Genomic DNA, 275,879 nt, shown 5'->3' with positions numbered 1-275,879 from the left:
TAGACATCTTAATGGTATTTAACATTCAGTGAATTTGGGGTGTTTATGTACATAGGGTTTTTCAGCCTTCCCTTTACAGTGGAAGGTCTCCTTCTGAGCACTCATTGACTTTGAAAGTGGTTTCATGTTCTCCATTGTGAGAACTTTCTTCCTGGATGAGGAGAACTCAGTGCATGAAGAACTGGTGTCCTCAGACAGCTCATGTACCATTTGTCTCAGGTAACTGTTGAAATTGGCAGAAATGCAGGCTTGTGTAGGATGCTAGGCCTGCTCCCAGCTGAGCATTCTTCAGGAAGCTGAGCATTCCTAAAGAAATCAGTGTTAGAATATGCCTTGCCCTTACTCTGTTTTCCTGGTTCTACCTGTGCTCCTGTTCAGAGGAGAAGAGACGGAAAGAACGGGAGGACCAAATGTACCGTGAGCGGCTGCGTACCTTGTTCATCATCGCAGTGGTCATGAGCCTGCTTAACTCACTCAGCACCAGTGGAGGCAGCATTTCCTGGAGTGACTTTGTCAATGAGATGCTGGCCAAAGGCGAGGTGCAGCGTGTGCAGGTGGTGCCTGAAAGTGATGTGGTGGAAGTCTACCTGTACCCTGGAGCTGTCGTCTTTGGGCGGCCTGTGAGTAAGGGGGGCATTGGAGAGACCATAAACTTGGGTTCCTTATTTTATTTTATTGTTTTGCCAGTCCTGGGGCCTGGGCACTGTCCCTGAACTTCATTTTGCTCAAAGCTAGCACTCTACCACCTGAGCCACAGCGCCACTTTCGGCTTTTTCTGTTTATACGGTGCTGAGGAATCAAACCCAGGGCTTCATGCCTGCTAGGCAAGCATTCCACCACTAAGCCACATTCCCACCCCCTGAGCTTCAAGGTTACCATTCTACCATTTGAGCCACACCACTACTTCTGGCCTTTTCTGTTTATATGGTACTGAGGAATCAAACTCAGGGCTTCACACATGCTAGGAAAGCACTTTACCACCAAGCCACATCCTCAGCCTGCTTGCCTGGTTGTCTTTAAAGAAGATGTATGTCTAGGGGCTGGGATTATGGCCTAGTGGTAGAGTGCTTGCCTCACATATATGAAGTCCTGGGTTCGATTGCTCAGCACCACATAAACAGAAAAGGCCAGAAGTGGTGCTGTGGCTCAAGTGGTAAAATGCTATCTTTGAGCAAAAGAAGCTCAGGGCTTAGTGCCCAGGCCCTGAGTTCAAGCCCCAGGACTGGCAAAAAAACAAAAATGGCAAAAGAAAAAAGAAGGTCATGAAAGAAACAGCTTGACAGGGGAGAGAGTGCTGGTATCCAAGTCCTAGGTAGGTGCTAGAGAGTTCCACAGCTACCTTTTGGTGTTTTCAGAGAGGAAGATTTGGGAGTAAGTAACATATTGGCCCAGACTGTCACTTGGTTCCATTAAGGGCTGAGACCACCAGCCACTCTTGAGTTCTTGGGTATGGATGGGGATTGCTGGCTGGGAATTAGAAGAGAAGGGCTTTGGCACAGGTCACATGGGTGTAGGAAGTTTAGGTGGCAAGGAGGTTCCATAAGCAGATGGAGATGCAGTCTTGGATGGTTTACTGGAGAATAAACATATAAGGTGTTGTTATCAATTGGAGGTGCCAGCTGACCAAACAGGCAAGTTCACTCTGTGTGGGGTGGGAAGAGATGTGAGTTTGTGGAGGATTGGACCTCACAGAGAAGGATGAAGAATATGCTTATCTCCACTTTCTGTGCTTAACTCTGAGGAGACCAGGGGGAACCACTGCAGGAGGAGAGTCATGCCAAGTAGGAGAACAAGATTCGATTCATGTAGAGGACTCAGCACCGAGCGTGAGATGATAATCCCTAGGGTGATGGCAGCCAGTCTGTGCATGACAGCTGGGGCTGTGGAGAGGCAGCTTCTTCACTTGAGAATACCTGTTGTCTGCAGGCTCTGTGTGTGTGTGTGTGTGTGTACATATATACACATGCATATATACACATATATGTGTGTAGATATACACACATAGATATACACACACATATGCATCATATATACATATATATGGTGCAGTCACCCTCGATAAATAGTGGACATAAATTGATCTGTTGAATTCAAACCCATTTGTACAACTACTTAAAGATAATAGAAATAATTAAGATAAAAATTTTAAAAGATGCCGTTATCCTCCTAATTTTCTTAAAAATTTTTCTCTTAGTGAAAATGGAATTGTGGCTCACTTGGTAGAGTGCCAGCCTTCAGCAAAAAACAAATACAAAACAAAACAAAAACAAGTGAGAGTGCAAGCCTGAATCAAGCCCAAGTTCTGGCACTAAATAAAAATAAATAATAAATTTTAGCTGGGTACCAGTGGGTCACATCTGTGATTCTAGCCGCTCAGGAAGCTAGATTTGAAAATTACAGCCTGGGCTGGAAAGCCCATGAGACACTTATCTCCAACTAACCAGCAAAAAGTCAGCAGTGGAGCTATGGCTCAAATGCTGGAGCACTAGCCTTGAGTGAAAAAAGCTCAGGGATAGCACCCAGGCCCCAAGTTCAAGCTCCAGTATCCATACCAAATTAAAAAAAAAAAAAAGGGGGGGGGGTGTTTCCTCTTAATAAATGTCACAATTAAACTCGAACTTTTTAGCCACAGAAATTTTTTTTTGCATGAAAAAACTGCTTGGCATACTCTTTGGCACCTTGATGTCTATATAGTATACATCCAGCCCTGAACCCTGCCCTTACCACTCATTTCTGCTCTATCCCCAGCGGCTGGCTTTGATGTACCGAATGCAAGTTGCAAACATTGACAAATTTGAAGAGAAGCTTCGAGCAGCTGAAGATGAGCTGAAGATTGAGAGCAAGGACAGGATACCTGTTTCCTATAAGCGCACGGGGTTCTTTGGAAAGTATGTCAGTCATCTTGTGGCTTTAAACTAAGCCTAGCTGAGCTTTAATGTGGAAAACAAGTTAGAGACAAGAATTCCTAACAAGGCCAGGTGTGGTGCTACACACTTGTAATAATCTCTCAGCACTCTGGAGGCAGAAATAGGAAGATCTGGGCTGGGGATATGACCTAGTGGCAAGAGCGCTTGCTTTGTATACTTGAAGCCCTGGGTTCGATTCCCCAGCACCACGTATACAGAAAATGGCCAGAAGTGGCGCTGTGACTCAAGTGGCAGAGTGTTAGCCTTGAGCAAAAAGAAGCCAGGGACAGTGCTCAGGCCTTGAGTCCAAGGCCCTGGACTGGCAAAAAAAAAAGAAATAGGAAGATCTCAAGTTTAAAGCCAGCCTAGGGATTGGTGGAAGTGGCTCACACCTATAAGTTTAGCTGCTCAGGAGGCTGAGATCTAAGAATCTCCGTTCAAAGCCAGCTCAAGCAAGCAAGAAAGTGTAAGACTCTTAACCAGTGTAAAGCCAAAAGTGGAGCTGTGGCTCAAGTGGTAGTGTCTTTGAGCCATAAGTTATGAGACAGTGTCTAGGCCTTGAGTTTAAGCTCCACTATTGGCAATCATACACACACAAAAAAAACAAAACCAGCCTAGGATACATAGAGAGATCCTGTCTTTTAAAAAAATTTATTATAAAGGTGATGTACAGAGGAGTTACAGTTACATAAAACTGGTAAAGAGTACATTTCTTTTTGGACAATGTCACCCCTTCCCGCTCTTCTAGTTTTTCCCTCCCACCCCATTTACAAGTTATATAGATCATTTTCAACATAGTTTCTAGTGAGTACCATGAGATCCTATCTTTGGGCTGGGAATGTGGCTTAGTGGTAGAGCATTTGCTTAGCATGCATGAAGCCCTAAGTTTGATTCCTCAGTACCACATAAACAGCCACAAGTGGCACAGTGGCTCAAGTGGTAGAATGCTAGCCTTGAGCAAAAAGCTCAGGAGCAGTGGCTAGACCCGGAATTCAAGCCCCAGGACTGGCCGAATGAATGAATGAATGGGGGAAAAAAAAAAAAAAAAGGCGAGGTGCTGGTGACTCATACCGGTAATCCTAACTACTTAGGCTGAGATCTGAGGGTCACAGTTAGAAGCCAACTCAGTAGGAAAGTTTGTGAAATTCTTATCTCCACTTAAACACCAAAAAGCCAGAAGTAGAGCTATGACTCACAGTGGTTGAGCACAAAGGCTCAGGGACAGTGCCAAGCCCTGAATTCAAAACTCAGGACAGGCATCAAAAGAAAAAAAAAAGTTAGACACATTGGCTTATGCCTATACTTGGGAGGCTGAGTCCAGGAGGATCATAATTTGATTCCAGCCTGAGATCAAGACCCAAGACCAACACACAAAAAAAGAAAATGGGACAGATTCATGCTTGTAATCCCAGCACTCAAGAAGCTGAGGCAGGAAGATCCTAAATTCAAGGCTAACCTTTCTCAAAAAAGAAAGAAAGAAACCAGTATCAAAAGGGAAGAAATGGGAATGCTAAATCGAAATTATTTCAGGGTTGAGTGAAGCAGAGACACATGTAGGCACTGTGGGACAAATAAGACCATGAACCTGACAGGTTCCATAATGATGACACACTATTTAGCAGAGTTCTGGGCCTATCGGTGACTGAAGCCAATTTGTAAAGAGAGTTTTATTGGGGATTTAAGACCTCAGATGCAGAGTATGGATGACTAGCATATACTGCTTTGAAAATGACTCACCTCTGAGTTGTGCTGGAAGCCCCCTTCTGTTTTTTGTTGAGCTAACAGGCAGATGGCAATGAGGTACCGGCAGGCCAAAGCAGCCTTCTTTCTCTTCATACCTAAGGCTGGATCCTAATACATATAAGTACACAGAAAGTACTTAGTACACTATAGTTTGTTTTGTCTTAGTAGTTAGAACCAACACATTTCATACATTGCTTAACAACTCCTTTTGTTGGACACTGTTATAGATGTGTTAGCCAAGTGTCTCCAGCTTTTGCACACTTGGTCTTAACATTTGGGAGACCTGCACAAAGGAGGGAACCTGGTAAAGGTGAAGCAGAAAAAACCAACAACAACATGCTTTTACAGCTGTTTGTTTTTCACATCTGTGTCAGACTTTGGGGCTGAGTTTGAGAGACATGTGACAGTCCTGGCTTTGTAAGGGTTTCTGTGAGTTACTGTGTTGATGTTGTCAGCCCTTAACTGTCTCTTTCTCACCCAGCGCCCTCTATGCCTTGGGGATGACAGCAGTGGGCTTGGCCATCCTGTGGTATATATTCCGTCTGGCTGGGATGACAGGAAGGGAAGGCGGATTCAGTGCTTTCGTAAGTTGTACAAATCAGAGCCTACTGGATGTACATCTCTGGGTATTTCAGGCTCCTATAGGATGAGTACACAGGAATAATTAACTGTTGCAAAAGTAAGCAGGGAGCCCCAAACATGTGGATGGTGTGGAGTGCCCATATGAACCCAGTGCCCCTCTTGCAGTGAACCAGCTAATGGGAAAATTTATTCTGTAGCATCCTGTCAACTAGAAATGGTTCTTCTTCTTTCTCTGCCCCCTCGTTCAGCTTCTTTTTTTAAGTTTGTTTTGTTTTTGTTGCCAGTCCTGGGGAGTGGACTCAGGGCCTGAGCACTGTCCCTGGCTTCCTTTTGCTCAAGGCTAGCACTCTACCACTTGAGCCACAGCTCCACTTCCGGCTTTTTTCTATATATGTGGTGCTGAGGAATCGAACCCAGGGCTTCATGTATACTAGGTGAGCACTTTACCACTAGGCCATATTCCCAACCCATCCTTCAGCTTCTTCTACTAGGTAGGAAACTGAGAAATGTTAAAGGTATCTTTAAAGAACACCCAAAACACACTAGAGCTCTTTTCCTATGTTGACACATTTCTTTTTTCTTTTTCTTTTTCTTTTTTGGCCAGTCCTGGGCCTTGGACTCAGGGCCTGAGCACTCTCCCTGGCTTCTTTTTGCTCAAGGCTAGCATTCTGCCTCTTGAGCCACAGCCCCACTTCCAGCCTTTTCTGTTTATGTGGTGCCGAGGAATCAAATCCAGGGCTTAGTGCATGCTAGGTAAACACTCTACTACTAGGCCAGATTCCCAGCCCATGGTGTATTTCTTAAAATGTGCACCTCCCAAGACTTCTCATTCCTCTTGGTTGGGTTATGAAGTGGGTGCCTCCCAGAGCAGCTCCTGCTCCACCTGGGAATGTCTCTTTATTGTTTCCACCGAGTGCAAGTATAGTTCTGTGTCCATAGCTAGTGTGTGGTGCACGCATGTGTTCAGTACCTTTTACAGTGTGGGGATGGAATATAGGACCTCACACATGCGAGGACTATGCTCTGTATCTGAACTGCAGTCTCAACCTAGTCTTCACTTGTTTTTGGTACTAGGGATCAAATCCTGGGCCCAGTACATGTCTATTACTGCACTATTCTCCAATCTGCACTTTTTGTCTCCCCTCCCCCCTTTTTTTTGCCAGTACTGGGGCTTGAACTCCACACCTTGGTGTTGTCCCTTGTCTTTTTCACTTAAGCCTCACGCTCTACACTTGAGCTGTGCCTTCACTGCCACTTGTAGCTTTTTAACTGGTTCATTTTTTATAAGAACCACTGGTTTGTCTCCCTCCTCCCCTCCCACCTTCAAACTACCATCCTCAGAATTCAACATCCTAAGTAGCTAGGATTACAGGTGTGAATCCATCTCCCTACTGTCAATTGTAGCTTATTCAAATAGTTCTTAAGCTTTTGTGTATGTTGGATGCCTGCCTTATTTGTTTTCAGGGCTTCCTCAAAGGAGAAACTATCAGAAGGACATGTACCTTATTAAGAGCTTTTTCTATCCTGTCCCATCCCTCTCAGAAATTTATAGCTAACATTTCTATCGAGAGTTTGCAATACTCTTACTATATTGATTTTATAATCAGAGAAATACACAGTATGTAGAAAATGATAGTTAATGAAAAGGTCCTAAATTACCTAATTGTATGGGAGACTTTGGTATTTTTTGTTTTATTTTGTGTTGCTAAAGATAGAACAGAGTGCCTCATGAATGCTAGGAAAATGCTTTGCCACTGATTAGCAGTAGAAGCAAGGATTTTCTCATCCTGTATCTGAAAAGTGACTTGTGAACCCATCTTTCTTGGGGGTGGGTTGGTCGGTGAGGAGGGATGGCCTGAGTGTGGAGGCCTGAAGGACATGACGTCAGCTCAGACTGCAGCAGCCTTCCCTGCTAAGGAGAAATACAACACATAAGTGTACAGAAGGATACCTATCCCCTAACTCTTCCTGCACAGAATCAGCTTAAAATGGCTCGTTTCACAATTGTGGATGGGAAGACAGGGAAAGGAGTCAGCTTCAAAGATGTGGCAGGAATGCATGAAGCCAAACTGGAAGTTCGAGAGTTTGTGGATTATCTGAAGGTAAGAACCAGACAGAATTAAATGATCAGAATGAACCCTGGGGTAAACAAATGGCTTGAGTCCTTTGCCCAGTTTGTTATGTTGTAAGGGTACTTCCTCCCCCCATTAGTGACGTGCTAGACTTGTGCCCGTACCTGGTAAAGTAGTAACACAAGGCCAGCACAGAAGGGTCATAAGAGTGTACCCTAGACTGCCGTCAGGCACTGTGGTCTCTTGACCTCTGGAGACCCCCTGGAAATGTAGCTGCCTCGTATGAGGCACATGGTGCCCTCTGTGAGACTGTGTGGTGAGTGGGCTGTGTCTCTTGCTGTGTAGAGTCCAGAGCGCTTCCTTCAGCTTGGTGCCAAGGTTCCAAAGGGGGCCCTGTTGCTTGGGCCCCCTGGCTGTGGGAAGACATTGCTAGCCAAGGCGGTGGCTACGGAGGCCCAGGTGCCCTTCTTGGCAATGGCTGGTCCTGAGTTTGTGGAGGTCATTGGAGGTAGGTGTGGATGTGGGGCTGTGGGCACACTGGCCCGTGGGTCAGGGACGGTACTTCCACATACGCTTCTTTCATTAGGGGTAGAACTGAAGGACAGTGCAGCACACATTAAAGCATGCTGTAGGTGGGAATATGCTTTTCACCAGGGGCCTGCTGGGACAGCAAGTCCCTGTCCACTTCTGCAGGGTGTGGCCTGTTTTAGATTTAGTTAATCTTTTTTTTTAACTAAATACTAACATTTTATTTCTTTACATTTTACATAATTCAACATAATCTCCATTCTCATATATTGACTCATCAATAATGCCATTATCGCTGTAGGTTTAAGCAAAAATCCACAAACTATTGATTACTCACTAGAAATGCTGAACACATGAAGAAAAGTCAAATTCTGTACATTTTCTTAAATTTGATGAAGATTTTCTTCAAAAAGTTAAAACTGCCTTTCACAGAATTCTGTGTATATGGCACACAGACATCCAAAACAGTGTGAATTCCATCAAAAAGGCACTGTTTACAATACTCAGAATAGTCTGACAAGTCTACTTCAATGATGTCTAAGAATAAGAATATATTTGAAATAGGTAAATAGACAAACCCTTAAAAAAGTACAGCACTGCTATTTAAATATACTTCTATGTAAAAGGAAATAAAGTGACACAAATAAGTGACCCTTTTATGACAAATAAGCCTATAAATACTTTGAACATATTACAATTCTGTAACAAAAATGACAAAAATATTTTCTTAAAGGCACAAAAGCATGACTATTAAGTGAGAGTTGTAATTTATAAGGCCAACTTTTCAATGGAATGCAATTATCAACTGAGCTATAACAAAGGATTTAGTTATTCCTGGTGGATGGCTTTGCCCGGCTCTGGCCAGAGTATGGTTTTAAGCTCTTTATCTATTGGCCTTCTGATGCTCTCTGTGTCCCCTCAGGCCTGGGTGCTGCCCGTGTACGCAGCCTCTTCAAAGAAGCCCGGGCACGAGCTCCATGCATTGTGTACATCGATGAGATTGATGCAGTGGGCAAGAAGCGTTCCACTTCCATTTCTGGTTTCTCCAACACCGAGGAGGAGCAGACCCTCAACCAGCTCCTGGTAGAGATGGATGGTCAGTGCCTGGCACGTTCTCCCCTACTACACGCCTTTCAGAGCGGCGGATTGCTGCGTGTATGGTGATGGGCATGCTTTCTGTTCCAGGGCAACACTCTTGAGTGGTTTACTTTTCACAGTCACTGGTGTGTATTGCCATCCTCCCCAACCTGCCCCATGGACAAGTTAGTCAGCTTAAGGGCCATCCAGCACCTTGCTACCTTTAAAAACCACAGCTCTTGCCAGGCACTGGTGTCTCATGCCTCAGGAGGCTGAGAATTTAGGATTACAGTTTGAAGCCAGCCCAGGCAGAAAAGCCCGTGAGACTCTTCTCTCCAATTAATCACAGAAAAAGCTGGAAGTGTTGCTGTGGCTGAAGTGGTAGAGCAGTAGTTCTCTTGTTCAGAGAGGGTGCTGAGGTCTTCTCTTCACCTTTTGTAAAGGATTGGTTCTCTTGTTCAGAGAGATCATTGGGATCTTCTCCCTATCTCTTTTTTTTTTCTTTTTTGCCAGTCCTGGGCCTTGGACTCAGGGCCTGAGCACTGTCCCTGGCTTCTTTTTGCTCAAGGCTAGCACTCTGCTGTCGCGCTACACTGGTTGTGGGGACAGCCCTACACACTTCTCCTGCCACACTGGCTGCGGGAGGCCAGAGCATGTCCCGGTTGGGGCTAAGCTGAGATGGGGTAGAGCCGTCGAAACCACCCATCCCAAGCCCCCCCTTACATTTAAGAGCAGACACTGGACACGGAGATTTCGGGGGAGCCGTCTGATGGACTACTGACTTCCAAAAGTTTTATTCAGGGGAGGGGTTTATATAATAGTAATGACGAGGGAGGGGGAGGGACTGACCAGGTGCTAACGGTAGGCTGGTGAGCATGTCCATCACAGTGATGTCACGGAACTTCCCGCAGAGGGGGAGATTATAGTCCCCCCAGGACCGGTCCCCAGCGCCATTACGAGACATGTGCTTACAGATGGAGGGCAGGGGAGGCTCCAGACCTGGGGAGAAGGGAGGAGTGGATAACAGCCAGCAGTCCCAGGTCTTAAAGGTATAGCCATTCCCGACACTGCCACTTGAGCCACAGTGCCACTTCTGGCAGTTTTCTATATATGTGGTACTGAGGAATTGAGCCTAGGGCTTCATGTATATGAGGCAAGCACTCTTGCCACTAGGCCATATTCCCAGCTCTCCCCATTGCTTGTAAAGGAGTGGCTCTCCTTGTTCAGAGAGGGCACTGGGGTCTTCTCCCCACCTCTTGGTCTCTGTGTATTGGCATGTTACCTCAGATGGCATGTGTCAGTGGCTTTTGTTGTTGCCAGTCCTGGGGCTTGAACTCAGGGCTTGGGCACTGTCCCTGAGCTTCTTTTGCTCAAGGCTAGCACTCTACTACTTGGTCCACAATGCCACTTCCAGCTTTTTCTGTTTATATGATACTGAGGAATCAAATCCAGGGCATCATGCATGCTAGATAAGCACTCTACCACAAAGCCACATTGCTAGCCCTGTAGTGGCTTTAACTGGCCTTTCGTGTGTGTGTGTGTGTGTGTGTGTGTGTGTGTGTGTGTGTGTGTGTGTGTGTGTGTGATGGTACTGGGGCTTGAACTCAAGAGCTTTGTGACTTTACTTGGCCTTTTTGGTTAAGGATGGCACTCTGCCACTTGAGCCATACCTCCACTCCTGGGTTTTTGGTGGTTTATTGGAGAAAAGAGTCTCATAGACTTCTCTGGCCAGGCTTGCTTTGAACCTTGATCTTCAGTTCTCAGCCTCCTGAATAGATTGCAGGTGTGAGCCATAGTGCCTGGCCTGACTGGCTTTTGCCATTGAACAAGTGAGTAGTTTGGGGCTCATGGAGCATCTTAGAAGGTAACTTGAGTTCTACCACAACAGATTGAGGGAGGTGGCATTTGTAATGGATCAGGCCATGGAATACAGGTGCTCCAGAGTCTTCAAGTTAGCCTGGGACCTGGCATAGTGCCAGACTAAGAGCATGGACAACTCTGTGGTACTGACTGAACACAGGGAGAATGGTCCTCATGTGACCAGTTGGCCATCCAGACTCCGGCTTGCTTTGAGAGTCACTGGTGATGAAGCTGGAGTGGTTTTCACACATGGCCTCCCACCATGTGCTAGTCTTGGACAGTGCCACACAAAAGGGCCGTGTGGACTTGTAACGTACTGTGTGGCAGCACAAAGGACCTTCCTGGTGCAGTTATGGCTCTGGATTGTTAGTTGCCTTGTGTTGTTTTTTGTCTTCTTAGCTTTTTTAAAATTTTTATTTTTTTTCCCAGAGCTGAGCACCGAACTCAGGGCTTTGCACTTGCCATAAATCCCCAACCTCCTCTCTGGGTTGTGAAGTGAGATTGAACCACATACTTCATCTGGTGGTTCTGTGACCTTCTGTAAGTTTACTAGGGTCTCTCTAGGTGATTGTCAAAGAAACTTAAGCGAGAGGCTGGGAATGTGGCTTAGTGGTAGTGTGCTTGCCTAGCATGCATGAAGCCCTGGATTTGAGTCCTCAGCACCACATACACAGATGAAGCCAGAAGTGGGTGCTGTGGCTCAAGTGGCAGAGTGCTAGCCTTGAGCAAAAAAAAGCTCAGGGACAGTGCCCAGGCCCTGAGTTCAAACCCCAGGACTGGCGCACACATGCATACTTACACACAAAAGAAAGAAAACTCAAGTGAAACCTTCCCAGGTAGCTTTTTTCCTTTTCTTCCCAAAAGCAAGTTTTATTTAAAGGATTAAATGCATTTCTAGCAATAAAGCTAGAAGGGAACTGTAAAGCAAGTAAACATACTTCACATGGCATTGGGTTTGTTGGGACCCAGTGGACTCTCTATATCACCCTGCCTACCTTGTCTTCCACAGTGGTAGATAAAGACTTTTTTTTCCACTAGAAGACTTACTAGATGACGTTTTCCTCTGAGCCAAACCTCTCTATACTAACATGAAAATAGCTGCCTCTGCTCCAGCATTGGCTCTTTCCTGGGAACCGGCCACTGAAGGCCTCGTGTAGAGCTGGGTCAGCACCAAGAAGTCCCTTTGTGCCCCACAGCTGTGCATACTTGGCCTTCAGACTCTGAGGAGAGTCTTTGTTTTCTTTCCGGAAGGAGCAGTTTGGGCTCATTGAAGTGCAGAAGAACAAACTCGGCAGATGCTGGGCTGCAGATGCTGGGCTGTCGTGGGAAACTCATCAAGAGAAACAGAAATCCCAATCATGAGGGCCTCATCCCAGATGCTGTGGGTGTCTACAGGACTGTCAAGCCGTGCAGGGGATCCCAGGCAGCGCTTTGGCTCCCCTTCTGTTCACTGCACCGGCACTTGACTGAAGGTTCATAGGCATAGAGGACTTCAGCATGTGTCCAAGTCCTTGTTTGGGGGAATATAGTAGGGGATGTGAACTGATTCCACATGGGAATCATTAGAAAACCCCAACAGGGCTGGTATCATAGGGCAGTGTAGTCTCGGTGGTTGAGCACTGCATGGCATGCACTGTGCTCTGAGTTGAATCTATCATACCAATATTCAAAATCTGGCTGAGGATATGGCCTAGTGGCAAGAGTGCTCGCCTCATATACATGAAGCCCTGGGTTCGATTCCTCAGCACCACATATACAGAAAACAGCCAGAAGTGGCGCTGTGGCTCAAGTGGTAGAGTGCTAGCCTTGAGCAAAAAGAAGCCAGGGACAGTGCTCAGGCCCTGAGTCCAAGCCCCAGCACTGGCCAAAAAAACAAATATTCAAAATCACAGTTTATAGGCTTTTCTGTAATGGTCGTCCTTAAAATAGAAGAGCCCTAGCAGATGAACCCTGATAGGCAGACTGAGAACCAAATATAAAATATGCTACTTGGAGCTGGGCACCAGTGGCTCATGCCTATAATCCTAGCTACTCAGGAGGCTGAGATCTGAGGATCATGGTTGGAAACCTTCCTGGGAAGAAATGACAATGAGATTTGTCTCTCCAGTTAACTATCAAAGAGCCGAAATGGAGCTATGACTCAAGTGGTAGAGCACTAGCCTTGAGCAAAAATGTTCAGAAACAGTGCCTAAGCCCTGAGTTCAAGCCCCAGGACCAGGAAAAAATAAAAAGGAGGTAATATATAGCCTATACTTCACATTTGCCGTGTGCTTTTTGCATGATCAGGCAGCCTGAATGGTAGTGCCAAGTGGGGCCTGGGTAGCCTGTGCCACCTGTCCTCAAGCCTAGTGCTCTTACCACTTGAGCCATACCTTCACTTTCAGATTTTTGCTGATCAGCTGGTGATAAGAGTCTTCAATGTGTCTTCCCAGGCAGGCTTCAGACTGCAGTTCTCAGATCTCAGCTGCCTGAGTAGGTAGGTTATAGGCTTGAGGCTCTTTCCTTTTTACAGTGCTGGATATCAAACCCAGGGCCTGTGGATTCTTTTTGTTTGTTTTGGGTAGGATTACATTTGCTAGGCTCTACCACCTCAACCATGCCTTCAGCCCATTGTGGTTCTTAAAAAATTAAGCCAAGCGCCAATGGCTCACAGCTATATTCCTGGCTACTCAGGAGGTTGAGCTCTGGAAGGCCATGGTTTTAGGCCAGGGCAGGCATAAAGCTTACTAGACTACTAAATAACCAGCAAATAGAAGGAATGGAGGTGTGGCTCAAAGGATGGTAGTGCCAGCCTAGCGAGCTCAAAGCTCTGAGATCAGCTGGAATTGGTTGAGAACATCTGCTAGGAAGTAGGAATTAACATGCAACTAGTTTCATGTTCATATTTTGCTCAGAGATTGTACAATAGTCACTTCACTGTTGATTTGTTAGATTTCTTAGGTCACAGCACTGGCTCATTAAGCTTTATGTTGCAGGACTTTCAAGCATCTTCTCATGTGCAGAGATGAGCAAGAGCCCTGAGTGTTTCCCTGGTCCCTCTGTATTTGTCTGTATGCTCTATTGCCTTCCCACTCCCCAGTGGGCATTTTAGTTTATTTTTAAATCTAATTAATTTTTTTTTGCCAGTCTTGGGGCTTGAACTCAGGGTCTGGGTACTGCTTCTGAACTTCTTTTGCACAAGGCTAATATTCTACCACTTGAGCCACAGCGCCACTTCCAGCTCACTCGATCCTTCCTTCCTTCCTTCCTTCCTTCCTTCCTTCCTTCCTTCCTTCCTGTCCTGGGGCTTGAACTCAGGGCCTGAGCACTGTCCTTGGCTTCTTTTTGCTCAGGGCTAGCACTCTACCACTTGAGCTACATCACCACTACCAGCCTTTTCTGTTTATGTGGTACTGAGGAACCAAATCCAGGGCTTCATGCATGCTAGACAAGCACTCTACCACTAAGCCACATTCCCAACCACCAGGGGATATTTTTAAAGCAAACCCAGAATTCTGTGTGTGTGTGTGTGTGTGTGTGTGCGCGCGCGCGCGCGCGTGCGTGCGTGTGTGTGCGTGTGCACGCATGTGTATGCGCGCGCACACGCACACATGCCTGCTCATGCATACATACATGCATTCATGTGCCTGTGCACATGAAACAGTACTGGGGCTCGAACTCAGGGCCTTCAGTCTTTGCTGAAGGCTGGCACTTTACCACTTGAGCTACAGCTCCACTTCCAGCTTTTTTTCTGGTTAAGTGGAGATGAGTCTCTTGGATTTGTCTGCCAGGGCTGTCTTCTAACCTCAATCCTCAGATCTCACCTTCCTGAATAACTAGGCTTATATAAGTGTGAGCCACCAAAATTCTGGCATCTGTTTGTTTGGGGTTTTTTTTGACAGTCCTGGGGCTTGAACTCAGGGCCTGAGCACTGTCCCTGGCTTCTTTTTGTTCAAGGCTAGCACTCTGCCACTTGAGCCACAGTGCCACTTCTGACTTTTTCCATATACGTGGTGCTGAGGAATCGAACCCAGGGCTTCATGTATACGAGATGAGCACTTTACCTCTAGGCCATATTCCCAGCCTACATTCTAGCTTCTGAATGTGTTTCTTTTATTTTTTTCTTTTGCCAGTCCTGGGCCTTGGACTCAGCCTGAGCACTGTCCCTGGCTTCTTTTTGCTCAAGGCTAGCACTCTACCTCTTGAGCCACAGCGCCACTTCTGGCCATTTTCTATATATGTGGTGCTGGGGAATCGAACCCAGGGTTTCATGTGCACGAGGCAAGCCCTCTTGCCACTAGGCCATATTCCCAGTCCCTGAATGAATCAGGAAAATGCCACTGCATCCATGTTACACTCTAAGGTCTTCCTGGGACCCATCACCTCCCAAATTCTAGTGCACACCATTATACAGTGGGTTTTTACATTAGAACCAGTCAGATTCACATACAACAAGAGTCAGGGACATTTTTTTGAGCCAGCCTTGCAGCTTGAACCTGGGCACTGTCCCTGAACTTCTGTGCTTAAAGCTAGTGCTCTACCACTTGAGCCACAGCTCTGCTTCTAGCTTTTTGGTGATTAGTTAGAGACCATCTTCTCCTGCCCCGGCCAGCTTTGAGCCAGGATCCTTAGATCTTAGCCTTCTTAGTGGCTAGGATTATAGGTGTGAGTGACTGGCACCTGGCTTGAAGCTTTTAACTGCTTGTGTGGGTCTGAACCTGAGGAGACTAGCTGTTAAAGACAATGTTTAGGTCTGAATGCCGTAGCTCACTCCTATAATCCTAGCAATTCAGGAGGCTGAGACTAAGAGGATCATGGTTCATGGTTCAAGGCCAGCCTGTGCAAAAAGTTTGCAAGAACCCATGTCACCACCAAAAAGTTTGGCATGGTGTTGTGCACCTGTCATCCCTACTACATAGGAAACAAAAACAGGATTGTGGTCCAGACTGGCTTGGGCATAAATGGAAGACCAAATGACCAAAGCAAAAAAGGGTGGGAGCATGGCTCAAGTATGGCTCAACCTGATTAGCACAAATAAGACTCTGAGTTCCAATCCCAGTACTGAGTTGGAGGATGGAAAAAGACAATGTTCAGATGGCACAACAAAGAGCCCTGAAGTGAGGTAGGGAGTGGGACCTCCCCCCTACTTTGCCCAGGTGACAGGATACCTGGGCTCTGTCATGGATATCACCTGCCGCTCCAGAGACAGCTCTGCCTCAGTGGACAGCCAGGGCAAGAAGAGGCTGTATGTGGAGAACAGATGAGTTCTCATTCTCCATGTGTCTTTGGTTGGAAGTCATCACTACTCTTCTGTATGGAAGGAACCCATGGTCCCTCTTCATCCCCTCCTGTGTCCTAAGAGGGGAGGCCCTCCTGCTGAGGCCACTCTGTTCTGTCTCCTCAGGAATGGGTACCACAGACCACGTCATCGTCCTAGCCTCTACAAATCGAGCTGATGTTTTGGATAGTGCTCTGATGAGGCCTGGCCGGCTTGACCGACATGTTTTCATCGATCTCCCCACATTGCAGGTCAGAATCTCAAAAATTGTGTCAAATGTCACTCCCTCTAGACCTGGATTTAGTGTGAACCAAGCACTAACCTCAGCTAGAACAGGGCATGACCCCTCTGGGTACCATCTAACTAGTGTTTGGTTTTGTTTGCTTGTGTTTTTTGTTGTTTGTTTTTGTGCTGGGTCCTGGGGCTTGAACTCAGGGCCTGGGTACTGTCCCTGAGTTGTTCTTTTTTCTTTTTTTCCCTAATGACTGGAGTCCTGCTGCTACAGCTACAGCTTCACTTTTGGTAATTAATTGGAAATAGCAGACTCATGGACCTTCCTGCTCAGGCTGGCTTCAAACCGCAATCCCAGCTCAGATCTCAGCTTCCTGAGTAGCTAGATTTATAGGCGTGAGCACTGGCACGTGTGTGTGTGTGTGTGTTGCTACAGTTTGAACTCAGGGCAGCATTGCACTTGCTTGGCAGGTGCTCGATCAATTGAACCAGTCCTTTAGTTATTTTTCAGATAGTGGTCTTCAGCTTTGCCCAGGCCCAGCCTTTGCCTAGCCTCAGAATGTGATCCTCTATCTTTTCCTCCCACATTGCTGGGATTATAGACATACTTGGTTTGACTGAGATTGAGTCTCACTAACTTCGTGCTTTGACTGGTCTTGAACTGTAAGACTCTTGGCCTTTAACTGTCCAGTAGCTGGGATTATATGTGTGAGCTGCTGTGGGATTATTTGGGGTGGGGGTGAAGGGAGGGGTTTGGCAACAGTCTCACTATATAACTAGGCTGATTTGGGGGCTGGGGATATGGCCTAGTGGCAAGAGTGCTTGTCTCGTATACGTGAAGCCCTGGGTTCAATTCCCCACATATACAGAAAATGGCCAGAAGTGGCGCTGTGGCTCAAGTGGCAGAGTGCTAGCCTTGAGCAAAAGAAGCCAGGGACAGTGCTCAGGCCCTGAGTCCAAGGCCCAGGACTGGCCAAAAATAAATAAATAAATAACTAGGCTGATTTTGTCCTCATAATCCTCTGGCTTCAGCCACCCAAGTGAAGAAATCACAGGTGTGCACTACCATACACAGCTTTCCTTTCTTAGCTTTGTAGTTAACTATTTTAGGTTTTGCTTATGATTACCTGATGTTTTTATCCTTGAATGTTGGAAGATGATCTGAGCTGGTCTGCGTTTGGATTTATCAAAAGTTCTTTGAAACCAGGGTGGACGAATAAAGAAAGGCCCATTCTTGGGGAATCTCTCCCTTCCAGGGAAAGGCTTTGGACAAAGCCTTAAATTTTTACCCTTCCTCTTTCAGATACTTGGCTGTGCCCTAGACAGGGGTGGGGTAGAAGTCCCAGCAGATGGAACTTCCCGCCCTGGCAGTCTCTTTCTTATGAGCTCTGGCTGGCCGTCCTGACACCTGGCAGAGGGCCCAGGGGAACAGTGGAGGATCTGACTGGGGAGAGGCTGTGGAGAATGAGGGCTAATCAGCTGGGTAATGCTAGTCAGCAGCATAGGCCAGGCCCCCACAGCCAACAAGTGTGTGGCACTCCCAGAGCCTGGCTACATAACATTTTGTCCAGATCTGGGCTATAAGGCTGGCTGCTTAACATTATGTCAGGATCTAGGTATCTTAACAGATGAGAATCAGGAGTTTCTGGAATGCTTGCCTGGGTAGTATAAACCACAGAAAGACTTAACATGACTTCTATGCAGGGATAACATGCAATTAAAAAAATTAAATTAATTATAGCTTTGTTGTTGGTCATGGGGATTGAACTCAGGGCCTGGACACTGTCCCTGAGCTCTTTTACCCAAGGCTAGCACTTCACCACTTTGAGCCACAGCACCACTTCTGGTTTTCTGGTAGTTAATTGGAGATAAGAGTCACAGAGTGGCGCTGGTGGCTAACACCTGTAATCGTAATTACTCAGGAGACTGAGATCTGAGGATCACATTTCAAAGCCAGCCCCAGCAGGAGAAGAATCCCATTAAGCCAAATGACACTTTCAACCTCATAGGGTTTGAAGATCTGAGCCATAGGAACCTAACAGAATTTCACGGGTTTCAAGTATTCCTTGGAAGAATTCGGTTTCTTTCACCCACTATGTGGATGCAAGCTACCACGCGATATCTGCTTCTAAACTCTAAACAGTTGAGGTTAACCATTAAACTAAGAGTCCCAGTGAGACTCTTATCTCCAATTAACCACTCAAAAAACTAGAAGTGGCATTGTGGCTCAAAGTGGTACAGCATGAACCTAAGGCAAAAGAGTGCAAGGACAATGCCTAGGCCCTGAGTCCAATCCCTACAATGGACAAAAAAAAAATTTTTTTTTCACACTTTCCTGCTTTGAACTATGATCCTCCGATCTCAGCCTCCTGAGTACCTAGAATTATAGGCGTGAGCCACCCATGCCCAGCTAGGGATTAACTTTTTCTGTTTAAGGCTAGTACTCTACCACTTGAGCCACAGCTCTACTTCTATCTAACTTTTTGCTGATTAATTAGAGATAAGAGTCTCACATACTTTTCTGCCCAGACTGGCACATCTCAGTCTCCTGAGTAGTTAGGATTATAGACATGAGCCACCAGCATCTGACTTTCTTTTTTATTTCTAAAACACTGCTTATTTAATTCTAGCTTCTCAGGAGGCTGAGACCTGAGGATCAGGGTTTGAAGTCAGCCTGGGCATGAAGATCTGTGATACTCTTTATCTTCAGTTAACTACCAAAAAGCCAGAAGTGGAGCTGTGGCTCAAGTGGTAGAGCACTAGCCTTGAGCACAAAAGCTGTGGGATTGCCGGGTGCCAGTGACTTATGCCTATAATCCTAGCTACTCAGAAGGCTGAGATCTGAGGATCACGGTTCAAAAAGAACTCAAGCAATACAATCCCTAAGACTCTTTATCTCTACTTAAACACCAAAAAGCTGCAATTGGAGCTGTTGCTCAAGTAGTAAGCACTAACCTTGAGCACAGAAGTTCAGGGGCAGCACCCAGGCTCTTAAGTTCAAGCCCTAGGTCTCTCTCTCTCTCACCCCCCCTCTTTTCTCTTCTCTCTCTCTCTCTCTCTCTCTCTCTCTCTCTCTCTCCTCTCTCTCTCTCTCTCTCTCTCTCTCTCTCTCTCTCTCACACACACACACACACACACACACAGAAAAACAAAACAAAAACACTGCCCACAATGTTGGGTTCCTACGGCTCATGCCTATAATCCTAGCTGTGTAGGAGGCTGAGCTCTGAGGATCCAGTTTGAAGGCAGCCTGTATAGGAAAGGCCATCAATTCTTACCTTCAGTTAATTTTTGGTGAAAAAAATCTGGAAGTGGAGCTGTGGCTGAAGTGGTAGGGCACCTGCCTTGAGTGAAAAAGCTAAAGGACAGCATCCAAGCCCTGAGATCAAACCCCAGTACTAGAACAAAAAAAAAAGCAGTAACTAAAGCCAGTGGTTTGTGTGACCCATCAGTAGATCTCAGATGTAGGTTTGATATGGACTGTGGAGGGCACTGGGCCGTTATCTGGAAATGAATCCAACCCAACTTTTTCTTGTCTTTCTCTTGTTTGTGGCAGGAAAGGCGAGAGATTTTCGAGCAGCACCTGAAAGGCCTGAAGCTGACCCAGACCAGCACCTTTTATTCCCAGCGGTTGGCAGAACTGACACCAGGATTCAGCGGTATGTCTTTAACCAGCAGACAGCATGCTCACAAGGGTGCCCATCGCAGATGCACCTTTGGGTCTTGGCTTCCCTCCAGGAGCACTGCTCCTTCTCATGAGTATTAGGATGAGATATGCATGCAGAGAACAGGGGCAGCAGAGGCCATTCCTTGAATGACAGTTCTGTGGCCGGTGTTGACTCCAGGGAGTAGTCTCAATAGTGGACTCCAGAGTGTTGAGCTCTGTATATCCAGTGTGCCCTTCACAGCAAGAACAGTGTCTCTGTGTGCAGAGCTTTGTGGGACAGTCTGTGCCCTTGCTGTGTGGAAGCCTTCTGGCTTACACTGGGAATCGTTTGCCCTATATGAGAGGTCCTGCACATGTTTGCTCAGCTAGTGTTGTCACTTGAGCCATGCATCTAGCAGGCTGGTTATTTTGAAGATAGTATCTCTTGGACCTTCCTGCCTAGGCTGTCTTTGAACTACCATTCTCTAGATCTAAGCCTCCTAAGTGTCTAGAATTGTAAATGTGAGCCACTGGAGTCCAGATACATGATTTTCACTTTAAATGTTTATGTAGTTTTTGTTTTGTTGTCGGTTGGTTGTGGGGCTTGAACTCTGAGCATGGGCAGTGTCCCTGAGCGCTTCAGCTCAAGGCTAGCATTCTACCACTTGAACCACTTACGGTTTTCTGGTGGTTAATTGGAGATAAGAATCTCACGGATGGTGCTGGTGATATGTATGGTTTAGTGGCAAGAGAGCTTGCCTCCTATACATAAAGCCCTGGGTTCAATTCCCCAGCACCACATATACAGAAAACGGCCAGGAGTAGCGCTATGGTTCAAGTGGCAGAGTGCTAGCTTGAGCAAAAAGAAGCCAGAGACAGTGCTCAGGCCCTGAGTTTAAGGCCCAGGACTGGCAAAAAAAGAAAAGTCTCATGGACTTTCCTGCCCAGGCTGGCTTTGAACCTCGATCCTCAAATCTCAGCTTCCTGAGTAGCTGGGATTACAGGTGTGAGCTACTGGCGCCTAGCTATGTAGGTTGTGTTTTTTTTTTTTTTGTTTGTTTGTTTGTTAATTCCTTCTTCCATGTTGTCCTTTAGTTTTCAACTAGACTCTTGTACATAAGAGAGGCCTTTATATCTTGGCATGCCCACATGAAGTGCCAGCTCAGGATACAAGTGATGGTTGCAGTGCACTTAAAGTGACTTCCATGAAGTGGTTTCAGTCCTGCAGCACTGAATGCCTGTCTGCCTGGTGTCTGCTTTCTGAGAACTTCCTATCCTCCTGCATTTTTTTTTTTCTTGCCAGTCCTGGGGCTTGAACTCAGGGTCTGAGCACTGTCCCTGGCTTCTTTTTGCTCAAGGGTAGCACTCTGCCACTTGAGCCACAATGCCACTTCTGGCCATTCTGTGTATATGTGGTGCTGGGGAATTGAACCCAGGGCTTCATCATGTATGGGAGGCAAGCACTCTTGCCACTAGGCCATATTCCCAGCCCCAACACATTGGTTTTAAGTTAAGCTTATGATCAATATTTCTTGACTCATTTCTTATGATCAATATTTCTTGGTAAAAGTGTGTGTGTGTGTGTGTGTGTGTGTAGCCAGAGAACAGTGTCATAATGTCAAATTATTTCTTTGCTCTTTTTTTGAGAGTTGGTGACATAAAGCACCTTTAAATTATTTAGATAAATGAAGTGAGCAAAGAATACAGGGTCATTGCCCAGTTTAAATGTACAACTGGAAGCCAGACCTGCTTTGGCTACTTTTACTACCCTCTTACCCACCAACACTTAATGTCAGTAAATATTTCAGGATTGTGATATTGATTTTTTAAATTTTTATTTTTGGCTGGTTGGTCCTCAGGGCCTGGGCACTGTCCTTTGAGCTTGTTTGGCTCAGGCTAGTGTTCTACCGCTTGAGCCACAGCACCACTTCTGACTTTTTCTGAGTAGTTTATCAGAGTCTCATGGACTCTGCCTAGGCTGGCTTCAAACTGTGAACCTCAAATCTCAGTCTCCTGAGTAGCTAGGATTATAGGCCTGGGCCACCAGCACCCAGCTGTGATAATATTTATTGGACTTGTATTTGTCCTTAGAAATGTTAATGATGTATTTTTATGTTGATAATATAAATGTATGCACAGTGTATACGTGTGTGTTTGTGTGTTTCAGGGTGTTAGAGGATTGTACTTTGTATGTGGTATTTTCTGTCTTTATAATAAGCCTGTTCCTTGTAAGAAAAAAATAAATAAAATGAGCCTCCTTTCTTTCCTTTCCTCGTCCTGGCGCCCCAGCGAGGAAGAGCCGATGCCCACCTTCTGCTGTCTGTGTTTGCAGGTGCGGACATTGCCAACATCTGCAATGAGGCTGCACTGCACGCTGCACGAGAAGGACACACCTCTGTGCACACGTTCAACTTCGAGTATGCTGTGGAGCGTGTCATTGCCGGTACGAAGGTCAGGCCCCATGCTATGGCCTAGTCTCTTGGCAGAACTTGAACCTAGGAATACACAGAGGAAGGCCAGGCACACAAAACAAAGTGAGTGGTAGGGTAGATGGGATCAGATCTAGACTTGGATTCCCTATTATGTAAGTAAGTAGCAAGGAACCTGAAAAAAAAACTATAAAAACACCTGCAGATGCAGGTGTGTGGGGGCCCATCCCAGCCCTCATGTGGTAGCTGAGACCTGACCACAGACCAGATGAAGCCCAGCTAACTGTGTTTGGGGTAGGTAAGGCTCCCGGGCCAGGGCCGGGGAATGCTACATGTCTGTGGTGCTCTCAGGGCTGGGAGAGGAGTAAGTCTGCTACCGACCTCAATCTTGACCAAGACTCATAGCTGTGGTCATTCACCAATGAAATGGAAGCCCAGTTTTGGTAGTAGGAGGATGGGGCTGCCTTGAAGCATGCTTAACTATGGCTTTTCAAAGTGGGGTCTGAGGAGAGCAGGTGAGTTCTGGAAACTTCTGTAGACCCAGCAGCAGTGTCCACACTAGATAGGAACACCAGTGTACCTTCTCATTGCTTGTGCTCAGACCAGCTGAGGCAAGCACCTGACACAAAGGAGCCCTCCTTTCCTATCCTCAGATCTCAGGCCTTCCACTTATGCTTATCCTGGCAATCTGAGTTAACTCTTGCACCCCAGCCACCCCAAGGTCCTGGAGGAGGGGCAGGAAGGGCTGTATCTTACCTAGAACAGAGCTTGATTTCTCCCAGCAGACAGAGGGCCAAGCTTCTTTGTGTCCTACTGAGAGTTTTTGTAAGGCACTTGGACTTAAGTAGGACTTGCTAAGTACCAGCAGCAATGTGGGAGAGACTGGGAATGACAGGCCCCTTCAAGGGAGCATCTGTGGGCAGCACTGCTCTCTGCAGTGGCACCCAGCTAGGAAGCACTGAGAGCGCCAGTTTGTGTTCTGGCTAGTCCTGTGGCTTCACATTCACACACTCCTGCATCAGTGACTCAGCTGCAGCTGCTGGGACCTCTGTCTTGGATAAGTTCATGAGCTCACAGGGTAGGATAGGACATCACAGTCGGTGTTCTAAGTACCTTGAGCCCAGGGCTTAGTCAGGGTGTGTAAAATAGGAATTTGGAGGTGTGGAAAGCTTGGGGTAATGAATGTTCCTGTAGAAGAGGTTGCAGCAGGGAGAAGGGAGGAGACGCTCAGCTGCTGGAGGAATAGGTAGGACTATAGAACGGAAGCTGCAGCTGCAGCAATATTGGGAAGGGAATTTAGATCAGAAACCTGGAACTCGAGGGTACCCTTGCTAAATCACCAGTTTGACAAAGTAAAAACCCAACCTGTATCCAATGCCTCATGTATGAAATTGTAACCTCTCTGTAATTCAGTTTGATAATAAAAACTTAAAATAAAATAAATAAAATAATAAAATATAATACAAAAAAGAAAAAAAAAACCCAACCTGCAGGGCTGGGAATCAATAACACATAAGCAGAAAAAGCCAAAAGTGGCGCTGTGGCTCAAGTGGTAGAGTGCTGGCCTTGAGCAAAAGAAAGTCAGGGACAGTGCTCAGGCCCTGAGTTCAAGCCTAGGACTGACAGGCCCTGCAGGCCCACCCTGAAGGGTATGATTATTTGTAAAGTTGTGACGGTTCCAGAGTATGCCAGTATTTATTTGTACTCCTCTTTTATATTTTTGCCATTCCTGGAGCTTGAACTCAGGGCTTGAGCACTGTCCCTGAGCTTCTTTTGCTCAAGGCTAGCACTCTGCCACTTGAGCCACAGCTCTACTTCTGGCCATTTTCTACATATGTGGTGCTGAGGAATCGAACCCAGGGCTTCATGTGTGCGAGGCAAGCACTCTACCACTAGGCCATCTTCCCAGCCCTGTTTGTACTCCTTTTGTCCTTCAGAGGTCCCTTGATGGGGCATCAGGAGTGACAGCTGTGGGTGAAAGTTATGCAGGGCTGCAAACCCTGTGGGCAAGGGCCAAGCCTGGACAAGTGTGCAGTGTATGCTGTGCCTGAACTCTGCTCTTGGCCTTTTTCAGGGACTGCCAAAAAGAGCAAGATCCTCTCCAAGGAGGAGCAGAGGGTGGTGGCCTTCCATGAGTCTGGCCATGCCCTGGTTGGCTGGCTGCTGGAGCACACAGAGGCTGTGATGAAGGTGGGTCATGAACTGGCTTGAGCTCTGCAGGCCTGGTGTGAGCTGGCTTGGGAAATTTGGGCTTTCTTGCTTGTGTTGGCTTCAACTTCAATCCTTCTATCTCAGTCTCCTAAGTGGCTATGATTGCAGGCGTGAGCCACTGCTGCCTGGTAAGAAATGTACTCTTTACCTGACTTATGTAGCTGTAACCACCCTTTGTAATAATAATTAAGAAAACAAAAAAAAAAAAAAACTTCTTGCTGATGCTGCCACCTTGACCTTTTGCAGGTCTCCATAGCACCTCGGACAAATTCTGCCCTGGGCTTTGCTCAGATGCTCCCTCGGGACCAGCACCTCTTCACCAAGGAGCAGTTGTTTGAGCGCATGTGCATGGCCCTGGGTGGTCGAGCAGCCGAGGCCATCTCCTTCAGCAAGGTCACCTCTGGTGAGGAGCTGGCTCCAGAGGCCTGGAGTTGTCAAAGTGCTTTACATCCATTCCCTTTGCTCTGATCATGTGATGGAGTGAGCCTGATAGAAGACCTTTGCAGTACAGATGCAGTTTCAGCTGTGTGTGTGCGTGTGCGTGCATGTGCATGGGTGTGGGTGTGGGTGTGGGTGTGTGCCGGGCTAGATTCACCTCCCCTGGTGTGGGGATGCTAAGCTTACTCCCTTATCAGTGCTCCCCTTTTCACCCTCTCCCCTGGGCGCCCGACCCACTGGCAGCCATGGTGGAGCGAAGGGACACGGGCAAGCCTAAAGTGCACGCAGCCGTACGAGATCCCCTTTTCCTCCCTCCTTACCCACCAAGGAAGCCAGGTGCACACGGATCTCGGAGACGCTTCGGAGAGCAATCCGGTTTAATTGGGAGGGGCTTACAGTAATATAATGAGGAGGAGGAGGAGGAGGATTGAGCAGGAGCTGGCGATAGGCTGGCGAGCTTGTCCATCCCAAAAGCAGCTCCCAAGGACCTCCCTCATGGGCTAACGTCACTTCCCATAGTACCTCTCTCTGGGCAAAGCCCGCCAAAAGGGGAGCACACGTGCTTGCTGGCGCAAGGTGGGGGATGGTCTCAAAGCTATCCCTTCTAGTTCCGGACCCAGAAGGAGATAGGTGTGGCTCACTCCCACACTGCCCCAGGGCTGGGGGAAGGGCAGCTTCTCGGAGCGCTCTTATCACCCTTCCCCCCCTAAGGCCAAGATGAATCCCCAACAGGTATGGGTGTGGTACTAGGGATTGAACTCTACCACTCAGCTCCATTCCTCATCCTCTGTTTATATGGTGTTTTTGAGACAAGATCTCCATAACTTTGCCTAGGCTAGTTAGACTCAGACTCATGATCTTCCTTCTACATCCCAAGAAGCTGATAGTGTAAGCATGAACTACCATACCTGGCACTAAAATAGTACTTAAATAAGTGTGTGTGTGTGTGTATGTGTGTGTGTGTGTATTTTTTGAGGGGGTACTGGGGTTTGGACTTGACCTTACACTTGCTGGGCAGGCATAAAATAATTTAAGTGTGTAAAATTTATATATATGCAGATTGTAATTTCATTTAACTGGTTAATTACCAGTCATTGCTACACAGAACTATATAAAATTGAAACAGCTTCCCTATTGTGAAGCTGTTACTCCACTGCGAAGTCCAAAGGATTTACACCTAGAGATATCAGGCCTCAGGTTTGCTTATGCAGACCTGGCCTTAGGATGGATGACTGCCCTGCAGCGAGCGGGTCAGGCAGCCCTGAATGAGCCAGCCGACCATTGTGCAGTTAAAATTCTCCTTGAAGGAGTAGTGACAAAGTACGAGGCATAAAATGTTTGCTGACGTGCTAGTCCCACAAGCTCTGATGGGGCCTCTGGGCCCGGAGTTCCTGTATGTATGAGCTTCTGGGGATGCTCCCTCTCGTGTGCTCCAGGGGCCCAGGACGACCTGAGGAAGGTCACGCGCATTGCCTACTCCATGGTGAAGCAGTTTGGTATGGCACCCACCATCGGGCCTGTCTCCTTTCCTGAGGCACAGGAGGGTCTCACAGGCATTGGACGGCGCCCCTTCAGCCAGGGCCTGCAGCAGATGATGGACCACGTGAGTCATGCCCCCTGCCTGAGGGGGAGGGCCTGTCACATGAGGACCTCAGCGCCTTTGAAAAAGCCTGAAGCCAAGCCCTGGTGGCTCACACCTAGAATCCTAGCTACTCAGGAGGCTGAGATCTGAGGATCACAGTTCAAAGCCAGCCCAGGCCGGAAAACTCTAAAACTCTTCTTTCCAATAAACTACTAGAAAATTGGAAGTGGGGCCGTGGCTCAAAATGCACTAGCCTTGAACAAAAAGAGCTTAGGGACAGTACCCAGGCCCTGAGTTCAAGCCCCATGACCAACCCAAAAAAAAAAAAAAGCCTGAGCGGCAGCCTGATAAACATTTTCTCTTCTGAGCTCTGTTGTAGCTCTGTGGCATATGTTGCTTGTGCTCATGGGGCAGCCTAGGTACAGCAGAGGACAGAAAGGGTCCTCCAGTTGTTACTGTGAGTGCCTGATGGGGACACATTCACACACACACACACACACAGTACGCACAGGAGACTGTCCACTGGGCATCAGGAGATGGAAGGCATATTCCTAATCTGAGCTTTCTTCTTGTACTTCCATGCTAGAGCTGGCTGTGATGAATCTGAACATTGTCTTCATCCTTTCCCATGACATACCTGAACTTTTTCTCTACAGGAAGCCAAGATGCTGGTGGCCACAGCCTACAGACACACGGAGAGGGTACTGCAGGACAACCTGGACAAGCTGCAGGCGGTAAGGGCAGCTCAGGGCACAGTGTCCCCCACGGGGCACTTCTGCTAGATTGGGTGTCAGAGAGCACAGGCAGGCCTAACTCCACCAGCACATTGAGGTCTTATATTTCCATCTTGTATTTTGAGCATGCCACACCAGTTCCTTCAATGATCAATATTTTCTCCCTGGAAATTGTTTGTTTTTTGGTCATGGGGCTTGAAGTCAGGGCCTAGGCACTGTTGCTGAGATACTGTGCTCAAAGCCTAGCACTCTACCACTTTCAGCTACTGCCACTTCTGGTTTTCTGGTGGTTAACTGGAGATAAGAGTCTCATAGACTTTCCTGCCTGGGCTGGCTTTGAACTGTGATCTTCAGATCTCAGTCTCCTAAGTAGCTAGGATTACAGGTGTGAGCCACCAGCACCTAGGCTCACTCGAAATTTTTTAGAAATCTTTTTAAACTTTAGAATAGTTGTAGATTTACAGAAAAGTTCTCTTACAACCTGCGTTCTCCCTGTAACTAACACAGTACAGAACACGGTCACCCACCAGTGATCCCATATTGCTATTGTTAGGTTTTTAAAGTAGGTAACCGGTAAAGGAGAACGCCACGCGGTATTCAGGCAGGAGAGAACGTTTATTACCGAACTGCTGGCCTGTGGCCAAGATGATCCATGGCCGGAGAGAAGGGAGAGAGAGAGCGACCCCCACCCAGCCCTGCTTTATTTAGGGCAGGGGCAAGGGGTGTGGCCAGGTGGATTAGGAGGTGACCTCAGGGAAAGGGGAGGTAACTGCCTCCAGGTCTGCAGGTTACCCAGGTAACTGGGTGGAGACTTAATGAGGTGGGGGCATCTGCAGGTAGCCCTCAGGGAGAGGACCTAACAGCTATCTCATTGTTAGCTGAGGTCCACACTGGACTCACATGGCCTCACGCTTTCCCCAGTATACTTTCTCTGCCAAAATCCCCACAGGACCTGCGGCCATCACATGTCCTTGGACTCCTTGCCTTATGGCTGGCTGGCTGTCATGAGTACTGCCTGAGGGTGGCATGGTATTGGTGGGATGCTGAGATTACTCGGCATTTTCTCTCCGTGGATGTAGTTGTTGGATTTGGAGAGGACAGTCCCAGAAGTGGAGGCATTTTGTGTTCCTGGGTTGTGATGATTCACATTCAGAGCACAGTAGAAGCAGTGGCTCTTCCTGCCACATGCAGACAAACCAGAGAAACAACGTGTGTTTCTTAGGACCTGCTTGTTTCCTTAACATGAGGCAGCTGAGCCAAGCGTAGTTGTGCACATCTACAACTCTAGCACTCAGAGGCTGAGGCTAGAGGTCTCAGCTTTGAATCTAGCCTAGTCTACACAGCAAAACAGCCGCTCTTAGTCATCAGTGGCTCAAGCCTGGAATCCTAGCTTCTCAGGAAGCCAACCCGGGCAGGAAAGTCCCTGAGATTTTGTTCTTTTGCCAGTCTTGGGGCTTGTGCTCAGGGCCTGAGTACTGTCCCTGGTTTCTTTTTGCTCAAGGCCAGCACTCTACTTGAACACAGGGCTTCGTGCATGCTAGGCAAGCACTCTGCTGCTAAGCTACATCCCAAGCCCCTCCATGAGACTTTTATCTCCAATTAACCACCAAAAAAACACAAGTGGAGCTGTAGCTCAAGTGGTAGAGCTCTAGCCTTGAACACAAAAGTTCAAGGACAGGGCTGGGAATATGGCCTAGTGGCAAGAGTGCTTGCCTCGCATACATGAAGCCCTGGGTTCGATTCCTCAGTACCACATATATAGAAAATGGCCAGTAGTGGGGCTCTGGCTCAAATGGCAGAGGGCTAGCCTTGAGCAAAAAGAAGCCAGGGAGAGTGCTCAGGCCCTGAGTCCAAGCTCCAGGACTGGCAAAAAACAAACAAAAAAAAACAAACCCAACAACAAATAAGTTCAAGGACAGTGCTCTGACCCTGTGTGTTCTAGCCCCAAGACCAACACACACACACACACACACACGTCTGTTAGTCAGGAATCGTGTTTTCAGTCCACAGTGTCAGCTCCAAACCATAGTGCTTGTCATCACATACTGTATGCAGGCGAAGCCAGGCTCAGTGTATGAACAAGGTCCACATTGCAGACTAGCTCTGAGCTTAAGAACTTAGTGCGAGGGACCAAGATGGGGAGAGTGGGTTGTCGTCAGGGGCATGCTGAGTGTCAGGACTGACCTACCCACACATAGGTGATAGGTTCTGATCCTTAGCGGCATACCAGAGCAGCTGAGCGGGGAGCGAAGCCCCAGAGGCTAAGCCCAGTCCCAGAGGTTACTGTTCTGTTCAGCCAGTGTGGGGTACAGGGCTGGACTGCAGCTCGGGGCGAGGGTGTGGAAATAGCATTCTCAAGGCCCTGGGTTCCATACTTAGCACCCAGCAAGGAAAAAACTGCAAGTTTTTGCTCTAACCAGCAAGCTGTGAGTGGGACACAGGTTTGTGGGGTATGTTTCAAATATTTCTGCCCTATCTGTGGCTGTGAGTCCTGGATCCCATGCTTCCCTCTTACTGTCCTCCATTTGGGGGCACCCACATTTTACCCCTGCACCCTCTATCATGCCTCCATGTTTTACCCCCTCTACAGACAGGCCCCCACGTTCTACCCCTTCTCCATAGACACGCCCCCACGTTTTAACCCTCACCACAGACACACACAGACCTTGTTTGCTAAAGAAAACTTAATTTGCCAAGAATAGGTGGCATTTTTTAAAGGAAGTAGAGAAATTGAGTGAACTGGCAGCTGGCAGATCACTTCCAGAGTTGAGACAGGGAGTGATTCTTCACTGCCCGAGCCACCTTCATGCCTCTGCTTCCTGGGAAAGCAGCTTGTCTGAAATGTCCTCAGAGTCAAGCCCTCATGGCTGCTTGGACACAGAGACGCCTCTGTGGACTGCATCTCCATCTCAGATGCTTTGCTCTCAAAGGCTCTTGTCTTTGTTTTGGAGACTCACACTGCTGTGTTTGTTCTTTCTAGCTGGCGAATGCCCTTCTGGAAAAGGAAGTGATAAACTATGAGGATATTGAAGCCCTCATTGGACCACCGCCACATGGGCCTAAGAAAATGATTGCCCCACAGAGGTGGATTGATGCCCAGGCAGAGAAGCAGACCTCTGGAGAGGAAGAGGCAGCTCCACAGATAGCTGGGACTCCCTGACGTCACCTGCAGTGAATCAGGAACGGCTCTCTTAGTCTTGTCCTAGTTCCTTTCAGCCTTGGATGATTTCTGTGGAGGGCCTTTGAGATCTGTTTACTGATTTACTTGTGTATCATTAGTAAATGTTCTTATAGACTTGACTGATTGAACTTTTTATTTATGTCACTTTCCCCTGTGGGGAAGATTGTCAGTACTGTTAATGTTGTACATAGGTTACAGTTGGATTGTATGTATAGGTGATCAGGGTTTATACAGGGTTTCCGTCAACACCAAACTGAACATCTGTAGGTTCCTGCCTGAAACTCGGGTCTGTGTTTCCCTTAGAATGCTAACAGAGTTGGGATGAAAGGGCCTCTGAGCTGACTGCTTTCCTCCTTATGGCGTTGGCTCTTCTGAGGATCACAGAAGAGGGACCAGGCACTGAGCCCTAGGGGATTCAAATACTGCCACCTACTGTTCTGTCCTCACTGGTCCATCCTACTGCCTTAGGGACACCTTTGGGTTTTTGGTTTTGTGTTTTTTGTTTTGCTTTGTTTTTTTTTGCCGGTCCTGGGGCTTGGACTCAAGGTCTGAGCACTGTCCCTGGCTTCTTTTTGCTCAGCACTCTGCCACTTGAGTCGCAGTGCCACTTCTGGCCATTTTCGGTATATGTAGTGCTAGGGAATCAAACCCAGGGCTTCATGCACAGGAGGCAAGCACTCTTGCCACTAGGCCATATTCCCAGCCCGACACCTTCGTTTTGATGGCCCTTAAAATTGGTATTTCACTGACCTACTCTGTGATAGAGAATCTACATTTATACTGCACAAACCCTGCCAGGTTTGTCCGGTGTCACAGCAGTACTAATAGAACCCCTTCTGTAGGAGTCTGGCCACAAAAGGACCAAGTCCTCTGGTGAGCCCCAGACACTCACCCACAGCACCTCCATCCTCCCTGCGTTTGGAGGATGGATTCCATCACTTACTGAACAAGGAAGGGTCTTACTCTCTTGGAGCCAGCACTTAGTGCTTAAGGAAGCTGCTGGACAGTAGGAGGGCAGGTACCTGAGCACCAAAGTGTCGAAGAACACTTTGGCCTTCGCCTTGGTTCTCCATATTTATTACCAAAGATTAGCACATGGTTTAGGTGGTATCTTCATGGGGGGGGGGAATGACATCATCTGTAAAGTGGACATGGCACATGCTACCCATTGGGATGACCTGTGTCTGTTTTTTAGGAAGTCATTTGCTGAGTAGCTGATGTTTGGCCAGCACATGGGCTGTGACACACTTGAAAATACAACACTTCAGTAAAATGAAGGTGAAGCCTGGCCTCCTAGGACTTGATTGCACCAGTAGACTAATTTACAGAAATGAGTCATGTAGACTTTTAGCTTTATGACCATTCTTGGTGATATGCCATGTGCCTCATTCGTGTTTGAAAAGGTATTGGGCAGAAAGACATCACAGTGCATGTTTATAAGCCCACTGACTTGGGGATTGGGGGTTCAAGGCCATGCTGGGCTGTATAACAAGATTTTACCTAAATAAAAATGTTGTGGTTCTTGCCAAAAGTCACTCTTGTGCCTCAGCTATGACACACCCCATATTGCTAAGGTTCTGGAGGTGAGGGACTCAAGGCAGTAACTAGGCAGTCCTGGATGGTCAATGCTGAGGTCAGAGAAACCAGGCTCAGTACTGACTCTGTCCTGTGGGCAGCTGAGTGGACATAGTGAGGCACGACTGTACCTTTTGTGACCCGTCTTCTAGCTGACATCCCTTTAGAGACAAACACATGGTCTTTTTTGTGACAGTGCCAGTACTGGGGTTCAAACTCAGGGCCTCAAAGGCTGGAGCTCGATCATTTGAGCCATATCTCCACTGTCAGATTTGTATTGACTAAAGATAAGACTCAAACTTCTCTGCCTGGGCTGGCTTTGAATCACAACTTCAGCTCTCAGCCTCCTGAATAGCTAGGATTATAAGTGTGAGTCATCAGTGCCAAACCACGCACATGGTCTTTACATTTACACACACACATATGGGGCTTGAACTCAGGGCCTGAGCACTGTCCCTGGCTTCTTTTTGCTCAAGGCTAGCACTCTACCAACTTGAGCCACAGCGCCACTTCTGGCTTTTTCTATATATATGGTGCTGAGGCTTCATGTATATGAGGCAAACACTCTACCACTAGGCCATATTCCCAGTCCCTGGTCTTAACATATTTTAACACGATCCTGGAAAGCCCCAAAAGGCAAAGGGTATGAAAAGAAAAATATGAACTAGAATTCCAAAGTCATATAACTGTACATTTCTAGGATACTCATAAGCAAACTTTATAGCTTCAAGTAATGATGTACTTTGTTTTTCTAACATTAGAATTTCTCATATTGCAGTCATTTTAATCTTAAACCTGTTTATGTCATGACTTTGGAAAGTTAACAAACTGGCTAGTTTTATAACACATTGTTTCCTTGAGTCAGGTTATACATTTTCCTAATTCAACCACCAGCCCATATTTGAATGACAGCCTTTAAAAGCATGCTAATTTTTTGGCGTGTGAGAGACTGTCCCCAAGCTCTTGTTTGGCTTTCTTGCACAAGTCCATCCAATCCAGCCAAACTTAGCAAACACTGATAGCAAAAATTAAAATGCCTGGCTGGGTACCTATGGCTCACAGGGTAATTCTAGCCACTCAGGAGGCTGAGACTTGGAGGAACCTGGTGGGAAGCCAGCTGTCATTATAAAGTCCGTGAGATTCTACTTCCAATTAACCAATAAGTTACTAGACTTCCACTCCCCAGGCCTTTTTTTTTTTTTTTTTTTTCCTTGCGGGTACTGGTCCTGGGGCTTGAACTCAGGGCCTGGGTGCTATCCCTTCGCTTTTCGCTCTGTCACTTGGGCCACGTCCCCATTTCCCACTTTTTTGGTTGTTGGTTGGAGTTAGAGTCTCACAGTCGGTAGTCAGTGGCTCGCGCCTGTCATCCTAGCTACTCAGGAGGCTGAGATCTGAGGATCGCGGTTCAAAGGCGGCCTGGGCAGGAAAGGCCGCGAGACTCATCTCCAATGAACCATTCGAAAACCAGCAGTGGCTCAAAGTGGTAGCGCGCTAACCGTGAGCACAAAGAGGCTCCGGGACAGCGCCCAGGCCCCGAGTTCAAGCCCCACAACCGACCAAAAGGGGAAAAAAAGCCTCACACTTTCCTGCTCAGGCGGGCTTTGAATCGCCATCCTCAGTCTCCTGAGCAGCTAGGACTGCAGGCGTGGGGCACCAGGGCCCGGCCTTCGGCCTCCATTTAACCGTGGACCCCCCACCTTGGCCCGGTCCGCCTCAGCCGCAGACGCCCGCTCGCCCCTTCCCGTGGAGCCTGGCTACGGCGCGGCCAGCGACCGGGACGTCCGGGGAATAGGCGGCCGTGACCGCGCCGACGTCGGCGCGGCTCAGGCATCACTTCCTCCCTTCTCTGCTCTGATTGGTCAAAAATCTCTGGCGCTTCTGATTGGCCGGGCTCTCTACTACCCCATGGTGCTTTGCGGCGCAGCTCCTTTCCGCTCGGCCGTTCTCCGGTACAGGAGGTGAGTCCGTCTGCGTGCCGCCTCTGGGCCTCATCCAGCTCCATCCGCCGCCATCCACCGCCATCGGCCCGGCGATGCCGCCTGCGCGCCCACGCGGGGACCTCCTCGCCGCCACCGATGGCGTCGGGCCGGGTTTCGGGCGGGGGGCTTGCTCCGGCGACGCGGGGCGCTGGTCTTCACTCTCCTTTCCCGACTGTAGGCAGCCATGGCGCCCAGCCGGAATGGCATGATCCTGAAGCCCCACTTCCACAAGGACTGGCAGCGGCGCGTGGCCACCTGGTTTAACCAGCCGGCCCGGAAGATCCGCAGGTGCTCGGCGGGCGGCGGGGCCGCGCGGGGGCGGCTCGCGGGGCCTCAGGTCTTGGACCGGGAGGTGGAACCGACGCGCTGTGCTTTCTTTCCCCAGACGCAAGGCCCGGCAGGCCAAAGCGCGCCGCATCGCCCCGCGCCCCGCGTCCGGCCCCATCCGGCCTATAGTCAGATGCCCCACGGTGAGGTACCACACCAAGGTCCGAGCCGGCCGGGGCTTCAGCCTGGAGGAGCTGCGGGTGAGTCTGGGCAGGGTGGGTGGTTTGCTCGAATGGGTCTGGGGTTGCCTCTCGGGCTCGGTGAAATGATGACATTCTCCGGAATCGCTGCACCTCGTTGATGAAAGTGCTTTTGAACCCTTTTCCATCTGACACTGGGCCTCCTCACTGGGGACCGCAGAGCAGAGTCTCCGCGGGGTTTCATCCATTTTTTTCTGGGCAGGTGGCCGGCATTCACAAAAAGGTGGCCCGGACCATTGGCATCTCTGTAGACCCAAGGAGGCGGAATAAATCCACTGAGTCCCTGCAGGCGAACGTGCAGCGGCTGAAGGAGTACCGCTCCAAACTCCTCCTCTTCCCCAGGAAGCCCTCGGCCCCCAAAAAGGGAGACAGCTCTGTGAGTGCATTTGTCCCAAGCCTGATGGTGTGGGAGCGGCCCAAGAATCTTGATTTAGAGGCAACTAGCATCTTGTGGGTGGACCTGGGGACCAGGATAAAACATACCTGCAGCCTTTCCTCCATTCATTACCTTCGTGTACATAGGGCAGGGGGTTGGTGATTTAGTGGCAAGACAGATCCTAATAATTAATCAGCCATATGCTGCCAATAGGCCAGCCCTGTGGTGCTTCTGTCTTGTAATGGCTGGAGCTCTCTGGCTTGGAACCAGTATTTTGTCGTTAATGCCATTTGCCTTTGAGGTGCTATATGTCCAGACATACCCCACTAACAAAGTGGTCAGTGTCTGCAGCAGGGAGCAAATGGAGGATGGGATCTATAGTACTTCAGGACAGACCAAGCATTCCTCTGTATTTTGTGTACAGGGCAGAGTGATTTTACTGGGCTCTCTGCTAGGTACTCCAGATGTGAGCAAGCGCAGCCAGCAGTTTCTCTTAGGAGCACAGGATAAGGGGTGCTGTGGCTATGGGTGGGTAGTGGGCATGAGGGCCTACCTTAACAAGCAAAAATTGAACTCACTTGACTTAATTAACACAAACAGGCTGAAGAGCTCAAATTGGCCACCCAGCTGACAGGACCAGTGATGCCTATCCGTAACGTAAGTGGACAGTTGGTTTGTTCAGACCCTGGTCCTGGTATTGATGCTCTAGATAAGATTGGCAGGTGGATGAGTGGTTGGAGTGAGTGTGTGTGTGTGTGTGTGTGTGTGTGTGTGTTGGGCAGGCACCAGATAGGTGGCTGTTGAGATTTCTAGGTTGTAAACAAGATGGTCCCTTTAGTCCTGAGGGGTTAACTCTTAGCAGGGATAGCTAAAGCTAATTAATTCTAAGGTGCTTACCCTCCCCTTTAGATGTTTGAGTAATTCTCAAGCTTTATTCCCATTCTGTTTGGGTCCTTGTTAATTGGTGTTTGGAGGCTCAGGCCACTTTGGTGATCTGGTGTACCTAATCCTTTAGGAAGTGATCTAATAGTTCCCAAGTCCTTAAGTCACTTGTGCTTTCAATTCCTTTCGAAGACATTAAGTTATCACAACAAATAAGCCAAGTTTGGTATGGGGGTGTTTTTAAATCCACAAAGCATGGTTCCTTGGGTTTTTTTTTTTTTTTTGTTTGCCAGCCTTGGGACTTGGACCTGAGCACTGTCCCTGGATCCTTTTAGCTCAGGGCTAGCTCTTTACCTCTTGAGCCACAGCGCCACTTACTGCCTTTTCTATTTATGTGGTGCTGAGGAATCGAGCCCAGGGCTTCATGCATGCTAGGCAAATACTCTACTGCTGAGCCCCATTCCCAGCCCAAGCGTGGTTCTTTGTGTCTCACCATTTTGAGGCCTTTGCTGGGCCTCAGCTCCTCGCTGTGAAGGTATGACCTGGCCCCTGTCCTTCCTCCCAGGTCTACAAGAAGGAGAAGGCCAGAGCTATCACAGAGGAGGAGAAGAACTTCAAGGCTTTCGCCAGTCTTCGCATGGCCCGTGCCAATGCCCGACTGTTTGGTATCCGAGCTAAAAGGGCCAAGGAGGCTGCTGAACAAGATGTTGAGAAGAAAAAATAAAGCTGTGTTGGAGTATTGTAATAAACCCTCAGGAAATGATGGTTGGGTCTCTTGTGTGAAGAATGACCTGAGCATGGCAGTTCAAGCTGGCTTGTTAAGGTGGAGGGTGTTTACCTAACACGCCCCAGAGCCTGAGTTGCATCCTGCTTGTATTTTGGCACTATAATTCCTGATTAGCAGTTTCCTAGTGGAGAGGTTTTATGACACGTGCCTTTTTTGGGAGTTGAGAAGGTTTGAAGGCTCTTAACTCTGAAGTACAGTTGCTTCCCCCCCAGGTCAAAACCAGTGTGGTATATTTGCCAAGCATTATCTAATGCTGAGTTATGCCCCAGACTGGTAATGGGTAAATTGGTGATTTATTTATTTTTGATTGCAGAGCTTGAGCTTAGGGCCTAGGTACTATCCCTGAGCTCTTTGGCTCAAGGCTAGCACTCTACCACTTTGAATCACAACTCCATTTCCGGTTTTCTGATGGTTAATTGGAGATAAGGGACTTGGGGGACTTTTCCTGCTCCAGCTGGCTTTGAACTGAGATCCTAAGATCTCAGCCTCCTGAATAAATAGGGTTATAAGCAGGAACCACTTGTGCCTTTTTTTTTTCTTTTTTTTTTGGCCAGTGCTGGGGCTTGGACTCAGGGCCTGAGCACTGTCCCTGGCTTCTTCCCGCTCAAGGCTAGCACTCTGCCACTTGAGCCACAGCACCTCTTGTCCCGACCTGCAGGACATCAACAGGGGAGACCACCTACGAGAGAGAATGCAGGGAAAGGGAGACGCAAAGAGGACAGCAAGACAAATGGGAGTCTGTTCAAGCTGCCAATTTATTTTGATTTTTCACACACTTATATACTCTTAAAGCAGGAGGGGGCAATCTTGGAGCAGGAGGGGGCAGTTCTTCAGCACCTGTAGGAAGTTGGCTTGGGGTAGCAGGACCTTGGCAGGGTGAAAAGGTTACTGGTCATGCTATAGGGGAGAGTTGCTAAGTGACCTGATCACAAAATGTTCCTATACTCTGGGTCCTACCTGGGTTGCTAAGAGACTTGACTGTAGGACGTTCTGGTAGGTTTATTCTCAAGAATTATCTATTATTATTGCTCTATGAACTGGGCCATCCAGTGCAACCAAGGTGGTGCTGACTCAATGGTTGGCCTCTTAGCATGCTTTCTATGGTGGCTTCCAGCCAGAGGCTCAATAGCACGTTTTCTATGGTGGCTTCCAGCCAGAGGCTCAAGTCAGGGTCTCGGTCCCTGACATCTCCTCCCTTTACTTTTATTAGGACCAAGCAAGAGCTGAGGAGACTTAGAGGGGCGACAGGGGCTCCATCCCACAAGGACATTTTCCTGGAGGCGGCATCAGGAACCGTGGGCGTCCCCTCGGCCCCTGAGCTTACTGGAAAGGCGCAGTTTTTGAGTGGGGGCGGAAAGGGGTTCCTGCGCAACCGCCATGCAATGGAGTATGCCGCCGGGGTACTCAGGCTTATCGGAGGACTCCACCGAGTCCTTACCTCGCACAGTCCTGGCTGTGCCCTCTTCGCTCCTCAACACTTGGGCCCATGTCCCAAGCACATTAGCATCCCCGCCTGAGATTTGGGGAATGTGCAGGGGGGCTAGGGGCGATGCCCCTGTCCTCTAGGTCTAGCCGATAATGGACCTGAATGCGCTTCTCCGAGCTTTCTCTGAGCTGTGTTTGAACAAACCGCTTTAGTCGCGAGAAGGCCCATGGTCCAAAGGTTAAGATGATAATTAGGCCGACCAGTGGTCCAAGGAGGGAGGGAAGCAAGGTGGTGAGCCACGGAGAGGTGGAAAACCATGTTTGAAACCAACCAAGCTCCTTTTCTCTTTCTCGCCTACGCTTTTCTAATCCTTCTCTTACTTTGGCCATGCTATCTCTAGCGACCCCAGTGTGATCAGTATAAAAACAACATTCTTCCTTGAGGGCCGCACACAGGCCTCCTTGTTGGAGGAACAGCAAATCTAACCCTCGGCAGTTTTGTAGGACAACCTCAGAAAGGGACGTGAGAGATGTTTCCAGGGCGGAAATGCCTTTCTCTAGTTGTTCTATATCCTCATCTATGGAGGCCCTAAGTTCAGAATAATGTTTATTGGTTAAAACCATGGACGCTATGCCTGTCCCTGCCCCTGCGGTTCCTAATCCTAACAGAACAGCTAAGGTGATGGTTGAGATAGGCTCTCGCTTTTGTCTAGGGAGGGACATCTCTTGGGCTGGTACACCTTCCCACAGGGCAGAAAACTGTTTCTGGGAGTAATATGTTAGGCGAGGAATAACCTGAACTAGAATACAGAACAGCGGGGAAGCAGCCGTGTTAAGCTCTAGGGAAATGCAAGGAGTTAGGCCATCGGTGCAGGCCCACCAGGTGTCGTTGGTGGGAAGGATGTATCCGGAGGTGTCTGTGCTGTGGAGAAAATCAGTGGTGTTACAGAAAGGCTGTAGGGAGGATGAGGGTTTTGGCTCCAGCAGTGATCAGGCATCTGCCCTGTCCCGTAACCTGGGAGAGTGTTAATCGGGACTCAGGTGCTTGTTGCCACCTGTGGACGAGACCAAAAGTCGAATTTCTCCAGAATAGTCACTGTCGAGTATTCCTGGGTGGATGTGAATACCTTTTAAAGTTGAAGAGGCGCGGCCAAGAATGAGGGCATGAGTGCCGGGAGGGGGAGGCCCCCAAACTCCGGTAGGAATTATTTGAGTGCCTTTGAGGGGGTCTAGTACTGTGTTGGTGGTGGAACAGAGGTCCAGGCCTGCGCTGCCTGGGGTGGCGCGCTGGAGGGATTGAATACTTGGCTTGGTTGGGGAGCAGCCTGCAAGGCCCCCTGGGGCGCTCCCGGAGGTGTGGGGGCCAGGGGCTGGCCCCGAGGGAAGTTTCCCGACTTCCGAGGGAGAAGCTGACGCCCCTGACTATCAGTCTTGGAACGGCACTCATTTGCCCAATGAAATCTTCGTCCGCATCGGGGGCAGAGAGAATTGGGCAAAGGGCGTGGAGTAACACCTGGGGAGGGCATGGTTGGAAGGGCTGCAGTTCCCCGGGGAGACTGCTTTTGAGGACACTCTCTGGAAAAATGACCAGGCTGTTTACAGGTAAAGCAAAGGCGATTTTGTGAAATGCCACCAGAGGGGCGAAAATTGGCTGCCTTAAGGGCTGCCCCAATGGCCAATCCAATAGCATGGGCGGAACCGACCCCCGCGCAGAGGCGGACATAATCAGAAAGGGTGGCTCTCTCCCGATGGGGGCGAAGGGCCTCTTGGCAAGCCGGGTTGGCATTTTCGAAAGCAAGGTGTTTAACGAAGGTACTTTCGTTTTCCCCAGAGCCGAGCAGCCTCTCTGCCGCATCATTAAGGCGGGAGATAAAATCACTATAAGGCTCGTCTGGTCCTTGCCGGACTTTTGCCAAGGAAGTGGTGGCGGAGCCCTTTTGAGGGAGCCGCTTCCAGGCCTTAAGGCCTGCCATTTGAATTTGTGTTAAGAGTCCCGGTGGAAAGGCCGCCTGAGTTTCATTTTTATCATTAGGCGCCGTGCCTAGAAATTTGCCAACTGTCCAGTTTTGGGAAGTAGGGCTCTCGCTGTTACGGCGGGCTAGTTCCCGAGCCTGTTCAGAATAATCAGTCTTCCACAGAACGAAATCTCCCCCAGAGAGGGTGGCACGGGCAATAAAATGCCAATCATTAGGAGTGAACCATGTCTCACTCTGGTTTTCAATCAAGGCCAATGTAAACGGAGCCGTGGGTCCGTATTGACTGCAGGCGGCTTTGAGACGTTCAAGAAACCGAAGGTCTAGCCTTTTGTAGCGCTGGCCGTGGCCAGTAGTGGGCTCTTCACCCGTTCCTGTATCAGGATCGTCCTCCCCGCCCTCAGCTGGGTTTTCCTCCTCCCTTTCTAGGGGCGGCGGGGAATCTTCTTCCTCAGAATGAGAGGGACATTGAGTCTGACTGCGGGTGACCGGGAATGCCAGGCGGGTCTGAGCTTTTGTCTTAAGTGGAATGGTTTTAGGTTGTTTATTTTGCAGTACCAGGTCAGAGAGTTCCTGGTCTAGGGACTGAAGTTCCTTTAAGAGACTCCGGTACTCGCGGCGCGCCTCCAGAGTGGCCCGCAACTGGCGGATGCTGTCAGGGAGGTTTGAAGGGACCGGAATGGCGATAGGAAGAGAGCCATGGTGTCCATCAAGGAGCGGGCCGCAGAATGGGTGTTTTTGGGGGAATTTGTATGGCGGCGGCTGGGAAAATTGGGGTATTGGGTCCTCTCCGAGGCTATCAGGGTTATGATAATGAGCAGCCTCCTCCTCTAAAATGGCGGCGTCGCCAGGGTCAAGGGGTTTTGGGCCCTCAAAGTCTGCTAAGGAGGGATAAATTTGTTTAGGCGCGGAAGGCACTGTCCCCTGTTCCATATCTGACAATTCTACCACTGAGGGCGGGCCCTGAGAGGAAGCTCTGGAGGGGGGTCTACTCTGTTTCATAACCTCCTCTCCTTGGGAAATAACTGACTGAATATCGGGGGCAGGGGTGTGGGAGTGGACTTTTAAAATGTCATTAATTAAGTTCCAATAAGAAAATGTAACTACAGGCACCTTTTCCGGGCCGAAGGATCGATAATAGTCTTTGAGACAATCCCCCACACGAGCCCATCTTTTTACATCTATTGTTCCTTCCTGTGGAAACCATGGACAACAATCATCTAAGCGATTAAAGAAAACTTGTAAATCTTTTTTACGAACCCTCACTCCTCGCGTCTTGAGTGCCTCCTTGATACCCCTGACAAACTGGTCATGGGCTGAAATGCCCTGTCCCATGGTTCGGCGATCTGCCTAAGCCGAACTGCGTCCCTGTCACCGTTTCTCACCTTAATAGGCTTCTCTTGTGGTTGGGCCGGGTGTTCCCAAAGAGAATGATGACCACCAAGCGCTTGGCTCTTCCGACAGGGACGTTCTCGTCTCGTGAGGGAAGGTCGTGCCCCACGTTGGGCGCCAGTTGTCCCGACCTGCAGGACATCAACAGGGGAGACCACCTACGAGAGAGAATGCAGGGAAAGGGAGACGCAAAGAGGACAGCAAGACAAATGGGAGTCTGTTCAAGCTGCCAATTTATTTTGATTTTTCACACACTTATATACTCTTAAAGCAGGAGGGGGCAATCTTGGAGCAGGAGGGGGCAGTTCTTCAGCACCTGTAGGAAGTTGGCTTGGGGTAGCAGGACCTTGGCAGGGTGAAAAGGTTACTGGTCATGCTATAGGGGAGAGTTGCTAAGTGACCTGACCACAAAATGTTCCTATACTCTGGGTCCTACCTGGGTTGCTAAGAGACTTGACTGTAGGACGTTCTGGTAGGTTTATTCTCAAGAATTATCTATTATTATTGCTCTATGAACTGGGCCATCCAGTGCAACCAAGGTGGTGCTGACTCAATGGTTGGCCTCTTAGCATGCTTTCTATGGTGGCTTCCAGCCAGAGGCTCAATAGCACGTTTTCTATGGTGGCTTCCAGCCAGAGGCTCAAGTCAGGGTCTCGGTCCCTGACAACCGCTTCTGGCCGTTTTCTATATATGTGGTGCTGGGGAATCGAACCTAGGGCCTCGTGTATCCGAGGCAGGCACTCTTGCCACTAGGCTATATCCCCAGCCCTCACTTGTGCCTTTAGCCAGAGCGTTTTTCCAATTAAGTGCCTCAGACCTCATTTGCACTAAGGTCCTTACTTGGAATGCACATGCATCTTGGCAGGAAAGGTGACCTCTCTCTAGTAGAAGACTGAGGGTTTTTTGTCTGGAAGCTCATGTTTCCAGGTATAGATCTTTATGAAGCAGTGGAATATTTCCAACACAATAGGTGCCCTTATGTCTCCCTGTCACACCATGTGTGTCATGTCCATGGAGACCGTGTGCTGCCCCTGCAGACACTTGGCATGCCTGGATGCCTGGCATTGACGCTCACGTGCCCAGGTTAAGATGACCTGCAGGCTCTCATCAGGGAGCACATGTGAGGTGCTGGGCAGTGGTGAGAAGAAGCTGCTTTGCCCTAAGTGAGCTCTGGTTCCTGTGTTGTGCCCAGGACAGGCCTTCATATAAGTGTTCTCATGTGGGGAGCCTCCCAGTTCTCAAGGCTAAGGGCCTGCCATACCCAGTGTTAACATATAGCTGCCATTATGCCTGGCAGAGGAGCCCAAGTCCGAGGGCAGGAAATCCTGAGTTGTTGATGTGCTCTGCCAGAGTCTACTTAAGACAAGACCTTGGCCATTAACGATACCCCAGGGTTGCCTCTGTGTCTGACTTGCAGAGACAGCTTGAGCAGATATGCATGCCCGCAGTGGGACTAGTAGGAGGTTCCTGTGGCATGCCAGGCATGCTCCCAGGCTGTACAAACAGTAAACAAAATGAAAACTTGGTTCCTGCCCTCATGGAGTTCCTGGATTAGAAGCAGCTCTGGCCCTGGCCCTCAGTGCAGGCTGGTGGAAAAACTCAGCAGCTCTTTTCTCACATCCTCACGTGACCACCCAGGCAGTGTGGCAGGCCCCAATGCTCTGGGCCTGGGGACAGCCCAGAGGAAGCCACCAGCAGTGCATAGCCTCCTGACTCCTTTGCTAGACTGGCCCAGTGACATGTACTACTGTGCATGCTATGGGTGAGAGGCATGTTCCAGTTCCCACATCTGCACATGAAGCCCCAGAGACGTGGGAAAGTGGAATGTAACCAGGCCTGCCCAGTCCCCCCTTACAGAGAATTCCCTGAAGGGGTGCTTGTAGGAAATAAAGTACTGAAAGAGTGGACAGTGTGGCAGGAGCACATCCAAGCCTCCTCTCTTGCCAAAAATACCAAGTGGCATAGTGGTAGAGTGCTTGCCTAGCAGGCATGAAGCCCTGGGTTCAATTCCTCAATACCACAGCCAGAAGTGCTGTGGCTCAAGTGATAGAGTGCTATCCTTGAGCAAAAGAAGCTCAGGGACTTCCCAGGTCCTGAGTTCAAGCCCCAGAGGAGTCAAGCAAATGATAAGCCAAATGGGCCCTCCCTGGTGAGCAGCCCGGACACCACCTGCCTGACACCTTGCCATCAATGCTACAGGACCAGAGTCTCATGACTGGCAGCCAGCCTGCCTGTGTCCAGCCCCGTGGACCAGTTTCCAGACTGGCCAGGCAATGGTCGCTGCCATCTTGGGCTTTCTTTCCCCACTTCTTTCTCCCTCTTCATCCCTTTGTCCTTTTTCTTCTCCCTCTCACATTTTCCCCATCTCTATCCCTTTTCCTTCCTCCTTCCTATCTCCCTCTTCCCTCCCAGCCTTGCTCTACCTTTCTGCCTCTGCCCTCCACCCGCACCCCCCCCCCTTCTTTCCTTCCTCTCCCTTCCTCTCCTTTTCTTACCTGGGCTTACCTGGGAAAGTAGCCCCAAGAGGAGGCCCCTCCCAGGAGCCGACAATTGCAGCTCACTATGAGCAGCTCCTGGAAGGTCCTCTCCCACTGCCTACGAGCTCCAGACAAGGACCCCATGGTGAGACCATAGTCACTGTTGCTATAGCGTCTTATGTGTCCACTGCTGTTTTGGCCAATTTGTTGCGCACAGAAGCTAATCCCCCCACAGCTGGGTCCCCATGAGAGACTGAGTGAGATCTTCCCCTGTCCCCCGCAGCCCCCCACCCCCAACTTGGCCTTGGCCTCTGCTTCTGCAAGGTTTTCTGAAGGCCACAGCTTGGGGAGCAGCCCCGTTTCTGACACCCTTGGTCTGAGCCTTCTTGTATCCCTCGCTGGCTGCTATGCAGTCCCCGCCCTTCCTAGTACTTGCTCTGCCCCCTTTCCCTGTCCTGCAGGTGGGGTGAGGTTTCTGCCCATCTATGGGATGAGGGGACACTAGTGGCCCCACGTTGGACAGACCACTGTGCTGGGACAATGTCAGAGGAGCCCAGTGCACAGACTTAGGAGGCAGTGGCTCACAGCCTCCTCCAGAGGGCGCAGGTGGAACAGGCTTAGGTGTAGTCTTAAGTCCCTGTCAGCCTGAAACCCTGTGGACCTGACCCCCTCCTTGCCCAGTTACACCCTGCTAGCCAGGCATGCCTAGCCCTCTCGGGCCCTCGACCTTCTGAGGCCCAGTCCAGCCTAGACGCCAGCCATCAAGAATGCAAGAACCTCACAGCCAGCCAGCCTCTGTGTCTGGAGGGCATCTGGAGAGCATGGCCCTCAGCTCAGAGGAAGTGCCTGACCACCCGGACTCAGGTTTACCTGGCTGCAATTTCCAAGGTCAAGGTCCAAGGCCATACAGCCCCATTCATTTTGGTCATAGGATACATGACAGAGTCCATTGCCTACCACATTCCTATATCCACACCACAGCCACAGTGGACACCGCATTCCCATGTCTACACCACAGGCATAGTGGGCACCGTGTTCCCACAGCCACAGTGGACATGTCCAGGGAAGCAGGCAGTGGGGGCCAGAGGAGTAGCCAGGTGAATAGAGGCCCAGGCACACTGGCAAGTGGGTCTCAAGTGGCAGTAGAGGCCTAAGAAGCAGCCATGGGCCTGGGGACACTGCTGGTCAGAAAGGGCTGACAGGAAGAAGAGGGGAACAGTGGTCAGGAGTCTGTCTGCACCTCAGGTCCTTGAGACAGACAGTGTCTGCACACAGAGGGTCTGGCTCAAAGGCATCCCTGTCTGGTGGAAGCTGTCCTGGCCCAGGAACACTTCTGTCTACATCCACAGAGGCTGGGAGGACCAGCACAGCCATGTGCTTTGTGGTTGGCTGTGAATAGCCTAAATGGGGGGAAGTAAGGCCATCAAAAACATCTGGGGGCGGCCAGGTTCCCATGCATGCTGTGTGACCTCAAGCCCCTTAGACCCTCGCTGTGCCATATCTTCTCCTCCACAGGACAGATGGTGCTGCCAGGGCTACAGGAGCACATGGAGTAGCCACTCGAGGCCCCGGAGAGGAGAGAAGGCCAGGAGCAGAGCAGGTGTGAGGGGCGTCAGCTCCACTTGTGGGAGGAGGAGGAGAGCGGGTGGGAGGCGTCACTAGAGCGATGAGAGGTGGCCTTGGGTGTGTGGAGACGCCTGGGAGCAGGTGTCTGTGTGTTTGGGTCTCTGTACTCATTGGGCACCACATGAGCATCTGCCCGTGTTGGATCAGTGCCTGTGCATGTGCTGTACACTGCTCCAGCCCACGATGAGCGTGCTGGAGGACGGTCCATCCTCAGTCCCTGGTGCCGAGAGCTGGCAGCTGAGGGATTCCAGACCCACCCAGGACTCCACAGCCAGCATGGCCTCCTCAGAGGTGAGCATCAGATCCCCAGGAAAACCACCCTCGAGTCAGTCAGATGTTGTGAGACCACAAAGGGAGAGGGCGGGTTTCCGCACAGACTGTGAAAGGAAGCACCTACCCTGATGTGCACAGACCTGATCCCCTTTTCAGAAAACCTGCTAACGCCCCGCCACCACAGATGCTACAGGTTCAAGGTGCTTAGGAGACAACCTCTTGCGGGCAGGGTGGTGCTGTGCCACAAGGCAGATGAGGAGACAGGATGAGGCACCCCGTGGCTGTCAGCTTCAGCGGCCTTCCAGCCCCCTCAAGGGGGACGGGCCTTGTGCAGCTCTGGAACTGCAGCTTAGACTGGATGTAGACGGATGGATTACCCTGGCTACAGTAATGAGCCAAGCAAGCCCTGTGCACCTGCAGTGCAAGACCCAGACGCTGCCACATGGGCGGAGGGCCAGGTAGGAACAGGGGGAGCAGGGGTCCCGGGTACAGCTGCCCAACCTCGCCTTTAGAGTGAGTACTGACTGAGCCCTGTGTACCTCAACTGGCCATGTGTGATCTGGAGGACAGCCAGGGAGGCCTCTGGTCACAGGCAGGGCAGGAGGAAGGGCTTGGCGCCTGGAATGTGGATGGGGACCACAGGTTCCAGGACATCCCCAAGGCATGGACCCAACTGCCTGAGACCCTCCATGAGCCTGTGGAGCCCAGGGAAGGGCCCCTTGTCCCCAGTTGACCTAATGGCCTGTATGAGGGAGTGGGAGATGGAGATGTGATGATGGCACACAGGCAGACTGGAGTCCAGGAGCAGCCTCATCAATCTTCCCCAGTGCGTGCCTTCATACATTTGCCTGATATTTGCTGGCTCCGTCTCTGAGCTGGAAGCCATCTTGGAGCTATCTGAGGCCCTGATGAGCTTCTAGTCTCACTGTGAACGAGGCCCCAGGCAGTACAATTCCCTATAAGTGGGACTGGTGATGTGGAGCTGTGGGCCCAGAGCCCAGCCAAACAGAAGCAGTGGAGCCCAGTGAGCTCAGCCAGTGGGTAGAGCCTGAGTGTTTGCCTAGCGTGTGGAAGGCCTGTGTCTGAGCTCCAGTACCACAAGCAAAACACATTCATTGCGTGTACAAACTGTGTTCCAGGCACAGTGGTAGGCCAGGAACATGGCCCGGAGAGGGGACCAGTCCTTTGAGATGTAGACTGCCCCCAGCTGACTCTCCAGACTTTGTGCCACTGTAACCAAATAGTGGGCATAAACAAGGGAGCAGAGATTTGCTCTGGCTCATCGTTTCAGAGATTTCAGTCCATACTCTAGTTCCACCGGTTCTGTGTCTAGCTATGAAACACAACATCATGGCAGCAGGAGCAGGCCTGGCAAGGGGGGGGGGGTGCTCTTGCCTCCTGGTGGACAGAGGAAGTGAGAAAGGAACCAGCAACCAAGTATAGCCTTCAAAGGCATGCCCCCGGTGACCTACTTCCCCTAGCCAGCCCCAGCCATGACAGTTTCCAGGCCCTTCCAAAATAGAGCTCCCAGCTGGAGTCCAAGCCTTCAACACGTGAGCCTGTGGGGGACATTTCATTTTTAAGCCATAAAACTACAGTGAGTCACTGCAGGTGTGAGGAGAGTCAGAGACATCTGTTATAAAAAAGCAAATAAAACCAGGAAGCTGGGTGTTGGTGGCTCACACCTGCAATCGTAGCTACTCAGGAGGCTGAGATCTGAGAAGGTTCAAAGCCAGCCTAGGCGTGAAAGTCTGTGATACTATTATCTCCAGTTAACCACCAAAAGAGTTAGAAGCAAAGCTGTAGCTCAAGTGGTAGAGTGTAGCCTTGAACAAAAAAGCTCAGAGACAGTGTCTAGGCCCTGCGTTCAAGCCTCAGGACCAGCACAAAACTAAACTAAACTAGTGACAGGGCATGGTGGCTTACATCTATAATCCCAGCTACACAGGAGGATTCAGGCTTAAGGCTCGCTGGGGGCAAAAACATGAATGAGACTATCTGAAAAACAACATAGCAAAAAACCAGCCGTAGCGGTGTTTCAGGAGCAGCATACACCCAACAAGCACCAGGCCCTGAGCTCAAACCCTGGCATTGCTAGAAAAAGAAAAAGAGAAGAATGAAAACACTTGTATAGAATGTAAGTTGGAAAATAAACATCTTCGTGTCAGTAGTGTTTAGGTCTGGGTATTGAGATTTTTATTTTTACTTGTTTATCAGAATTTTCTAATCTTTCAACCTAATGTTATTTCCTACACGACAATCAAAAAAAAATATAAAGGGAGAAATCTCATTTCCTACCTGTGGGCCCAGGAGTGGGAACAACAGTAACAACAACAAAAAAGGGCTCATGGCTGTCATGGCTGCCTGGAGTTCAGGACTAGAGGGCCTTGTCCCCCCCCCTACCGCTTTGGCACTGGGGGAGGGGGCGGAGCAGGAGGAACCAGGAAGATAGCACTAGCCTAGGAGTCACAGGCCTTGTCTCCTGTGCTTTCCTTTCATTAGTGCAGGCTATGGTCAGGGCTGAGTGGAGGGAGGTGTCCAAAGCCTCTGGGCTCAGAGATTCAAACCCATAACTCCTTCAAGTATCCTCCCTTTCCTCTCTTCCTCTCTCTAGGAAAGCCATGTGTCCCTTGCCACAGGGCTGTGACAGGCGGCTGTTCAAGGTGGAACTGGAGCCCCTCAGCTGAATGGCAAGGCAGTGAGCCAGCCGCTGAACTCTTTGATGCCTGTAAGCTTTCTGACCTGTAAAATGGGCCTGCTGTGTAGCTCAGCAGCTTACCCCGCCCAGCAGTGGACTCCGCAGGGCAGAGCTGAGCATTTCCACACGGGGCAGGAGGCAGAGCTGCCTTCACCGCCCCTGGAAGGAGGAGGGCGCGTCGGGTGATGTCAGGCAGGAAGGCTGGCTGGTCCAGTGACAGGTGCCTAAGCCTGGTGTCCTGGAGCCCTGCTGGGCTTCCACTTTACCCCTACCGTGGTCCCTTGCCCAGATTCTTCATCCTCATCCCTCACCTCCCGTGGAGGGGCTCAGAGGGCAGTCAGTATGTTGCAGAAGAGCCTAGGGCCCCCCAAGAGAGGAAAGCCCCTACCAGGACCCGTACTCCACAGGGGGTTGGGGGCTGGGACTGCAGGGCTTGGGAGGCCCAGAGCCCAGGAGCAGTTTTGCCCCTCCACCAGGGAAGGGAGGGAGGCCTGGCCTGGGACAGCCTGGGAGATGTGCCGTCTGTCCCGCAGGGCACCCCAGGGCCGTGGAGCCTCCCGGCCACCTGACCGGGGCAAGGAGGGAAGGTCCCAGGGCCCTCAGCAGGGGGCATTGGGAGCATGGGGGGCACCACCCGGCTTGGCAAGCGAGAGGGGCAACTAGGGCCTGTTCCTGGCTTCCTGCCCTGGGCCCCCTGAGCCCCCGGCGTCCCCTGGGCCAACCTCCTGCCCAGGGCTTCTCCTTCTGGGGTTGGGGCTTCTAGGAGCCCAGGATCTTCGGAGTGTGAGGACCCGAAGCCGGGCCCTGGGTCCCCCCAGACCCCGCATTTGGCCAGGTCTTTTCCCTGCCATGGGAATGGGCCAGAGGTGATCTTTCTCCGCCTGTTTGCCGTGGTGAGAGGACAGAGAACAAGCCAGGGAAGGACAAGGAGGGGCGGGAGGGCAGGGCCCCTCCCTCGGAACCCCTTCCTGCCGGGGGGATGGCACTAGCGCGCCCCAGAACCCGACTCTGGCCCTCAGGGCGGCCGCGGGGCGGCCCCTTGCCCTCTGCCCGCCGGTGCCCCGGGCCGCGGGCGCCCGTAGCGTGCGTCGTCCGGGTGGCCGCGTCTGGAGCTCCCGGGAGGGGCGGGGATCGCCCGACCCTCGGTGCCTGGGAGCGAGCCCGGTGTCCCGGGACGGGGACCCCCGTCTGCAGGCGCGTCCCAGCCCCGGCCGGCCAGAGGGTGTGGGTTCCTCCACGGAGCCGTCCCGCCGCCCCCTCCCGGCCCCCTCCCGGCCCCCTCCCGCTCTCCCTCCCGCCCCCTCCCGCCCGCAGTCCCCACCCCGCAGTCCCCGCGCGCGCGGCGGCGGCCGCCCGAGCCACGTGCGCCCGGTGCGGGCGGGCGGGCGTGCGGGAAGCGCGGCCACGCCCGGCCCGTCCACCATTTCTCGGGCGGCGGAGGCGCGGGCCGGGGCCGCGGCACGGCGCCCACGGGGCCGGCTCGGGCGGCGGCATGAGCGCGGGCTGCGAGCGCCCGGCGGGCCCCGGGCCGGTGCCCGCGCCCTGCGCCTCCAAGGTGGAGCTGCGGCTCAGCTGCCGGCACCTGCTGGACCGCGACCCCCTGACCAAGTCGGACCCCAGCGTGGTGCTGCTGCAGCAGGCGCACGGCGAGTGGGTGCAGGTGGGCGGCGCGGAGCGGGCCGGGCGCGGGCCCGGGGCCGGCGCCCCTCCGCAGCTCGGCCTCGGCGCGGGCCCGCGCCCCGGCGGGGTCCGGAGGGGGCGCTCGGGCTCCGGGAGGGCGCAGGGACGGGCCGCGGGCTCCGGAGCGGTGGAGCGAGGCGCTGGGGCGCACCCGAGACCCGAGGGCCAGAAGCGCACGGGGCTCGGGGGGACCCGCTCTGCCACCCGCCCCGGGACCCCGGGCTCCCCCAGGGTGGTGCGCTTCTTCCCAGTCTTCACCCACCAGGCGGCGGCGCCCGGGCGGGAGCCCGGCGTGCCGACAGCCGGGGCCAGGAGAGCCCCGGGGCCGCGGCGGCTCCGGGTGGCCGGCCGCCTGTTGCCGGCTCCGCAGAAGTCCCGGAGTTTCCTGCATGTGTGTGGCTGGCTCCGAGGACGGCCCGGGCCCCGCGAGGCAGCCGCACCGAGCTCCCCCGGCTCGGGGGCGGCCCGAGCCCCGGAGCACGGGGCCTCCCTGCCCTGGCACCCTCAGACCCTGCCTCTGAGGGGCTGCCCCAGGGACGCCTGGGCGCTGCTTAGGGCACACTTCCGCAGGGCCATCCAAGCGACACGCTGGCTTCCTGGAGAAAGAGTGAGAAGACCAGCAGGCTGGGCAGGGGAGGCGGGAGCCCCCGGGGCTGGAGCAGCGCAGAGTGCCCAGGCAGGAGTGCTCTCCGGGGGCGCTGGGGTCCTAGCACTCCAAGGCCATGTGCTGGTGGGGAGGAGGCGGGGGCGAGGGATCCGTGGAAGGGCTGTGGCAGCAGAAGGACTGTGCGGGGGTGGGGGAGGGAGGCCATACCAGGGGCTTCTGCAGGTGGGTGGCACATGACCTTGAAGGTGAAGGTCTGAGGTACTGGGGTTTCTGCCACTGTGGGCTACCCCAGAACTGACCCGCACACCAGTTGCTTGGTCTGAATTTCACAGGGATTGCAGGGAAACCCTTGGTTTGGGATGCAGGAGTCTGTGGGATCCTGAGGAGGCCCTGGACAGACCCCTGGTCTGGGGTGCAGGGTCTGGGGGACCCTGGGGATGCAGCAGACCCTTGGTTTGAGATACAGAGTCTGGGTGCCCTGCGGCCCTGCTAGGTGGAAGGAGCTGGTTAGATCAGAGGAGCTGGTGCACCCCATGTTCTCCTGTCGGGCGGGGGGAGGGGGGCGGTCTCTGCCTCCATTTCTTCTGGGAAAAGGTCTCCATCTAGGGGTTGCCTAGCCCAAGGTTAGAGTCTAACTCCATCCGAGTATTCTTGGGCAGGACTCGGCCCCTCTCCGAGCCTCAGTTTCCCCATCTGCAATGTGGAGATCGAGCGGATGTGCTGTGAGATGAGCGCACATAGCAGCTGTAGCTTGTGTGTAGACACAAGCTGTAGACACAGTATTAGACATGTGTGTCTACTCCAGGGAAGGGGGCGCCAGGGTCTGCAGCAGGGGCCCCCAAGGTGGCCACCAGTCCTGCAGTGTTACGTGGCAGTCAGTCCCAGTGGTTGGAGAACAAGCTGGGAAAGCGAGGACAGGGTGGGAGGGGAGGCGGGGTCGAGGCTGGGGGTCTGAGGGGAGGGCTTCCGCAGCACCAGCTCGGGGGTTGTGGTTTGCAGGTGGACAGAACTGAAGTGGTGAAGAGCTGCCTGCATCCGGTGTTCTCCAAGGTCTTCACTGTCGACTACTACTTCGAGGAAGTGCAGAAGCTGCGCTTCGAGGTGTATGACACCCACGGGCCCACTGGGCTCAGTTACCAGGATGACGACTTCTTGGGGGGCATGGAGTGCACCTTGGGGCAGGTGGGCATCCAGACCCTTGGGACAGGGAGGCCAGAGGGTGGCGACAGGGTAGGTCTGAGCCTGGGGATGCTGCAAGGGAGAGCTTCTAGACTCTGCCCAGCTCCAGCCTTCCTCCCCTCACAAAAGTGCTATGGTTTGCTTAAGGCTAGCTTTGAACTCGAGATTCTCCTGCTTGAGCTTCCCAAGCTCTGGGGTTTCTCCCGTGCTCAGCGTTCCTTATTCATTGTTTTAAATGCATAATTTTAAATTAAGTGACACGCGGCTCTGTTTCCAGCATCCCACTGTGTTGCGTTCTGGGCAGAATCATCCATGAGAGGATCTTCACTTGAGCAAATGAACATACAACTTTGCTCTTAAGAAACAAAAGAAAGCAAGACTCCAACTACAACATACATTGTCCTGCCGCCCAGTCGTTCCTCTGACGTAGGGGGCCTCCCACACTGGCGCAGAAAAGCCTCTGAGCTTGAGGTGTTGCTCAGCTCATGGTAGAAGCCCTGGGCTCTATCCCTGGCACCAAAGGAGAGGCTCCATTTCTCACTGAGGCAGGGACTGGGGTGTGGATGCTGTTCCATGGGAGGGCAGTGCCCCCTCTGGCACTGTCTTCCCTTCGCTCCTCTGCTCCCTGCATGACAAGCACATTTAATGCCCCATCTTGCCTGGCTTATATGCCACACTTTCTAGCTTGCCCTGGATGTTTTTTCTCATTGAGGATAATTACACAGGAGAAAATGAATAGAAAGTGGGCGCGGAGGCTGACAGGTTTGCACGACCATACACACCGACCGCCCCCATCACACATTTGCACCGCTCCGAGCCCCCCCACCCGGCCCCACCAATGAAGCTTTTTCAATTCTTGAGGTCCTCGTATTGAATCACTTGGCACATTCTTGGTGGGTCCGATTTTTCCTCCACCTGGGTTGTGACTCAGCCCCAATCCTGCTAGGTCGAAGCTGGTTTCCTTAGCTCCTCCTCTATCCCCATTTCATTCGCCAAGGTCTGGGATGCACCTGCTGCCCATGGGCCCATGAACACACATGTGGACTCATTAGACATCGGAGCACACATGAATACACGCACCATGAGCTAGGCAGGCTACATGTGTGTGAACACAGAGACACAGCGGCACACACGGACACATGAGGGCATGGGCTAGTAGACTCACAGCGTTCTGCTCTGCACCCATCCTGGCTGACATGCCACGGGCAGCGGCTGTCAGCCCTATGCCTCGGCACAGCCCGTGAGGGGCTCTCAGCTCCTGGGTCTAAAGGGTGATGGAGCCCAGGGCTGTGAGCCCTTGTCCTCACAAAGCCACTGACTCCTCCTAGGAGATATGAGGACAGTTCTTCCGGGAGGGCGCAGGAAAGGTCGAACAACTCCATCCTTGGGCATCGCTCTGCACCAGCTGTATGCAGCCCATGCCTGTGTCAACGTTCACACGCATTAGGGGTGCACAGCTGCTGGGAGTGCGGCCAGCGGGCGTTGAGGAGGAGGCTGGGCTGGGAGATGAGTTCCTGGGGCTCTGAGCACTGGGATTAGAATCACTTGCTGAGGGGCTGGGAATATGGCCTAGTGGTAGAGTGCTTGCCTCATATACATGAAGCCCTGGGTTCAATTCCTCAGCACCACATATATAGAAAACGGCCAGAAGGGGCGCTGTGGCTCAAGTGGCAGAGTGCTAGCCTTGAGCAAGAAGAAGCCAGGGACAGTGCTCAGGCCCCAGGACTGGCAAAAAAAAAAAAAAAAAAAAAGAGAGAGAGAGAATCACTTGCTGAATAGGGACAGGGACCTGTGCCCGTAGGCCAGGGTGGTGGCCCCTCTGTCACCTTAGAGCAGCCTGGGCTTGCCAGGGATAGTGGGGACGGAGAGGGGCCGGCACCTGCTCGCACCTGCCACCCTTTGCGTGGGTCCTCACCTGGGGGCCACGGTGTGACGGCAGGGTCAGCGCTGAAGTGAGGGCTCCTCCGCCGCCCTCCGCGTGGGGGGAACACTGCCTCTGCTAGCTGGGGAGGAGGGTGACCCCAGGAGGCGGTGGGAGAGAGACAGCTCCCACAAATGCCAGACAACTGTGGTCTGATGACAGGAGGCCCGGGTGGGGAGCAGAGGATGGGTGAGGGGCCCCACGGGCAGGGGTCTGAGCATCCCCTGCCTCCTGAGTCTCTGCTTGACTTTCCTGGCTCACAGATTGTGGCTCAGAAGAAAATGACACGGGCATTGCTGCTGAAGTTTGGCAGAAATGCTGGCAAGTCCACAATCACGGTGAGGCCTGCCCTTCCTTGTGGTAGCTGGGGGGGGGGGGGCTGTGTGCAAGAGGAGCAGGTGGCCTGTAGAGCTGCAGAGCCCAGGGCCACCTTGGGGGCCGCCACAGCCAGGGCCAGAGGTTCTGGCCTGGAGCCCATGGGTCCCACTGTGACCCCTGTCGACCCAGGTGATCGCTGAGGACATCTCCGGGAACAATGGCTACGTGGAGCTCTCCTTCCAGGCCCAGAAGCTGGATGACAAGGTGAGGGCTGAGTTCACAGTCCGTTTGTCTGTGGGCTGCCGTGGGTCAGGCTGTGCGGAGAACGGCACCCTGCCCAGCGCTGGCCCTGGCGTGGGCCTCGGGTTGTGGTGGGCACTGAGGGGCCCTGGGATTAGAATCACTTGCTGAGGGGCTGGTGATATGGCCTAGTGGTGGAGTGCTTGCCTCATATGCATGAAGCCCTGGGTTCGATTCCCTAGCCTCACATATCCGGTCACATTGTCATTGTCACAGATGCCATCACCACTGTCACACCCATGTCACTGCCACCATCCCTGCCACTGTCGTCCCCAGCACCTCAGCTGTGGGGCACAGTGGACAGCATGGCCCTTTGTTGTAGTGTGTGTGGCTTGCACTGCAAGGCAGTCGCTCGTGGGGAGAAATTGGGTCTGCACCCGCTCACTGGTGTAGGGGACCCATGTAGCGTCCCTAGGGGGCTCCTTGGGAGGCCTCTGTGTGAGATGAAGCAAGAGAGGGTGAGTGGAGACATCAGTCAGACACAGGCAGCAGGAGAGAGGGACAACAGGATCAGAGACGAGGGGAAGGCCAGGGAATTACTATGACTGCCCAGGGGTCCATGGGAGGCCACAGACCACAAGACCTAGGGCACCTGGAGGACTGTTGGGGTACACTCACACCCTATTTCATACCTGAGGAAATTGAGGCTGGAGGTAGAAGGGACCTGGCCAGATGTGCTGGGCGCCAGCCTTTACCGGAGCACTCTGCCACCCTAGGACCTCTTCAGCAAGTCGGACCCCTTCCTGGAGCTGTATCGGGTCAACGATGATGGAAGCGAGCAGCTGGTGTACAGGACAGAAGTGAGCAGGCAGGCGCCAGTGCAGCAGGCCCTAGGCGCTGTGGCGGGGGGGGGGGTTTGAGGACAGCACGCAGACCCCCCCCCCGTCCGTGGGCCAGGGCCCTGGCTGTGGGCTCTTCTTCCAGTGAGTGAGGCAGCTGGGTGGGCTTGGCTGGCTGCAGCTGAAGTCAGCATGATGGCTTTGTTGTCGCCATCATTATTTTAGGACTACTTTCTACTTCCTGAAGGGAAAGTGGAAAGAGCATTTGGCTTTGAAGCAAATTAATTTGAGTAAAAAGAATCTATTTAAGGAATCACAGAGCTCAGGTAGCCCAGGAGGGCAGCCCACAGGAATGAGATTTGGAAGTGGCTCTGGACTCCTTCCTGGTTCTGCCTCCAGCCTTGTCTACCTGAGCCCCACCTCAGCACTGTCTGGGATGATGAGGGGGGGTCCCCTGGGTGATGAGGGAGGGGTCCCGTGGGTGATGAGGGAGGGGTCCCCTGGGTGATGAGGGAGGGGCTCACTGGGTGATGAGGGAGGGGTCCCCTGGGTGACGAGGGAGGGGCTCAATGGGTGATGAGGGAGGGGTCCCCTGGGTGATGAGGGAGGGGCTCACTGGGTGATGAGGGAGGGGTCCCCTGGGTGATGAGGGAAGGGTCCCCTGGGTGATGAGGGAAGGGCTCACTTTGCCCATCTCCTATTGGGACCCTGCACCATTGCTAAAGGACCTGTGGTACAGGACCCCTGGTCTCCTTGGCTCTGGCCCCTGAGTCTCCTGCCAGAACTCGCCCTTCCTTGGCCGACAGGTGGTGAAGAACAACCTTAGCCCAGTGTGGGAGCCCTTCAGGGTGTCACTCAACTCCCTGTGTAGCTGCGAGGAGACCCGCTCTCTGAAGGTGGGGGCTGGGCAGGGGCCGAGCAGGGGCTGGGCAGGGGCTGGGCAGGGCTGGGCAGGGCTGGGCAGGAGCCAGCAGGGCAGCCATCCCTCCAGACCACCTTCTGGCCTCTTGGGGCCAGGGTTTGTGGGCAGGGGAGGGAGTGAGTAGGGAGGTGACAAGGAGCTGGTGAGCCAGGGCAGAAGGGGCCGAGGCTGAGGTGGCTGCTGAAGGCCCTGGTTTCCCAGTGCCTGGTCTGGGATTACGACTCTCGAGGGAAGCACGACTTCATCGGGGACTTTGTCACCACCTTCGCGGAGATGCAGAAGGTTTTCCAGGACGGCCAGGTGAGACTTGGCCTTGGCTGACCCCGCTCAGTCAGGTCCTGACCTGTCCTAGCCATAGGCCCACAGCCTGTTCTTAGATCCCAGGGAAGATCAGTGATGGTGAGGGAGACCCCCAGATGGCCAGCGGGGTGTGAGGGTCAGAAGCCAGCCAGAGGTTTAAGACTCCCTCTCGAGTGGGGCACAGGAGTATGCAAGCCAATGTTCACCCCTGTGAGTCTGGTGGACTTTGAAGGGCACACTTGTTCCTGCAAAGTTGGGGACAGGCGCTTCTTGCTCCTGGTCCAGCCATTTGCAGCTGGGAGGTTTCCCTGGACTCCTTCCTGCCCCCTGAGTCCTGGGGGGGGGTCCCCCAATGAGTTGCAGGCTCCAGAGGAGTCTTAGGGAGACATAACATGTGCACAGTCTAGCCCATGTTCTGACTACTGCACTCCCATCCATGTGCTGTACCCCGGCCTCCCCCCTGAGGAGTGGACAGGTCCCTGCACAGCTCGCACAGACACCCTGGGCTCTGCAGTCACTGTGGGGAGTTGTCTGCCGGCAGGGGTGAGGCGACACCCAGGTCTGAGACTTCCAGGCATCTCCTGGTCTCCTTGGGGAGGGTCCCAGGCTGCCACACCGGTCTCTGCGTGTCCCTGTCCCCAGGCCCAGTGGGAGTGTGTAAACACCAAGTACAAGCAGAAGAAGCGCAATTACAAGAATTCTGGGGTGGTGATCCTGGCAGACCTGAAGGTGAGGCGTGGCCCTGCCCTGACCCCCGACCCTCACGGGGAGAGGGTGGGAGGTGGGGAGAGCAGGTGGAAGGAGGGATGGAGGCGGTCTGGAGAGACCCCCAGGAAGTGGCAGGGCTCCTGATGAGGCCTGGGTCCTGGGTGGGCCCTGCCGACACCACTGCCTGGAAGCTCCACAGGGTCCACTCCTTCCTGGACTACATCATGGGTGGCTGCCAGATTCACTGCACAGTGAGTGGACCGTGGTTCCCGCGCTGTCCCTGCGCTGTCCCCACCCTGTCCCCACCCTCTTGCCCTTGCTGTTCCCACCCTGTCCCCACCCTGTCCCCATGCTGTCCCTGCACTGTCCCTGCACTGATCTCCATGCTGTCCCCGCCCTGTCCCCACCCTGTCCCCACTCTGTCCCCACCCTGTCCCCATGCTGTCCCTGCACTGATCCCCACACTGTCCCCATCCTGTCCCCACCCTCTTGCCCTTGTTGTCCCCACCCTGTCCCCACCCTGTCCCCGTGCTGTCCCTGCACTGATCCCCACGCTGTCCCCATCCTGTCCCCACCCTCTTGCCCTTGTTGTCCCCACCCTGTCCCCACCCTGTCCCCACCCTGTCCCCACCCTGTCCCCATGCTGTCCCTGCACTGATCCCCACGCTGTCCCCATCCTGTCCCCACCCTCTTGCCCTTGTTGTCCCCACCCTGTCCCCACCCTGTCCCCTCCCTGTCCCCGTGCTGTCCCTGCACTGATCCCCACCCTGTCCCCTCGCTGTCCTTGTGCTGTCCCTACACTATCCCTGCACTGTCCCTATACTGTCCCCATGCTGTCTCCACATCATCCCCTTGCTGTCCTCATATGCTGTCCCTGCACTGTCCCCACGAGGCCACCAGCCTGGCCACACTCGGAGGGACTCTGGCCAGCCCCCAGGGCCACCCCAGTGAATGCAGAGCAGACAAGGTGTTCCCCCAGGCATCCAGGCCTTCCCAGGTGCCCTGGAGTCTCCCCCTCTATGCAAGCCTAGAACAGGATGTAGGGGTCCATGACTCTTCCTGGCTACCCTCGCAGGTGGCCGCGAGGGCTGATCTACAAAATCATAGCGACAGGCAAGGCCTGGGAGGAAAGCAGGAGCAAGCATTTGGCTTCCAGGAACATGCGTGCCACAGCCACGTAACCAGCTTGGGCAGCCTTGGGCAGCATCAGGCCAGAGAAAGCAGCGGAGGCGTCTGCAGGCTCTGCTGCCCGGTGTCCATGGGCAGACCCCCTGAGTAGTGGGGGGCAGAGCCACAGCCTGGTTGGCCCTGAGGGCAGTGAGCAGAGGGGGGGCCCAGGGCCCAGGCCAGGCCGGCAGAGCCAGCAGAGGATGGGGGCGTCTAGGAAGCGATGAATGGCGTCCCCCACGGGCCATGTCTCATTGCCAGGGGCTTGGGCTGACAACCGCCCAAGGCAGCAGGGTGGAGCACCCAACAGGGTCCTGGGGAGACTCCTCATGCTCAGGGAGGGGGCGGCCAGGCCTGCTGGGAGTGGGGACTGGGCCTCTGTGAGCCGAAGTCCAAGGCTTCTCTCCTGCCAAGTGGGGAGGGGTGCAGGTGCCCGGTGCCCTGGACCTTGCAGGTGGCCATCGATTTCACGGCTTCCAATGGCGACCCACGGAACAGCTGCTCCCTGCACCACATCAACCCCTACCAGCCCAACGAGTACCTGCGGGCCCTGGTGGCCGTGGGCGAGGTCTGCCAGGACTATGACAGGTGTGGATCTTCCCTAGCCCTGAGCCCCGGGCCTGGCCGGAGGCCTCGAGGGGGGCTCCGGGGAGGTGAGGCCCCCGGGGTGGGCTCACAGCTGTCCATTGGTCAGAAGCACCTGATCCAGCTCAGGCCAGGAGCAGAGGAACACAAGGCATCGACCAGACTCCCTACTTTAGCTGACCTTTAGTGGCCAGTCTGGCCCTGGTGGGCTGGGTTAGAACGAATGTATGCAAGTGTGGCCAGTGCAGGCCGTATGCTCACTCCTTGGCTGCTAGTGTAGACCAGGGGGCCCAGGGAGGGGAGGGCGTGTCCAGCGCACCCACCCAGCCCACTTTAGAGACCAGCAAACAGACCACAGAGACCAGAGTGCCCGGCGAGGGCGGGCTGAGCACAAGTCCGTGCAGGCCGGGGGTTATAGATCTCCCTGCCCCCTCCCTTCATCCAGGCGAGAGGGCAGTGGAGACCTGGGGATCCAGCCCTTCCCCGTGTCTGGAAATGCCAGGGGATTCGGGGGCCTGGAAAGCAGGACCTCGCCCTGCCAGCTGCAGCCCCACTCCCGCCTGTGCACCAGGCACACGCCCTCAGCTTCCCCGGTGTGCCACGGCTATGATCGCTGGTCCTGGCTCGGCAGGGCCAGGGCCACCCCCCCCAGGGGAGTGGGTGAGCAGGGCTGCCTGCCTCTCTTCCAGTGACAAGAGGTTTTCTGCTCTGGGATTTGGAGCCCGAATTCCTCCCAAGTATGAGGTAGGAGCACCTGGGCCTGAGGCCCTGCCCACCCTTCCCCAGTCTGCTCCTTGGTCTCCCCGTTGGACAAAGGGTATCCTGGGTCTGGAGCCCGTGGTGGCTGTCATTCGCAGTTGAGGTGGAGTGGATCAGGGTAAGGGGATCCAGGCCTTCTTTGACAAGCCTTGTGTCGTGCTGGAAAGATACCAGCGAGGGGTCAACCGAGGCCTGGCTCTCGGTGAAGAGACAATGCCCCGATTAGTTGGTTGGTGGGTCTCTCCTCCTCCCACCTCCAGCTTCCCCTTCACAAGGTTCTTCCCATATGGGGCCCGGAAGCTACCAATGGGTCTCTCCTAGCAGGTAGGGTCATGGGGATGAGAGGGAGCCAGCTGACTGGTCCCTGTTGTCCCTACCTAGGTGTCCCATGACTTCGCCATCAACTTCAACCCCGACGATGATGAGTGTGAAGGTTGGAGGTGGAGGTGGTCTTGGGCTGGGGAATGTGGGGGACCCAGCTCATCCATCCCCTGCTCCCCACAGGAATCCAGGGGGTGGTGGAGGCCTACCAGAACTGCCTGCCCAAGGTCCAGCTCTACGGCCCCACCAACGTGGCACCCATCATCACCAAGGTGGCGCACATGGCAGCGGCCGAGGAGCACACTGGGGAAGCCTCCGTAGGTGCCCGGGAGAGTGGGCTGGCCTGGGGAGGGGGGGCTGTGTGTGCAATGGAGGCCGTGCACCTAGGAGGACACCAAGAGGGTGCATCTAGCACAAAGGCCCTGGGGCAGGATGAGCACAGGACGGGGAGTACTGCAGAGAGGAGGAAGCTCAGCAGTCAGTGGTGATCCAAGCAAAGCGATGTTGCTCCCTTTGCCGCCAGCCCCTGGCTCTGGCTGGATAAGGCTCCACCTCAGTCCTGTTTCCTGTTTCTGCTCCTGCCCACAGGGCTCACAGCCTACAGATGTCGCAGGGGTTGACCAGTTCCTTAGACATAGTTCTGCTGTGTGTCTGAGCCTTGCATCTGTACAGATGCTGTCCACAGGGTTGTGTTCCGTGTGTGCAGCTCTGTGAGCTGCAGTGACACCGCTGGCCAGTAGCTTTCTTTTTAACTTCATTTTGAAATGAAAAACCAGCTTTACAAGAATGAGCAGAATGGTCCAGGTCTTCTGGACCGCCCTTCTCTTGACCCCCTGCTCCCTGTGTGCCCTGTCTTTTTATCTGAGCCTCCTATTGCTTCTCCCTTCAAATTCTCCTGTGTCTCTAGTAGCAGGCGGGTAGTGGCTGGTACCCAGCATGCCTTTGGGGCCAGGCTCAGGGACCCATGATTTCCCATCCCCAAACCTGCCAGGACATCCCCTTCTGATGTGGGCTGTTCCTAGGCTCCCTTGTTCCCAACCGGACTCTGTTCACACTCAGCCAGGTGAGGTCCTACTGCCCGGTTGCTCAGCAGCCTGGGTTGGGGGTACAGGGAACCCCCAGAGCCCAGCCTCAGAGCAGGAACTATGCAGAGGACGGCAGCTGAAGGTCCCTTCCCTTCCCAGGGCTGGGCTGTCCTGCTTCCTCCACACTTCAGACGGGAGGAGCCCACAGGCGCCTGTCCTTGGCCTTGCCTGGAGCCCGGCAAGATGGCTTTGTGAACCAAGTCAACTTGTGCTGTGCACAGGGCACCCTTTTTTCCTTTTCCTTTTTCTTCCTTTTGTGCAAGCTTGGGACTGGAACTCAGGGCCTGAGTGCCGAGCATGACCAGCATTCTATCACTTAAGCCACAGCGCCACTCTCAGCGTTTTGGTAGTTAACCAGAGATGAGAGTCCCTCAGACTTAACTGCCTAGGCTGGCTTTGAACCACAATCCCCATATCTCAGCCTCCTGGGTAACTAGGATTACAGGTATGAACCACCAGCACTCTGCTTGTTTTTTCTTTTTCTTTCATTCCTGGGAATGGAACCAAAGATGTGTGTCCTAAACGAATGTTCTACCATTGAGCTATGCTCCCAACCCAGGAAACTTAATACATACAACACTTGTGTCAATACAAGAATATACTCCCATTTCATCATCGCTACAGTTATAACTTTCACAGCAGGATTGTTTCTGGCACGGGACCATCTGAAATCCAGGCTGTGTTCCGTTGCCATGTTCCTGAATTATTTTGAAGCAGTCTTAGTCACATGATTTCCACTGTGAATATCATCTGGACCTCTAAAAAAGATGAAGACCCTAACTTACCTAGCATGTTACCATACCCAACATCCAGCAGCAATTCCTAGCATTAAGCCTCCAGTGTGAGGGTTGCTCTTCTGTGGTGGTGTCTCCCCATTAGCATGGGGTGAGGACGGGACTGGGCAGTGACCTGTTACCCCAAGTCTCCTTCGGGGAGTATGAAGCTTATACTCTGCAAGGCCGGCAAGGGCAATAGACCGGGTGTCTAGGACCGGCAAGCACTGGGCTGTGACACTAGCTGGACCTAGTTTGGGGGAGGATACACGGGGGTTTGGGTCCTGCCTTAGCTGCCTCCTGTGTGCAAGGTGGGCTCTTAGAGTCATGGCACGGGAACAGGAAGACAGGTAGAGTTTTTTTTTTTTTTTTAAACCATACTTTTTTTTTTTTTTTTTTGCCAGTCCTGGGCCTTGGACTCAGGGCCTGAGCACTGTCCCTGGCTTCTTCCCGCTCAAGGCTAGCACTCTGCCACTTGAGCCACAGCGCCGCTTCTGGCCGTTTTCTGTATATGTGGTGTTGGGGAATCGAACCTAGGGCCTCGTGTATCCGAGGCAGGCACTCTTGCCACTAGGCTATATCCCCAGCCCGACAGGTAGAGTTTTGAACCAGGCACACCAGGCGGAATAGTTCAGTGACTGTTAACTAGCAAAGTCTGGACACTGTTGAGCCACCCATTGTGGGCCCGCCACGGGTTGTGGCTGGTGGTGAGGTGCCGGTGGCTGCCAAAGCCTCCCCTCTGCCCCTGTACCCCAGCAATACTACATCCTGCTGATCCTGACGGACGGCGTGGTGACCGACATGGCGGACACCCGGGAGGCCATTGTGCGCGCCTCCCACCTGCCCATGTCCATCATCATCGTGGGGGTGGGCAACGCGGACTTCACCGACATGCAGATCCTGGACGGGGACGACGGTGTCCTGCGCTCGCCCCGGGGCGAGCCCGCGCTCCGGGACATCGTGCAATTCGTGCCTTTCCGAGAGCTGAAGCACGTGAGTGCTGGGAGGGTCCCGGCGGGCCTGCACGCAGCTCCCCGCCTGTGACACGCAAGCCCACGCCATGGTCCCCGCCTGTGACACGCAAGCCCACGCCACGGTCCCCGCCTGTGACACGCAAGCCCACGCCATGGTCCCCGCCTGTGACACGCAAGCCCACGCCATGGTCCCCGCCTGTGACACGCAAGCACGCAAGCCCACGCCACGGTCCCCGCCTGTGACACGCAAGCCCACGCCACGGTCCCCGCCTGTGACACGCAAGCCCACGCCACGGTCCCCGCCTGTGACACGCAAGCACACGCCACGAGGACTCGTCCACGTGAGGCCTAGCACAAACACACTGCATGTGCCCCTAGGGGAGGGGGGCTGGGCGCCGGGGGGCCCCCGCTTCCCCTGCTGAGCATGGAGAGCACCGCACACGGCCCGGGGCAGGCGGGCTTCTGGGAGCCGCCCTCATGCCGACCTGAGGCCTAAGGCTCCGCCCGCCCGTGTCACGCCTCTGCCCCAGGCGTCCCCTGCAGCTCTGGCCAAGTGCGTCCTGGCAGAGGTGCCCAAGCAGGTGGTGGAGTACTACAGCCACAAGGCGCTGCCTCCTCGTAGCCTCGGCGCCCGAGCAGGCCAGGCCAGCCCCGGCCCGGCCTCCTGAGGAAGCCACAGAGGACGCCGGAGCTGTCCCTTGGAAGCTCTGAAGCCCCAGTGACCTCCGAAACCTCTTGTTCCCCAGCCCAGGTCCCACCCCTCCTCCCCCAAGGGCCCTGCACCAGGCCCAAAGCTTCAGACCTACCCAGGTACAGAAAGAGCCACTGAGAATGGGAGGGGCCAGCAGCTGGTCCCCCAAAGGAAAGGGGAGGCGGGGGAGGGTGGAGAGGAGCTTTCAGCATCTGGTCCTCGTGCACACCCCACACCATGTGGCTCCACTTTGCTCCAGCGGGCGCCACCCCACCTCACCACCCACCCTGCCCTCCATGTCTGTGACCTGGAAACCTATGGAGACTGTAGCTAACACCTGGGCCAATAAAGCATCCTGCACCCTACTGCAGCCTGTGCTTTGTCTGGGCGTCTCTAGACCTCCCTGGCTGGGCCACCCGCAGGGGACCGACACCCACATTGTCTGCTCAGGTGGTGTGGGGCACCCGGTGGCTTCAGTCTGTGCTCGGATGTTTAATAAGGACCCCTGTGCACAGCCCGGGGTGGGGGGTTCTAATTGAGATTTCCTCTCAATTATGTTGTCTGAGAAAAACAATTTGTCCTGACCCTGAATCGGGCCCACCCACCTATCAATCCATCCACTGGGGCTATTTTTAGCTCCTGATTCATCTCCTGTTAAGCCTGGATAATAGACATTGCCATGGTAACTGGGCTACAATCAGAAGGGCCGGTGGATAGTGGTCTCTTTGGGGACAGAAAGGACACCAGAGATGCATATGCTGGAGCATTTGCTCCAGCGCTGACCCAGAGTTTTGACAGTTGCAGGGCTCAAAGGCCCAGGGAGTCCGAGGTTCCTATTGGGTGAGGCCAAGGGGCTCAGGGCCCAGCGGTCAGCAGGTGCTGACTGGGAGAGGGGAGCACAGAAGCCCCGGGGCAGCCTTTGACCAGAGGGGCCAAGGCAGGGGGGCCACCTGGGGTCCTCGGGGGAGGGAGAGACCTTTTAAGAGTTGTGGCTTTCAGGGGTGCAGCCACGCCAAGCCCCTTTAAGGAGGTGGGTTTCTGTTGCCTGCCCCCTGAAGGATGACAAAGACTCCCATCTCACAGACAAGAAAAACCAGGCTTTGCAAAGATGTGGTAGTACACACTTACCATTCCAGCTGCTCTGGACATGGAAGCAGACTTTGAGGCCAGCCCAGGCAAATTTAATGAGACCCTATCTCAAAAACACAAAACAGGGCTTGATTACAGACTCATGTCTATCATCCTGGGTACTCAGGCGGAGCTCTGAGGATCAAGTTTCAAAGCCAGCCTGGGCAGGAAAGTCTGTGAGACTCTTAAAAATCGTTATTCCTGCCGAGCGCCAGTGATGCATACTTGTCATCCTAGCTACTCAGGAGGCAGAGATCTGAGGATTGTGGTTCAAAGCCAGCCCCAGCAGAAAAGCCCATGACACTCTCAGCTCCAACCACCAGAAAACCTGAAGTGGTGCCATGGCTCAAAGTGGCAGAGTGCTAGCGTTGAGTGAAAAAGCTCAGGGATAGTGTTAGGAAAATGGAGGAGAACGGAAGGAAACAGGCCGGACACTATCTTCCACAGGTGAGGACTGTTTATTGAGACAGAGCGGGGAGGGACACAGTCTTCCATGGGTTGGGAGACTGTGTGAAGGAGGTCTGAACAGGAGGCAGAGGTTCATGAAAAGCCATTAGGTCGAGGGAGATGGGGGTATCTTTGGTCAGGCCACAACGGGACGTTTGCAGGCAGGCTTAGGTGAGGCAGTCTGCGCATGTCTTTGGTGGCTTGCCTGAAGTCCGTATGCACCTGGGAAACAGAGTGGGGGGTCAATTCTTCAGACAGAGCCTGTGCCTTGAGTTCAAGCCCCACGACTGACAAAAAAGCTATTCTTGAAAACATTATCATGAAATTGATGTACAGAAGGGTTACAGTTACATATGTCAGGGAATGAGTACATTCCGGTTTTGGACAATGTCCCCCCCTTTCCTTTCTTCTCCCAGTTCTTCCCTCCCATCCCTGCCTACAAGTTGTGTAGTTCATTTTCAACATAGTGTCTAGTGAGTACCACTGCCCCATATGTTCTGTCCCTGTGAGACTCTTATCTCCAATTGACCACCAAAGAAAAGCCAGAAGTGGAGCTGTGGCTCAAGTGGTTGAGTATCAGCCTTGAGCAAAAAAGCGCAGGGAGTCCTGCGCTTGAGTTAAAGCCCAGGACTGGCATGTGGTGCGCGCGCGCACACACACACACACACACACACACACACACACACACACACACACACACACCCCAATGAAGGCTCAGATGAGAGAGGCGACTTGCCTGCCTCATGGCTGGGGGAAGCAGGACCAGGACCACTTTGCAGTTCCTGTTCCATGGCTTTTATTGAGTCAGAGGTGTGTCATCTGTGTGTGGGGCTCAGAAGGTCCCAGGAAGGGCAATCCAGATGGCACAGCCAGAATTTCTGTCCCAGCATGGAAAGCTGGAGACAAGACAGCCCCATTTCCGAATCTTGAGCACTGTCCCACTAAGCTCGGGCTCAGAACGGTGTTAGTGCTAGGCACACCTTGGAGGAGAACTTTCCAGATAAGCAGAACTAGGAATCATAGAGCTGCCCACAACCCCAAAGCTGGAGCAACCCTGGCCTCTCTCCAAATGCTGCCACCAGCTCACTGTCGGAGCAACCCCTCCTCCTAGGCACCTGTGTAAGGAAAGGCCTGGAAATGCCTGCTGGCCGGGCTGGACACCTGGCTCCGTCACTGAGCACGGGTCTGGCAAATCCTTTCACTCTGAGTCTGAGCCTGGCTCCTCGTCTGTCATGGGGGACTATGGAAGCTTCAACATGTGGTCAGGAGAGCTGTTTTGTTTTTTAATTTCACCTCTAGTCAGCCTTGAGGTGTGATGTGACTTCACAGAGTCATAAAATGCCCAGCATTAACTGGGTGTGGTGGCCTATGTCTGTAATCCCAGATGCTTAGGGAGGAGAAATAGGGGCTCAAGAGTTTGAGGCCAGTCTGGGGGCAAGTCACTGAATCTCTGAGACCCTATCTCAGAAACAAAATAGAGACAAGAGAGCTGGGGTGTGTGGCTCGAGGGGAAGAGCTTGCCTAGCATGCACAAGGCCCTGGGCTCAATTCCCAGTAACCACTCTGCCCCTCAAAGGCTAACCACTGAGGCTCTGCTCACACTGGCCCCGGGGTGGGGAGGCCACTGCCAAGTTAGGAGCCTGAGCAGCACTGGGAGAAGGAACCCCAGCTCTGCTGAGCCCAGGCAGCTTGGAGTGAGGGGGAGCCCTACAGACCCTACAGAGTGTCTCGGGCAGCCCCACTGAGCCTGTGGTTAAGACTGAGCCCTGGCCAACATCTGTTCAACATCTGGCCAAACTCAGGCGAGATCCTGAGCTGGACCTGCACAGCCAGCCCAGCTCCTATGCCATGGGGATGGCTGAGCACCACGTCTGTGCTTCCTGGGCTTGGACCACAGTACTCTGGCACGACCCATCCTAGACCACCACAGCTGTGTCCTGCGTGGCTGCTCAGGCCCGGCACAGCACATCTGTTGGGTAAATAAACTGTCTACAAGGAGTTCATGGTTTCCTTTCCACCATGTCTAGGAGCAGACAGCTGAAGCTTTACTCTTTTGTATTTGAATGTGCCCCACCGTGGGCCGGTGGCACCCCTAGGGCCGCACCAGCCTAGAAGCCCAGCCCTGGGGCCGCGAGTGCCACTCTGCTGCCCTGGTCCCCACCACCCCTCAGTCAGGCGGACAGGAGCGAGTGGGAGGAGGGCAGCCCCACGGAGGCTGTTCTTCCTCCTGCTGCCGAGAGGAAGCGCAGGCAGGAGGCTGTGACTAAGTGCTTGTAATTGGTGCGGGGGCTGCCGGCTGTCAGACAGCACCGTCACCCCACAGCTGGCGCAAGGCGGTGGGTAAGCCACGTCCCTCACCACCGCCCCTTGTTTGTTCGGATGTTCCTAATGGCCCATTGGTGGGTGCCCAGAACTGTGGACCAGTGGGAATTCTCCCCTTGCGCCTCTCCTCCTCGCTCCTCTCCCCATCTCTCTCCTACCTTCTCCCCTCCCCCCACCAGCACCTCAACAGGGCCTGCCCCCCATGGAGTGTTTCCCTCCCTCCCAGCCCTTGGAGGCTTGATTTCAACATCACAGTGTTGAACTCCCACAGCAGCCCTGCCTGGTAGCCTGCTACGAGTACATTTCACAAAATGGGGACTGAGTCAGAAATCGAGCCATTTGGTTCAGGATGCCCAGCAAGGTCCTGAGCTGGACCTTGCAGCCTGGCACTCAGGCTGTGGCCCTGGGTGCATGGGCACGCATGCACACATGTGTGCGCTGTTTAGGCACGTGTATGTGTGCGGGTGTGCGCACACAGGTACGCTATGTACCTGAGACTGCGTGCCTGCATGCATGCATGTGTGTCTCTCTAGGTAGGTGTATGTGTGTAAGCATGTGTGTGCACAAACCAGGGATGTGTATGCATGCATGTACACATGTGTGCTGTCTAGGCATGTGTATGAGCATGTACATGTGTGTACTGTGAAGTGTACACGTATGTGCGTGCACTCTATGTATGTGCAACTGTGTAAGCACGCACACGTGTGCATGTGTGTACTGGGGAGTGTGTGCATGTATGTATTCAAGTGTGTACACGAGGGGTGGATATGTGTTCCTTGTCCTCACCTGCTCAGGGAAACCTTTCTGCAGCTCAACCACACCTGGGTTTGGGCCCCACTGTGGTGTTTGGGCAGTGAGTGGAGTGGAGTGCGGCTTCCTGGGCTTGGCGTGAGCCCTGTATTCCACTCAGATGGCGTGGAGGGAGGGAGACCCTGTGTGGTTGGGTCATGGACAGTGTTTGTCCTTGGGTAGCCTCAGCCCCCAGGTTTCATGTCAAAGTTCCAGGTGGAGCCTTAGCCAGAGGGCCCTGAAGGGCAACTGCGGAAGGCGCTGGGGCCCCTGCTGAAATGGGAGATCCTTCTTCCTGAGGTCCAGTGCTAGAAGAGCCTCCAGGCTCTCAGCCCCATAGAAGGAAAGCTGGCGCCGGGTCTAGCAGGTGTATTGGGACTCTTCCCATTTGTTCCCTGTCCCAGATGTGTCACCAAAGGAATCTGCTGGCAGGATCAGGCCCCTCCTGGAAGTCCCTGCCATCTGCATCCAGGAAGACCAGGCAGGGCTCAATCGTGGTCCCACCTGGCCCTGCTGTGGCCCGGGGCAGGTTTCTGTGCTTCTCTGTGCTCATAGAGCAGCTGTCTCCTCACAGGGTGCACTGGCCACTTTGCTGGGCTTTGGGCCTTCTACAGAAGGAGTCATGGCCGTGTGTCCTTTCTCGCAGGCCTGTGGGAGCCAGGAGAGCCTGCACATCACTTGCCCTCTCGGTGGGAAGGGTCCACCTCCTTTATCTAGACCCTGCACGCTTTTTTCCAGTAAGCAGAGCTGCTTTTGATGTTTTCTCATTCAGTCTCGTGCCTCAGAGCCGCCTTGCCACAGCCCCAGGACGTGGGTGCCCTGCTAGCCAGGGGATGTGGATGGTGTCACTTCTCAGAACTGGCCACATGGGTCTCCCGGTTGCTGTTCCCATCAGGACACTCGCTGTCCTTTGTCCTTTCATCTCAGCGCTCTGGGCCTGTGACAAGTTCCCGCATTCCCCTCCGGGCTCTTCAGGTCCAGTGCATGTCTGGGGCCCTTGTGGGTAACCCCGGCTGTGTCGTCATGACCGGAGGGGTTCCTGGACCACTTCATGCGCAGCCCACTGCCGAGTCCACTCTGCTCATGTGGGACCTTTGTATGAGGTCCCCAGGAAGCCTGGCCACCGCTCTTTGAGACACAACATTCTGGTATTTGTGTTTATGTGTGCTGGTCCTGTGGCTTGAATCCAGGGCTTGGCTTTTTCTACTCACAGATGTGTGCTCTATAACTTGAGCCATGCCTTCACTTTTGGATTTTTGCTTGTTAATTGAAGATAGGAGTCTGGTAGAGAGCTGAGCACCAGTGGCTCATGCCTATAATCATAGCTAGTCAGAAGGCTGAGATCTGAGGATTGTGGTTCAAAGCCATCCCAGGCAGGAAGTCTGTGAGATTCTTATCTCCAATTAGCCACCAACACCCCCCACCCCGAAGTGGAGGTGTGGCTCAAGTGGTAGAGGGCCAACCATGAGTGAAAAAGCTAGGCAAGAGTTCAAGACCCAAGTCCCAGTAATGGTGCAAAATAAAATGGGAAGAGAAGGGGGGAGGCAGGGAGAGGGGGAGGAAGAGGGAGAGGGAGAGAGAGAGAGAGAGAGAGAGAGAGAGAGAGAGAGAGAGAGAGAGAGAGAGAGAGAGAGAGAGAGAGAGAGTGTGCATGCCGGTTGCTCATGCTGGTAATCCTAACTAGTCAGGAGGCCAGATCTGAGGATGGCAGTTTGAAACCAACCAGGGCAGGAAAGTCCATGAGACTCATCTCCAATAAACTGCTCAGAAAAAGCTGGAAGTGGTGCTGTGGCTCCAGTGGTCAAGTGCTAGCCTTGAGTACAAAGAGGCTCTGGGACAGAGCCCAGGGCCAGAGTTCAAGCCCCCGACCTGGCAAAAAAAAAAAAAGAAAAAAAAAAAAGACTTCCAAGCCCCTGAGCGAGGCTGCCTGCACCTGACCGGCCCTCCAGGCCCCTCTCACCCCTGGACTTGGGCATGTGGTCACGCTGGCCTCTCGGCTGGACTGGCCAAGCCTGGTCGGGGAATGCATCTAAATTTTGCCCACTTGGCATTTATTTTCCGGGATGACCGCCTGTCTAGCATTCCCTGTGGCCCCTGGCGGCCTGGGGCCAGCAAACCGGCCTGGCTTTGAGCACGTTGGCTGGGAAGGGAGCACTCCAGCCTCAGGCCCAGGATGGCCCAGTGGGAACTCCGCACCCATCCGCCCTGGCAGCAGTGGGCGGTGCCCAGGAGGCCATGCTAGGCTGGGCACACTACAGCAGCCAGGGCTGAGATTCTCTGTCCCGGGGGACACAGCTGTCCACTCGGGGTGACGCAGCACACAACTGCTGGCTCAGCACTCAGAGGGAGCTGGGTGGGCACTGGCCTCCTCCTTCCCTAGGACAGCCCACAACTTGGGCTTCAGCTTCTTCCTGTGGGATGAGCTCCTGACTACCGGCTGTCTCCTGCGGTCTTGGCTCCTCCGGGCTGAGCTGTGCCTGCAGTGGGGTCGCCCTGCTCCACTCAGGACAAAAGGGCCCCTCCCTGGCAGCTCAGCCAGGGCAGGGAGCCGGCCTATGGCTCTGCTCCCGGGAGGGCTGAACTGGATTGATGCTGAGTGAAAACAGGGTCCGGTGGCCCTCAAACCCCGAGTGGGCACGGATGGGAGCTGCTCGGGAACCAGAACGTGGTACCACCGCGCTCCCTCTCGACACGAGCCAATGTGGGCTGGCATTCTGCCAGTGCCGGCAGAAGTGTCCCCTGGAACACAGCAGATGGGCATGGAAGGAGGGCTGGAGGGATCCAGAGATGCCCGCCATGGCCCCCCTTCCTCCCTGTGTGGGAGAGATTGCCTTGGTAGATGGATGGCTGGGATAGGAGTGAGTTTGGGGAGTCAGCTGCCCACATGAGCTGGTAGCCCAGCCAGAAGCAGGAATCCTCCCGATTAGTTAGACTGATTGCTACTCCCTTCCACCCTTCACCTTAGCTTCTCTGCGGGGGCTTCCCTCCTACACAAGTGGGGACCTAGCCAGGGACCTTTCAGGCTTTCCCTCCAACAGCTTGGTTGGTTGTTTTTGGTGCCAGCCCTGGGGCTTGAACTGGGGCTGGACCCTGTGCCCCAGCTATTTTTCAAGGCTAGAAGTGCTCTATCACTTGAGCCATAGCTCCACTCTGGCTCTTTTCAAATTAGGATTTTTTTTTTGCCAATCCTTGGGCTTGAACTCAGGGCCTGAGCACTACCTCTGACTTCCTTTTGCTCAAGGCCAGCACTCTGCCACTTGAGCCACAGCGCCACTTCCGACTTGTTCTGTTTATGTGGTGCTGAGGAATCTAAGCCAGGGCTTCATGCATGCTAGGCAAGCACTCTACCACTAAGCCACATTTCCAGCCCCAACTCTGGCTTTCTTGGTAGCTAGATGGAGATAAGAGTCACACAGACTTTCTTGCCCAGACTGGCTGTGAACCATGACCTGCAATCCGTTTTCACTGGCCCTGGGAGAGGAGAAATGAAATGACCCTTGGGCCCTGAAGTGGGATATAAGGCGCCACTTCCCGAGAGCTCTGAAGGACTGTAGGCCAGTGGGTAGTGGGACACTGGAGGGCAAAGGGCATCTTGGGCTCTCAACGCTCCTCATGTCCAAGGGGAAGGGTTCTAGTGCAGCAGCCCAGGCTGGAGCTGGAGCAGGATCTATGAGCAGCAAACGATTTTTATTGTCAGACCAGGGACATAGCCCGGTACGGGTCACAGGCTGGGCCAGTGAGAGCAGGGTGAGTGGGTCAGATATGTCAGCCTATGGTCCAGGGGAACTGAAGGCCGGAGTCTTTCATCTTGGCCTGGTAGACAGCGTTGAACTTCTCATCCTGCTCCGGAGTGAAGTGCTCCCTCCAGTCCCCCACCACACCTGCAGGGAGGGAGAGGAAGGACTCAGGCCTTGGGAGAGAAGCTCTGACTGCTCCAGTCCCCACCTGGGGTCCCTGTGAAGGAGACTGGCCGTGGTCAGCCGTCTCCAGGGTGCAGACCATCTCCTGAAGAAGCCTGTGTGCTTACCCTACCCCCGGCACCTGGGAAAATAGGATCTTTGCAGCACCTGTTAAGATGGGGTCTCTAGGGCCCTAACCTTCTGACAGACGTCTTAATGGGGCTTGGCCTAAAGGGTGCAGCTACAGGCCCAACACTGGAGCCACTGGAAGTGGAGGACGCAGGGAAGGGCCACCCCCAAGCCTCCAGGGGGACGGTGGTCCTGGCTGCCCCTCCAACTCGGTGAGCGTTTGTTTCCCCCCGTCCTTGGAATGTGGTGTGGCAGCCACGGGATGTAATCACACTGGCCGCTGTCCTACCACCTTCAACTCCAGAAGAGCTGAGGACACCGAGGGACCCACGCCGGGTTCCTGAGCCCAGACCTGTCCTGAGAATTGACATGTTTAGCTGGATTGGGAACACCTGCATTCCAGCCCAGGCGAAGCGGAGGCTTGAGGCCAGCCTGGACCACATGGCAAGACCTCGCCTCAAAACAAACAAAAAGCCTGACACGCTGAAGGCCTTGAGGGCACCTGTGCTGGGAGTTTTCAGTTCCTGCATGGTGGAAGACAGGGCCAGGGCCGCAGTGGCACCCACGAGGGGGTCTGTTCACCCGTGGGTTTCATCGGGGACAGCAGCATCCTTAGGGCACGATTCCAGTTGTCATGCCAATGGAGCCAGAGACTGAACTAAGATGGCCCCCAGGCAGTGTCTACACATCTTGCAGGTGCTCAGGGAGTCAAAACTACACAGCTGCATCCACCTGGGGCCCCCAGCACCTGAGGCCCACTCCTACCTGGAGCCCACTCCCGTCTGGGGCCCACCTCACTGAGGACACTCTAGAATTCAGTGGGAGTTCCCAAGAACGCAGCCGCCATGGAGACAGAGGCAAGGCTGTGCTTCATTCTGTTCTGAACTTAGGCAAGAGCCAGTCCACATCTTAGACCCTGTATTCTCTGGCTCTGTGGCCGCACCAGTGGGGAAGGCTGCTGGGAGCCATGGGCTGTAGTTGCTATAGCAATGGTTGAGTACTTTGTGCATACACTGTGTGTGTGTGTGTGTGTGTGTGTGTGTGTGTGTGTGTGTGTGTGTGTGTGTGTGTGTTTGAGCTCAGGGCTTGGGCACTGTCCCTGAGCTCTTTTGCTCTGCGTAGTTAGGATTACTGGTGTGAGCCACTGGCACCCAGCATATGTTGTCTTTTTTGTTGTTATTCTCCTTACCCTCCTCCTCTACAGCACAGTTAGGCTGCTGATTCCTAAGACGTGTGTGGCGGGGAGACATGTGTGGACAGTGAGAAGACTCTGGACAGAACTCACACGGGGGCCTGGATGCTGGCAGCTGCTCCCTGTGAGCCATTTTTCTGGGAGCAGCAAATGCATTCGGGGTTCCCTCCTAGAGAGAATCATAAAGTTGGGCCTGGAGGCCCTGAGAGCAGATGAGAGGTCTGAGGCAGCGTTGGTCCAAGGAAGACGGGGCCCCTCAGCAGGGCAGCTGCCCAGGAGAGTGCCACAGGTGCCGGCACGGACCTCTGATGTGCCTTGTTGGGGGTCATAACTGTCAAGCCCTTGCTAGGGCAGGCTCACACTTGGCAGTCTGGGGAGAAGGCGGTGAGGGAGGTGAGGCGACAGCACATGGCATTTGCTGAGCTGTGGTCAACACGAGCTGGAGAGAACCAAGGCCAGCTGGTACCAGGATGGAGCCCGGGAGGGCTGAGGTGGAGAGGACTAGTACCTTTCCGCAGGAACTTGCCCCGGCTCTGGTCCATGATATGCGTGGACACCAGGCTGTAGTTGACCACGCTGCTCTGGCTCATGAAGGAGAAACTGCAGTGCTCCAGGATGAGGTCCTCCTCGGCCGGCCCCAGCGGGTGCTGCAGGAAGTTGCTGAGCTTCCGGATGGTGCCACGAAGGTCCTGGAGCCACAAGGAAAGATACAGGGAGGACACACATTTGCAATAGATGTTTAGGCCCTGAAAAATAGTAAACTAAGTCATTACAACTGTGAGCAATATGCTCACTTCAGCACGATTTATTATAGCAAGAACTCAGAAACGACATCAGTATTCAATAATCAAGGGGATTTATTTAAACTCCAGCCATTCCAGAGAATAGCGTGTCATTCTTAAAATGCATATACTGAAGTGCTAGGTGAAAAATGAAGAATGCAAAATGTGACCCATGCAATGTGAGCTCCACTTTGCAAAAAGTAGAGGAAACAAAAGTAATTAAAGGGATGGGATGATGGGTGGATGGCGGACAGACAGAGAGATAGGTGGATGAGAGTAGATGGTGGGACAGGTCGGTAAATAAATGGAAGGGTAAATAGTAAGATGGCTCGTTATCTCAGGAGCCAAGGAGGCACAAGACCCAGATAGCTGATGGGGTGGCAGAGGTCACAGCATAGCTGAGAATGGAGCCCATGGAGTCCCAAGAGCTGCAAGAGGGGCTGGGAATATATCTGGCCTAGTGGCAAGAGTGCTTGACTCATATACATGAAGTCCTGGATTTGATTTCCCAGCACCACATATATAGAAAATGACCAGAAATGCTCAAGTAGCAGAGTGCTAGCCTTGAGCAAAGAGAAGCCAGGGACGGTGCTCAGGCCCTGAGTCCAAGGCCCAGGACTGGCAAAAAAAAAAAAAAGAGCTACAAGAATGACTTTGCTTGACTCTCAGAGCAGAGCGTTGACCTGTTCTTGATGGCAATGCCATTCTTAGATTCCTCCTGACTTCCCAGGCAGACCCTGGCACTATCTCTAGACAGAAAGCAAAGCCACCTGGCTCAGCCCCTCTGGTTTTCCTTCAATCACACATATCTTCTGAGGATCCCTGTATACCAGGCACCTCTTAGGAGCAGGGGACACACCCATGACAAAACATGGCTTCCCTGGTGAAGTTGGGTTCCAGGGGACCTGAAAAACAAACCCTGCAAGGTAGGAGACTACAGTGTCTCACACATTAGGACCTGGGTCCTGTTCAACCCGGGGTCAGCACCATCCTTAATCCTAAAAGAACTGAAAATGAAGTCTGGAGGCATGGCTCAAGCAGTAGAAAATGCAAGTACCACTGTGGATTTCAACTTGTTCTTCTGAGTTGAAGTCTTGCTGTGTACACACGATACTAGAACAGCTCAGAGAACTCAAGGTTCTTGAGCAATGTGTGTACAATTTGGTGGCTGTGTCAGAGTGGGCTGAGTAATTGGAAGGCCTGTCTGTCCTTTAGACAAGTGTGGAAAGTGACAGGAGGACCAAATAGATTGAATTTATTGAGGCAATAAAAATGTTTATAGGAGCTTATTTAAGTTTGTAAATGGAACCAAACGTGAATCAAAGTGTGTGTGTGTGTGTGTGTGTGTGTGTGTGTGTGTGTACGTGCATATGTCCATACTCTGGTTTTGTAGCTTAAACTCAGGGCTTTGTGCTCTTGCTTAGCTTTTTTGATCATGGTTGGTATTCTACCACTTAAGCTGTACCTCTAATCCAGTTTTCTTGCTGATTAATTGGAGATAGAATCTCTTGGGCTATTCTGCCCAAGCAGGCTTTGAACCTCTAACCTCAGATCTCAGCCCTGAGTAGCTAGAACTACAGGCATGAGCCATTGGTACAAAGACTTCTTTGGTGAATAAACAATAATAAAATTTGTAGAATTGAATGTATAACTTTAGATGAATTAGTATTTTAAAGTTTAGAATATGAACATATTGAGCCAGGCACTAGTTGTCGGGCTTGGGTCGCCTCCCCTGGCTCGGAGATCAAGGCTCAGCTATGCTTCTAACAGCTCCCTTTCTCACTCTCTCCCCTGGTCACCCGACCCGCAGGTAAGGCCAGGGTGGAGTGGGGGAGTCAGCACAGACCTCACGTGCACGTGGTCGAACAAGATCGCTTACCTCCCTCCTTACCCGTGAAGAAAGCCAGGTGTACGCGGCTCTCGGAGATGCTTCAAGAGCAATCTGATTTATTAAGGCAGGGGCAAGGACTAATATGGTAGGAGGGGACGAGAGAAGGCGATCGGCCAGGACGCTGATAGGCTGGGAGCTTACCCTATGACCCCCTCATGAGCTAACGTCACTCGGAAAGCGCCAGGCCGGGGGGGAGACTGGGGGCGCATGGGCTGGCGAGAAAGTTTGGGGGCTGTTCGCAAAGCCGGTTCTTCTGGTTCCGGACCCAGAGAATTGTGGCCTGCTTCCGCATCCCCCAGGGCTGGGGAAAAGGTGGCATCTGGGGAGCACTCCCAATGCCCATCCCCCGTCAAGTCCAAAGGCTGGACCCCAACACTAGTGGCTCATGCCTCTAATCCCAGCTACTCAGGAGGCTGAGATCTGAGGATCACAGTTCAAAGCCAGCCTGTCAGGAAAGCCAGTGAGACTGTTATCTCAAATTAACTACCAAAACAGCCCAAAATACAGCTGTGTCTCAAAGTGGTAGAGCACTAGCCTTGAGCACAAAAGCTTAAGGACAGTGCCTAGGCCCTGAATTTAAGCCCCAAGACTGGCACCAATACACACACACACACACACACACACACTTTAAAGTGCACACATTAAAAACAAAAGGTAAAATGTACACAAAAGCCATTTTCAAAACTGTGGAAAAATCTTACAATGGATTAGTTTTGGAAAGTTGCAGACAAGAGATTGTGTCTGAATCAGAAGAAGCCATGGTTCCAAAAACCTCGTGGGCAGCCCTGACCTGGGACTGGAACTTCCCAGGATATCTAGGAGAGCTGGGAATCCCAGGTTTTGCTTGGAGGGAGCAACAGACGGTTCTTCAGGCTTGCTGGAAGAGGTGCTCACCTGGTGCAGCTCCTCGTAGGTGATGAGAAGCATATTCAGGTCCTGCTGGAGACCCAGCCAGCCTTTTACATGGTCAAACCAGGATCCAAAGAAGCCTGGAGAGGAGAAGTTAGGGAAGGTGTTGGCCAGGTTCCAGCCCCATGTGGCAGGGCCCATGAGCATCAAGGAGCCTCAGAGGTGACACCTGCCAGGTGACAAGGAGGTTGGGGCCCCAGACACTCCCTCAGTCCCTGAGCCTCACCTGTGCCCTTGAGAAACTCATCTAGGAAGTCCTCGAAGGAGCTGGGGTCTGGCAGGAAGTTGGCGACTCGGTGGAAGTGGTAGAAGGAAACGAGCACATCTTTGGGATTCCGAGCTACGTACACCACCTGGCGGACAGGACAGCAGCCTGACTCCTGATGCTGGGGAGTGCGGGGCTTTCTTGCCTTGAGCCTCAGCCGCTCTGTGGGAAGGCTCATGGGTGAGTGACAGTGCCAGGAACACTAGCGGCGAGGTGAGTGCCAGGCTTGGGAAACCTGGTTCCCACGGCAGCAGCCTGCAAACCCCCGTAAGGCTGGGGAACAGGCAGGCCAGGCCCTGGGCTGCACTGGGCACATTCCACCAGAGGCAAGAAGGCAGCCTTTGCTCTAAGCTGCCCAGTTCTTGCAGGAAGTGACCTTGTAATTAGTGCGCTCGTTCCCTCAGGTTCTGAGCCGCTGAGGGCTATCACCATCCACAGGTGGGTGGGCTGTGCAAATCCACCGGGCTCCAGGTGATCTAAACACTGCTGGTGGGAGGCACAGGCCTCTGCAAAGGCCACTTGGGTTTCCACCCCTCCCCTCCCAAGGTTCTCTTCTACTGAGCCATCAGCAAGGCCACAGGGATGAGTCCAGCCTTTGGCTCTCCTGGGCCATGGCTAACCCCCTGATTCACCTGACAAACTCATTTCTGCTTCGCCTCATGGCCTACACGGTGCTGCACCCTGACTTGGCATAAAAGCAAAGGGAGTCAGGTACTGGTAGCTCATGCCTGTAGTCCCAGATACTCAGAAGGCTGAGACCTAAGGATTGAGGTTCAAACCCAGCCTGGGCAGTTAAGTCCTTGAAACTCATCTCCCATGAACAACCAAAAAGCTGGAAGTGGAGCTGTGGCTCAAGTGGTAGAGTGCTAGCTTTGAGCAAAAGAGCTCAGGGGCAGGACCCAGGCCCTGAGTTCAAGCCCCAGAACCTGCACACAGAAGAAAAAGGTTCCTGCCACATGGACTCAGCAGCTTGGGCTGCTGCTGGCTGGGATATCTGCCCACCTGTGTGCTAGGCCCTTCCCCTGGGCACAGTAGGCTGAAGTGACACCCAACTCCTCCGACCCATTTGCCCCAGAGAGCCTACCCCAGCCTTGCTTTAACTATGGGTGCTAGGGGAGGGCTGTCCCTTACCCGGGTCTTGGACTTCCTCAGAGCTGGGGCCAGGGCTGTGGCACGAAGGTGGGTGGTGAGCAGACGAGGCCGGGTGGGGTCCAGCTGGCTGAGGAGGTGGCTGAAGGAGACTTGCTCCATCCAGGGTACGCGGCTCCAGTTGGGGAGGTGCAGGACGGGCCACAGGTGGCCCTCGCAGAAGATCAGGCTCAGCACCTGCTGCACCCATGTAGTGCCTGCAGGGAAAGAGCCATGCGGGCTGGTGGAGAGGCAGGCAGTGAGAGGCGGGCCCCCGGGAACTCGGGAGTGTCTCCTGCCAAGGGCACTCACAATCCTGCTTTCCATGAACAGCACAGCCCAGGTCAGCCTCGCACTCAGCCACACTGCGACCCATGGAGCTCCAGAGACACTTTCCGCTTTCCTGTCTGAGACCATATCAGGATGGCCTTCTTGCCAGACATTGGCAGCTCACGCCTGTCATCCTAGCTACTCGGGAGGCTGAGATCGGAGGATCACAGTTCAAAGCCAGCCCGGCAGAAAAGACTGTGAGACTCTTTTTTTGGGGGGGCGGGGGGGGCAGTCCTGGTGCTTGGACTCAGGGCCTGAGCACTGTCCCTGGCTTCTCTTTGCTCAAGGCTAGCACTCTGCCACTTGAGCCACAGCACCACTTCTGGCCATTTTCTGTATATGTGGTGCTGGGGAATTGAACCCAGGGCTTCATGTATACGAGGCAAGCACTCTTGCCACTAGACCATATTCCCAGCCCGACTGTGAGGCTCATCTCCAATTAACCACAAGAAAACCAGAAGTAGGGCTGTGCCTCAAAGTGGTAGAGTGCTTGCCTTGAATGAAAGAGCTCTGGGGCAGTACCCAGGCCCAGAGTTGCCCACAAGTGACAAAAAAAAAAAAAAAAAAACCCAACTCACAACATAAAACCCCAAACAGAATAGCCTTCTTTACCATCTGTGCCCTGCCAACATCTGTCTGTGCACACCTGGCATTTTCTAAGGAGATTGGGGCTTTCTTTACAATGGTCCTCTTCTTATGTTTTCTGTTTTTGCACAGAAGGCTTTGGAACCCAGGGCCTTGCACATGCTAGGCAAGTGCTCTACAGTCATGTCCTGGTTCCTCCTCTTTTCTTTGCCAGGACCACCTGCTCACACCAACTCAGGCTGTTGCTTACATTCCCCTCAGGACTCCTTACTGCCCCCCTTCTCGCTCTAAGGCTGTGTCCACACTTCTAGACATTTGCTGTAGCAGCAGCTCCCATTCTCAGTACCAATGTCTGTTTATAATCCCAGAATATTATCTATTTTAAAGTGTTTGGGGATGGGGATGTCGTTTGGTGGTAGGGCACTTGCCTACCATTGTGAGGCCTTAGGTTCATCTCTAGCACAGAAGAAAGAAAAGGAGAAGGAGGAAGAAGAGGAGGAGGGAGGGAGCGGGGAGGGAGGGAGGAGACAGTATGTTTAGAAAGAAAAGCCATAGTTCCTACATGCACAGTGACAGGTATAACAGTAAGAAAACCCCGCTCTCAAGGCTGACAGAGAAGAGACCCGTGGGAGGAGCATGTGAAACCCACACGGGAACAGAGCCCACGCCTCGGCAAGGACATGGGCGGGCTGGGCAGATGGAGAGAATCCTTTGTCCTCAGACAGGATGATTTGAAAAAAGAATAAGCAAATTGGTTCTCCCACATTAATTTGTAAATCAAATGCAATCCCAATAAAAATACCAAGTCTCTTTCTGGAATTAGACAACTTGATACTGAAGTTACACAAAAGCACGGAGCAGCCAGGCCTCCTGGGCCAGAGACCACGGCATGGAGCTGGCATAGGGCAGCGCGTGGCCATGCGCAGGAGGTCGCCACAGACAGGGTGCGCGTGGTGACGGCGTGGCTCCTCGCTTCCTGGGCAACAGGGTAGCCATTTGGCAACAGGTGACTTGACCTCACACTGCACAGAGAATGAAGTCCAGACCAGCCAGGAACTCTAAGTGTGACCACTGCAACCAGGCAAGAAGAAAAATGGGTCAAACTCCTTTATAACTTGTTCTAAGTACAAGTCAAAATATTCCTCACCCTACTCAGACTTGGAGCAGTGCAGATGTTAGAGATGGGTCCTTAGAGTGGCAGTGCTGAAAGGTGGCGGGGCTTTGGGGGTGGGTCTAAGCGGGGGGCACAACCCATGCAGGAGAGCACCCGAGGCCCTGGGTTCAATGTCAAGTATGGACGGGGCGAGGAAAAAGGCAGGGCCTAGACTGAGGACTTGGGGTCAGTGAGGAAATGTCCGCCAAGGGACCAGAGGAGACCGGGTGTCTTCCTCTCCTCTTTTTATTTATATTTGCTTATTGTCTTTTAATAGTTGTACAAAGGCATTTCAACAAGGTCTCTTTCTCTTATTTTGTTCTTGTGGTGCTGGAGAGGGAACTCGGGGCTTTGTACATGTTAGATGAGTGCTTGACCCCTAAGCTATGCCCCAGCCCCTTCCAGTTAAAGTGTATCCTAGAAACCTCACAATGCCCTGAGGGGAGCCATTTTGCTTTGCCAAGCTCTCCCAGTCATATGTGCTACCACAGCCCAAAGTGAAGGAACTGATGGATTATGGACTTGAACTTACGAAATCAACCCTTTCCTCCTTAAAAGCTGATTGTTCAGGTATCTTCCCGAGAGACAGAAAGCTGGCATGCTCACTGGTCAGAAGCTGGTCGGTGTGAATATATGGCATTAGAAGGCCAGGACTGGCCCCTGTGTCTTTTCCGGAGCCTGGAGAGGCTGGGGGAGCCCTGGTAACTTCCTGGACCCTCAGGTGTGGCTACTGTAACAAATGACCTTAGGCCTAGTGGCTTGGCCAGTGAGCTCCTTACACTGCAGCTCTGGAATGGGAGCACTGACAGAGCTGGTCTCCCAGAGGAGCCGAGTCATTGCACCTGCAGCTTCTGGGGTCAGATTCCTTTGTGGATCACCTCGATCCCTCCCCCTCTGGCCTCTGAGCCTCCTGCCTCCTCCTCCCAAAGTCACGGGGCTGCCTGATAATCCAGGCTGATCTCCCTGCTGCCCTGTCAGCTCACAAGCCCTGAGGATCAGACCACGTGCACCCTGCAGCCATTACTCAGCCAAGCACAAGCAGGGATCAGGGAGAGGTGGGGTTGACCTGGGATTGCAAAGACAGAGTCAGATGCAGCGACAAGAGCCCAGAGTGGCTCACGGCAGAGGCGGTCCCTGGAGGGGGCAGAGAGCAGATGGCCTGGGAGGCCTGACCCTCACGTGCTGCCTTCCTGCACACATCCCCCTCCGGGCCTCAGCTCCTTGCCCAGTGGTCTGAGGCCGGTGTGCCCCCACATGGAGGTCTGGGTGTGCATGACCTCAGCGGCACTGCTGGAAGAGGCAGAGGCGAAGGGAGTGCAGGGAGGTGGTGAGCGGGTGGGGGTGGGGGCACCTGGGCAGAGGCTGTCACAACTCCGGGCAGCCTCCTGTGCATGCCAGGGCTCCAGGCACATGCTTTCTGAGGGCAGAGCCGCTCTGGAACATTCCCGCTCTGGTGGTGAGGAGGATCTTTCATAAAGCATCTCTCTTTTTTCCTCTGCAGTGCTAGGGATGGGACCGGCCATACCCATGCCAGGCAAGCTCTGTATGGAACCACCCCCGAGCCTATGCTTGTCTTCTTCAGGTAGGAAGGGCCTCTGGCCAGAACCACAAGGACCCCCCCCCCCCGAGCTGCATCAGACGTCCACCCCTACCCCCAGCAGCCACCGATCTTGGGGGTGGCTTTGGATGTGTCACAGGTCATGGGCACCGTGTTAGTGGGGGATGGGAGGTTGGGCACCAGACCACTTCCTCCGCTTGTTCAGTTTCCTGGAGGGCCAGGGGAGGAAAACCCCACTTCCTGTCAAATCAGATCAAACCCATCCGCGGACCCACTGTTTCCCATCTGTCCATTTCCTTCTTGTCCTGTCCCATCCTGTCCCATTCCCCACGGGGGCAGCCAGCCCTCAACCCCCAGGACTTCTGTGTGTGACCAGGCCTACCCCAGGGAGCCCCTCCTCACATTCTGAGTAAACCCTGACCGAGGGGCTGCTCGGGCTAGCTCTGCTCACCCAGCCTCCTGAGGGAGGCCCCCTTGTAAACACATGGTGTCATGATCTCATGGCTCCAAGGCCTCTCCCCTCCAAGGAGGGGGTGCTTCCCAGACCCTCAGGAGGGTGAGCCGGGGATCCCAGCTCCTAGCCCACCTCTCCCTCCTGGTAGGTAGCGTGGCCCACGGCCCCGTTCAAGGCACGGGGGGTGGGTGGGGGGGAGAGCCAGTCAGGTGGAGGGAGCAGGGGGGCCCTTCCTGCCTGAAGAGGTCTAGGCAGTGGGATGGGGAATGGCGGGCACATGGACGCAGCAGGCCCTGGTCTGTCTGGCAGGAGTGGAGCAGTGGCTTTCCAGCTCCTCTGCTGCCCTCCTCTGGGGCTCCAAGCCCCAGTGCTCTGGGTAGGGGAGGCACCAGGCTGGAGTGTCACCGGAGACAGCCCCCTTTGAGCCACTGCTGCCCTTGAGCCCTGCTTCCCGAGACACAAGTAAGGCTTGCTCAAGGCCTCTCCCTGGTGGTAGTGGGGTGCTGTCCTGTAGGGGCTGGGCTCCTGTCCCTTCTGGATTCAGGATGGACTGGTGGACCACACAGGGTCCAAGCTGCAGGGAGGAGAGGCAGTCCTGTGGGCTGAGGGGCTCTGGCCTTCCTCTGGAGGGAAGGAGCGTAAGCAGCATGGACCTGGTGTTGCTCAGGGAGAGCAAGGCTGCACCCCAGGCTACAGTGGAGTTGACTCTATTGGAGTCCCTGCAATGCCAGCACCCTCCTGCAACCTCCCGGAAGACTGACACAGTCCAGAGAGATGATGGGGAGCACATGGGAGCCAGGCTAGGGAGGGAGGGGGTGGGGTGACCGCTGCCAGGCCCAGGACACCTGTGGGTATGGGAGAGAGCAGCCTGGGCAGGAATGTGCTCCTGGGCTTGTCCCAAATTCATAGGTGACCAGAGATGGGACTTCTGGGAAAGGGAGGGGGGAGGGAGGGAGTAGGCCGAGGAGGCAGCAATGTGGCTGTCTTGCATAGGCCTTGACATCTCACCTGACTTGGGGAACGTCACCAGGAGGACATCTGAGTCCTGGAACTGGAAGGAACAGGCTGTCTGCAGGGACTCCGGTGTACATATGAAGCCTGGCAAGCGGACGCCCTCAAAGACCTCCACGGTGTGCATGCGCTCAGCCATGCTGGTGGCTGGTGGTTCCTGCAGGCAAGCAGTCCCTTACCCACAAGGGCCAGGCCCGCCCTCACGGCCCACGACTGAAATGTCGACGGAGGTCTCTACCAGGCTTGCCTCCAGGTGCCTCCGGTCAGGTTTCCTAACATCTACCCTGGCAAAGGCCCATAGTTAGCAGGGCACTGGTGGCTCAGGCTTATCATCCTAGCTAGCTCAGCCAGGAGGCTGAGATCTGAGAGTCCTGGTATTAAGCCAGCCTGGGCAGGAAAGTCCATGAGACTCTTATCTCCTATTTGTCACAAAAAAACAGAAGTGGCTCTGTGGTTCAAGTGGTAGAGCGCTAGCCTTGAGCAAAAAGAAGCTTAGGAACAGTGCCCAGGACCAGAGTTCAAGGCCCATCACTGCCCCCCCCCACAATAAAAAGCCCACAGTTGTTCCAGTTTGGGCGCTAGCCCTGGCTTCGTGGAGGCAAGCCTCTGGTGCCCTGGTCGAAGGCGGTAGGCCCTGCTCCTCAGCAGAACTGTCACCTGCCCCGTCATTCGTGGGGCTGCGGCAAACTCTGGTGAGTGCAACACCTTGAACATACCCACTCGGGCCCCGAGGCCCCACAGCAGTGGCAGGAGAGTGGCACACTTGCTGACCATGCCCAGAGGCCCCACTCGCCAAGCAGGAACCTTTGCCACCACCCCCCCGCCCCCCAGCCTCCCTGCGGCCTGGGCTGGCAGGAATGCTGGCAGAGCTGAGGCTTGGCTCCACAGGGGCTCCTGGCATCTGTCCACCCTGTGTCCCCTTCCCATCAACTCACCACAAGGTCCTTCTCCTGGAGCAGGGCTGTCCACACCCAGCCCAGCCCCCAAAAACGTGGCGTGGCACACCCTCAACACGGGCAGTTCCAAGGAAGCTCCACCGGAGAGAGAGCAGGGGCGGGTCAGAGGCCTGGAGCTGGGGCCCGGTGGGAGGGCGCCTCCCTGTGCCCGCCCCCACCACCCCAGCCCGCCTGGGGGAGGGGAAGGGGAAGGGGAGGAGGAACCCTGGGGATGGAGGTCACCTCCCAGCAAGCCCGGGACCGTTCAGCAGTGGAGGCTACCTTGGATTTCTACGAGCTCGAAATGGTTTTCTGTTACATTTTATGCTGCTTTCCCAGGGCAAAGGGAGGGTGGCGGGGCGGTGAGGAGGCTCCCCGCCCTTCCAGGGCCGTTCTCCAGCCCAGGACTGGCCGGCTTTGTCATCCTAGAGCCATGATTTCTACATGATTGTAAAAGCTTTCTGTGGTCAGTAGTGGATGCAACTGCACCCTCACAGGCTACACAGGGATTTGGCCGCCGAATGAATCCTGCTGGGGAAGACGCCCCCTCCTCCCCACCGGCAGTGACTGAACACTGGTTTTGACAACAAACATGGAAGTATCTTATTTCCTACAATGCCACGTGCAAAGAGTGCTTGCCTAGTATACATGAAGCCCTGGGTTTGATTCCTCAGCACCACCTCGACAGAAAAAGCTGGAAGTGGCACTGTGGCTCCAGTCAATTCAAGTAATGGAGGCCAGGGGAATTTTTTTGCTTTGTTTTTTGAGTACTGGAGTTTGCACTCAAGGCCTTTAACTTGCTCTCCTGGAACTCTGCAGCCCAGCCAGGTTCTTTTCCTTTTTTTTTTTTTTTTTTTTTAAAGTTTATGGCTATTATGGGAGGGGTGGATTTCATTGCTACATTTCCACACATTTACAATGTATTCCAGTCAGCGTCAGTTTCCCTGCCTCCCTTCCTCGCTCCCCAAAATCTCAACAGGTCTTACTGTTCAATTTTCATAGTTGCAAACATCTATTTGACAATATTCAACTTCCTTTTTTCTCTAGCCCAACCCTTTTCTAGTACTCACCCCCACACAGACCCTGCGTCTTCCCCTCAACCCCGCATTCCCTCAGAGAAGGGAATTTTAAACATGAAATGGGGCATTTCGTGTAGATGTTTCTCACAATGATCCTTGGCCCCAGGAGCCAATAAACTAGCATCACTGGTCCCAGATGGGAAGCTGCTGAGCAGGTAGGTCACCCTGCACGAGCGTTTCTCTGACATCTCGCCAGCAATCCTTCCTGAGACCTCTCCTTCTAGGCCTCCTGCTTTGTGCTTGAGTTATCTTTTAGTTAAGGTTGACACAATGACTCTGTTTAGATTCTGACAGCTTCCACAGAGCACTGTCAAAGGAGAGACTGAGAGCAGAAGGATTGATCACAGGTCAGGGCTAACATGGGCAGAGATGTTTCAAAGCCCAACAAAATAAAAATAAAGAATAAACGGGACTGAAGATGTGGCTTATGCAATGGAGTACCTAGCAAGCACAAGACCCCGAGCTCAAACCCCAGTACCATTACCACCCAACCCCCCCCCAAAAAAAAAGCCAGGCACTGGTGGCTCACACCTGTAATCCTAGCTACTCAGGAGGCTGAGGTCTGAGGATTGAGGTTCCAAGTCAGCCCAGGCAGTAAAGTCCCCAGGACTCTTACCTCCAATTAAAGACCAAAAAAGCTGGAAGCGAAGCTATAGCTCAAGTGGCAGAACACTGGCCTTGAGCAAAAAAAAACTCAGGGAAAGCACTCAAGCTCTGAGTTCAAGCACCATGACCCTCCCCCCAAAAGTCCCTGCCTTCTCCCACCTCTCTCCCCACGCTCACTCTTTCTCCCTCTCTTCCCCTTCCCTCATTGCCTGCCTCTCCCCACACCCCAAGAACACAGGGCCCCTGTGGGGGAGAAGAGGCCGGCGGCTGCTGACCCCACTTGTGAGACTGGGCAGCTGCCTGCCCCAGGAGAGCCTGGCTGGGCCACTGCTCTGGGAGGAGTGGGCACGGGGTGGGTGGGGGTCAGAGGGGAGGTGTGGTTCCCACCCAGAAGGTGACCCCAGCAGTCCAGGGTCTGCAGGGCCCAGCTGCAGCCTCCACACCGAGGTGGGGGGGCAGGGAGTGCTGTGGGTCACCCATGCATCCTCGAGGGTGGGAAAGTGGCCTCAGGTGTATCAGATCAAAGACCTTGTCTTTGTCACCCTCAGGCTCCCAGCACCCCCTCACTGTCATCTGTTTCTCTGGAATGTTCCTCACTAGCTCCCCTTCCCTACTAATCCGCCCTCCCCTCAGCTCTTCACAAACTTGTTCTTTCCTCCACGAAGGCTTGGGGGGCGGGGGTAAGTGCAAGATGAAGGCTATGCAGTGTTCACTCCTGTCGGGCTCGGGTCGCCTCTCCCGGTGTGGGGATCAAGGCTCAGCTAGGTTTCTCGCCACCCCCTTTTCTCACCCTCTCTCCTGGTCACCCGGCCGGCAGATAGCCAGGATGGGGCGGAGGGGTCAGTACCGACCTCACGTGCGCGCGGCCTAACGAGAACGCTTACCCACCTCCTTACCGGTAAAGAAAGCCAGGCATACGCAAGTCTCAGAGAAGCTTCAAGAGCTATCTGATTTATTAAGGCGGGGATAAAGGGAAATGATAGCGAGAGAAGGCGATCAGACAGGACGCCGATAGGCTGAGAGCTGTCACATGGTCCCCTCTTGAGCTAACGTCACTCGAAAGCGCCGCGCCAGGGAGAGACAGGGAGACGCCTGGGCTGGCGAGAGTTGGGGGCTGGGTGCAAAGCCGGTTCTTCTGGTTCCGGACCCAGAGAACCTTAGCCTGCTTCTGCATTCCCCTAGGGCTGGGGGAAGGGCGTCAAGTCCCCCGTCAAGTCCAAAGGTTGGATCCCAACATCTGCCCCTTTTACATTTATTTTTTATTTTTTTTCTTTGATCAGCAGGAGGCGCCCTACTTGAGAGCGCGCCATGTCTTAGGTTGCCCCCCCCATGGGGAGTCGTACCGTCTTGGGCTAACGCCCTAGCTCTTCAGGCTGACCTTCCTGCTGGGCTTGCGAGCCCGATGAGAGGACTTGGGGAGAGTGGGATTGGCACTTGAAAGAAAGCCCTGATAATTTTCTCTCATGCCAGTGGACCTCAGTGAGCAGCAGGTCCTAGGGGTCGAGTGATGAGCCTCATGGGGTTCCTATATGGCTAAAAGGCCAAAGGCCGCTTGGTACCTAGACATCTCTGGCCCATCGCTTACAACAAGAGACCCAATGTAGACATAATGTTAATGGGAGCATGAAGCAGACATGAGCATAAGCAATCGTAATACAAGGCAAATGCAAACATGAGCAACTGTAACACATGAGCAATTACAACATAGGTACAAGGCAATGGAGAGTTTCTTATCTGGGTCAGTCCATGGAAAACAGAGGAATTCTGGTCCAGTCTGGTGTCGCTCAAGGTAGCGCAGATGGCTCTTCCTAGCCTCGATGGTGAGGTAGAGGGGCAGGTTCAGGTACTGGCAATGTGGCAGCCAGGGTGCTGGTAACTTAACAACTGAGGTTAGTAAACACTTCATAGTAAACATTGTAGCAAGGTACCAATCCCTTGCTTATTATAAACATTTATCATAAAACATTAAAGTGTCCAAGTCCTTTAGCTCCTATTTCCCTCCAATGGGGACCCCCGAGATAAGCAGCAAAGGGGGGAGCGAAGGGAGGGACAACCGTGCAACATTTCCCTTTGGTCCTTGTGCAAGGCTGTGGGCCACGCTGCCACAGCAAACGTTACTCCAAAGGGCATCAGGCAGGGTCCAGGGAAGAAACAGGGCCGACACTGGGTCCATCGTTGGTGCAGGCAGGCTTTCCCATTTCTCCTTAGAAAATTCCACCTTGGTCTTTGCTTTCCTGAGAGGAAACAAGGGGAGACATCCCTCAAGGGCAGGTGCCCTTGGGTGGTCATTCTGATGGACAATATTTTACAACTCTAGCCGGTATCCAGATTGGATTCGGTTCCCCAGTGGGGAAAACACAGGCGAAGCCCCTTCCGGCACTGATAAGTGAATCTGGCCCATGCCACGCCCCTGTCAGGGGATCCTTCCACCGGACCTCCACTTTTAAGTAGGGTGTTTGGCTTGACCAGTGTCTCTGGAAAGCCGACAGAGGTTGGTCCTTAGAGAAATTTAAAATATTCAATGTAAACATCGCTGTCCTCAGCTGGTCCTGGGGGCTTCTCCCCCCTTTTTGTTTTAATAATTGATCCTTCAGGGTCTTATTATGCCTCTCAATTACGGCTTGACCCTTTGGGTTATAAGGTATTCCAGTGGTGTGTTTAATATTCCACATTTGGAAAAATGCCTGTAGAGGCTTACTGGTGAAACAAGGTCCATTATCTGTTTTAACCTGTAAAGGCAGCCCTTAGGATAGCAAAACATTGTAAGAAGTGGCTTTCAGCATGCCGTGCTCTTTCCCCAGTATGGAGAGAGGCTCAACACGCGCCAGAGCATGTGTCAATAGACATAAACATATACTTTAGCCTTTCAAAGGGGGCGTAATGGGTCACATCAGTCTGCCAAATTGAGTTAGGTTTGAGACCTCTTGGATTCACCCCGGAGATTGCAGGGGAGGGACTTGCACAAAAGGCATACACGATTTGCAAGTCCTTATAATCTTTTTTAAGTCTTTTATAGGAATTGAAGGAAATCTCTGATGTAACCCTCTCCAATTTAAGTGAGTACGCTCATGAAGTCCTTTGGCCATTTGGAGGTTTTGAGGTTGTACAATGGCCAGAGCTATGATGGTTCCATTAGTGGCCAGCTGGTCAGCCATACGATTACCTTGTGCCAGGTCCCCAGGTGTAGAGAGCTGCGAACGGCTACGCCCTAAAATGGCGCTGGCCTTCGCCTTCCGCCCTCCCGCCGGCGAGTGCTCTCTGTCATAAACAACTCCTTAAATGGGCATAGCTTGCTGTCTGGCTCTCTTCCGCGTACCTGGACCTATTGGTGATCACCCCGTGACACACTGGGGTTGGCTAACCAGAGGGTATATAGGGCAAAACGGGAAGCTCCCAGAGAGAGAAGATTTTACAAGGTCCTGAATAAACTGCTGAGAGAAGAATCCGGTGTTGTGTCTTCCTTGCTGGCCGAGGTGGACGCGACACCCAGGCAGTCCTTGGTGTCCACGAAGGTGCTGTAAAAATATAGGCTCACTCCGCTCTTTTAACAGAGACCTGACTTGGATCATCAGAGGAGTGATTGGGTTTTCATCTAATTTGATATATGAACATACCAGGTTGGGTAGCAAATTAACCACATACAGACTATCAGAGAACAAGTTCATTGGCTGTTTAACATGGGTCAGTGCCAAGGCGACTGCGTACAACTCTTTAAATTGTGCAGAGCCAGTGACAGCTTCAAAGTAATGGGTGTTTTCTTTCCCACCGGCATGGGGCGAGGTGGAGCGCACCACTACGGCAGAGCCGGCTCGTCCCCCATCTGTAAACACATTGGCAGCCTTGACAAGAGGCTTGGTAGAGAAAAGCACAGGGGGTGTCCATTGTAGCCTGGAAAATGAGGTCACCCACCTTGAAGTGCCATAGTGGCAATCTATCTTACCCATAAAGTCCTCCAGGGCACTAGACACACGTGCATTATTTCTTCTGACCCATTCAAAATCTGACAACCAGTAGGGAATAGTTAGCACGTCGGGATCTCTCCCATAATGTCTCAGGGAAGTATCCCTGCCCTTAATTACCAAGTCAGCTAGCTGGTCTAGCTGGGAATAAACTCTGGGAGCTCCTCCCACTGATGCATGCACCCATTGAAGGGGCTCGCCTGATTGCGTAATTGCAGCTGAGGAAAGTTCGGACCCGGGGAGGATCCAAAGGCAAAGTGGGCACTCAGGCTTGTAGCGTGCCAGCTGTGCCTTATTTAAGGCCAATTGGATTTTCTGGAAGGCTGTTTGGAGTAATGGAGTTATTGTAATAACATCAGTGGGCGCTTTGCCCTTCAAAGAGTCATGGAGCGGTAGTAACTCCTCTGTAGGCAGTTGAAGCCAGGGTCTTAGCCAATTAATTTCACCTAACAGTCTTTGCATCTCCACCAGAGTATAAGTTGCCTGGAAGGATAACTGGGGCTTGAGTGGGCATACAGAGTCTAGTTTAAGCTCTGCCCCCAAGATCTTAAAGGGGTATACTTTCTGAACCTTGTCACTGGCTATACGCAGCCCTCCTCTTTGAAGGAGTGTTTGGGCCTTGCTATAGGCCAAGTCTAGCACTTGAGCATCTGCTGATCCAATAATGTTGTCCATTTAAATGCATATGGTCCGATCTGCTCCTGTATCAATTAAGAATCGGAACTTCTTTCCAAATATCATGATTACTGTCTCTGGCCTTATCTCGGGGGCAATGGGGACTGCCCAGCAAGGGGCTTCAGGCTGTTTATTGCCTTGGTTGGTGGGGAATCTGAAAGTCAGGCCGTAAAGCAGATGTTTTGCCCAGGGCACGTTTGGCCCGCCTCTCTCAAGAACCCTCCTCCTGAACTCATGGAAATCTGTAGTTTCAAGGCCTCTGAATTTAAAAGTGGCCAGGCCTTTTTTTTTTTTTTTTTTTTTTTTGCTGTGGCCGGTGGGAAAAGCGGCTGCTCAGGGCTGCCGAAATCTGCATATGGCACATGGTTCTGAGATATTCATCCCCGCGTTTTGGAGGGTGAACTTCAGGATTTTAAGGGGTGAATTACTTCACCTACTTTGAACTTGTCCCATCCTCTTTCTAACCTGGATGGGAGGACCGCGCGTCCCAGGGTTTCCAACCTAATTCCGTGAGGGTTGGTCGGGAGCCAGACTTCCTCGTGTGGGTTGGGAACCCACGTGGGCGCCAAAATGTCGGGTTCGGGTCGCCTCTCCCGGTGTGGGGATCAAGGCTCAGCTAGGTTTCTCGCCACCCCCTTTTCTCACCCTCTCTCCTGGTCACCCGGCCGGCAGATAGCCAGGATGGGGCGGAGGAGTCAGTACCGACCTCATGTGCGCGTGGCCTAACGAGAACGCTTACCCACCTCCTTACCGGTAAAGAAAGCCAGGCATACGCAAGTCTCAGAGAAGCTTCAAGAGCTATCTGATTTATTAAGGCGGGGGTAAAGGGAAGTGATAGCGAGAGAAGGCGATCGGCCAGGACGCCGATAGGCTGAGAGCTGTCACATGGTCCCCTCTTGAGCTAACGTCACTCGAAAGCGCCGCGCCAGGGCGAGACTGGGAGGTGCCTGGGCTGGCGAGAGTTGGGGGCTGGGTGCAAAGCCGGTTCTTCTGGTTCCGGACCCAGAGAACCTTAGCCTGCTTCTGCATTCCCCTAGGGCTTGGGGGGAGGGCGTCAAGTCCCCCGTCAAGTCCAAAGGTTGGATCCCAACACACTCCTGTGCTAGAATTTTCTGCTTACTTCTCTGCTCCTCTGCCCAGCTGGAAGTGAGGTCCTGCCCTGCCAGCCCACACTAAGGAGGTTGTGCATTCAGGACCCAGCGAGTAGCTGCTGCGGCAGGAGGAAGGGGGCTGAGCTCGGGGTGCTCTGTCCTGGCAGGGCTGTGCTCACCCAGCAATCACCCTGCAACAGTTGCATGGTAGAATCGGATCAGCTAAGGAATATTCTTTGTATCAGAGGCAGTCACTACTCCTCCACTGCACCTTGGAAGAGGCTTTCCATGGCCTCAGGACCAGCTTGGTGCTCAGAGCTGCCTTGAGCCCAGTCCTGGTGCAGGCCGGGCCTCTGGGGGCCTCTGCCAGGTCATGGGCCCCCTTCTGGCCAGGACTCACAGCAGGGTTAAGACCACCCAGAACTAGACCCGGGTGGGGCTCAGTAGCAGGGCGCTTGCAAAGGCCCTGACATCCATCCCAGCCTGGGGGAAAATACAGTGGCAGCCGTCCCTTCTGTCACCCCCAGCTGTTAGCACTGTGGATCTGACCTTAAATCAAGTTAAATGATGTTTTAAAACTTGTTTACTCGTTCAATCTTTTCCCCCTGTGGAAGTCACTTTCACTTCACAGCCACAGAGAGGCTTATGACCTTCATATTCCAAAGCCCCACACATGGGGGTGGAGGGCTAAGGTTATCACAGAACATTCTAGAGATAAAGCCTTGGCCCAATGGGAGTTGGGGCTAGAGACTGGAGGGGGGGCAGAATCTGTCAGGGCCTAGAGCACAATTATTCTAGGCAGTGAAACTGTTTCTCGGGTGTGTTGTAACCCAGGCATCTCAAAGCAGATGAACAGCTGTTTCCTGGGTTGTTGGTTCTGAGGTTTGGTGTCCTGGGCAGAAGAGTGCATGTGTACAGGTCATGGATGGGCAAATATTCCTGGCACGCTCTCTCTCGTCCACAGAAGGGTGGCTTTCCCTGAGGGATCATGGTCAAACCCTAGGTTGATGTCAGCATCTGACCTGAAGGCGGAGCAGAGGCGGCAGGAACCCGCCTTGCCGGGTGAGCTGTGGGCGGCCTTTGAGACACAGGGTAGCCTCGGCCGGCCCGTGCCTTGGGTGGAGCCTGAAGAGCAGGGTCCCCCAGTTCCCCATGATGGGTCCCCCTCACAGAGCTTGGGAGTTCCAAGGCCATGAGAGCACTCACAGAGCTCGAGATCCCTGAGGTTGGGTACAAACCCACGCTCTGCCTCCCACAGGCCTCCTGCGGGCCGGCAGGGCCTGTTTGGAGCTGGGGGATGCCAAGTGTGAGACCTTGCTAAGTACCCGCTGGCCCCCTGGGTCCTCCATGCTGGCAGGTGGAGTCCACCAAAGGGGAATAGAAGCCGCTCAGCTCCTGGTGGGAAGTGAGTTCTCAGAGCCACCACCTGACCGGCTCCCACGGTGCTGGTCCGTGCATGGCCACCAGAGGGCGCCCACTAAGAGGGCGGCGCAGCCAGGCAGGCAGCGCCCAGCTGACCAGAGGAGGCCCAGGGATGTCAGCTTCAGGCAATGTCTCTCTTCCTTCTGAGTTTACACTCGCTGTGGTGCAAGTCGAGAGTGGGGATCCCACCTCGGCTGGCCCTGAGCGGCTAGTCTGGCCCCGGCTGCGGTCTGGGCTCTGACCATGTCACAGACAGGATGCTGAGGCTGAGGAGTCACATTATTTTCACACTTGTGTCTCCTTCCAACCTGGAGTTTCTCAGGCCGGGGCCTGGGGTCTAAAACCCTGCCAGGCCTTGGCACCGGGCTCTCCTGCTGCTCCCCAGCTGCTCTCCTGGGCATGCAGAGCGGGAGGCTGGGCGGGCTTCCGAGGTCATGGCCAGGGCTCGGGATCAGGAGGAGGATCTGCTGATGGAGCAGTAGTACTGTCAGCAGATGCTCGGGCCTCAGGCTTTCCCCACCCCGCGAGAAACACTGGGTGGCCTCTGCCATGCCGGTCATTGACCGGGGTCAGCTTCGGAACTCCCATGGGGCCTGCCCAGAGTCTTACCAGGACAGGCGAATGCTCTCTAAACATACCATGTTCCAAGTCCAGCAGATTCACATGGACTAGAAATACCTGAATGTCTGCCACAGGCACTAGACCCAGGAGATGAGGGTGCCAGGAAGTCCAAGGCCACACAGGCAGACCAACTTGCCACCAGCCACACCTCAGCTGTGCATCTGCCTCAGAGCCAATTACATAGCTCGGTGTGGTTCCAGGTCAGCCTGGAGGAAGGTCAGGGCCAGCATGGCTGGAAATGCTTTGGAAAGGCCATGAGTTCTATGCCCTCCATAGCTCATTCTGGGCTGGGACACACTGGAATGCATAATTAACTTCTGAGGTCATGAGCTTGTCCCCTTGGGAGGGGGATTATAGGAAATAAGCAAATAATGAGCAGTCTGCAGCTGTTGGAAGCCAGGGAGCATGGGAAAGTGTGCTAGCAGAGGCTAGTCATGGAGAGGCATGGATGGGGGCATCTGGCTTTCTGAGAGGAGAACATCCAAGCAGATGCAAAGGTCCTGAGGTTCTGAGCATGCCATCAGGGTTAGACATAGCCAGGTAGTTAGGGTAGGAGAGAGAGCTCTGAAGGTGGGGCTAGGGCTGGAGTAAAAGGGGCTTGTAGGGTCTCCTAAGGGTTTCTCCTGTGGAGATAGGATTCCCAGGAGCTCTGAGCCTGATGGGTTAAGAGACCCCTGTGTGGCAAGATTGAAGCCAGTAAGAGGCCAGGCTGGGTATGAAGCCAGGGGTTTGGACCCCAGACTCAAAGTCCAGGAGTCCCACGTTAGTTAGAGCTGGCCCAGTCACCTCCATATGCTAAGCAAACAGACCTGTCTTCAGTGTGTCTTCAGGGCACACACAGTAGCCTCAGGTTAAGGAGGGAGAAGTGGAGGCAGGGAGTGAGAAGGGTGTGCATAGTTAAAACAGCCCCAAACACAGGGGTGGCCCGATTGACCCTATCTCAATCTTGGTCCTTGGGGGAGTTCCAGAGAATTGTCCCATGCTACACCTTTGGGACAGAGCAGGAACAATCGTCTGAGCTTTTGTCTGTTTAAGATGATAAGAAGAAGGCATTGCCGGCTGGGAATGTGGCTTAGCGGTAGAGTGCTTGCCTCACATACTTGAAACCCTGGGCTCGATTCCTCAGCACTACATATGCAGAAAAAGCCAGAAGTGGTGCTGTGGCTCAAGTCGTAGAGTGCTAGCCTTGAGCAAAAGAAGCTTAGAACTCAGTGCCCAGGCCCTGAGTTCAAGCCCCAGGACTGGGGGTGGGGTGGGGTAGGGGGGAAGGCCTTGCCTGTCTGAGACACAATTGGCTTTCCACACAGTATGCTTACCAGTGAATTTTCTCTTTCTTAGAGTCCAAGGTGGTTACAACGTGACTGGAGCAGAGAATAGCTCAGATCAAAGGGCACAGATGAAAATTTGTGGGCCTGCTAATTTGCAGGGACCAACAAAAGCACCTTTCAGGTGGCCTCTTGCAGGCAGAGGGCCAGGAGGTGAAAAATCAGAATGCTGGCTCTGAGGAGTTTTGATGAAGGCCTTTGTAAGTCAGGGTTCCAGTGAGGCAGGACCAATTGAAGATACATGTGGAGAGATTTGTTAGACCAGCATGGCGCCTGTGATCATGAGAGCTGAGACACCCAAGGTGGCTAGCTGGCAGCTACAGGCCAGGAGGGCTGGCAGTGCAGTGCAGCCGGAGCCAAGGCAGAAAACAACGTCCTGCTCAGCTGGCAGGCAAAAGGAGCCAACTCTCCTGTATGCCTCGTTCCAGGCCCTAGTGGATCTCATTCACAGCACGGGCATCTGCCCACCTGCAGAATAAATGAAAGCCCAGTGTAAGGCCGGGCACTGGGCCCGCACCTGTAACCTAGCTATTAGGTGGCTGAGATCTGAGGATTACAATTCAGACGAGATCGGGCGCGTTCAGGGTGGTATGGCCGTAGACAGAGGATTGCAATTCAAAGCCAGCCCAGGCAAAAAAGTCCATAAGACCAAAAAAAGCTGAAAGTGGAGCTGTGGCTCAAGTGGTAGAGTACTGGTCTTGAGAGAAAATAAAAGTTCAGGGATAGTGTCCAAGCCCTGAGTTTAAGCCCAGGACTGGCACACACACACAAAGTTTAATCCAGAAATGCTCAGCCGGGTGCCAGTGGTTCATGCCTGTAATCCTGGCTACTCTTGGGGGCTGAGATCTGAAGACAGTGGTTTGAAGCCGGTAGGGCAGGAAAGTCAGTGAAACTCATCTCCAGTTAATCACAGAAAAAGCTGGAAGTGAGAGCTTAGGACAGTGCCCAGGTCCAGAATCCAGGCTCAGGACTGGCAAAGAAGAAAAAAAAAAAAAAGAACAGCTGTCACCAAGACGATCCGGGATCCAGATCTGTGCTGGAGCATCCACAATGGAGAGGGTTGGGGAATGCTTAGTTAGGACAGGATAAGTTAAAATGTTCCCAGCCTGCACTGGGAGTCAGTGGGACCTAGAGGGGATTCTGGGGCTCAGGTGCAGGCAACTGTCATCAGAGTAAGGATGGGCTCAGAGCCCTGGGACAGCAGAGCTAACTCAGGCAGGCAGTGCAGATGGAAGCCAAAAAAAAAAGGGCTGGACCTACTGTATTTGAGTGAGGGGAAGCTGCAGATTGGAGAAGGTGGGTCGTGAGCTCATCTGGGGTTGAGGTCCAAGCACAATTTCATCAGAGGGACAGGGCAAGGCTTGGCAGCAAAGGATCAGAGATAGCTAGTGTAGAGAACACCCAGGGATTGGTGCTGTGTGGTGGGGTGGCATCTTGTGACAGAAGGCCCAGAGGGTTCACAGAAGCCTGGTGCAGATGGTACAGAAGTTTGAGGTCCAGGATTGGGGCAGGAGAGCCCCCTACAGTATAGCAGATGGTCCTGATGGATGCTACACCCAAGGCTGTGAAACCCAGAGTTGAGCTGATTGCAAGGGTGGACTCCCACTGGGAGACTCTGGATGAGGCAGAGGAGCTGGCCCTGAGGAACTCAGGGTTCACTTGAGGCTGTGGTGTGGTTGGTTGGGGCAGCTGTGAGGACAGGGAAATCATTGTGCTGGTTTTACAAGGGTTCCAAAGATGGAGGAGCCCAGAGGAGAGAAGCTACACCCTGAAAAAAGTGGGGTCAAGGCACCCATGGCCTTTGTCCCCCACTACAGTGAGTGGCATAAGAAGGTACAAGGTCTAGGAGCTGCTTGGCCAGGAGTCTGGAGAGTCCTGTTATTGAAGTCAAGAATCCATGCCTGGACATCCATGTGCCAGTGGTTCATGCCTGCAATCCTAGCTACTCATGAAGTTGAGATCTGAGGATTGAGGTTCAAATTCAAAACCCTCATCTCCAATTAGCTAGCAAAAAGCCAGAAGTGGAAGTTTGGCTCAAGTGGCAGAACACTAGCTATGGATAGAAAAAGCTCACCAAAAGGTCAAGCCCCCGCACACACACAAGGAGAGTCATAAACAGGGTCAAACAAGGCGTGCCACCCAAGGATGCCCTGCCAGGAGATAGGTAAAGGGTGAAGACATGGCCAAATGGGGGGACGTTTGAAGACAGAGATGTGAGCCAACTCCCACCAGCTCCTGGTTTCCTGGATATGGACAGAGAAGAAAGGTCCTGACTCCAAGATGTTGTAGCTATACTCCCTCAACACAGGGCCTGCATACAAGAATTGCTCCATTCCTGTGATCACATAGGACTATGCAAGAGATCACAGAAGCCTCCTAAGCGGCCCATCAGAGAGGCCACCACCTGAGAGGCCCCACCTGAGAGGCCACCTGAGAGACCTCGCCTGAGACCTCACCTGAGACCCACCTGAGAGACTCCACCTGAGACCCCCCTGAAACCACCTGAGACCCACCTGAGAGACCTCACCTGAGAGACTCTACCTGAGAGACCTCACCTGAGACCCACTTGAAACCGCCTGAGAGGCTCCACCTGAGAGACTCTACCTGAGAGACCTCACCTGAGACCCCCCTGAGAGACTCCACCTGAGAGACTGCACCTGAGAGGCCTCACCTGAAACCACCTGAGACCCCCCTGAAACCACCTGAGACCACCTGAGACCTCACCTGAGACCCACCTGAGACCTCACCTGAGAAACCCCCACCTGAAGGATCTAGCATGCACGGAGCCCTAGGTTAAATTCCTCAGCACCACATAAACAGAAAAGGTCAGAAGTGGCACTGAGGCTCAAGTGTTAGAGTGCTAGCCTTGAGCAAAAGAAGCCAGGGACACCAGGACTGGCTGAAGAAGGAGAAGGAGGAGAAAGAGGAGGAGGAGGAGGAGGAGGAGGAGGAGGAGGAGGAGGAGGAGGAGGAGGAGGAGGAGGAGGAAGGAAGAAGAACAAGAAGAAGGAGGAGGAGGGAGGAAGAGGAGGAGGAAGAGGAGGAGGAGGAGGAGAGAAGAAGGAGGAGGGGAAGAAGGAGGAGGAGGGAGGAAGAGGAGGAGGAGGAGGAGGAGGAAGAGGAGGAGGAGGGGAGGAGGAGAGGAGGAGGAGGAGGAGGAGGAGGAAGAGGAGGAGGAGGAGGGGAGGAGGAAGAGGAGGAGGAGGAGGGGAGGAGGAGGAGGAGGAGGAGGAGGAGGAGGAGGAGGATGGGAGGAGGAGGAGGAGGATGGGAGGAGGAGGAGGAGGAGGGGAGGAGGAGGAGGAGGGGAGGAGGAGGAGGAGGAGGAGGAGGAGGAGGAGGAGGAGAGGATGAGGAAGAGGAGGAGGAGGGAGGAGGAGGAGAGAGGAGGAGAGGAGGAGGAGGAGGAGGAGGAGGAGGAGGAGGAAGAGGAGGAAGAGGAGGAGGAGGGAGGAGGAGGAGGAGGAGAGGAGGAGGAGGAGAGGAGGAGGAGGAGAGGAGGAGGAGGAGGAGGGGAGGAGGAGGAGGAGGAGGAAGAGAAGAAGGAGGAGGAGGAGGTCATGGCAGGACTTTCCAGTGGTGCACCCTGGATGTCCGCCCATCCTTCTGAGCACTGCTGTCTCCACTGGACCGGTCTGCTGGTCCTTGCCCTGCCTGGGATGGGCCACATCTTTCTTCCCTCTCTGAAGGAGGACCCAACCCCAGGAGGGCTGGCCTGTCCCAGGACATGTGCACACGCCGGCACTATCCACAGGTGGTCGCTCTTTACCCAATCTTGGAGGAACCTCAGGTGTGTTTGCTCTAGACCTGTCCACAAAGATGAATGTGCTCCCTGGGGCAGAGCAGGGATGTGAAGCCAGATGTCCCACCCTTCCTCCATTGTTACCCCCTCGATTCTTGGTCCTCCAGGGAGGTGGTGGGAGCCCCTGGGAAACCACCTAAGAGCCTTCAATGATCTGAGGACTCGGGGGTGGACCTGGACACCCCAAGGGGCTCAGAGTCATCAGGGACCCAGCGCCTCTTCACCCAGTGTGGAACGGAGCTCATCCCTGCAGAGCCCTTGCTTCCTCCGTGCTGGGTTCTCATTAACTGAACCCTGGGCCTCCTGAACCGGTGGAGTGGGGTCTCTGTGGGGTCCTTAGCAGCGGCGCCCTGGCACAGGTGGGTGGGGGTTGTCAGTACTGATTCCACAGTGCCTGTGGGATGCCCGCTCTGTTCTTCCAGGGTCTGTCCCTGTCTGGCTCTGCTGCTCACGGAAACTCTGGATTTAGAAGGCTTTCTGCCTGGCCCCTGCCTCCCTGCTGTGTCCCCATATGAGACCCGGGGTCTGAGCCCCTCATGGCATCACTAGAAGGAGGACTGCAGGACACAGCAGCGCTTGGGACAGTGAGAGTCCCCACTGTACCCATGCTTGGGGTTAGAAATGTGGATCTCCCCGCTGGGGGCAGCTGGCGATGGGCCTGGGCCGCCTCTCCCCATCCGAGATGTTTCTCTCCCTAACCACAGAATCTGGAAGCTGCCAGGAGAGGCCCAGCCTCCGCCTTAGCCCGGGCCACCAGACCCTGCCTTGGTTCCAAGACACTGTGGTTCTGCCAGGGGACATTGCAACCGAGGACATTCCATGTAGCTGGAAGAGGGGAAGCAGCCCTCCCCAACTTTAAATCTAGGAGCCAGGGCACCTCCAGCCCTGGCACAGGTCAGCGCTGGCACACTCTCCGCTCAGGAAGGAGCTGTCCTGACTCAGGAGCACAGGCTGTCCTTACCCCAGGAAATGCAGGAGAAGGTCAGGGGTCAGTGACATCAGACCTGCGGGCTGGAATCCTGGGCCCTCTTGGTACATTCTGGGCTCTGCAGGAAGGGCCCCAGTCCCTGAGCCTTCTTCCCACTTACTAACTCTGTTCTCCTCCCCATCCCGTGAATTGCTGGAGATGGAGACTCCAGGTCACTTGGATCAAAGGCTTGTCACCCTACTGCCACTGGCCTGTCTTGGGTCAATGGAGTCCCTGGGAGCTGGGGCCTCTGCCTGACGAAGAGTGTGCGTGTCAGAGACAAGCAACAGCTGACGCGTGTGAGGCAGGCGCCCGTCTGCTCTCCTTGGCTGTCGGGAGGCTCTGGGAGTTTCTTTTCACAGCTGGAGTTCCTAGGAGGAGGTCCCACTGTCTCACTGTCCCGCTGTCCCTCTGGCCTCGAGGGGACAGAGCCTAGAGCCCCGGGAGCCGAGGCTTGCTCACGCTCACGGTGAGTACCGGGCAAGGGGGGCAGAGCTGGGCAGAGGCCAGGCCGTAGTGAGGTCCAGAAAGCCCCTAGACACTGCTCAGCATATGTCTCATGACCGAAGGAGTCTCAGTGAGTGAGCACCCACTGTCTGCTTGGTGCGTGCCATCAGAGGCCGTGCTGGGGAGAAGCCTGAAGGGCAGGGCTGCAGGTAGTGAGGGCAGGAGGGAGCCCCGGGCCGAGGGCTGCTGTGCCCACAGCACCAAGGACCAGCAGATCAGAGGGCTGCCCCGAGGGACGCTGGGCAGAGATGGTGTGGAAGAAAGATGACCTTTGGGGCAATCATTTGAGGCTGGGGAAGAAAAAGGTTGTAGAGGAACTGAGGCTAGGCTGGGCGTGAGGAGTGGAGCAAGTCCCGGAGGCCAGGGACGGAGGTTCTGGGAAAGCAGGGAAGAAGGCTCAGGGGCAGAGGTGGCGGCGGGGGGTGGGGGTGGGAACTTGCTCAGGGGCCCTGAGGGTCCCCCCAGTGCACCACCAGCCCTGTCCACAGCCAGGAGAAACGCTGCCTACCTACCTGTGACCACCATGTTCTCCTGGGAGAGGGACAGAGGGCAGGGCCCCGGGGTGTGCACCCCTCAACACGCAGTCCTTCCAGGAAGCTTAGCTGGGGTTCATCCTAAGTGGTGACATGGAGCTGAGGTCCAGGCTCTAGGGATCCAAGGTGGCCTTGGGTCTTAGTGGTGTTGGGAGTGGCTGAGTACCCCATCCTGGGTGTGTGTGGCCAGCCCCAGTGCCCTAAGAGTGAGTTCACGTCCTGGGTGGAGAGAGGGTGCACTCCTGTGGGCGTGTGTGTGCTCACGTCCAGGGATCTGAGTGGCAGGGCCCGTGTGTGCTTACAAGTGTGTCTACACATCTGACATTATAGGTGTGGGGTTGAGTTCACAGTGATCCACAGGGGCGTGTATAGGCTTGTGTGGCCTGGTCAGTGGTCTGTGGTCACAGCTTCTCCTGCGCGGAGTGGTGTGGGCTGCCAGTGCGGGTGGTGTTTATGGAGGGCACATGTGTGATGGCCCGTGTCGTAGGTGGACACACACCATTCCTACACACGCAGGGTGTGCCTGCCTGTGTTCACGGTGTAGACAGGAGTGGGCGGGATGTAGGTGGACACACACCATTCCTACACACGCAGGGTGTGCCTGCCTGTGTTCACGGTGTAGACAGGAGTGGGCGGGCTGTAGGTGAACACACACCATTCCTACACACGCAGGGTGTGCCTGCCTGTGTTCACGGTGTAGACAGGAGTGGGCGGGCTGTAGGTGGACACACACCATTCCTACACACGCAGGGTGTGCCTGCCTGTGTTCACGGTGTAGACAGGAGTGGGCAGATGGTGCACATGCCCTGCAGCCTGTTTGAACCTGGCTGGGGAATCTGTGTACGCTATGCTCTGTGCAGTGTCTCCATGCCCCATGCTGGTTGGTGGCCAGGGGCCTCTGGGCCTGGTCACTCTCCACCCAGCTCACTTAGGGCTCAAGCAGCACAGGACGCTTCCTAGGGCCCCTTGTCACGGCCCGATTCCGTTCAATGAACCACCATGAGCTCCAGTTGGTCATTCATTCCAGGGGCTTCTGTGAGGGAACTTGGTAACTCCTGACCCACCGGGCCCCACCTCCACAAAGCAGGTCTGTGAGGCACTGGGTAGGGAAATGACCACTGAGGGGCCCTCAGTCCCTCGGCAAAGCTGCCTCTCCTTGGCTCTGATTGGGGTTTTGACAGCACTGTTGAGGCTTTGCATCTGTTTGTGTTGTGTTTCTTCTGTTTGTGGCAGGTGAGGAGAAGTTTCCAATTAACACTCTCCTCTGCATTTAGATTAAAATGCAGGATTTGAAGCAAACTATGCAGTGGGTTGGAAGGCAGAGGCAAGGGTTGGGTGCAGATTCCTTCTTTGGAGGCCACTAAGGCAGGAGGAAGAAAGGCCTATGGCAGCGGCACCCAGGGAAGGCCTCTCTCCGTGTGGCCCCTGACCTCCAGGGAAGGTCCTCACTGGGACCAGCTGGCTGGGCGGGCCCTTTCAGGCCCCCTTCTGACCGCTGCCTGAGGACCCCTGCGTCAGCCATCAGCTCAGTGTGGGTGTGGCGAGTCTAGGCAGACCGCACGCGCTGCGGAGCACACAGGGGCAGCCAGGAAAGGAAAATTCCAAAGGCTGGTGTAGGGAAACCGCTGTCTCACCATGGCCCCTGGGGTCGTTAGTGCTCATTCGGTGCTGGAGGTGTGGCTCAAGTGGTAGAGGCCAAGCTGTAGCACAGGCCCTGAGTTCAAGCCCCAGGGCTGGCACAAAACAAAATCCCCCAAACCTTGAGCATTCATCCCCTTTTATAGACAAGAAAGACAAAGTCTCCAGTCTGGGAAAATGGCCAGAGCATTGGTTCTTGGCCACTAAATAACAATTACCCCAAATATAATGACTTGGCACACAGCAATTATCCATTATCTCTCGGGCCAGGAATTCACCAGGGCCCAGCCAGGCTGCTGGTCTCTGGCTCTCAATGTCTAGGCCTAAGCTGGATAACATACAGGTGGGGTCCGGGGTGCCTCACAGGTTCAAGCTGAGAGTCCACTGGGCCAGGGCAAGGAGTTCCCCACCGCATGGGAAACAGCCAGGGGACAGAGAAGCGATGGAGCACATCAACGCTGCCCTGCCTCAGTGGAGCCCTGCTAACATCACCCGTGAGCAGGATGAAGAAGGGAAGCTTTATGTGGACAACCCCAGAAGATGAGGTTCGATTGGCCACAGTCAGGAATTTGAGCCCAGGGCTGACTGCAAGCCTGTGTTCTGAATGCATAGTTCTGTAACAAGGGCCAGGCCAAGCCAACCCCAGGATGCTGCTGCCTGGCCAGGCCTCCACTCTCCCGTCTGGACTTCACTGTGGGAGGAAGAGTGAGCCAGAAGGACCCAGGACATTCAAGAACACAAAGGGTGGGGCTGGGAACGTGACTTAGTGGTAGAGTGCTTGCCTAGTATGCATGAAGCCCTGGGATCGATTCCTCAGTACCACAAGAACAGAAAAAGCCAGAAGTGGCGCTGTGGCTCAAGTGGTAGAGTGCCAGCCTTGAGCAAAAAGCTCAGGGATGATGGTGCCTAGACCCTGAGTTTAAGCCCCAGGACTGGCCAACAAAAGGGGGAGGCCAGGGGCACCTATCCTGCCCAAGGCCCAGCCTGTGGGAGGAAACAGCACTGCAGACCCTCCATGGCTCCTGTGCACACACAGACATCAGCAGGGTGCACACCCAGTAGGAGAAGGTCCCAACTCTCTTCTGAGATGGACGAGGCAGTCAGGAGTCCAGTGGAGAGCGGGGCTGGGGAGGCGGGCCCACCCAGTAGACGCAGAGGGACTCAGCACCAGCAAGTGGAGTGAAAAGTGAGACAGATGCTAGACTGGTTTACAGTGGGTTTTGGAGACAGGATCCTAACCCAGCCGCAGCCAGAAGGAGTTACTTGAGAACTAGGGAAATTTCAGAGAACCAAAGTGGTTCTTTCCTCCCTCCTCCCCTCCTCCCCTCCTCCTCCTCCTCCCCTCCTCCCCTCCTCCCCTCCTCCCCTCCTCCCCTCCTCCCTTCCTCCCCTCCTCCCCTCCTCCCTTCCTCCCCTCCTCCCAAGAAGCCCTGGGTTTGATTCCCCAGCACCACATATATAGAAAACAGCCGGAAATGGCGCTGTGGCTCAAGAGGTAGAGTGCTAGCCTTGAGCAAAAAGAAGCCAGGGACAGTGCTCAGGCCCTGAGTCCACGCCCCAGGACTGGCAACAAAAACAAAACAAATTAAAAACAAAACAAGAGAAACGGGCCAAACTTCTGCCAGCAAGTGAGAGGCCCTGAGTTCAAATCCCAGTATTTAATGTTCCCTTCCACAACTCAAGTGAGAGAAACTTTGGAACTTATGATTTTTTTTTTTTTTTGGCCAGTCCTGGTGCTTCGACTCAGGGCCTGAGCACTGTCCCTGGCTTCTTTTTGCTCAAGGCTAGCACTCTGCCACTTGAGCCGGAGTACCACTTCTGGCCGTTTTCTGTATATGTGGTGCTTGGGAATTGAACCCAGGGCCTCATGTATACAATTCAAGAACTCTTGCCACTAGGCCATATCCCCAGCCCTGGAGCCTTTGATTTTGAGGGGAAACAATTTACAACCCAGACTGGCCACCCCTGCTACACACATGATCAGGTCTGAGGGCAGAACAGATATGAAAAGATTTGTAATAACTCTGAAATTTAGTCACCACACATGATTGCCAGAGAATGATGTGAAGACTTTTAACAAGGCACAACTTTGAGCCAAAAGGAGGAAGATTAAAAGAAATTAAGTGGAAACAGTGGATTCCATGCTGGGGTGGGAGAGGCAGCAAACTCATACAGAGCAGCTGGAGAGGCAACAAGAGAAGGCTTCCTTCAGGGCAGGAGGAACAGACTGGGAGCATATGAAAACACCCATCAGGGAAGAACAAAGAAAAACAACCATGGGGCTGGGAATATGGCCTAGCGGTAGAGTGCTTGACTCACATACATGAAGCCCTGGGTTCGATTCCCCAGCACCACATATATAGAAAACGGCCAGAAGTGGCGCTGTGGCTCAGGTGGCAGAAAGTCTTGAGCAAAAAGAAGCCAGGGACAGTGCTCAGGCCCTGTGCTCAGGCCCTGAGTCCAAGGCCCAGGACTGGCAAAAAGAAAGAAAGAAAAACAACCAGAAACCCTGGACAGGGGTCATACTTTTCTCCTAACTTTAACACGCTCAGAAGCTGAGGCTGAGAAATCTGACCAGCCCAACAGACTCTCTTTTGGCCTGTAATCCCAGCTCCCCAGGAAACTGAGATCTGAGGACTGAGGGTCAAAGCCAGCCTGGACAGAAAAGTCCATGAGACTGTGATTTAAGTGGCAGAACGCTAGCCGTAAGAAGAAAGAGCTCAGGGACATGCATAGGCCCTGAGTTCAAGCCCCAGAACTGATATACACACAAAAATGTTTTATATTGCTTTAGCATGGATTTTTTTTGCATTAACTTAAGTTTTTTTTTTTTTAATTGCATTGAGCTGGGCACTAGTCATACAGGATCACGGTTCAAAGCCATCCCAGGCAGAAGAGTCCATGAGATTCTTATATCCAGTTAACCAACAAAAAGCCAGAAGTGGGGCTGGGAATGTGGCCCAGTGGTAGAGTGCTCACCTTGTATACGTGAAGCCCTGGGTTCAATTCCTCAGCACCACATATATAGAAAACGCCAGACGTGGCGTTGTAGCTCAAGTGGTAGAGTGCTAATCTTGACAGGGACAGTGCTCAGGCCCTGAGTCCAAGCCCCAGGACTGGTAACAAAACAAAACAAAAAGCCAGAAGTAGAGGTGTGGCTCAAGTGGTAGAGAACCAGCCTTGAACGGTAAAACCTAAACAAGAGTGCAAAATCCTGAGTTCAAGCCCTTAGTACCAGCCCCAGAAACAGAAGCTTTGAGAGAGGCTGGGATGTAGCTCAGTGCCAGCACAAGTGAGACCCCAGGTTCCCTCCCAGAGACACAGAAACAGAGAGAGGCAAGAAAAAGAAGTCAGTGGGTTACATGCAGAGCTGGTAGTGAAGAGCGAGCCCCAGGGCCCTGGTTCAGAGCTGTGTGCGTGTTTAAAGGTGGAAAGAGATCCTGAACGTGGAGTGTTGGTGCGTGGTGGCGGAGGAAGAACGGTTTTAAGTCCTTCTCTTTTGGGACTTTGACCAATAAGTATTACAAAGTAGTGACCACAACAATTTAAAATATGAAACAACTCGTACCAAACTGAATTCAAATAAGGAAAATGTTCACAATCACATGCTCGGAAGATCTGGAAAGATAGCCCAGCCGACTCTGGGGAGGCACCGGGGCAGGGAGAGACTTGTAGATGCAGAAGGGCACCCAGAGGGCGGGGGCCCAGCTGGTCCTGAGACGCACGCTCGCAGTGCTGGCGCCTGCGGGGCCCGCTGCTCAACCCACAAGAATTCAGACGCGTCCACAGCAAAATACCCATGTAAGGACAGAAGACAAAAGAATGAATCGCAGGGAATGGCTTATTCCTGTTTTTCTTTCTTTTCAGTACAGCTGCAAGTGTGCTACCACTTCATCCACCCCTACAGCTATTTTGTTTTCACTTTGTTTTTGAGACAGTCTCCCTCTCTTTGCTCAGGCTGGCCTCAAACTCTAGATCCTCCTGCCTTGATCTCCTCAGTAGCTAGGATTACAGTCATGCACCACCATACTAGCTGCATTGTTTCCTTCCTTCCTTCCTTCCTTCCTTCCTTCCTTCCTTCCTTCCTTCCTTCCTTCCTTCCTTCCTTCCTTCCTTCCTTCCTTCCTTCCTTCCTTTCTTTCTTTCTTTCTTTCTTTCTTTCTTTCTTTCTTTCTTTCTTTCTTTCTTTCTTTCTTTCTGTCCAGGGGCTTGAACTCTGGCCCTGGCCTCTGTCCCTCAGCCCTTTCGTGCTCAAGGCTAGCACTCTACCACTTGAGCCACAGTGCCACTTCCAGCTTTTTCTGAGTAGTTTATTGGAGATAAGAGTCTCATGGATTTTCTGCCCAGGCTGGCTTCAACCCTCAGCCTCCCGAGTAGGTAGGGTGGGTGACAGTCATGAGCTACTGGCATCTAGCTTGTATTGTTACATTTTAATGAATGTTGAGAACATTGATTTAGGCATAAATATTCTGTATGTTGAAAAGATCCATAGCGTGGGGCTGGGAATATGGCCTAGTGGCAAGAGTGCTTGTCTCATATACATGAAGCCCTGGGTTCAATTCCCCAGCACCACATATATAGAAAATGGCCAGAAGTGGCGCTGTGGCTCAAGTGGCAGAGTGCTAGCCTTGAGCAAGAAGAAGCCAGGGAGGGTGCTCAGGCCCTGAGTCCAAGGCCAAGGACTGGCAAAAAAAAAAAAAAAAAAAAAAAATCCATAGGGTTAAATATGGCTGTTAAAATAGGGAGGAGATGAGGGGTGCTAGAGGCTCACACCTGTAATCCTAGCTACTCAGGACACTAGGATCTGCAGGGTCACTGTTCAGAGAAGTTTGAGAGACTCCTTCTCCAAAATAACCAGAAAAGGCTGGCCTGGAGGTTTGGCTTGAGTTATAGAACACCAGCCTAGTAAGCAAGCTTAGCTCAAAACCCAGTACCAGCACGCACCCACGTGTGCCTGTGTGCACTCACACACACACACACACACACACACACACACACACACACGAGAATGCAAACAAGTGGAGATACAACAAAGAATGTTCCAGTTATGGGAGTTGGAGGAAGAATAACTTGGAGATTGTAGCAAAAAGCAAGAAATGGAGACAGAGACCTAGAACCAGTACAAGAAAGAGCAACTGAAGAGGAGACAGAATACAGGTCCTGGCTCCCATCACCCTGCGCACAAAGACTGTCAGATCAGGTTAAGAAATCAATTTGTGGGGCAAAGGGTGTGGCTCAAGTGGTAGAGCACCTACCTCACCAATGCAAGGCCCTGATTTCAAATCCTAGGACTGCCAGAGAGAAAGAGAAAGGGGGGGGGGGAGAGAGAGAGAGCGCTGGGTGTTGTACCTCTATAATCTCAGCACTCTCTCTGGATCTCAACTTCGAGGCCATCCTGGACTACGTAGAAACTGGCGAGTTGTGGTGTGGGCGGTCAGGGAAGCAGCCCCCACCCCTCGTGCCTGAGACAGGTCAGGGAGACTGGGTGGGAGTGGAGACTGGCCACTGAGAGGAGGGGGTGGGATGGGGCCGGAGCAACTGCAAAGGTCAAATCCATCACCCTTAGCTGTATGGCGTTCAGACTCTGCCCGAGTGGACTGGGGTGGCCCTGGACCACTGATGGACCTGCTGGATGCTGAGGTGGGCACTCTGATCTGGTCCCCAATCAGTTTGGTCACAAGCTTGAAGGTGGTCTTCTTGGAGGCCCATGGACCAAAATGATGGTCCCCTGTAGGGATTCATCAGAGCCCTGGGTACAGAGGTTCCTGGGGGCTCCTGGTTGAGGTACAGCAGGGCCCAGGAAGAAGGCACAAACCTGGCTCCACACCTGGGAGGGGGCATGAGAGGCAAGTAGGGTGGCAAGAATAGAAAGGGCCAGCATTGGCAGCTGCCAGCCAGCAGCAGCTACTCGAGGTGCTGTCAATAGGAGGAAAAGTAAAGCTGAGAGGCCCAGCCACCTGCCATGGGAAAGTCAACGGCTGGTGGCCCTGCCGGGGCTGTGACCTTGATCCTGAGGAACAGGAGGGAAGGTGGGGGGAAGGGCTGGTGCTCACTGGGGGTGGAGTGGGCCCTGGGAGGACCCTGGCTTATCAGAGCTGTGGCAAACTCAAGAACTGGGCCCAGAAGGGCTGGTCTAATGGGCACGGAAGCCAGGCAGTGCAGACCCACAGGCAAGCAAGCGGATATCTGTTAACCACTGCCCTGTGCTGGTCCTTCCTGGACCCTTGTCCTTGCACCTGGGTCTCAGCCCCTCCCCAGGGTGGGATCCTGCATCTCACCATGCCTCTGCCTCCCAGGACAGCAGCCCCGTGCTGGGGTTTGGACCATCTACCCTACCTACCCTCACAGGGAAACCTCTGGTTACTCATTGAACCCAGGTCGGGTAATCAGGACATCTTCTGGCAATAACCACCAGGACCAAAGGCCTCTGTCCACTCTCCTGGCAGGCACAGCAGTTCCTCATAGCTCTCAGTCTGAGCACAGGCCGGCACAGTGGCCCCAGAGCAGCCGAGGAAGCCGATACCTGGGGATTTTGACATGTGGACCAGCTGGTGGCTCTGGGCCCTTGTGGCTGTCTGTGCTGCAGACTCATTCCGGGACAGGGCCGTGAGCATCATGGAAGAAACGCCTGTGGTTGATGGGTGAGTGGCTGTCTGGAGAGCCCACAGGTGGGGGAGTGGGTGGAGGCGTGTGCACCTTGCCTTGGCTGGGACCCTGTTGGGGTCTCTCAGGGAGCCACAGTCTTTGCCAGAGGAGAGAACAGGGTGGGGAGGGGCAGTGGCTGGGCTCCCAGCTCCCCGGGCTCAGCACAGGACTGGGGCTCCTCATTGGTCTCTCACTGTATGTCTGACCAGAGGAGCCATGTGTCCAGTCTGGGCCTCAGCAGGCTAGGGTGGCCTCTGCCTCAGGTCCACAGAGGACCTCTTTTGGTGGGTATCTTCCTGGGCCTCCTCCCCTCCTGCCTGGGCCCAATGCCCAATGCCCTGACACCTCTCCTGCTCCACCACTGCCCCTGCTGCTGGGGGTCTAGGCCTGGTCCTCCGTGACCTCTGACCTCCAACGGGTGTTTGCAGCTCTCTTGTCTCCCCACAACCAGTGTGCCTCCAACCCTCCCAGCTTCCTCTCCCCCTCACTTACCCTGCTCACCCCCCCATCATGAATATTCTAAAGACTTCCCTCCCAGAGGCCCACCACCCCCAGGACCCCCGGGCTCCACAAACACTGTCTGGCCACAGCAGAGGTGGCTCTGCCCCCGGGGGAGACAGGAAGCAGGACAGACACAGCTCCCTCGTGTGCTGGGGGAGGGGGGCACCCATCCCTGACACCCAAGGTGGGAGGTGCTTCTTACACAGGCTGTGTGTCCTGGGGGACTGAAGCTCCTTCCAGGGAGACTCTCCAGCCACACCTCTTGGGGAGGCCACCCTGGGTGACCCTCAGCTACCCACCACTCACTGACAACGGCGTCCTGATCCACACTGTGCAAAGCACTGGGGGACAGCAGCCCAGCTCAGTGCCCTGAGTCTCAGCCCAGGCCCCTTTTAAAGAGAGGAGCAATGAGCGGGGCTGGCTCTGGAGGTCATCCTGCCTGCTGTCAGGTCAGGATGAAGTTGGACTGCAAGCGGCAGGCAATCCGCAGGCAGTGTCAACACACAAGACGCCCCCTGTATGCAAGGAAACTGAGTCATGAGACTATCAGAATAAAGAAAAGGCAGAAACTCAACACAACTACAGACTTGGATTTCAAGGGTGAAAGCCTGAGAGACACACCAGTCTTCCAGCCGTGCTGGAGAAGCAGTGGGTCTCTTGCAACTGAAGTCTCCTTTTATTTTAAGTTTGTTTGTCCATTTTATTTATTTATTTGCCGGTCCTGGGGCCTGAGCTCTGGGCCTGAGCTTTTTTTTTTTTTTTTTTTTTGCTCTCAAGGCAAACGCTCTGCCACTGGAACCACAGCACCACTCCCAGCTTTTTTTTTTTTTTTTTTTTTTTTTTTTTTGAGTAGTTTATTGGAGATAGGAGTCTCACAGGGTTTCCTGCCCAGGCTGGCTCCAAGCCATGATCCTCAGATCTCAGCCTCCTGAGTAGCTAGGATTATAGGTGTGAGCCACAGGTGCCTGCTTCAGGTTCTTTCCATTGGACAGAGAGAGTGCAGTCAGGTGAGGCAGGGGTCTGGGATAGCTTATCACAGGAAAGGGGGCAGGATGGGAGCTGGGGAAGAGGCTGTCTGTGAAGAGATTGCATTGTGCTATGAGCTAGGGGGACTCTTCTGTTTCACAGGGTCAATAAATGGTAAGGCCCTCAGTTCACAGGATATCTCTTTTATAGCCATGGGGTGTGTTTGAAAAGGGGATGGGAAATGATTCTGATTCAGAGAGGCCTGTAGCAAAGGCAGTTTTATGGCTGTTCGGGGCAAAGGTGAGTGTTTTGAGTTTAAGGTATTTTCCATCAGTGTACACCCCAGCCATGCTCAGTGCCGGGTTCTTGACATCAGGACCCCCAGGGTCGCATCCCTAGTGACATCAAGCTGTCCCACTGTATTTTGTCAGTTGTGGGGCTTGAATTCAGGGCTTGGGAGCTGGCCCTGAACTCTTTCGCTCAGGGCTGGCGCTCTACCACTTTGAGCCACAGCTCCACTTCTAGTTTTCTGGTGGTTAATTGGAGATAAGAGTTTCATGGACTTTTCTTGCTCAGGCTGGCTTTGAACCAGGATCCTCAAATTTCAGCCTCCTGAGCCACCAGTGCCCAGCATCAAGCTGCCTCAGTTTTCTGAAGGTATTCTCCAGACGCTGGGCGAGGATGAACTCACCTAAGGATGTGTTTTTCAGGATGGATCACATGACGGCATTCATAGTTATTCATTTAACCTCCACTTACCTTGAGGAAATACTAAGATATCCCGTGCTGCCTCTGCAGCCTGGGTGCCTGGCCAGCCGTCCTGCAAATCAGCAAAGCACAGACTCCCCCCCCCCCAGGTGCAGGCCGAGCCTGGAGTGTGTGCTTCACTAGTACTGACTTGAGGCTGCTTGGGGCCCCAGCTGCTGGGGCTCAGGGAGGAGTTGGCCCCAGGCATGGCGGGGCAGGGTAGACATGTGCTCCAGCTCCACTAACAGCTTCTTCTTTGGGAGCACTCTCCCTCTGTGCCAACTCCCTCTGAGGGAGCACTGGCCTCTGGCCGCAGCTGCTCAGCTGTGGAAGATGGGACAAACGTCACCTGCCAGGGGTCCCCTGGGAACCCAGGTAGCAGCCACCCTGGGCAACCCAAGTCCTGCCCCTGGTGACTCTCCCTGGGAGAAAGCTAGGCTGCCTCACCTTCAGCTCGGAACCAATTTAATCTTTAAGTTGTGAAAGTCACGATTGTCCTCTTGTTTCTGCTGCCTCCTCCCAGCCTTGGGGCTGTCCTGACTGGAGTGGGCTATACTCTCCCCTCCTCCCCCGGGAAGGCCCTGGGCCCAGTCAGTGATCCAGTTCACACTCGTGTGGCCGAGTGGACTGCAGTGGGAGCTCACCTGTGCACAGGTGCATCCAGGTCACATGACCTCCAGTGGCCTGGGGTTTAGGCATGAGCTGTGCGAGGACACCAGTGGACAGTCTTGCTCAGTAGCCCCGGGGTCCAAGTAGATGCTCTGGCCCACCCAGGCACAATGACCTCCCCTGGCAACTGCTGAAACGATTCAACAACCAGCTACGGGATGAGAGAGCCAACCTGACCACACTGATGGAGACACACACCAACATCCCCAAGCTGAAGGCTGGCTTTGTGGGGGGCCAGGTATGTGACGCATGGGGTCCACGCCACAACTGTGTCGGCAGGAAGACGTGGCTGTGCTTGTGTGCCAAAGGACACGGGCTGCCCAGCACTCTGACACCTGGGGCCTCCAGATAGGAAGGCCAGATGCCCTCAGCCCCTGTCCCCTTGGCCCCCAGTTCTGGTCTGCGTACATGCCCTGTGACACTCAGAACCAGGACGCTGTGAAGAGGACGCTGGAGCAGATCGATGTGATACACCGCATGTGCCAGCTGTACCCGGAGACCTTCCAGTGTGTCACCAGCAGTGCAGGTGGGGTCCCCGCCTGAGTCCCCTCAGCACCAGGGCAGGTGGGGTCCCGGCCCAAGTCCCCTTCGCAGGCTGCCTCCTGAGTGGCACTTGAGCCTCGGGCACTCAGTGCTGCCCTTCCTCCTGCTCCATGCAGACATCCAGAAGGCCTTCCAGGACAAGAAGGTGGCCAGTCTGGTCGGTGTGGAGGGCGGCCACTCCATCGACAGCAGCCTGGGAGTCCTGCGGACACTCTACCACCTGGGCATGCGGTACCTGACCCTCACTCACAACTGCAACACTCCGTGGTGAGCACCGCTGTGGTGAGGAGGCCGGGCCACCCATACCGGTGGACAAGAGCCCCAGGCCCGCCTTGCCAGCCCACCCATACCGGTGGACAAGAGCCCCAGGCCCGCCTTGCCAGCCCACCCATACCGGTGGACAAGAGCCCCAGGCCCGCCTTGCCAGCCCATGGTCACAGTGAGGCTCTGTCCCCCACACCCCTCCTCCATTGCCTGCACTCTGTCTCCAGGGCTGACAACTGGCTGGTGGACAACGGAAGTGACGAGGCCAGGAGCCAAGGGTTGTCAGACTTTGGAAAGGTGAGGGGGAAGGACAAGGACCAGAGTCCGTAGAGGAGAAGACAGAGGGCTGGGAGCTGGGGTCAGAAGAGGGTGCCTCGCCCCATCAGGACCTCAGTTTCCTCATAAAATAGTGCTAACTGCTGGTTCCCAGGGTGGAGCTCACTAGAACTTTCTGGTGTTCAGAATGCTGGACTCAGAGTGAGGGAGCGGCCTCTAAACTTCAGGTCCCTGAAGGGCTGGTTAACAGACCTGGTCTAGCGCGCTGCACCCCGACCTGGGTAAGGGAGCTGTGACGTGGACCCCAGCCCCGTCTTTCCCCAGCGTGTGGTGAAGGAAATGAACCGCCTGGGTGTCATGATCGACCTGGCCCACGTGTCCGTGGCCACCATGAAGGCCGCTCTGCAGCTGTCCAGGGCCCCGGTCATCTTCAGCCACTCCTCAGCTTACACCCTGTGTGAGAGCAGGCGGAACGTGCCCGACGATGTGCTTCAGCTGGTGGTGAGGGGCCCGGTGTGGAGGGGGACCCCTGCCCCCCACGGGCCTGGCTTTCTCTCAGCTCCTATCTCTCTCTGAGCAGAAGAGCACCCACAGCCTGGTGATGGTGAACTTCTACAACGACTTTGTGTCCTGCAAAAAAGAGGCCACCCTGTCCCAAGTGGCTGGTAGGTTGGGACTGAGGGGGTGGGGCATGGGAAGATCCACATGCCTGCCATTCCCGGGGGACCCCCCCCCACCTGTCACTCCCAGGGGACGCAGGCCGGTTACTCCTGGGGGAGTCGTGGCTGTCAGTCACTCCTGGAGGACCCACGCCTGTCACTCCCACAGACCACCTGGATCACATCAAGAAGGTGGCAGGTGCCGAATCTGTGGGCCTTGGAGGAGACTTTGATGGCGTACCAAGGTAAAGGCCAGGGGCTGAGGGGTGGGGTGGGTCCTGCCCTGTGGGCATAGGGTTGGAGGGAGGCCCAGGGATGGAGGAAGAAAGCTGTACTCAGGGAAACTTTCTGTGAGTCTGCTCTCCTGCCCTCGGCTGCCCGCCAGCAGCCATATACAGAGCCTGGTGCTCTTGACTTTGGCACAGGCTCCCCGTGGGGCTGGAGGATGTCTCCAAGTACCCAGACCTCATTGCTGAGCTGCTCAGGAGAAACTGGACGGAGATAGAGGTCAGGGGCGTGCTGTCAGGAAACCTGCTAAGGGTCTTCTCCTTAGTGGAACAGGTGAGGATGAGGTGGCCACTCATGTCCCCAGCCCTCTCCTGTCTGCTTGGCCAGCAATTGACCAGCCTGTTTCCCCAGAGGAGCAATCACACACAGGCCCCTGATGACGTGCCCATCCCTCTGGACCAGCTAGAGGGCTCCTGCAGGACCCAGTACGGCTATTCAGAAGCCTCCAGCCTCCACCGCCAGCCAGGGGCCTTGCTGGCTTCCCTGGCTACACTGATCTTTAGCCTGAGTCTTCTGTGATACCTTGGGGACCAGAACCCACTTCAGAGCTCCTGGAGCTGAGAAAAGATGGCCGAGCCTAGAGTCCACAGCCCCAGGACTCCACTGTCCGTGTTCAAGGCCCACCTTCTCATGAGTAGGCACCAGGCTTGCTGGGTGGGGGGGGGGCAGACAGTTCAGGGTGAAGTATAATGAACCCTCAAATAAATGATCCTTCGAGGTACTGAGTGTGTGTTATGGGCACCCCAGCCACAGGGGCTGCATTCCCGGTCATCTTCCTGAAGGGGAGGTTTGTAACGATGGACCCATGCGGTCTGGAAAGAGAGGGCCAAAGGGAGCTCAGGCTGTCTTGTGAAAAACTTTTTTTTTTTTTTGGCCAGTCCTGGGGCGTGGACTCAGGGCCTGAGCACCGTCCCTGAGCTTCTTTTTGCTCAAGGCTAGCACTCTACCACTTGAGCCATAGTGCCACTTCTGGCCTTTTCTATATATGTGGTGCTGAGGAATTGAACCCAGGGCCTCATGTATGCGAGGCAAGCTCTCTACCACTAGGCCACAGTCCCATCTCTGAAAAACCTTATGACGGAAGAGCATCACCACTGCCCCTTCCTGACCCATCAGTGCCATCACTGTCTGGACCCACTTGACCCTGAGGTCCACACAGGGTGGGGGTGGCTGAGCATTTTTCCTCAGGTGTCCTTGCTGAGGAGAGGTGAAGTCTCCTCCCTGCCCCACACATTGGATGCATCTTCCCCAGGAAGCCATGCCTCCATGCCCATCCTCACACACCACCAGGCAACATACCCCTCCAGGTGGAGCTAAGCATGCAGACAGCCACTGACAACCATGGGTCAACTTAAAGGGAAAAGGTCCAGGGAGCTTCTGAGCCTCCTCGGGCCAGGCTTGTGGAACAGCTCCCTCTGGTGGACCTTCACAATATTGGCGCTAACCTAATCTTAGCTACAGTAAAGTCGCACCCAATCACTGGGGAGGATGCACTTGGCCTGCCACCCAGACATGCATCTGGTTCCAGAGTTCTTCCTGAGCTGTAGTTTTGACATGGCCCCTCATTCTCTTGGATCAACCATCTTCTGAAACACACAGGCCTCCCTTCCCAGAATAACCCAGTGGGAGGGCAGGCTACACAGGGGGGTGAGGCTGGAGCCCGCCCCGCAGCATAGAGCCCATCTTGGGGTGCAGGCAGACTCTCTGCAGCCTTCTTGGCTATCTCTATTTAGAAGGGTTCACACTGGCCCACACCGAGGGCAAAGCAGCCCTGCCAGTCATCAGGACCAGGGAGGGGAAAAACAAATGCACCAAATACTGGCAAAACTTACCACCAAAACAACACAACAAAACACAAACACAGGGAGATGATGGCAGTGAACTATGAAGCCAGGGGCCTGCCCAGGTGGTAGTGTGTGTGCACATGTATATGTGCAGCCAGTGGTCTATGTGCATATGTACATGTGTGCAGCCAGCAGTCCCTGCACACATGCACATGCGTTTAGAAGCAGCAGGTGTGCACGTGTACAGCAGTCTATGTGCACATTTTGTGTGCAGCAGCAGTTTGTGCACATGTATGTGTACACAGCAGCAATCTGCATGTACATGTTTGTGTGTAGCAGCATGTAGGGGGTAGGCAGCAGTCCCTGTGTGTTCTTCTATGGGTATGCAGAAGCAGTTTGGCCTGCAGGCAGTGCAGTTTCACACCCAAAAAATCTGGCCCAGGGTGAGAAGCCCCACAATGGAATGCCAGAACATGGCTGCTGCTGGTAGGGTGTGTAAAAGGCCAGAACCATTTTTTACAGTAGATAATCAGGTGAGACCTACACCTGGGCGGCTCTAAATTGTTAAGGAGGAGCAATTAGCAAGCCTAAAACATCTGTGTAAAACAGTGACCAGAACTAACCTGAAACGCTACAAATAAGCTAGAAAAGCAAAAGCAAAATCGAGTGAAGTGAATGACAACCAAGTCCTTACCGTCCAAGGCAGCCGAGAATGGAGTTGAGGGGAGAGAAGCAGGCTGTTAGGGTGGAGGGCATTTGTGAGGGGGGTTGGGTTAATGAGGGTGAAAGAGGATGAAAATGGCCAAGAGATTGTCCCAATGTATGAAAAGGACAATGAAATCTGTTGAAATTGACTTGTATTTAAAGGAGGTGGGGGGGTACGAGGGACAAGGTAACAAACAGTACAAGAAATGTATCCAACGCCTAACGTATGAAACTGTAACCTCTCTGTACATCAGTTTGATAATAAAAATTTGAAAAAAAATAAATAAAGGAGGGAGAGGAGTGTGCCAGGTAGGGAAATTGGAATACATTGTATATATGCATGGAAATGTCACAATGAAATCCCCTTCTACAGCTAATAATCTGATTTTTTTTCTTTTTTTTTTGCCAGTCCTGGGGCTTGGACTCAGGGCCTGAGCACTGTCCCTGGCTTCTTTTTGCTCAAGGCTAGCACTCTGCCACTTGAGCCACAGCGCCACTTCTGGCCGTTTTCTGTATATGTGGTGCTGGGGAATTGAACCCAGGGCCTCATGTATACGAGGCAAGCACTCTTGCCACTAGGCCACATTCCCAGCCCTAATCTGATTTTTTTTTTTAAGATGGCATGACAGTTCACAATCAGAATCCCAGCACTGAGAAGGCTGAGGACAGTGCAGTTCGAAGTCTGGGCTGCATAGCAAGACTGTTTCTAAAACAAATGTCACACATAAAGAGAGGGCATGCTAAACTGGTCCTTGTGCTATACATGTGCACCTGTCAGGAGGTACCTGGGCTGTGGTTTCTGATGCCCACACTGCATGTACAACTCTACATTTGTGGCAGCCACACAAACTTTGGGCAGTGGGAGGACATGACAACAATGAATACAGTTTTTAAGAATCGTTCCCAAAAATCCTTGCAGCTCTGGCTGCTCCTAGGCTTAGCAGGGAGAAGCTGAGCACTTGTTAAGAGTGCTGAGGCCAACCTGAGCATTACACACTAGACATGCTCTCAGTAACTTTTCAACTTTTTGTTGCTGAAAGTTCTTCAAGATGAAAAAGTAAAGGTAACGCTTCAGTTCTCGCCCCGCTGTGTTAAAAGAGATCTGGGAGTCTATTTCTTGTATACTCCTGCCTCTCCCTTTTGCCTTCAGAACTCAACCTTACAGATTATTATTCAGGCTCCTAGAAGACAGATGATGCATCTAAGGGCCCCACATGTGGCTCCCAGCCACACCAAGGCAGCAAAACAAAGCTTGACAACGTTTATGGGGATCCATTTATTCGCAACAGCATTTTAATAAGGCCATATGCCGACTCTATGATGAACTCAGTCCCAGCACCTCCCGCCCCCTAGTACTCGAGAGAACTCTGCACCCTGGGATGGCATGGCAGATGCCCCCCTGCTCCTCAGGACAGAGGGCAGCTCAACATCCAGAGCAGGCGAGTGCATTCCCAGGAAGCCTAGAGGGACGATGGCTAGACTGTGCCTTGACATCCCACACCCAGGCCAGCCCTGCCTCCCTCGATAGCAATTTGTAGTGTAGAACACACCAAAATCCAGGACAGAAATACCCAAACACAGTGAGTCCAAGGAAGCCCCATGTTTCTGAGTGAATCTGCGGTCTTGGGTGTCAGTGCTGACCTTGTTCACTGCTTAGGCTGGGATCCAACATCCCATAGGCTGCCCACTTCCACTTTGGCAACAAAAAAACAAAAACAAAAATAAACTGGGAGCATCAAGAACACGAGAAAAGTTTAGGAAACACAAAAAACAAATAGTAGCCTATGCCAAGCCTCTAAGGTTATCCCAGTGGCCACAAGGGGCCCGCAGCCAGCTGTCCACTGCACGGCTGCTGTGGAGTCCCATGCCAGCCCCAGACCTGGCCAGGCTCCCTCTGTCAGCCATTTTTCTTCATGCTTGGGCAGGAGGGGGAAGCCAGGGGGAGACACAGGGGCATCCCACCGAGTGAGGCACGACGGAGGAGGAGGCCATGTGCAGAGGAGCCTCCAGTCAGCGGCAGGGCAGACACAGGGCAAGCTTGGCCCAGGTGGCCCAAGGCACCTCCAGGGGTGGCCAGCAGGGGTAAGAACACCCAATGTGGGTATGCCTGGACTTGGACCGGGCAGCTGATCTGTCCTTGTGGGCTAGGCAGAGGAGCCAAGGACAGGAGGCCCAAGCAGGCTCATCCAGCTGGCAGTTATGGCCAATGCCCTTGGCCTACAAGGACAGAGAAGAGGGTCACAGTTGTAAAGAGCTCAGGACGTTGTTGGGGGCACTGGGTATCCTCTGTCATACACAAGTCCAAAGGCATCTCCTCAGAGCTGCTGAGCAAAGGGTGTCTCGAACCTTCACTGGCAAACAGCAGGCAGCGGTCACTGGACACTGAAGGCTCCACAGAGTTGTGCTGAAGTCCACGTGCACCACTGGCCAGACCCTGCCGACTCCAAGCAAGACAGAGGGGCCTCCAATCTCCTGGCTACGGAGTCACAGAAGCCACGCACACAAGTTTGTGCAAACTCAACAGTGGGACAAAGATCCACCTACACCTAAAGAAACAGGACCAGTTCTGAGGCAGCTGGCCTGGCAGGTGGGAGGAGCCAGGGGAGGCTGCTGCTCAGCTCTGCAGGGTCAGATGAAGGTGAGCACACTGGGGGAGGCGGGGTGTGTGTGCGCGCAGGAGTCTCCAGCACAGCACAGGTGGGGGTGGTGCCACCCCTGAAAGGTGCAGCTAGTTCCTCAGGGCAGCCAACCTAGAAATCAACAGGACTCTAGTAAGACAGGCAAGGGGTAAGAACTGCCCACAACATTGTGTCCACATCAGACAACAGCTAGGAGCCACGCCTCTTCCTCACCCACACCACACAATCATTTTCCTCTAGCCTCTGCTTTCCAAAGCTGTCCTGGGATAAAATGGGTGAAAGATGCTGCAAACAGCTACATACTATGCCTTTTTTTTTCCTTTTGCCAGTCCTGGGGCTTGAACTCAGGGCCTGGGTGCTGTCCCTGAGCTTCTTTTGCTCAAGACTAGCACTACCACTTGAGCCACAGCGCCACTTCTGGCTTTTTCTCGGTAAGAGTCTCATGGCCTTTCCTGCTCAGACTAGCTTGGACCCTCAGATCTCAGCCTCCTGAGTAGCTAGGACTACAGGCGTGGGCCACCAGCACCCAGCTATGCCATAAGAAAATCAAAGATTTTCTTTTCAAAATGAGCTTGTACAGACTGACACCAGCTGCTGGCTCTAGGTATGGCCTTAGCAGTCGGTCACAAGGGGAGACCTGTTGTAGGCCCAGGGTCCTCCTACTCTCCTGGAAGCTCTGCTGCTGAGGATGGACCTTCCCTGGCCAGGCCCCATCCCAGGCTATCCTCAGGGCTCCCACTGCATCCCTCCGCATCATGCACTCCAGGGCACCAGCTGGGGGGCCCACCCCACGGCCCTACCTCCTGGACAACTGGTCCTCTTGGCTGCGTACGGAGCTCTCGCCCACAGCAGCAGCGCCCTCAGGCAGCTGGCTGAGCTGATCCAGAACCTCCAGGCCATTCTCCTCAGCAATCTGCATAATGAGGCTGTCCACCTGCTCTTGAGGAGTGGTCAGTGTGGTGGCCGAGCTCATGGAGTCCTCCATCACCTGTGGATGGATACCTTCTGAGCAGCCAGGTCTGTGGAACCTGGGCAGCCTCACCAGGCTTGTGGCTCACTTGGCTCTCCATCCACACAGTGTATCTTAATCAGATACACTTTCCCGGGCCCACAGTCCTTCTAGCTGCCACTCCCACTCACCTTGCCCAGCCATACTTTCCATCCCTCTGTGCTTTCTAACAGGACAGGTGCCCTATCCCCCCTTGAGGTTCTCAGAGGACTCTCGGTGACAGCCTCTGAGCTGTCCTGATGCCACCCAGCCCAGCCAGCGCTGGCCACTTACCGATGTGTGTACATCCAGGTTCTGCACCTGCTGCTCGAACCTGTCCATCACTGCCGACACTTTCTGCAGATCCATGGCACTCAGAGCCTTATCTAGTGCTTTGGTCACCTGTGCCATGTTCTTGGTCACCTGGTACAGGGGAGGGTTGGGACCGGGACAGAATTAAAGGTAGGCAAGGGTCATCAAGTGAGGACAGGGCCTCTGGACTCCAATGAGTCTTCAGAGTCTCAGGAACTGAGACTACACACGTGCACCAGGGAGACCAGCACATGGCCACCTGCGGACATGGGACAGCACCCTGGGGCTCTCTTGCTGTGAGCCGAGGGCCCTTGCATGGCTTTCCCAGACCAGCCAGAACAGGCCTTGCCACACTGGACCTGCCTCTTCTGGAATGCTGCAGGACTAGGCCCAGTGAACAGCTTAGTGGACCCTACTGTATTCCATGCTCCCTGATGCCTTGGTGCTCTGCTGACCCAGCCTCCCTCCACATTGAGCTTGCCTATGATCCAACCATCAGGCCTTGCTCTCTCCACCCACACAGCACCCGTGCCTAGCACTCACCCCCTTCATGGTCACAGCTGTCTGGACCTTAGAGGCCACCGCATCCACACGGGATGCCATGCGGAGCCAGTTCACACTTTCGTTCTTCTTGCGAATGGCATTTTCAGCATAGACTCGAGCACACTCCACATTTTTCTGCTGAAGGGCCTAAGATTCAAGAGGAAATGTTCACAGGAGAAATGTCTGTGGGAGAACCAGCTTTTTCTCCATAAGCCCTGCCTGCTAAAAGCTTGATGCAGACCTCTGCAGGGAAGTTTGCTATAATGGGGGCAAAGCGGGCTTTCTGTCCTCTCCTGGTGTTCTCATCAAAACATCTGTGACCTTCAGAGATGTGCAATGGCCACCGCCCAAGCCCAGTGTAGAGATGGGGGCATGGATGGCACCAAGCAGGCCACAGAGGCTCCAGACCCACAGACATGCTCAGCCTACTGCAGATGCTCCCAAGCCTAAGCTACACAGGAGCAAGTGGCAGAACAGGTGATGGCCAGAGTTCAAAGAAAGCAGAGGCACAGGTGAGGAAGGTGTAGCACACTGTGGTATTGACCACAGCAGCTGCGACACAAGTTCCTTTGCCCTGGAGGCTAAAGTGGGTGAGAATTCACCATCATCCGTAACTTCAGAGCTCATGTTGCCATGAGACAACATTTTAAGAGCTGTACAGACTGGGCTGAGTCTACATCCAGAGCAGTCACCCATCTTTCCTCTTGCAACTGCCCATCTTTAGGCAAGGGCACCTTCCCAGGAGAGGCGCCAGCAAGCCTCTAACTCTGCCACCCCAAGGTGGCCCCCATGCCTCTGTCTAATGCTGACCCCAGGATGCAAGCTCTGCAGGACAGAGCTGAGTGAGAATGGTGAGATGGGAGGCCGGGCCCGTTGAGAACCCATATCCTGCACAATTGAGGCAAAGCAATCTCAGAGTGTCAGGAAGGAGTAAGAGCAACTGACATGTAGAGAGAATGAACAAAGGCCATGCCCTCATAGTCCTGATTGGGACACTTCAATCATGATGGCAGGAAGTACCTTGCATAAAAAGACAGAAAATAAAGCAGAAAACAAAAACAAGGGGAGAAATGAAAGATATAGAAACCAGAGGAATCACATACCTTCTTTACTTTGGCTTGTTCAGTCTTGGAGTCCTTCTCAGCCTTTTTGGCCAGCTTCTCCAGTTGTTTTGCTGTGAACTGAACAGAAACCATAAGGCTCCAAGCAGGACACAAAGAGCTTATCTTTCAGGACCCATTCCTCAGGTATCTCACTACTGTCCCCTTTGGGCCTGGCCCTATGCCAAAAAGGCACAAAGTGTAGGTACTTGGTTCAAGTGGTAGAGTGCCCTGCTTAGCAAGCATAAAGCATATTTAAATCCTCTACTGCTAAAAATCCAAACACCCACCCTGGGCTAGGTATTGCAACACCTTGAGAAACAGACACCTCCTCTCTCTGAGGCTGCCTGTAAGAACAGAGTTTAGGCTGGGAATGTGACTTAGTGGTAGAGTGCTTGCCTAGTATATATGAAGCCCTGGGTTCAATTCCTTAGTACCACATAAACAGAAAAAGCTGGAAGTGGTGCTGTGGCTCAAATGGTAGAATGCTAGCTAGCCTTGTGCAAAAGAAGCTAAGGGACAGTGCCCAGGCCCTGAGTTCAAGCCCTATGACTGGCAAAAAAAAAAAAAAAAGTTTGAAGAGTGTGGACAGGCTTTCTAAAATGTCTCCACACAAACATCCTTATCCAAACTCTCCCTCAGAGTGGAAGGCTAAAGATGAGGCTCATATGCCCCTATTCCTGCTTAGAAAAAGGCTATCAAGAAAAGACCTATAACAGTCTGTTTCAAGATAGGTGCAGGTGGCTCAGACCTATAATCCTAGCTACTTGGGATGCTAAGATCTGAGGATCAAAGTTCCAAGTCAGCCCATGCGACCTGTATCTTCAATAAACCAGCAAAAAAGCTGGAAGTGAAGCTGTAGTTCAAGTGGTAGAACAGTAGCCTTGAGCTGAAAAAGCTATGCAAAAGCACAAGGGTGGAGGAGTGCGGGAGAGGGAAGGGGGAAGAAAAAATGAGGGAGAAAGTAACAAGTTTGACAAGAAATGTACTCACTATCTTACCTTACGTATGTAACTATAACCCCTCTGAACATCGCCTTGACAATAAAAAACAAAACAAAACCAAAAGCACAAGGGCCTGAGTTAAAGCCCCAGCACCAGAACAAAAAAAAAAAAAAAAAAGAAAACAAAAGTTCCAGGTATTCTTGAGTAAAACAGAATTCCAAATGAAAAATAATTCCAAAATATGTTCTCTCCATAGAACATTGCACATGCAGTTTCTAGAAACCTCACTACTTGGCTAACACCTAAAGGAAACAATGCCAATATCTCCACTGTAAGTCTGCCAACCTCAGTCTGGAGCCAGAGATCAGGCAGGTCACCACTGCTGGCAGACTGTGAGCTCACCAATGAGCCACACAGGCCTGGTGAAAGGCCCTCCACAAACACTGCTCTCCTGAGACCTCACTGCTTACACCATCCAACAAAGCTGCAGTGTGATGAAGAGTCCCAGACACACATTTAATAGCTGTCACCTCTCTCCAGCTAAGCTTATCAGGGAACCAAGGATAAACAAGAAGCTAACCCTGGATAAATAGCTTTATTTTGCCGGTCCTGGGATTTGAACTCAGAGCCTGGGCACTGTCCATGAACTTCTTTGCTCAAGGTTAGCACTCTACCACTTGAGCCACAGCACCACTTGCAGCTTTTTCTGTTTATGTGGTACTGAGGAATCAAACCCAGGGCTTCATGCATACTAGGAAAGCACTCTACCACAAAGCCGCATTCCCAGCCCCTGGATGAATAACTCTTAACAACATTTAAGGAAAAAGGAGTGAAAGCATCCTCTGGGTTATTAGGAAGCTACAAATAACTGCCTCAAGAGTAGGGATACTGAGCTATCCACAGGGATCTCCTTCAATTAGAATGTTAAAAGATCCCAGGCCACAGTTTGAAATGCTTAACAGAACATCAAGGCATGTACACAATACCCATTGTTTCTTAAAGATACTATACTCAATCTTTCATGGATAAGTCTGAATGATCTGCTTCTACCTAGCTAGAAGCAAAGAAAAGAATGTCATTCAGATTCACCAATAATCCTGCCCCTGTCAGCAGCCAATTAACTTTCACAGTCTGCCCCTGACTTGGTGTTCCAGGAGTCCTGAGGGTGATTTGTATTATTTGTCCTTATTTGTTAATCATCAAGACAGGACTGGGGCAAAATCGGTCATTAAATACATACCTTCAGCTGGAACAGGGTATCTGCAAAGACAGAGGAAATGGTTTCAGGATATTAAGAAACATGACAAGTGGCACTTTTTTTTTTTTGCCGGGGTCCTTTGTCCCCAGCGCTCTCCTGGCCAGCGGGAGAGGCAGGGAGCATGCCCCAACTGAAAAGTGGCACTTTTAACAAGCAGATAAATTCACTAAGATATTTACAGACTCTAGAAGCTGGCACAGAACAAAAGGCAGTTAGCATTTGCCTCAGAACTTTGCAGAGACAGCAGAAGATGGACTAGTGGCTAGTCCTAGACCCTTGTTCGCTATAGAGCTGCAGCCAACAGACCCTTTCTAAACTGTCTGTCAAGAACGCAGGGATCCTGGTGCTGATGGAGCATGCTACTCAGGAGGCTGAGATCTGAGGATCCTGGTTCAAACCCAGCCCAGGCAGGAAAGTCTGCGAGACTCCTATCTCCAATTAACTACCAGAAAACCGGAAGTGGTACTGTGGCTCAAAGTGGTAGAGCACTCATCTTGAGCAGAAAGAGCTCAGACACAGTGCCCAGGCCCTGAGTTAAGCCCCACAACCAACCTTCTCCCCCCACCCCCCTAAAAAAGACCTTTTCAATTATGTCTTATAATAAGTACAACTTTACAAGACGGGGGATTTTCTCAACTTCATAATACTTGTCAGTCTGTGTATGACACACACACACACACACATACATACATATACTGATACATATATTTTAATTTTGTGTTGGACCTATGGCTTGAAGCACTACCCCTGAGCTGCCTTTGCTCAAGGCTAGTGTTCTACCACTTGAGCCACAGCACCACTTCCGGTTTTTGAGTGGTTAACTTCAGCCCAGCAATCTTCTTTAACACACAGATCTCAGCCTCCTGAGTAGCTAGGATCACAGGGGTGAGCCACTGACACCCTGCTTGCTTTTTTTTTAATTTAATGTGCTTTTATCTTCCCAAAGGTAAATGGATTAAAAGAAAGTGACCAAAAGCTCCATGAAAGTGAATTGGTGGCAGCTGCCATTATTAAACCACATCCTTAGTCCTGGGACACCTACAGACCCACACTCAGGAAACAACCCCTGAGTGAGCTAAATAAATCCAAGGTTAAATTCAAACTGCTGCATATGCACACAAACTTGTGAGACAAGTAGCTTAGGACTGGTCTCAATTTACTACATTTGTAAGTGAAGAATATAGTGAGTGACGCTAGGTTCCTGAAAAGGTTCACTCTGCTAACCAAGAATGCGCTCCCAGTTGAACTATGGCCTCAGAGAACTTTCTGCCTCCACTCATCTATCATCTCTCATTGCAGGCACTGGTCGTATCCAAAATGTGCTGTGAGGGCTGGGGATATAGCCTAGTGGCAAGTGTGCCTGCCTCGGATACATGAGGCCCTAGGTTCGATTCCCCAGCACCACATATACAGAAAACGGCCAGAAGCGGCGCTGTGGCTCAAGTGGCAGAGTGCTAGCCTTGAGCGGGAAGAAGCCAGGGACAGTGCTCAGGCCCTGAGTCCAAGGCCCAGGACTGGCCAAAAAAAAAAACAAAAAACAAAATGTGCTGTGAGAGAGCAGCAAAGACCACCTGACAGAACAAGCACTGACTACCACCTCCCAAGCGCTCACTGCCCATCCCCTCTCCTCCCTTCCCCGCCTAAGTTTTCATCTAGACTGGTGGGACGAGGCTCTTACAACACAAGCTGAGAAAACTGTTGTGGACTTGAGAAAAGGCCCCAAGAGATGACCTAATGAAACGGTGGGACATAGAACCCCTTACTTGAGGTGGGAGTGGGGGGCGTGATTCCTTCACAATAGCATGGTTGTGCGGCTTCCTACATTCCCAAGTCTTTAAATCTGTCTACACCACCAGTCCACAAACATCTCCGCATGGAGGGGGACTCCATTTTGCCTCTTCAGCTCTTTGGGATCCGGGTGCAGAGCACGGGGGGAGGCGGATGGCTCCCCCCCAACCCGTCCCCCACCGGGTACAGGGGCGAGGATGTGTCTCAGAGGGCCGGCTCCTAAGAGCGCCGTTGGTGTGAGCCGTCTCTGCTCTCCGGGCGGTGCTCAGGGCCGGGGTGCGGCCTGTCTGGCGTCCTGACCGGCACCCCAAGGCCTGGGCGGCGGCGGTCAGATGAACGCCCTCGGCCCGAGCGCCGGGGGAGGAGATACGGGGGGACCCCGGGCGAGGAGGCTCAGGAGTCCAAGCCTCCGGCCGCGGGGTGGGTCCAGGCCCCGGAGTGGGGCCCCGGCTGAGGCCCAGAACCGATCCCAAGGGACGGGCCCCGGGCCGACCGTCTGGGCTCGAGCCCCGGGCCGTCGCTGGGGCGTCCATCGAGCCCCGTGCCAGCCCGCTGTGGGGGCGGCCCCTTACCGTCCATGGCCAGGCCAGTAGTGCACCCCAGGGCTCGGCAAGAGAGGCGGCAGAACTGAGCGCGGCGCCCCGCGGGCACTTCCGGGGTCTCCGCGGCGTCCGGGTGAGGACCGCTCTCGCGAGAGGACGCCCCGCCCCGCCCAGGGGCGGGGCACCGCGCGGTTCCCGTGGCGACCGGCGAGGTCTACGCCCGCCCGGGAGCTCTGTGAGTCACTCCCCGGGCCCGGCCCGGGAGGTGCGGGCACCCCGGCCGGAGGCGGCCTGGCGGCGGGCTCACATGGGCCTTTCCAAAAGCAAACCCAAGCAGAGGAAAGGTAAAGGGCGCCGCGGCTTGGCAGGCCCGCCCGGCCGCGACTCCCTTCCCCCCAGCTGTCCCCTTCCACTCCGGACCCCAGCAGGCACCAGCCGAGGACCGGAGCGCTCGCCCGGGGTCCAGCACGTTACCGGTCTCGTTGGTTATCTGTGTTCTAGGTAAGGAGGAAAAGAATGGACTTGCCTACCCAGTCCCCACATCCAAGAACAAGTGGATGAAGAAGCAAGCCCAGGGGGCCAAGCAGGCAGACAGCCTTCCACCCGGAGTGGGGCCAGCCAAGGACTCGTGGCCTGCTTCTTCCTCCGAAGGTAGGAGACCCCACCAAAGCGTTTGGGATAGGGCAAACCGGAGCCTGTATCTTTTCTTTTCCTGGCGGTCCCGTGGTTTTGAACTCGGGCTGGCACTGGTTTGAGCCATACCTCTGGCCTGGCTTTTTGCTAGTTATTTTTGGAGATGTAGTCTCAGTCTTTTCGTCCATGCTGGCTACAGAACTGTGACCCTGCAGATCTCAGCCTCTTGGATATCTAGAATTACACTGCGGAGCCACCTGTGCTGGGCTAAACAAGAGCCTATTTCTAAGAGACCAGTGATTGTGGGGAGGGGGGGTGTTCAAGACTTAACGCACAGGAGAATTTGCAGAATTCGTGATGGAATGTGCAGTCAGGTCAGCCCCTACAGAGCTTGATTTGAAGTCACCCAATGTCATCCAGGAGGGCTGAGGAACTGCTGATAGCCACAGATTCCTTCAGTATGCCACAGTCTGGAGCAAAACCTCAAGAGAACTGTCCAGATTACAATGCAGCTCCTGAGGAGAGAAGACCATCATGGAGAAGTGGACTGTGGGTGAAACAAAGGAGTGAAATAGTTGCCCACTTTTTAACCACAGCATAGTGTGGTCACACCTTAGGCATGTGGGGAAAATGAAGTCACAAAAGCAAGATGAAGCCTAAAGTCTTCCACCTATTTTAATGTGGGTAAAATGAATGGTTTTGGAGCTGGAACTGAAAATAAGGGGGAGGTGATGATCTGTGTGCCTTGGAAAGGCCAGGAGGGGAAGCAGAGCCCGAGGGAAGAAGACTATAGGAAGCCCATCACTGCATCCCACAAAGATAATTTCCAGATGGATAAAAGGGGATATCAAATTCAACAGGGAAAAATTAGGATGCAAATATTCATCTGATTTCTCACTGTTGAGTCTAAGCCTTGAAGCAAAAAATGTTTTTAAATTACTGTACAAATTATACAAAGGAGTTTCACTGTGGTACTTCATGTACATATATTGTACTTGATCAGATTAACCTCCTCTATTACTTTTTTTTTGTAATGGAGTTTGAACTCAAGGCCTGGCCCTATCCCTAAAGCTCTTTTGCTCAAGGATAGGGCTCTACCACTTTGAGCCACAGTGCCACTTCTGATTTTCTAGTGGTTAACTGGAGCTAGGAGTCTCATAGACTTTCCTGCCTGGGCTGGCTTTGAGTTGCAATACTCAGATCTCCTGAATAGCTAAGATTACAGTCATGAACCACTCACTCCCAACTCCTATTTCTCTTTGTTTTCCCCATGTCTTTTAGTTTTAAATAGTTTTTAGTGGGTATTATTAGGTCATCTGCATCAATTGACAAAATGAAATTTCCATTTTTGTCTTCTTCCCCCATTCCCTATCTTCCTTACCATTCCCACATTTGCACTAATGCACAAGATGTTGAAGAGGCTGACTATACTAATGTTGAAAACATCTCCCCCTGACAGATGTCAGCTACTCAGGCGGCTAAGATCTGAGGATCAAGGTTCAAAGCCAGCTGGGGGAAGAAAGTCATGAGAATGTTACTTCTAATGAACTACTGAAAAAGTTGGAAGTGGCGCTGTGGCTCAAGTAGTAGAGCACCAGCGTTGAGCAAAATAAACTCAGGCACAGTGCCTAGGCCCTGAGTTCAAGCCCCAGGACTGACAAAAAATAAAAAAATCAAGACCCTATCTGAAAAAAGAGCATAAACGGCTGAGGGCATGGCTTAAGTGGTAAAGCACTTGCCTGGCAACCGTGAGGCCCGGGGAGCAAACTCTAATAAGACCATGACAAAGAAAATCCTTCAGCAAGATGAGCTGGAATATCTGTATAATTCCAGCACTTGAGAGGCTGAGGTGGCAGTCCTCAAGTTTGAGACCAGCTTGGATTAATAGTGAGATCTATCTCAAGAAAAAAAAATTGTTGGATGCTGGTGGCTCATGCCTATAATCCTAGCTCCTCAGGAGGCTGAAATCTGAGGATCTCAGTACAAAGCCAACCAGGCAGGAAAGTCCACGAGACTCTTATCTCCAATTAATCACCAGAAAACCTGAAGTGGCCCTGTGGCTCAAAGTGGTAGAGTGCTACCCTTGAGCTTAAGAGCTCAGGGACAGCGCCCAGGCCCAGAGTTCAAGCCCCACAACCAAAAACAAAAAGAGAGAAGAGCGAAAGGAAAGAAAGAATAGGAAAGGAAGGAAGGAAGAAGAAAGAAAGAAAGAAAGAAAAGAAAGAAAGAAAGAAAGAAAAGAAAGAGAAAGTAAGAAATATTACATCTTGGGCTGGGTTGTGGCTCAGTGGCAAAGCACTTGCCTAGCAAGTACAATGTACTGGGTTTGAACCCCAGTACCAAAAAAGAAGAGACAAAAAAAAAGGAAAGTTACACCTCAAAAACAGATCAGGTAATCTGGGATATTGTGATAACAGGATCCCATAACTCCCAAGACCCACACCCCCCTCATAGTGGCCTTGTTTTGTCTTCTCCTTTGAGTGGAAGAGGAAGCAGCTTGCTGCTATGGCTAAGTTATTAATCAGTTGACTGTGATTATCACAATGGACCTGAGGAGCAGCCTTTTAAAAAATCACAGGCAGGGCTGGGAATATGGCCTAGTGGTAGAGTGCTTGCCTCGCATACATGAAGCCCTGGGTTCTATTCCTCAGCACCACATATATAGAAAAAGCCAGAAATGGGGGCTGGGGATATAGCCTAGTGGCAAGAGTGCCTGCCTCGGATACACGAGGCCCTAGGTTCGATTCCCCAGCACCACATATACAAAAAACGGCCAGAAGCGGCGCTGTGGCTCAAGTGGCAGAGTGCTAGCCTTGAGCGGGAAGAAGCCAGGGACAGTGCTCAGGCCCTGAGTCCAAGGCCCAGGACTGGCCAAAAAAAAAAGAAAAAGCCAGAAATGGGGTTGTGGATCAAGTGGCAGAGTGCTAGCCTTGAGCAAAAAGGAAGCCAGGGACAGTGCTCAGGCCCTGAGTTCAAGCCCCAGGACTGGCCCAAAACAAAACAAAACAAAAAATCACAGGCAGACTGCAGGCCTCTCCAAGCTCTGAGAAACATCCTGCTACAATTGGCAGGAAAATAGGACTTCAGTCTTTGAATCGGGAGGAATTATATTCTACCTACAATCTGAATAAGCTGGAAGGGAACCCAGTTTCAAATAAGAATGCAGTCCAGCCAGGTCCTGGGTTCTTATCTGTCAAGATGCTGAGCAGTTTGCAGGCTATTGCACCTGAACTCCTGGATCAGAGAGATTTGGACATAATAAAAATGAGTGTTAATTAAAGTCACTAAGTTTATGGCAACTTGTTATTCAGTAATATAAAATAAAACTAGTACAGTGGCTCATGTCTCTGGCAGAGCACTAGCCTTCCATGCATGAGCCTGGGTTCCATCTCCACCACACTCAGAGAACAGAACAGCTATTAATCTATCAAGAGCCCTAAATAAAAAGATGTTTCAAATGAATTTTAAAAGCTAAAAGAATTTTCATTTGTACTACAATGCATCAATAATACGAAGATATTAAATCTCTGTAAATGCAGTTAAACACAAATTAAAAGCACTAGTTTCTTTGGTGCTCAAGTTATTCAGAAGATTAGAAGATGAGAAAGGAGAGCTGTGATGGGTAAAACAGAAGCTAATGTTACGGGGTTCCACTGAGTGCCTGAGTGTCTGTGGGCGGCAGCTCAGGAGGATTGGGCCATTGTCACAAGGGATTCATAGTGATGGTAGCAGAGTAGATGGGAACATTTAAAATTGATGCTAGGACAATAGATTAAATGATCAAATAATTTAGGAGACGAAGTACTGTGGTGTGTGTGTGTCTGTCTGTCTGTCTGTTTGTCTGTCTGTCTGTGTAAAACATCAATTCTTCCTTAAAAAATAAAGTGCCTGTACTTTGTCCTATAAGGATCAAAGTTTGAAGCCAGCCAGGGAAAGGAAAGTCCATAAGACCTATCTCTAGTTGGCTCAAGTGTAGAGTATTAGCCTTGGGCAAAAAAGTTAAGGGACAGTGCTGAGTCCTTGAGTTCAAGCCTCAGGTACAGAAATTAATAACCAGTGCAAAAAAAGTCTGGCAGCATGGGTGAGTGAGTGAGTACTTACCTGATCTTTCAAGAATGAGGTCCTGCAAACAACAAATGCTGGAGGGGGTGCGGGGAAAGAGGAACCCTTCTCCATTGTTGGTGGGAGTGCAAATTAGTACAACCACTTTGGAGAACAGTATGGAGGTTTCTCAAAAAGCTCAATATAGACCTACCCTATGACCCAGCCATACCACTCCTAGGCATCTATCCTAAACAGCATAACCTAAGATATCAAAAAGACATTTGAACTTCCATGTTTATCGCGGCACAATTCACAATAGCCAAAATATGGAAACAACCCAGATGCCCCTCCACAGACGAATGGATCCAAAAAATATGGTACTTATACACAATGGAATACTACATAGCGATTAGGAATGGTGAAATATTGTTATTCGCAGGGAAATGGTCAGAACTCGAACAAATAATGTTGAGTGAGACAAGCCTAGAACACAGAAAACAAAGGGGCATGATGTCCCTGATATATGACTGTTAACAAAGGGAGACAGAGAGACAGTAGAGACCAAGTCTGTGAATACTATATATGTTTTTGTTTTTTTTTGGCCAGTCCTGGGCCTTGGACTCAGGGCCTGAGCACTGTCCCTGGCTTCTTCCCGCTCAAGGCTAGCACTCTGCCACTTGAGCCACAGCGCCGCTTCTGGCCGTTTTCTGTATATGTGGTGCTGGGGAATCGAACCTAGGGGGCACTCTTGCCACTAGGCTATATCCCCAGCCCCACTATATATGTTCTTGATACATTGTATATTGTATATATGTCTACATGACCTAGAGAAGGGATAGAAAACAGGACGTAAGATATCACAAGAAATGTACACACTGCCCTACTATGTAACTGTACCTTTTGCACAACACCTTGTAAAAAAAAATTTGTGTTCAATTAATAAATTAAAAAAAAACTACTAAGGGTCTGAGCTACTTACTACAAATAATAGCTGATATTTGCTATAAAAAAAAAAAAGAGGGGCTGGGGATATAGCCTAGCGGCAAGAGTGCCTGCCTCGGATACACGAGGCCCTAGGTTCGATTCCCCAGCACCACATATACAGAAAACGGCCAGAAGCGGCGCTGTGGCTCAAGTGGCAGAGTGCTAGCCTTGAGCGGGAAGAAGCCAGGGACAGTGCTCAGGCCCTGAGTCCAAGGCCCAGGACTGGCAAAAAAAAAAAAAAAAAAAAAAAAAAAAAAAAAAAAAAAGAATGAGGTCCTGCATTCAAACCTCAGTACCACAAAACAGAGAAAGTTCTAAATGAAAATAGGAAAATCTTTTATAAGCTTGTAATAGGGAGGTTTTTGTTGTTGTTTTTTTGCCAGTCCTGGGGCTTGAACTCAGGGCATGAGTACTGTCCCTGGCTTCTTTTTGCTCAAGGCTGGCACTCTACCACTTATGCCACAGTGCCACTTCTGCCTTTTTCTATATATGTGGTGCTGGGGAATTGAACCCAGGGCTTCATGCATGCTAGGCAAGCACTCTACCACTAGGCTACATTCCCAGCCCCCCTGAGCTTCTTTTGCTTAAGGCTAGTGCTCTCACGAGCCACAGCACCACTTCCAGCCTTTCTGTTTATGTGGTACTGAGGAATCCAATCCAGGGCTTCATGCACTCTACCACCGAGCCACATTCCCAGCCCCTGGAGTGCTTCTTTAGTCTCTTGACAGGAACATAAATTGATATAAACTGTTTGTGTTGGCCACTAAACCCTAGGCCCCACTGGGCACTGGTGGCTCATGCCTATAATCCTAGCTACTCAAGAGGAGATCTGAAGATCATGGTTTGAAGCCAGCCCAGGCAAGGAAAGTCCATGAGACTCCAATTGATCACTAGAGAACAAGAACAAATGGTAGAGTGCTAGCCTTGAACAAAAAGAACTCCAGGACAGGGGCTGGGGATATGGCCTAGTGGCAAGAGTGCTTGCCTTGTATACATGAGGCCCTGGGTTCGATTCCCCAGCACCACATATACAGAAAACGGCCAGAAGTGGCGCTGTGGCTCAAGTGGCAGAGTGCTAGCCTTGAGCAAAAAGAAGCCAGGGACAGTGCTCAGGCCCTGAGTTCAAGGCCCAGGACTGGCCAAAAAAAAAAAAAGAACTCCAGGACAACACCTAGACTCCCAAGTTCAAGCCCTACAACCAACACAAAAAATAAAACCCCAGGTTTCATGAATGCAAGCTACACTTCTAGGCCCAATGTGATCTTTACAGAAACCAATTTGAAACTGTAACCCCTATGTACATCACCTTTATAGTAAGAATGAAAAATGAATAAGAAACTAATTAGAATATATGTATGTGTGCATTTTATTAAGGCTAGCACTCTACCACTTGAGCCACAGCACCATTTCCAGCTTTTTCTGAGCCTTGAGCATAGGAACTCAGGGACAGCACCTGAGCCCTGAGTTCAAGACCCAGGTCCAGAACCTCCCAAAAATGTGACTGAATATGGATGTGTATGAAGAAAGATCTCTCTGTATTGTTCTAACAGAAGCCTAAAGTCTAGGCCTGGCCTTGGATTGGTGAGGCTGAAGCTCAGCAGCTTCACAGAACATATGCATTCCCTGGAACCTTAACAATGTATGAAAATGCAGGCAATATCAGGAATGTCCATTTCTAGAGCACTGTTAGTTAAGTTCTGCACAGAGGATTTACTATGTTAGAATTCTTTGGCAACTGGACATCTGAATCAGAACTGTGGAAGCAGACCTGCCTTTTTGCATCCTCTCCTTCCTATGTCTGTCATTCTGCATGTGCCCTATAATAGCTCATAAAATCTAAAGTATCTTTCCTGTTTCTTTTTTTTTTTTTTTTTGGTCAGTCCTGGGCCTTGAACTCAGGGCCTGAGCAATGTCCCTGGCTTCTTTTTGCTCAAGGCTAGCACTCTATGACTTGAGCCACAGTGCCACTTCCTGCTTTTTCTGTTTATGTGGTACTGAGGAATTGAACCTAGGGCTTCATGCATGCTAGGTAAGTACTCTACTGCTAAGCCACATTCCAGTATTTACTCCAGGTATAGCAGCTGTGAATCCATTTGGGCTTTGGAATATTTATGTGGTATTTTTTCCTGATAACCACAAATCTGATTCCTTTACTTGTATCTGTCAGGCCTTGTGTGTGTTGTGGAAGAATTTCCCACATACCCACTAAATACCTGGATTTTTTTCTTCCCTCTAGAGAAACCTGAGATAAAACAGTCGAGCAGGAAAAATACCATCACTCCACAGATCATCATCACTCGGGCCTCAGATGAGAGTATAGTCAGCTACAGCTCCACTGGAAGTGAGGAGCAGAGAACCATCCGGGAATGTGCTGAATGGGGGCCCTACCGCAGACACAGGAACCCCAGTACAATAGCAGCCTACCTACCTGACAAAGAGTAAACAAAAGCTTCTAGTAGCTATCCTTGTTTACTGTGATTAAGTCCCAGTTATGGGGTTCTAAGTGCTTGAGGTTCTTAGTGACCATTTGGTTTCATCTCCCCAGAGCCACTGGCAGACTGAGATATGGAGGAAATCACTGGCTCAGAGAGAGAATTTTGCACTACCAAAGAAATTAACTAGCTCATCACTGTTGGAAGTGTCAGGCTGTACAGCATGGAGAAAAATAGAAGAGACCATCCCAACCAACTAAAGAGCTAGGCTTGAGTGTGCCGGCCAGGAGCCGTCAAGAGAAAGCCCAAGGCCTTGAGTTTAAGCCCTAGTACAGACCAAAAAAAAAAAAAAAAAAAAAAGAGTACACAGCCGGGTGCTGGTGACGAACACCTGTAATCCTAGCTGAAACCGGGAGGCGGTGATGGGAGGATCACGATTCAGAGTCAGCGCAGGCAGCAAAGGTGGTGATGAGACTTTTGTTGTCGTTGCCAGTCCCGGGCTGGGGTGGAGGGGCTGCGCTGCCCGGGCCGCTGGGGGCTCGAAGCTCCACCACTGGAGCCACCGCACCACGCCCGGCGGCTTCTCAGTGCCCCCCGGGGCTCAGGCCCGTCCGGCCCGACCCGAGCTCCTCCGGAGGCTGGCCTCCCACAGCCAGGCCCGGCGCTCAGGTCCCACGACGACAGAGAGTCTCACAGGCTCCGGTCGCAGCCTCCGGAGCCACCAGCGCCCGGCTCGACGACCAAACTCTTATTTCCAATGAGCCACCAAAAAGCCAGAAGGAAGCCGGATACCAGGCCCCGGCCGCGGGCGCTCTGGAGGCTGACCCGGAAGTAGTAGGAGACGGGGCGGGGCGCGCCGCGGCGCCGCTCGTGCTCGGCATGGCGGAGCCGGACCCCGAGCCGGAGCAGATCCGCCTCAAGTGCATCCGTAAAGAAGGGTTCTTCACGGTGCCTCCGGAACACAGGGTGCGACGGGGCGCCTCCGAGCAGCGCTGGCGCGGGGTCGGCCGCACCGCGCGGACCCTCGGCGTCCCAGAGTTCCCCACGGCTGGCGGAAGCCGGGGCGGATGCGCTGGGGGCGGGCGGGAGAGACGCTTAAGGTGGACCGGGGAGTTGTTCCGTCTTGGTGCCCCACCTGCCTCTCCTCCGCACCCCTGCCCGCTGCCTGGTCGGGAGCCGCCCGTGTGACCGCCTCTGATGGGGCTGCTCCGTGGAGACAGTCCTCCGCGCGGGGTCGCAGGGCGCGGAGGCCCAGCCAGTATCGCCCTTCCCCTTTTCTCATCGGGGAGGCCGCCTGGTCTGGGGAGCTAGCTGGGAGGGGGCTTTCCAGAACCGTGCCCGTGGTCCATGGGCGTCTCTCTTTCAGCTGGGACAGTGCCGGAGCGTGAAGGAGTTTGAGAAGCTGAACCGCATTGGCGAGGGCACCTATGGCATTGTGTGTGAGTGGCCCAAGATGGGGACCCTGGGCTACAGCTTCTCTAGTGGGGGTGGGGGTTGCTGCTGTGGCAGTGTTTGAGGCCTAGAGGCTCAATCAGAAACTTTAACTCCTAGTATATTGTCACAAACTTTCAGCACAGGCCAGATAGCGCGCCTCTGTAACCCAAAACCCAAAAGTGTAACTGTGGGCTGGAGAAAACGGTTTGGTCAACAAAACGCCCTATTTTCGGAGTTAGAGATTCACCTCAGTGGAAAAGCACTTGCCTGGCAAGGGCAAGGCCCTGCATTTGGTCCTCAGCTCTGGAAAGAAGAAGAATAATAAGAAGCAGCTGCCGGTGTTTGTAGCCCTTACACTGGTGTGAATCATTCTGCCAAGTGTTTACAAATCTTTGTAAATCAACAGAATGGCCTTGTTGGAGTCACCTTTACACAAAGGGTTATTCTTTCTAGATAAAGTACCTTACTTTGTTAGCTTGTAGTTCAAGTGAGCACAAAGCCAAGGTCTAAGAAAGAAAATGCACAAAAAGCTCATTGCCATGTGAGTTGCATAAGGACAGGGAGGAAAACAGGACACCCCCTACCCAGCTCAAATGAGGAGGTGCCTCCCTGTGTGCCCACCCCTCCCCCCCTCATATCTCCTTCTAAGGGTGTTTCTGGGCATTTGTTTATAGATGGATGACTGAGTGTTGCTGGGCATTTATTTTGTTAAAAGAAGGAACTGAGCAGCTTGGAAAGGAGCTCTTGTGGAGGGAGGAGGGTATTCATGGCAGGTTTGGGGTAGGCTCCATGCCTGTGTTCCCATTCCAGATCGGGCCCGGGACACCAAGACAGATGAGATTGTTGCCCTGAAGAAGGTGAGGATGGACAAGGAGAAAGATGGTGAGTGGAGAGGGGGTACAAAACTACCCTCTCTGGGACTTGGAAGCAAGGTGAAAGTTACCTGTGATTTTGAGAGGAGTAATTTCCAGAGCATCCACATAGTTTAAAGGGGCTGGCTCAGCCTGTCACCCCCAATCTGAGGCCTCTGAGACCTGCCAGTTTCTTCTGCATCTTTGCCTGGAGGCTTCTCCATTTCCTCCATCCAGACCCATCTTTCCTGTTTGGTGACTCACCTCACCTCTCTTAGCTCAGCTCTTCTGCACCCCACCAAACCTGCAGCATCCCTGCTTGCCCCCTGCACCTGCTTTGTATCTACCATGGGTGTCCTGTCATCTTCCATGGCTAGCACAGAATGTTGTTAGGATTGCCCTGATCCTCCCTGAGGCAGGACTGTGGCAGCCTCTTGCCATGGGTGTTCATCGATCAAGTATGGCAGGGGTTCACGAGCCCACCTGTGGTTGCAGGCATCCCCATCAGCAGTCTGCGGGAGATCACGCTGCTCTTGCGCCTTCGCCATCCTAACATTGTGGAACTGAAGGAGGTGGTTGTGGGAAACCACCTGGAGAGGTACACAGTCTCTTGACCTCTGCCCCTGTGGTCCCGCCTGGCTTATGAGGCCCTTCTCCTTCCAGGTCATCCTTTCTGCTGCAGAGGAGGTCTTGTTCTTTGCCCACTCCAGGGAGAAGATGGGAAGTACTGTGCATCTTTCCTTTTCTTTCAGCATCTTCCTGGTGATGGGCTACTGTGAACAAGACCTCGCCAGCCTCCTGGAGAACATGCCAACGCCCTTTTCTGAATCCCAGGTGCACAGGAGTTGGGTGGGACCACTTCACAGGCTTCGGTCAGTGCATGTGTGTACTAAACATAGTTGCTAGGAACGTGTGGAGCCACCAGGGTCTCATGTGGCACCAGCAAACCTTGATGAGGCACAGAACTATCGAAACCTGCAAATGGGCTTCAGGCCTCCCAGCCCAGGCCAAGCAGGACAAAGGGGAGGACAGGCAACGGCAGAACTGTCTCAGTACAGACACAGCCCCCACCAGGCTCTGAGGCTGCTGGGACTGCTGCTCTTGGCAGTGGTACACAGAGGTGGTGTGGCCAGGTGACTTCCTAAGCTTTCCCTGATTCCTCTGGCCCTCCATACAGGTCAAGTGTATTATGCTACAGGTGCTCAAGGGCCTCCAGTACCTGCACAGGAACTTCATCATCCACAGGTGGGCAGGGGCAGCAGGAGGAGAGGAAGAGGGAACAGGAGCAGGCAACATGCTCCCAGTGAAGGAACCAGGAGCAAACAAGTCTGGAAAGCCCTGTCTGCCTCTTGTCTGGGAAATAAGGTGGGTGGGTGGGGTCAGTAGCCCAAAGGCTAGGTGAGCAGAACACTTTAAACTGGCCTTGAGTCTCAGGCTAGGAGCTGGCTGGAAATGGCCTTTAAGACCTGGATCCCTGCTGTGTGGCTTGTGTTGTGACTGCTGAAGCAGTGGCCTGGCTCTGCCTCTTCCTCTGTTACTGAGAGCTCTGCTTAGCCTGAGGCCCAAAGGCAACTTCCCAGTCCAGCATCTGCTTTTATAGGGCTCACATGTGAGGTACAGTGTGTATCCAATGTGGTGCTGCTTCCTGGTGACTAGTGTTCTCTTCTGTCACAGGGACCTGAAGGTCTCCAACCTGCTCATGACAGACAAGGGCTGTGTGAAGACAGGTGAGTGCAGGCTCTGCATGGAGGTGGCTTTCCATGAGCACACCCTTGAGGTGGGGTATGTTGTCATCTTAAGTGCCCTGGTAGGTGGAGACTGGCTTGTCTGTCTTGGCACCAGGGTACCTGAGCCTGGTGGCTTAGTGCACTTGTTGAGTGACATGCTCTCTCCCTTGTCTGCCTCTGCTGCAGCTGATTTCGGCCTAGCCAGGGCTTATGGTGTTCCAGTAAAGCCAATGACCCCCAAGGTGGTTACGCTCTGGTGAGTCCTTCAGAATATGGGACTGTGTGCCTTTGAAGCTGTAAGGCTGATGTTGGAAATGAGCTGGGTGGAGCTTCATGCAGGGTGCCACAGGTCTCAAGGAAAAGGGTGACAGCCAGGTTCAGCACCCAGCGACCTGGAAGCCCCTCCTGGTCCAGAGTAGATGTCACCTGCTCTAAGGCATCTAGAAACAGCCTAGCTCTAAAGCCATTCTGGGAAGGAGGTTGCTCCTCCCACTGAAGGGGGTGTGGGTGGCTGTGTAGTTTTTTGTTTCCTTCTTTTGGCCATGTTTTTGCTGGTCCTAAGGCTTGAACTCTGGGTCTGGGTGCTGTCCTCAAGTTTTTGTGCTCTACTAGTGTCCTACCACTTGAACCCCAGCTCCACTTCCAGCTTTTTGGATATTAATTGGAGATGAGTCATGGACTTTCCTGCCCAGGCTTTTTTTTTTTTTTTTTTTGGCCAGTCCTGGGGCTTGGACTCTGGGCCTGAGCACTGTCCCTGGCTTCTTTTTGCTCAAGGCTAGCACTCTGCCACTTGAGCCACAGCGCCACTTCTGGCCATTTTCTGCATATGTGGTGCTGGGGAATCGAACCCAGGGCCTCATGTATATGAGGCAGGCACTCTTGCCACTAGGCCATATCCCCAGCCCCCTCCTGCCCAGGCTTTGAACTGCAATATCTCAGCCTCCTGAGTAGCTAGGGTTACAGGCATAAGCCACTGGTGCTTAGCACTTTGTGTTTTTAGGAGACTGGAGTCCCTTAAATCCTAAGATCTTAATGTAGCCACTCTTGTCATGTAGCCACGTGAAAAATGGGGCTGGTAGACAGATCTTTGCTGAGGGTCCAGTGGCTCTAACATACAGGGCATGTGGCTTTCTCCAGTGATAGCCAAGACTGCCACCAGGGTCTACAGATGTAGAGCCGAGGGTAATCCTAGTTTAATCCTGTTGTTCAAGGCCACCCTGGACCCTGAGGTGTAGAGCAGAGGGTAGTCCCAGTGTACTTCTGTTGGATTCAAGGAAGCTTGGGCTGGAAGTCAGGACTAGCCAAAGGTGAAGTAAGGCCTTTGTCTGCAGGTACCGAGCCCCGGAGCTGCTACTGGGAACCACTACCCAGACTACCAGCATTGACATGTGGTAAGCGTGGTTGGTCCTCCTGGGGCATCATTTGGTTCCTGAGCCCAGCCCTGGGTCAGGGGCAAGAATGAGGCTGGAGTGTTTGCCAACCCTTGCTCCCAGGGGCTGGGTCGAGCCTGGAACCCGAGGAAGCAGGAGAATGCAGCTTGAGTGTTTGCACCTAGTGTGTGCAGGAGGCAGGCCTGCCCTTCTCATTGGTCATGTGGGGAGCTTTGCAGTTACCTGCCCATTCCCTATGGGCACACTGACATGGTGCAGACGTCTGGCTGCTCTTCCTGCAGGGCTGTAGGCTGCATCCTGGCTGAGCTGCTGGCCCACAAGCCTCTCCTCCCTGGCACTTCTGAGATCCACCAGATTGACCTGATTGTACAGCTCCTGGGGACACCCAGTGAGAACATCTGGCCGGTGGGTGCCCTGTGCAGTAGTGAACCTCTGTGCATGTCTGGGCCTAGCCCTATTGTGGCTTCATCTACTGCCTCCCACAGGGTTTTTCCAAGCTACCACTGGCCAGCCAGTACAGCCTGCGAAAGCAGCCTTATAACAACCTCAAGCACAAGTTCCCATGGCTGTCAGAGGCGGGACTGCGCCTGCTCAACTTCCTGTTCATGTATGACCCCAAGAAAAGGTATGATGCTGATTTGAATTCCATTTGTTGGTGCGATGTATGTGCAGGTGACACTGGGGCTTGAACTCAGGGCCTGATACTCCCACTCTTTTTCACTTACAGGTCTTGAGTCCAGCACTTGAGGCACTCTAGCACTTGAGTTACTTTCAGTTCCCCCTGATTTTTTGTGGTGCCTGGGACTGAACCTAGGACCCTTTACATGCTAGGCAAGGAGGTTCTACCATTGATCTAGACCCAAACCCAATTGAAAACCTTGGTGGTTTCTCAGAAGATGGGCTAGACCTCCCTCCTCAGACATGTAGATGCCTGTACACCAGGCACTCCATTTGGCATTTGCTCCCCTAGGTCATTGGAGCCCAATCTGAAGATCTGTCAGTTTGGGGGCCCCGACCTGTTTTTAACTGTTCACTTTTTTAAAATTGGAAATTGAAATGGAGGCTGTTGAGCTGGGCAAGATGTAAGGAACATAGGCTCCCTGAGGCCAGAAGGCCTCATTACTATTTGTCTTTCTCCAGGGCAACGGCAGCAGACTGCTTGGAGAGCTCCTACTTCAAGGAGAAGCCTCTACGTGAGTCTCCCATACTCTCTTGGGCCCCCTACTTTGGGAGCTTTGCCAACAGCCCTTTTTGTCCATGCTGAGAGGGCTCCTAGTGCTCACCTGTGCCTGTGGGCAGGACAGACACGAGCAACCCTGTGGGGGATAAGGAGGGGGGTGATTCTGGAACATGCCCCTGCAGTCTGGCCTACCTGGGAACCCATCCCCAGCTGGCACCCTATGTATCCTACAGCCTGTGAGCCGGAACTCATGCCCACTTTTCCACACCATCGCAATAAGCGGGCTGCTCCTGCCATGGCTGAGGCTCAGAGTAAGCGATGCAAGCCCTGAGAGTGGGCCCAACACATACTGCATGCCCTCTCCAGACCATCAGCCAGCAGTAGACTGGGAGGTCCCCTGTGTGCCAGGCTGGGTCTCCTGGAATGCCCTCGGCTCCCCCAGCACCCTGCTGGTTCCTGTGCACCCAGGAAGACAAGGGGTGGGCCCAGGGTGGTAGAGGCAGGGACTGCCAGCCTGTGCACAAGGAGGGGCCACCTGGTAGCTACTTGTTCCTCTTGGCTCTCATCTGGCCTCTGGGGAGAGCAGTGCAGAAACCTGTGCTGGCCCAACTATGTGGAGTCTTGGAACTGAAGCTGGGTGCTGGCCTTAAAAGCAAGCCTCAGAAGATGATGCCACTCATACCTGATCGCACAGGGCCACCCAGGACACAGGCTGTGATCGTTCCTAGGGTAGCCCTGGTGGGAAGGAGGGATCGGGCCTGGGTGGGGCCTTGATATGACATCCCTGAAGGCCCTCAAAGAGAGCCCCAGCTGCCTAGGAGAGGCAGCGGGCTCCCACCCCAGGGGGAAGAAGTAAAAGCCTCTCTGACAGACAAGGTCTCATTGTCCTTTAATGCACTGTGCAACACGAGTAGTGTGTGAGTAGGGCAGGGGCAGGGACAGGGAGCAAGCTGAGCTGAGGGTCATGCAGAATGGTGGTTGTCCCCCTCCAGGCTAGGGGCCATGGTTCTCCCTTTGTGTCTCTGTCGTGCTGCCTGGCAGCTGTGGGGTAGCCTCATCATGGACAGAGCTGGCCAGTGGGACGGCTGCAGGACTCTGACCTGCCAGAGGACAGGTCCTTTCCTCAGCCAGCATCTCCCGCTGCCAGACCTCGACAGCCCTGGGCACTTCCAGGCTGTGATGCCAGGAGAGCCTTAGGGTCCTCAGAGGCCACCTGGAGGCCATGTCCTGAGCCATAGGCTGTGGGTAGGCTTCTAACGGGACAGATTTGGCCCTCTACCAAGCACCTCTGGGCATGAGGACACAGACTCCTGGGAGCTTAGGACCAGCTACTAGCTAAGGCTAAGACCTCAGATAGAGTGACTTGAAGGCTCTACCCCCTCCCAGTGAGTGGAGCTTGGACTCCCCTGGGGATAGAGGGCCAGAGCAGCCAATAGCCCAAGCCACTCCCCAAGAGAAGCACCATGGAAACTCTTGCACACATCTGACTTGGGGCCGAGGTGGGCTCAGGGATGAGCCCCAGGGCTGTCATACAGTAGGGTGTCCACCTGTGCACGCTGCAGCCACAGGCGCCTCTGGGTGTCACCCAGTAGTACTCGCAGTGAGTGGCCTGGGCGGCACGCTGGTAGGGCTGCACAGTGGGTGGCGTGTAGCTGGTGGCAGGTGTCACAGCAGAGGGTGGGCAGGGCTCCAGGAGCCAGACAGCTGTGTGCTTGGTAGCCCAGGGGTTCAGGGACAGGTGCATAGGCTGAGGCCGGTGCTTCCTCTACCAGGCTGTGCCGGGGGCTGGCCCGCCCCGGGCTCCCAGGAACAGCCAGGTCTTCAGGCCGACTTAGCTCACGGCGCAGAGAGAGAAAGGAGAAGGCAGAGGGCTCGGGTTCCAGCTCCTCCTCTAGGGCCCCGTAGGGTGAGCTGCTGGCCTGAGACAAGTCCTCAGCTGGGGGATCCCAGGACTGGCCCCCAGACCCCCACAGTTTGGCACTCTGCTCCCAGAGCGGTGGCCTGTAGGTCAGTTCTGCAGGAGGTGAGTCTGGTCCTGGTGAGGGCTCTTCATACAGGCTGGCATCCTCTGAGCCCTCATCATCCTGCAGGTCCCTGTACAGGTCTAATGGGACCCCAAATGCAGAGGGGCCCCGGGGGGGCAGGGGCGGTGGCTCCTCGTCTTGGGCTAACCGCTGCTGCAGCCAGGCCACACAGGAGGCCACATCCCCACTGGCCCGCCGTGCCTGCAGCAGCTCCTCTGCTGGCAGCACGCTGGTGCCCAGCTGTGCCAGCACCTCACCCAGGATCTCGCACTCCAGCCGAAGTGCAAAGCAGCCCAGGGCCACCTGTACCAACTGGCACGCAGGAGGAAGAGCAGTCACCATCAAGCGATGGTTGTCCCGGCGCACGTAGCCCATCTTCTGGAAGCTTTTAATGAGGAGCTCCTCGGAGAGCACACCCTTCAGCACGTGCACATAGCCTCCAGAGAAGGTCTGCAAAGGAGGGGCCTTGTCACAGCTGGACCCAAGGACTGTCCTCGAATGTACTATGTCTGTGTGGGCTGCGGGCTGTCCATCCAGGCCCAGCCCTGCTTTGGCCTGGCCAGCTTCTGAACTTCCTGCCCATCCCAAGACTGGTTTAATCTTCCTGAGGCAGGCCTGAATGTAAACATTGTAAAGGTTTTTTTGTTTGTTTTTGGTGTGCGTGTGTGTCCTGGAGCTTGAGCTCAGGGCCTGGACACTGTGATGAAGCTTGTTTGCTCAAGGCCAGCGCCCTACTGAGCCACAGCTCCACATAGGGCTTTTTAATAGTTAAGTAGAGATAAGAAAAGTGTGTGAATACTTTCCTGCCTGGGCTGCTTTGACCCACCATGATCCTCAGATCTCAGCCTTCTGAGTAGCTAAAAATAAATCACCTGGACACTCTGGAAGCTGAGGTCTCAGTATCGCAGTTCTCCCCTTTGCTCCTTCCCAGGGCAGGAAATCCATGAGACTATGTCCAATTAACCACCAAAAATCAGGAAGTGGAGCTATGGCTCAAGTGGTAGAGCACTAGCTTTGCACAAAATTTGACAGCACCCAAGCCCACATATGTCACCTGGCTCAAAACAAAAAGATCTCTATACTTTAAAGTCCACTAGTCCACTTGAGGCCCCCCACGGTTCAGGTTTGAATCCAGGGCATTGTGCACACTAGGCAGGTACCATCCCACTGTAATGCACGGATAGTCTTTAGTTTTTGAGGCAGGATCTCATTATGTAGTTTAGGCTCATCTCCAATTTTATATCCTGCTTCAGCCTGAGAGCTGGGATCATACTAGGCTAATAGGGTTTTTTTTGTTTTTGTTTTCGAGACAAAGGTCTTCACCACATAGCTCAGACTGTCTTTAAATTTGAAATTATCCTGTCTCTGCCTTCTGAGTGCTAGAATCATGCATGTACTATTATGCCAAGTAGTTACTAAATGCTATTAAGCACTATTCTATGCATTTTTTCCATCACAGTCTTGGAGATCATAACATTTTTCTGTTCTTTTTTTCCTGCTGTGTTAGTAGTCCAGCATGTGGATGAAATTTTTTAGTGCTAGTTCTGGGGCTTGAACTCAGGGTCTGGGCACTTTGCCTAAGCTTTTTTTATTATTATTATTTTTATGAAGGCTAGCATTCTACCACTTGAAACTCAGCTCCACTCCCAGCTTTGGGTGGTTAACTGGAGATGAGTCTAGTGGATTTTCCTACCCAGGCTGGCTTTGAATTGTGATCCTCAGATCTCAGCATTCTGAGTAGCTAGGATTACAGGAGTGAGTCACCAGTGCCCAGGCCTATAAAACTCAAAAAAGCCTTCACCAGGTTCTAACATGCAGCTAGGTGACAGACCTGGAATAGCAAATGGAAAAGTGCTCTCTGAACTACAAATCTCTGACCACTATCGTGTGCCTCTCCCAAATCTAATATTACATAATTTTAGAACTCTCTGGAACAATGTTCTACTTCCCACGCTTAGGAAGGAGACACCTGCTAACATGGCACCAGGGCTCTCCATCCTCACCTGGGAACTACTCTCGAGTTTCTTTCTCGGGAGGAAACGGGCTCAAAATCATTGCATAACTTGCGTAAAGCCCCACAGACACAGGCTTTGCCCAAGCTCTGACCTTCAGCCGCCCGCCCCCCCCCCCCCCCCCCGGTTGCTGGCGAGCGAGCCCCTAACCCTCTTCTACCCGGAAAAGATGAATGAAAATCTAGAAACCTCGGCTCCCCGAGGGCAGCATCACCAGAGAGGCTCCGCGAGTTGCCTTAGCAACCAGCGGGGGCGTGCCCCGCCCACGTGCGCGATGACGCAACTCTCCTCTCAGAATTAGCTCGGAGCGCCACGCGGTCCGCCCCCTCCTCCGGGGGAGCGGGCGGGCCAGAGGAGCCAGGCCAGCTCTGGACGCGGCCTGTTAGCCCCGCTCAAAGGGAGAAAGGAGCCCCCCATCTTGTGGCTCTCCTCCCAACCTCCCCGTCCTCCCAAGCAACCGCGGCTAGCCTAGATCCTGGAGAAATTCGGCGGGCCCCGGGCCTCAGCATGTCCGCCACCCCTAAGCGCTCGGAGCCCCGCAGCCCCACAGCTGGACCTCCCCTCCCGAGGGAGGAGGAGCGGAGGGCCTGGCGCTGGAGTCCTACCTTGATGGTGGTGAACTCTTTTCTCCAGGGCAGAAGGTACAGATGCACGGCGGCCAGTTCTAGGAGTTCGAAGGCGCGGGCCAGGTCGCGCAGGGCGGGAGCCAGGTCGGCTCGGCCCCACAGACCGTCGGTGAGCAGCGCCAGGGCGTCGTCCTGCAGCGCTCCGTGCAGGTCGAAGTCCTCCACCAGGATCTGCCAGAGCACCGCGCGCAGCGAGGGGTCCCCGCACACGCCCGCGCGGCCCCGCCGCAGCTCGCGCTCCAGGCACAGACGGTAGTCCTCGGACAGCGAGCTGCTGCCCATCCCGGCGGGCTCGGCAGGGTGGCAGGGCCCGGCGCCGCCGCCGCCCGGTCTGCCGTGCCGCTCAGAGGGCTCCGCGCCGCGCTCCCGGAGCCCCCGCCGGCTGAGCGGCCTCCCGGAAATACGGAGATCTCAGCCCTGCGCGCGGTGCGTGCCCCGCACCGGTGGCTCCCCCCCCCCCCGGAGACTAGCTCCCGCCCGCTAAGCCCCCGGCCCAGCCAGCCGTCCCCTCGGCCACCGGATGGGGCCGTAGACACCCGGAGGAGCAGGGCGCCGTCCGCCCGAGCAGCCTCGAGCAGCCGCAGTCCCGCGGTCGGCGGGTAGCTGCAAGCTTCCGCCCGACGTCGGCTCCGCCCCCAGGCATCGGCCGCTTACGCACGGGGCGTGGCTCTTGCGCGGCACCGCCCCTGGACTGGACTGAGGACCCCGGAAGGCAGCAGCGAACATCTGAATTCCCTGGCTACGGCTACCTCGCCCCCGCCCCCGCCCCCGCCCCCATCAAGGACTGAAGGTACACCGGGGGCTCCCAATAAACGTCCCCTTGAAACTATGTCCCAATATCCCCCAACACCTTACTGACAAGGTGATGGACAGAGGGGGTGCGGGACCGCGGGCCCATGGGAACAAAGGTCTTCCTGGAAGCAATCGCAGCAGTTCTGACTGCAGAACTGTGACAGTAAATGTCTGTATTAAACCCACAAATTGTGGTAGTTACAGCAATCATAGGACACTTGTATAGGGCTCATGTACTTGTTCTGCCCCCCCCCCACCCCCCGCGAGTCATGGGGCTTGAACTCAGGGCCTGAGCACCGTCCCTGGCTTCTTTTTGCTTAAGGCTAGTGCTCTACCACTTGAGCCACAGCGCCATTTCTGGCTTTTTCTATATATGTGGTGCTGAGGAATCGAACCCAGGGCTTCATGTATGCGAGGCAAGTACTCTACGGCTAGGCTATATTCCCAGCCCCATGTGTACTTGTTCTGATGGCCACCACTGAGGTCTTAGGCACAGCATCAACCTCACAAATGTGGATAGATGTTCAGAGATCCTGCCCCACATGGGTATCCCAACTCGGAAGCTGCCCTAGCTAATTCTGGGGGGGGGGGGGGGGAAGCAGAAACAAAACACTTGCACATGAGCCTGTGCTGGTGGAAGGCATGTGAACAAAATTAATTACTATGGGGGCTAGCATGGCTCAAGTGGTAGAGTGCTAGAAGGAGCACAATGCCTGGAGTTCAAGCCCAGGTATTGGCAAAAATAGTAAGTACATACATACTTTGCATTTGAGCCAAAGCACCACTTCCAGCTTTTTCTGTTTGTATGCTACTAAGGAATCAAACCCAGGGCTTCATGCATGCTAGGCAAGCACTCTACCATTGAGCCACATTCCCAGCTGTTTCTAGTATTGGGACTTGACTTCAGGGCCTCACCATTTTTTTTTTTTATTGACAAGGTGATGTACAGAGGGGGTATAATTACATAATAAGGTAGTGAGGACATTTCTTGTCTTGTTAAACCCTCCCTCATTTTTCTTTCCCTTTCCTAGTTCAGATAAGCATATATACAAAATCCAGTATACCAAAATCATATATAGTGACCACGGGGGTACGCCAAAGGAAATTCACCTAGTACATTAAACTTAACGACAACTCCCTTGGAGTTCATTTTGCTTAGCCTCATTTTATATAATCATATGTACATAGCTGCTGAGCTATTGTGACCGTCTGATAGGTCTATCCTAGACCTTTTTATGCTTATTTAGTAATTGTTTGGTTTTAGAGACACACTGTAAAGTTGCTGACCAAGACATGTGGAAATACCATTTGAAAAGGTTTATCATTTTACAGACATGATCTCTACTTTTCTCCCTCCCACCCCAACAACCACATATCAGGGAGACCATGGGCCTTTGTTGTCTGTGTTCTAGGCTTGTCCCACTCAACATTATTTGTTCAAGATCTGACCATTTCATGGCCTCACTCTTTTTTTTTTGGCCAGTCCTGGGCCTTGGACTCAGGGCCTGAGTACTGTCCCTGGCTTCTTTTTGCTCAAGGCTAGCACTCTGCCACTTGAGTCACAGCGCCACTTCTGGCCATTTTCTGTATATGCGGTGCTGGGGAATCGAACCCAGGGCTTCAAGTATATGAGGCAAGCGCTCTTGCCACTAGGCCATATCCCCAGCCCCTCATGGCCTCACTCTTGCTTGGCTTTTTCACTTACAGCTGGGACTCTACCACACCTCCAATCCTATGGGCGTTAATCTCGAATTCCCAGAGTTTCAATTGTAAACAAAAGATGAAAATGACTGAAGTAAACGTCACAGAAAAAAAAAAAAACACCACAAAAAACACATGGAGCTAGCAACAAGCAGTCCCACCACCCAGGACCTTACTACAGGGTGTGGTCCTGCCACAAGTGAAGCCAGCAAGTGCTCACTTAACACACAGCCTACCTCTACCATTCTGCAAAGCTGTGCTTTAAAATCAATTTCCTGATGTCAGCTAGGCCTGTAGTAGGGACATACGCATCACACAATGCTCTGTGGGTACTTGGGATGCTCAGGCCCAGGAAGCGAGGATGCAGTGCTTCACAGGACGATGAACTATATCAACTGGTGACATGCCTCTTGGAATCAGCAGAGGAGTCGAAGCCCATTGGGTGGCAAGTCTGTGCTTCTCTGAGAGTAGGGGACCAGTATGTTGCAGGGATGATGGGAGCCAGCCTCTCTGGTTCCAGTGCTGGATGAGAAATAGGTGGGATGGAAATTTCTGGACACTCCTGCCTGAGAACAGGTGGGCTCAGGACTGCAGGGTATGTTCTCTAGCCCTGGACACCCACCAATGTGCTGCAGAGCTATGATTCTTAGAGGGTGAAGCCCACATCTGCCAGGTCAGGAACCCTTCAGGAGGTACAGGGGGCCTGGGGATGCTGTGGCTTCTCATACCTGCTCCTAATGGTCTCTGCAGGTGGCACAGAGTAGTCATGCTGTGATACCAGCATCCAGGCTCCTGCCTGGACAGTGGATGGGACTGAGTGAGCCACACAATCTAACAGATCATCACCTTTATTTTATCCTGGGTTGGTGGTACACTGGGTATTGACCCATCAGGTGCTGACCCTTGGGTTTGCACTGACCTGGAAGAAGCTGTACAGCCATGAGCACTGGCCACCATTCAACCAGGGTTCATACTCTACTGCCAAGGTGGCAAAGAACACCACCAGGGAGGGAGCAGAGCTCTGAGCCCCAGGCATGGAGCAAGGACACCTGAGCCAGCAGAAGTAAGCAGAGAAACAAAGCAGTCACCACCAGACAAACAGCACAGCCTCACCCTGACTTTGCCCAGGCCTCCTGGGCATTCTCAGTCTTAGCTCTCACAAGCCTCAAATGCTGACTGTTACAAAGTACTGGAGAAATCAAAACCAGACTTGCTGTCTCTGCTTTTGGTCCATTTCCTGGCTCCTCGGCACTGATGCACAGCCACAGCTACTGCTAACCTGCTTTCCCAGCAGGAGGCTCTGTCGGGAGTATGCAGGTCCTAGGGGGCAGTAGCTAGTGCTTCCCTTTATGAGGTGTCTCAAGAGGCCAGCACAGGACAGAGAACAGCAGGACACCAGAAGCTGACTCAGTCCCATGCTGTTTGGTTGCGAGGTGGCACTAGAGTGTCCCTGGGCCTCTAGGGTTAGGAGGGAAGCAAGGGCTGGAGCAAGAGCTAACCTCCCCATAGTGTTCCAGTGCCGGTGGTGCAGAGCAGCATGGAAGCTACTGAGTGGTCTTCGGTAGCCCCTAGCTCCTTTGCGTTCTGGGGTCTGGTCTCCATTACCTGCCCAGGGCACCCTGGGCCAGCAGCTCCACATAGCTCAGGGCACTCTGCAGTGAAGTCAGGCAGTAGCCCTCCTCTCCAATCAGGTACCTTAATGGAAGTGGACAGAGGGGCCTGTGTTACCTGATGGGGACCCAGCACTTCCCCTAGACACCCCCAGCACTCTGGAGGGCAGCATCTGCACCGGCAGGGAAGGACCTGGGTGCTGAGGTGGCCAGAGTTGAGGATGTCAGGGGTTGGTCCTGGCTTTTTCCCCAGAACACACTACTCAGAGGAGCGCCCCCTTCAGCTTCTCTCTAGGGTCTTAAGTAGGAATTGTGGGGAACACAGGAGTGAGCCCCCATGCTCAGGTGGACCAACCCATGTTGCCCAAAGGTGACAGGGGCCTGCAAGCCTACTGTGGCCCTCAGGGCCTGTTACTATTGCATGATTTAAGCTTGGAGTAAGGTCTCCTTGTAGAAACAGTTCCCCTGTTCCCCGCACAGACCCCAACCATGGGGTGGCACCCCCCCCCCCACTGGTCTGGACTCCTACCCCTCATGGATGAATTCCTCCAGGGCTGCACACTCAGACACCAGCTGGGGTAGGCCACTCCTTAGCACCACAAAGGACAGGATTGGTAGCAGGTCATCAGCACCACTGCTGGGCAAAGACACAAAGGCTGGTGGGCCTACGGCCAGAGTCCTCTTGCTCTGCCCCCCTGGGGTCATCTTGGCTTGGCAGGCTGCAGTCCCTACACCCTCCCATTCACCAGTAGTACAGGACACCCCTTGGCCAAGGTGAGCCTGTCTCTAAGTGGAGGCCAGGGCAGAGCTGGAGTGTGGATACACTGCAGCCCTTTTCTGTTCTCCAGGCTTTGAGAAGCCCAGGGGCAGAAGGAAACTGAAACCAGGGGTCAGTTATAGCTGCACTGGGCTCCCAGCCCCACTCAGAGACGGTCTAATTGCACTAAGGAAAGCACAGGTGATGTCTTGCAGGGAACAAGGAGCAAGGAGGAATCTAGAATTCAGCTTGGGTCAGACCCTTCCCCAACAGGCCAGCAAGGCTCCACCCACCTGCTGTATCTGCTCAGGGTCCTGCCAACTGCAGGGTCATATACCACCTCAATGGCTTCACAGATGGGACTGACATGAGCAAGGCTGAGCCTTGCAAACACTTTGTATAGGAATTCTAAAATGAATAAAGGGGCAGGGGAGAGGGGCAAGCCAGCTTGGTGGGTACCGTCCCACTGGTCCCTGCAGTGAGGGAACTAACAGAATGACCTGGAGTGAGCAGGAAACTTCTGCTTTCTCCTTGCTATGAGCTCCTGAATTCACCATGAGCTCTGATTTCTCCTTGTTGGGGTGGAGGGCAAGATCACAGCCTCCTACCTGTAATGGTAGTCTCAGGGTTAATCCTTTCCTTGGAACAGAGTGGCAGGAGGTAGAGCTCATGCAAAGACTGAGGGGACATCAGCTCTGGGCCAGAAGTTTGTTGGCCAGAGCTGAATGTTAGAGGAGTTTGAAGTAGATCAGACATCCTGAAGCCCAGGCTAGTGGACTCAGGACCCCCTCCACACTGTGCTGGGAGGCCCGTGCAGATAATGGACCCTTTCCTAGACCTCCAAGGGGGCCTCAGAGTCTGTACCTCCTCTGCTGTCTCTGGGTATCCAACTGAGCATCCAAGTGTGTGCTTCTGAGAAGAGCAGCACTGTTTATCATCCTATGAGCCAGGGACCCTGGTCCCTAAAAAACACCTTGGCCCTGCCCTCTGGAATGCATGGGTATGGGGACAGAAACCCTGCCTCTGCCTGAGCCCAGGGTCTTTGGCAGGAGTAGACTGTGCTGATCACAAGATCCAGGGATGCTCACGAGGATGCAGGGCCACTGGGGTCCTCCTCAGCCAGGCCTGCTCTCCTCAGGCCTCTGAGAGCAGGACACACATACTAGTGCTCTCCCTACTAGAGTTGTCGCTTGGCCCTCCTGGGACTCACATGGCAGCCGTGTGGGGCTGGAGTCCGGCCTCTGGCCTGGCCTCCTGGGTTCGGCAGTAGTCTTCTGCACAGATGCAGATGACCCGCAGGGTCCGTACTGTGGCACAGAAATGTGGCTTCAGGGGTCTGGAGGTGCAACAGGAAGACCCAGGAGGGACATGGAGACCCAAGGGGTCCAGTGTGTGGGGAACCCCTTCTGCTCCTCCCACTCAGGGACTTGGACAGCTCTGTCCCTCCTGTCAGTACCCACCCACCTCCTGATGTGCATGGATAGCTGGATAGCTGGCAACTTTCCTCTAGGGGATCTGAAGCTCAGGGGAAGGTTTCAGGCCCTAGGCCACCTCCTAGGATGGGAGTCTTTATCTGACCCTGACTATCAAACTTGCCACACTCACCAATACATTCCAGCTTCTTCTGGGGGCAGCTTTCCAGGACCAGCAGGCCCAGCTCCTGGGCTGCAGTGAAGTAGGGGTAGGTGCTGGCTCCCTTAGACTCAGGGTCCTGGGGGAGGAGCTTGGTAGGGATGCCAAGGGTGGTAGGGGGTGCATTCCTGTAGAGCTCCATGCTCCTACTCAGGGCGGCCTCCTGTGAGTAGTACACTCTCCTGGGGGTAGAGAGAAGACAGGCTTAGCTATCTTGGAGACACTGCCCCAGATGCAGGGCCGTGGCTGGTGGTCCCTGGAGCTCAGTCATGAGGAGAGCTACCCTGCTGAAGACTCCGGACTTAGAGGTGTATAAGGTCCACATGTAAACTGGAAACACTTCGGGAACTCCAAAGAGAGCATAAGGTAATTAGAATGTCTGAGACCTTTGGGGGACTGGGGTGGTCCTTTGGGCTAGGGGCTATACCTGTAGAGGGCAAGCAGCAGGGGCCACAGCGGGGAGAAGAAAGGCTCTTCGATGCAGGCTAGGCAGCGGTCCTTGGAGGCAGCTGTGTTCAGGCTTTCGAAGGCCAGAAGGGTCAGCGAGAGTAGCCTGTCTGCCAGAAGCAGAGCTGGGGATGTCTAGACAGGCCCTTGGCCTGCACTGCCTCCAGAAGCTCCAAGCCCAAAGCCAGCCTGGTTGGCTGAGCTACAGGCAGTATCTGGGCTCAGTAAGGAGGAAATTCTGTCTGGTCCTTCCACTTGTCTCAATCCACCCATACCCACCCACTGTCTGAGGGACTAGGGCAGGCCAGGGCCTGTTCTGCTGACTGAGCGCTTGGCCTCACAGGTAGACAGAGGGTAGGGCACTGGCAAGCTACACCTGCCAGCTGACAGACTCAGTGGCTACAGCTCTTGTACTAGTGCTATGGCTCACCGATGGCATTGTGTATGTCCTTCACTGTGTTCTTCAGTTGCTCCAGCATGGGTTCCCTCTTTGCTCCCGGGGTCTGTGGCTCGGGGTGCCCCCCAGGGCCCCGGCCCCACCTCTCAGATGAAGCCAAAAACTGTTCCAGATCCTCAAAAGAGCTGTCCTTGTCTGGCAGGCGGGATGAGGCATCCACCAGGGGTGATGGAGGCCTGGCTGAGCTGCTGTCTGCCCCTCTCTCCAGGGGGCCAGGGTGAAGTTGGGGAATAGAGGGGGTAGCAGGGGGTTCATCCTGAGGCTTTGGGGCTGTGCTAGGCTCTGGTGGGGACAGCATGCAGTAAAGACTCTGAGAAGACCGGAGTCGCCGGCTTCCCGGAGCCAGTGATCTGTCGGTCTCTGGGGGCAGAGAGCAGCAGCCTGGAGCAGATGCAGCACTGGCTGTCTGGCTCACAATGGAGTACAAAGCACTGTACACCGCACACTGGAGCTTCTTGAGGAGCTGTGAAATTGGGTGGTCGGGAAGACTGCAAGGAGAGGAGCAAATGCAGCAAAGACCTTGAAGGGGCCACAAAGGAAGGCATGCACCACTGCCTGCCCACTATGCTTACCCTAACAGAGCATGCACCATAGAGACTGCTGTCAGCATTGAGCAGGACTGTCATCACTTCTTGTGGCCTCAGGGCTGAGAAATCAGTCCTCAGTACCTGATAGTGGCCTCAGCCCTCTAAGCCTTTGGCCCTTATCTGTGACATCTACCTGTCTATATAAAGTTGGCCCACTATGAAAGGTTTTGGAGAACTGACTCCTACAGTTTCTCGTTAGTGGATGTCACAAAGTATAACTTGCCTCAACTTGGGAAGCTAAAAGAAGCCAAATAAAAGCCATCAGCCAAAGGCCTTTGGAGTTGCCAGCCCAGGCATAAGCAGCACAAGCCCCTGTGTGTGACATCCTTGCCCCTGTGGTCTGCTGTCCCTGATGACTGTGGTCTCTGACACCTTCCTCCCTCCCCTTCCTAATTAGTCTACTTTCTTTCTGTCTGTATCATCTATAATCAGGGTAAGGAGCTCAAGGCTGGGGAATAGAGTCTGTGGGGCCCAGGGTACCTGAGCAGGTGGGAGACCAGGCTGGTCACCAGCGACAGGTCCCCTGGGCTTCTCTTGAGCTTGGCTCGCCAGTGCTTTGGCCAGTCCTGCAGGACAGGGGGCCTTGGAGGAAAGCAAAGTAGGTCCCCCACCATGGATACCCTCACCCCTGCAAGGTTTGTGCCGGGGACTTCCTCGGGGTGTGGGGTAGACAAACTCTTGCAGACTCAGGTGACCCTGGCTCTGCCACCACCCTGCTGGGACCAGCAGGACTCACATGGTCTTGCTCATACTCCAGGATAGCTGCATAGAGGGCCCGCTGTTCCCGCTCCTCCGGAGTCAGAGCAACCTGACTGCAGAACCGCCTGAGTAGGAACACAGACAAGCTGGAGGCCCCAGTGCTGGACCTGTGGACACAGGGAACCTCTGCCACTGGGCTTCCCGCCTTGGCCTGTGAGGCAAAGAGAAACACACCTGTTGGCAGCCTCCTGGAGCCGGAGGCGGCGCTCCTCCATCTTCCGCTGTAGCTGAGATGGCAGAGTCAAGGGCTGGCAGTGTCTGACATAAGTGGGCTGTCCTTCCCCATCCCTTATATGCTCCACACCTACCCATACCCTAGATATTCTGGGGTCCCCAGGCAGTTGATGCTCTGCTTGCCCTCTAAAGATGTAGCCTAGCAGTGGGCAAAGCCAGAAGGACAGAAACCAACTCAGGGAATGTGACTGGGAGAAGCAAATCTCAGGCAATTTGGAGGATGGAGAGGAGCTTCTTGGTGCTAGGGAGGGTGGAAGGCAGCTTATGCAGAGGCCATGTCTCCCTGAGGACATGCTTCTCCAGAGCTGGAAGGGTGCTCAGTCCCACACTGAACCTGGCACACAGCTCTCCTCTCCCTCTACCCACTTCTCCACTCCCAGCTCTGCAATCTCTCCCACTGTGAGCTCTACTCAAGGATGCTGTTTCCTCCCGGGCTTTGGCGATCACCAGATTCTCCATCATTTGCCGCTGAAGAGACAGGGTCTAGGAAGAAGGCAGATGTAAGCCCCACTTTTAACCTACCTCTGGGTTCCCCCTCCCCCAACTAATGCCAAGTGCATCTTTAGTGCCACTCACCAGTGAAGTCTTCTGCATTGCCTGGCTGGGGTCCAGACGGGCCATCCTAGCCTCGTATGTGGCCTTCAGCTTCTGGTTTTGCAGAGAGGCCTCTTCCAGTGGTGTCAGCTCCCTGGTAATAGTGACAAGCTGCCATCCATACCCTGGGAGCCCGGAAGTGCTCTGAAAACTTTCTTTTCAGGTGAGGAAAAGATGCACCTTTCCTTCCTGACCTCGCTTTCAGACCAGAAGGAAAGAATGGGCAGGGTTGTCTGAGTGATCAAGAAGTACTGTCGTTTCTAATCAGCTGAAATATGGGCCTTGGTATTTTTTTTTTTCCAGTCCTGGGCTTGGACTCAGGACCTGAGCACCCTCCCTGGCTTCTCTTTGCTCATGGCTAGCACTCTTCCACTTGAGCCACAGTGTCACTTCTGGCCATTTTCTATATATGTGGTGCTGGGGAATTGAACCCACGGCTTCATGTATAAGAGGCAAGCACTCTTGCCACTAGGCCATGTTCCCAGTCCTTTTCAGGACTCTTGACTCAAGAGGAACTGGTCATCTGGACTTTTATGAAAATCAGCCAAATATCTGTTGCAGCAGCATGGAGCTCTGCATAAGTCAACAGTGAGATTTGTCTGCTACCCACAAGTTTTCAAGTAAAATGTGTTCACTTGGCAAGGTATAATAGCATCATGCCTCTTCATCTCCCTGCTTCGGGGATCATGGAGAAGATGGGGTGGAGAGAAGCAAGACTAAGAAGGGAGAGTCCATCCTGAAGTTGAAATTTCTTCCCAGCCCTGAGGCCCAAGTCTAAGAGCCAGGCAGATGTAGGCACTGACTGGGGCAGGAAAAGGGCCCTAGGTTCATCTGCACTGTGTTCACTGAGCTTCTAACATCTGTATCTTGTTATCTTTTGTTAGTTCTAGAAAACTTTTGTTTTCAAATAATGCCTTTCTCCAATCTAGAACTCTAAGAAACATTGTTAGGTATTCTAACTTTCTTTCTTTCTTTTTTTTTTTTTGGCCAGTCCTGGGGCTTGGACTCTGGGCCTGAGCACTGTCCCTGGCTTCTTTTTGCTCAAGGCTAGCACTCTGCCACTTGAGCCACAGCGCCACTTCTGGCCATTTTCTGTATATGTGGTGCTAGGGAATCGAACCCAGGGCCTCATGTATATGAGGCAGGCACTCTGCCACTAGGCCATATCCCCGGCTATTCTAACTTTCTTGTTTTTAGTATTGTTTCTGTCACGTCTCCTGGATATACATTGACCTTTACCAATTTATTCCTTTTTCAGCTGTGTTTGCTTTACTGTTATATATTCATTCTCTCTCTCTTTCCCCCTCTCTCTCTCTCCATATATATATATACATATATATTTTTTTAAAGAAAGAAAATAGATAAGACTGGCCTCAAATTTACACTGGCATTATAGGAATATGCCAGGATAAGTCTGGCCTATCCATTCGTTTTTGTTGTCTGTTCAGACTTTCACTAGAAAATATAATTTATTTTTATTCCCAACTCTTTTAAAAAAAATACTTTCGTCATTGTGTAGTTTCATTTCTACTTGGTTCTCCTCTCCCCTCCCCTCTTTGCTCTTGCTTAGCTTTTTTTTTTTTTTTTTTTGCCAGTCCTAGGGCTTGGACTCAGAGCCTGCGTCCAAGTTCTGGGCTTCTTTTTGCTCAAGGCTAGCACTCTACCACTTGAGCCACAGTGCCCACTTCCGGCTTTTCTGTGTATGTGGTGCTGAGGAATTAAACCCAGGGCTTCATGCATGCTAGACAAGGACTCTACTGCTAAGCCACACTCCCAGCCCTCTGGCTCAGCTTTTTTCAACTCAAGGCTTCCCACCTACCATTTGAGCCACACCTTCACTTTCGGTTTTTTGCTAGTTAATTGGAAAGACACCTCTCAAAGATCTGTCTGCCTGGCTGGCTTCAAACTGCAGTTCTCAGATCTCAGCAGGCTCTTGAGTAGGTAGGATTATAGGCATGAGCCACCAGCAGCTGGCAACTTTATACTTTCTTCTTCAAGTACTTTCAAACTGTTATTTCTAAACACAGAGTCGTTTAATCTATGCTTAGTTATGTAGAGACTTTGTAAGTCTGTTTCTATTATCATTTCCTCATTACTTGTTTCCTTTTCTGTTTGGCTCTGTTTGATCCTGTGCAAATATTAATTCAAAGAGAGAGGAATGTACTTTCTTCCTAAGAGGACTTGCACTTGCTTCCTCCAGGAGAAATGGTGCTTCTACCCTGGGACCCTCTGTAACCAAGCTCCCTGTGGGATCTCACTCTGCTTTACCACTACACCCAGTCCCAGGCTCAAAACATCTCCCACTTGGCCCATCTTACTTCTTAGAGGTCTGTGATTCTGCCACCTGCAGCTTCTGGAAGATCTCTGGTGGCAGGAAAGGAGAAAGCTTCCCTCCTTCATCCGAACACACCCGGCGGTGGCGGCTGGTGGGCAAGGGGGCTGGAGGAGCCATGGGCATGGCTGGCTTCAAGTGCATTTTCCCTAAAAACCACATCAGACAGGGGTCAGCAGGCTGCTCCCTATTTGACAAAGCAGATGCTGGCTGGGGGTGCCTGGGAAAACCCCTTCTCTGGAAACCCACCAAGCTTGGCAGCTGTTGACTGAGCCCTCTCCAGACACTGCTCTGCCAGTTTCAGCATCTTTGATGTGTCAGGAAGCACAGTTTCCCCAGCTTCTGAAGAAGGGACAAGAGGGCTGATTACAATCAGATTTACCAGGAATCAGATAGTTGCTGAGGTAAGAATGACAAGGAAGTGGAAAGCTGGGCAAGCCACTCTTTTTTTTTTTGTTTGTTTTTTTAGTGTGTTAATTTTCTTTTTATTGGGGGAAGGACAGAAAGGTTGATACAATTTCACCTCATTTCCCCCCTTGGCCTGAGATTGGCTTTCTCTTGAAGACCCAAACTGTTCAAAATGGCATTTCCTATACTGAGGTTGTTTCTGATTTCTCCATCTACATTCAGGATAAGCAAAAACAAAAAACTTGATCTTTTGGAAGCATTTCTAATGCCATACACACAAATAAATTTCCCTTCTCAAACTTACTGATGGCTAAAATCCTAATTAACTTGTACAAATTTAGTAATCTACTAAGAACATGTGCATTTTTTTTCCTTTCACAAGTGCTGCTGTTACTTGAACAGAATGCTTCTGAATTAGAGTAACTGGAATAAATATTAGAAAAGAAAATAGTGCAGCAAGAATCTGAGACCAAAAAAAAAAAAGAATCTGAGACCAGCAAAAAAACCTTTTACCAGAAACTTGCTACAAAAAATCTTCTACATCTTATTTCACCAAATCTTTAAATTCTGTAACAATTTCCATCAAAATACAAAATGCTAATATAATGTATGAGACCGTAAAATAGTTTGAACTGGTATGATGGTAATAAATATGAAAGAAAGCATGAAAATCCTCCCAATAATCAAATTAGAGGCTTCAAATAACCTCCCCTTTAAAATGCTTCATCGCTAATCGCAAGCCACTCTTAATTCATCTCTGACCATGGGCTCAGTCGGGCTCAGGACCATGTGCATGCCTGGGCTTGGCCAGCTCAGCATTACACTGAGCCTTGTGCCTAGTTGTGCCTAAGCATCAGGGACCTGCACCCCCTCATTAGACCTGTCTGCAACCATAGCACCTTTAGAAGTGGTCATGTTTATGTCAAAGATCTACCTTTCTGCAAGTATTAATGTCAAGACCCTCTACCTAGAGGCACCCGTATTACTCCTTCCCTCCATGGGACCGCTTCTTCTGGTAGATACAGCTTACACCCTGGGGCTTGTCAGTCCCAGCTCTGGGCTTACATTCTCTCCTTACAGACCCTATTTCCGGGCTGGGAATATGGCCTAGTGGTAGAGTGCTAGCCTCATATGCATGAAGCCCTGGGTTCGATTCCTCAGCACCACATATATAGAAAAAGCCAAAAATGGCGCTGTGGCTCACGTGGTAGAGTGTTAGCCTTGAGCAAAAAGAAGCCAGGGACAGTGCTCAGCCCCTGAGTCCAAGACCTAGGACTGGCCAAAACAAAAAACAACAAAAAACTACTGAAGACCCTGTTTCCCCTTCATTTCATATCTTTTCCAGCTCCTCAACTCTTCCTAAAACTGTCCTTACTCATCCTTACCTTGCCAAAGATGGCAGGCTACTCAGGTTTCTCTGTCCTCTGAGATGTCACATTTCCTTGGGGGTCTCCCTGCCAGCCCTTTATCCCAATGTCTCAATCCTGGAGTGCTAGAGCTCAGCTGATCTCATTTGCCTCTGTGGATCAGGGATGACCACTAGCTATTCTCCAGTGGGTTGCTTGTTCCTCAGATTTAACAGGTCACAGTGGGATGTCTCCCACTGTTCTTCTTACATGATCTGCTTCAGCCTTGCCATCTGCCCAGAGCAGCCCTGTCTCCAGAAGCTTCAAATCAAGTCTGACTGGCTTCACTCTAGGTTGTTCAGCTTGCTGTCCTCACCACAGTCTCTCCACATCTTAGCTCCTATGCTGACCACTCCTACAAAGCTCAAAGCCTCTATGAGTTTCCCTCCACACTGGAACAACGCTAGCTCCACCCAAGGTGTAGAGCCCTGTCATACCTGCTTCCTTTGCAGGGCTTTGCAGATCTCTCTAAAGGGAATGCTCCCATACATGTGTAGCTCAGTCCTCCTTGCTTTGAGCCATTGTCTTGCCCCGCACCAGTCACTCAATGGTACTATGTCATACCTTTTCCACCAGGCTGGAAAGTTAAAGGAGACCGTCCCCCCTCAGGCCTAGAACCAATTATGGGCCAATATGCCCACCATTTGATCTTATGAGAAGAGTAGCAAACGTGAGAGCCCACCTCTAGTTGTCTCTACTTCCTCCAGTAACACCTGGGAGATGTAGTGGATGCTCCTCAGGTACTCCATGTATGCTTCCTGCATCCAGGGAATAGAACGGCAGGGGTCAGGACAGCAGAAGTAAGAGTAACTGCATCATGCTGGCCTGGTACCCTTGTGGAAAACACAGAACAGCAGTGCTCAGTTTCTAAAGGACTTTTAGGATGCATTGGTTAGTTGTTTGGCTGATAGTCCCCCCTGCACACCCCCTGCTCAGTGGTAGTCTGCCTGGGACAGAAAAAGGAAAAGATGGAAGTACCAAAGTCAGAGAACTTCCTACAACATCTGCACTGGATTTAGCTGGGCATGTCTCTCTTATGGCCTTTCTCTCGAGCATGGGAAGGAACTGCACTTCATTCTAGGGGCCTGGGGAGGCATAACCAGTGGTTGTTGTCATTTATCACTTTGTACAACAAGTTTCCTGCCTATGCAACTCAAAGAACATTCACTACATGGGTTAATTAAGAAAAGTATTTCCTTGGAGGCTAGAGAGGGAGTGAGGGTGCAAATCATAGTCTTTGTTTTTCTTTCTGGTCCTGGGGCTTGAACTCAGTGCCTGGATGCTGTTCTCTGAGCCTCTTTGTGCTCAATGCTAGCACCCTACTGCTTGAGCCATAACACCACTTCTGGCTTTTTCTGAATAGTTTATTGGAGATGAGAATCTCAGGACTTTTCTACCTGGAGTGGCTTTGAACGGTGATCCTCAGATCTCAGCCTCCTGAGTAGCTAGGATTACAGGTGTGAGCCACTGTCTGGCTCCTGGCAATACTCTTACTTTTTGCCATTGGGTCTGGGAAATCCCTTACTCCAAGTCCCAGAGTAAGAATTTCTAGTGTACACAGAAGCCGAGAATACTCAAATTGGCCCTTTAGAAATCAGAGCTGCAGGTACCATGGCATGTTGTGTGTGTTGTTGAATTACCCATCTTTTACGTCTGTACTTCAGAGATAAAGATAAAGTCAGCTTTAGGCAAGGTTTCTGATGCTGCCCTCAAAAACCAACTTGGCGAACTAGGTAAGATGCTTCTTCCAGGTACACGCAGACTCCTGCCCTCCTTGGGTGGTTAGGCCACCTTTTCTACCTGGTGGTCATCCATTGCATCCACCGGAACTCCTAGTGACAGGTCGCACCCCTCCCCTTCCGACGTTTCTTTTCAGAGGGCCGCTGAAGGCGACTGCAAACAGCTGCATCGTGAATGAACGGGCACTCGGCCGTTCCTGAGTTAGTTCTCTGATTAAACCTAGTCTCTGCCTAGAAAAACCTACGTGGACACAGAATTATCCCTCGCATCCGCCGTGGAGGGCTGCCCCGGCGGCCTCTCGACCTCCCCTTACCAACAGAGCCTCGGCTCCCATCCCCAGACTCTCAGCACAGACGGCAAAACTGAGCCCGGCAGCAAGGTGCAGGCGGTGCCGAGGTCGGCTCCGCGCGGGCCGCCGTCCTCCCGGGAGCTCCGGGCCGGTCCCGGGCCGCCGCGCGCGGCCGCCAGCCCCCGCCCGTCCCCACCGCGGCACCGGGTTCCTCTCGAGGCCGCTGCGGTGCCGCCCCCCCATCCCCCCCGTCTCACCCGGGGCCGGTTGCCGGTGTCCAGCTCGATGGCCCCGTTGGCCAGCTTCATGGCGCTCTGCAGCGGCTTGGCCGCGCCGTCCCCGGCCGCAGCAGCCATGGCGCGGCGAGGGGAGGCGACGGCGTGGGGCGGGGCCGGCGGTCGCCAGAGGGAACGCGGTGCGCCAGGTTAGCCGGAGCCGCCGAGGCGGTGGACTTCCGGAAGGGGCCTAGACACCCTTCCGGAGGCCTCGGCGAGGGACTTCCGCCCGCGAGTGGCCGGGCCGGGCGTGGCCTGAAGGCCGCTGGGGGCGGGCTTCTCCGCGTACGAGCGCGGCGATAGGCGGAAAGAACTGCCTCGCGTTCTTGCCTGGAGCGGCGGAGTGCGGCGGCCGGCGCCTCTCTGTCTGTGGCCGCTCCTCCGCCGCGGACTCGCCGCGAGTTGTGAGGGCGCCCCAACCGGCGCCGGCGCCGGGCCCCAACCCCCGCCCGAGGCCAGCCCACAGCTCCGGGGCTCGCCGGCGTCGGGGGTCTAGCCTCGGTCCGCCGCCCTTCGCCTATCGTCCGGCTCCGAGCGCGGTCAGCGCGGCCCAACGCGCCGCGAAGCCTGGGCGAGTGGGGCCGAGAGGCGGGGCCGAGTGGACCGGAGGCAGGGCCCGGGCAGGGCCGGGGCCGGGCGCCGCGGAGCTGAAGGAGCGGAGCCAAACCGGGACGGGCCGAGTAGACTCAGACTCGAACCCAACTGCCGGGCCGGGCTCCAGCTACGGCCGCCTCATGAAGCGGGACCGGCTCGGCCGCTTCCTGTCGCCTGGGGCGAGCCGGCAGCGCGGGGGCTCGGGCGGCGGCCGAGTTCGAGGTCGCCCCTCCCGCAGCGGCGGGCCGAGCGTGGACGGGGCCGCCGTCTCGGTGGCGTTGGCGCGGGCCTGCGGGGACGCGGGCGAGGACGGCGCGGACGAGGCAGGTGCGTCCGGCGGGTTCTAGGGCCCAGCGCGAGCGGGACCAGGTAGTGGGTGGTGGCCCTGGCTACGGGCGGGTCCCCGGGGCGGGTGCCACCGCCCACCCCCACCGGCCCTCAGCAGCTTAGTCTCCTGGTCAAGGCGTAGGTTGGGACGCAGCAGACCAGGCCTTCCAGCTCGGAAGGGCCAGGGCCTTCTCGCTTGCTGCAGTGACCTTTGGCAAGACAGCACCCTTTGGTGCGCGGTCTCCCAAGTTCGCTGAAGTTTAGAAGCAAGGCAGGTCTGCCTTCAATCCTGCTTTCTTTGAGCAGTGTTACCTTGAGATATTCGCTTAACTTCTCAGAACTTCAGTTACCTGTTAGATCCCAAAATGTGGTGATGCCTAGGTTGTCTGCCTTGCTTGTTATGGGCCTGGCTGTTGGTGAGTGTGTAAGCAGTGGTGGGTGGGGTAATGGCATCAGTGAACTTTGCATCTGTGTCATGTCTTCTACCCATCTGAAGACACCTTCCCAAGCACTGCCCTTTAGTCCCCCTGGGGGCATGCAACCAGGTGACTTTGTCTAAAATTTGGACCCCTAGGAATGGGCAGTTAGGAAGTTGTTTCCCTGAAGGCCTTGCATGGCACTACTCCTTCATTTCTGCCTTGGAATGAGAGCAGAAATGAAGTTCTGTCTCCATGCCCGAGGCATTGAGAATTCTTTGAAAGGAGCCTGGGCCTGTGCTGGTAGTCCCAGCACTCAGGAGACTGAGGCAGGAGGATGGTATTCAAGGCCAATTAGGCTACTTATTAAAATCTTATCTCAAAGTTGTTTTTTTGTTTTGTTTTGTTTCTGGAAGATTTCTTATCTAGTGGCTCTCTATTGAATGAGATCCTTCTAGCCTGGCTGCTAGTGCTTTGGGGAGGTCCCAAGAAAGCCCTGCTCCCTTCTAGGCCTGGGGAAGATAGCTGGGAGTGTGGGTCTCAGGCTTGTCACAGCCAGCCTTGCTCTCTGACCCTCCCATCTGCTGCTTGGCCCAGGAGCAAGCCGGGCTCTTACCATGGGGCACTGTCGCCTCTGCCATGGAAAGTTTTCTGCACGGAGCCTGCGAAGCATCTCTGGCAGGGCGCCAGGGGATAGCTCAGAGAGACCATCCTCTGGGGAGCGTGTCTTCATCAGGGACTTCCAGTGCCTGCTGGGTGTGGCTGTGTACCAGGACCCAGCCCTGCCTCAGTTTGTCTGCAAGAACTGCTACTCCCAGTTCTACCAGTGCCACAGCCTTCTCAGGTCCTTCCTGCAGAGAGTCAACGCCTCCCCATCTGGCCAGCGGAACCCTTGTTCAAAGTAGGCTCTTGTTCTATTACTTGGGATTTTTCAGGGGTCCAGAAGCCCTTGTCCTGTCTGCTGTTGTAGGACAGGAAGTATGCTAGTGGCGGGTGGATGAGCCATGCCTGTTCCTACAAAAGCTAGTGTGAACGCCACAGTACTGCTGTGAGATGAACAGGGGTGCTGTGGTAGCAAGGTTTGCACAGATCTAAGGACAGGAACCAGTCATTATAAGAGGAGAGGACAGGGGCTGGGAGTGCAGCCTAGTGGCAAAAGTGCTTGCCTCCTGTACATGAAGCCCTGGGTTCGATTCCTCAGCAACACATATATAGAAAAAGCCAGAAGTGGTGCTGTGGCTTAAGTGGCAGAGTGCTTGCCTTGAGCAAAAAGAAGCCAGGGACAGTGCTCAGGCCCTGAGTCCAAGCCCCAGGACTGACAAAAAAAAACAAAAACAAGAGGACAGCTGTCCTAGCGAGTTACTTGGAGAGAGGCATCTGGGAAAGATTGAGACTTCAGAGGCTCCTATCAGGGAGTCCTGTAGGCTCAGGTTACAGGACTGCTCATGGACACATAAATTCTTTCAGGATTGGTGCTCGGCCCCCCACAGTTGCAGAGGAGGAAGCGTGTTTGGGTGAGTCCACCCCTGGTGCCATGGTGGGCTCTGCAATCTGGGTTGGGTGTTGGCCAGCCTTGGGGCTGATATCTCTGTTGACTCTCCTCAGTTGATCTGATCACTTTGAGCCCCCACTGCCTACACGGCTTAGTGGGGTGGGTGCACGAACACGCGGCCAACTGCAGGGCCCTACCCAGCCTCCGGGGGACACTGACCTCAGAGTACTTCGGCATCATCCAGACAGTGTGGGGCTGTGGTCAGGGCCATGAGTACACCATGGACATGGACGCAAGCTGCAGAGCCCCCTTGCTGGACAGTGCACTGGCAGTCAAGAGGGTGAGGGACAAGGAGACGGCACCACGGCTAGCCCAGGACTTGGAGTCTAACCCCACTGGGGCTGCCTCTCAGGTTTGCCAAGGCAGAGGAACTACAGTTGGGGCTGAGACCAAAATGCTGCCCGCCCTGGATATGGCCCCAACACCTTCAGATGGCAACTCTTTGGGACCTGAGCCAGGCTCCCAGTCTCAGCCAAGCCTGGCCCCCAGTGAGGCTCCAGGTAGGAGGCCTCTTTGGCCTATTATAGACCTAGACTCCTATTTCTTTTTCTTTCTTTCTCTCTTTTTTTTTTTTTTTTTTTGTGCCAGTACTGAGTCTTTAACTCAAGACCTTGAGTTCTCACTTGGTTTTTTTCTTTTGCTTAAGACTGGCTCTCTACCACTTGAGCCACAGTTTCAACTTCATTTTTTGGTGGTCTCAAGCCATAGTTCCAACTTCTAGTTTTTTGGTGGTTAGTGGAAGACAAATCTCATAGACTTCTAGCTGGGACAGCCTCAAACCATGATCTTCAGATCTCAGCCTCCTTGAGTTGCTAGGACTGTAGGTGTGAGCCTCCAGTGCCCTGCCTGGAGTCCTGCCTTGAGTTAGGTGGCACATCCTGCAGAAAGGCATCTGGGCCTCATAGTCATGGTGTGGTAAATAAAGGGAGCTGGTGGAAGAAGGCAGGGGGCGATCCTGAGTGCTCACTGCATCTGCCCTTGACAGCAGAGAGCAAGGATGAGCCACCAGTCTGGCTTAAGTTCTTGTTCATTCACAACCAGGCCCCTGTGTCTCCAGTGCCTGAAGAGATGTGCCTGTCCAGTGTCTAGTCTTCCTCTGAGCCTGTGCTTAGGGCAGAGGGCACTGATTGTTCTCGTGGGCTGAGAGGACTGAAGGAAGGAGAATGGGACTCTTGTCTGTAGGACATGGGGTGTGGGCCAGTGAGGCAACCTCTTTTGCTGACTTGCTGAGGGCAAACAGGGCCCCTCTGTGGGGCCAAGACTCCACCCCTGGTGCTTCTGGGAGGGGCCAGATTTGCTGGCCCATGATGCTACTACCTGGACTTTTGGACATGAAGCTGCCTTAGCAAGAGTAAGGGCTGCAAGTAGGGGAAGGGGGCAATTGAGGCCAGAGCATCCCAGGGCTCCCTTGTGAAAAAGAATGTCATTAGACAAGAATAGTGCCCCCTTGCAGGTGAGACTCTTTCTGTGTTTGGCGTTAGTGACCAGAGTCTGTTCTTTGTTTCCCAGGGCAACTGGGTGAGAAGCAGGTTCCATCTCCAACCTCGGATGATCGGGTAAAAGACGAGTTCAGTGACCTTTCTGAGGGGTGAGACAAGAGTGGGTTTAAAAAGCCTAAAATTTCTTCTTCAAAAACCAGACTCAGCTACCCTAGAGCTGCTGCAGACTGGCTTTCCCTCCCTCTGAGGAGAGGAGTAGAGTGGTGGCCTGAGAGTTCAAGGTGTCTGGCTCCTTACTGGGCTTCTACTTCCTGAGCAGCAGAACTGTACTACAGGAAAGCAGTGTTGATTCTGGAAGAGCAGTGTGGAGTTGCTTGTCTGACCTGCCCCAGGCTTGGTCCTCTGCTATTGCTTATGCATTTGTTCCTTAAAGGCCTTAGTTTTGTGCCAACTCCAGATGTCACTAGAACATAGGACCTCAGATTCTGGCCCCTTGGGATGGTGATACTGAACTAGAAGCAGAGGCTCTATGCTGAAGGGGCAGAGAAAAGACTGTTCTAGAAGGGCACAGCAGGGTCTGCCAGCTCAGTCCAGAGCTGCCTGCCCCATTGGCTCAAGTGGAACACAGATGAACCCTCATCCACATTGGGAGTTGTAACTCCTGTGAGAGGCAGGTGTGACTGGCTGCTTTTAGACTGGGAGCACTGTCCAGGTGCTGATGACCTGTGGGGAAGACCCTGTTCTTTCTCGTCTGGCTGTGTTTGCTAACAGAGCCAAATAGTGATTCATATTTAAGGGTGAAGGTCACAGGTTGTTTTCTTGCCTTTGTGAACTTTGAAATGGCTGACAGCCTGTCAGCTCGAGTTCATGATTATCGGGAGACATGGGAGTACACCTGCCAGAAGGCTCAGCCTCCATGTTCTCTGGGCCCCTCAGGAAGGCCCTTTCTGAATTAAAGTGCTAGCCCTAGGAATGTTTGCTTATGGGGGGATTGCTAGTTGTTTGATTTCAGTGACACTTCCCCTCCCCCCTCCTCCCCCCACCCCCCGCACAGTTTGCCCTGCCTATTAGGAAATGGATTGGGAATTTGTGGGTTTTAGACTTCTTAAGAAGTGAAGCTCTGGGATGGGATTTACGGGCTGCGGGATCTGTGGGGTATCTTCAGACAGGAAGACCTGCTTAGGTCTGCATGCACCCCAGGCAAAGGCTCTACTGAAGGCTCTCTCATCTCTCCTAGAGACTTCCTGAGTGAAGATGAAACTGACAAGAAGCAGAACACACAGTCCTCAGATGAGTCCTTTGAGCCTTATCCAGAAAAGAAGTAAGGGTACAGCCCTGCATCAAGTACTTGGGCCCTGAGGGTGGCATCAGTCTGTACATGGTGGCCATGGGGTCGGGGCATGGAGACCCCACTTACTGACCAGCTTCCTGTTTCTCCTTTGGGCCAGGCTTTTTAGTGAGCCAGGCTAGGTGGAAAAGCCAGGTGGACTGATGAGTCAGTGGAAGAATTCCCCTGTGCTCATCACTTTCTTCTGGTGGTTTGGGGACCTGATCTGAGTGTGTTGTCAGGAGGTAGGCAGTCCTCACCAACAGGGTATTCCAGGAGTACCTTCATGGTCCTTCTACAGGTCCTGCCCCCTTCTGTTCTTTCTGCTAGCCTAGACCATGTCCCCTCTAGGTCTTCAGGGACCTAGCCTGTTAGCTTCTAACACTGTACTTATTTCTATGGCCAGGCAGCTGTGGTCCATGTCCTTGTTGAATGCCTCTCACTCTTGCTTTGACCTTCTCTTTTCAATGGTTGGTTTCAACGACTGGTTTCTCTTGGGTCCCTTTTTTCCCCCCACCCCTGTCCCAGGAGTATCCACACACCTAATATGCTCTATGGAGCAAGAGGTCTCCTCAGGTTTGTCCTTCAGCCAAGAAAACTTCACAAAAACGTTGAGAATAAAAGCTTTTTTTTTTTTTTTTTTTCCTGTCCTGGAGCTTGAACTCTGGGTCTGAGCACTTTTCCTAACCTTTTGTGTTCAAGGCTAGTGCTCTGCCACTTGAGCCTAGATCTCAGCCTCCTGAGTAGCTAGGATTACAGTCGTGAGCCACCAGCACTGGCATTTGACGTTTTTGTGGTTATCTGGAAATCAGAGCCTCCTGGACTTTTCTCACCCAGGCTGACTATGAAATGGAATCATCAGATCTCAGCCTCCTGAGTAGCTAGGATTACAGACGTGAGCCACCAGTGCTAGGTGCTTTTTATTTTGTGTTACATCAGTTTATATTTGTTATGAGAGGGTGATGGGGGAGAGGATTTCATTGCTACCTTTCCATACATGTTTACAATATATATTCCAATCAATCTGTCCCCCTCTGTCACTCCTTCTTCCCCAAACAATTTCAACTGGTTTCATTGTTTCAACTATTTTCATAGTTTCAAACAATTCAACCATATTCGCTATCCTCATTAGCCCAACCCCCTCCTGTTAGGTTATACCCTCCCCACCTTCCTATTCACCAACAGCTTTCACTGGGGTGCTTTATGCTGTTTTCATTTGCACTTGGAATGTATTTCCAAAGGCCCCCCCTTTTTTGTGGAAGTTCTGACATTTGTTTTTTTCCAGTCCTGGCCCTTGGACTCAGGGCCTGAGCACTGTCCCTGGCTTCTTTTTGCTCAAGGCTAGCACTCTGCTGCTTGAGCCACAGCACCACTTCTGGCCATTTTCTATATATGTGGTGCTTGGGAATCGAACCCAGGGCTTCATGTATACGAGGCAAGCGCTCTTGCCACTAGGCCATATTTCCAGCCCCAAGTTCTGACATTCATTACGGAAAGAAATTAGGAGGCATGGGGAAAGAACAGAACCAGAATGTAGGACTGATCCAGTGTTCCTGTGTGTCTAATGATCCTTACACTAAGGCATGGGCTGCCACAAGGAAACTTCTCTTCCCTTCTTGGTTACACCTTGGAATCTTTCAGTATAGCTTTGTGCCCAGCAGGTATGAAGCCACTGGTGTAGGGGCCAGGGCCAGGGTAGGAGGGCAGACAGGTAGGGGTTGATCTGCTGGACACCTGCTATGCAGATGGGCACAGCATGCTCTGCTGTGCTGTCACAGCCCATCAGGACTCCAGGTGTAAACATGTTTCTCTTGTGAGGGGCAATTGTGGAAACAGGACTCTACAAGTAGTAGAGCCAGGTGGCAGTAGACAGAGCCCTCTGCTGACGACTTTGTGCACTGATTTGGAGACTACTTGACCCCTCAGGTTTACAGTGTCAGACCCATCCACAGTGAGGACAGGAACCCAAGCAGCTCCTGGCCCAAGTGTCTAATCAACATTTTTACCCCTTCAGTCTTCCTCAGTCTTTAGACAGAGTTGTTTGGCTGGGTCCTCCCTAAAAGCTGAGTGTGACCAGATATACTGGTTCCATCCAGAAAACACCCAAGCCAGGAGAGGACAATCGGGTTAGTGGTGTTCACTGGTGGGACACAGCATGGAGACTATGTGCTCTGTGTAGGTTCCTGCTCAAGAAGCCAGTGGTTTGGGGTGAGAAGGAATGACCCATCACTGATACACTGGGCACAGTGATTCCAGACAGAGGAAGAAAGGAGCCTGCTTGTTATCAAAGACATTTTATAGGGGGGCTGGGAGTGTGGCTTAGTGATAAGAGTGCTTGCCTGGCATGAATGAAGCCCTGAGTTTGATTCCTTAGCACCACATACACAGAAAAAGCAGGAAGTAGCACTGGGCTTCCTGCCCAGGCTTGCTTTAAACCATGATCCTCCAGACTGAGACCTCCTGAGTACCTATGACTATAAATATGAGCCACTGGCACCCAGTTGTTAGGTAGTTACTTTTGTTTCTAAGTGTTTTTATGGTTTGAGGGGAAGGGCTGGAATCCTCCAAACGCTGGGGTTTAATTCCAAACACTGGATAACTTGGTGTTATGTATTGATTTTTTTCATTTCTGAGGGATCGAAATCAACCATAGGCCTATGAAGACAAGTCATTTACACCTCCAGCCCTGAAAGTAATGGTTTTATTTTTTAATATATTTTTAAAATTATTTTAAAGGTGATGTACAGAGGGTTTGCAGTTACATGAGTTAGGTAGAGTGCATTTCTCGCTGACACTAGTGGCTCACCAGAAAACCAAAGGTGGCTTTGTGGTTCAGTGGTAGCCTTGAGCAAAAGGGCTTAGGGACAGCACCCAGGCTCCAAGTAAAAGCCCTACAACTGACAAAAAAATGAAGTCTCATGGGTGTGGGCTCAAGTGGTACCATTGCCTAAGCTTTCTGAATAGATAATGTCATATGTATCACTTTGCCAGCTAAGTATTTTCTTTTTTGTCCAAGACCCTCAGGACTCAAACTCAGTACCTGATGCTTTTGCTCATTGGTTGGCACTCTGCCAACAGAGTCACCTCTATAAGCTCAAAGCTCAGTATCTTTTTGATACAATTAGAAATGTTTTCTCAACTTCCTTGTTAAATTGTTCAGTTAGTATGTAAGAATATAGTTTGGAGCTGGAGACATGGACTTGGCTTTTGTTAGGGTCTCAGGCCTCAGAGAGGCCATGCTGATTTCTAACACGAACGAGGTCATCTGGAAAAGGGACTGATTCTTTAAGCTACCTGTTCCACCCGTTTTCAGATTGTTTGGAGGCAGGTGATTCAAATAGGCTTCAGCTTTGAAAATATAAGTGGTAACAAGAGGCTTCTGTGCCACTACCCTCTGCTATCTCATCTGGGTCGTACACCTTCCTGAGGCAGCTGCTCAGCATCCCAGAGTTATGCTGCCTTTGGTGGCTAAAAAATAACGGGGGGGAGGGGCTGGGAATGTGGCTTGGTGGTAGAGTGCTTGCCTAGCCCTGGGTTCAATTCCTTAGTTTCACATACACAGAAAAGGCTGGAAGTGACATTGTGGGTCAAGTGGTAGAGTGCTAGCCTTGAGCACAAAGAGGCTCAGGGACAGTGCCCAGGCCCTGAGTTCAAGCCCTAAAACCAGACCAGGAAAAAAAAAAATTAGGGTTAACTAGTTCTCCCAGAAACATCTCAATCACTGAAGCTTGAGGAAAAACTATTGGTGTTTGAAGAGAGCAGGTGAGATTCATTTACTAGATCAGAAATGTCATTGTCTGGGGCACATCTTTTTTTTTTTTTTTTGTCAGAGTCTCTGGTAAGAAGCAAGAAAGCAAAGAAGCCAGGAAAGCTGCAGAGCCAAAAATTCGAAGGAAGCCTGGGCCTAAGCCTGGATGGAAGAAGCAGCTGCGCTGTGAGAGGTGAGGTGGGAGCTGCTTCTTGCATTGTGAGGATGCCTGACTGTCAGGGTGGCAGTTCCATGTGTGCTCTGCCTTGCAGGGAGGAGCTTCCCACTATCTACAAGTGTCCTTACCAGGGCTGCACGGCTGTATACCGTGGGGCTGATGGCATGAAGGTGAGAAGAATGGGTGCTGTTTTGGGTCAAAAGCTGTTTTCTGGGTGGGTGAGCGGGCCTGAGCAAGGCATGGTGAGTGTTAGGATGGGCCTGGTGGAGGCACAGGTGTTTTCTGAAGACTGAGGTACAAAATGACCAAGGACTTGAGTGAGCCTAGGGCTAAGGGAGACTCAACCACAGTTAGCCTGGTCCTAGAGGAGGAGTAAGTGGAGTGGAGCCTGCTCTTTGTTCCACTCTGCATTCCTACAAAGTTTCATGTTGATGCGTGTAACAGCCAGTAGTTGGAGCTCAGGAGGGCAGGCCGTCATCTGGAGAGCACTGTGTGGGGTTTGGAGCACTTTGGAAGTGGGGTTTGTCTGGAGAAAGCACAAGTGTCTCTGGCCCTCCCTCCTGCAGAAGCACATTAAGGAACACCACGAGGAGGTTCGGGAGAGGCCCTGTCCCCATCCTGGCTGCAACAAGGTGTTCATGATTGACCGCTACCTGCAACGCCACGTGAAGCTCATCCATACAGGTACCTGCCTTGAGCTGAGTCTTCGAGCAAGCGCAGATTTGACTAGTGGTGGACAATCTACCCACGAGCAGACATGCTCCAGTGGCTTACAAGGGTTGGGACACACCTTAGTATCAGGGTCTCATAGGTTGGGGAAGGGGGAAGGCTTAGAATTATTGGGCTGGCAGAAGTCCTGACAGAAGCAGTCTTTTCTATGGGATCTGAGTAGAGCTGGTAGTGAAGAAATCCTGGTGTCCCTCTGGGAGTTTTTGTGCTGGTCTGACCCTTGAACTAAGAGAGCTATCCCTGAATTTCTTTTGCTCAAGGCCAGCAGTCTGCCACTTGAGCTACAGTTCTATCTCTGGCTTACTAGTGGTTAATTGGAGATAAGAGCCTCACTGACTCTCCTGCCAGGCTGGCTTCAAACCATGATCTGTGCCTCCTGAGTAGCTGACAGGCCCAAGCCACCCATGCTTAGCCCCTCTGAGGTGTTTTGTTTTTTTTTTTTCCCCCAAAACAAACTAGCAAGTCTAATGATACCTTTTTGGACTATAAAAGTGACTTGTGCTTTGTAGAAATGAAAACTAAGGACCTATCACTCATATACCACTACCCACCTGAGAATCTGTTCTTCCAGTCTTTACTCTGCATACACATTCTAACTCTGGGTATTTATGTTTTATCACAGTTTTTATTTCCCCTTCCATTCTAACCATTCAAGATTTATACCAGTGCCTGTGGAAGGAATGTCAGATTTGCTATATATCAATCCCTAAACAATAAAGTTATTTTTGAGCTTGGTACAATGATGTAGCTTATAGTTTTTGCTTACTAAGATTTGTTTATTTCCATTGCTGGGTCATTAACTTAGCCATGTGACATTTCCCTTAGGTTGGGAACTTCATATGCTACCCCAGGTCAGGGACTAGTGTTCAAGCAAGCAGCTTTCTAGAAAAGGAGATAAAACATAGATTCAAGGGCTGGGAATGTGGCCTAGTAGTAGAGTGCTTGCCTAGCATGCACAAAGCCCTGGGTTCAGTACCTCAGCACCAAATCAACAGAAAAAGCCAGAAGTGGTAGTGTGGTTCAAGAGGTAGAGTGCTCACCTTGACTAAAAGGAAGCCAGGGACAGTGCTCAGGCCCTGAGTCCAAGCCCCAAAACTGGCAAACAACAACAAAAACATAGTTTCAAGTCTAGAGTGGAGGGCAAGCAAGTATGGAGGCAGTGCAGGGGTTGTGGCCATGGCTTTTTACTGGAAGAGGAGCCATTATACTCTACCATTGGTCTCACCCCCACTGTGTGGGCTCCCAGTTATGGGGAATCATCACTGAAGAGTGGTAATATTCTCACACAGCTTATGAACCTTTAGTAGGGAAATGCTCTGAAAATGATCTCTGATCTGTAAATGAAGCTAGGTACCCAGAGGCCCTTGCTTGGGCATACCCTACTTTATGCTAGATAGTAACTGCTCTTCCTGTTCTAACAGTCAGACCGTCAGCCCTCAAGGGGCAGATCTGAGCGTTTGGGGGCCCGTGCTCACGCCCTCTCTGGTCTTGCAGAGGTGCGCAACTACATCTGTGACGAGTGTGGACAGACCTTCAAGCAGCGGAAGCACCTCCTTGTCCACCAGATGCGCCACTCAGGAGCCAAACCACTGCAGTAGGTGTGGGCGGGGCATCTCCTCATTTCACCTCTCGAGGCTGAGCCAGGCTCACTCTTCCTCATCTGTTTCCTTGCTACCTCTGCCCACAGGTGTGAGGTCTGTGGTTTCCAGTGCAGGCAGAGGGCATCCCTCAAGTACCACATGACCAAACACAAGGCAGAGGCCGAGCTTGACTTCGCCTGTGACCAGTGCGGCCGGCGGTTTGAGAAGGCCCACAACCTCAATGTACACATGTCCATGGTGCACCCTCTGACACAGACCCAGGACAAGGCCCTGTCTCTGGAAGGGGAGCCCCTACCTGGGCCCCCAAGCTGCTCTGGGACCATGAAGAAACAGGATGTGAAGCCAGAGCCAACCTGAGGACTGCAGACAAGCGATGAGCAGCTTGAGCTCAGCAGACATCGATGTGAGGTTTAAAGACACTTTAATTCTCCTCGTACCCATTGGCACAGGTTCTAGCACTGTGGAGCCCTAGGCTGCACACACCACATGCACAGCTGCCATGTCACAGGGGCCAGGGGCACTGCTTCCTTGCAAGGGAAGCAGCTCAGTGTATTCCATATGGCCTTTTATCTTCTGCTCTGGGACAAGCAGTTAATTTCCCTACGAACACTGAGCTCCCTGGGGCTAGACACAGATCATGAATAATTGTTAACTTTTCCTAACTAGAACTAAGGAGATTTGTAATCCACTTTCTAGCGAAACAAGATCTCCATATTATGCTTGCAATAAATTATTTACAAAGGATCTGGATCGGGCACAGTCAGAAGTGACAGGGGTCCGGGTGGAGGTCAGGGTTAGGGTCAGCCTTCTGCCTGCTCAGGAGGGCAGCACTCATCTCAGGGTCAGAGACTTCGTGACTGGCCAGCAGCTGCGAAGAAATACATTGCTCAACCCTACAGTCAGGACAGGCTGAGTGAGCTGTCTGAAGACCATGGCATCCGCTGGGAAGGCCTGATGGACGTGCTGAGTTCCCTGCCAGCCCAATGGATCTACAGCTATGGAACTACAATCCCAAGTGCCACAGTGCTACAGACACCCTCATTTTCCCAAGGTGCAGGGTTAGCCCCCCGAGTGTGGTATGATTGTTACCTCTGCCATGTTTGAAAAGCTCTGTTCTGGGCACCGAGGTATTAACTGTAGTAGGAAAAGACGGGCTTCTGTTACCAGTTGTACAGGGGTGTCCTAGAGAGAAGATGGGCAGTCATGGGGAAGGGCATACTGAACCAGGACTAGGATCACCAAATCCTTGGCAGGAACGGCCTTGATGGTTAGGGAGCTCACCTGGAGATGTGGCTGTAGGCTTCTGCTGGCATGGGGCGATGCAGCACTGATCTCCCCGTCCACAAAGAGGTGAACCAACTTGAAGTACATATCTACTGCCACATACAGGAAGGCCTCTTCCCTGACAACAGTGTCTTCATTGAAGTGGGGCAAAAGACTAGAGGTAAAGATGAGATTACAAAAGACTAGAAGGTGCTGAAGGTAAGTAGCAGTAGAAAGAACACCCACTTAGCTGTGAAAGTGATAGGCATTCTTCACCTGCTTGGACACCCCAGGAAAACAACCCCTTCTCACCCCTCAGGCCCTACAGGCTGGGATTCATTCTGTTCACCAGCAAGGTAGGTTTTGTTACCTGTAGAAGGCAAAGGGCAGCAGCCTGATATGCTGATCTGGGACCAGGCGGAGGAGGAGCTTCCCTAGACCGTCATCTGTAACATAGTGGGGCCTGCTTGGTCCAGGCTCCCTCCAAGGGGAAAGGGGCCCTACACCCCGTGTCTTGGAAAACAAAGTCAATCTCATCACACAGGAGAGCAAAGGCTGGGCATGGGCATGCAACCCCCCAACTACCACACAGACCATGGCTGTGGTCCACTGCTCCAGACCAATAGCACTGTAGGCCTCCCAAGTGCTCTGATAGGGCCTTTGGTTGCTTTCAGTAAGCTCATACTGAACTAGTACCCTACCTAAGCAGGAGTTTAGGAACTCAGCAGAAAGATAAACTTGTGAAAACGAGCTTGCAAAGTGAGCTCTCAGGAGGCCTTGTCCTCAGTCATTTGAATGTTGCTTCTGAAGAAAATGATAGTCCCTTTGGCATCAGTGAACACCTGCCTTCTCCAGGACAGTGCCAACTGTCCTTCCGTGCCAGTTCTCAGAAAACTGCTTACCTGTCTCTGTCAACTGGAAGAGTACTAGCCAGGATACTTTCCTCCTCTCCAAGCACGCAAGGACCTCAGCACAGATGTCCACAGACTTCATGGAGTCCCTGGCATCCTGTGGCCCACAGAGAAGACCAGATAGGTGCAATGCTGACTTCTGTACTGACTGGGTAAGGCTGGGTAAGGTTCAGTACTCAGTAAGGGGAAGGTGGTCATTACTCCTTCAAAATACAGAACTTGTGACTCTGTGTCACCCAGGTCAGGTAAAAAGGTTTTGGTGAAAGCGGATGCACACACTTCAAGCTAAGACAATGTAGCAAACAACCTGAGGACCATCTAGGATGTGCTCTAGTATTCTGGCCTGGCCCCAGGTGTGTGGGCTTCCTCACCTCAAGAGTTGACTTACATGTGGGGTCATATGCGATGAGAGCAGGCCAGTCAGGGAGAAGAAAAGTAGGCACAGCAGCAACTGTAGGTGAGAGCAGGTCATATTTCCAACAGTTAACCAGTGTTCTAACCCTAGCAAGGCCTGCACAAACCTCCAAGTGAGCCTATATGGCTAGGACTTAAATTTTTATATATATATATATAATATACATATTATATATAATATGTATATAATAGATATATTATTATATTATATATTATATATAATATATATTAAATTTATATATAACATTAAATTTATATATATATAACATAAAATTATATATATATTTTTTTTTTCTTTTTTCGCCAGTCCTGGGGCTTGGACTCAAAGCCCTGAGCCCTGTCTCTGGCTTCTTTTTGCTCAAGGCTAGCACTCTACCACCAGAGCCACAGTGCCACTTCCGGCTTTTTCTGTGCTGAGGACTTTCTGCATGCTAGGCAAGCACTCTACCACTAAGCCACATTCCCAGCCCCTAAATTTACATTTTTTAGGTGCCTGCCCTGAAGCTTTAGCTTTGGCCTTGGGCACTGCCTTTGAGCTTATTTGCTACTCAAGGCTAGCACTCTACCACTTGAGCCACAGCTCCACATCTGGCTTGATTGGTAATTGGAGGTAAGAGTCTCATAGGCTTTCCTACTGGGGCTGGCTTCAAACCATGATCCTTAGATCTCAGTCCCCTGAGTGGTTACAATTATGTGTGAGCCACCAGCACCCAGTTTAAGTTTAGGGCCTGTTTTAGGTAGATTTTAGCAGGGGGGGGGGAATCTCCAGTCTGTCATTATCTCCTAGCTTTTTTGTGCAAGGCTAGCACTCAACCACTTGAGCCTCAGCACCACTTCCAGCGTGTGTGTACACGCTTAATTGGAGATAAAAGTCTCATGGATTTTCCTGACTGCACTGACTTCAAACTGCAGTCCTCAGATCTCGGCCTCCTAAGAAGCTAAGATTACAGGTGTAAGCCACCCAGCTTCTAATTACTTTTTTAAAAGATACTTGAAAACAGTTTACTGCTTGCTGATGGTACCTTTCATATCTGAACAGTTAAGAACCGAGGAAGTTATAGGGCTCTGGTAGCTCATGTCTGTAATCCTAGCTACTCAGGAGGCCGAGATCAGAGAACAGGTTCAAAGCCAGCCTGGGCAGGAAAGTCCTTGAGACTCTTTAACAAGCAAAAAGTCAGAAGTAGAGGTGTGGCTCAAGTGATAGAGTACTAGCCATTAGCATAAAAGCTAACGGATAGTGCTGTGCCCTGCCCTGAGTTCAATCCCAGGTACTGGTACCTACCTAAAAAATAAAGACTTGATAGAAAAGATTTCTTTAAAAAAAAAAATTCCAGGGCTGGGAATATGGCCTAGTGGTAAGAGTGCTCGCCTCGTATACATGAAGCCCTTGGTTCGATTCCCCAGCACCACATATATAGAAAACAGCCAGGAGTGGCACTGTGGCTCAAGTGGCCTTGAGCAAAAAGAAGCCAGGGACAGTGCTCACGCCCTGAGTCCAAGCCCCAGTATTGCCCCCCCCCAAAAAAATTCCATTTCAGCTGGGTGCCAGTGGCTCATGCCTGTAATCCTAGCTACTCAGGAGGCTGAGATCTGAGGATCAAAGTTCAAAGCCAGAAAAGTCTGTGAGACTCATCTCCTATGAACTCAGAAAAAGCTGGAAATGGCACTGTGGCTGAAGTGGTAGAGGGCTAGCCTTGAGCACAAAGAGGCTCCAGGACAGTTCCTAGGCCCTGAGTTCAAACCCTAGGATCAGACTAGCAACAACAACAAAAAATCTCCTTTGTATAACTGCTTAATTTATAAAAAAAAAAAGAACTCCATGTCATTCATGCTGGGCACCAGTTTATCCTTATTGCCCTAGTTATGCAGGAGGCTTGAGGGCACTTGTGGTTCAAAGCCAGCCTGGACAGAAAAGTTCACAAGGAAAAAAGTCAGAGTGGAGGTGTGACTCAAATGTTGAATATCAGCTAAACAACTAAGCCAAGCAAGCTTGAGTCCTGAGCTCAAACCCCACTACTGAAAAAAAAATAAAATCCAGGTCTTGCCTCCTCTGTTTCACAGTCCAGCCTCTTCAGCTGTCTCCTGATGTTTTCCTTCCCAATGTCTTTAACCACGAAGTGCAGAGCAGCAGCTGAGACCCAGGGCAGGTGAGGTGCAGGGGAAGCCAAGTCAGAGAAGAAACTGGGAGACAGAGAAACACGTAAATGCAGAGCCTGAATCTTAATCCTTTGTCATACCACTGGCAACCAAGTTATCACCTGGTCTATCAGCCAGGGCCTGCCTTTCCAGCAGGGGAGTTGGAGTCAGCAGAAGCAAGGTTTGTCAACCCTGTCAACCCTAGAGCTGTGCATGAGGACCCAGCAGAGGCAGTGTCAGCCCTACACACCAGGTTGCTACTGTACGTCAAGGCATGCTGAGAGGACAGGCACTGTTCACCTTGACCTATGCTCTTGGAGTCCAGCTCTCTGAGCTTGGAAGAGGCATAGCACCACCAAAGTCTCAGTACCCCTGGTACCTGTCAGGGACAGAGTGGGTTCAGCAGCTTTATCACTACATGAATGTAGTAGTGCCTGTTTTCAGCAAGGTAAAAATCTGGCAGAAAACTAGTGAAACAATGCAGGAATTTAAAGAGCTTTAAAACAATCATCTATTGTTGCAGTAATAAATTAGGCAAGGCATACTTTTCTCATTTGCTGAACAGGGTTTGGACCCTCTAGCCATGTGTGACCCAAAGGCATTGGGAAGGGCTGGGAATATGACCTAGTGGTAAAGTGCTTGCCTCGTATACATGAAGCCCTGGGTTTGATTCCTCAGCACCACATATATAGAAAATGGCCAGAAGGGGCGCTGTAGCCCAAGAGGTAGAATGCTAGCCTTGAGCAAAAAGAAGCCAGGGATAGTGCTTAGGCCCTGAGTCCATGCCCCAGGACTTGGCAACAAAAACAAAACAAATAGGCCAAAGGCATTGGGAAGATGTTCTCTGTGAAGACAGATGGGACCCAAGGGTCCTGAGGCCCTCTAGAAACAGATAGCTTGAGCCAGGAACTAGAGGCTCATGCCTGCAATCCTGGCTACTCAGGAGGCTGAGATTTGAGGATGGAGTTTCAAACTCAGCTTGATCAGGAAAGTCCATGAGACTCTTATCTCCAATTAACTACCCCTACAGCTGGAAGTGGAGCTGTGGCTCAAGTGGTAGAATGCTAGCCTGAGTAAAAGATGAAGGACAGTGCCCAGACCATGAGTTCAAGCCTAGGACTAACAGAAAAATAAAAAATTAAAAAAACAAAACAAAAAAATACTGAGCTGCTCAGTCAAAAGCCTGTCAACTGGGGCTGGAGATATGGCCTAGTGGAAAGAGTGCTTGCCTCGTATACATGAGGCCCTGGGTTCAATTCCCCAGCACCACATATACAGAAAATGGCCAGAAGTGGCGCTGTGGCTCAAGTGGCAGAGTGCTAGCCTTGAGCAAAAAGAAGCCAGGGACAGTGCTCAGGCCCTGAGTCCAAGCCCCAGGACTGGCCAAAAAAAAAAAAAAAAGCCTGTCAACTTGGTTCTTTCCTCCTCATTCACACAAATCCTACAGACACTGCAACCAGGATATCTGGAAACAACCCAAGCACAGCCCCTGAGCAGCTGGTTGGGCTCCCCTCATCCCAACACTCACTTGCTGGCAAAGTCCTGGGCTTCTTTCAGCCTGCGAAATTCTCGTGGAAGTACATCCTGGAAGCATTTCCTCCAGCGACTGCATAGCACCGGCTCAAGGCATGACCACCATGACTCATGGGAAGAGAAAGATCAGGAATCAGATTAGCGCAGCTACATCTTCAACGAACGACCAGGAAGACCATACCCCCTAAAAAGCCCCTGACAGCTCTGCAGCCTCACATGGGCTGCTTTGTAGTTCAGATGATGCCTCACTTCATTTGAGGCTTAAAGCAGTCCCATGAGGAATCCTTAAGAACAAGGGAAGGGGGCTGGGGATATAGCCTAGTGGCAAGAGTGCCTGCCTCATATACACGAGGCCCTAGGTTCGATTCCCCAGCACCACATATACAGAAAACGGCCAGAAGCGGCGCTGTGGCTCAAGTGGCAGAGTGCTAGCCTTGAGCGGGAAGAAGCCAGGGACAGTTCTCAGGCCCTGAGTCCAAGGCCCAGGACTGGCCAAAAAAAAAAAAAAAAAAAAAAAAGAACAAGGGAAGGCCTCACCCCAGTTAGAATGGCCTATACTCTGAACTCAGGAAACAACAAATGCTGGAGGGGTGTGGGGAAAGAGGAACCCTTCTCCATTGTTGGTGGGAGTGCAAATTAGTACAACCACTTTGGAGAACAGTATGGAGGTTTCTCAAAAAGCTCAATATAGACCTACCCTATGACCCAGCCATACCACTCCTAGGCATCTATCCTAAACAGCAAACCCCAAGATATCAAAAAGACATTTGTATTTCCATTGGTTATTGCGGCACAATTCACAATAGCCAAAATATGGAAACAACCCAGATGCCCCTCCACAGATGAATGGATCCAAAAAATATGGTACTTATACACAATGGAATACTACATAGCGATTAGGAATGGTGAAATATTGTTATTCGCAGGGAAATGGTCAGAACTCGAACAAATAATGTTGAGCGAGACAAGCCTAGAACACAGAAAACAAAGGGGCATGATCTCCCTGATATATGACTGTTAACAAAGGGAGATGGAGAGACAGTAGAGACCAAGTCTGTGAATACTGTATATGTTCTTGATACATTGTATATTGTATATATGTCGACCTGACCTAGAGAAGGGATAGAAAAACAGGACGTAAGATATCACAAGAGGGGCTGGGGATATGGCCTAGTGGCAAGAGTGCCTGCCTCATATACATGAGGCCCTGGGTTCGATTCCCCAGCACCACATATACAGAAAATGGCCAGAAGGGGCGCTGTGGCTCAAGTGGCAGAGTGCTAGCCTTGAGCGGGAAGAAGCCAGGGACAGTGCTCAGGCCCTGAGTCCAAGGCCCAGGACTGGCCAAAAAAAAAAAAGCTAGAAGTGGTGCTGTGACTCAAGTAGGAGAGTGCTAGCCTTGAGCAAAAAGAAGGCAGGGACAGTAATCAGGCCTTGAGTTTTGCCAGCCCCAGGACTGGCAAAAAAAATCAGAAGAACAAGGGAAGGGAGGGTCCTGCCAGAGAATCTGGGAGGAAAGTTGGTCATTCTACCCTGAGGTGGCGGCCTGCTCCCTGGTGCCTAAACACAATAGGCTCACAGTGAATTCCACCCAATGGGCTATACCGGTGAAACGACTGGCAAATGCTGGAACCAGTCACCTTGTCCTGTACATGCAGTCTTGAAATGCTAGGCCTGATAGTATCAGAGACTGCCTCTCCTCATCTTCGCCCCTCACAACAGCCAGTGCGGCCTCTAGTGATCATAGCAGGAGGTGGCTGCCTCACAGGGGGACTCTAGAAAATTAAAGACATGGCCTGGCCCCGTTGGCTCACACCTATAATACCATCTATTCAATGAGGATTGCAGTTCAAAGCCAGCCTGGGCAGGCAAATCCGTGACACTCATCTCCAACTAACCCCCCCAAACCTCAAAGTGGTAGAGAGCTAGTATTGAGCAAAAAGAGCTCAGGGACAGCATCCAGGCCCTGAGTTCAAGGCCTACAACTGACTAATCTGAAAAAAAAGAAAATTGAAGACATGTCCCCTGCTGTGGGCCCATTTATCTTCACATATCTCTGAAGTTGTAGCCAGGATGGGAACACTGTGAGAAATGGAGTCCTTACTCATGGTTAAACACCTCAAAGTGGCAAGCATGGTGTCTCATGCTTATAATCCCAGCATCTGGGAAGACGAGGAAGGAGGTCAACAAATTTGAGACAAACATAGGCTAAATAAATAGCCAGGCTTACCAGTGCAGAGGTCAGAATCAGGGGGCACTTGGTCTGACACTCCATCAGGGTCAGATTGGCTGTCAGTGAAGGGTCTGGGCTACGTAAACAGGCACTGAGGAGCCCCTGCAACAGAGCACACACACCATAGCTCAGCAGACTGCCAGAGTCCACATAGGAACCCAGGCCCTGAGGGCACCACCAGACAGGAGGTTCATCCCAAGGGTCCCCGAGGTCACACAGGACGCGCTAGGTCACCCTGAAGAAGTGGACGGTGATGTCCTGAGTCAGCGTGCCACCATAGCAACAGCAGTTTTTCTGTAAAACATTTCAACAAGGCAAATGGGTAGAGTTGGCAGTGAAGTGGGAAGGCTGGTGTGAAGAGCATCTGCACCTACCAACTCAGAGTTGACCAGGTGAAAGAACTCCTTGCAGTTGAGGGCAACAGGCTGTCTGGTCTTCAGACTGCTGACAAGAACAGTTGGAGGCAGGCGGAGGAGAAGCCTTAGAAGGAATGGGTTATGTCACAGCCTGTTCCCACTGGCCCTGCCCCAGTCTCTGTTCCCAACTCCTGGGCTTAAGCTGCAGCAGTCTCTCTCTCTCTCTCTCTCTCTCTCTCTCCCTCTCTCCCTCTCTCTCTCTCTCTCTCTCTCTCTCTCTCTCTCTCTCTCTCTCTCTCTCTCTCTCTCTCTCTCTCTCTCTCTCTCTCTCTCTCTCTGTAGAAGGGTATACCATGGCCTAAGGGGGGGTACAACAGGAGGGTGAAATCTAAACAGTGGCAGTACACACCTGGGACTACATATTACTTTACTTTTAACCCAAAGCACCTTTCACCCTGCTCCTGTAGGAGCCACCAAGGAAATGAAACCATTCCAGGCTTAGTATGGGAAGACAGAAACAAGGAACTAGCAAAATGAAACTCAAACTGTGGTGCTCTGCCTTGGTCTGGTACCGTTTGCACATGAGTAGCTCCTGCTGTCTCCTAAGGCTGGAGGCTACACCGCCCCCACGCTCCAGAGCCTGGAGCCTCCTGCAGAACACACCAAAGAGGAAGTGTCCCTGGGAGCAGTGGAAGGGTGCAGAGGAGCCCTGCTCCACTTCTAGGTCCACAGTCATCTCCTGGAAAAAAAAAATGCAACCAGACTCAGGGCAGAAGGTTGTTAGGACTTACTGTCTCAGCCAGGAACCCCAAGAGATGGGCTTGGGAGAGAGATTTCCTCCGTGATGAGGGTAGCAAGAGAACAAACTTTTCTACTTAGAACCCTTCTCCCTTCCTCTCCCACTGTCCCTGGCTTCTTTTTGCTCAAGGCTAACATTCTACCACTTGAGCCACAGCACCACTTCTGGCTCTTTATGTGGTGCTGAGGAATCGAACCCTGGACTTGAAGGCAAGCACTCTACCACTAAGCCACATTCCCAGCCACCCTCTCACTTCTGGATGCTTCTGCAGAGTTCTGTTAAGACTACATTTGTCATTTTCTCTACACCAATGTGAGGTTTTAGTTGATAAGGGAAAAAGACTGAGAAATCCACACTTCCTTCTTTACCCAGAGTCCACCACAAGCACAGAGCCCTGACTTGTGGGAGAGACAGAACATGTGGATAGAGCCCTGTCAGCAACTGCAGGCATGCTGTGGGGAAGCACAGGGTAGAGACAAATAGCAATAGTGAGTGGGACCAGCTGTATTATCAAGGGGAATAAGCCAGATGGGCTGGGTTCTGAGGAAACGTGTCAGGCTGGGGAATAAGGAGGCAGGAATGGGCATGGCATGGCATGTGCTAACCCAAGGTGTCCACATATGTCCTCTCCACATTGAGTCACAGCTCATGTGTGCCTCTAAAAGCCCATGCAGTGGCACCCTTCCTCCTCCAAGATCCAAGGAGGGAGGATGGAGAGGAGAGATCAAGATGAGGAGCAAGAGGCAGTGGTTTTCTTTTCTGTAGGATGTTTTCCATATGTTTGAGTGGATTCCTTACTACTCACAACCTCCGTTTTTTTCACTCCCCATATACCCTTAAAGACTGTCAGCTAGAATCCACAAATGTGATTATATCAAATAAAACCACATGTGTATCATGGTTTGGATCTGCATGCTCTCAAAGGCCATGGCTATAGGCTTGATCCCCAAAGTGTTCAGAGGTGACTGGATTATGACACTTCTGACTCAATGGGTATGGATGAACCCAATGATAGATTCACAGCTGAATGAATTATGGGGATGTGGTGGAAACTGAAGATGAAACCTACTTAGAGGAAGAAGGTTACTGGGTGCCTCTTTGAAGTGTATGTTTTGTCTCCAGTCTCCTTGTTTCCTAGCCCCCACGAGACAAGTAGCTCTGCTTAAACACACTCTCCCTACCATGACATCCTGTTTCCACACAGCCCATTACAATGAGTAGTATGCTCCCAAAGACAAACGGGGGACACAGTAGGCATAGAGGCAGGAGGAAGGCTTCCAAATGACTCTGATATCACTGGAAAGGTATCTTCTGAGAGGTGCAAACTCATTGTAAAATGTGAGCACACAGGCATACACTTACATGAGGTGTGAGTATACAGATACACACACAGGAGGTGTGAGCACTGGTGCACACTCACAAAAGGTATGAGCATACAGGTACATGCTCACAGGAAGTACAAGTACACAGGCACACAGTTCATGGGAGGTGTGAACACAGGCACATGCTCATGAAGTGTGAGCACAGAGTTTCACAAGGACCCCTGCCTACAGGTGCACACTCACTGATGCCCTGATCTCCCATATGTTCTAGAACCCTGGAAGCCTACACATTCCATACTTTCTTGTCCTCTGCCAAAATAACATCATTAATGTCTTTTCTAAGATCTTGATGCCGAGTGGAGCAGCCAGGAGTTAGAGAAGACCATGGAGCAACAGCAATGCTACTGTCAACGCAGCACTATGTCTTCAGGCTTAGAGAAGGTCATGGGATCATGGCTCTGTGATGCTCATCTGTAGAACAATTTCAGACACACTCTCTGGGTCTCAGCCACGGTTAGAATGACGTGAGTTTACACTTTGCTCTGGTGACCATGATGGCAGTTTGTCATAAATACCTTACCGGGACACTTATACAATGAATCTGCTAACTCACCTGCAGCCTAGAAAGAATATCCCCATTTCCTTTGCGGCCACCAACGACTAAGTTAGAATTCTCCAAGTGGTTATAACTTCTGGAATGGCAAATGAGACAAGAAGGCTGGTTCAGTACTTCCTGAGTGCTACAGTACCCAGTTTCCCTCATGCCTCCAGAGCTAAGTGGCTATGCGTCCGACAGCACAGTTGGTTAGCAACAAAACTGAAAAAAGTACTATTAGCCCAAATCCAGCAAACATAAAGGAGTTATATGCCACAACCAAGGGAGATTTAGCCAAAAATACAAGGTTGGTGTAATATCCTAAGAGCAATTAGTGTATTTCCTTTTCAATACAATAAAAACAAATTCACATGATATCAATAGATGTGCACTTCACAAAATTTTATACTTTAATATAACAATAAAACTAGGGAAAGGGAACCTCCTCAACTGACAGGACATTTATGAAATTGATAGCTATCAGCAAACAATGATGAAAGAATGAAACTTTTCCCTTAAGATCAGGTCCAAGATCAGAGGTTTGTCCTCTTCCACCAACACTACACTATAAATTCTAACTAGGGCAATTCAGTACAAAAAAGAAAGCTGGAAACTAGTGATTCATGCCTGTAATCCCAGCTATTCAGGAAGCTGAGATCTGGGGACCACTGCTTGAAGCTAACCCAGCAGAAAAATTCTTGAGACTCTTACCTCCAATTAACTAGTAAAAAAAAAAAGCTGTAACTAGAGCCATAGCTCAAGTGGCAGAACACCAGGCATGAGCAAAAGACCTGAGTAAGAGTGTGAGGACCTAAGTTCAAGCTCCAGTACAGGGACACCCCCAAAAAAGAAAAGAAAATAATCCAGACAGGGAAGGAAAAAGCCAAAAATGATCTCTATTCAAGAATGACAAGACCGTACATATAGTAAGGCCTCAACAGTCCACACAAATAAATTAGTTCAGTAAAACAATGCATAAAAATCCACTGTATGTCTAAACATAAACAAGGCATAATTAAAAATGAAATTAAAGTAATTAATTCCTATAAAAATAGCACTGAAAAGAATAAAAGCCTTAGGAATAAATTTAATCAAAACAGTTTAGGACTGAGTATCCTAAAAGGACACTGAAGGAGTGGATATTATTGAAAAGTCAGAAAACAGCTGAGCACTGGTGGCTCATGCCTGTAATCCTAGTTACCCAGGAGGACCAGCTCTGAGGATCACAGTTTGAAACCACCCCAGGCAAGAAAGTCTGTAATTAACCACCAAAAAGCCAGAAGTGAAACTGTGGCTCAAATGGTAAAGCAATAGCCTTGAGCAGAGAGGAAAAAAAAAAGTCAGACAACAATTAGGCATCAGTGGCTCACACTTGTAATCTAGTTCCTCAGAACACTGAGATCTGAGGATTTCAGTTTAAAGCCAGACTGGGCAGGCAAATCTGAGAACCTGGGTGCTGTCCCTGAGCTTCTTTGCATTCAAGGCTAGCACCCTACCACTTGAGCCACAGTGCCATTTCTAGCTATTTCTAAGTAGTTTATTGGACATAAGTCTCACAGCTTTTCCTGCCTGGGGCTGGCTTCGAACCATGATCCTCAGATCTTAGCCTCCTGATTAGCTGGGATTACAGGTATGATGCCTGGCTTTGAGAAGCTCTTATCTCAGGCAAAAAGTTGGAAGTGGAGGCATGGCTCAAGCGATAGAATGCCATCCTTGAGCAAAAAGAGCTAACGGACAGTAGCAAGGACCTGATTTCAAGCCCCAGTAATGACACGCCCCCTCTACATACACAAGGCCAGAAAATAATAACAACAGTGCTGGTGATGATGTGTTATTCTTAGAATCCTCTATACTGCAGGTAGAAATGTAAAACGGTACAACAAGATATGGAAAGTATTATGGAAATCCCTTGAAAAAAAAGTTCTCATATTACCCATTAATTCTAATCATAGGCATATTCCCAGGAAAAATTAACACACAACACCCACAAAAACCTGTCTGTAAATGTATGTTCATGGCAGCAGTATTCATACCTTACCCGTATAAGGCTATCAATGAAAGAATGACTGAAGAAAATGCTGACTCATGCTACAGCAGAGATGAACCTCAAAAACAGTTTGCTAAGTCAAGTGGCTCACACTTGTAGTCTTAGCTACTAAGGAGGCTGAGAACTGAGGATTGAAGTTCAAAGCCAGCCTAGGGCTAGAGAAGTCCCAGAGACTCTCATCTCCAATTAACCACCAGAAAAGTGGAAGTGGAGTTGTGGCTCAAGTGGTGGAGTACTAGTCTTGAGTAAAAAAGCTTAGGGACAGCACCTATGCCCTGAGTTCAAGTCCCATAAAAACAAAACTTGCTTGAAGCTTGGTTCAAGCAGTAGAGCACCTATCTAGAAAGCATGAAGCCATGAGTTCAACACTAGGTTCTGTGAAGTAAGCCAGATATAAAGGCCTCATAAGACTCTACAAAATGGTCAGAATGGGCAATTCCACAGGCAGGAAGTGGGATATGATGAGCAGCCCAGTCACTGGCGGGTCTCATCTACCACACCTGGCCGTCTCTCCTGCATACAACACACCTGGCCCCAAATTCACTTTGCTTGGTACACATCGTTCTCAGCTGCTAAGTTCCAGTAGAAAGAATTTCTATACTGCTCAGTGGCCAGGCCTGCCATCTCAAAAACTCAAGAGGTTGGACAAGAAAGTATCCCATTCCTGGCCAGTCTAACATCACTGATTGCTCTGAACACAACCGCCACACAGAAGTCATCATGATGACATACACAGGTTGTGCAGCTAGACAGTGGTTTTGCATATAATTTGGAAGACAAAAGGGAGTTTGTTCTGTGGTATCTTGAGCAATGATCTGCCTGCACAGTATAAAATTACGTTTTTGGCTTTACATGTTGGGGATAGAACACGTTAGGCAAATGCTCTACTAATGAGCTATGGCCTCAGCCTTAGGATTTTTTTTTTTTTTTTTTGTTTTCCATTTTCCCTCAGTACTGGAGCATGAACTCAAGACCCCAGCTCAGCCTTTTCTGGTTAATTTGAGGTAGACTCTCTTGGACTTTTCTGCCCCAGATGGCTCTGAATGCAATCCCCCAGGTCTCAGCTTCCTGAGCAACCAGGATCACTGGCATAAACCATTGGCATTTGGATTTGAATTCACTTTCTTATGATTAACAAGCTTGGAGAACAGCAGCTCTCATACCTCATGGTCATTGCTAGGGTAATGAGACAGGCAGAACCTACAGGTCGCCAGCATAAGTCTGAGGCAGCAGTGACAGACTACCTCTGAAGGGAGATATTCCTCAGGAGGGATCATGCCTAACAGTCCTGGGACAGTACAGGTGATACTTGCTAAGCTGTCTGTCCCATTATTCACATTTGCTGATCCTGAACTCCAGGAACAAAAAAGAACCAAGCCATACATATAAACTGCTGGTGCAGAGATTAGACTCATGTCTGTTATGTCCTCCCCAAGACACTTTGGATAAAGTGACTTGATGAAGAGGATGACCAGGTGTTCTAAGAACCACATCATCACATGGCTGACCTTTGGTAGTAGTCCATCAGCTCACTGACAAGGACTGTGCAGGCTACTTCCAGATCTCCACTGCAGCCCCCTGAAGCCAGGGGTGCCGGTAAATAGTGCTCATGGATTGCCCATTGATGGAAGTCCTGTCTGCAACAGCAAACACGGATGTCAGTTCTGAGAAAGGCTGCTCAACAGCCCACAGTGGCCCCTGTCCTCCAAGAAAAGAACACAACCGCAATGACCATGGGTGTATGAGTGGCTGGGACCTCAGTGGGGGTGAAGACTCACCATCTACTAAGCAAGAGACCTAGTATTATGAGAAGGGCCCACTTTGTGACAGCCCCTCCACCCCTGCAACTTCTAGGATGTTCTAGAAACTTCTGGCACATTATGAGAAAAAGTTTTTTGAAAAAAGGAATGACTGGTTCAAACATTAGCTTACACGAGGATGATGGCACAGACGAAAAATGACATAGAGACTGGGATTGCCTTCAGAAGATAGCTCTCTTCCAACACTCACCTTTCCATATCTGAAAGAACATCAGCTTCAGGCTCAATGTCCAGTTCCAGTTGCAGCCAATCCCTGTAAGTTAACTACAAGACACAGTTCAACTCAGTACAGGGCAAAATCATTTTATAAATATTTGACATGGGCTAGAAATGTGGCATAGAGGTAGAGTGCTCGCCTAGCATGCATGAAGCCCTGGGTTCGATTCCTCAGTACCACACAAACAGATAAAGTCAGAAATGGCGCTGTGGCTCAAGTGGTAGAGTGCTAGCTTTGAGCAAAATGAAGCCAGGGACAGTGCTCAGGCCCTGAGCTCAAGCCCCAGGATTGGAAAAAAAAAAAAATTGACACGTGGTAAAGACAAAGATCTTGACTCCATGTTATAATGAAACTGTAATGAGTACTGAGGAAGAAAACCATTCTCATCCTTTATTTATTTTTGTTAGTTGTGGGGTTTGAACTCAGGGCCGATGTGCTAACCCCTGAGCTTTTTTGCTCAAGCCTAGCACTTTACCACTTTGATCCACAACACCAATTCCAATTTTCTAGTGGATAATTGGTCTCATGGACTTTCCTACCTGGGCTGGCTTTGAAACATTATCTTCAGAGCTCAGCTAATATTACAGATGTGAGTCACTGGTGCCTGGCAAACAACAAACTTTAAATACTCATGGCAGTTTATTTTCTCTATGACGATTCTTAATTCCACAAATCAATGTGAACTAACCCAAAAACTTCATATTACTCATTAAAAAAAAAAAAGAAAACTGTGACAGAAACATTCCTCCACAAGCTCCTATGTAGGCTAAGGCCATAGCAGGCGAAGCACTGTGCTAAGGGTCCCCACTATGCACCCCTGAAAGCAAGGCTATAGCTGTCCCAAGACAGGGTGTGTCCCCCAAGGAGCTGGTGACCACCATGTATGTACTGGTGGGCACCAGGCTGTTTACCACTTCACCATTCTCACTCTAGGCACCATGCCATTCCCACACTTGTGAGCTGATTTTTCTAACATTAACAAGTTTGATAAAACTTGTTTTCAGTGGCTTACACTTATAACCCTAGGTACTCGATGAAGCTAAGACCTGGAAGATTACAGTTCAAAGCCAGTCTGGGTAGGAAAGTCCATGAGACTCTACTTTTAATTAACCAGCAAGAAGCCACGCTAGAGGCATGGTTCAAGTGGCAGTGACAGAAAGTAAATCTAACAAGAATAAGGTTGCTGAGTTCCAGCCCCAGTACACGGGGAAAGTTTATTTTATTTATTTTATTTTATTTTTTTGCCAGTCCTGGGTCTTGAACTCAGGGCCTGAACACTGTCCCTGGCTTCTTTATGCTCAAGGCTAGCACTCTGCCACTTGAGCCACACTGCCACTTCTGGCTGTTTTTCTATATATGTGGTGCCGAGGACTCAAACCCAAGGCTTCATATATATGAAGCAAGCACTTTACCACTAGGCCATATTCCCAGCCCAGAAAGTTTATTTTTTAAAAAGGAGAGAGGGACTGGGAATATGGCTTAGCAGTAGAGTACTTGCCTTGCATACATGAAGTCCAGGTTTTGATTCCTCAGCACTACATAAACAGAAAAAGCCGGAAGTGGCGCTGTGGCTCAAGTGGTAGAGTGCTAGCTTTGAGCAAAATGAAGCTAGGGACAGTGCTCAGGCCCTGAGTCCAAGCCCTAGGACTGGCAAAAAATAAAGTAAAGCAAAAATGAGGCAAACACCCTAAGAAATGAATGATAAGGGGCTGTTGGCAGTACACTATGTCAGGAAGACAGACACCCAGTACAGTATGACGCTTGGGGAGTGTTCAAAATACGGTTTATTCACCCTTCAAGATTTCTGCAAAAAGTAACTGCTGGAAGAACCTAAGCAAAGCACAGCATTTACTACAGCTGTAGAGTCTCAGTGAGACCATCAAGTGTACGTGTATACACACACACACACACACACACACACACACACACACACACACACACACCATGCAGTGCCTCACATTCCCAAACCCCACACCTGGGAGAGACAAACACACATACAGAGCCTCATAATCCCACTTCTTCCCTCCAAGCCAGGGGCCAGGACACATGACAGAGAGGGTACCCACGTGAAACTCCTCCTCCTTCAACAGCTCTTGGAAGCTACTCCATCTCCACAGAGAGAGTGCAGCATTCTGCCAATCTGCAGAAGGAAGGAACAAGGGTCTCCAGGGAAGGCCAGCTGTGTCCTCTGGAGGGTGAGGCGTGCGGGCCTCTGAGAACAATCTGAAGACAATGAACTGAAACTGAAACAGCAACATGTTATAGTAAGAGAATGCTCACCCCACAGCCCACTGTGCACCCCACTGGAGGACCCCACCCCCACACCAGGGGTACCTGTGGGCGTGCAATGACAGGCAGAGGGCAGGAGCTACATAGCGTTCCAGGAGGGTACTAGTTTGCATTGTGGCAGTGAGAGGCCTGACCCTTGGCTGTGGGCAGGGTGGGGTGTTTTCATTAGCATAGTGCGGGTGTTGTCACTAACACAGTGCTGGTGCTCTTAATAATGCAGTGCAGGTGTTCTCACAAGCAATGTGAGTGCTCTTACTAATGTAGTGCAGGTATTCTCACTAATACATCAGCCAGTGAAACAACTAACGTGTGTCAGACTCAAATTTAAACTCAGAACATTACTGGCCTACAAGGGAGACAGGAAAGACTCTGCTCCTGTGACACAATCCCCCGGCTACTTGGGGGTCCGTGTTTCTGCCTGGTAAGACTGTGGGCAGCATGCTGGATCTCCTACCTTCACATCGACTTTCTTCCCCCCCCCCCCCCACCCCAGGTGTGGGGCCCAAACTCAGGGCCTGGGTACTGTCCCTGAGCTCTTTTGTTCAAGGCTGGTTAGTGCTCTACCACTTGAGCCACAGTACCACTTCCAGTTTTCTGATGGTTCACTGGAGATAAGATTCTCACAGATTTTCCTACCCAGGTTGGCTTTGAACTGTGATCCTCAGATCTCAGGCTCCTGAATACCCAGTGCTTGGCTCACATGGACTTTAAGCCTCTGGTTCTTCAAATGATAAGTAAAGCCTGGAACCCCAGGTACTTCTGGATCAGCATCTTTATCTGGGCAGACTCCAACAGTCTGGATTTTCAAAAGCTTCTCTTGGGCTGGGAATATGGCCTAGTGGTAAAGTGCTCACCTTGTATACGTAAAACCCTGGGTTCGATTCCTCAGCACCATATATATAGAAAAAGCCAAAAGTGGCACTGCGGCTCAAGTGGTGGAGCCCTAGCCTTTAGCAAAAAGAAGCCAGGAACAGTGCTCAGGCCCAGAGTTCAAGCCCCAGGACTAGAAAAAAAAAAGCTTCTCTTTGAGGTCTTTATTTTTTTTTTAATAGAGTTTTGTTATATAGCCCTTCCTGGCCTTGAACTCATTATCCTCTTTTCTTGTCTCTGCCCCCCTTGTTTTTTACACTTAAAAACCCCTAGCCTAGGGCAGTCTAGGAAAAATAATCACACCTGTAATCTCAGCTACACAGGCAAAAGTGCCAGACCCTGCCTGAAAAATAAACTAAAGCAAAAAAGGCTATAGGTATAGCTCAGGTATAGTGGAGTACTTGCCTAGCAAGTGCAAGGATCTGAGTTCACACCCCATACTTCTCTACACACACACACACAAAAAAAACACCCTCAAAAAATAATGTTTTATATACAAGAAGCAGTAATTTTGTAAAGAGGAAGCTGGTATTATGGTTCAGTGGAACACTACTTGCCCAGCACAAGTAAGGCCCTGAATTCAACTCTAGCATCCTCAACAAAAACCAAGAAAGGTGGGGCTGGGAATGTGGCCTAGTGGTAAAGTGCTCGTCTCATATACATGAAGCCCTGGGTTCGATTCCCCAGCACCACATATATAGAAAAATCCAGAAGTGGTGCTGTGGCTCAAGTAGTAGAGTGCTAGCCTTGAGCAAAAAGAAGCCAGGGACAGTGCTTGGGCCCTGAGTTCAAGCCCCAGGACTGGAAAAAAAAAACAAACAAACAAACAAAAACCAAGAAAGTCAAGCATCAGTGGCTCGTATCTGTTGTAATCCTAGCTATTCAGGAGGCTAAGATAGGAGGATCACATTCCAAAGCCAGATCTGGCAGGGAAGTCTATGAGACCCTTATCTCCAATTAATCACCAAAAAGTCAGAAATGGAGCCTTGGCTCAAATGGCAAGGCCATTTGTGCTCAGCCTTGAGCACAAAAGCTCAGGGACAGTGCCCAAGCCCTGAGTTCAAGCCCTAGGACCAGCACCCCCCCTTTTTGGGGGGGGGGGGGGCTGGAAGGGTGCAACTGCACACCTGAAATCTTAGCTACTCATGAGTCATATAGATCTCAAGTTCAAAGCCATTCCTACAAAAGCAAAAGGACAAGTATGGGGGCAAGGTAGACTGGAGACATGACTTAAGTGGTAGAGCACTAGTATGAGGTCTTAGAAAATCTGTACCCTGCTTTTCAGTGTATCTTTAAAGTACTGCCTTTTGTCAATGTTTACATTTTAATTTACTTGTATTATTCAAAAAAGTCAGTATCTGTTTAAAGGAGAAGTTGATAGTGGTGCTATTTTGTACCCTGATGTTCAGCATATAAAACATTAAGCTGTCCAAGGAAATCAGGTGGGCCACTCACAGACAGCATGATACACAGTATACTATGTGCTGAGCCAACAAAAGACCTTGGCCTTTGGCTGAAGAGCCACATAAACCTGAGAGCTCAGGAGCAAAGAAAAACAGAAACCTGGTAGACCTACTTTTTTGATCAGGCCAGGAGATAAATAGCTGTGCAAGGCATCATGGGGCTGGGGTGAGAATTTGCACAAAGAATATGAAATCGCTGCTGTACAGAATCTGCAAGTTGAAAACAGAGTTATAAAATATGATGTGACCCACACGAAGTAAGGGTGAAGGAAACCTAAGTATGAATTGTACAGAACGTAGTACATTCTTATAACTTGGTTCAGAAAACCCTCCTGCAACTGCAGCTTCAGGTCTAGAATTTCCTGAACCAGAGCCATGACTTCCAGAAGCTGCCATACAAATGAAGGCAGACTTTGGACATTCCGCAGCATGCAAACATATCTGCACTCTGCCTGAAACATACATAGACACAGTCAGGAGATGGGTGCTAGACAGGTCAGAGTCCCCAAGTGTGCAGACACCTCTGGCTCTGGTGGGTGTCCCTCATCTTTTGTGGAAAGGGGTCTGCAGAGCTACACAGCAAGTATACTTGGTGGGTTAAAGATGACTGTGTGTGTGCACAGGGTAACTCTTGAGTGTAGCACCGGCCACATATGTGACTCTGCCTGTCAGGAAATACAACCCTTGAGGACAATGTGTGCAGAAGGAAAAGATGAACAAGAACAGGTATATCCCGAGGAAAGGAGATGAAGACATTAGGCCAGGCTGCAGGTGCACCGGTACCACTGACTACATGTGGGTAGCCTTCACTCCAGTCCTAAGGGTGCCCCAGAACATCAAAGGGCAAGACCTGGCTTTGTTGAACGGCATCTCCTTTGTACCACTGCTTAAAAATACTAAAAAAGAAAAAACAGATAAGCACAGACTTCAGCCAGCCAGCCAGCCTGCCTGCCTGCCTGTCCACCCACCCACCTCCCTCCCTCCCATCCTCCTTCACTGAATAGCACTAGGAGCAGCAAGTTCAGTATTTTGCTCTCTCCACTGACTATGCAACCCAGGCACTGCCATATTAGTGAGAAGAAACACTTGCCTCTCAACTCAACTGCATATTCTCCCTCACCAGTTCCTGTGTCCTACAATGACAGATGGATAAGTCACAGAGCACTCAGCACTAGGGGCTCAAGTGGGCCAGGTTCCGCTAGGCCAAATGTCACCACAAGACAGGAAATGCTGTGTCCTAGCAATGCCAAGGCTGCTTCCTCATGGCTCCTGCCTGGTGATGAAAGTAGGCTCTAATCTCTTCTCTCCCACTTCTCACATTTCTTAGGCCTTTCTCAGTTCTCTAATTGATGAGTCCTCATTCTGGGAACTCAGCCCAGACCCCATCCCAACTCCAGCTGCCCACTTTGTTCCCACAGGGCCTGCCGGGCATCACGAAGGTTCTCCTAAAAAAAACCCTTCCAGGGCTAGGAACATAGCTTAGCTGTAGAGTGCTCACCTTGCATGCATAAAGCCCTGGGTTCGATTCCTCTGCACCATACAAACAGAAAAAGCCAGACGTGGTGCTATAGCTCAAGAGGTAGAGTGCTAGCCTTAAGTAAAAAGAAGCCAGGGACAGTGCCCAGGCCCTGAGTCCAAGCCCAGGACAGGCAACAACAAAAAAAAACAAACAAAATTCCTTCTATTAAAAAACAACAACAACAACAAAAAAAAACCTTCCAGCCACCTGGGCTTCCAGGAAGGCAGTTACCCCTGAACCCCATGCTGCAGCTCCAGTCCCAGCCACCAAGAGCTCTATTCATCTCCTGGCCGCTGTTCTAGCCTATCTCCTCACCATGGCAGCCACAGCATGCACAAGACCCCAAGTGTGACAGATCTCAGGTCTTTACTAATTCCAGGGCTCCCCCTTGCTTAGTACCTGGCACTCCCTGAGGTGCTCCCAATGGGCTCCAGCCCCAGCCCCAGCTGATACTCTCTCCACTCACTACTGAATTTCCTGAGAGAAGGGAGGGCTCTCAGGGCAGGCTTGGCAGGCAGCAGTGCTCTCTGAATACCTGTGAAGCGAGTGCTGTCTGCCAACTGGAAGAACCATGGTTCTCAAATCCCTAAAGGCCAGTTGCTCTTTGTGCAGGTCTCAAGAGAAAAAGTATGTGACTTGCCACAAGGAATCAAGAAACCTAACCATGGAACTGGAGAGAACCTGTCAGACAAGCTCAAGACACCAAAACAGCCCTTGTCATGACCACCATGAATGGCACAACAACATGAGGAGACATCTTCACTCTAGTGGTAACTCCAGTGAGCATCAGCTTCAGCAGTTGACTGAGATAGTATAACTCCATCTTTATAAACAAACAACTAAACCTTGAATGTTAAGAAATGGGATTCACTGGGTGGCTGATTTTCTGTACATTTGTGTCTTGTCATTTTTTTCTTTTTTGGTGCTGGGGATTGCTAAGTACATACCTCCAGTAGAGTGAGTTGTCCCCTAGCCCTGGTCTTCTAAATGTCATCTGAGGAGAACTTGATAAGTGGTAGTAACAGGAATGAGGAGGAGGACTCACCTGAGACAGAAGAGTGAGGACTCCCTGGTGCGGCAGGTCAGGAGGCTGTCCAAGAACTCAGGGATGGGAAGGCTACTGGGGGGGGCAGAAGGACCTGGATCCACCTTTGGGAGTGTGGACTTGGCCTCACCTAGGTGGACAGCCAGGGCAGCCAACCCCAGAATGTGCTGGGCACTCAGCTTTGGGCACTGCAACAAGAAGACAGCTTCAGGACAAGCCAAAAGGGTTCAGGACAGCAAGGACCAGCCACTGGCAGGAGCCCAGGTATATGGCCTGAGGGGCAGGAGCTACCTGGTGACCGAGCAGCTGGACGAGACGAGTGAGTACTACAGGCAGCAGTCTGGGTCCACACAGAATCCTTACAAAGAGGGCAGCCCAGGTGCCTTGCCTGCAGAGACACAGAAATTGTGTCGCTGTTGTTCATGATTCTGCACATGACTGAGCCATGCATGGAGGCCCAGAGAAGGGCTGGGTTGTCCCTCAAACAGTGGCCTTTCCAAGGAATCCCCATTTGACAAAACTCAGCCTGGTCATCTGCTCCCAGGAACCAAATTTATACCTGCCTAGCCCATGGCCTTAGCACTCAGTGAAACTTTTGAACCCTCACCTCTCTGGGACCGCAAAGCTGGAGGCTGCCATTAAGTTCTGACAGAAGGCTGTGAAGAGAAGATCTACAACCTGGAAGAAGACATGGTCCCCATGAGGCTTGACTCCTCATGTATCAGTCACAAAAGAGGCATTTCAAACAGGACTGAGAGATAGGAAATCACAATACTAGCTGGAACCAGGATGGGACACTGGCAGGACCAGTACTGTCAGGCAAACTAGGAACAAGAAACCAAGAGGAAATAAACAAATATAAACTATAAAGGGCCAAAGAGGAAATATTTGAGGTTTGGAGGCTAGAAATGGCCTATGCCACACATGCTTTAAAGGGAATAGTACAAATAGGCCAGGAAGGGCTGCTAGCCTTAGCACAGTTATGGATGGAGCCTCCATTTAACCACATTGGGGGAGGGGGGGTGGCAAGGGGCGGGGTGCAGGTCCTGGGGCTTGAACTTGGGGTCTGGGTGCTATCCCTTAGCTTTTTCACTCAAGGCTGGCACTCTACTATTTAAGCCACACCTTCATTTGTAGAATTTTGGTGGTTAATTGGAGATAAAAGTCTCAAGGACTTTTCCTACCTGAGCTGGCTTTGAACCAAGATACTCAGATCTTAGCACCTAGGTAGCTAGGATTACAGGTATGAGACACCAGTGCCCACCTTTTTTGCCTTACTGGGTTTGAACTCAAGGCCTAGGGCTTTGTGCTTATGAGGCAGAAGGAGCAGGACATCACAGCAGCTACTGGCTGAGAAGTTGTCTTGTATAAACTTTTCTGACCAGGCTGGCCTCAGTGCAATCCTTCCATTCTCCTCCCAAACAGCTAGGGTATAAGGGTAAGCCTCTGACACCTGGCTCTGCCCACACTTTGAACACAACCTAAGAATAACCTGGTATTGCATCTGACCCAGGACCTCCCATACCCACCATTTGGTCTTGCTTCTCAAGTTTTGGAGCAAGGGTGCTAAGCTGAATCCTCAATGTTTCAAGGCTGTTGGCATCTTCACTGTGACCCAAAGCAGCACTCAGTCGTTCAGAAATCACAGCCATCTGAGCAGCTATAACTGCAGAGAGATGAGTTAGGTTAGATGGGAGATGTTGAAAGGAGAAGGTTTGTAGGGACCTTCAGAACCTCACAGTGGTATCATGTAGCATCATCCCCTGGCTGCTTCGCCCACTGGGAGGAGGACCAGCAGGCTGCCAGACACAGCCCAGCCTCTCCTTAGGTGTGGCACTTCTGCGGATCCTGCTCGCTACTGGCACCTTTAGCCAGGAAATAGAAAACAGGGTTTATTCACACTGCAGGTGGCAAGTGACCACCAGCAAAGCAATTTGCTGCCTCATAACACTGATCATATGTTCTGGGCAGATGGCAGCCTGTCTTCTCCCTACAAGGGGCTGACATGTCCATGCCAATTGCCCCACACAGTGACAGCTATCTGAGCAAACAGCCTCCTGGACACCAGAGTCACACAGGCCCCCACGACTCCACTTAGCCTAGAAATTTCCTTATTGCCTGAAAAAGCTGAAAAGATTTATCAATCTTTTACTTAAGCGCTGGAATTCTTCATAACATCCTCCAAATAGCAAATTCAGAGCCTAGCTTGGTGATGACACACACCAGTAGTTCTAGCACTTGGGAGATTGAGTTGGGAGGACCACTTGAGCCCAAGAATTCAAGGCCAAGTTGGGCAGCATAGTGAGAGGAGGAATACCCCAAATAAAATGAACACCCCCACCATTCTGCATGCAAGTGAAAGGTGGAGCCTCCTGTGCATTTGGCTTGAGAAAGAGGTGCTGAGGAGCTGCCACCCTACCAGAGCAGCTGCACTGGAAGTTGGTGATTGCTTCCTCCATGCAGCTCTCTGTCTTGGCTTAACTAAAATCTATCAACCCTAGTTGCTAGGTATGGAATGCCCCTGGGGTTTGGGTGCTGGAAGCTCGGTTTCCTCCCAGGGTGGCAGTGTAAAGTGATGCTTCACTGTAAGAGGTGACTGCCCTCAGAAGGGACTAATGGAGTTACTCATGGGGCTCAGGCTAGTTCTCCAGAGGGCTATCATGACAGAGTGGGCAAGCCCCTCCCTGGTGGCTCTGACTTCTTGTCTACCATGAGAACCCTGGGGCTGGGGATATGGCCTAGTGGCAAGAGTGCCTGCCTCATATACATGAGGCCCTGGGTTTGATTCCCCAGCACCACATATACAGAAAATGGCCAGAAGTGGCACGGTGGCTCAAGTGGCAGAGTGCTAGCCTTGAGCAAAAAGAAGCCAGGGACAGTGCTCAGGCCCTGAGTCCAAGCCCCAGGACTGGCCAAAAAAAAAAAAAAAAAAAAAAGAGAACCCTATTTTCCTTCAGCTCCTCCCTCAAACTGTGAGCTAGATGGATGCCAGTGGCTCATGCCTGTAATCCTAGTCACATAGGAGGCCAAGACCTGGAGGGTGGAAATTCAAAGCCAGCCTGGCCACAAAAGTCAACAAGACTCAATCTCTAATTAACTGTCTAACAGCCAGACACTCCTGTCCTTACCATCAACCTGGGTAGGGTCCATCATTGAGGCTCTGAGCTCTCTCAGTGCAGCCCTGAGTGGTCCCAGAGGGTCTCTAACACAACTAGATTCTGGTCTTGTTTCTGGAACTGCACCTGAATGAAGGATGGACAGCAAACAAAAACACCAACAGTTAAGCAAAGAATGGCTGTAGGGGAAAAAAAAAAAAAAAAAGCCGGGCACAGGTGGCTCGGGCCTGTAATCCTAGCTACCCAGGAGGCTGAGATCTGAGGATCGCAGTTCAAAGCCAGCCCAGGCAGTAAAGTCTGTGAGACTCTTTATCTCCAATTAAATCACAGACTTAAATCACAATTAAATCCAATTAAATCACAGAATAAACCAGAAGTGGTGCTGTAAATCAAATGGTATAGTACTAGCCTTCAGGAAAAAGGAACTCAAGGATAGCACCCAGGCCCACAGTTCAAGCACCAGGACCAGCAAATAAACAAACAAGCAATGTCTGTGAGGAAATGGCAGCTCTGGGAGTCAAATAAGGTCTCTGAAGGTGGATGCAGCATGTTACTGAAAATTAGAAGAGTGGCATAGCCATTCAGGAAGCTGAAACTTGAGGATTCTAGCTCAAAAACCGCCTGGGCAGAAAAGTCCATGAGACTCTTATCTCCAATTTACCACTAAAAAGGTTGTGGCTCCAGTAATAGAGTGCTAGCCTTGAACAAAAAAAAAAAAAGCTCAAAGATAGTACCCAGGCCAGGAGTTCAAACCTAGAACCAGCACACACACAGGCATGCACACACACACAAATAAATAATAATAAAATAGGGGACCCAGGCATCATAGTCACACCTGTAATCCCTAACTGTGATCCCTAGAGATCAGGGGACCATGGCTCAAGATCAGCCTGGGCAAGTCATGAGACTGTGAAAAGCAATGAAGAGTGCAGCACTCCACCCCACCCCACCCCCTGCTCTAGAAACAACAGGGCTTGTAAATTTCACTCTTAAGAGTTTACTCTTAGCTTCTATAACTCCATTTTGGTGACTCCATGCTAGAGGGCTGCACCCCCACCCATGAGACTAGTTCCTTGTAGTTTGAGATTTAAAAGTATGTAGCCCTTGTTCCTCTCTGTATCTAGGTAGTAACCATAGTAATAGTTACAGAAATGCCATGGGGACTGTAAAGTTGGTTCACTTATGATTGAGTACTGGATTGTTTTAGCCCACTCATGCTTGCTTAGTTGATATTAGAGGAACATGGAACAATTGTTAAAATAAAGTTGATATTAGGTCAGCCTGACCGCAAAATTCTGCTTCTATAAACAGCTTGCTTAACCCATTTGTGACTTGCTCTACCCCCTGCATTAACCCCCTGCACCTGTGCTATGTGACCACCTGCTGTATAATGCATAGCTCCTACCTTTAAAAACCCAGCCCTGTGGTTGCTCATTGCTGTTCTCTACCATCCTGATGGTGGAGAGCAGACGATGGGCACAGCTACATAAAGACTCCTAGGCCAATTGACTGAGTGCTGGTGATTTGATTGTCATGAGTTCGAGTCCTGGGTGACCAGGATACAACAGAGAATCCATCTCTACCAACGGCTGAATGTGGTAGCACAAGCTTGTCATCCACAGCAACACAGGGAAACACACACATCAAGGAAACAGAGAGCACAAACACAAAAAGTGGCTCACTCTGCAGCTGTTGGTCCTTGGCAGTGGCACAGGCTTGGCGATAAGCAGCATACTGAGATGGAGGGATTTTATCTGCTCTGTATCAGAAAATAATATACAAACCAACTATGATGCTCTGATTCTCAGCTTTGTAATTCTATAAAACGAAATCATAAAATAGGAGTAGAGCAGGCACTGGTGGCTCACACTTGTAATCCTAGATACTCAAGGCTGAGATCTGGGGATCACAGTACAAAGCCAGCCCGAGCAGAAAAGTCTATGAGACTCTAGAGTGCTTGCTTAGTGCACACAGGCTTCGGGTTCCATCTCCAGCACTGTGAAGTAGGGGAAGAGGGGATCTTAGACAGCTGTAAAAATTTCTCAGAACTCCCTCAATTAAAAAATAGAAAACCTGACTCTACTAATAAGTATTCATGAAATGAAGTCAACAGGAGCCAAGTCAGCAAGTTTCATGGTTTGACAGCCATACCACTCTGCCGAACCTTCACATGCAGAGTCCCTGCATCACACAAGGTTCCAGAGAACAGGAGACTTGATTTACTCTATTTTGTCTATGTTTGTGTGCCAGTTCTAGGGCTTGAACTCAGGGCCCCACATCTCAAGACTGACACATTGCCACTTTTGCCACATCTCCACTTCTAGCTTTTGAGTAATCAATTGGAGATAAGAGTCTCTCAGATAGGGTACCAGTGGTTCATGCCAGTAATCCTAGCTACTTAGGAGGCTGAGACCTGAGGATCACAATTTGAAGCCAGGCCAGGCAGGAAAATCTTTAAAACTCTTATTTCCAATTAACCACCAGAAAACTGGAAGTGGTACTGTGGCTCAAAGTGGTAGAGCACTAGCCTTGAGCAAAAAAGCTCAAGGACAATACTCAGGTCTCCAATTCAAGCCCCACAACAAAAAAACTCTGACTTTTCAGGCTAGCTTCAAGTCACAATTCTCAGGTTTCAGTCTCCTGAATAGCTAGTGTTTCAGGTCTAAGCTACTGGCACCCAGCTCTGATTTACTTTTTTTTTTTTTTTTTGCCAGTCCTGGGCCTTGGACTCAGGGCCTGAGCACTGAGCACAGTCCCTGGCTTCTTTTTGCTCAAGGCTAGCACTCTGCCACTTGAGTCGCAGCGCCACTTCTGGCCATTTTCTGTATATGTGGTGCTGGGGAATTGAACCCAGGGCTTCATGTATACAAGGCAAGCGCTCTTGCCACTAGGCCATATTCCCAGCCCTCTGATTTACTTTTAACAAGATAAAAAAAACTCCATTCTGAAGCAGTCAAGACAACGGAGAATTACAGACACAGGTACAAAGCCAGCTGAAGCATCAATAAATCATATTCAGCAATCCAAATTGGGTATGGTGACCATATCTCTATTCCCAGTATTTGCCTAGACCTGTACATTCTAGGATATGATCCATGCTGGAAAAAGCTATGTGAGATGCTAAGAAGAATGTATACTGAACCTCTACTGGGTAAAATGTTAAATCTGTTTGATCTGTGGTATTGTTTAATTCTAAGGTTTTTCTGTTGGTGTTTGATTTAGAAGACTGTTGGGCTGGGGTTTATCAATACTTGTAAGCCTAAAAGTGTTTGCTTAATGATCTGGGTGCACCTGTTTTTGGTTAACAACTGCAATTTTCTCTTCATGGATCATTCGTTGCATGAATATGAAGTGACTCTTCTTGTCTCTTCTGACTGATTTTAGTGTGAAGTCTATATTACCAGATATAATTATGGTTACTACTGCCTACTTTCATTAGAAGCCTGTGTTTGCCTTTGTCAGTGACAGAGATAATGCCAAGATGCTTTTCTACCTTAGAACCAAGTTTGAAGCCAATATTTTGCAAACAAAACACATGCATGACAAACAGATTTTCTACAAAAGAACCACAACTCTGTATTATCAAAACCTTGTTGGACACAGAATGACTACTACTGAAGCTTGTGCTTACCTCTTCAGAGACTCAATAAAATCTTCTCGAGAGTCAGGAACCAGTGGAAGCTACAAAGAAAATAGCTGAGTGAGCAGCAGATAAGGAAAAAGGATTGTCCCTGGTTCCCAATGAGTACAGGTAGCAGACCACTCACCACTCGTGGTGTAAGCAGGGCAGGAAGGAAGTAAGATATGTAGTAGGGCCGTCTGAATATGCTTCAGCATAGAAAAGCAAAAGATGACACAGTGAATACAGGCAAAAGGCATCATCCATTCACTAACAGCCCTGAGGGGCAGTTCTTATTCAAGATGTTTGATCATGTTAAGTCTGGTTGGTTTATTTGGGTGGTATGGTGGTAACGGAAATTAAACTTGGGGTCTTGAGCATTATAGGCAGGTGCTCAATCATTTGAGTCATCTCTCCAGTCCCCTATGGCATTGCTTATCAAGGCAGTGGCTCACTTATGCCCAGGTCAGCATGGGTTGCAATCTTCCTGCTTGTGCTTCCCCAAATCACTGGAGATGACAAGCATATACTCTTTATTATGCCCAGCCACTGTGCTTCCTTGAAGGTTGGGTAAACATGTAGTGTCACCATGCCTAGACACTGGTTTGAGATAGTCTCCCAAATGTATTTTCCCTAAACAGAGGGAGAAATCCCAAACTCATTCTATGAAGCTAATATCATACTCATTCCCAAACCAGGCAAAGACCCAACAAAAAAAGAGAACTACAGACCAATATCACTAATGAACACAGACGCAAAGCTCCTCAATAAAATATTAGCTAACAGGATCCAAAACTGATCAAGAAAATTATACATCATGACCAAGTAGGCTTCATCCCACAGTCACAAGGATGGTTGAACATCCGTAAATCAATCAACGTAATTCACCACATGAACAGAACTAAAATCAAGAATCACATTGTTATCTCAGTCAATGCCCAAAAAGCCTTTGACAAAATACAACATCCGGGCTGGGATGTAGCTCAGTGGCAAAGCGATTGCCTAGCAAGTGCAACGTCCTGGGTTCGATCCCCAGTACCAAAAAAGAAAACACAAAAAAATACAGTTAAAAAAAAACACCCAACCAAAATACAACATCCAGCTGGGAATATGGCCTAGTGGCAAGAGCGCTTGCCTCGTATACATGAGGCCCTGGGTTCAATTCCTCAGCACCACATATACAGAAAATGGCCAGAAGTGGTGCTGTGGCTCAAGTGGCAGAGTGCTAGCCTTGAGCAAAAAAAAAGCCAGGGACAGTGCTCAGGCCCTGAGTTGACGGCCCAGGACTGGCCAAAAACAAAACAAAACAACAAAATACAACATCCATACTTATTAAAAACTTTGGAGAGAACAGGAATAGATGGAACATTCCTCAAAACAATAAAAGCCATATACAACAGACCAAGTGCTAACATCATATTAAATGGAGAGAAACTTAAATCATTCCCCCTAAACTCAGGAACAAGACAAGGATGCCCACTCTCCCCACTTCTTTTCAACACAGTGCTGGAATCCCTAGCCATAGCAATAAGGCAAGAGGAGGACATCAAAGGGATCCACATCGGCAAGGAAGAAATAAAGCTATCCCTATTTGCAGATGACATGATCTTATATCTGAAGGACCCAAAAAGCTGTCTCCAAACTCCTACAACTAATAAACCATTTTGGCAAAGTAGCAGGATACAAACTTAATCCACAAAAGTCAGCAGCTTTTCTGTACACCAGCAATGTACAAGCAGAAAAGGAAATTATGGAAACAACTCCATTTACAGTAGTCAAAAAAAGAATAAAGTACCTAGGGATCAACTTAACCAAGGACGTGACGGGCCTGTTTAATGAAAACTATAAAAATCTAATAAGGGAAATCAAAGAAGACACAAGGAGATGGAAAGACCTCCCATGCTCATGGGTAGGCAGAATCAATATAGTGAAAATGGCCATATTGCCCAAATTGTTATACAAATTCAATGCAATCCCCATCAAAATCCCAGCTACATTCTTCACTGAAATAGAGAAAGCAATCCATAAATTCATATGGAACAGCAAAAGACCTAGAATAGCCAAAGCAATTCTAGGCAAAAAAAAGCAGTGCAGGAGGTATCACAATACCAGACTTCAAGCTCTACTACAGGGCCATCATAACAAAAACAGCCTGGTATTGGTATAAAAACAGATCGGAAGACCAATGGATTAGAATTGAAGATCCAGAAATAAAACCACACTCTTACAGTCAGCTGATATTCGACAAAGGAGCTAAAGACATACAATGGAATAAACAAAGCCTCTTCAACTACTGGTGCTGGGAGAACTGGGCAGCCATATGCAGAAAACTCAAAGTAGACCCAAGCCTATCACCATGCACCAAGACCAACTCAAAATGGATCAAGGACCTCAATATCAGACCTGAATCCTTGAAACTACTGAAGGTCAGAGTAGGAAAGACGCTAGAACTTATAGGCACAGGAAGGAACTTCCTGAATAGAGTCCCAGGGGGCACAACAGATAGGGGAGAGACTCGACAAATGGGAAATAAAATTGGCGAAGAAACATATGAGGAAATGTTCAACATCCCTGGTAGTAAAGGAAATGCAAATAAAAACAACCCTGAGATACCACCTCACCCCAGTTAGAATGGCCTATACTCTGAACTCAGGCAACAACAAATGCTGGAGGGGGTGCGGGGAAAGAGGAACCCTTCTCCATTGTTGGTGGGAGTGCAAATTAGTACAACCACTTTGGAGAACAGTATGGAGGTTTCTCAAAAAGCTCAATATAGACCTACCCTATGACCCAGCCATACCACTCCTAGGCATCTATCCTAAACAGCAAGTCCCAAGATATCAAAAAGACATTTGTGGGGCTGGGGATATAGCCTAGTGGCAAGAGTGCCTGCCTCGGATACACGAGGCCCTAGGTTCGATTCCCCAGCACCACATATACAGAAAACGGCCAGAAGCGGCGCTGTGGCTCAAGTGGCAGAGTGCCTGCCTTGAGCAGGAAGAAGCCAGGGACAGTGCTCAGGCCCTGAGTCCAAGGCCCAGGACTGGCCAAAAAAAAAAAAAAAAAGACATTTGTACTTCCATGGTTATCGCGGCACAATTCACAATAGCCAAAATATGGAAACAACCCAGATGCCCCTCCACAGATGAATGGATCCAAAAAATATGGTACCTATACACAATGGAATACTACATAGTGATTAGAAATGGTGATATATTGGTATTCTCAGGGAAATGGTCAGAACTTGAACAAATAATGTTGAGTGAGACAAGCCTAGAACATAGAAAACAAAGGGGCATGATCTCCCTGATATATGACTGTTAAGATGGGGTGACGGAGAGACAGTAGAGACCAGGTCTTTGAAACCAAAAACTGCTTGTCAAATAGTATTTCCCACAGGATTGGGGCAGCGACCTAACAGTATATAACTAAAACCAAACAACTACTCAACATATAAAGGTCAAAAATTGACCTCTCAGTGGAATACAATAGCTCAAAAGTTATGTATGTACGTTCATATAAGACTACTGTCGACATACTGTCTAATATCGACATTACATTTAAAGCCCTAGGCAAATTTTCTTGGGCCTGGCCACGTGGCTACTGTATATGTTCTTGATACATTGTATATTGTATATATGTCTACCTGACCTAGAGAAGGGAAAGAAAAACAGGGTGTAAGATATCACAAGAAATGTACACACTGCCCTACTATGTAACTGTACCCTTTTTGCACAAGACCTTGTCAAAAGAAAATTTGTGTTCAATTAATAAATAAATTAAGAAAAAAAAGAATCACTTTGGCTTAGATCTGAGGATTGAGGTTTAAAGCCAGCCCTGGCAGGAAAACCCGTGAGACTCATCTCCAATTAACTACCAAAAAACGAAGTAGAGCTGTGATTCAAGTGGAAGAGTGCCAGCCTGGAGCTCAGGGACAGCACCCAGGCCCTGAATTCAAGCCCCAGGACTAGCTGCAGCATTCTGAACTTTCTTCTTGGAACTGGTCCCAAATTCCTGACCTGGAATTAGTTGAGAATTCAAGATGTTTCAAGACCATATGAAATTCAATAAAGTTGTACTACTCAATATCCTCTCTACATTAGTTACCAAGAAGCATCAATTAAAAAGCCCCTGTGGCTGCGCACTGGTGGCTCATGTCTATAATCCTCACTACTTATGAGGCTGAAGTCTGAGGACTAGGGTTCAAAGCCAGCCCAGACAGGAAAGTCCATTATCTCCAATTAACCACCTAAAAAGCCAGAAGTCAAGCTGTGGCTCAAGTAGGAAAACACTAGCCTTGAGCAGAAAAGTTCAGGGACAGCACCCAGGTCCTGAGTTCAAGCCCCAAGATTAACAAAAAAATAATAAAATAAGAAATATAAAGCACTGTGGCAACACTATGGGTCATCCTCCCTCTCTACATATTTCCCAATAGACAGCAATATGGCTGTTTCAGACACTGCATGCTGTCACAGAAGGCATATCTTACAGCAGGATACAGTCTTTGTGTCAAAATGGGCAGAGCCCCCATACTGACGGATGTCATGGCAGCCCCTCAATGCAGCTTTCCAGTAGCCAAACTCACCTGGCTTCCATAACAGGCACTGGGATCTTCCCTGTATGTTCAAACACCACAATGGCCCTCTCCACATCCTTTGCTGCTTGGCTATGAGGCTGAAGAAAGAACAAAGATTTGAAAGGAAGAAAACCAGTAGACAGGGCTGGCATCAACCACTCTTCCTTGTTGCCAGGATCCTCTGGATAGATGAAAGGTAAAAGCTGAAATGAGTGCTGCGTTCCAAGTGCCAGGACATCCACACGAATACCCCAAATCCAAGCAGAGCCTTTTCCTCAGCTCAGCCAGGCAACACGAAGCTCCTGGACACAGCCCAGCATAAGCAGCTACTTATGAACAATGGTATATTTTGCGTGGAAAACTATATGGCATTTTTTTACCTACTTACTTTATTTCTTGCTAGTCCTGGGGCTTGGCCTAGGTACTGTCCCTGAGCTTCTTTTTGCTCAAGGCTAGCACTGTATCACTTGAGCCACAGTGCCACTTCCAGCTTTTTTTTTTGTTTGCCAGTCCTGGGGCTTGAACTCAGGGCCTGAGCACTGTCCCTGGCTTCTTTTTTGCTCAAGGTTAGCACTCTGCTAACTTGAGCCACAGCGCCACTCTGGCCTTTTCTGTATATGTGGTGCTGAGGAATTGAACCTAGGGCTTCGTGTATACGAGGCAAGTACTCTTGCCACTAGGCCATATTCCCAGCCCCTCCAACTTTTTCTGTATATGTGGTATTGAGGAATCAGACCCAGGGCTTCATGCATGCTAGGCAAGCACTCTGCCACTAAGCCACATTCCCAACCCAAAGCTGGCACTTTTCTATAATTTATAGGAAAACACACAGAATACCACTTCATTTGGCCTCATGTAAACTCAGAAATCCCAAGGAACAGTACAGACTGTACACCCTCTCTTCCCTCCTACCCTATCACACACAACAGCTGAGCAACAATGTAGACAAAATGCCTTTAAGAGAATTGCTGCTCCAGATACACCAAAGGTGAACAAGGTCCAAGATTAGGAAGGCCAAAATGCTTGAATCAGAAGAGGAAAACCACAGGGCAACCCAAATCCACATTACCTCAGCAACATCCCTGGCTAAGGACAGATCCTCATAGAGTCCCATGTTCTCCAAGGATACCTTGAAAAGAAGAGAACAGGGTGTGAACACAAAGACACAGAGCAGTTACTACTAGGAAGGTTAGACCAGGTGGTCAAACTTGCCTTGAGGTCAGCTAGCCGGGTCTTGGCCAGGGAGATATAGTCTGTGAGGAGGGAACGGTACTTGCTTGGGACCAGTGGCGGGTAGAGGATGTGGACCTGTGATAAAGTGCAGAGCAAGTGTCCATGCGCTGTCCCAGTGCTTCTGGGGGAAGTATCAGCACAAAGCAACATGTACAGTGAGGCTGAGTAGAGATAACTACTAGCCACTAGCTACTAAAGACATACAATTTGCAAAACTGAAAGCCATAGTTGAAGACTATCACAACTGAAGGCAGAAAGTTAAGAAGCAATTACACCACCATTGTTCTATAAATACCAGGTGTGGGCAGGTTGGATGGGATCTGGGGTGTGGAATGCCAGGCCTGACAACCAGGCCCTGTGAGCACACCAGCAGCTCCATACCACATGTCTGGTAACTTCCTGGCCAAACAGGACAAAGAACACAGCACAACCACAGAAAGTGGGATCAATACCAATTTGTTTGTGATACCAGAGAGGATAAAGGCAATGGCTAAGAAACTGTACTTTGGAGATGGCAATTCATATTTTCAGCACTGAGATGAATTCATAGGGAACTGACAGCAGGTACCACGTGTAAGCAAAGTGAGGCCCACAAGGGCTCAGACTAGGCTGTCATGTTATACAGCATCACTGGAATATAAAAAATAGGAAAGGCAGAGAATTCCCAAAGAAATCAGAAAGGAAAGGAAGATTCTGGGCAAGGGTCAATAACATGACTCCATGTCTCTTGACTCCTTGGTCACAGGCCCTAACCAGAGATGGAGCAGGAGGAAGGCCATTGGCAACCAGACCTCACATCCATCAGGGATGGAGGCAGGACATTCAGAGGGACTGAGGACAGGGCCATACCACTTCTGGTGGTAAGGGGGTCAGACACAACTCTACTGTGAGGCACTTTATCTGAAAGGATGGATAGTTTAGCCAAACCCCAGTTGGTTACAAAAAGGACAGGAATTTAGAAATGGGAATGGTTGTGGGGAGGTGACATTCCAGCTTCCTCAGTGACAGCTGCAGGGCCCTTCACCTGGCTCACTCACCCTAGCTCTGCCAGGATATAATAAAAAAAATTCTTAACAAAAATTCTTAACAAAAACAAGCTGAAGGGGCTGGGAATGAGGATTAGTAGCTGAGTGCTTACCTAGCATTCATGAAACCCTGGGTTCAATTCCTCAGTACCACATAAACAGAAAAAGACTCAAGTGCTACCTGTGGCTGAAGTGGTAGGGTGTTAGCCTTAAGCAAAAGAAAGCTCAGGTACAGTGCCACAGCCCTGAGTCTAAGTCCAAGGACTAGCAAAAGGAAAAAGGAAAGAAACAGGCTGAAGTGGGGTGTTGGTGGTTCATTCCTGTAATTCTAGCTTCTTGGGATGCTGAGATCTGAGGATTGTGGTTTGAAGCCAACCCGGGTGGGAAAGACAATGAGACTTTGCTGGTCCTGCTTCAACTCAGGGCCTGGGCAGTGTCTGTCAGATGTTTTTTGTTTTTTTTTTTCCTCAAGGCTAGCACTCTAGTTCCACACCCCTTGTCACACCACCGTGCCGCACAGCTCCTCACTGTATACTTCCTTGCCATACACCACCTCACTGCACACCTCTTCACCACACACTTGTGTGATTTGTTCACCCTCTTGAGCATTTGTACTTGCTCGCTTCATGTCTTCCTGTGGAAATGAAGAGGCTGTTCTGTCTCAGAGGATTGTAGGAGACTTGGGAGAGATCCCTTCATTGAGGAGGAGTAGAACCTTTGTGAGATGCAAATGCTCACCTGTAAGTAGCGGGGAGCCTCCCAAGGCACAAGATTAGACAGAAACTTGAAGAGGAAGACCAGTGCCTTCTTGCTGCAGTGATGGTAGCCACGTGCACTGCCAAAGCAGGCCTAGGGAAAGAAGACATACCTGAACCACAACTCGGACCCACAGTCACTCAAGTCCCAGGCCTGAGGTCACACCAGCCACTGATGGCCTTAAGGACACTTAACTACACAACTCAGCATGTCACTGACTAATCACTAACCTGAGACTCTCCTTGGTCAGTCTGGGCTTGAACTCTGGACGTAGGTGGCTTCTTCTGTTTATGTGGTACTGAGGAATCAAACCCAGGGTTCTAATTCTGGGACTAGTGGTTTTTTGTTTGTTTGTTTGTTTTGTGGGGTTTTTTTGGCCAGTTCTGGGGCTTGGACTCAGGGCCTGAGCACTGTCCCTGGCTTCTTCCCGCTCAAGGCTAGCACTCTGCCACTGAGTCACAGCGCCACTTCTGGCCGTCTTCTATATATGTGGTGCTGGGGAATTGAACCCAGGGCCTCATGTATACAGGGCAAGCACTCTTGCCACTAGGCCATATCCCCAGCCCTGGGACTAGTGTTAAAAAAACTACCAGGGCCATTTAACTCCAGAGGGCCAAGGTTCTCCCAGAAGATGTGCACCATACAAGCACCAGTAACAGATCTCAGCGTGGCATCATCAGCCACGAGTGGGTCAGGCACACATCTGTTAGTGCCTCACTGTGGACCAAGCAGATAGCGCCCACCCACTTACTTAGTGGAATCTCCAGCTCAAATGGACAGCTGGGAAAAGCCCGAGGACCCAGAGCAAAGAATACCACCAGCCTCACCCTGGATCTCAACCACCCTTTCCAGGATGACCCTGAAGGAGCAGAGACCAATAGCATAAAGGCTTACAGAGGCTGCTGCCCTTCAAAGCTAGTGGGAAAACTGAAATCGTCTACAGAGAACTAGATAGTTACATGTATAAAACAGCAAATCTACAGTGTTTTTTTTTTCATAAAAGAAACAAAATGCCTAACCTTCAAATTTGATGCCCCAAAGGTTCCACCCTGGCTGGGACCAGGTTCTCACGCCAGATGGCAAAAGGCTTCCCCCTAAGAGTATGGACTCAAGACAAACCCAGATAAGGACTTTCAAAATCCTCTTCAGGCAAGTCTGATGCCTGCTCAGATTCTAGAACTACTGCACAAACTTTCAAAAAGTAAGTAGAGGCTAGGAATATGGCTTAGTGGTAGAGTGCTTGCCCTAGTATGCATGAAGCTCTGGGTTCAGTTCCTCAGTACCACATACACAGAAAAAGCCAGAAGTGGCACAGTGGCTCAAGTGGCAAGAGTGTTAGCCTTGAGCAAAAGAAGCTCAGGACAGTGACCAGGCCCTCAATTCAAGCCCCAGGATTAGCAAAGGAAACAAAACAAGAGATAGAGAGAGAGAGAGAAGATATTCTGCAGAAAACAAAAAGACACAGAAGCATTCTCAGTCTCTGACATGAGAGATCTGTGACCCCAAACTTTCAAATGGGAGTAGCACTTCATGCAGAGAAGCAACACTGCTTCCACTCTACCTGATGGGTTCTATGACCTTAGATGAGAGGGAAGGGGGCTCTGTCAAGCAGGTGAGGAAACAGGAGGGACATGAACCTCCAGCCAAAAGGTTGCTGGATATTCATGTGAAGGTCTATCGGGGCCAACTTTGCCAACCTGACCCTCAGCTGGCTCATCCTCACCAAAGAGCATGACATAGGGATCCAAAAGGGTTCCTGTGCCCAACTCACCCAACACACTGAAGCACTAGTTGTCCAGGTAACTCACCTTGAACCAGTCTGCATAGGATGGGAACACTGAGGGGCCCTCCAGTGCAGCTTGGCGCACAATCAGGAATGCGGTGACCAGACTGTCCAGGTGGTAGCTCTCAAAGGCACAGGCCATCAATCGGGCCACCCAATCTGTGAGACCATGACACAGTGAGCAGGCAGATAAGGGCAGCACACAAACTAAAAAATATGAGTTCTGCTGGTGATCAAGTGTCCCAGCTAGGAGAATGTACATGTCCAAACACCAGCTTAGAGAAGACTAGGTAACAGCCACTGCATACCAGAGACTAAAGGAAAGAGCACTGGCTCAGCTACCTCAGAACCCAGTGAGCAATAACCATCAACAGACAGGAGGTTCCTGGCAGGTAAGGAAGGGCTACACAATGAATTCATCCCCAATTCAGATTCTGCTGACACAAGGAAGCAACTGTACATGTGCATGCTCAGCAGCACCACTAGATTCCCATCAAAGTGCACCTTTAACCAGCTGCTGTGCCTCAGGAAAACAGATGACCAGCGTGGACATGCAGGAGAGCACACGCTGCCAGTGAACCTCCTGAGTCTCCAGGACTTCCTGCAAACAGCCAAGTGACTCCTCTGGACTCAGCATCACAAAGAGCTGAAACAAAAGCCCCAGCTCCCTTCAGTGGCAAAGTAAACCATGGTTAGACAGGCATTAGTCCCCGTCTTCCTCCTGAGGCCTGGGCCCACTGCAGCCACATATGCCATTTCCTACCAGAAAGGCACAGTTGTGGCAAGGCGTGCCAACACGGGGTCTATGGCATCTCCCCTCTGCAGGGATCAGCACTAGCTGGAGCAAAGCTCATCTAGGGCTGGGGGAATCTGCCCAGCTGCCAGCTCTGTCTCCTGAGCCTGGGCTACAGTCCAGGTGAGGATGACTATGTCTTACTGAAGACCTCAAACTTTCCCATGTGGGCACTGTCCACAGCAGTCAGTCTGGTGAGGACCTGGCCCTGGTCCAAGCCAGTCTGAGCTTACATCCCAACACTCCATAGCATCAAGTCTAAATTCATTACCACTCACCCTGCGGTACAAAGTGGTGAGCAAAGTGTGCGTCTTTGCAAAGCTCCACTCTCTCTGATTCTGAATGGCATCAGACACTGAGGAAGAACAGACAGACAAAAACTTCATGTCAGCAATTATGAACAAGCTATGTTTGGTCTGGTGGCGGCGGCAGTGGTGGCTCACACATGTAATACTAACTCTTCAGGAACTCACTCACAAATCAGTAATGAGTGCCTGTGAGGCCAGTGATAACAGGAAGCCTATAGTAAAGAGATTTGGGCTCCTTTCCTAGCGATAACCAGTGAAAACAGGATTAGAGGCATGACCCAGCATTATTGGGCCAGCTGAGCAAGTACAAGGCTCTGAGTTCAAATTCCCACTACTGCCAAAATAAATAAATAAATAAATAAATGGAAAAGGCTGTTTTCAAGCTTCTATGTAAAATTATGAACTTGTTTTATTTTTGTCTTATTTTTCCCCCAAACTCAGCTTGAAATCAGGGCCTGAGCACTCTCCCTAGTTTGCTTTTGATCAAAGCAAGCAAGCACTCTAACCACTTGAGCCACAGTGCCACTTATGTGGTGCTGAAGAATCAAACCCAGTGCTTCATGCATGCTAGGCAAGGACTCTACTGTTAAGCCACATTCCCAGCCCTTTTGCCTTGTTTTTTTGTTGCTGTTGGTTACTCAGGGCCTGGGCACTGTCCCTAAGCTCTTTTGCTCAAGGCTGTGCCAGTTTTGGGTGATTAATTGGATATGAGTCTCAGACTCTTTTGCCTGGATTGGCTTTGAAATGTGATCCTCAGATCTCAACCTCCAGAATAGCTAGGATTACAGGCATGAGCCACAAGCACCTGGTTTCAATTACTTTTAACTTTTTTAGCAGTACTGGAGTTTGAAATATGGGCCTGACACTTGCTAGGCAGGTGGTCTACTACTGAGCTAAACCTCCAGGCGTTTTTTGCACTGGTTATTTTACATGTGCATGCATGCGTGCATGCGGCTTAAATTCAGGGCCTTAGTCTTACTCAGCTTTTTCACACAATGGCTGGAACGCTACCATTTGAGCTAAGGGCAGTTTGCTGTTTAACTGGAGATGGGAGTCCCACAGACTTTTCTACCCAAGCTGACTTTGAAATGTCATCCTCCAAGTCTCCTCCTCCTGAGTACTTACAATTACAGGTGGGAGCCACCAGCACTTGGGTTTACATCATTATTTTTGAGATAGGTTCTCACTCCCTTCCAGTGCATGTGGACCACAATCCACTTCTCTTAGCTGGGATGACAGGCATGCCAACAATGCCCAGTTTCTGTTGAGATAAAGTCTCAAGGTCTGTTCTGTTCAGCCTGGCCTCACACCATCATCCTCTCAATCACAGTCTGCTAAGAAGCTAGGATTACAAGGGGGTGAGAGCCACTGGCATCTGGCTTATTTTGTTACTTTTAAACTGTAAACTCCCAATAAGCCAATCCTACTGCTGAAAGGATGCTCAGCATGGAGCATGTTTGATGAGCTAAGACAAGTCCTTTGAAAAGCACCTGACAAGACACTACAGGGAACCTTACCCAAGCACCCACCCTGGGGACACATAGAATGGCTAGCCGCCAAGGTGTTGGCAGCCTGGTGTTAAGTCCCAATAAGATACCTACAAGGCAGATGACGTTAAAAATTTCTGGGGCTGGGGATATAGCCTAGTGGCAAGAGTGCCTGCCTCGGATACACGAGGCCCTAGGTTCGATTCCCCAGCACCACATATACAGAAAACGGCCAGAAGCGGCGCTGTGGCTCAAGTTGCAGAGTGCTAGCCTTGAGCGGGAAGAAGCCAGGGACAGTGCTCAGGCCCTGAGTCCAAGGCCCAGGACTGGCAAAAAAAAAAAAAAAAAAAAATTTCTAAGAAGTGCTGAGTGCCTATGGCTCATGACTGTAATCCCAGCCACTCAGGAGACTGAGATTTGAGGATGCCAGTTCCAAGCCAGCCTGGACAAGAAAATCCATGAGACAGACTCTTAACTACAATTAACCACCAGAAAATGGCTGAAAGTGGTGGAGTGCTAACCTTTACTACAAAACCATAGGGACAGTGCCCAGACCCCATGACAGACAAAACTGGAAAAAAAAAAAAAAAAGTAGGGCTAGAGGTATGACTCAAGTGATAGAGCACCAGCTGAGCAAGCAAATCAAGCAAGAGTGCAAAACCCAGAGTTCAAATCCCAGTACTGATATACACACAAGGCCCAGAGCTCAAGTCCCAGTATTCACACAAATTTTCTAAGAAAAATGCTGGCATTTGGAGACAAGTAGGAGGATAGAGGGTGGCAGACCAGTCTAGACTATACTGTGAGTCTAAGGTCAGTTTGGGATACATACATATTCAAAAAAAGTTCATCTATGGCTGGGAATGTGGCTTAGTGGTAGAGTGCTTGCCTTGCATGCATGAAGCCCTGGATTCGACTCCTTAGTACCCTATACACAGAAAAAGCTTGAAGTGGTACTGTGGCTCAAGTGGTAGAGCACTAGCCTTGAGCAAAAGAAACTCAGGGGCAGTGCCCAGGCCCTAAGTTCAAGCCCCAGGACTGGAAAAAGAAAGTCCTTGCGTTAAAGTTATTTATACTTTCTAACAAGATGAGTGGCAATTCTTTTGTCTTCTCTATTTTAATTCTGAATTTTCTTTTTTAATGATTGTGGGGATCAAACTCAGAGCTTCGCATATGCCAGGCAAGTGCCCTGCCTTGAAGTAAGTCATGAAGTAACAAAGCATCCCTCATGATCTTGGTTGAACTTAGTGTTCCATCACATCCACATTAATTCAGGACCTAGACTCCTATAGAGGATAGAGCCACAAATCTGCCTAAGAGTCTGTGTTATACCTATCAAAGCATCAGCAAGACAACAGGGGAACAGACTCCCAGACTGGGCAGGGGACTACCACTATAGTACTGGGTCCTACCTTTCAGCATAGGGCTGTGTGTGAGAATCTGGGTCAGAGTGTGACTGAAGAACCTCTTGAGAGAATCTGCTGAAATCATGCCACAACTCGCAAGTCCACTGAACATGTCAAACCTGTAAGGCAGGAAAAGGTTCTCAGGAATCATAGCACTGCCCATCACACGGACCATGTTCAAGCACCAGCAAGGCTCACAAGCACCTCTTTGCTTTAAGTCTTGAAAATGCTTTGTCACATAGGCCTTGAAGGGAATGTAAGTATCAGAGATGGCCAAGAGTCCAGAGCTGGCAGGAGACTAAAGATAGGTTAGGAAGAGAGGGACCCTACCCTAAGGAACAGGCAAGTCACATGGGGCACAGGGAGGGAAGGAAGAAGCTGGGAAGAGACCCTTGGCTCTGGCAGCCAGCGCACCAAGGCCAGGTAATACTGCCCTGGCTGTGGACCCAGCTGAGCAGCAGCAGGCCTCCCACACGTACCAGCCCTTTACCACCCTGTAGGCTGAGGTCTCCTCCTGCAGGTCAGCAGCAAGGGCATCAAGCGCAACTGACAAGAAAACATGGGACAATAAACAAACGTCAGCCACAAGCAGAGCCTCTCTCCGACCACTCTACATGCTCTCAATCTTGACAGCACAGGCCTCTAGGTCCAGCAAAGGCTCTCAGGACACTGGGGTCTGCAAGCTACAGAATTAATGAAAACACACAGACCTATGAACACTACACTAAATTGGTGTCACTTTACACATCTAGAAACTAAACCACTAGAAACTGAGAACCAGAACAAAAGGTAGTGGTAAGTTCACAACAAATTTTAGCCACAAACTGGGCCTCTAGAGCCAGTGCTCTATAAGGGAAACAGAGGAGTAAGCTGCTCCATATGGAAAGGCCACAGCTACTGGAATTGCTAAGATGCAACTTACAAGTCAGCATTCTCTGGAGTATGGCTGCAGCCACCTGTTGTAGCAGAATAAAAATTCCCATCAGCCAATAATTCTCAACAGCCACATGCTTACTACCACACATGAGAACTATTATGTAAAGTATGACGTTGACTTTACAAAGAGATTGAATTTTAAGATTTCTTCATAAACCTAGAAATTGAGCTTTCTCAACATCCACTGTGATATCTGAGCATTTTCAGCAGGCCCTAAGGCTGCAGGCCCTGCCAGGCTGCATCTTCCTGGCCATGTATGCCCATTCTTGAGAGTGCCTGGTAAGAACAGGACAAGGACAGCCCGAGTGTACCCTAGCTCTCCCCTCCCACATTGTGTAGCAAGCACAGGCCTGGGGCTGGGCAGCTAAGCCCATGAGCCTTCCCTGGAGGCCTTCAGAAAGGGGAAGGCATTAGGTGAAGAAACAGAGCAACCTGTCCCCATCTCCCACCACGTGTGGGCTCCCAGAGTCACAGCCCTGGGAGGACCACACAAGACCCTTATCCTCAACAAAGCTCAAACCAAAATGTGGGGCAGAAGATTTGGCCTAGAACTTCCAGAAGGGAACAAAATTTTAGAATGGAACTGCTCTTTAGGCTACAGGACATTGCCACAGGAGCCCAACTCTCCAATGTTCACATTACTTTTCCTCCTACCTGGGGCATCTTTTCAGGTACCACAGTTCTTGAACCTGAGTTTTCCTGAAATCCTTTCAAAACCAACAGCTGTACAAAATCTGAAAATCCACAAACACATTTGTATGTATTATGGCATCCAAACATCTGTGAATCACACCAACACCCACGTCAAAGGGATGGATTTGTGCACGAACTGGGGGGCTAAGCCAGTGTGGAATGCCTAACCCCAGGGGAGGCCTTGTGGCTGCCATTGCTCATCTGATAGGAGGGACACTCACCAGCCAGGTTTCCTTCCACTCAATGTTGAGGGAAATACTCGTAAGTCAAGTTTATGCTAAGAACTTTTCCTCTTAACACAAGAGACAAATTCAGGGGACATCTACAGATTGTCCCTGTACCATTCCCCAACACCAACCTCAAAGAACTGGAGCACTACATTTATCTTTTCTTCTTTTTTTTTTTATTTTGGCCAGCATTTTGCTAAACTGACTAAGCTGTGATCCTCCCAATTCAGCCTTCTGTGAGGCTGTATTACAGGTGTGTATCATCACACCAACATAATCATCTGAAGAATATTCTGAAGAACATTCTGAAGAATAAACAAGGACTGACACACCTTTGGAAGAACTATAATCAGGAAGCTTGAAATTAAAGCATCTGTCTAATCTCTAATTTAAACTTCACCTACATGTGGCAGGTTACAGGAGCAAAAGAGCAGTTCATATCACCAGTATATTCTTCTTTTTTTTTTTTTCCTTTCTGCCAGTCTTAGGGCTTGGACTCAGGGCCTGAGCACTGTCCCTGCCTTCTTTTTGCTCAAGGCTACACTCTACCACTTGAGTCACAGTGCCACTTCTGGCTTTTTGTTTCTGTGATGCTAAGGAATCAAACCCAGGGCTTCATGCATGCTAGGCAAGCACTCGGCCACTAAGTCACATTCCCAGCCCAGGATACTGTCTTTTGAAAACAAAGAAACCCACTAACTACCAGTGTGGAGCACAGGCTTCTCATCTAACTTTTGCTTATTGGAGTCACTTCTCAGTGGTGAGTGGCATTGCAGGGTCTGAGGATCAGAGCAAAAAGGGGACTAGAGGCACTCTAAAGAAAAATTTGCTTCTGCCAACAGCTAACTTAGTACATTCTCCAGCCACTCAGGGTAATGTAATCTGGGCCCCAGCCAAGTGAGGGAAGGCTGCTTTTCTCCCTGGTGTCAACATGAACCTCCCTCAAAGTCCACATGCTATGTACATACCAGAAAGTATGGCTCTGGCGATATCTGCAGATGGGCAGGAGGCTTCTGTCTGTTCACACAAAAGACACAGGTTCTTGAAGAGCCACTCAGCCATGGCCTGAACACTGGGATGACTGGGGACACACAAACACCCAAGCAGATCCCCTCAGTCCTTACCTCCAGGCAGTTTTCCTTTAATATTCACTTTACTACAAAGAACAGACCAGTGAGGATGAGCTGGCAGCCAGCAAGTCCTCTGTCCCAGAAATCCAAGTAGACTAGGCTAGGCATCTGCCTGTGCCACTGACATATTTATTTGGAGTAGCTTCCTGCTGTGGTAAAGTTCAGTGATAATCAGATAGTAATGGAGTAATGGGTTCAGGTCTTGCTCAGTTTTTATTGCTCATGGTTGATACCACCTAGACCACACTTACTGTTCACTTTTTGCTGATTAATAGAAATAAGAGTCTGGAGGATTTGTCTGCCCAGGCTGGTTTCACACTCCAGTCCTCAGATCTCAGCTTCTTCTTTTTTTTTTTTTTGGCCAGTCCTGGGCCTTGGACTCAGGGCCTGAGCACTGTCCCTGGCTTCTTCCCGCTCAAGGCTAGCACTCTGCCACTTGAGCCACAGCGCCGCTTCTGGCCGTTTTCTGTATATGTGGTGCTGGGGAATCGAACCTAGGGCCTCGTGTATCCGAGGCAGGCACTCTTGCCACTAGGCTATATCCCCAGCCCAGATCTCAGCTTCTTGAGTAAGATTATAGGCATGAGCTGCTGGTGCTCAACTCAAATATTGTTTCTGTTATCTCCTCCACAACATTCTTCCAGCTTTATGCAGTTATATCTTCTTACCACATTCATTTACTGACTCCTAACAGGATTTCATTTTTTTAATGTAGTTGTATACATTCTATCAACCATATTTACCTGAATATCTTTTTCAGTTTTTAAAATTATTATCACAAGATATATCTAATAGGTCTGGAGGCATGACTCTAGTACTAGAACACCTGCCTAGCAAATACAGCGCCTTGAGTTTATAACCCCACTAGCCCAATAACAAAACAAGCAAATGGAAGACATATCCAATTCAGAAAACAAAAGCATAATAAAGACTTTAATCAGCTAGGTACCAGTGGTTCATGCCTGTTTTCTAGCTACTCAGCAGACCGAGATCTGAGGATCACAGTTATAAGCCAATCCAGGTAAGAAAGGCTATGGGACTCTTATCTGCAATTAACTACCAAAAAGTCACAAGTATTAAGAGTGACTCAAGTAGTACAAACGGTAGAGTACTAGCCTTGAACACAAAAGCTAAGGGATAGTGCCCAGGCCCTGAGTTCAAGCCTCAGAAGAGCACACATAAAAAAATACTTTAGTCCAAATAAATGTTAAAGCAATTATTCCTCCAGGTACTCTTTGGCATGAAAATATAAATAATTTATAACTGACTAGATAGCAAGAATTATGTAATGCTAATCTCCAACTAACTTCCAAAAAAGCTAGAAATGGAGTTGTGGCTCAAGTGGTAGAGCACTAGCCTTGAGCGCAAAAGCTCAGCGACAGCACCCAGGCCCTAAGTTCAAGCCCCGTGACCAGCACCAAAAAAAGGGGCAATATCCACATTTCAAAAACAACAGCAAGGGCCTGGGAGAAAAATGTCATGTAATGTTAAAATAACACAGAAGCATTAGTGCAGTACCTTTCCAGCAGCTCTCGCAGGCTCACAACACTCTGCATATGAAGACGCCACACAGCCTCAAGCAACAAAGAGCGCTGCAAAAAACAACAGCATTATGTGTGTTTCCCTTAAAATGTTATCTAAGTCCATTCAAAACAGAAAGTAGAGCTTTCAATTTTGAAAGCATGTGCACACCAATGGTTCACACAAATGATCCTAGCTGCCAGGAAGCTAAGAGTAGAAAGATAATCATATGAGGCCAACCCAAGCAGAAAAATTCTTCAAAACCTATCTCAAGGGGCTGGGAATATGGCCTAGTGGTAGAGTGCTCACCTCATATACATGAAGCCCTGGGTTTGATTCCTCAGCACCACATACACAGAAAAAGCCAGAAAAGGCGCTTTGTCTCAAGCAGTAGAGTGCTAGCCTTAAGCAAAAAGAAGCCAGGGACAGTGTTCAGGCTCTGAGTTCAAGCCCCAGGACTGGGAGGGAAAAAAAAAAACCCTATCTCAAAAATAGCCAGCAAGGGCTAGAATACTTGCCTAGCATGAATGAAGCCCTGGGTTCGACTCCTTAGTACCACATAAACAGAGAAAGCCAGATGTGGCGCTGCTAGCCTTGAGCAAAAGCAGCTAAGGGACAGTGCCCAGCCCTGAGTTTAAGCCCCAGGACTGGCGGGGAAAAAACAAATAGGCAGCAAAAAATAGGACTAGAGGGCTGGAAATATGGCCTAGTGATATAGTGTTCACCTCATATACATGAAGCTCTAGGTTCAATTCCTCAGCACCACATATGTAGAAAAAGCTGGAAGTGGCACTGTGGCTTAAGTTGTTGAGTGCTAGCCTTGAGCAAAAAAGAAGCCAGGGACAGCGCTCAGGCCCTGATTTCAAGCCCCAGGACTTGCAAAAAAAAAAAAAAAAAAAAAAGGGCTAAAGATACACACATATCCAGTGGTAGAGGTCCAGAATTCAAACCCCAATGTCACCAAAAAGAAAAAAAAAGGGGGGGGGGAAGGGATAAGAAAGGAGAAAGGAGGGCTGGGAATATGGCCTAGTGGCAAGAGAGCTTGCCTCGTATACAGGAAGCTCTGGGTTCGATTCCCCAGCACCACATATATGGAAAACGGCCAGAAGTGGCGCTGTGCCTCAAGTAGCAGAGTGCTAGCCTTGAGCTAAAGGAGGCCAGGGACAGTGCTCAGGCCCTGAGTCCAAGGCCCAGGACTGGCAAAAAAAAGAAAAAGAAAAGAAAGGAGAGAGGAGGAGGACAGGGGAGAGGAAAGGAATAAAGAGCGGAGATGATTGGGGGAGGGGAAGGAAAGAGAGGGAAGGGAAGAAACAAAGTTAAGTTAGAATCCCTGCATGGCTTGAAGGACTTGTGTCATCTGTTCATATCTACCTGGCCTTCATTCAGTTCATGTATTACTACATCTACATTCAGCACCTTCCTGCAGCAGACTCCTCGCTGTCCTGCACTGAGCATCTCTGTCCACTCCTCTCTATGACAGTTCTGACTATTTCCCACTGGTCCCTAGTAAGCAATTTCTAATCCTTTCTGCATACTATGACCCACATATTCTAGAATACACAGTGAACATGCCTATATCATTTAAGATTTACTACACAGTATAAGGTTCTCTGGAAAGGAAACCCACCACATGGTGCAGGCAGAGAAGAGTTTATTGGGGGGAGAGCAAACTGCCAGCCCACACAAGATGGAGGTGTGAGGAGACAGAGAGGAAGGAAGAAGAGAAAATGAAATAGAGAAGAGAGTAAGAGAGAAAGAGAGAAAAGTAGAGGGGCTGGGGATATGGCCTAGTGGCTAGAGTGCTTGCCTCCTATACATGAAGCCCTGGGTTCGATTCCCCAGCACCACATATACAGAAAACGGCCAGAAGTGGTGCTGTGGCTCAAGTGGCAGAGTGCTAGCCTTGAGCAAAAAGAAGCCAGGGACAGGGCTCAGGCCCTGAGTCCAAGCCCCAGGACTGGCCAAAAAAAAAAAAAAAGAGAGAGAGAGAGAGAGAGAGAGAGAGAGAGAAAAGTAGAGAGAGCAGGGACTCATGTTGAGCTGGATTATATAGGGAAAGGTGGGGGTACGGCTAGGTAGATTGAATGTGACATCAGAAAAAGGGGAGGTAACTGCCTCAGGTGTGCCAGTGACCTAGGTAATGCCGGTACTGGGTCCATTCTTAAACAGGTGGGGGGCATCTGCATGGAGCCCTCCCAGGGGTGGATCTTACATTCTGGCCTTTTAATAATTATGAAAAAGGATGTAGACTCTCTCTAGCTACTTCCTGCTGGCAAGGGGCATTGACATTAGGAGTAAAAAAAAAGATGCGGCCCCTCCGGGAGGAGGTAGCAAGCAGCAATCCCTTGGTGGTAGATGCCAGTCCTTGAATAAAGCCTGGAAGAAGTCTCATGAGGCAGAGTTATTTCTCCAAAACCACCCACTTTTTCCTTCTACTTGTGGAGATCAAATGCAGAACAGCTAGCCTTTGAGAGGGAACCTGGGGGGGAGGGGGGGGCAGTCCCTGGAACCCAGTCGGTGTCTCATTCATACTCTCAAGGGCACCAGCCAAAAAGTTGAGCCATTGAGACTGATTTTCTATCCTATGAGGCATTTTGACTTTATGGAGTAGTCTGGTGAGGACATAGGAGTCCAATAAGGATATGGGGGGGGGGGGGTGTCCACATGGACGTAGATGGGAGTCCACAAGGATGTAGAGTCAAATTCTTGATTCAGACATCCCTGAAATGAGAACAGACTGGCCAAAAAGGCATCCAGGATCCCTCTGGCATGGTCGAACAGAGGACCTGTAGACCGGGGTCATTCACCAGACATAGAGAGGAGATGGTGTGGTAGATTCCTAGCCAGCAATGGCAAAGGCAATCAGTCTGAAGTGAGTTTCCTCAGGCTTTCAGCAATTTGATTGGAGGAGGGGTGGTCAAGGAGGCAGATTAACCCTTGGAAGGGCAAAGGGAGGAGAGGGCCCAGTGACTCCTGACTCTGTCCCCTCTAGAGTCATGGCACCAGATGTAGGTTCGCCGGAAAGGAAACCCACCACATAGTTCAGGAGAAAGGAGTTTACTGAGGGGAGAGCAAACTGCCAGCCCACACAAGATGGAGGTGCCAGGAGACAGAGGGGAAGGAAGAAGAGAAAAAGAGAGAAAATGAAAGAGAATAAGAGAGAAAAGTAAAGAGAGCGGGAACTCGGGTTGAACTGGGTTTTATAGGAAAAGGTGGGAGGATGGTCAGTTGAAATGTGACCTCAGAGAAGGGGGAAATAACTGCCTCTAGGTGTGCCAGTTACCTAGGTAATGCAGGTACTGGGTTCAATCTTAAACAGGTGAGGGGCATCTGCATGGACCCCTTACAGGGGTAGATCTTACACATAGGACATGCCCTTTTTCTTTTCTTTTTTTTTTTTTTAACCAGTCCTGGGGCTTGGACTCAGGGCCTGAGCACTGTCCCTGGCTTCTTTTTGCTCAAGGCTAGCACTCTGCCCCTTGAGTCACAGCGCCACTTCTGGCCATTTTCTATATATGTGGTGCTGGGGAATTGAACCCAGGGCCTCATGTATATGGGGCAAGCACTCTTGCCACTAGGCCATATCCCCAGCCCAAAGACATGCCCTTTTTCAATGGTGTCTCCCACACAAAGACCCTCACCATTCAGAGGGAGATTTTTGGCATCCCATTGAACATTGTTCAGGTCACACTGATTTTTATCTCCTATGCCTGCCCTTAATTCATAAAGCTCCTGCTCTCTCCACACTCCATATTGCTCTCAGTTCCCCCAGGAAGCTTTCCTAACAACCAATCCAATGCATACCTTTGTTTCTGTGCACATCAGCACCCACACATGGGTGCAGCTTATGACTTTTATCATAGATGATAGCAAGTGCAAGAACCATAAGAGTACTGACAGATTGAATGGGCTCTATGGTGTATATGAGATAAAAGAGTGGAAAAGACCAGTATCCCTGTCTTTGTTTACTTGCTGATCATATTTAATATGCAAAGAATACTGAGGTATTTTAATTCTTTAAAAATTATGCTGGGGGCTCACGCCTATAATCCTAGCTACTTAGGGGCCCAAGATCTAAATATCACATATGTAAGTGAGCTCAGGCAGAAAAGCCTGTGAGACCTTTTTTTTTTTTGCCAGTACAGGGGCTTGAACTCAGTCTGGATGCTATCCTTGAGCTTCTTTGTACTCAAGGCTAGCGTGTAACACTTGAGTCACAGCACCACTTCCTGCATTTTCTGAGTAGTTTATTGGAGATAGTTTCAGGATTTTGCTGCCATGCTGGCTCTGAGATCCTCAGATCTCAGCCTCCTGAGTAGCTTATCTCCAATTAATGAACAGAAAACCCAAAGTGATGCTGTGGTTCAAAGTGGCAGAGTTGAGCAAAAGAGCTTAGGGACAGTGCTCAGGCTCAGAGTTCAAGTCCCATGACCACCACCAACAACAACAACAAAAAATACTAATGATAGGTAGAAATGAACAAACAGGACATACTGAGGTACCTTCTGCCCCACCCTCATGGGCATCTGATAATCAATCAGTAAGATATTTGGCCTAATTTCTAAAAAAAAAATCAGCACAACACTGCTTACATCAACAGAACACCTGTAAATTTACCTGTATTTTCCATAATTCTTGACAGAAGGAGAGACGAGAGAACATACTGTGTGCCAATAAATACTGAGCAATCTCTAACAAGAAAGAGAGCTTTTTCTGAAAAGAGATTTAAAAAAAAATTTTTAAGCACAGGAAAATTACTCAAAACAGTATTTTTTTTAATCCTACTTTCCCAAACTGCTTAAAAATAAGACTGGCATCTTAACTCTCTGCTCTGGGCTGAGCAGTATCGGGTGGCTTGGACTCTTGCAGACTTGCTCCACATTGCCGGCAAATATCCTGGCTGACAGAATCCCCACAGGAATCCCCAGCCTTGAGGCTTGATCTTGCAAAGCAGAGCCTTAAAGAGAAAACAAAACCAGAGCCATTTTTTTTTTTTGGCGGGGGGCGGAGAGGGGAGGGGAGGATCCAGTCCTGGGTCTTGAACTCAGGGCCTGGGTGCTGTCCCTAAGGTTTTAAGACTAGTGCTCTACCACTTAAGCCATAGCTCCACTTGCAGCTTTTTTTGTTTTGGGTTTTTTTTGTTTTTTTTTTTTTTTTGCCAGTCCTGGGCCTTGGACTCAGGGCCTGAGCCCTGTCCCTGGCTTCTTTTTGCTCAAGGCTAGCACTCTGCCACTTGAGCCACAGCGCCACTTCTGGCCATTTTCTATATATGTGGTGCTGAGGAATCGAACCCAGGGTTTCATGTATTCGAGGCAAGCAGTCTTGCTAGTAGGCCATATTCCCAGTCCCTCTTCCAGCATTTTTGGTAACTAACTGGAGGTAATAGTCTCATGTACTTTTACTGTTCTGAATGACTTTGAACAGTGATCCTCAGGTCTCAGCCTCCTGAGTAGCTAGGATTACAGGTTTGAGCCACCCAGCCAGAGCCATGTTTTTTCTTTTTTTGGCCAGTCCTGGGCCTTGGACTCAGGGCCTGAGCACTGTCCCTGGCTTCTTCCCGCTCAAGGCTAGCACTCTGCCACTTGAGCCACAGCGCCGCTTCTGGCCGTTTTTCTGTATATGTGGTGCTGGGGAATCGAACCTAGGGCCTCGTGTATCCGAGGCAGGCACTCTTGCCACTAGGCTATATCCCCAGCCCCTACCATGTTTTTTGTTTGTTTGTTTGTTTGTTTTGCCAGTCTTGGGCCTTGAACTCAGGGCCTGAGCACTGTCCCTGGCTTCTTTTTGCTCAAGGCTAGTACTCTGCCACTTGAGCCACAGCGCCACTCCTGGCTGTTTTCTATATATGTGGTGCTGAGGAATCGAACTCAGGGCAAGCACTCTTGCCACTAGGCCATATTCCCAGCCCCAGAGCCATGTTTTCATACAACAAATGCAGTGATAACTCACCTATAAAGGAACTAGAACTATCTGCGTAGATCTCAGCACTGTTACAATCAACCAATTTGCCAAGACACAATTTTTCACACAGTGGATCTTCCACCTAAAAACCAAAATTTAGAGAACTCACTTTTAATTCAATCTGTGTGCATATAATGCACGCCTGCTGGGAATTCTCAAATGTTTTTTTTTAATCTTTTATTATACAACTGATGTACAGAGAGGTTACAGTTTCATACGTTAGGCATTGGATACATTTCTTGTAATGTTTGTTACCTTGTCCCTCATACTCCCCTCCCCCCTCCCCCTTTCCCCCCTTGAGGTGTTCAGTTCGCTTACACCATACAGTTTTGCAAGTATTGCTTTTGTTGTTGTTTCTCTTAATTTACCCTTTGTCTCTCAATTTTGGTATTCCCTCTCAATTTCCTAATTCTAATACCAGTATACAGGGTTTCCAATATACTCAGATAAGATTACAGAGATAGTGTAGATACAATCCAAGATCTCAAATGTTTTTAAAAGAGAAATTTACAATAATTCCTTGGAAAATTATTAAATTCACTACTCAACTGTTTTATCTCTAAAGGGACAAATGCAGCCAGCATTTCTTCTCACCTAGTCCTCACCTCAATAGCAGGAACACAATAGAGCTTCCCAAAGATCTCATAAAGGCAAAGTCTTAATTGGGATTAAAAAAAATAATAATAATAAATACCAAGCCTGAAATCTACTTGTAAAGCCAAGGTAACTTTCTCTTACCTCTAGCAAAAGGTCATTCAAATTTTGGTGGCGTCTCAAAAGGTTCACGGCCGAATCCTTTAATTTCTCTTCCCTTTCAGGATCATATTTTTGCTTCTTGACCCTTCCCGCTGAAGAAGAAATCAGTGTTTAAAAGGTATGCGGCTCAATAAAGTGCTTGCCTGGCATGCATGAAGCGCTGGGTTCGATTCCTTAGTACCACATAAAGAGAAAGTGCTGGAAGTGGCCCTGTGGCTCAAAGTGGCAGAGTGCTAGCTGAACAAAAGAAGCTCAGGGATGGGGCTGTGAATATGGCTTAGTGGTAAAGTGCTCACCTAGTATACATGAAGCCCTGGGTTCGATTCCTCAGCAGCACATATATAGAAAAAGCCAGAAGTGGTGCTGTGGCTAGTGTGTGCTGTGGTGCTAGCCTTGAGCAAAAAGAAGCCAGGGGCAGTGTTCAGCCTCTGAGTCCAAGCCCCAGGACTGGCAAAAAAAAAAAAAAAAAAAAAGCTCAGGGGCAGTTCCCAGGCTGAGTTCAAGCCCCAGGCCTGCCAAAAAAAAAAAAAAGTGACATCTATGTCCTGATGAGGACAAGCAGCACTTCTGAGAGATTTGTTTCAAAACCGCACCCTTGACCTAAGCAAGACACCAGCCCACCTGAACCAGTGTGCAATGCAAGGCAGAACCAGCTGCCTCCAGCGAACAGAGGCCCTGAGGGCAGGGAGCCCTGGCTGCCCAAACTGTCACCTACGTGCTACCGAGGACGGGGGGAGGCTGCCACGTCAGGGGTCTACGCGGACAGACGGCTGGGCTGGCTGGCCTCCGGTCGAGGGCACAAATGCCCTACTGAGGCCTGAGGGGCCCCGAACCTCCAGTCTGCAGCGCCGCCCGGTGACGGGGGGGGGGGGGGGGGCGGAAGGAGACGTAGAAGCGGTGCAGAAGGGTACAGGGAGGCCAGGCAGGAACGGCGCGGGAGTGGAGAGGAGCTCCGGCATGTGTAGGAGCCACGCGGAAGACCAGGGGAGACGGCGGGGCGGGGGCCTAGAAGAGGGGGAGACGGCGGGGCGGGGAGGCGCCCGTGGCCGGGCGGGGCACAATGCCACGCACACTGAGGGCGAGAGTCGCCCACCTACCCAGCAGTTGAGCCCAAAGCCTCTTGCGGCCCGGCATCCCCACGCCGGGAGCCGCGTCAAAAACCGGCGAAGTGGACTCGGTCGGCGCGGGCGCTACTAACGCTCTAGGCTCCCGCCGTGAACCCGGGTGCCTTCTCATTGGCCCCCTAGCCGGACACGCACGCCCATTGGTCGGCAGCTGCCCGGCTCCACCTCCTCGCTGCCTTCTCATTGGCTTCAGCCAGGAGCGCGCCTGGGCGCATGGCCGGGGCTGTCCGGCCCCACCCGAGCTGTCCTGTCATTGGCCCCGGCCGGGCGCGTGCTCCCTCCGGCCGGAGGCTGTCTGGCCCCAAACTCGAGAAAGCCGGAGACTCCTCCCTACTCCTCCCCCACCCCCCACCCCGCCACGCGGCGAGTTAGTGTAGCCCCTCTGGAAGCTGAGATCTCAGGATCACGGTTTAAAAAAACCACCTCCGGCAGGAAAGTTTATGAGACTCTCATCTCCAATTAACCACCAAAAAGACAGAAGTGATGCTGTGGCTCAAGTGGTAGGGCAAAAGCAGCTCAGGGACAGTACCCAGGCCCTGAGTTCAAGCAGGAAGGAGACAGAGACAGAGACAGAGAGAGAAAAGAAAGAGAGAAGGAAGGACGAACAGTTCACACACAAAAGAAAAATCTCAATAGTCTATGATACAAGTATTGGGTGTGTCCCAGATCCAAGATGCAGGAACAGTGGTCATACTTCATTGGTGACACACACATTTTCTGCTGTTACTCTCCAAGGGGGCAGAGCCCACACAACCCTTTGAGTTCAGCAGCTGGCAGAGACCAGTAAGGTTGCAGCCCTGTAGCAGACAAGCCGGCTTAGTGTTGCTTATTGCAATTCAGAGCACAGGTTGCCTGTCAGTGTTGCAGCTCTGCTGCCATGGTGGCTATTCATCCTGTCTTCAAGTGGCTGTCTGTGTGTCTCTCCCTGAGTCTAGGGATATCCTGGACCGGGTTGTGATTGATTGTCCCTATTGGATGTTTTGGAAGGTAACACTTCATTGGTTGTGTCATAGAACAGTCTGATAAGTTAATTCCTAATCCATTCCCTCCTGCACACCCTCTCCTCAGGGTCATGGAAAGGTTATTAGAACTAGAAAGGACTAGACAGGTACAGAGAGGCAAGATGTTCCAAAACAATCTTGCTCTCATATCTGGTTCTGGCTTACTAGGCCAAGATGCTATCCAGGGGCCCTAGATCCTAACTAACTTATTCTTTTACTACAAATGGCAACTTAAAAAAAAATGAGGCTAAGTGGCAACCTTTCCAGGAGAAATAGAAAAACATTTTTTGTTGAAGTCAAAGGCAAACCTGTATGCCTATTTTGTGGCGATGCATTATTGGTCATGAAAAAGCCCACCCTGGAACATCATTACAGCTCAAAACACACAAAACTCAATGAATTGGGAGGCCAGATGTGCCTGCAAAAAATCAATGCTATGTAGCAGAGTTCGGAATCACAACAAACTGCTATCACTAGACTCATTGTGGCAGATAACATTGTTCAGTTGAGTTATGCAGTGAGTAAAAAAGTGAAAAGAAGCAGAGGTCTCATATGGTGAGCAGAGTCTGTGAAGGAGTGCATAATGGATGATTCAGAGCTGTTAGCACCAAAGAAAAATTGTTTCAGGGTGTTAGTTTGCCTCAGAGAATTTTCTCAGATTGGATTACTAACATAGCATAAGATATTGAAAAAATGTTGAAGGATTCTGCAGATTTCCAACGTTCTCCAGTTTGTGATGAGACAAAACACATAACAAATACTGTCCCAACTGGCTATCTTCAATGGTGGAATAACTGCAGAGCTCAACACATGAGAGGAACTGCTGTCACTGGAAGCTATACACAGCACCACAAAAGGTGAGGACTTGTTTGAGAGATTGTTTATCAATGAAAACACTTAAGCTAGCATTTTAGAAGCTAAATGACCTTACTACAGATGGAGCAGCAACCATGGTTGGCTCACAAAAAGGGTTAATTACATTTGTCCAAGACATCTCAGTCTTGAGGGGACAGGGGAATGAGGGAGGAGGTAACAAACAGTACAAGAAATGTACCCAAGGCCAAACATATGAAACTGTAACCTCTCTGTACATCACTTTGACAATAAATTTTTAAAAACCTCAAAAAAAAGACATGTCAGTCTTTTTCTTTTTTTTTTTTTTTGGCCAGTCCTGGGCCTTGGACTCAGGGCCTGAGCACCATCCCTGGCTTCTTCCCGCTCAAGGCTAGCACTCTGCCACCTGAGCCACAGCGCCCCTTCTGGCCGTTTTCCATATATGTGGTGCTGGGGGATCGGAGAGCTTTATGTGTAGGAGGCAAGCACTCTTGCCACTAGGCCATATTCCCAGCCCCGACATGTCAGTCTTGATCCAAGTGATTTAATTATATGTCACTGCCTCATCCACCAAGAAAATCTGTGCACAGTAACCTGAACATAACAATGTGATGTCAACAGAACTACTGTGCATACATTTTGTCAAAAGCAGAGGGTTTAACAACTGCCAGTCTGAGGAGTTATTAAATGATCTTAACTGAATACAGTGATCTTGTTTGAGGGTACATGTTAATGAGGTTTTATGAACTGCAAGATGAAACCCTGTTCCAGATCTCAAAGATAGCAAGTGGCAGGGGCTGGGGATATAGCCTAGTGGCAAGAGTGCCTGCCTCGGATACACTAGGCCCTAGGTTCGATTCCCCAGCACCACATATACAGAAAACGGCCAGAAGCGGCGCTGTGGCTCAAGAGGCAGAGTGCTAGCCTTGAGCGGGAAGAAGCCAGGGACAGTGCTCAGGCCCTGAGTCCAAGGCCCAGGACTGGCCAAAAAAAAAAAAAAAAAAAAAAAAAAAAAAAGATCGCAAGTGGCTGTGTGGCCTAGTCTTCATGGTGGAGATTTTCCAGTTATTTCTCAGAGATGAACATCAAGTTGCAGGACCACAACCATCTTCTTAGCTTCCTTCTTTCAGACACGGAATCACTTAAAGCTGTGGAAAATGCAATAATACAGTACACTTCCCAGATCTAGAAGACAACTTTCTATGACACTTGAATATGAGGGTGAATATACAAATATCATTGAAGCTTAAATTTAATGAAAGAGTAAAAGTTTCAAAAAGTAAACAAATGGAATAAAAAGCCTTTGCTACACTGTTTAATATACAAAAAATAGGCTTGATAAGCTACAAGAAGAAACCATCCAGTTAAAAAGTGATGGCGAGCTAAAAGCTATGTACAACCACCCCTCACTGCTTGAATTTTATACATAAGCAATGATGAATTTATCACTTTGAAGAAACATGCATTGAAATCTGCATTAGTGTGTGGACAACAACTGCTGCTGCTCACAGTTCTTTTAAAAATATAGCATAGCTAGGCACCAGTGGCTCACACCTGTAAGCCTGAGGCTAAAATCTGAGGATTGCAGTTCAAAGCCAGCCCAGGCAGAAAAGTGTCTGTGAGACTTCAATTAACCACTCCAAAACTGGAAGTGGCACTGTGGCTCAAGTGGGAGAGTGCCAGCCTTGAGCAATATAGACAGACAGACAAACAGACAAATGAACAAAAGCACAAAGGCCTGAGTTCAAGCCCCAAGTACCAGAACAAAAACAAATGAACCACCACAAAAAAGGCAGAGGGAGAAGGAAGATAAAGGAAAGTGATAGGGCTGAGAATATGGCCTAGTGGTAGAGTGCTTGCCTTGTATACATGAAGCCCTGGGTTTGATTCCTCAGCACAACATATATAGAAAAGGCCAGAAGTGGCGCTGTGGCTCACATGGAAGAGTGCTAGCCTTGAGCAAAAAGAAGCCAGGGACAGTGCTCAGGCCTTGAGTCCAAGTGCCAGGACTGGCAAAAAAAAAAAAAAAGTGATAAAGGGGTTGAAATTGATGGATTGATTAGGTGCATTAAATGCATGTGTGGAAATGTAAAAATGAGTCCCCCACCCTGTGCAAGTAATGTATGCTAATAAAAAAATCTGAAAAGAAGTTAGGAGGAAGAGGAAGCAAGAGAAAGATGTACAAGAAGGAGCTGTCCCCACTGCAAGAGGGGAGGAAAGAAGTCTGAATAAGTTTTCAAATAACTACACTTTTCTACCAGAAGGTGGCACCATCATGCTGATAGTCAAAAGACCACATTGCTCACAAAGAGAAAAATTAGCTAGAGAGACTCAAAACTGAAGAGTCACTGGCGCAGAACAAAACACTGCACAAAAACACAGCACAAGTTCATGCCTGTAATCTCAGCTTTTCAGGAGGCTGAGATCTGAGAATCATGGTTCACAGTTAGCCCAGGCAGAAAAGTCTGTGAGACTCTTATCTCCGATTAAATCACAGAAAAGCTGAAGTGGCACTGTGGCTCAAAGTGGTAAAGTGCTATCCTTGAGCAAAAAAGCTCACGGACAATGCCCAGGCCCTGAGTTCAAGCCCCACTATTGACAAAAAAAAAAAAGAGGCTGAGATAGATATGAGGATCTCAGTTTGAAGCCAGCCCAGATGGGACAGTCTATGAAACTCTTATTTCCAGTTAACCACCAAGGGGATATGGCCTAGTGGCAAGAGCGCTTGCCTCGTATACATGAGGCCCTGGGTTCAATTCCCCAGCACCACATATACAGAAAATGGCCAGAAGTGGCGATGTGACTCAAGTGGCAGAGTGCTAGCCTTGAGCAAAAAGAAGCCAGGGACAGTGCTCAGGCCCTGAGTCCAAGGCCCAGGACTGGCCAAAAACAAACAAACAAAAAGCCAGAAGTGGAGCTGTTGTTCAGGTGGTAGAGCACTAGCCTTGAGCCAAACAGCTAAGGAACAGCAGACAAGAAGTTCAAGCCCCACTACGGGCCAAAAACAAAAATAAATATTAAATTCTCCAAAAAAAAGTATGATAGCAGACTGAAACTTGTATCTACACATAATCTCTTGGAATGGCTAACATGAAGGCAAATATAGAATCACTGTAAAAAGCCCCTTAGGTATTGATATATGTACATCTGTCTCTAGGCTTTAGCCAGATCACTGAAACAGGTATGGGTGGGAGTCAAGCATTTAGGTTTTAAACAAGACTTCCAGGGGATTCTGATGCTAAAGTGTAATGAATGACCTTTGTTCTAGGAAGACAAAAAGTAAATTTGATGATCTGGGAAACTAAAATCCAGTAGTTAGCACCCATGCCCTAAGTCAGAGTCCCAGGACTGGCACACATACACACAACGTTTGATCCCATTTGTGTCAAAGGAGCTTAAAAAAATGTGAAGCCTCAAACATTGCTACTATGGGGTAAATTAAGACAACTTTTTAAAATCTGATATATTGGGTTCAGAATGCAGCTCTGGGGGCTGGGAATATGGCCTAGTGGTAGAGTGCTTGACTCGTCTATATGAAGCCCTGGGTTTGATTCCTCAGCACCCATATATAGAAAAAGTCAGAAGGGGTGCTGTGGCTCAAGTGTTAGAGTGCTAGCCTTGATCAAAAGGAAACCAGGGACAGTGCTTAGTCCCAAGCCCCAGCACTGGCAACAACAATAACAACAGAATGCAGCTCTGTGTTAGTCCTTGCTCACTACACATTAGGCCCTGGATTTAATCCCCAGCACTTTTCTTTTTGTCGTTTGTGGAGCTTGAACTCTGGCCCTGATGGATGTCCCTGAGCTCTTCAGCTTAAGGCTCCACCACTTCCAGCCACTTTTGGTTTTCTAGTGGTTGATTGGAGATGAGTTTCATGGACTTCTCTGCCCAGGCTGGCTTTGAACCACATCTCAGCCTCTTGAATAGGTAGGATTACAGGTGTGAGCCACTTGCGCACAGCTTTCATATCTTTTTTTTTTTTTTTTGCCAGTCCTGGAGCTTGAACTCATGGCCTGAGCACTGTCCCTGGCTTCTTTTTGTTTAAGGTACTCTACCACTTGAGCCATAACATCAGACCCTGGAACTGAGAGGCCTGTATCATGCCCCATCAGCTGTGATACTTTCCTGTAGGCAGAAAGACAATTATAGGTTATAGCAGCAGCCACTGTCTGACTGAAACCCTGGGAAAGCATCCCATTCATTTTGATGATCCTGTATTGTCTGTGCAATCATAAATAGACAAAATTTACAAATGAGGGTTGACATCGTCCAAAAAGAAATGTACTCTTTACCTGACATATAGCTGAAACCCCTCTGACATCACATTTATAATAACAATAAAAAAATTTTAATTACAAATGCTGAGCTGGGCACTGTTGGTTCATGCTGTAATCCTGGTATTCAGGAGGCTTAGATCTAAGGATTGTGGTTCAAAGCCAGGCCAGGAAAGAAGGTCTGTGACACTTTTATTTCCGGCTAACTACCCCAAAGCTGTAAGTGGTAGAGTGCTAGCTTTGAGCAAAAAAGCTCCAGGTAGCACCCAGGCTCTGAGTTCAAGTCCCAGAACCAGCACCTAAATAAATGCAAATGTCTTGGAATGTCTTCAATGGGCACCAAGCACAGAGCTCTCAAGCATTTTTCATCTCTTGATGAGGACACAGAGGGTACATCTCTCCACCCCTTTCTTGTGTCTCAAGGAAGTCTATGGACAGTCTTAGTCTTCTCTACATGGCTTCACTCTGGGACATCATCATAATAATGGGTCTTATTCTGTTGTTTGGATCTTCTCTCATTGTCTAGGTTCAGCTATACTGACCCCTTACATCATCAACCCCTAGTCCAGAAATCGTGCAGCACCCATTCCCAGAGCCTTTCCTGAGCTGTCCAAGGTTCCCTTAAGAGACCTGGGGAGGGGGGCAAGGGGGCAGAAGACCTGACTAAGTCCAGCATCCCTTAGGATTTGTGGCCTTTATCATTATCCCAAAATAAACCTAAAGTACAAAACCACAGTCTCTCACATTTCAGCGTTTCCTCCCTGCCAGGCTGCACAGTAATTGACAAAGAGTGCATTCAGGAGCCTCTGTATCCTGGTAATAGGAAGCTTGGCTGCTCACTGCAAATGGTGTGCTGGAGTCCCTGGGGAGAAGCTGACCTGTTTATTTAACCTAAAGTGGATTTAGAGAGGTGTAAGGCCTTCTCTTCTCTCGCTAGCTGAAGCAGTTCTGCCTATGTCCAGATGAGTGAACGAGGCTGTCTCTAAAATTGCCCTTAGGCCCAACTTTCTCTGACCTTGACTCCAGGCATTTCACCAGTTCTTGCTACAACACTGTGGGCCCTGGGGTCTTTCACTCCTGGAATAAGGCACCTTAGAATGATGTATAATTGTAGCCACAGCAAGAGGCTCGCTTTCCCCCTCCCTGCCATCCGCCCCGCGCGTCCCCTCGCCCCGCGCCCCCCCTCTCCTCGGCCCCTTCTCCCCGCGCGCCCCCCCTCTCCCCGCGACCCCTCTTCTCGGCCCCCTCTCCCCACCCCGCGCCTCCCTCTCCCCGCGCCCCCCCTCCTCGGCCCCCTCTTCCCCCCGCGCCCCCCCCTCGGTCCCCTCTCCCCGCGACTGCCCCTTCCTCGGCGCCCTCTCCCCGAGCCCCCCCTCCTCGGCCCCCTCTCCCCCGCGCCTCCCTCTCCTTGACCCCTCTCCCCGCGACCCCCCCCTTCCTCGGCCCCCTCTCTCCGCGGCCCACCCGCCCCCTCTCCCCGCGCCCCCCCTCCTCGGCCCCCTCTCCCCGAGCCCCCTCTCCTTGGCCCCCTCTCCCCGCGGCCCACCCGCCCCCTCTCCCCGAGCCCACCCTCCTCGGCCCCCTCTCCCCGAGCCCCCTCTCCTTGGCCCCCTCTCCCCGAGCCCCCTCTCCTTGGCCCCCTCTCCCCGCGCCCCCCTCTCCTCGCCCCCTCTCCCCGCGCGCCTCCTCTCCCCGCGCGCCCCCCTCTCCTCGCCTCCTCTCCCCGCGCGCCCCCCTCTCCTCGCCCCCTCTCCCCGCGCGCCCCCCTCTCCTCGCCCCCCTCTCCCCGCGCGCCCCCCTCTCCTCGCCCCCCTCTCCCCGCGCGCCTCCTCTCCCCGCGCGCCCCCCTCTCCTCGCCCCCTCTCCTCGCCCCCTCTCCTCGCCCCCCTCTCCCCGCGCCCTCCTCTCCCCGCGCGCCCCCCTCTCCTCGCCCCCTCTCCCCGCGCGCCCCCCTCTCCTCGCCCCCCTCTCCTCGCCCCCTCTCCCCGCGCGCCTCTCCCTCTCCTCGACCCACTGGCCCCGCGCGCCCCTCTCGCACCCCCCTGCTCTCCCCAGCCGTCCCCCGCCTTCCCGGGCGGCCGCTGGCTCGGGGCGGGGCCTCGGGGCGGGGCCTCGGGGCGTGACAAAGCCGGCGGGCGGCGCGGAGCCCGCCCCGCGCTCGGCGGAGCGTCGCCCCGGCTGTTATGGAGACCCGCGGGCGGCGATGATGGGCGGCCATGGCCCGGGCGGGCAGCGGCGGCGCGGCGGCCCCGGAGCGCGTGGGGGGCGCGGCGCGGCCCGAGCCGTGGGAGCTGTCCCTGGAGGAGGTGCTGAAGGTCTACGAGCAGCCCATCAACGAGGAGCAGGCCTGGGCCGTGTGCTTCCAGGCCTGCCGCGGGCTGCGGGGCGCGCCGGCCGGCGGGAGCCGCATCCGGGACACGGCGGACATCCTCCTGCGCAGGGACGGCTCGGTCGGCGCGCGGCGGGAGCCGGGTGAGGCGGCGGGGGCGGGGGGGCGGCGGCGGCGGGAACCGGGTGGCGGCGGTGGTCGGGCTCCGGCCGGCGGGAGCCGGGTGAGGCGGCGGGGGGGCGGGGGGGCGGCGGCGGCGGGAACCGGGTGGCGGCGGTGGTCGGGCTCCGGCCGGCGGGAGCCGGGCTCCGGGCGGTTCGAGGGCGCCCAGGGCACTGGGCCTCGGCCGCCTCACTCCCACTCCCGCCCCTCACCGCTGCGAGATCCCGAGGCCTCTTCTCCCGCGCCCCTCCGTTGGACCCGGAAGGCCCCTCTCCGCCCGTGGGCGGCACCACCCTGGGGCCTAGTCCCGGAGACTCGGCGCCTCCTGCGGCTGCTCACAGGTCCAGCCTGAGCTCGGAGTCCCCGACGTCGGGGTCGGCTTCGAACAGCCTGGTCCTCCAGAGAGGCCTTGGCGAGTGGCCGCTCCGTGTGAGGAGCCCGGGCCTCCGGACAGGAGAGGGGCCGCTCCGTCAGGACAGCCCGGGCCTCCGGACAGGAGAGGGGCCGCTCCGTGTGAGGAGCCCGGGCCTCCGGGCAGGAGAGGGGCCGCTCCGTGTGAGGAGCCCGGGCCTCCGGGCAGGAGAGGGGCCGCTCCGTCAGGACAGCCCGGGCCTCCGGGCAGGAGAGGGGCCGCTCCGTGTGAGGAGCCCGGGCCTCCGGACAGGAGAGGGGCCGCTCCGTGTGAGGAGCCCGGGCCTCCGGACAGGAGAGGGGCCGCTCCGTCAGGACAGCCCGGGCCTCCGGACAGGAGAGGGGCCGCTCCGTCAGGACAGCCCGGGCCTCCGGGCAGGAGAGGGGCCGCTCCGTCAGGACAGCCCGGGCCTCCGGGCAGGAGAGGGGCCGCTCCGTGTGAGGAGCCCGGGCCTCCGGACAGGAGAGGGGCCGCTCCGTGTGAGGAGCCCGGGCCTCCGGACAGGAGAGGGGCCGCTCCGTCAGGACAGCCCGGGCCTCCGGGCAGGAGAGGGGCCGCTCCGTGTGAGGAGCCCGGGCCTCCGGACAGGAGAGGGGCCGCTCCGTCAGGACAGCCCGGGCCTCCGGGCAGGAGAGGGGCCGCTCCGTCAGGACAGCCCGGGCCTCCGGGCAGGAGAGGGGCCGCTCCGTGTGAGGAGCCCGGGCCTCCGGACAGGAGAGGGGCCGCTCCGTGTGAGGAGCCCGGGCCTCCGGACAGGAGAGGGGCCGCTCCGTCAGGACAGCCCGGGCCTCCGGGCAGGAGAGGGGCCGCTCCGTGTGAGGAGCCCGGGCCTCCGGGCAGGAGAGGGGCCGCTCCGTGTGAGGAGCCCGGGCCTCCGGGCAGGAGAGGGGCCGCTCCGTGTGAGGAGCCCGGGCCTCCGGACAGGAGAGGGGCCGCTCCGTGTGAGGAGCCCGGGCCTCCGGACAGGAGAGGGGCCGCTCCGTCAGGACAGCCCGGGCCTCCGGACAGGAGAGGGGCCGCTCCGTGTGAGGAGCCCGGGCCTCCGGGCAGGAGAGGGGCCGCTCCGTGCGAGGAGCCCGGGCCCGGACAGGGGCCGCCCGCTCCAGGCTTCTTGGTTGAGCTCCTTCTTGGTTGAGCTCCTTCTTGGTTGAGGCCCTCAGCCCTTGCACCTTGAGGGTGCTGGTGGTGCAAGCTCGGCTTCTGGATGGCCTGCTCCATCCCCGGGTGAGGGTAAGGACAGAGCTTCCCTCAAGGTCTGTGCATTCTGGGTTTAAGTGTGAGAGCAAGGCAAGTATGTAAAATTTGGGGGACAACCTGCCTTTTCGGATCGTAATCATCAATAGGAACCAACAATTAAGCTCTTGAAAGGAATTTAAAGGCTCTTTCAAGTGGTGAGTTCACATCTATTCACTCTTCCTCTGAATTTTCTTCCCCGGAGGACTGTAGTCTCCTATGAAGCCCACGATGGTTTTACCCCCGAAGTTGATACCCTGTTGGGAGCACAAAGGAAAGCTGTGTGTTGTAGAGGAAGACTGGCCTCCCTCCAGTCCTGGGAACTGTGAGGTTTGAAGAAATTCTTTGGAGCAGGTTCAAGTAGAAGACTGGAAATGGAAAGGCTAAGCCAGGCAGAAGCTGTGGCCAGAGCTGCTTTTCTAACAGGGAGGTTTCCATGTCCAAGAGTGCTCACTGTGTCTCCCCAAGCCTGTAGCAGAACTTCTTGTTGGTTTCTTCCAAGACATCAAAGTGGGCCATCTTCAGCAGGTTCCCTCTGTCCTCCAGGGTTGTATCTCCCTTCTTCCTGGTGGCCATTCCTGGTCATTGTGTCACCAGATAAGACTTAAGAGGATTCTCTCAGCTTCCCAGTTTCTACTCAAAATTCAGGAATTTGAGAGCCACATGAGAAAAGTATTTCATGGTGTCTTGCAAAAAGGAGTGTCTCAGAGGTAGGAGTTTTTATTTTATTATTATTGTTTTTGTGTTGGTACTGGGCTTGAACTCAGGGCTTCAAGCTCTTGCTTAGCTTTTTTTCACTCAAGGGTGACACTCTACCATTTGAGCCACACCTCTACACCTGGCTTTGTGTGTGCACATGCATAGTGTGCATGCCTGTACTGGGGCTTGAACTCAAGGCCAGGGCACTATCCCTGAGCTATGTTGCTCAAGGCTAGCTTTCTACTATTTGAGCCGCAGCTCCACTTTCAGCATTTTTGGTGGCTAACTGGAGATTAAGAGTATCATGGAGGGCTGGGTTGTAACTCAGTGGCAAAGCGCTTGCCTAGCAAGTGCAACATCCTAGGTTCGATCCCCAGTACCAAGAAAGAAGAGTGTCATGGACTTTCCTCCCGAGGCTGGCTTCCAACCATGATCCTAAGATCCCAGTCTCCTGAGTATCTAGGGTTATAGGTATGAGCCACCTTGCAAGGTGGAAGTTCTTACAGGACTTATTTAGTATAACAGGATAAAGAAGAGAGAAATGGAAGAAAAAGAAAAGATGGAGAGGGGAGCCTAGTGGCAAGAGTGCCTGCCTCGGATACACGAGGCTCTAGGTTCGATTCCCCAGCACCACATATACAGAAAACGGCCAGAAGTGGCGCTGTGGCTCTAGTGGCAGAGTGCTAGCCTTGAGCGGGAAGAAGCCAGGGACAGTGCTCAGGCCCTGAGTCCAAGGCCCAGGACTGGCCAAAAAAAAAAAAAAAAAAAATGAAAACATGGAGAGGGCTGGGAATGTGGCTTAGTGGTAGAATGCTTGCCTAACATGCATGAAGCCCTGGGTTTAATTCCTCAATACCACAACAACAGAAAAAGCCAGAAGTGGCGCTGTGTCTCAAGTTGTAGAGTGCTAGAGTGAGCAAAAGAAGCTCACAGGCCCTGAGTTCAAGCCCCAGGACTGGCAAACATTTGCGCGTGCGTGCGCGCGCGCACACACACGATGGAGAAACTTGTGATTCTTATCTGTACCTTTTATGTTTTCTGGGCTGGGAGAATATACCCTAAATTCTTAGACAATAGTTTGGAGTAGGTAAAATGGGTACTCTTCTAAAACACAGAGAAGAGATCTAGCTAGGCCTGCTTAAAATACCAGTACAACTTTAGGACTTCCTTTTGCCAACCTTGCCTTTTTTTCCATTCTGTCTTTTTACCTGTCTCCTCACCTACATCCTGTTTCAATCCCTCCAGCATCACTTCCTTGCTGGAGGGTGGTGTTCAAAGCTCAGGCAGAGCATTCTATGTTGACAGAGTCCAATTTCACTTTCTACTCTACATGACCTTTGGCTTCTATTCATAGATAAGTCTCACAAAAGTGAGATTTATGATTTTCTCTTTCTTTCCTTCCCTCTTTCTGTCTTCTTTCCTTCCTTCCTTTCCTCCCTCCCTCCCTCCCTCCCTTCCATCCCTCCCTCCCTCCCTCTTTCCCTCCTTCCTTCCCTCCCTCCCTTCCTTCTTTCTGTCTTCCTGTCTTTCTTTCTGGAAAGATCTAGTGTTTTAGATGAAGCTACTTTCTCTAGGCCTCTAGGCTGGTCTCCAACTCCTGGGCTGTAGTGCTCCTCCTACTCAGCCTCTCAAGGGAAGGGACTACAGAGACTTTCTGCCTCTGTAGAATGAAGAAGAGTATAATTACCTGAACATATTGACTGTCCTTGAATTTAGTAAATCAGCTGAAACTTAAGACTGAAGGTGGCTAGCCCAGCATATTTTTTTTGTACTTCAGATCAGTGAATTCACTAAAAGATGCATGTGGTTTCTTCCTGTAAATAGCAGTCAAGAAAACGTCCACACTTCATTTTTCAGCATTATAGTCTGATTTTGATGCCAAATGAATTTCTTAATCCACTGCATTGGGCCCCTTGTATCTGTCTTATGCCAAGTACCAGTGAATCTAGGCAGAAAGTAAACGTTTCAAAAAAAAACACAAAAAAACCTGGGAGGGGCCAGGTGTTTGGCCTAGTGATAGAGTGCTTACCTAGCATGCATGAAGCCCTGGGTTTGATTCCTCAGTACCAACATACACAGAAAAATCCAAAAGTGGCACTGTGGCTCAAGTGGTAGAGTGATAGCCTTGGGCAAAAAGAGCTCAAAGACAGTGTCCAGGCTCTGAGTTCAAGCCCCAGGACTGGCAAAAAAAAAAAAAAAACCTGGAAAAAAGTTATCAACTAAACCATTACTTGAAGGAATGAAAAATACTAACATACAAGAGGTAGTTCTCTTTTCCATGTTAGACTAGACATGATGACTAGAAGAAGCTTCCTAATCTTGAGTCTAAAGACTTAGCTCCCCACCCACCCACCCTCCTTTTTTTTCAAGTGGGAAAATGAGAAACTTTTTAACATGTGGAACAATTATGATACTGAGGTTTGAACTCAGAGTCTTTTACTTGCTAAGTAGATACTCAACCACTTGAGCTTGATCTGTGTAACCAGCCTATATGCACAGCTTTGTGTGTATGTGTGCTTGTCCTAGGGCTTAAACTCAGGGCCTAGGCACTATCCCTGAGCTCTTTTGTTCAAGACTAGCACTCTACCACCTGAGCCACAACTCCACTTCTGACTTTTTTCTAGTGATTAATTAGAGATAAGAGTCTCATGGAACTTACTGGCCTACCTGCTTCAAACCACAATCCTCAGATCTCAGCTTTCTGAGTAGCTAGTATTACGGGAGTGAGCCACCAGTGCCCCATGTGCAGAGCTATTTTTTTCTGTTTATGTGGTGCTGAGGAATTAAACCCAGGGCTTTGTGGATACTAGGCAAGCACTCTACCACTAAGCCACATTCCCAGCCCCAAGAGCTGTTTTTTTAAAGAGGCCATCATTGAAACCTCATCATGGGAAAGTGTTGCTATTTAAAACTAACCCAAGTGCCAAGCATCAGTGGCTCTTGATCCTTACCTTTTTTTTTCGTATATCTGTGTGTTGGTACTAGGACTTGAACTGAGCCACAGCTCCCCTTCTGGCTTTTTGTTGGTTAATTGGAGGCAAAGTTTTCATGGACTTTTCCTACCTGGTATGGCTTTGAGTCTCAGATCTCAGCCTTGGAAGAAGCTAGAATGATGGGCATGAATCACCAGCACTCAGCTCCTTACCAAATTTTGATGCTAAACCTTTTTTTAACCCCATCTTTTGGACTTGGGGATGCACTTCTGGACATTTGTGTTGTAGTTTCCACCTGCACTTCCTTCTGCCATCTTATGCCTATATATCTAAGTCTGGCTGCACCACAAGCCGCCCCTCCCCCCTGCAGCACATTATTAGGCTTCCAAGGGCAGTTTTCCACCCTGATTCACAGGGCCTTCCTAGTTCTGCTGTGTTACAGCCCTGAATTGCCAGTATGAACAGCATTAAAGGTAGTCCATGCAGAACCGGACCATGGTGTTCACAGGTCTGTAACATCTTTTTACTCTTTATCCTCATTGGTGCTGAAGAGCAGGTTCTGGCAGATCACAGAGCAATTGCAGCAGATGCCCAGGGTGCAGTAGGAACAAGGGAGTGTTCATAAGGAAGCCATGGCTCAGTCCAGGAAGCACAAGGGTGTGGTTACATTTTTTCTGTATTACTGTTACTGCATGTGTGTGAACTAGGCATCTGTCCTATGCACTTGGGGGTGTTCACTATGTCTCCCATCCTGTGCATCCCTCTTGGGAGCTGAAGTGGGTCCTTAGCTTTTGAGAGTGCTGGACCACTGAGGTGCGGAAGGTATGTCCTGCCTCTTAGCTGATAGAGCCCCTAGCTCCACCAATAACCAAGGATACCTGTTTAGCTTGCCCTCGTTTTTTTTGTTTTGTTTTGTTTTTTTTAATAGCTGTGTAGGTGCTGGGAATATGGCTTAGTGGTAGAGTGCCTGCCTCGCATACATGAAGCCCTGGGTTCAATTCCTCAGCACCACATATATAAAAAAAGCCAGAAGTGGCGCTGTGGCTCAAGTGGCAGAGTGCTAACCTTAAGTGAAAAAGCTCAGGGACAGCACCCAGACCCTGAGTTCAAGCCCCATGACCAACAGGGGGGAGAAAAATACACACACACACACACACACACACACACACACACACACACATTACTTGATTTATATAACTGTAACCCCTCTGTATATCACCTTTGTAATAACAATTAAAAAATTGCTGTGTACACACATGTGCCAGAGAGTATTGAGAGGCATCCTGTGGTCATGGTGGGTAGATCAGAGCTGGTTAGATAAGTGAAATTCTACAAGGCTGGGCAGTGTTGAGCTTATTTCTCCTTCAAGATCCCCACTATAGAGAGAACACTGTAAATCACAATGAAAAAGCTTCATCCAGGGTCCACAGGAAATCCCAGATCAGACATACTGATGCAGCCCCAAGGAACAGGAGTTTAGCAAACATCCCCTAGCCAGGGGCTTTCAGGCTCTCTACAGACTTCCTGGTTGTTGTATTTCCTCCTTGAGCTCTCTTACCTGAAAAGGGGGAAGCTTTGAAGCATGTGGCAGAGTGTCTGGTGTGACCACATGTAGGTGTGAGATGGGTATATTGTTAAACTAGGTGTGTTTACAGTTAGCTTTCCCCATTTAGTTTCACCTCTGAGCAAGGCTTATCTCACAGGAAGGCAGTTCAAGTGTGTTCTTTTCTGTGACATTGCCTGTGCAGGGTATCTGTCCCAGAAGACCCCAAGATACATTTAGCCCAGGTGCCTGCCCTAGCTGGCCCCTGGCTGCCTATTTGATGACAAGCTCTGTACTGTGCTTCTGGAAGAACACTTGAGCAGACTAAGGGGTCCCAGTGTCACCTGTAAGATTCAGCATCTGATAAGGTCCATGGGGCCCTGTATCTTCCCACACTTACCTGCTGCCACCCACAAAGAGTAATTTGTATGGCCCACAAAACAGAAGACTGCTTTTAATTGAGTAACAGGGGTACTGGAGTTGTGGGAAACACCCAGGATCTCCTTGGCTTTTCAGACTGTTTGGTCCTATTTAGTGTGTTAATTTAATGTGTCTGGTCATTAACTGACTTCTCAGAGGCAGTTCTCTAAGTGAGGTGTAGGTATAGCCAAGGAGGAAAAGATGGAAATCACATCTGTCCATTCCAAGTGAATACCATATTCCAGTTCTTTGTCCTTGCAGTTTCCCCCACAAGTTGGGAAGCAAGAGGAGAGGGTGGGAATGGCTCAAAAGAAAAGTATGTGGGTTTCCTTTGTTCACAGATTTCTACAAACTTGCTTGGCTTAAAACAGCATAAGTGGGCTGGTAATATGGCCTAGTGGTAGAGTGCTTGCCTAGCATACATGAAGCTCTGGGTTCAATTTCTCAGCACCACATAAACAGAAAAAGCCAGAAGTGGTGCTGTGGCTCAAGTGGGAGAGTGCTAGCCTTGAGCAAAAAAGAAACCAGGGACAGTGCTCAGGCCCTGAGTCCAAGCCCCAGGACTGGCAAAAAACAACAACAACAACAAAAAAAAACAAACCAAAAACATAAGTTATGTGTTGAGCCCTGTTGGCTCATACTTAGAACACTCAGGAGGCTGAGATCTGAAGACTGAGGTTCAAATCCAGCCCAGGCAGGAAAGTCTATGAGACTTGTATCTCCAACTAACCACCAGAAAGCTGAAACTGAAGCTGTAGCTTCCAATGGTAGAATGAAAAGCTAAGGGATAGTGCCTAGGCCTTGAGACCAAACCCCAGTAATGGCAAAACAAACAACTCTTAAATTTATTTTTTTCTAGTTTAAGGGGCTAGGAATCCAGAATAATTTCTACCTTAGGTTAGCTTCATCTAGTAGTCCTACTTCATCTACTGTCTCATCCACAGGCTCTGAGATTACAATTTAGGCAACACTAGAGCCATTGTCCTGCCAACCACAGAGGGGAAAGATCGGAGGACACTGTCCACCTCTAGTTCCATCCTTAGTATCTAGTGTTAGTATCTCTTTTACCTTACCTCCCTTTGCTTCCTTTCTTTCCTCCTTCCCTCCCTTTCTTCCCATCCACCCTCCTTCCTTCTCTCCTTCCGTATTTTTTATGCATTTCAAGGAAATTGTAAATGGCAATCAACTTTCCCTAAATACTAAGCACACATTATTAACCTGAGTTTAGTATTTTTCAGTCTTGCAGAGCTGGGGATGGAACCCAGTGCCTTGTACATGCTCAGCAAATACTATACCCATGAGCCACACCCCAGCCTCCTACTTATTTATTAACATTTGTATATAATAAAATATATGAACCCTAAGTGTGCTCTCTGATAGCTCTCTGCATTTGTAACTTTTACTGCCCACCATACTAGAAGAGCTTCCCAGGGTCCCAGTTCAATATGTATGTGCACAGCACCAGATGAGTCTTGTTCCAAAGCTGCTCAGGACCTCAGATTGTCATGCAAATTCTGGAATTGTAGTGTTGCCACTACCCTTATTCCACCCATGCATAAGTGGGTGTCAGAGTCCCTGGTGAGTTCCTGTTTCCCACCTCCAGAGTATCTAATCCCGCAGGTCTGTAGTGAGTCTGATACATCTGACAAGCTCTCAGCAGGATCAGTGCCTCTGGTTTGCCATGTTTGGATTCAACACACCACAGCACTAACTGGTCCTCAAGCTTTTCACTTGAACAGTTTCAGTGCCAGGTTACTCGTGCCATGTTCAGAACACTGGAATAGTCAGTAAGGGGGACAAGTTGCATTATTGGTTCAGCCTGGAGTTGGGCTAGCCCAGGTTGAATCTGAGCTTGGGCATGTTCTTCACTCTTTCCAGGATTCATAGATTAGGTTAATAGCACCATGCATCATTAATGGAGCAAGAGTGAAAACTCTGTTAGAAGGGAAAGAAAAACAGGGTGTAAAATATCACAAGAAATGTACACACTCCCCTATTATATGTAACTGTACCCTTTTTGCACAACACCTTGTCAAAAAATTTTTGTTTAATAAATAAATTACAAAAAAAAAAGAATGTAATCTTGTCAACTCTCTAAGCTGCCTATTAGGGACCATCAGTGATGGGGTCTGGGTGATGTCACCAGGGGCTGGATAAGGATGCACAGCAGTAGCACAGAAACAGGATCTCCCTTGTCCCCCTGTGTGGGACGAGGAGAGAACACTGTGTACTTGTACTTGGAGTTGTTAGTGCAGTCTTAGGGAAAAAGCCTCCCCGATTTGGGTCTCCTCCAGATGTGGGTCTATGACTGGGTTCCTGTTGTGGAGGAGACATGTCCTAAGAGTCCCATGTGAGTGGTATGAGTACCTGGAGCTGATCTCACCTGCTGGTCTTGTGGAAGTGACAGGAGAAGGTGGAGGAGGGGACATACCTGGGTCCCTTTGCTCCACAGAGCTCTCTGTTAGCTAAGCAAACACAGGACTCTGACTCCAGTTTCTTCCTTTGGGTGTGTCTCTCTCTTTGACCAGCTTCTGAAGGTTAGTGTTTGATCTATCTTTTATAATTCATTTCTTGATAATGGAATAAGCATTTATGGGTAGCTTACTAAATGCCAAGCACCAGGTCTGTTTTTAATTTAACCCTTAGAATCACCTTTGTGGTAGGTGATATCTCTATCATGAGGGAAGAAAAGCTGCTTAGGCAAACTGGGTAAGTTGTTCAAAGCCACACTGGCAATTTGGCTCTATAGTCTGTTGGCCCCTGGTAGCCTCCACAGCCTATACTTAGACCTACAAGATAATGTATGTGTTGGATGTTTGCTCATCCAAATCTATTTCTTTATTATGTAGTACATCCACATGACTCAATTCAGATGTAAAGGAAAGAGGACTGAAGAGTCCTGTGCTACCAAGTCTCCTTTGTGGACAGACAGTGGAATGAATATTTCCTGCACATGCCAATATGCAGGCAGGTGTATGCCCTCCTGAACTCAGGGATCCTTTCTGCTTTTCTCTTCAGTGGGTGACTTGTATCCAAGTCAGTACAAAGAGCACCTTGAGTGGTGGTTTTTTGGTTTTGTTTGTGGGGAGGGTGTTGACACAAGCTCTCATTATTACAAGCTGTCCTTGTACTTGCCTCTCAAGTGCTAGGCAGTCTTACCATGGACTTTTGCACAGACATTCCTGTTCTGTCTCCAAACTCAAAAGGTGTTCAAGGGCAGGAGTTCCCCTAGCACCATCACATGACTGAGTTCTTCACATCCTTTAGGTATCTATACTAGCTGATAGTGACTCACATCTATAATCCTAGCTACTCAGGAGTATGAAATCTGAGGACTCCAGTTCAGAGCAAGTCCAGGCAAACTGATCCTTAAAAGATTCTTTAATCTCCAAGTAAGCAGCAAAAAGCTGGAACTAAAGGTGTGGCCAAAGTGGTAGAACTCTAGCCTTGAACATAAAAACAACAAAAAAGCAGTACTTCCCCAAGTCCATGCAACTGATGACATAGATTCATGAATACTTCATTTTGGCAACATTTTGTTAACATGTGGCCTGTTTAGGCATTAAGAGTAAAGATATCCAAATAAGAAAGCTGCTTAGCATCTAAGAACATAGAAAGGACATGCTCAATCTGCAAAAAATATGAAGGAGCTAAGCTGCTAGACTGTCGGCCTGCCCTGCATTGCCTTCCTGATGCTCAGAATAAATTAGGCACTGGCCTCTTCCAACAAGCACCTTTGTTCTCCCTCTGATTTCTCCTACCTTCCCATTGCCTGTACCTAGTCAAACACCAAACACGGTCTGGGGACACAAATCCCCTAACTGTGCTGCTTGCCAATCACCTTTCCAGTATCTTACTGCTATTAGGGAATAGATTGTTTGCCATTATTTTAATGGACCTCACATTTATCTTTGGCAATCTTCCTGGTTCTTGATGCATTTTGAAAATATTTGTGGAGTTAGCCAGTTCACTTTGAAAACAATTTCATGGTTCATGTTTTTATATCGCACCTCATTCCAGAAAGAACTTAAGGCATCTGAAGTTCACATAGTAGCACAGTTCTACCTGCATACATAAATTCAAGGAGCTTGTGTGAGTGGGTTTCTGTGGCCCACTCCTGGTAACCTAAAAGGCCTGTGGATACACCTTAAGGAACAGCTATTAGCACAAATTCTGAGGTTTCCAGCCTGCCTTACTCTGCCACCATTATTTATTAGTGATATCTTGGAGCCTAGGAGTACACACTTCTCATCTCCTCATCTGTGAAATGGATGCCCAAGATACCTGCCTCCTGGATTATAGTGAGTGAACTCTTATAAAAACAACAGGCACAGTTGATTATTCATGCCCATAATCTTAGCTATTCAGGAGGCTGAAATCTGAGGATCATGGTTCAAAGCCAGCCCAGACAGGAAACTCTGTGAGATTCTTATTTCCAATTAACCACCAAAGAAGCTGAAAGTGGCGCTGTGGCTCAAGTGGAACAGTTTTATGCATAAAAATCTCAAGGAAGGACAGAACTCAGGCTAAGGTCAACTGCCAGGACCAGTGAAAAAACTAATTCTCTGCCCTTTTCACTTAGCACAATAAAATAAAATAGAATAAAACACACAAGAGTCTGGTTTCCACCTGCCCTTCAACCTGGGGGTGCTATCTCTGAACAAGGTACTATCAGCCTAGGGAAAGCCTGAGGTAGAGCATTTGCCATCTGAACTGGGTTTATTCAGCCTGTGAGCTAGGATGAAGGCTCATGGCTTTTTTTTTTTTAGGCCATCTCATTTCAGATGGTCTCTCCCTGCAGACATGATTGATGGGAGTTGCTCCTTCCTTTGCCTCCCAGGGAACAGCCTCCTTTTGTGCCTAGACTCACCACCAGGTTGGCTGCTCTCCAGTCTTGACTTTTGCCCTTAAGCAGTCACCATGGAGGACTGAAGACTGTCTTCACCAGAGACCTTGCACCTTTGAGGGCAGAGACACTGTCACTCTTGACCCTAAACCTGGAGTCTTGCCCAGCATGAGCTTCTCAGTTACTATCAAGGTGACCAGCTGACTCATCCCATTGTGAACTTTCTTGTGTTCTTTTGGAAGTGTGCTATGTGTTCCCAGGAAAAATGGAGCTGAGGGGGAAGGAATTAACAGCCCTGTCTGTCTGAGTCCCATGGCTGCCAACATAACCTTGACTCACTGTCTTCTCTTGCAGAGCCCACAACGATGGTGGTGATGCCGGCCAGCTCAGAAGCCCAGGTATTCAAAATCAATTTTATTTTTTATTTTTTTATTTATTTTGTGTGTATATATATATATATATATATATATATATATATATATATTTTTTTTTTTTTTTTGCCAGTCCTGGGCCTTGGACTCAGGGCCTGAGCACTGTCCCTGGCTTCTTTTTGCTCAAGGCTAGCACTCTACCACTTGAGCCACAGCACCACTTCTGGCTGTTTTCTATATATGTGGTGCTGGGGAATTGAACCCAGGGCTTCATGTATACAGGGCAAGCACTCTTGCCACTAGGCCATATTCCCAGCCCCCAAAATCAATTTTAAAGATTACTTACTTGATACTATAAAAACTTACCTGTTTGTCTAATGTAAATCATCAAATGTATAAAGTGTGAGGAAACCATTCACAGAGGACAGGCAGAACAAGGAGCCCAGTAGGACAAAAAGGAGTGTCACTCATTGTACCCAGTGAGGCAATGCTGTTGTTGCCTTACTATTCTGCTGCAGAGGAAGATAGCAGGTTACTACCTGCACAAAGTGCAGACCTGGTGTGGATTTTAGGGACAAACAGGAAACCAGCCAATGACCAATGCCCAGGAATCCACTCAACTCACAACTCAAGCCCCATCAACAGCATGTCTTCCTGGGACTCTTTCCCTTTCACCTACTGGCCCAAGGTTATGTCCTCATTTACACACACACACGATTTATTTTTAATTTTAATTTAGTTAGTTTATATATTTAGCTTAAGGCTAACACTCTACTACTTGAGCCACAGTGCCACTTCCAGCCTTTTCTGTTTTTCCCAGCCCACAATTTATTTATTTATTTATTTATTTATTTATTTATTTATTTATTTATTTATTTATTTATTTATTTTTGGCCAGTCCTGGGCCTTGGACTCAGGGCCTGAGCACCATCCCTGGCTTCTTCCCGCTCAAGGCTAGCACTCTGCCACCTGAGCCACAGCGCCCCTTCTGGCTGTTTTCCATATATGTGGTGCTGGGGAATCGAACCGAGAGCTTCATGTGTAGGAGGCAAGCACTCTTGCCACTAGGCCATATTCCCAGCCCCCACAATTTATTTTTAAAAAATAGTTTGATTGAGGGACTAGGAATGTGGCTTAGCAGTAGAGTACTTACCTAGCATGCATGAAGCCCTAGGTTCAATTCCTCAGTACCACATAAACAGAAAAAGCAGGAAGTGGCACTGTGGCTCAAGTCATAAAGTGCTAGCCTTGAGCAAAAAAGAAGCCAGAGACAGTGCTCAGGCCCTGAGTCCAAGCCCCAAGACTGGCAAAAAAAAAAAAACAAAAACAAACTTTGAAGAGTGCCAGTGTGGACTATTTTCTCAGAGGCCCATACATTAACTCAAGAGTTTCATTCCCGGGCCTGGGAATATGGCCTAGTGGCAAGAGTGCTTGCCTCATATACATGAGGCCCTGGGTTCGATTCCTCAGCACCACATATACAGAAAAATGGCCAGAAGTGGCGCTGTGGCTCAAGTGGCAGAGTGCTAGCCTTGAGCAAAAAAAAGAAGCCAGGGACGGTGCTCAGGCCCTGAGTTCACGGCCTAGGACTGGCCAAAAAAAAAAAAAAAGAGTTTAATTCCCCAGGAAACAGAAGAGAGACCTACTCATCTATCCTTTTTTTTTTTTTTTTTTTTTTGGTCACTCATAAGACTTGAACTCAGGACCTGGGCACTGTCCCTGAGCTTTTTCTGCTCAAGGCTAATACTCTACCCCTTTGAGCCCCAGCACCACTTCCAGTTTTCTGGTGGTTAATAGCAGATAAGTGTTCCATGAACTTTCCTGCCTGGGCTGGCTTCAAACCACAATCCTCAGATCTCAGCCTCCTGAGTAGCTAGGATTACAGGTATGAGCTACTGACACCCAGAACTAATAATTTCTTTAAAGTACCTTAAAAATCTGTGAGGTCTTCTGGAATTGCAACTCCTTTGTACAACTACTTAATGCTTTTTAATTCTTTTTACAAAAAGGAAAAAAAAAGTCTGTGAAGTGCCACAGAAATTCCTCTTAAAGTGGCAGTACTTTTCTATTTCACTTGTCAGGGAATTCTGTTTTTAGCTTACCACTAGTGATTGAGACCAGTGGTTCTTTTCAGGGTATTGACAAATGTTACCATGGACTTGTTCTACGTATGCCACCTGTACTCTGACTTTCCATGCCCTCAAGCCATGTGGTTCCCTCAGAGAGTCAGGTCTGACCAGATGGGGAACATTGAAATGAACTGCTACCACCATGAATACAGGAAGGTAATAATGGCACTCCTAATATGATTAGCATTTGATTTTATGTTTTAGAAGGCTTTCAGAAAGCTGAGCATGGTAGCACATGAAATCTAAGCATGGTGGCACGTGTCTGTAATCCCAGCACTGGTGAGGCTAAGGCAAGAGGATCATGGGTTCCAGTAGCTAGGCTACACAGAAATACCCTGTTTGAAAAAAAAAAAGTAAAACCACTGTTTGAATCCTAGCTACTTAGAAGACTGAGATCTGAGGATCATGACTCAGAGTCAGTCCAGGCAGGAAAATCCATGAGACTCTGAACTCCAATTAACCGACAAAAGGGCTGGAGCTGGAGCCGTGGCTCAAGTGGTAGAGTACCAGAGAAAAAGCTCAGGGACAGCACTCAGGCCCTGAGTTCAAGCCCCAGGACCAGCACGTATACACACAAAAATGTCAGTCTTTATTAGGTGTAGTTGTATGAATCAGCTTTCTGTTCTGTAACAAATTCCTTAGGATGATTAATGTGGTTCAGTGGTACAGAGCTTAGTATGCACAAAGCGCAGTGAGTTCAATCTCTAGTAGAAAGGAAGGGAGGAAGGAAGGAAGGAAAGGAAAGGGAGAAAAGGAAGGAATGCTAGTTGGCAGGCTTAGTTTGGTTCAGCTCACAGCTTTGGAGATTTCAGTCCATGACCAATTGGCTCTGTTGTTTTGGGACCTTGGATGTATTGAACAGGGCATGTGTTAGAGAAGGTCTGTTTACTTCATGGCAACAAAGAAAGTAGAGCTGAGTTCCCAACACCACCTCCAAGAACAGCCTTCAGTTGGTAGAATTCCCACAAACCCCCATAAGATTCCACCACTTAATCTGGGCACTAGTGGCTCACGCCTGTAATCCTAGCTATTTAGGAGACTGAGATCTGAAAATCAAGGTTCAAAACAAGCTCCGGCAGGTAAATTCTGCTATCTCCATACATACACACACCCCCCCTTTGTTTCTGTGCTGGTACTGGAGTTGAGTGTTATCCTTTAGTTTTGTTTAGTTTTCTGAAGGCTGGTGTTCTATTACTGGAGCCACAGCTCCACTTCCAACTTTTTGCTGGTTAATTGGAGATGAAAATCTCATAGATTTTCCTGCCCCAGCTTCAAACTGGGATTCTCAGATCTCAGCCTCCATAGGCATGAGCTGCTGGCTCTGGCTTTCAGCCCCCCCATCTAAAAACAGTTTCATTGTTCTATTTTCATATATCTAAGTCAAGTATTTCTACCACACTACTCTCATTCACCTTCTCCACTGGTCCTCCTCTCATGGACATTTAAAAATTTTTTCTCTGGGTTAACTCCTGTAAAAGAAGGTCCTGAATCACTGGGTAGGGTAGGTACATAGTAAGAATTTATAAAACCTTCTTCCAAAGTAACTGTGCAGTTTGGGAAACATGCTTTTAATGGTTATTTGTGTTCTGGTTGTACCATGGTATATACCCCATGGTTTACAGTTTGCTATAGCCAAGCCACTCTTAAAAACTATCCTGCAATCTTTCCTCCCTTCACAGCCTGCATTGGGTCTGGCAGCGGCTCTGCTCCTCAGACTGCCTTGAGCTTAGCAGCTGCCTACCCTAGTGCCCCAATGGCCCTTATACCCTGCCCTAGTGACAAAGCTGTACTGCTGTTTCACAGATGGTGCAGTCCTTGGGCTTTGCCATCTATCGTGCACTAGACTGGGGGCTGGATGAGACAGAGGAGCGCGAGCTCAGCCCACAGTTGGAGCAGCTTATTGACCTCATGACCAATAGTGACTGTGAGGACAGCAACTGCGGGGCTATGGATGAGGGATATGGAGGTCCTGAGGAGGAAGAGGAGGCCGAAGGGGGACCCCGCACTGTACGTACTTTCACCCAAGCCATGCGGCTGTGTGCAATCCGCCTGACAGACCCCCACGGCGCACAAGCCCACTACCAGGCAGTGTGCCGTGCACTGTTTGTGGAGACACTGGAGCTTCGAGCCTTCCTAGCCCGGGTCCGGGAGGCCAAAGAGGTAAGCCCAGGCATGCTCAGTGCCATGGTGGGGCAAGTAAGGAAAGGGGTACTGTGGGGAAGGGCCTTGGTGCTAGAGGGTCTGGGAGCTGGGGCAGGGTCCATCCAACCGATGGGCCTTAGTGCAGCACATTCTGCCCCTACATGGGAATATCTACCTGGCTTACCTATGCTCTCTGCTGTCCTAAATACTTCATGTGTTTACCTCTAGCCCTCATGCCTTCTTTCTACCAGGTTTTCACTACAGGAAACTGAAGCCCAGGGAGTTAGGAAGTACCTCTCTGGACCTCTGTCCCTCACTGCATCATTCCTATTGCTCTAAGTTATTATCCCGCCCCCCCACTCCATTTTTACCCCAAGAGAGCAGGATCTGTCTACTGCCTCCCAGCTATCTTCTCCAGGTCCTAGTTCCTTCTGAAAGCAGGAAACTAATGACAAATCATTGCTGGCCACCTAAAACCATATACAGACTGGTCCACTTGCTTGGAGCTTTCCGGGTAGGTGGGTAATGAGAGAATCTCTGTGAGGCTTTCACTGTGCATACCACAGTCCATCCTTATTCTCCCTCTCCCCTCTGAAATAATCCCCCATTTAACAGAGAGCACATGAAAATTCTGAGAGTCTGGGTCTCTTGCCCAAAGTCACAGAGCCACAATAGGGTAAATCTCCCCTGGCTACCAACTAAAGTCCTACTAGGGCTATCCTACCTTCCCAGAGTTAGGAGATGATATCTCCTCAGCTCTTCTTGCTTCTAGGAGGAGTTTCTATGTGTTTCTTTGAAGTGAGTCTTCTAGACTCTGAGTCCAGCTCTTCTGTCAGCATTCCACACATGTGAAAGGGGGCTTTGGAGAGTCAGGGGAAGTTAGTTTCATTCTCTCTTGCTCAGATGACAGAAAGTTTTTGTTTTAATTGTTTTATTTCTTTGTGGTACTGGGGATCAAATCAATGCCTTGCACATGCTGGACAAGAGCTCTACAACTGAGCTACACCAACAGCTTGCAAATGTGTTTTTGAGGCTAATTAACTCTGGTCTCTAATTCTACTCTGATTCCTCTCTAACCTAGAAGTATTATGGCCAGGTTCCTGACCTCTTGTAGCCTGGGGAAGTTTCTTGATGATATCTGACTGATAGGGCCAGGAACACAATTTGAACCAGTTGGACCTTATCTATAACCAGCATGTACAAGATTGAGAGGCCTTCCATCCATTGGGAGTATGAATGGTCCATCCTCATTTTTCCTCCCAGCTTTTCCTTGTCATCTTAGAGACACTCTTGTGATGTTCTCCAGTTAGCAGATGATTTGCGTGCTCTTGGTCTCTGAATTCAGCCTGTGTTCTCTTGCTCAGATCAATTCCATTTCTAGCCTAGGTAGCACATTGGAGAGCAGCACACATGCCCCAAGAGGATAAAAATTAAGCCATGAACGCAAGTTCGACTAAGTTATACTGACATAGGGTTGGTAAACTTCGTGCCAGCCATAAACAGACACTAGCTCCAGCCAGAGGTACCTGAGGAAGTGCTGTGTGAACTGAGACCCAGAGAGCAAAGAAGAATTCCCCATAGATGGGGCTTCCACAGCTGTCTCTGCCACTCATGAAGGACATAGCACCTCCTTGGCATGTCAATCAAATGGGAGAAGGTACCATATAAGCTCCAGGTTCTTACTAGTCCCTCATTTGAGTCTGGCAAGTACCAAGATGGATAAGAGCTCTGTGTGGTTCCAAGGTGATGGTTTCCTCAGATTTTCCCATGCTCTACAGCTGGGCCAAAATAACTAAGTGCCTCCTTTAGTCAGTTGGGTGATAGCTAGGTGGTAAAGATGTGCTCCTTGCTAGTCAGGGTCATGCCCTATGTTTGCCAGTCTCCTACTTTCTCTGAGCTAACCAGACATATGCTCCCAGATGTTGCAGAAACTGGGGGAGGATGAGCTGCATGTGGAGAAGCCACTGGCTGAGCTTGACAACTTGAGACATACGGACTGGGTAAGATATTGGCCTCTTCTGGTTGCGGATGCAAAAGAGCACAGCTCATCCCCAAGGGCCTGTGTGAGGATGGTTGTGGCAGATGCTATGGCTGAGGTCCTTTCTGTCTCCTTGGAGTCAGGCTCGACTGTGGGTCCAGCTTATGCGGGAGCTGCGACATGGAGTGAAGCTGAAAAAGGTGCAGGAACAAGAGTTCAATCCTCTGCCCACTGAATTCCAGCTCACCCCTTTTGAAATGTTGATGCAGGATATTCGTGCCAGGAACTACAAGCTGCGCAAGGTCATGGTGAGTTGGCCAGACATCTTTGCTTCTCCCTCCACCAGCAGCTCTGAACTTTGTTCTTTTGCTAGGGTACTGAGGGTACTGAGTAAACGAAGACAGGCATGCCTCTCATTCCTATAGCTCAAGGTTGTGCTAGGTACATAGTGTAACAAGGGCAGGGAAAGAGGAGGGGACAGATTCCTAAGGATCAGGATGGCCCTATTAGGATGGGACTCTAAGAGTGGAACTCAAGTGGTAGAATGCTCACTTAGCAGGAATGAAGCCCTGTGTTCCACCCTCAGTACCACAAAGAAAAAGAAAAAGCTAGCAACTACATTTTTCCAATTAATACAGTGTGCTTATGTATACTAGCATCACTCTTAGAATTTTAAGTGCGCAATATCATTTCATTCTTACAACAGCCCTATGGGGTATGCATTGCCAACCCCATTTCATGAAGAATCTGAGGTTCAAGAAGCTCAGGCAGCTGTAACTGGAGGGTCAGTAGGCTTTGGATGATGCAGCTATCCCTGGGTATGGCCCGTGTATCTATCTACTGTGCACTTGTCCAAAAGGCAGATGGGTTCCAGGGAGTAAAGACCATGAGACAGAGGATGTAGATGAAAACCAGGCTGTTTTCAAGGCTGCTCCAGGCCCTTCCAGTCACCCCAGCACCAGCAGGTAGCTCCTGCAAGCTCTTAGGCTAGCCAGGCTCTTAAATTGCCTCACCATTCTCCTGGTAGGTAGATGGGGATATTCCTCCCAGAGTGAAGAAGGATGCACATGAGCTTATCTTGGACTTCATCCGCTCCCGGCCTCCACTAAAGCAGGTATTGGCTCTGCCCCTCCTCTTCAAGGAATTATGGAGCCTGTGCTCTTCTGTGGCCCAACTGGGAAGTGTCTTATAGCATATATTTGTCTTCCAGAGGCAGACTGTACTCTTGGTTGTTTGCTGGTAGGCTGAGCACAGGGCTGTGGCCTTGGGTCTCCTTCCTTCTGGAAAGAATTTATCACCTCCATCCTACACTAGGAACACACAGAGGCCCCTGAAGCCTCTGGAGAGCTGATCCTAGCAACAGCTATTACAGCATGTCCTTCCTCCATAGTGGGCCCATGTCATCTCCTCCACTTACCTGCTACACAATCTTCTTTGCAGGTCTCAGAGAGACAGCTTCGCCCATTGCCACAAAAGCAAAGGACCCTGCATGAAAAGATCCTAGAGGAGATCAAACAGGAGAGGAGATTGCGTCCAGTAGAGGGTCAGCACTTGGGTGCCCGTGGTAAGCAAGAAGAGAGCATGATGGGAGAGAAGAAATTTCCAGGGTCAGACTATAAATCAGGAATTGGTGTCAACCTCAAGAGTTCCTCCATGGATGGGAGACCCAGTGTGTTAGAAGTCTCAACCGGATAAAGATAAAGCATATCACACACGTCTGAGAGGGGAGGAAAAGTTCAATGCCAGCAAGACTGGCAGGCTGTCTCCATCAGGGTAGAGAGCAGCAGCTGCCATTAAGCTAGGGGACTGGTTACAGGGAGGGAAACTGCAAAAAGAGGAACTTGGGAACTGCCTAGTCAACAGGAAATAATCAGGAAATTTATGGTAAAGGGGTTGATGCTCGTCAGGAGGACCTTGAGATGCAGTCAGGCAAGCCACCAGAACCCAGAAATATTTTGATTTTTGCTTTTTAGACTTAGGGGGTGCTGATAAGCAGAATAATCACCAGAACCCAGGACATTTTGATTTTTTTTTTTTTTTTTGCCAGTCCTGGGGCTTGGACTCAGGGCCTGAGCACTGTCCCTCGCTTCTTTTTGCTCAAGGCGCTCTGCCACTTGAGCCACAGCGCCACTTCTGGCAGTTTTCTATATATGTGGTGCTGAGGAATTGAACCCAGGGCTTCATGTATACGAGGCAAGCGCTCTTGCCACTAGGCTATATTCCCAGCCCCGACATTTTGATTTTTGCTTTGCAGATTTAGGGAGTGCTGATAGCCTTGTGAAGTCTCGGTGATCTTATAGTCCATTCATTGACCTGATTTTGCCATTCTACATTGTTGCAATGGTATAAAAATTTTTCAGCACTTAGGAGTAAAATAAAATTAAAACAAAGTTTCTGGGTAGGTAAAACCAGGCATTAGTCTTGAACTCCCATTTCCTGCATGGGGAGAAGGAAATCTTTCTCTTTTTCTATTTCTCCCTACTTTAACCCTGTCTCACACTAAAATAAATCCTTACTAAAACTTAAAAAATTATTAAAATATTTGTTTTAAAAAAGGATCCAGGTGGGCTGGGAATATGGCCTAGTGGCAAGAATGCTTGCCTCATATACATGAAGACCTGGGTTCGATTCCCCAGCACCACATATATAGAAAATGGCCAGAAGTGGCGCTGTGGCTCAAGAGGTAGAGTGCTAGCCTTGAGCAAAAAGAAGCCAGGGACAGTGCTCAGGCCCTGAGTCCCAGGACTGGCAAAAAAAAAAGGATCCAGGTGCCAGTGGCTCACTCCTCGAATCCTGGCTACCTAGGAAGCTAAGTTATGAAGATCACATTTTGAAGCCAGCTGGAATAGGAAAGTCCATGAGACTCCTCTCTCAAATTTACCACCAAAAAGCTAAAAGTGAAAAATGAAGCTATTGTTTAAGTGGTAGAGTGCTAGCCTTGAGAAAAAGAATCTCAGGCCCTGAGTTCAAGCCCAAGGACTGGCATCCCCCTCCCCACCAAAAAAAGGCTTATGGCAGAGCCCAGGCCCTGAATTCAAGCCTAGGACAAGCAAGCACCAAAAGTTGGGAAGGGTGGGGTGGGGGGGGTGGGGGGTGGGGGGGGGGCACACACACATACAAACTCTATCTCTACTTCCATTGGGTCTCTGGTAAGCTAGGTAGTTCCACTTTTTAGGCTTCAATTTCTCATTTGTTAAATGACTGATACCACTATCTTGGTGCATAAGTGTCATGGAACATGGTCTTGGGACACTACTTCCCAAGCCAAAGAAAAGAGGCTATGAATAGAAGTAACCCTCTAGAAAGAAGAGAATTAAGCCAATGGTGTACATGAAGCTTCCTGTTCCTACCCTAACATCCCCTTCCTCACTCATTGTCCTGTATTGCCCTGGCTATCTGCCTCCAGGGTTTGGCTCTCTGCCTTGCATCCTCAATGCCTGCTCTGGAGATGTCAAATCCACCTCCTGCATCAACCTGTCTGTCATGGATGCCGGGAGCAGCAGCCATCGTCCAAGGCCCAGAGTCCTACTCAAGGCCCCCACCTTAGCAGAGATGGAGGAGATGACCACATCTGAGGTCAGAGCTCACGGAGATTCCTGAAGAGACCATGCAGGAAGAGGGTAGGGAAGTGAGAAGGGCTGAGCAGAGCCAGCTAGCAGAGAGTGCAGCAATGAGCTGAGTGGACATCTCCTGCCCAGGGCCGACAGCTTGAGTTAAGCATATGGGGCCCCTTTTCTATCTAGGTGAAGAAGTGTCCTTGAGATACTAGACAGTGGTCTTGGGACACCATTCCCAAAGCAAAGCTTGGAATTAAAGTGACCCATTGCCTTATGGTGACATGAGAACCTTCCAGGTGATTAGAATGAGGGCCTGTCTCTCAACACTGTTCTCTATACTAGGAGGCTTCAGTGATGGCCATCTCAGTGGTCTCCTAGCCTCGTCGGTAGGCTGTCTATTTCCCAGAATGCTCTACAAGGCTCTTGGGAGGGACTTGGTTATTGAAGCACTTTAATGAACTGTCCAGAAGATGAGAGTCTCTGTGGGTAGGGGAAAGCCCAGGGTCTCAGTGGCTTCCCTGGGTCTACTGCCTTGGTTTAGGGATGGGCAAGAGGTGCTAGAGGCAGTGTTCAATGTGTTTGACATGCCTGCAGGAAGAAGAGTCTCCCTGTGGAGAAGTGATGTTGAAGCGGGATCGCTCTTTTTCGGAGCATGACCTGGATCAGCTCCGGTGTGAGGTGGTATCTGGCTTGAAACCAGCTACTCAGCCCGCACGAGGGACAGAGCCATCCCGGCCACGAGCAGGCAGCATGAATACCTGGAGATCCAGCACCCAAGACCAGGGCAAGTGCCACCTCTTCTCAGCCTGTCCTCCTCAGATCTGTCCGTGGGTACTATGTTGGTCTCAGTCCCATATCTGAGAAAACAGCACCCTGGTTGCAGGAGTTTGTGCCTGCAGGAAGGGTACTCTCAATCCTTTACTACCTGAGACAGGCGTCCCTTACTTTCTGTACACTTGAGAACTTTTTGTTAAATAATCTTCATTAATGCAAAGTATTTTGTAAAGAACTTAAATTCTGAATTCTGTTACCTGGTGATGTTGGCTACCATACTGGGATGGAGAAAGAATGCTATCCAGGCCCTAAATCTTTCTCTGTGTGAACAGAAACATGAGTTCTTTGTAGACCAGATGGGCTCTTGTAGCACATTCCCAATCTATCTGTCCTCAGCCACCATTTCCCACAAGCTCTTTTCCTGTTGTGGAGTACAGAGGACTAGAGCTTAGAAACTGAGGCCTGATAGCCACACAGGGTTCATACTACCGCAGAGGCATGAACTGTCTACAACAGTCATCAGGACACTGGCAGCTGACAGCCCACCAGGCATGGCTAGTGCTTCTTGTCTGCCCCTGAGATCACCCTGAACAGCCTTGCAGCTTTCCGCCCGATCTTAGGACAATCCATTTAGTAAGGATTCACTTTCTGTTGTTGAGAGGTCCCAGGCAAGATTGAAACTGCTAGTTACTCCAAGAGTCCTTCTCCTGCCTTCTGAGCCTGCAACAGGCACCTAAACTAAAGGCAGACCTTCCTGTGTGGTATGTCTATAGTGTGTGCTCAAAAGCCCTGCTGAGTCATGAACTTGCAATGCTGCTTGTCTTATGTCATATCATGCTCAGACATGGGGCCCTTAAGTGGTTATCTGAGCTGCATGCATCCCCAGCACAGGTCCTCAGATGGGTAACATATTTCCGACCTTTTAGATTGTTCCCCAGAGAAGCACATATCATCCCCAAAACCCACTTGGCACAGTGGACTTCTGCCAAGTTGTCCTCATGGGCCTGTGCTCTACCTTCAGTTTCTTGTGCTGTGAATGTCCAGTTCCAGTCTGACCCCATCTGCCCACCACTCAGCAGTCTGAGCTCAGCGAACAGACCCAAGGCTTCTGAGCCAGATGCCAGACACCAATGGCTGGTGAGTGACAGTTAAAGTTACCCTGGCAGACCTCATCAGCACTATCTTTGTTTATCCCTAGGGCAGGACACCTGCTTGGAAGAAAGACTGTTTCAGTTCTCTTGAGTGTGGCTAGGTCTGACTTTGTCCTCAGCCAGGGTCAAGCCAACATATCCCAGGGAGGTTGGTCTTTGCTGCCACCTATTGGGGTTCATTGATCTTGTGGTCAAAAGTAGAACAGCCTCGAAAAGGACCATTCAGTATGCCAGTTAGGACAGTGGTCCTGCTGGGTTCAGGGGACACAAAAGTCAGGCAGGTAGAGGGGACCTTGGAGCTACACAGCTCAGGAGCAGTAGAGAAAGCTCAATGGTAAAGGCCTGGAGTAAGGACAAAATTTGAACCAGACTTTGGGTGGTTTTGGTCATCCAGATAAAATGAGGGTATTAAAAAAGAAAGGCTTGGACATGTGGTCAGTGAGAACTGGGCAGGCTCCTGAGCCTGCAGGTTTGGGGAACTTGCTGCATCAGCAAAGAACTTCTCAAAGAACTGAGGTCACAGCTGAATCCCAGGTGTGGGAGAGCTGATGCATGAGCTTCAGGAAGTTGCCAGATGTTTGGACTGAGGCCAGGGAGATTTGAGGTCCCCAAGGAAGTAGAGAAGCTTGTGGGTGACCTCAGCCTTAAAGGCCTTATCCCTTGGTTGAGCAAGCAGGACTCTGCCCACCAGGAGTTCAGCCATCCTGTGGAGAGCCTGGCCCTGACTGTGGAGGAGATGGTGGATGTGCGACGTGTTCTGGTCAAGGCTGAGATGGAGAAATTTGTCCAGGACAAGGAGCTCTTCAGCAGCCTGAAAAGGGGGAAGGTGAGGCACTGGAACCTCCTCCTCTCTCACCAGCCCTAGGTCAGGACTGGTCAGGGTAGGTGAAGCCAGGTCTTAGGTGCTTTTGTCTAACAAGGTCTTTACTTGCAGATTTGTTGCTGCTGCCGGGCCAAGTTCCCACTTTTCTCTTGGCCACCCTCATGTCTCTTCTGCAAGAGGTGAGCCTTCTCTAAGCATGCTTTTTAACTAACAAGGAGCAAGGAGGTGGGAGGTCCCTATCCAGGTTGACTTGAGCACAACTTCCTGTGCATCACCACCATGGCTGTGGCTGTTGAGTCCTTGAGATATGGTTAGTGTGACTCAGGAATGTAGATTTTTGGGTTCACATTGTGTTTGTGTGTGTGTGTGTGTGTGTGTGTGTGTGTGTGTGTGTGCGTGTGTACACATGTACACTTGTACTAGGGTTTGAACTCAAGGTGTAGGCACTGTCCTTTAGCTTTTTCCTTCAAGGTTGGCACTCTACTACTTAAGCCTACTACTACTCTTCCACTTTCAGTTTTTTTTCTGGTTAATTGGAGGTAAGAGTCTCATGGACTTTTTCCTGCCCGAGCTGGCTTCGAACTTTAATCCTCAGATCTCAGCCTTCTGAGTAGCTAGGATTGCAGGTGTGAGCCACTAGTGTCTAGCTACATTACACTTTCCTTCCTTCCTTCCTTCCTTCCTTCCTTCCTTCTTTCCTTCCTTCCTTCCTTCCTTCTTTCCTTCCTTCCTTCCTTCCTTCCTTCCTCCTTCCTTCCTTCCTTCCTTCTTTCCTTCCTTCCTTCCTTTCTTCTTTCCTTCCTTCCTTCTTTCCTTCCTTCCTTTCCTTCTTTCATTCCTTCCCTTCCTTTCTCCTTCCCTCCCTCCCTCCCTCCTTTCCTTCTTCCCTTCCTCCCTCAATCCCCCTTCCTTCCTTCCTTCCTTTCTCTTTTATTTCTTTCCTTTCTCCCTCCTTTCATTCTTTCTTTCCTTTCTTCTTTTTTCTGGTTTTATTTTATCTTTTATTTTCTTTATTTTTATTATTATTTTTGTTTCAATCTAGAGTTCTTAGAATGTTTTGTTTTGTTTTTCTGGGAACCATCATCTAGGCAGAGAGACCTCAAATGAGATACCCAGTTTGAGAACCATTTACCTTTTTTATCCCTATACCCAATTTCATAAGTTAAATGCATTCTTGCCAAAGTTCAAACTAAAATTTAGAGTTACAACTTATGTAGTACACTAAAAGGGAAAACATTTCCGAGCAATATAGACCCAATATCCAGACTGTTATTGATATATATTAACAAAACATACATAATATTTTACAGTAAAATGAGATACTAAACAAATTGCTTGTGTATGTGTACATGCATGTGCATGCGCCAATACTGAGGTTTAAATTAACTCATACTCTCATACTCTCACTTGGCTTTTTCACTCAAGGCTGCTGCTTTGCCACTTAAGCCACATCTCCTCTTCTCACTTTTTGGTGGTTAATTGGAGATAAGAATCTTGTGGAATCAATCTCCTGCCCTGGCTGGCTTGGAGCTATGATCCTCAGATCTCAGCCTCCCGAGTAGCTAGGATTACAGGCGTGAGCCACCAGGTATACAATGGAGTGGAAGGCATAAGAAAACTCCAGGCACGTGTCCTCAAGAGAACTGAGGGCAGAGGTGAATGGGTAGGAGCTGAGGAAGAAAATTCTAGAGTACATTAAAGTAAAATATTGAAATAATAAGGAATTAGGCTGAAATCAAAGATATCTGATATGGGGTGGGACATTAGGCCAAAGAGAGACTATTGCTGACTTCTTGGACATCCTTATCACTAATATTCTTCCTCCATTCCCTTTTAGAGCCATCTGCACTTCCTGTAGCATAAAGGTGAGGATCTTGGGGGGATCTTCAGGGTTTCAGAGATGGGGGTTCTTCAGGGTCTCAGAGATAGGAGCCACCCTATCTCCTGGTAGATTTGTTAGAAACCTACCCTAAAAGGTATGTCATCTGTTTTCTCCCTTCAGGAAGAGTAGGGAATATAGAGAAAGCCTAAACTTTCCAAGATTGCAGATTTTTGTTTGTTTTGTTTTGTTTTGTTTTGTTTTGTTTGTTTTGTTGTTTTGTTTTTATTTTTGAGATGAGGTGGCCTGATCTGGTTTTTATTGTGTAGTCCACGCTGATCCGGAATTTAGAATCCTACTGTATCTGCCTCCGGATTTTGAGGCAGGTTCTTCCTAGGTAGGCCAGGCTGGCCTTGAAATCATGATCCTCTTGTCTTAGCCTTCTGGGTACTAGGATTAAAGGTGTGAACCACACACACTTCAGAGGCTGGGTACTAGTGGCTCATAACTGTTATCCTACTTATTCAAGAAGCTGAAATCCAGAGGATTGTAGTTCAAAGCCAGCCTGGGAAGAAGAATCATTGAGACTCCATCTCCAAAATAACCAGCAAAAAGCAGAATTAGAGGTGTGGCTTAATTGGTAGAACAGCAGCCAAGCAAGCAAACTGAGTAAATGTAAGACCCTGAGTCCAAGCTCCCCCAGTATTTTAGTTTTCACTGCTGAAGTTCAAACCCAGAGCATGTGAGGCAAATGGTCTACCATTGAGCTATATTCTCAGCCCTTAGACTATGCAATTTTGTTTTATGACTGATCCTGGGGCATGAACTCAGGTCCTGGGTCCTGGGTGGTGTCCCTGAGCTTTTTTTTTTCTTTTTTTTTTTCTGCCAGTCCTGGGGCTTGGACTCAGGGCCTGAGCACTGTCCCTGGCTTCTTTTTGCTCAAGGCTAGCACTCTACCACTTGAGCCACAGTGCCACTTTTGGCTTTTTCTGTATATGTGGTGCTGAGGAATTGTACCCAGGGCTTCATGTATACGAGGCAAGCACTCTTGCCACTAGGCCATATCCCCAGCCCCTCCCTGAGCTTTTTTGCTCAAGCCCTAGGGCTCTACCATTTGAGCCACAGCTCCACTTCTAGCTTTTATGGTGCTCAATTGGAGACAGTTCTCATGAACTTTCCTGTTCTGCCTGGGCTGGCTTTGAATGGCAATCCTAAGATCTCAGCTTTCCAAGTAGCTAGGATTACAGGTGTGAGCCACCAGTGCCAGCTTGATTGTGGAATTTTTATACTCTTGCAGGTATGTATGTATTTAGTGCCAGTACTGGGGCTTGAACTCAGGGCCCGAGCCATGTCCCTTAGCTTATTTGCTTAATTATAGTGCTCTACCACTTGAGCCACAATTCTACTTCTGGGTATTTGCTGGTTAATTGGATATAAGAGTCTCATGGAGGGGCTGGGAATGTAGCTTAGCAGTAGAGTGCTTGCCTAGCATGCATGAAGCCCTGGGTTCGATTCCTCAGCATCACACAAACAGAAAAAGCCAGAAGTGGGCTGTAGTTCAAGTGGTTGGTAGAGTGCTAGCCTTGAGCAAAAGAAAGCCAGGGACAGTGCTCAGGCCCTGAGTTCAAGCACCTGGACTGGGAAAAAAAAAAGTCTTATGGACCAGGCACTGGTGGCTTATATCTCTAATCCTTGTTACTCAGGAGGCTGAGATCAGAGGATCTAAGTTGAGAGCCAACCCAGTCAGGAAAGTCCATGAGACTTATCTCCAATTAACCTCCAAAAGACCAGAAGTGGCACTATGGCTCAAAGTGGTAGAGCACTAGCCTTGAGTGAAAAAGCTCAGGGACAGCAGCCAGACCCTGAGTTCAAGCCCTATGACTGACCAAAAAAAAATTTTTTTTTAAATCTCATGGACTTTATTTGCTTGGCTGGTTCTCAACCACTTGAACCATCCTTCTTTTTTTTTTTTTTTGGCCAGTCCTGGGCCTTGGACTCAGGGCCTGAGCACTGTCCCTGGCTTCTTCCCGCTCAAGGCTAGCACTCCGCCACTTGAGCCACAGCGCCATTTTCTGTATATGTGGTGCTGGGGAATCGAACCTAGGGCCTCGTGTATCCGAGGCAGGCACTCTTGCCACTAGGCTATATCCCCAGCCCACTTCTGGCTTTTTCTATATATGTGATGCTGAGGAATCAAACCCAGGGTTTCATGTATACAAGGCAAGCACTGTACCACTAGACCATATTCCCAGCCCCCCTAATATGTAAGTCTTTAAATAAAAAAAAGAATGTTTTAATGTTTTAAAAGCTGGGCGTGGTGGTAATCCCAGCACTTGGGAGGCCGAAGTAGGAGATTATGATGTTCAGGCCAACCAGGGCTACACATTAAGGCCAGTGTAGGCTACATAATGAGAACTTATCTCAAACAAACAACAAAAACCCCAATAGTTTCAAATATTCTACATGAGTAGACTGTTCTGAGAAGCACTGCATGCGTGCACACGCACACACACACACACACACACACACACACTCCAGAGTCCTTCTAACACTGGTGTTTAGCAAGGCTTTGTATTTTGCACATGCTTAGATGAAGGCGTGCACAGAGGTAAACTGTTTTGTTTATGTTGTCCACCATGCTTCCACTCAGACAGAAGAACATAGTTTAGACTTATGCCATTGCTGGTTTTTGTGAGGGGGTGTTTGTTTTTGGTGTCAATACTAGGGCTTAAACTCAGCCTGGGTGCTGTCCTTGAGCCTTTTTGCACAAGGCTGATGCTCTACCACTTGAGCCACACCTCAACTTTGAGTTCTTTGCTATTAATTGGAGAGAAGAGTTTCACAGACTTTCTGCCTGGGTTGACTTTGCATCACAATCCTCAGATCTCAGCCTCCTGAGTAGCTAGGATTATAGCCATGAGCCAGTGGCACCCAGCTTAAATCCTTTAAAATACCCTTTGATAGAAATTTTAAAAAATACCCTTTTACCCTGGAACATTCCGTCCTCATTAGTGTAGCTACTGTTTATGTGCAGGTCAGGATATGAGATCATCTGCTTTAAAGTAGTACAGTTCACCTAAGAAGTCCGTATCCAATTGGATAAAAAAGATACCTTGAAAAAAAAAAAAAAGATACCTTGGTTTCAACATGGAGGAGGACCATGCTGGCTCCACAAATGAGTGTAGAAGCATTGCTAGTCTCTGGGCTACTTGGGCTGGCACATTGGTCAGGGTGGGGAGGATGAAGTGTGGCCAGATGATTCCAAGATGCCTTGCCACACCTCCCTGTGTTGCAGATGAAGATGCCTTCCAAGAAGTATGCACACATTCCTGTCTACACATTGGGCTTTGAGAGTCCTCAGAGGATGTCAACTGCCAAAGCCACACCTACACAGAAGAGAGATGCTTTCCAGTGTGTTCCTTTGCCTTTTTGCCGGTCTTGGGTGGTGGGTAGGCATTGATAGCAATGGGAAGCTATTTGTGATGGTACCATCAAAGAAATGGGAATTCAAGGTGGTTGGGAATGCTATTCAGATATTTTTGGAGGGCTCTGGGAAGTGGAGCAATATGTAATTGAATGTGGGTGGTTAAGGACCAGGATCTAAGTTCCTGTAGAAGAGATTTTGCTCGGATGCACTTTGTGAGGTGTACTCATTTCTCAAATCCCTGTGGATAAAGAAGGGGAGAGATTGTTGAAGGTAGATATGGACACGAGAAATGATGGAATTTGATCTTTTAGAATGGGATGGGGCAGGGTCTGTGGGTAATCTTGGCCTTTGGTGGGCTTTCCTTCCTGATGATCTTCTGAACTATGACTCTACCCAGATCCCTTCAGGGGCCACAGTGGCGGAGTGTAGAAGAGGAGTTCCCCCACATCTATACCCATGGCTGTATCCTGAAGGATGTTTGCAGCGACTGCACCAGCTTTGTGGCTGAGGTAGTACGATCCAGCCGGAAAAGCGTGGATGTTATCAACGCCACACCACGCCGCAGCCGCCAGACCCAGTCTCTCTATATCCCCAACACCAGGACTCTTGACTTCAAATGACTTCCCAAGATGGATAAGCTGAACCATCCTGCTCCGGGCCCTGGGGCACAGCTGTCTGCCCACGGTCCTGGGCTGTGCATGTACATATATACATATATAGATACATTTATATAATATACACACCTGGCCTATATATTTATATACATTGTCTCCCAAGCCTAGGTGTCTGAGGCCAGGCTTACTCCAACACCCGCCCTTCCCCCCCTTTCCTTTTCTTCTCAGGACTCCTTGGAGGGCATAAGGATTTCCTCAGGAGGAGGGCAGGGGATGCTAGATCTGGGGGCCATTGGCATAGCTTCCTTGACTGGGGTCCTGGTTATTCTCCACTCCAGGAGTGAATGCATAGCTGCCTCGTCTCCATGACTGGATGTCCAGACTGGATGTCCAGACTGGGACAGGACACCTTGGTTTCCAGGTAGACCCAGAGTAGGCAGCAGAGGTACTAAAGAAGCCTTTAAGTGGATGAGATTCTTCAGGAAGGCATTCCAGGCACCTCACAATTCCATCTGGAAAGCCCAAGGCCAAGCTTGCTCCCTGTCCCTTGCTGGCACCCACATATGCTGCCCCTCCAGGCCCACTTCATGCTGGTGCTGTTCTCGCTCACACCCCCACTGATCCCAAGAACCCATGATACCACGTGGCTCCAGGATGGAAAAGCAGCTGTGGAAACTTGTGCACATGGCCATTATTGGCCTAATAAAGTTGACCTACCCTCAGGGGTGGGCACTGAGGACTCACTAAGGCATTTGTATGTTCTTCCAAGGTGAAGCTGGGCTCTGCATGGCTTTCTGCCTGAGGAACCAGGATGGGCCTCCCTGGCACCTCCATCAGGATGAACATTCCAGGAACAAGTGTTTAAGACAATCTGTTACAGAGCTCTTGGTCAGTTTCTCTACCAACTTCTGAGGCCTGGTCATCTTGGTCAAGGCTACATGCAGAACAATAGTTCACATTACCATCTGTCACCTGCTATAGCTGCATCTTCAGCTAACATTCGAGATCCTTTGGTCTCATTTCCTAGACTGCTAAGTCCTATTCTCTGGGTAGGTAACTTTCCTGGGGCTCACAGTAGGATAGAGGCTCCAGGTAGGGGCCCTGATAATCGCCTCACTTTTCACATGTACCCAGAAAATTGGTTCTGTCATGATATCACCTAACATGATAAAACTAAGGCTTGGCAGGGGTACTGATGGTTCACACCTGTGATGTTAGATACTTAGAAGATTGAATGAGACTCATTTCCAATTAACCTGCAGAAATTCAGAAGTTAAGTGAAAGGGAATAATAAAATCAAGAGATAAAGGATAGGGGCTGGGGATATAGCCTAGTGGCAAGAGTGCCTGCCTCGGATACACGAGGCCCTAGGTTCGATTCCCCAGCACCACATATACAGAAAACGGCCAGAAGCGGCACTGTGGCTCAAGTGGCAGAGTGCTAGCCTTGAGCGGGAAGAAGCCAGGGACAGTGCTCAGGCCCTGAGTCCAAGGCCCAGGACTGGCCAAAAAAAAAAAAAAAAAAAAGAGATAAAGGATAAAAAGACAACTCCAAAAACAACACTTGCAAAACCATTTGGTGTAAACCAACTGAACTCATAGGGGGAGAGGAAAAGGGAGAGGGGGGAATGAGGGGAATGAGGGGGGGGAATGAGGGGAATGAGGGAGGAGGTAACAAACAGTACAGAAAATGTACCCAAGGCCTAAAGTATGAAACTGTAACCTCTCTGTACATCACTTTGACAATAAATAAGAAAAAAAATTCAGAAGTGGTAGAGTGCCACCCTTGAGTGAAAAAGCTAAGGGACAGCATTCAGTACTGGCAAAAGAAGGAAGCCAGGTGCTGGTGGCTCATGCTGGTAATCCTAGTTGTTCAGGAGGCTGAGATCTGAGGATTGGAGTTTGAAACTAGCCTGGGCAGGATATTTACTTATTTATTTATTTTGCTCCTAGGGCTTGAACTCTGAGCCTGGGCACTGTCCCTGAGCTGCTTTTCTTTCATATTTTTTTTTTGCCAGTCCTGGAGCTTGAACTTAGGGCCTAGGCACTGTCCCTGAGCTTCTCTTAGCTCAAGGATAGCACTTTACCACTGGAGCCACAGGGCCACTTCCAGCTTTTCTGTTTATGTAGTACTGAGGAATCAAACCCAGGGCTTCATGCATGCTAGGCAAGTACTCTACCACTAAGCCACATTCCCAGCCCCCCGAGCTTCTTTTGCCCAAGACTAGACCTTACTACTGAAACCACAGCACCACTTGCGTCTTTTTTGAGTAGTTTACTGGAGATAAGTCTCCTGGAATTTCCTGCCTGGCTTGGATTTGAACTTTGTTTTGTTTTGTTTTGTTTTGTTTTTGGCCAGTCCTGGGGCTTGGACTCAGGGCCTGAGCACTGTCCCTGGCTTCTTCTTGCTCAAGGCTAGCACTCTGCCACTTGAGCCACAGCGCCACTTCTGGCCATTTTCTGTATATGTGGTGCTGGGGAATTGAACCCAGGGCCTCATGTATACGAGGCAAGCACTCTTGCCACTAGGCCATATCCCCAGCCCCTTGGATTTGAACTTTGATCCTCAGATTTTAGCCTCTTGAGTAGCTAGGATGACAGGTATGAGCTACCAGCAACCGGCTTCTAAAACTCTTAGCTCCAACCAACTTCCAGAAAAGCTCAAAGTGGAGCTGTGGCTCCTCAAGTGGTAGAGCAAAAGCAAGTTCAGAGCTAGGAATGTGGCTTAGTGGTAGAGTGCTTGTCTAGCATCCACAAAGCCCTCAATTCCTCAATACCATATAAACAGAAAAGGCCAGAAGTGGTAGTGTGGCTCAAATGGTAGAGTACTAGCTTTGGGCAAAAGAAGCTCAGGGACAGTGCCCAGGCCCCGAGTTCAAGCCCCAGGACCTTCACACACATGCACACATGCACATACATACAAAACAATTTTAAAAAAGAAAAAGGCTCAGCAAGATGAAGCAATTTGGCAACTCATCGTAGACTATACCAGGATGTCTATTGAGGCCTGTCAGTTTAGGCCTGTTATTCCAGACTCCAACACCCTACCCTGTACTGGAGAAGGCCTAACAAAGGGACATGACAAATAACAATTGAGCCCATAGGAAAGAATATTTTTTCTAGTCTAGGAAATTCAAATATACAAAATTAGAGCAGTCAAGAAATGTAGCACTTTGAGCACTTCACAGACTGCCTAACTTTGTACTTTGATTGCCTAAAAACCAGGCAGGGTCAGAAATTGCTGCTGTCACAAAGTCAGCAACAAAAACCTCATTGTCCGACAGCTCATACCTATAATCTTAGCCACTCAGAAGGTTGAGATCTGAGAGGACTGCTGTTGGAAGCTAGCCAGCCTGGACAGGCAAGTTAAAGACACTCTTATCTGCAAAAAGCCAGAGATGGAGGTGTGGCTCAAGTGGTAGAGCACAAACAATGAATGAAAAAGCCAAGCGAGAGTGTGAGGCTCTGAATTTAAGCCCTGGTACTGGTGCATGTGCACACACACACACACACACACAAACCCATGTACCAGTGGCTCATGCCTGTAATCCTAGCAATTCAGGTGGCTGAGATCTGAGCATCTTGATTTGCAGCCATCTGAAACAGGAAAGTGCAAGAGACATAATACAGTGAAACAACAACAACAGGAAGTAGAGCTATGGCTCAAGTGGTAGAGTGCCAGCCTTCAGCAGAAAAAGCTAAGGGACAGTGCCCAGACCCTGAGCAGCACTTTCCTGAGCAGTTCCAGGGGCGAAAGTGCATCTGATTTACAGATGCAGAAACACACCAGGCAACACATCTGTTTTGAATCAAGTGTTGTATGTGCGGCCGGCAGAGCCAGTGTTCCTGTCCCGCTTCAAGGAGCAGGTCGGTTACAAGGAAGGGCCCACCGTGGAGACCAAGAGAATCCAGCCACAGGTCCCAGGCGAAGAAGGCGATCACAGTGACAAAGATGACAAACAGCCCCAGGTGGTAGTTTTGAAAAAGGGAGACCTGACAGCCGAAGAAGTCATGAAAATTAAAGCAGAAATAAAGGCTGCCGAGGCAGATGAAGAACCAGCTCCAGCCGATGGGAGAGTCATGTATCAAAAACCAGTGAAGCACACCTCAGATGAAAAATACTCAGTTTTTTTTTGTTTTTTTTAAATTTATTTATTAATTGAGCACAAATTTTTTGACAAGGTGTTGTGCAAAAAGGGTACAGTTACATAGTAGGGCAGTGTGTACATTTCTTGTGATATCACGTCCTGTTTTTCTATCTCTTCTCTAGGTCAGGTAGACATATATACAACATACAATGTATCAAGAACATATACAGTAGCCACGTGGCCACGCCCAAGAAAGTTCGCCTAGGGCTTTAAATGTAATGTTGATATTAGACCATATGTCGACAGTAGTCTTATATGAACGTACATACCTAGCTTTTGAGCTATTGTATTCCCCTGAGAGGTCAATTTTTGACCTTTATATGTTGAGTAATTGTTTGGTTTTAGTTACATATTGTTGGGTTGCTGCCCCAATCCTGTGGGAAATACTATTTGACAAGCAGTTTTTGGTTTCACAGACTTGGTCTCTACTTTCTCTCCATCTCCCTTTGTTAACAGTCATATATCAGGGAGATCATGCCCCTTTGTTTTCTGTGTTCTAGGCTTGTCTCGCTCAACATTATTTGTTCGAGTTCTGACCATTTCCCTGCGAATAACAATATTTCACCATTCCTAATCGCTATGTAGTATTCCATTGTGTATAAGTACCATATTTTTTGGGTCCATTCATCTGTAGAGGGGCATCTGGGTTGTTTCCATATTTTGGCTATTGTGAATTGTGCCGCAATAACCATGGAAGTACAAATGTCTTTTTGATATCTTGGGGTTTGCTGTTTAGGATAGATGCCTAGGAGTGGTATGGCTGGGTCATAGGGTAGGTCTATATTGAGCTTTTTGAGAAACCTCCATACTGTTCTCCAAAGTGGTTGTACTAATTTGCACTCCCACCAACAATGGAGAAGGGTTCCTCTTTCCCCACACCCCCTCCAGCCTTTGTTGTTGCCTGAGTTCAGAGTATAGGCCATTCTAACTGGGGTGAGGTGGTATCTCAGGGTTGTTTTTATTTGCATTTCCTTTACTACCAGGGATGTTGAGCATAAAAATACTCAGTTTTAACAACAAGCTCAAAAAAGAAGAAAACAAGTGAAAATGAAGGAAATAAGCAGGACTCAGAGAAAAAGAACTCACAAAGGCAAATAAAAAACAGTAGCCTTGGGCTGGGGATATGGCCTAGTGGTAAGAGTGCTTGCCTCACATACATGAGACCCTGGGTTCAATTCCCCAGCACCACATATACAGAAAACGGCCAGAAGTGGCGCTGTGGCTCAAGCGGCAGGCTCAAGTGGCTCAAGTGCTAGCCTCGAGCAAAAAGAAGCCAGGGACAGTGCTCAGGCCCTGAGTCCAAGCCCCAGGACTGGCAAAAAAAAACCAAAAACAGTAGCCTCCTTTCTTTTGGCAATGAAGAAGAAAATGAGTAAATGTAAATGTTTGGGCTTAAAAGTCTCCTTGGAAACTATATGAAGTATTTTTTCAAATAACATTTTTTTCCTGTGGCTTTTAAAATAGCTTTTTTCCCCTATTATGCTACAAGTTAGTTATAGAATAATTAGAAGATACAGGAAACCATTTGATATAATGAATATGTAACCCCAACTGGAAATTCTGATTTTGTGGATGCTAAATACCATTACTATGTTTTGTTAGTTCCCTCTCTGGGTGTCTATATGTGTAAAGTATAGTTTTAAACAAAACTAAGATTGCACTATGTATGTCCCATAGTACAATACAAGATACATTTTACAATACAAGATACACAGTACATAGCAAGATACATTTTATAAACCTTAAGTGAACAGGTACAGAAAAAAAAAAAACCAAAAACATCTGTTTCACATTCTAACCACAGGGTCCTGGGTTCTGTTCTACACAGAACATTTGAAAAGCCTATATGAATACAACAAAAGGATATCTGGGAATATCTGAGCAAAGCAATTCCTCCATGCCATGCAGCCCCACACAGGCTTCCTGAGGCCATTCAGGCAACTTTAGGCAGGTGAACTCTAAGGCAAAGTCCAGGGGGAACTATAGGTGTTTCTGTGTTCTTGCAACCTTTGGAGTCACTTTTTGTAGCCTCTTTTCCTCTCCCCAACCATGGGTATAGAAAGGTGAGCATCAACCCATAGAACCTCATCTACTTGAAATCTTGGCAAACAGACTATATCTTGAGGATCAGATCAGGCCTTAGGAGATCAGGGAGCAACTCCTGCTGATTGTTTAGAGAAGACCTGTTCAGGGTTGGGCCTGATGTTGGGCTTCAGTCTTCACCACTTCTCAAGGCAGTGAAGCAGTTCAGGATTGAGACCTCCCATTTCCATACACAGGCTAGGCAATAGGCTTTCATAAATTAGTCACACTACCTGACCAAGGATGACACAGAAAGCTTAGTCCCAAACAGGCATGGGATGGAGTGCTATGCCTCATGGAGGTGGAGTGATGGATACATAGATGATGCCCAGTAGGGACAGAACCCTCAGCCACAGACCGCTGATTCCCATACCTAAATGTACAGAAGCACCTTCTGTTGCATTAGTAGGAATGCAGAGCAAGAAACTAGGAGCTACTTTTTTTTTCTTTCTAATACTGGGGCTTGAATTCTGGCCCTGGGTGCTGTTCCTGAGCTGCTTTTTATGCTCAAGCCTTGAGCTCCACCACTTGAGCCACAGCTCCCCTTCCAGCTTTTTCCATGATTAATTGGAGATAAGAGTCTCACCGATGGGCTGGGAATATGGCCTAGTGGCAAGAGTGCTTGCAGCCTACACATGAAGCTCTCGGTTCGATTCCCCAGCACCACATATATGGAAAACGGCCAGAAGGGGCGCTGTGGCTCAGGTGGCAGAGTGCTAGCCTTGAGCGGGAAGAAGCCAGGGACGGTGCTCAGGCCCTGAGTCCAAGGCCAAGGACTGGCAAAAAAAAAAAAAAAAAA

The 275,879-nt window shown here is 50.8% G+C and overlaps 14 protein-coding genes, 1 long non-coding RNA gene and 1 other non-coding gene across 33 annotated transcripts in view; 10 read left to right on the top strand and 6 right to left on the bottom strand.

The window, feature by feature from the left end:
- Window positions 1-30,600, top strand: part of Spg7 (SPG7 matrix AAA peptidase subunit, paraplegin) — a 40,421-nt gene extending 9,821 nt beyond the window's left edge. Inside the window, exons 4-17 of one of the 3 annotated variants that reach the window (XM_048354920.1) lie at window positions 379-620; window positions 2,749-2,888; window positions 5,131-5,233; window positions 7,208-7,333; window positions 7,649-7,811; window positions 8,754-8,927; window positions 16,152-16,276; window positions 19,813-19,915; window positions 22,235-22,345; window positions 24,406-24,521; window positions 24,789-24,945; window positions 26,417-26,583; window positions 27,219-27,296; window positions 30,277-30,600. In XM_048354920.1, coding sequence (XP_048210877.1) covers window positions 379-620; window positions 2,749-2,888; window positions 5,131-5,233; window positions 7,208-7,333; window positions 7,649-7,811; window positions 8,754-8,927; window positions 16,152-16,276; window positions 19,813-19,915; window positions 22,235-22,345; window positions 24,406-24,521; window positions 24,789-24,945; window positions 26,417-26,583; window positions 27,219-27,296; window positions 30,277-30,456 — 1,985 coding nt within the window. In that variant the 3' untranslated portion in view covers window positions 30,457-30,600. The remainder of the gene's footprint in view (window positions 1-378; window positions 621-2,748; window positions 2,889-5,130; window positions 5,234-7,207; window positions 7,334-7,648; window positions 7,812-8,753; window positions 8,928-16,151; window positions 16,277-19,812; window positions 19,916-22,234; window positions 22,346-24,405; window positions 24,522-24,788; window positions 24,946-26,416; window positions 26,584-27,218; window positions 27,297-30,276) is intronic. The other 2 variants (XM_048354922.1, XM_048354921.1) reach the window with 2 other exon arrangements.
- Window positions 30,601-33,917: 3,317 nt separating this feature from the next.
- Rpl13 (ribosomal protein L13) lies at window positions 33,918-36,577 on the top strand. Its single transcript, XM_048354925.1, has 6 exons — window positions 33,918-34,010; window positions 34,210-34,319; window positions 34,417-34,558; window positions 34,761-34,934; window positions 35,535-35,591; window positions 36,382-36,577. Exons 2-6 carry the CDS (start codon window positions 34,216-34,218, stop codon window positions 36,538-36,540), a joined length of 636 nt encoding a protein of 211 aa, XP_048210882.1. The 5' UTR covers window positions 33,918-34,010; window positions 34,210-34,215; the 3' UTR covers window positions 36,541-36,577.
- On the top strand, window positions 34,625-34,707 carry LOC125358943. Its single transcript, XR_007212457.1, has one exon. It is a non-coding gene; the product is annotated as a small nucleolar RNA MBII-202 (small nucleolar RNA).
- Window positions 36,578-49,865: 13,288 nt separating the features above from the next.
- On the top strand, window positions 49,866-63,889 carry Cpne7 (copine 7). The gene is made up of 15 exons (XM_048354801.1): window positions 49,866-50,127; window positions 51,754-51,936; window positions 54,118-54,192; window positions 54,362-54,436; window positions 55,189-55,272; window positions 56,058-56,147; window positions 56,375-56,473; window positions 57,116-57,202; window positions 57,373-57,432; window positions 58,803-58,936; window positions 59,623-59,677; window positions 60,074-60,125; window positions 60,197-60,330; window positions 62,628-62,864; window positions 63,376-63,889. The coding sequence occupies exons 1-15, from the start codon at window positions 49,960-49,962 to the stop codon at window positions 63,511-63,513; spliced, it is 1,671 nt and encodes a 556-aa protein (XP_048210758.1). The 5' UTR covers window positions 49,866-49,959; the 3' UTR covers window positions 63,514-63,889.
- An 8,013-nt stretch (window positions 63,890-71,902) lies between these two features.
- Window positions 71,903-84,772, bottom strand: LOC125357992 (sulfotransferase 2B1-like). Of its 2 annotated transcripts, XM_048354828.1 has the most exons (8): window positions 84,726-84,772; window positions 84,444-84,539; window positions 83,506-83,665; window positions 78,421-78,635; window positions 77,251-77,377; window positions 77,010-77,104; window positions 73,951-74,131; window positions 71,903-72,103 (listed from the first exon to the last, which is right to left on the bottom strand). In XM_048354828.1, the coding sequence occupies exons 3-8, from the start codon at window positions 83,645-83,647 to the stop codon at window positions 71,988-71,990; spliced, it is 876 nt and encodes a 291-aa protein (XP_048210785.1). In that variant the 5' UTR covers window positions 83,648-83,665; window positions 84,444-84,539; window positions 84,726-84,772; the 3' UTR covers window positions 71,903-71,987. The 2 variants fall into 2 exon arrangements, with proteins under 2 accessions (XP_048210785.1, XP_048210786.1); XM_048354829.1 differs by lacking the exon at window positions 84,726-84,772 and having other exon boundaries at window positions 84,439-84,535.
- Window positions 84,773-100,201: 15,429 nt separating this feature from the next.
- On the top strand, window positions 100,202-114,978 carry Dpep1 (dipeptidase 1). 2 transcript variants are annotated; one of them, XM_048354912.1, is made up of 11 exons: window positions 100,202-100,459; window positions 109,152-109,309; window positions 112,302-112,434; window positions 112,590-112,722; window positions 112,856-113,006; window positions 113,231-113,300; window positions 113,604-113,780; window positions 113,860-113,944; window positions 114,108-114,183; window positions 114,364-114,499; window positions 114,578-114,978. In XM_048354912.1, exons 2-11 carry the CDS (start codon window positions 109,206-109,208, stop codon window positions 114,743-114,745), a joined length of 1,233 nt encoding a protein of 410 aa, XP_048210869.1. In that variant the 5' UTR covers window positions 100,202-100,459; window positions 109,152-109,205; the 3' UTR covers window positions 114,746-114,978. The 2 variants fall into 2 exon arrangements, with proteins under 2 accessions (XP_048210869.1, XP_048210867.1); XM_048354910.1 differs by having other exon boundaries at window positions 100,203-100,459; window positions 109,115-109,309.
- LOC125358068 lies at window positions 103,506-133,828 on the bottom strand. Its single transcript, XR_007212262.1, has 3 exons — window positions 133,649-133,828; window positions 130,583-130,585; window positions 103,506-103,557 (listed from the first exon to the last, which is right to left on the bottom strand). It is a non-coding gene; the product is annotated as an uncharacterized LOC125358068 (long non-coding RNA).
- On the bottom strand, window positions 117,973-126,961 carry Chmp1a (charged multivesicular body protein 1A). Of its 2 annotated transcripts, none has more exons than XM_048354917.1 (7): window positions 126,860-126,961; window positions 124,482-124,501; window positions 122,301-122,476; window positions 121,198-121,344; window positions 120,637-120,765; window positions 120,155-120,342; window positions 117,973-119,465 (listed from the first exon to the last, which is right to left on the bottom strand). In XM_048354917.1, exons 3-7 carry the CDS (start codon window positions 122,391-122,393, stop codon window positions 119,444-119,446), a joined length of 579 nt encoding a protein of 192 aa, XP_048210874.1. In that variant the 5' UTR covers window positions 122,394-122,476; window positions 124,482-124,501; window positions 126,860-126,961; the 3' UTR covers window positions 117,973-119,443. The 2 variants fall into 2 exon arrangements, with proteins under 2 accessions (XP_048210874.1, XP_048210873.1); XM_048354916.1 differs by having other exon boundaries at window positions 122,301-122,378.
- On the top strand, window positions 127,054-135,201 carry Spata33 (spermatogenesis associated 33). Its single transcript, XM_048354918.1, has 3 exons — window positions 127,054-127,173; window positions 127,331-127,480; window positions 134,727-135,201. Exons 1-3 carry the CDS (start codon window positions 127,137-127,139, stop codon window positions 134,930-134,932), a joined length of 393 nt encoding a protein of 130 aa, XP_048210875.1. The 5' UTR covers window positions 127,054-127,136; the 3' UTR covers window positions 134,933-135,201.
- Window positions 135,202-135,747: 546 nt separating this feature from the next.
- On the top strand, window positions 135,748-142,325 carry Cdk10 (cyclin dependent kinase 10). 3 transcript variants are annotated; one of them, XM_048354913.1, is made up of 13 exons: window positions 135,748-135,888; window positions 136,289-136,361; window positions 137,167-137,238; window positions 137,703-137,805; window positions 137,918-138,041; window positions 138,385-138,452; window positions 138,882-138,934; window positions 139,121-139,190; window positions 140,266-140,325; window positions 140,607-140,730; window positions 140,811-140,950; window positions 141,466-141,518; window positions 141,739-142,325. In XM_048354913.1, the coding sequence occupies exons 1-13, from the start codon at window positions 135,802-135,804 to the stop codon at window positions 141,834-141,836; spliced, it is 1,125 nt and encodes a 374-aa protein (XP_048210870.1). In that variant the 5' UTR covers window positions 135,748-135,801; the 3' UTR covers window positions 141,837-142,325. The 3 variants fall into 3 exon arrangements, with proteins under 3 accessions (XP_048210870.1, XP_048210871.1, XP_048210872.1); XM_048354914.1 differs by having other exon boundaries at window positions 135,749-135,888; window positions 137,960-138,041; XM_048354915.1 differs by having other exon boundaries at window positions 135,771-136,022.
- Window positions 142,326-142,396: 71 nt separating this feature from the next.
- Window positions 142,397-146,668, bottom strand: Spata2l (spermatogenesis associated 2 like). Its single transcript, XM_048354909.1, has 2 exons — window positions 146,147-146,668; window positions 142,397-143,979 (listed from the first exon to the last, which is right to left on the bottom strand). The coding sequence occupies exons 1-2, from the start codon at window positions 146,447-146,449 to the stop codon at window positions 143,011-143,013; spliced, it is 1,272 nt and encodes a 423-aa protein (XP_048210866.1). The 5' UTR covers window positions 146,450-146,668; the 3' UTR covers window positions 142,397-143,010.
- A 2,824-nt stretch (window positions 146,669-149,492) lies between these two features.
- Window positions 149,493-162,286, bottom strand: Vps9d1 (VPS9 domain containing 1). 2 transcript variants are annotated; one of them, XM_048354906.1, is made up of 15 exons: window positions 162,170-162,286; window positions 160,566-160,641; window positions 158,319-158,411; window positions 158,056-158,218; window positions 155,720-155,831; window positions 155,564-155,626; window positions 155,084-155,136; window positions 154,887-154,974; window positions 154,631-154,716; window positions 153,537-154,051; window positions 153,087-153,216; window positions 152,633-152,841; window positions 152,238-152,334; window positions 150,800-150,904; window positions 149,493-150,355 (listed from the first exon to the last, which is right to left on the bottom strand). In XM_048354906.1, exons 1-15 carry the CDS (start codon window positions 162,266-162,268, stop codon window positions 150,262-150,264), a joined length of 1,983 nt encoding a protein of 660 aa, XP_048210863.1. In that variant the 5' UTR covers window positions 162,269-162,286; the 3' UTR covers window positions 149,493-150,261. The 2 variants fall into 2 exon arrangements, with proteins under 2 accessions (XP_048210863.1, XP_048210864.1); XM_048354907.1 differs by lacking the exons at window positions 149,493-150,355; window positions 150,800-150,904 and having other exon boundaries at window positions 152,245-152,363.
- Window positions 162,287-162,766: 480 nt separating this feature from the next.
- Window positions 162,767-174,842, top strand: Znf276 (zinc finger protein 276). 2 transcript variants are annotated; one of them, XR_007212261.1, is made up of 11 exons: window positions 162,767-163,108; window positions 164,122-164,425; window positions 164,992-165,038; window positions 165,130-165,576; window positions 166,586-166,664; window positions 167,753-167,836; window positions 171,673-171,783; window positions 171,863-171,938; window positions 172,335-172,452; window positions 173,919-174,091; window positions 174,185-174,234. XR_007212261.1 is itself a non-coding variant. In XM_048354908.1 (11 exons), the coding sequence occupies exons 1-11, from the start codon at window positions 162,922-162,924 to the stop codon at window positions 174,453-174,455; spliced, it is 1,824 nt and encodes a 607-aa protein (XP_048210865.1). In that variant the 5' UTR covers window positions 162,767-162,921; the 3' UTR covers window positions 174,456-174,842. The 2 variants fall into 2 exon arrangements, 1 of the variants encoding a protein (XP_048210865.1); XM_048354908.1 differs by having other exon boundaries at window positions 173,992-174,091; window positions 174,185-174,842.
- Window positions 174,503-229,442, bottom strand: Fanca (FA complementation group A). 5 transcript variants are annotated; one of them, XM_048354901.1, is made up of 43 exons: window positions 229,354-229,442; window positions 228,239-228,348; window positions 227,489-227,582; window positions 226,363-226,496; window positions 226,157-226,252; window positions 221,537-221,610; window positions 219,857-219,969; window positions 218,623-218,702; window positions 217,955-217,988; window positions 217,512-217,578; window positions 217,039-217,151; window positions 214,110-214,186; window positions 213,543-213,684; window positions 213,064-213,197; window positions 211,238-211,348; window positions 209,454-209,549; window positions 209,311-209,370; window positions 208,251-208,339; window positions 203,814-203,874; window positions 203,678-203,727; window positions 201,729-201,805; window positions 200,059-200,172; window positions 198,460-198,596; window positions 197,538-197,608; window positions 197,222-197,318; window positions 196,931-197,118; window positions 194,480-194,576; window positions 191,811-191,987; window positions 189,718-189,791; window positions 189,216-189,344; window positions 185,679-185,763; window positions 183,517-183,683; window positions 182,963-183,068; window positions 182,823-182,882; window positions 182,586-182,690; window positions 180,351-180,463; window positions 178,732-178,867; window positions 176,661-176,723; window positions 176,264-176,369; window positions 175,732-175,807; window positions 175,380-175,536; window positions 175,188-175,280; window positions 174,503-174,966 (listed from the first exon to the last, which is right to left on the bottom strand). In XM_048354901.1, the coding sequence occupies exons 1-43, from the start codon at window positions 229,388-229,390 to the stop codon at window positions 174,859-174,861; spliced, it is 4,308 nt and encodes a 1,435-aa protein (XP_048210858.1). In that variant the 5' UTR covers window positions 229,391-229,442; the 3' UTR covers window positions 174,503-174,858. The 5 variants fall into 5 exon arrangements, 4 of the variants coding, with proteins under 4 accessions (XP_048210858.1, XP_048210859.1, XP_048210862.1 ...); XM_048354902.1 differs by having other exon boundaries at window positions 185,679-185,757; XM_048354904.1 differs by lacking the exons at window positions 174,503-174,966; window positions 175,188-175,280; window positions 175,380-175,536; window positions 175,732-175,807; window positions 178,732-178,867 and having other exon boundaries at window positions 176,266-176,369.
- An 8,263-nt stretch (window positions 229,443-237,705) lies between these two features.
- Spire2 (spire type actin nucleation factor 2) lies at window positions 237,706-269,288 on the top strand. 5 transcript variants are annotated; one of them, XM_048355083.1, is made up of 15 exons: window positions 237,706-237,961; window positions 250,421-250,464; window positions 254,370-254,726; window positions 256,628-256,708; window positions 256,830-256,994; window positions 257,714-257,800; window positions 258,127-258,250; window positions 260,093-260,262; window positions 260,838-261,027; window positions 262,039-262,154; window positions 262,845-262,994; window positions 263,103-263,170; window positions 264,829-264,856; window positions 268,106-268,221; window positions 268,635-269,288. In XM_048355083.1, the coding sequence occupies exons 1-15, from the start codon at window positions 237,706-237,708 to the stop codon at window positions 268,855-268,857; spliced, it is 2,175 nt and encodes a 724-aa protein (XP_048211040.1). In that variant the 3' UTR covers window positions 268,858-269,288. The 5 variants fall into 5 exon arrangements, with proteins under 5 accessions (XP_048211040.1, XP_048211039.1, XP_048211041.1 ...); XM_048355082.1 differs by having other exon boundaries at window positions 262,842-262,994; XM_048355084.1 differs by lacking the exon at window positions 262,845-262,994.
- Window positions 269,289-271,805: 2,517 nt separating this feature from the next.
- Window positions 271,806-274,374, top strand: LOC125358362 (uncharacterized protein KIAA1143-like). The gene is given in 4 exon segments (XM_048355451.1): window positions 271,806-271,828; window positions 272,624-272,975; window positions 273,982-274,112; window positions 274,338-274,374. Coding segments are annotated over 4 exon segments (543 nt in total).
- Window positions 274,375-275,879: the final 1,505 nt, after the last annotated feature.

Source organism: Perognathus longimembris, chromosome 10 (assembly GCF_023159225.1).
Source record: "Perognathus longimembris pacificus isolate PPM17 chromosome 10, ASM2315922v1, whole genome shotgun sequence".
Lineage (NCBI taxonomy): Eukaryota > Metazoa > Chordata > Mammalia > Rodentia > Heteromyidae > Perognathus > Perognathus longimembris.
Note: the sequence above shows the minus strand (reverse complement) of the source record. Positions and strands in the feature narration are given on the sequence as shown.

Excerpts from the sequence above, each read along its gene's own strand:
- Spata2l (XM_048354909.1), bottom strand. The coding sequence starts at position 146,449 with ATGGGCAGCAGCTCGCTGTCCGAGGACTACCGTCTGTGCCTGGAGCGC. Across the intron at positions 143,980-146,146 it reads AAGAGTTCACCACCATCAAG|ACCTTCTCTGGAGGCTATGT; the intron begins GTAGGACTCCAG and ends CCTCCTTTGCAG.
- Dpep1 (XM_048354912.1), top strand. The coding sequence starts at position 109,206 with ATGTGGACCAGCTGGTGGCTCTGGGCCCTTGTGGCTGTCTGTGCTGCA. Across the intron at positions 113,781-113,859 it reads ACGATGTGCTTCAGCTGGTG|AAGAGCACCCACAGCCTGGT; the intron begins GTGAGGGGCCCG and ends CTCTCTGAGCAG. Across the intron at positions 114,500-114,577 it reads TCTTCTCCTTAGTGGAACAG|AGGAGCAATCACACACAGGC; the intron begins GTGAGGATGAGG and ends CTGTTTCCCCAG.
- Vps9d1 (XM_048354906.1), bottom strand. The coding sequence starts at position 162,268 with ATGGCTGCTGCGGCCGGGGACGGCGCGGCCAAGCCGCTGCAGAGCGCC. Across the intron at positions 158,412-160,565 it reads GGAAGTAGAGACAACTAGAG|AAGCTGGGGAAACTGTGCTT; the intron begins GTGGGCTCTCAC and ends TCCCTTCTTCAG. Across the intron at positions 152,335-152,632 it reads GAAGAAGCTGGAATGTATTG|TACGGACCCTGCGGGTCATC; the intron begins GTGAGTGTGGCA and ends TCTGTGCCACAG.
- Rpl13 (XM_048354925.1), top strand. The coding sequence starts at position 34,216 with ATGGCGCCCAGCCGGAATGGCATGATCCTGAAGCCCCACTTCCACAAG. Across the intron at positions 34,320-34,416 it reads CCGGCCCGGAAGATCCGCAG|ACGCAAGGCCCGGCAGGCCA; the intron begins GTGCTCGGCGGG and ends TTCTTTCCCCAG. Across the intron at positions 34,935-35,534 it reads CCAAAAAGGGAGACAGCTCT|GCTGAAGAGCTCAAATTGGC; the intron begins GTGAGTGCATTT and ends TAACACAAACAG.
- Fanca (XM_048354901.1), bottom strand. The coding sequence starts at position 229,390 with ATGCCGGGCCGCAAGAGGCTTTGGGCTCAACTGCTGG. Across the intron at positions 198,597-200,058 it reads GGACCCTACCCAGGTTGATG|TTATAGCTGCTCAGATGGCT; the intron begins GTAAGGACAGGA and ends ATCTCTCTGCAG. Across the intron at positions 175,537-175,731 it reads CTGCCCTTTGCCTTCTACAG|TCTTTTGCCCCACTTCAATG; the intron begins GTAACAAAACCT and ends CTTTACCTCTAG.
- Cpne7 (XM_048354801.1), top strand. The coding sequence starts at position 49,960 with ATGAGCGCGGGCTGCGAGCGCCCGGCGGGCCCCGGGCCGGTGCCCGCG. Across the intron at positions 54,437-55,188 it reads CCCAGAAGCTGGATGACAAG|GACCTCTTCAGCAAGTCGGA; the intron begins GTGAGGGCTGAG and ends CTGCCACCCTAG. Across the intron at positions 59,678-60,073 it reads GAATTCCTCCCAAGTATGAG|GTGTCCCATGACTTCGCCAT; the intron begins GTAGGAGCACCT and ends GTCCCTACCTAG.
- Znf276 (XM_048354908.1), top strand. The coding sequence starts at position 162,922 with ATGAAGCGGGACCGGCTCGGCCGCTTCCTGTCGCCTGGGGCGAGCCGG. Across the intron at positions 166,665-167,752 it reads TTCAGTGACCTTTCTGAGGG|AGACTTCCTGAGTGAAGATG; the intron begins GTGAGACAAGAG and ends CATCTCTCCTAG. Across the intron at positions 174,092-174,184 it reads TCAGGAGCCAAACCACTGCA|GTGTGAGGTCTGTGGTTTCC; the intron begins GTAGGTGTGGGC and ends CTCTGCCCACAG.
- Spata33 (XM_048354918.1), top strand. The coding sequence starts at position 127,137 with ATGGGCCTTTCCAAAAGCAAACCCAAGCAGAGGAAAG. Across the intron at positions 127,174-127,330 it reads CAAACCCAAGCAGAGGAAAG|GTAAGGAGGAAAAGAATGGA; the intron begins GTAAAGGGCGCC and ends TCTGTGTTCTAG. Across the intron at positions 127,481-134,726 it reads GCCTGCTTCTTCCTCCGAAG|AGAAACCTGAGATAAAACAG; the intron begins GTAGGAGACCCC and ends TCTTCCCTCTAG.
- LOC125357992 (XM_048354828.1), bottom strand. The coding sequence starts at position 83,647 with ATGGCTGAGCGCATGCACACCGTGGAGGTCTTTGAGGGCGTCCGCTTG. Across the intron at positions 78,636-83,505 it reads GGTGACGTTCCCCAAGTCAG|GCACTACATGGGTGCAGCAG; the intron begins GTGAGATGTCAA and ends CTTTCCCTGCAG. Across the intron at positions 77,378-78,420 it reads TGAGGAAGTCCAAGACCCGG|GTGGTGTACGTAGCTCGGAA; the intron begins GTAAGGGACAGC and ends CCTGTCCGCCAG.
- Cdk10 (XM_048354913.1), top strand. The coding sequence starts at position 135,802 with ATGGCGGAGCCGGACCCCGAGCCGGAGCAGATCCGCCTCAAGTGCATC. Across the intron at positions 137,239-137,702 it reads GATGGACAAGGAGAAAGATG|GCATCCCCATCAGCAGTCTG; the intron begins GTGAGTGGAGAG and ends CTGTGGTTGCAG. Across the intron at positions 141,519-141,738 it reads CTTCAAGGAGAAGCCTCTAC|CCTGTGAGCCGGAACTCATG; the intron begins GTGAGTCTCCCA and ends TGTATCCTACAG.
- Spire2 (XM_048355082.1), top strand. The coding sequence starts at position 237,706 with ATGGCCCGGGCGGGCAGCGGCGGCGCGGCGGCCCCGGAGCGCGTGGGG. Across the intron at positions 256,709-256,829 it reads ACTTGAGACATACGGACTGG|GCTCGACTGTGGGTCCAGCT; the intron begins GTAAGATATTGG and ends CCTTGGAGTCAG. Across the intron at positions 256,995-257,713 it reads ACAAGCTGCGCAAGGTCATG|GTAGATGGGGATATTCCTCC; the intron begins GTGAGTTGGCCA and ends TTCTCCTGGTAG.
- Chmp1a (XM_048354916.1), bottom strand. Across the intron at positions 122,379-124,481 it reads ATACCCTGTTCCAGCTGAAG|TTCACAGCAAAACAACTGGA; the intron begins GTATGTATTTAA and ends GTTTCTGTTCAG. Across the intron at positions 120,343-120,636 it reads ACCTGGATGTACACACATCG|GTGATGGAGGACTCCATGAG; the intron begins GTAAGTGGCCAG and ends ATCCATCCACAG.